The sequence below is a fragment of the Protomyctophum bolini genome (assembly GCF_963924005.1).
Source record: "Protomyctophum bolini genome assembly, chromosome: 13".
Taxonomy (NCBI): Eukaryota; Metazoa; Chordata; class Actinopteri; order Myctophiformes; family Myctophidae; genus Protomyctophum; species Protomyctophum bolini.
The window spans coordinates 14,875,470-15,155,469 of NC_137874.1; the positions used below are offsets into that span (position 1 = coordinate 14,875,470).

Genomic DNA, 280,000 nt, shown 5'->3' on the forward strand with positions numbered 1-280,000 from the left:
TTGATCCAGTCTGCATAATGAGTTAACATTATTTTTGGTACATTAAGTACATTTACGTTTGTAAATTTTGAATACCAGACTTTTACTTGTAAGTACCAGTAATCCTACGTTGTGGTATTGATACATTTACTTAAGTACTTCTTCCACCACTGCCTCGGGCCAATCGGAAAGCCTCACTTCTCTGAAACAGCATTTTAGGGGCCATGATCTGTTTCAGCCATTACACATAAGTGCGGATTAGCGTGTGCGTTAAGGAATGCAAGTGAGCTCTCGCTTCCAAAAATGTGGCGAAAGTACTTAAGCTAAGAATGAGTGGAGCGCTTTTTCCTTGCCGTCAGGCACCGTGTACTGACAACTGGATATTTCTCTCCTACTGAAATTCAGTTTATATAATGTTTCATTCGGTATACGGGTAAAATACATAACTCTATGGTAAAATGACATACAAGGTGAAATTCTCAGTGTAAATGTATCTAAATGTAAATCTGAGAGTGCAGTGCACAACATGGAACCAAATGTACCCGTAACACTCTCAGAGTTACAGACCTGTTATGGTCATTCACTCTTTACGCATTTCTGATAATATTAGTGTCCACTCTGTGTATATGTCCATGGCAAAAATTTAATTTTGACAAAAATGTCCATCCAGGCCAGGCCTGGACTGGACTGGACTGGACTGGACTGGCCACTTGATGTACAGCCAGGTAGAGTATCTGCTTGCCGGTTGTGGTGTGCCGGTCTGGGCCAGGGCCGAATTCTTGACCCAGTCCAGCACTGTGTCCATAGTCCATCCCACAAGCCAGAATAGCGATTACCCCTACACTGGAAGCACTTAAGAAGGAACACAAGGAAATAAAGAACTAAGCCACGACGACTGCAGTGGAGTCAAGACATAACATATAGCAAGGAAGCACTGGGAACAGAGGTATGAATACACAAGGACTAGCTAGACACAGGTGAACTTACTCACTGGTTAGACAAGACATGCAGGTAGAGATCAGCAACAGAGGAAACCCAGGAGACACTAGATAGGCCTACTACTAAATAAAAAGGTACAGTAAGTGTAAAGTAAATTAATTAACTTCTGTCCCAGCCAGGGACCCCCGGAAGACAAGATTGTGTTTCCAAACAGTTTCAATATACGAGTAGTTTTGTGGGGAGCTATAGCCATTCTTATGGCCAGCTTTGTCTGTTTGTGTGAACATAAACACGATTTTATTGGCTGATCACCCCACCCATAGCGATGATTTGATTGGTTGATTTGATTTGATCAGTACATTTCCATCAGGCCCAATCAGAATTTTTAGTTGTTGAGAAAGGGGTTCCACAAGGATCTATTTTAGGTCCTTTACTTTTTTTCAATCTATATTAATGATTTATGAAAAATTATGTCTAACTGCTCTATGCATTTATATGACGATACCGTCATTTATACATCAGATCCAGATATATCTAAAATATGAAGATCGTTACAGTCAGAATTTTGTTTGGTTCAGGAATGGCTTTCAAACAACAACTTAGTTGTAAACAAACAGAAGTCTTGTAGTACAGTATGCTTTTTGGCACTAGATACCATCTTAACCGTGCTCCGTCTGACTTGGCCATTCACTTTGCTGATGGGTCCATTCTTAACTCTGTTGTGTTTAAATACCTGGGTCTTTGGTTGGATTCTGAGCTCACCTTTTTGACCTCATATTGAGTTTATTAAAACTAGGATTAATATTAGTCTCAAGATAATGTACAGGTCTATAAATTGCTTTACTTTCACAGTAAGAATACGCATTGTTCAACAACTCTTATTTCCTGTTATTGATTATGGTGATATCATTTATCAGAATACTACTGAAGCTCATCTCCATTCATTAAATGTTGTGTATAATAGTATCTGTAGATTTGTCTTGAGGTGTCCCTATCAGACACACCACTGTCATGTACGATACCTTAAATTGCCTCCTCAAACGAGGAGGCAATTCCACTGGTTGCTTTTCATTTTAAGTGCATTTACTTTAATTTAATTTAAAACAGTTATTAGTTACATATAACTCTAGATACCCTCTTAGACATACTCAACAACTTTATTTTTCTGTACGCCCAACGACATTGGGAGACGTGCTTTTCAGTTTAAATCTGATTGGAACAACTTTCTTTGAGATCAATTACATCATTTAACATTTTCAAGGCTTCTTTGCTTGTAGACCTGAAACCCATTTGTACTTGTTTTAGATTTTTGGAGAGAGGTGTGTACTTTAATGCTTGATTATAATTTGTATCTTTATTTATTATTTTCATTATTAGTATCACTATTATTAGTATTTTGTTAGGTGTTTCAGTAGTTGCTTCTGGTCTTGATGTAGTGTTTGAGTGGTTTGGTTTTGGTGCCCGAGGACCCTCTCTAAAACGAGATGATACATCTCAAGGGGCTATCCTCTAAAGGAAATAACATTTCAATATATACATATTGAGGATAAAAAGTGACGTTTCTGCCCTCACACAGTGAAGATGCCGAAAGTGATTGGCTGGAATGACATTTGTGATAATTTGATTGGCTGAGCATGGAATGTGATGTATGATGACATGTGTGATTAAAAAAAAATGTTCAAGCAGATGTACAAGCTCACGGCATGCATGGCACAGATGTACAAGCTCACACACAGCATGCATGGCACAGATGTACAAGCTCACACACAGCATGCATGGCACAGATGTACAAGCTCACAGCATGCATGGCACGAAGTGATGCAATGTAAGTGTGAGCTCATCAAAAATGTACCTGGACTTTTTAGTCCAGAGATGCTTGACCGGGAGAGGGTGGAAATGCTTCTAATTTCCAACCTAAGAGATAGCATTCCAACCATGTACTCAACTCATACCTAACTCAAAGAAATACTTTGGCGCCATCTTGTGTTTGTGCTGTGGTAATTCGGTGGCACACACAATAAAGAGTAGAAAATAACTTTATTAATAATTCATATTATAGGTCTCCACTGTAATGCATTAACATATTGCATTCATACATTCGTAATTACTTAAAAAGGGTGACTGAACAGCCATTTTTGGTCTTTAATTATATATATATAAATTGCATAAACACAATCTATGCATCATTATTCAACATCAATTAATGACATCAATAAATATTCACAATTAAGACTTCCAACAATAATTGTATGAAAAGCAATATGCTTGTTCTAAGAAGGGGAATGAAGATAATAATGGAATAAGTTTCACAGGGTCCATTATTACTTTGTTGTAACCACCATAAATTTAACACAGTACTCAATATGGTTATGTGTGAGGTTGTGAGCCGTTTCTTGATCTTTTGAATAAGGCAACAACCATTTTTTATCACAGGTTACTTATTTATCAGACCTAACTAGGATAGAAAACTAGCAGCAGTCCTGGTTTCTAATAAGATAGAAAGCCAGTAGTACTAGAGGTCCTGGTAGGTCAGAAAACCAGCAGTACTAGAGGTCCTGGTAGGTCAGAAAACCAGCAGTACTAGAGGTCCTGGTAGAATAGAAAACCAGCAGTACTAGAGGTCCTGGTAGTTCAGAAAACCAGCAGTACTAGAGGTCCTGGTAGAATAGAAAACCAGCAGTACTAGAGGTCCTGTTAGAATAGAAAACCAGCAGTTCTAGAGCAGTGGTTCCCAAACATTTGATATCTCCATTTGATATAACTATAGTGAAAATAGCACATCTTTAAGCTCACTTTGCGACCACGGCATCACTTCGCCTATCAGATCGCCTATTCTCACTACTATTTAAACATTTGTTTTCTAATATACGGAATTGCTTAGATTTGTCTTTGATTTCTTCATGAAATTACTGAAAGAAGATGTTTTTAATTCAGGAGAAGTTTTTTTTTTTTAATGTTATGAAATGATAATAATTCAAAACTTTTATGCGTCCCTATTTTTTCCTATAGGCCTACCATTGGCCTATAGGAAAAAATAGGGACGCATAAAAAAGTGTCCGCGACCTGGCTACAAATGGGTCCGGACCGACTCTTTGGGATGGAAATATAAATACTAAACTAGGTTATGGCGGCAGTTTAAATGTGACCACTATCCTACGGCAGAGTGTTGTACAACTGGTCGTTCATGGGTTTTCTGGCGTGCTTGTCCTGTTCTGAGCCATGCAGGACGAACAGATTCTAGCTGATCATCAAAGACACATTTTGGATGCCCTTCTTACTGTGCATTCATTGTCATAATCACAAATATCCCTGCATATATATGTACCTGCATTATACAGAATAAATTAATCTGTGTGTGTGTGTGTGTGTGTGTGTGTGTGTGTGTGTGTGTGTGTGTGTGTGTGTGTGTGTGTGTGTATATATATATATATATTAAATGAAGCATTCTGGCTAATACTTTCAACTATTATATACAGTTTCTCATGAAGTGGATATTATTTTGTAGATGGAATACGCTGTGTACACGCACGCACGCACGCACGCACGCACACACTAACACTCACACACACACACTCACTCACACACTCACACACACACACTTGATTTACAGGCTGCCTACAGGCCTGGGCAGGAAATAGATGGCCTTCTGCCCCTGGTGGGTGTTTGGTCCTGGCTTGGGTTCACCGCTCCGCTTCAGAGCCACATACCAGCTGTACTTCTGAGAGCGATACGTGTTGTAGTGGTTCTCCTCGTACTTCTCACAGAAGTAGCACTCATCCGTCAATGCCAGCTGCGAGCAAGAGACACTCATGTTCAGTTTTGAGGTACTTTTGCTTTAGTGTTTCCTTTTCTTGGCACATTATACTGTTCTACTCCACTACACCTTTAACTCAAATGCGATTATTTGACAGCTACAAAGTTACTAAAACTGTTACAATATGCATTAAAAAACATACATTCACTGGTATGTATTGATGAAGCACAGCGTACGCCTCAGATGTAATCAGCTGTCAGTCAGCTGATTGTATCAATCAGCCTGGCTTCCTAAATCCTCATTCACATCTCAGCTGATCATTAAGTCACACACCCATACTCCAATCAGAGATCACGCTCAAACATAGCGTTCCCTTTAAATACGGCTTTGCATTCACTTCATCTCTGCTTGTCTTGCTGCCTGCTTCGCATCCACTGATGCTTAGCTGCCTCCTCCACCCCAGCCTCCACCTTTTGATCAGAGTCTGGCATAGGCTCAAACACTATTTAGCTGCTTCAAGCTAAATATCAATGTCAATGTATTGCTTATGGCTGCAATACTATCGTATCCCTATGAGGGTTTTGCTCAACGTTCCCTGATTTTGGTTAGCATGCTGATTGCTGATTAGACAAAATTCAGAGAACATCTCCCAGAGCGGAGCCTTTAACGCCAAGTTTAACTATATATTCCATTCGTTGCAATACAAGGTTAATCTACTTTGACGTGAGTGTTTCTGTCCGAGTTATAGGTTGAGCTACGCAGCAGCACACAATGTAATTCAAATCAGCCCCACCTTTACCAACTGTAACATTAAACATGAATGCATTATTGTGAAATGATCCTTTTGAGTACCGGTACTACAGGACTTTTAATTTCTACATTGTGGACGTGCTGTTTTTTATCAAGTAAAACATCATAGTATTTATTCCACCACAGTTCATATTTAACAACTGTGTATGACATATGTAGCCTACTGTACACACAGCAGTCTAATGTACAGTTCATATTTAACTAATGTGTATGACATATGTAGCCTACTGTACACACAGCAGTCTAATGTACAGTTCATATTTAACTAATGCGTATGACGCACGCACAATGTACAGTTCATATTTAACTACTGTGTATGACATATGCACTGTACGCACAGCAACAGTTTAATGCGTCACATCTAAAGGTATCTGACGTTCTACCTTACTCATCATCTTATGATTTATAGCATTATGGACCCATGGCACCACTTTCACTATTGCTCATGCTGATTACAAGGTTATGGGGAAAACACTAAATACTTCTACTCAGTAGTTTTCCACTGCTCCGCAGTAAGCTGGAAAGAAATGGCCTCCTCTATAAAATATCGCTGTGACTCTTGACTTTATCTAATTTAAAGGGTATCTGTTTTCACAAAATAAATGTATCCATTGACACATACGTTTACCTTGTACTTAACCAACATTGCAGAGTCCCTGAAAGTATGAATGAATATTATATTTTACCGTGTGGGCATGTCTTTCTTTTTTTTGTCTTTGGCTATAATGAATGAATATCCGGATTAGTTATTTATCTGATGTTTGGTACCGTATATGTCCCGGCGCCCAAGAAGAGTTGCCTATATGACCAATAGAAAACCAATGGATCAATATTTGACCTACGAGCCTATACTCACCGATCCGTAGAGGTGTCCGTCTGTGTTCATGGCCAGGTAGCGGCCTGTCTCCTCCCCCCTGAGGACCACCACCCCTGCACTCACTGCCTTCACTCGCAAGATGTCTGCAGGAACCAACACACAACAGAGACAATGTCAAGATGTCTGCAGGAACCAACACACAACAGAGACAATGTCAAGATGTCTGCAGGAACCAACACACAACAGAGACAATGTCAAGATGTCTGCAGGAACCAACACACAACAGAGACAATGTCAAGATGTCTGCAGGAACCAACACACAACAGAGACAATGTCAAGATGTCTGCAGGAACCAACACACAACAGAGACAATGTCAAGATGTCTGCAGGAACCAACACACAACAGAGACAATGTCAAGATGTCTGCAGGAACCAACACACAACAGAGACAATGTCAAGATGTCTGCAGGAACCAACACACAACAGAGACAATGTCAAGATGTCTGCAGGAACCAACACACAACAGAGACAATGTCAAGATGTCTGCAGGAACCAACACACAACAGATACATAGACCAATGATTCAATGTCTACAGATACTGCTGTATGTAGGTTCACCTCGCTGCCATTGAGCTAAACAACACAATAATTTACACGTCACTTAACTGCAGGGGGCTCCTGATGACACCTGCCTCTACCCACTCACGCAAGCTGAGACATCCCAAACGTGTTGTGCATGTGTGCACACAAACAAACGCAAAAGGTAAACTTATTCTAATAGCAAATAGCAAAAATAGCAGATCTACGAGCACACAATGCCTCACATCGTGGTGCGTTGTCAGCTTGTACTGTAGATATAGGAAGTTTTGGAATTTTTTGGATCTTGAAAAATGTTGGCTATTCTTGAAAATGTTATGATTTCCATACAGCATGTTTAACAGGGTTTTACATTGTAAAATACATCAAACGTGTGTTTCTGTCTCACCGTAGGGGTCATTGTCCTGCCTGCCTCCGCTCACGGTCCCGTCCGGCAGCATCCTCAGGTGGAAGCCTCCGTTCTGGCAGTACAGTCTGGTCAGGGAGCAGCGCTGGTCGAGCCGCGGCAGCAGGACGTCCCCTGCCGCGCCGGGTAGCGTGGTGACGTCTCCCTCGCTCATCATCATCCCGTACAGCGTGGCCGCCGCTGGTGGAGAAGGAAAGGCTCCGCCGGACGACCCCAACAGAAGCCCCGCCGCCTGTGGCTGGAAGGATGGAGGAGGGCGGTCGTTCAGCGACAGAAGAAGATCCATAACGTTTACTATATGATCACCTGCTCTGCGTTTTGTTTTTGCTCTGGGACAGGAACGGGAACAGACTGGCTGCCGTAGGTGGTTTGATTATGAGAGTCTGTCTGTCTGTGTTTGCCTCTGTCCTCTCTCTAATCTCTCTGTGCCTTTTAAGGCATTCTGCTCTACGTATGAACCGACGCAGCCAGCCAGCCAGCCTGCCAGGGGAATCAGATGTGGTCGAGGGCCAAGTCAAATCTACATGACCGGACTTGTTTTCAAAGCCGGCATCACAGATTCTTTCTGGTAAATGACTTCCAGATGATGGTGATGTCATCTTCACCTGAAATCAAAGGCTATAGCCTAGGCTTTACAGATGGACCGGCACAGATTCATATAAAACAACATCCCCGAAGCAGAGGCTTCTAACCATGGCTTCTCAGCTGAACAATATACAATATTTGAATATTACTTAACCATTAACCCCCAGCATCTGTATTGTGGGGGATACCATTGCTGAAAATAGCAGATCGAGAAGGTCACAACCTGACGCAAGAAAACAGAAATTACACTAGAGAACCCTGAGGGTCAGGACACCGCGAAGTCCTTCACTTCAAATCAAGGACAAAATTGCTGTTTTTAAGATTAAACTAACAATATTACAGCAGATAAAGCTTGCCGGCAGAATCCGTTTATCATCAGGGTAAAAGTCGTCAAACCCTGCCTAGACCTACCTACAGTATACGAGAACAGAGGCCCTACACCAGGCAAACAAACAATGCAATTGTTAAGGAGCACCAATAAAACATTTGAAAGTTGAACAATTAAATTTTAAGTGAAATACATTACCATGCTGTCAAAACAAACATTTACATCTCCTAATGTGCAAAATAGGGCCTAGATAGTTCACACCTGTCACTCATCCATCTCAAATCAACCTGGCTGGCAACCAAATCCAATTCTCTCAACTCCACGAGAACGAATAAAAAAGGGAGGTAAAAAAAAGGAAAAAACAACTGTCCAATTTCACTGCCAAAATATCTGAGTAATCTCATACATCCTTCCTGGAAAGAGAGAGAGAGAGAGAGAGAGAGAGAGAGAGAGATATCCCATTCCCAGCAGCAGCTGTCATGACGACTGTACACAAGTCTGCGGATGTGGGAGAAACAGAAGAGAAAGGAATTAAGAGAAGAGAAGAGACCACATGGACAGGAGGAATGTGAGGCCTACAGTACATACTCACACAGGCTGCTGCTTTTTTCCCCTGAGTGAGTGAGCGAGAGGCTGGGAGTTGCACAGCTCTGTTCTGTTGTGTTACGGGATGTGAGGTTTTGGTTTCCCCTCGCAGGGACCTTTGGACAGACCTCCTAGTGCGAATGACGTCAACCCAACGCACCGACCCATGGAGAGTGGGTGGCAGGAGACTACGTGACCTCTGTGTGTGTGAGTGTGTGTGTGTGTGTGTGTGTGTGTGTGTGTGTGTGTGTGTGTGTGTGTGTGTGTGTGTGTGTGTGTGTGTGTGTGTGTGTGTGTGTGTGTGTGTGTCAGAGGTACACTTTGAGTGACATTCATGTATGAATTTTCATTTCAAGGATCCTCGTATCTGTACACTCTTAGAGTTACAGACCTGTAAGGGTCCATTTGGAACCCCCTCAAGGTACCCTGAGGGTCCCTCGGTTAGACCCCACTTTGACATCCAAATAATTAAATACACGTGCATTCAATAAAATAACCCGAGTCAGACCAGAGAGATGTTTTTGTGTCTCTAATTGTCCTACAATAGGCTATTCAACACAACCGATGATTCTTACGTCATTTAACTCTGGGGCCAAGTTGTACCTTTGCCATCAAAAGTACCATCAAGGCCTACCAAAATACATTTTTGCCGACAAAATCAACTGTAGATTTAGTTGACTAAATTCACATGATATTTAGTCGCCCAAAACTAAAGCATTTCATATGACTAAAACTAAATAGAATTGTATTCAAAAGACTACAACTAAATCTGCTGTCAAAATCAACACTGGTTGATCGTGAATGAATGCTCCTGACTCCAGTACTCCACACTGCTAGACTCAAATAAACTGCCACCAAGATGATACATGTAACACAAGACTGGACGACAGCCCTTGCAAACATCACAGCCAGGTATACCAGGAACTACAACTGCCATGATTCAGTCAACCCAGCACAGTAGTCCCCAGGTTGATTCTAAAGGATCATAATGAATTTTCGGTGGTGAGGTGACCACCGAACTACAACATGACGTCATGAGCCGCGGTGAAGAGCAAACCACCACCACCGCTGTTCTGTCTGTTTTTACTCACCACCGCTCAACGTTATTTCAGCTCCGGTGGTCACCTCACCACCAGAGCGGTGGTCACCTCACCACCGAAAATCCAGACTATGAATGAGCCTTAAATCTGGTTCACAATCGGTTGAAAATCCCTGCTCTACAAGCTCTTGGAACAGATTGTAGATTTGCTATTTTCACCAAACGATCGCCCCATAATTGGGATACTAGGTTTCACATCCCAGCAAGCACGGTCAGGACCTGGATGAATTGGTGACGTCTCGATTGCGGTCTGGCCCAGAATAAGCTATATTATTTCAACTGGTGAAGATCATCCCCATATGGGCTGTGATCTGGCCTAGTCCTGAATTTATTGATTGATTGAAATATTTATTAACAGTTTGCAGAATTACAGTACATTTCAAGCACAACTCAATACAAAGACTTTTAGTCTGAGTGGACGACCCAATAAAGCATTACACTTGTTTACAAGAGGGTCGTCATGAACGTCATCATTGCTGCTTGCAGCTTGCTGGGATTGCTAAAGCAGTGGTTCTCAAACTTTTTCCGTTTGAGAACCACTGCTTAGCTAAGTAACATTTTCATCCACGGCACCCTTGAATTACATTGTTTTTATACCTTACATATATGTCATAATATGGTATACATGAATATGCAAATATTTTCCCTATAAGATACAGTATGTCACAAGTATGAGAGAATATCAGTTCCCATTTAGGACAGACTGAAAATAACTACACTCGATGTTTAACCATTAGAGCCCAGGCCAGCATGGCAGCATCCCTATTCTGGTAAATTCAGCAAACCTCTTCACCAAAAATAGCAGGTCTACACCTTGTTTTCCAGATGGTGCCCCCCTGTCCCACTGGCTTGTCCCATCCCCAAGTCTCTTACCTGTGGATGTCCCATGTGAGCCAGCATGATGTCCTCTTGTCCTCACTGAATGAATGAATGGGTGAAGCTGTGGCTTGGTGCCTACGTGCCAGACGTCCCTTTCGTTCGTTCGTTGGTTGGTTCGCTGCTCTCCAGAAATGTGCCTCCCCCTTCCACGTTTCCCTGCTGTGGTGGCTGCTCCTGGCAATGTTCAGGAATCTGAACAAGAGTCTCTATTTGTACACCGTCACTGCCGTCCCTCTTCTATCAACGTCACAGGATCACTTTCAGCTGGTTGATGGTGGAGCTAAATTTACCACGCTGGTAAGTGTGTGACAGAGAGAGAGAGAAAGAGAGAGGGGAGGGGGGCAGAGAGAAAGAACTAGTAATTGAGACAAAGTGACATATACAGTAAATGTCTCGGCTGTGGGAGCCAAGAAGCAGTGGGAAATGATCCGTCCATGCAGGGGTCAGTCAGTCTGTCTGTCTGTCTGTCTGTCTGTCCTGCGATACATTCCATACAGCCTCCTCCTGGAGACACTGTACTGCCAGCAACACAATATTCAGAAAGAAAGCTGAATTCATTTCCCAGAATATACCCGCCTCAGAACCCCAATATTAACCTCCCCCCCCCCCCTGCATTCCAGTTCCTGTAACACTGAGGTCAGCTTCTGTAAAAGACATAACATTGTAATATAGTGTTTAGGCCGGCTTAAAGTCTATGCAAAGTTAAAATGTGGTTTAGATCCATATATGGGCTATAATATCTCGTTATGACGACGAGATATGAGGAAACTAGGTTTAAAAGTGTGCTCCCACTCTCAGTCTCTTTTGTCTGTGTGCATCCACGTTGTCTTCACTGCCTGTTGCTTGTTGTAATATCTATATTCAACATCTTTACAACCATGAATGAAACCGTTGTGTCATTCGCCAAGGACTTCTTGGCTGGCGGCGTCTCAGCTGCCATCTCGAAGACCGCCGTCGCCCCCATTGAGAGAGTGAAGCTTCTACTTCAGGTCCAGCATGTCAGCAAGCAGATCGCAGCAGATCAGCAGTACAAGGGTATCATAGATTGCTTCGTCCGCATTCCCAAGGAGCAGGGCGTCCTCTCCTTCTGGAGAGGTAACCTCGCCAATGTCATCAGATACTTCCCCACTCAAGCTCTTAACTTTGCCTTCAAGGACAATTACAAGAAGATCTTCCTCGATGGTGTCGACAAGAAGACCCAGTTCTGGAGATATTTCGCCGGCAACCTGGCCTCCGGTGGCGCGGCCGGAGCCACCTCCCTGTGTTTCGTATACCCACTCGACTTCGCCAGAACCCGTCTGGCCGCCGACGTCGGCAAGGCCGGCGCCGGGAGAGAGTTCAACGGCCTGGTAGACTGCCTGGGGAAGATCCTCAAGTCTGACGGTGCTAAAGGCCTGTACCAGGGCTTCAATGTGTCCGTGCAGGGCATCATTATCTACAGGGCTGCCTACTTTGGCATGTACGACACAGCCAAAGGTATGCTTCCTGGAGATCCCAAGAACACACACATCTTGGTCAGCTGGGCAATCGCCCAGTCTGTGACCGCTGTTGCCGGCATGGTGTCCTACCCCTTCGACACGGTCCGTAGGCGCATGATGATGCAGTCTGGGCGCAAAGGAGCCGACATCATGTACACTGGGACCATTGACTGCTGGCAAAAGATTGCGCGTGACGAGGGCTCCAAGGCCTTCTTCAAGGGAGCCTTGTCCAACGTTTTCCGAGGCATGGGTGGTGCTTTCGTCCTGGTGCTATACGATGAGATGAAGAAGGTCCTTTAAAACAACCATGTCAAAATATGCCTAAGGATGACATAATTTGAACGGCAGACAGTTAGCTAGTTATTAATCCCCACACCACAGTATAATAACACCAGACATGGCCTTCTGATAGTGTCTATCACCAATGGGTGGAAATGGAGGTGAAGGTAACATTTGCGTTCAATCACAAAACGAAAGGCATTAAATCACAAAAAGCAATATAAATAGACTCGAAGACCTACAAAGACATATAAATGATATTCCTGTTAAAAGGATATACTATACCTCCGTTCTTTCATTCAGCAGGTTTGTATGATTACTTTAGATTTAGATTTAGAAATATTGGTGAAACATGTTAGTCAAGATGGAAAGGAGAGACGCCTGTGTGGTTTGAGCGGGAAGTGGAAGACAGACAGATTCTTTAAGTCAAACAGTCATATTTTTCCTCTTTTTTTTTTCAAATCCTGTACACTCAATACACTGCCACCCTTCCATCTCCAGATATGGAGCTAATCTGTTCTGACATTCCTATGTTGATCTGACCAAACCCTGTACACTCAAGACACTCCATATATGGCCTGACCAGTACAGAATTCATAAAGTGCCAGCACTCGCCCAGCAGTCTGCTGTCACCCAGGTGGATGCGTGCAGGTGACCTCGCCCGTTTCGCGCCCTCAGGTGTCTTACTGGTTAGTGATTAGGCCAATTCCAATAAAAGCATAAATATCTATTTAAAACAAATTCAATGATTTTTTTTTAAATGTAGTAAATCAAATACATAAATTAGAAAACAGGGCTATAAAGTAGCTCTACAAGCTCGCACACGTTTAGCTTGCATCTGCTTATTCACTATAGGGTCCCAGCTACCGAAAGTCAAATTTCTCTTCCATATGAACTGGTACTAGGATGTAATGCTACAGCAGTTGTTCATGACAGCCACCAGGGAGTGCCATTTGTCAAGGAGAGGACATCGTAAATAATTCAGTTCATTCAAGTGACAAGTCACATGCTATGACATTTTCCATTTTCTAAATGTTGCCATATAAGTCGTTAATAGCATCCCAACTTTCAGCAGCTGAGCTGTCAATAGGGAGCAGCTTTGGAACAAATTGAGGTGATACACCTTTATGAACACATTGTGAAGAAAGCTAGTGGTATAGGCTTGCTTTTTGCACATTTTTCCACATATTTTGCTTCCTCCAACTAAGCCCAGACTGTTCAACCATGTGACATGTCAATTGAAATCCACTCTCCAAAATATGCTAATGTCAAAGCTCACAATAAATGGAGGGGCCGTTTTGCCAACATCTATTGGGACTTCCTATTCAGGTTCTATACAGTATGATTTGGGGTCCTTGGAACGGTTTGGGAACCCTAGCTGGCTTGACAGGGTCACATATTGTACTGTAGGTAGTATGTTCAGATGAAGACTGACACATTCATAGTATGCCTTCTGCCCTTCTGTACAAATCTCAATTCTTATGGTACAGTATAGCTGTACATATCACTAATTTGATACTGTAGGCTACTATAAGAAACTTTTAAATAAAAAAACCTGTTTCCAGTCAAACTCATGTTAGCACTTTTAGATTGAAAACCTAGACTTTCACACATAGACCAGACATTTTTCAAAATGAGACCTACAAGATCACATCAGGTTGAGCTTGTAAATTAGCCATTTTTGCACAACACTAGAATACAAATACCTAGGGTCTAATCATTGCATTATTTCTCAACTACATGCATTTCATTCTTTCCATGATTCCTGAAGTTTACTTTGTATCAATGTCTACATTTTAATTTGATTGTATTAAAAAGGCAAACAACGATTACTGTCCAAAACATTCTTTATTAAAATATTCAATCAAATTTCTCAAACATGCAAAGTAATTAAGAATCTTCCAAAAGTGCCTTGTGGAACAGGATACGTGCACACATCAATCCCATAACAAGTCTTCAACACAGCAGTAGTCTGATCTATGGAAAGAGTTCAGAGTCAAATTCTGATAAATAATTTTCCAGGCAACAATCTCCAGTGCTGCTTGATGTTAACGTTCAGAAAACCGAGTCTCACCACTAAACAATCTGACGGTAATTCCAGCTTATTTCAGTTTAGATTTCATCACAACAGTTAACAGTTGCCACAATTCACAGTTGCCAATTACCCCCAGTTTAGTTTACGCACCTCAATGAGTCTGCAAAATCTTCCTTCAGCAAACTTCAGTTGACAAGGAGCACTGAACACCTTTAAAAATAAAGACACAACAGCTGTAAACGAAGTGGGCAATTTAAAAGGTGATCAAATACACAGTAACTTCCTGTTAATTTAACTACAGGTCGACCTGTAAGGTCCATGACATTTGGTTACATTTGTACAAATTGTTTGTTATACACTGAAGATAAATGTGTACTTTCAAGAATCGGGACAAAAATAGTCAATTGGCACTTCCTATTCTGGTTTTGATCACCGAAACCTCTGCAAAACATTTCATTGTAGCCTTTTCATAAACAAACCTTACAAGATATGTGGTATCCTTAGTGAAGACACCAGGCTAGCAGCCATCAGCAGCTTTTAGTGCCAGGATGCCAAATCTACATGAGGAACGACAATTTAACCGGTGAAAACCGAGAATAGTCTTTCAGCTAAAAAGCATATTATGCCATGTTAACGTTCAGAAAACCGAGTCTCACCACTAAACAATCTGACGGTAATTCCAGCTATTTCAGTTTAAGTTTCATCACAGTTAACAGTTGCCAATTCCACACCCCCAGTTAAATTTAAGGACCAAATACCTGAGTCAGTGAAATCTCCCTTCAACAAACTTCAGTTCATATCGAGCACTGGATGATACCTAAAGAAAAAAACAAGTGTAAATGGAAGTGGACAATTGAAATGTTTTGCAAAGTTTCCCATTGTTAAATTAACTCCAACGATGAATGTGTAAAGCTTTGAAGTCTCAGAACATGAGGAAAATCGTCAGTTGTCGCATCGGACGGCACTTCCTATTAAAGTTGTCATCACAGACAAAGCTTTATTAATCTGAAATTTTAACATTTCATTCATCAAGCCTTACAAGATGTGACTTCTCCTTGGATGCAGCGCAGACCCACCAGGCCGTCAGCCAGTCGGAATTGAACCGGAAGCGCATCACCATGCCAACTCCACCTGAGGAATGACCAAAGTTTAACCCGTTTAAAAGCATGTCATTTAAGATTTGCGCTATAAGCATTTTAACACGTTAACGTTCAGAAAACCGAGTCTCACCACTAAACAATCTGACGGTAATTCCAGCTATTTCAGTTTAAGTTTCATCACAGTTAACAGTTGCCAATTCTCCCCCCCACCCCCAGTTAAATTTAAGGACCAAATACCTGAGTCAGTGAAATCTGCATTCTGCAAACTTCAGTTCATATGGAGCACTGGATGATACCTTTAAAAAGGGAGACAGAACAGCTGTAAATGGAAGTTGGTAATTTAAGGTTTTGATCAACTATACAGTAAACTTCTGTTCTTAAACTACAAATGTCCTGTATGGTCCATTTGGTTACATTTAAAATAACACTGAAGATGAAAGTGTAATGCTTTGAAGACTCAGAACATGAGGAAAATAGTCAGTTGTCGCATCGGACGGCACTTCCTATTCATGTTATCACAGACGAAGCTTTATTAATCTGCAATTCTAACATTTCATTACAGCCTTTTCATTTAATTCATCAACAAGCCTTACAAGATGTGATTTCTCCTTGGATGCAGCGCAGACCCACCAGGCCGTCAGCCAGTCAGAATTGAACCGGAAGCGCATCACCATGCCAACTCCACCTGAGGAATGACCAAAATTTAAGCAGTTTAAAACCATGTCATTTAAGATTTGCGCTATAAGCATTTTAACACGTTAACGTTCAGAAAACCGAGTCTCACCACTAAACAATCTGACGGTAATTCCAGCTATTTCAGTTTAAGTTTCATCACAGTTAACAGTTGCCAATTCTCCCCCCCACCCCCAGTTTAATTTAAGGACCAAATACCTGAGTCAGTGAAATCTGCATTCTGCAAACTTCAGTTCATATCGAGCACTGGATGATACCTAAAGAAAAAAACAAGTGTAAATGGAAGTGGGCAATTTAAACGTTTTGCAAAGTTTCCTATTGTTAAATTAACTCCAACGATGAATGTGTAAAGCTTTGAAGTCTCAGAACATGAGGAAAATCGTCAGTTGTCGCATCGGACGGCACTTCCTATTAAAGTTGTCATCACCGACAAAGCTTTATTAATCTGATATTTTAACATTTCATTCATCAAGCCTTACAAGATGTGATTTCTCCTTGGATGCAGCGCAGACCAACCAGGCCGTCAGCCATTGTCGGAATTGAACCGGAAGCGCATCACCATGCCAACTCCACCTGAGGAATGACCAAAATTTAAGCAGTTTAAAACCATGTAATTTAAGATTTGCGCTATAAGCATTTTAACACGTTAACGTTCAGAAAACCGAGTCTCACCACTAAACAATCTGACGGTAATTCCAGCTATTTCAGTTTAAGTTTCATCACAGTTAACAGTTGCCAATTCTCCCCCCCACCCCCAGTTAAATTTAAGGACCAAATACCTGAGTCAGTGAAATCTGCATTCTGCAAACTTCAGCTCATAGAGCACTGGATGACACCTTTAAAAAGGAAGACAGAACAGCTGTAAATGGAAGTTGGTAATTTAAGGTTTTGATCAACTATACAGTAAACTTCTGTTCTTAAACTACAAATGTCCTGTATGGTCCATTTGGTTACGTTTACAATAACACTGAAGATGAAAGTGTAATGCTTTGAAAACTCAGAACATGAGGGAAATTGTCAGTTGTCGCATCGGACGGCACTTCCCATTCATGTTATCACAGACAAAGCTTTATTAATCTGCAATTCTAATATTTCATTACAGCCTTTTCATTTAATTAATCAACAAGCCTTACAAGATGTGATTTCTCCTTTGATGCAGCGCAGACCCACCAGGCCGTCAGCCATTGTCAGAATTTAACCGGAAGCGCATCACCATGCCAACTCCACCTGAGGAATGACCAAAATTTAACCCGTTTAAAACCATGTCATTTAAGATTTGCGCTACAAGCATTTTATGCCACGTTAACGTTCAGAAAACCGAGTCACCACTAAACAATCTGACGGTAATTCCAGCTATTTCAGTTTAAGTTTCATCACAGTTAACAGTTGCCAATTCTCCCCCCCACCCCCAGTTAAATTTAAGGACCAAATACCTGAGTCAGTGAAATCTCCCTTCAACATACTTCAGTTCATATCGAGCACTGGATGATACTTAAAGAAAAAAACAAGTGTAAATGGAAGTGGGCAATTTAAACGTTTTGCAAAGTTTCATATTGTTAAATTAACTCCAACGATGAATGTGTAAAGCTTTGAAGTCTCAGAACATGAGGAAAATCGTCAGTTGTCGCATCGGACGGCACTTCCTATTAAAGTTGTCATCACCGACAAAGCTTTATTAATCTGATATTTTAACATTTCATTCATCAAGCCTTACAAGATGTGACTTCTCCTTGGATGCAGCGCAGACCAACCAGGCCGTCAGCCATTGTCGGAATTGAACCGGAAGCGCATCACCATGCCAACTCCACCTGAGGAATGACCAAAATTTAAGCAGTTTAAAACCATGTCATTTAAGATTTGCGCTATAAGCATTTTAACACGTTAACGTTCAGAAAACCGAGTCTCACCACTAAACAATCTGACGGTAATTCCAGCTATTTCAGTTTAAGTTTCATCACAGTTAACAGTTGCCAATTCTCCCCCCCACCCCCAGTTAAATTTAAGGACCAAATACCTGAGTCAGTGAAATCTGCATTCTGCAAACTTCAGTTCTTATGGAGCACTGGATGATACCTTTAAAAAAGGAAGACAGAACAGCTGTAAATGGAAGTTGGTAATTTAAGGTTTTGATCAACTATACAGTAAACTTCTGTTCTTAAACTACAAATGTCCTGTATGGTCCATTTGGTTACATTTAAAATAACACTGAAGATGAAAGTGTAATGCTTTGAAAACTCAGAACATGAGGGAAATTGTCAGTTGTCGCATCGGACAGCACTTCCTATTCATGTTATCACAGACAAAGCTTTATTAATCTGCAATTCTAACATTTCATTACAGCCTTTTCATTTAATTAATCAACAAGCCTTACAAGATGTGACTTCTCCTTTGATGCAGCGCAGACGCACCAGGCCGTCAGCCATTGTCGGAATTTAACCGGAAGCGCATCACCATGCCAACTCCACCTGAGGAATGACCAAAATTTAACCCGTTTAAAACCATGTCATTTAAGATTTGCGCTATAAGCATTTTATGCCACGTTAACGTTCAGAAAACCGAGTCTCACCACTAAACAATCTGACGGTAATTCCAGCTATTTCAGTTTAAGTTTCATCACAGTTAACAGTTGCCAATTCTCCCCCCCACCCCCAGTTAAATTTAAGGACCAAATACCTGAGTCAGTGAAATCTGCATTCTGCAAACTTCAGTTCATATGGAGCACTGGATGATACCTTTAAAAAGGGAGACAGAACAGCTGTAAATGGAAGTTGGTAATTTAAGGTTTTGATCAACTATACAGTAAACTTCTGTTCTTAAACTACAAATGTCCTGTATGGTCCATTTGGTTACATTTAAAATAACACTGAAGATGAAAGTGTAATGCTTTGAAGACTCAGAACATGAGGAAAATAGTCAGTTGTCTCATCGGACGGCACTTCCTATTCATGTTATCACAGACGAAGCTTTATTAATCTGCAATTCTAACATTTCATTACAGCCTTTTCATTTAATTTATCAACAAGCCTTACAAGATGTGATTTCTCCTTTGATGCAGCGCAGACCCACCAGGCCGTCAGCCATTGTCAGAATTGAACCGGAAGCGCATCACCATGCCAACTCCACCTGAGGAATGACCAAAATTTTACCCGTTTAAAACCATGTCATTTAAGATTTGCGCTACAAGCATTTTATGCCACGTTAACGTTCAGAAAACCGAGTCTCACCACTAAACAATCTGACGGTAATTCCAGCTATTTCAGTTTAAGTTTCATCACAGTTAACAGTTGCCAATTCTCCCCCCCACCCCCAGTTTAATTTAAGGACCAAATACCTGAGTCAGTGAAATCTCCCTTCAGCAAACTTCAGTTCATATCGAGCACCGGATGATACCTAAAGAAAAGAAACAAGTGTAAATGGAAGTGGGCAATTTAAACATTTTGCAAAGTTTCACATTGTTAAATTAACTCCAACGATGAATGTGTAAAGCTTTGAAGTCTCAGAACATGAGGAAAATCGTCAGTTGTCGCATCGGACGGCACTTCCTATTAAAGTTGTCATCACCGACAAAGCTTTATTAATCTGAAATTTTAACATTTCATTCATCAAGCCTTACAAGATGTGATTTCTCCTTGGATGCAGCGCAGCGCAGACCCACCAGGCCGTCAGCCATTGTCGGAATTTAACCGGAAGCGCATCACCATGCCAACTCCACCTGAGGAATGACCAAAATTTAACCCATTTAAAACCATGTCATTTAAGATTTGCGCTATAAGCATTTTAACATGTTAACGTTCAGAAAACCGAGTCTCACCACTAAGCAATCTGACGGTAATTCCAGCTATTTCAGTTTAAGTTTCATCACAGTTAACAGTTGCCAATTCTCCCCCCCACCCCCAGTTAAATTTAAGGACCAAATACCTGAGTCAGTGAAATCTGCATTCTGCAAACTTCAGTTCATAGAGCACTGGATGATACCTTTAAAAAGGAAGACAGAACAGCTGTAAATGGAAGTTGGTAATTTAAGGTTTTGATCAACTATACAGTAAACTTCTGTCCTTAAACTACAAATGTCCTGTATGGTCCATTTGGCTACATTTAAAATAACACTGAAGATTAAAGTGTAAAGCTTTGAAGACTCAGAACATGAGGAAAATCGTCAGTTGTCGCATCGGACGGCACTTCCTATTCATGTTATCACAGACGAAGCTTTATTAATCTGCAATTCTAACATTTCATTACAGCCTTTTCATTTAATTCATCAACAAGCCTTACAAGATGTGATTTCTCCTTGGATGCAGCGCAGACCCACCAGGCCGTCAGCCAGTGTCAGAATTTAACCGGAAGCGCATCACCATGCCAACTCCACCTGAGGAATGACCAAAATTTTACCTGTTTAAAACCATGTCATTTAAGATTTGCGCTACAAGCATTTTATGCCACGTTAACGTTCAGAAAACCGAGTCTCACCACTAAACAATCTGACGGTAATTCCAGCTATTTCAGTTTAAGTTTCATCACAGTTAACAGTTGCCAATTCCCCACCCCACCCCCAGTTAAATTTAAGGACCAAATACCTGAGTCAGTGAAATCTCCCTTCAGCAAACTTCAGTTCATAGAGCACTGGATGACACCTAAAGAAAAAAAACAAGTGTAAATGGAAGTGCGCAATTTGAACATTTTGCAAAGTTTCATATTGTTAAATGAACTCCAACGATGAATGTGTAAAGCTTTGAAGTCTCAGAACATGAGGAAAATCGTCAGTTGTCGCATCGGACGGCACTTCCTATTAAAGTTGTCATCACCGACAAAGCTTTATTAATCTGAAATTTTAACATTTCATTCATCAAGCCTTACAAGATGCGACTTCTCCTTGGATGCAGCGCAGACCCACCAGGCCGTCAGCCATTGTCGGAATTTAACCGGAAGCGCATCACCATGCCAACTCCACCTGAGGAATGACCAAAATTTTACGCGTTTAAAACCATGTCATTTAAGATTTGCGCTACAAGCATTTTATGCCACGTTAACGTTCAGAAAACCGAGTCTCACCAATAAACAATCTGACGGTAATTCCAGCTATTTCAGTTTAAGTTTCATCACAGTTAACAGTTGCCAATTCCCCCCCCTCCTCCAAGTTTAATTTAAGGACCAAATACCTGAGTCAGTGAAATCTCCCTTCAGCCAACTTCAGTTCATAGAGCACTGGATGATACCTAAAGAAAAAAACAAGTGTAAATGGAAGTGCGCAATTTAAACGTTTCGCAAAGTTTCATATTGTTAAATTAACTCCAACAAGGAATGTGTAAAGCTTTGAAGTCTCAGAACATGAGGAAAATCGTCAGTTGTCGCATCGGACGGCACTTCCTATTAAAGTTGTCATCACCGACAAAGCTTTATTACACCACCTGCAGCCTTTCCAAGAACGAACCTTACAAGATTATGAGAAGTCTCCTCAAGCCTGCAGACACACCAGGCTGGCAGCCATTGTCAGCATTTAATCAGAAGGGCAAAGCCATCTCCACCTAAGGAATGAACAGCCATTTAAACAGATTGAGAATGGAGTAAAGTGATTGACACAGTTAACAATGCAGAACAACCTTTCAGTGTTCAGAAAACCAAAGGGTCACCACTAAACAATCTGCCGGTAATTCCAGCTAATTTCAGTTTAGATTTCATCATAACAGACATGATAGTAGTTTAAATGAACAGCAAATATTTACTTACTGCCATACAGCCTCCACAACTCTGTGCATGCATGTTTTATTGCACTGGGTCAGCATCACCAGCCTTGAGAAAAACACAAGTGGGCAGAATGGTGAGGACATGCATAATGTCATTATAAGATAAATGCTTATTACAAACTTCTCAATGTTTCAGAAAACCTTTAAATCACCACTAAACGATCTGAAGGTAATTCCAGCTTATAAAGTTTAGCTTTATCACAACAATTAGAATTAAATATATGTTGACACTGCACGTTTGATTTATAGTAGTTACTTTACTTACATGCGTGACCCATCCATATCTTGCCCTACGTCAGGTGTGACGTGACTGCTCGAGGAGTCGAGGGCATAGAGTTATTACTCTATGGTCGAGGGCCTTGCATGAGGAAGGACTGGACTACCTTACTCAAACGCTCATGAAGAATTCTAGCTAAGGCAGCATTCACAAACTTACTCCAGTCTGAATGAATGCATGCTGCTAGAAGGGGGGGAAATCCATTCGTTTAGTTGCTCAACTAACATAACGTTGTTTAATGGCTTTCTGCGGTCTAGATCGCAACGGCCATTGCATAACCGGAGGGGCATCGTATCGGCCTATAGTTCAGCAGTCGTAAATAACGAACACCAACGGTATTATTGAGCTATCCTACTAAAGTAAACGCACGCCCGGCTATAATAACAGAAGCGACATAAAAACAGAAAACACGTCCACACATCACGGAGAGCAGGCGCGGTCAGAGGAACGACAGCGTGGTCTCAAAGTATTTATAGTCTACCGTCGCCTGAATAACGCGTCACACACGAGGGGAAAAAAATAAAACTGCCTCCAACCAACCATGCAACCAACCAGCGAGCGAACACAGCGTAATACAAAATAGAATAAGTGAACTACAGCAGGGAAACTTATACAATTAAACAATGCAACATCGTTCGAGTATTTGTAAATTGTTATAACCGTGACAATGACAATGCATTCATGCAGTGTGTGAAAGCCTTCGCTAGATGGCGCCATATCTCCAGAAACGCATTTAGTATAGCCTAACATGCATTGCACATACATCAATATAGTAAATCATCATCATCATCATCATCACCACCAGTGCACCACCATCATATTCATAATCTTCATTGTTTTGTTTTTAGATCCGTCGTTAGATCATTTGTTATTGTTATTCTTCTTGTTGCTGTTGTTTCACAAGACTTAAGTGGAACGGTTGGAAATTGGAATTGGAACCGAGTCAAACTAAATGGAATGCCTCCACTTATACATTCCAGGCAAGAGTTATTGTCCGGTTGTGTGACAGCCTAAGGCGGAATCGGCCACAGACTGGATTAAAACACTTCTTTATTGAAATCAGGTATAAGCGGCCTCTCAAACATTTGGGGCATCAGAGGGTATAGGACAAGCCACGGTATATTTTGCATTTGACTTGTACCTGTCACCGTTCGTTCGGAATCCCAAGATTTCAGCGTCCTTTCTCCCCCTCAGGGAAATTAACACATGTCTCTCATAGACTGAAAAGGTCTAAATCGATACAGCTACGACTTTTTACGAGAAATCTAGGCGTGGTGTCGTGTGCCCCCAGCTCAAATATGTTTGGCGTTCACAGAGTTCACACTTCACCGCCTGAAAAGGTTGAGAACCACGAGATTCGGTCACAAACCGTGAAAAAGAGGTGGACTTCCAAAGTGACCACAGCAGCATGCAGGGAGGAGTGATGGTTACCATGGTTACATGATCACAGAGACGATCGAGAGACTAGCGCAGATGTCTCTCCCGTTCCCTCTACAACCACCGTCCGTCGGTCTTCCTGCAGTGCATTATTATTATTTATGTACTTATGGAGTCCATAAATAAGGAGTAACCTAACCGGATGAATGTTTCTAAGAAAACGGGACTGTTTGTTTTCCTTTTTTCCCTGTTTTTACACTTCGATCTTCTTGTTTGCATTTTCCCCCCAACAGCCAGCCTTCAAAATATGCCTAAACTTCAAGGTACAGATGAAATGATCTTTAGTAAAACCTACTACGATAGTCTATATGAATTATACGGAATGTTCTATAACTTCTGTCTTGTACGTGTTGTGAGTGATGTATTAGCCTAAATTGCTTTACATTCAATACATAATTTCTAAACGATATCCTCTGCTGCTCTTTAATGCATTTTCTCTGATGTGCCTGCCCTGCAGCCTATAGTAGTCCAATTTAACAAATGATTAATCCACACATTCTGTCACTTTGGCAGCAAGCTAAAGCTGCCATATATATTTGCACCTTAGTCATACAGTAGACATGTTACATTGGCCAAATGAGTCTGTTGATTATGCATTCTCGATTGTCCATTATAGTGCTGAGATAGTGACTAAAAGGTACCATCGTGATTCGTGACAGGGCAAACATAATGACAATGTTTACCTCATGCTATGCTCTGCAGCTCTTGTCATGGAGACAGCTGCGTAGTAAACAGATAAATTACCTCTGGAGCCAAGAGGTAATTTAATTGTCTAGTCTAGAGAACAATAGTTCTCAAACTTTTACAAGCAACTTAAAAATGGTCTTGGCTGGGGTGCAAGTAGACATTAAAATGACCCCAAACATGCTTGGTATCAAATGGGGGTCCTTGAAATTAAAAGGGTTGAGAACTTGTCTACACAACTATGGTTATGCATTAATTATCCAAAATTTCCTTCAGGCAACTATTCAATTCAGTACATGAATTGATTGTGTCAGTAGTAAAGTACAGTGTTGTTTTTAGGTGTTGTTGAACTTGAAAGCTGAAAAGAAAAACGGGTTCTTTCTCTCTTCTAGTGAACGTGAGTTACGTCATGTCAGTGTGAGTGAAAGCTGCTGAAGACCTGAGGTTGTGCATATCTGCTTCACTCTCATTCAGGCTATGTTGCCTGTGAAACGAGACCGGATCATTACTCACCTCCCTAAGGTAGAACACGCACACACATACACACACACACACACACACACACACACTAATATCCCAAATTACAGCTCTTCTGCCGTGCTTTATGATGTAAAGCATCGTATAATCAGTACTTAATATGATGGTTTATTGCGACCGCACATTGCATTTACTATTAAAATGTGCATTTCCTGTCAGTCCGTCTGTCCATCACCCACCCCATGCCTATATGGTTAATTTGTTGATATGGGGAAAAAAATAAACCCGGTCCTAGATTATTGTATTGCACAAGATTAGGTCAGTTATTTGTCCTAAATATTTGTTTTAATATATTTTCGGTTAATCTTACATCATACATATATCATCACATACAGTACATATCCTCCCTGTTCCTGTTGTGTTTGACCTTTGCAGGCCTTTAGTCCAAATGCTGCGCTGGACACCAAAGATGGCTTCCATAAACAGGTGACGGCTGCCTGCCAAGAACAGAAGACCTCTACAGAGGGGTGAGAACCCTCCTTCCCCCCTCCACACAGACACACACCATGCACGCACACACACACACACACACACACACACACACACACACACACACACACACACACACACACACACACACACACAGACTGACTGAATCAGTATTTATATGGACTCTTGTTTTTGTGTTCCCAGCTTAAACATTGCCAAGGTGATTGTAGTGGGTGATGTTGCGGTTGGGAAGACATGTCTAATCAGCAGGTATGGAAGCTATCAGGATTCATCTGTTTGTGTTCACCTCACCACAAGAACCCTAGTGCAGTGCTTCTAGTTTAGTTTAGTTTATTGCGATCATCATAAACTGTATAACAAGTCATTACAAATGATGTTACATGCCACATTTATTTTTTTGGTTAATCGAAAAGGCATAGGCCAAAGCTCAAAGCTTATTAATACTGTCTGTTTGCAACCGTTCATATTGAATGGTTCTCAAATCTTTTCATGTCAAGGACCCCCAAATTGATATGATTTGGCTGCGGACCCCCATCTAAAATTATTATGAACCTGCCGTTGTACCATTGTAGTCCAAACCACATTCACAGGTGAAGACAAATTGTACACACATATAAATGACGCTTTACAGTATGTTTCTGGGACTTGTGCATGGGTTCCTTAATTGGTTTGAACAGGTGCGAAAGAAGAAAACGGACATAATTTCTTTCATGTCCTGTGAGGTCGTTTTGTTGTAGACAGGTGGATCAGCTCTCTGTTAGTAAATTAGAGTGATGGCACCGGTGTAATAAGATCGTTCACGGTTTCAAGCGGTTTCCGTTTCTACCTGTCCTGTAGGTTCTGCAAGAATGCGTTTGATAAGAACTACAAGGCAACCATAGGGGTGGACTTTGAGATGGAGCGCTTTGAGGTGCTAGGAGTGCCCTTCAGTTTACAGCTGTGAGCATATACCATGGAACTTCACATACACACACACACACACACACACACACGTTCATGTTACTATATTGTGATCAACATTAGTAGATCAGCTATTTTCTGGTTTGTGGCATTCGCCGCACAACTAACCTGACCTCTACATGTCTAATCCTAAATGTAACTGTAATGTAGCTGACTGTAAACCTGTATTTAAAATCCTCTTTAAACCATGAAACAGCCATTTCTCATATGTCTCTACTATACTCGTGGGGACATTTGTAATTTGATGGACATTCGGTCCTCACAACTCACTCACAAGTATAGTAAGGCGCACGCACACGCACACACACACACACACACACACACACACACACACACACACACACACACACACACACACACACACACACACACACACACACACACACACACACACACACACACACAGGTGAGACATAACCGATAAGGGCCACTAACTCTCTGTTCCCTCTCTCTCTGCCACTGTGGTCAGGTGGGACACGGCAGGACAGGAGCGCTTCAAGTGCATCGCCTCTACATATTACAGAGGAGCACAGGGTAAATGGCCTCTACATATTACAGAGGAGCACAGGGTAAATGTCCTCTACATATTACAGTGGAGCACAGGGTAAATGTCCTCTACATATTACAGAGGAGCACAGGGTAAATGTCCTCTACATATTACAGTGGAGCACAGGGTAAATGTCCTCTACATATTACAGAGGAGCACAGGGTAAATGTCCTCTACATATTATAGAGGAGCACAGGGTAAATGTCCTCTACATATTACAGATGAGCACAGGATAACTGTTGTGAATTGTTTCAATGAATAAAATGAAACATCGAACAATGTAGGACTGAGAGGCGGGATAAACACTGGTACCTATATTTATATAAAGCTCATTTATATTTGCCCGAGTTTAAATAAAGGTGATGATGATGATGATGACATAAAAAATGTGATATACACTCACTCAAGCACACGTAAACACATGCACGCACGCACACACACAAGCGTTTCTTTGTACTAGTACTGTTACTAATGTGCCTGTCCATTCATATTTTCCCAGCTATCATAGTGGTATTTGACTTGAGCAATGTCGGGTCTTTAGTACATGCCAGGTAAGCCTTATTATTGTTATCTTATGCAACTGAAGTACATTATTACACAATTATCAATTATTTAAGTATTTGTAACCCCTTTCCCCCCTTCTCTCTGTGTGCGTGTGTTGTGTAGGCAGTGGCTGGAGGATGCTATGGTGGAGAATGACCCATCCAGTGTGTTGCTGTTCCTTGTCGGTACCAAGAAGGACCTCAGTGTGGGTGGCATTAACAACTCAATCAATGCATAATCATTTATACTTAACCGTGTGAACGTCTTATTTTTGGATAGAGCAGTGCTACCCAAACCATGGCCTGGGAGAAAGGACCATTTTTGGGTCGCAAATCTAATTAAAAAAAAAACTGAATCTGAATTCTTCAGAAAAACGAAAACAAATAATATATCTTAAATAAGTTTCTTATCTACAATTGATTGATTGATTGACTTAATACTTTATGTAAACAGCACAGAGGTACAGTACAGTAAAACTAAACTAAAATGATAACACAACAGTAGATTTTCATCTTACACAAAATAATATTAATTTCCCATTGACAATGAATGGAGAATGTACGCGGACGAGCAAATCGACATGTTACGTCATGATGATGTACGATGATAAGAGCGCCCCTTACTTCACACGGGTGTGATTTTTATTATCTTTCTGACCTAAAATGAACACAATCAGCCAATGAAGGGCGCCACAAGCCCTTGTCAGGGCTTCAAACCCAGTACCACACAGTCCAGTTTCCCCGAAAGGCCCTGGAAAGCCAAGGGCCCCTGGACCCCAGCCCCACTGGCCCAATGGCTGATTTGGCACTGACCGAGAGACATGGTTGTGTTGGTGGAGCCTGTGGTTCACCTGCCTGTTCTTCTCTGTGTTTTCCCCTGCTGTAAACTCCACCATGCACTGTCTCTCTCTCTCTCTCTCTCTCTCTCTCTCTCTCTCTCTCTCTCTCTCTCTCTCTCTCTCTCTCTCTGTCTCTCTCTCTCTCTGCAGTCTCCTGAGCAGCTGGCTCACATAGAGCAGGAGGCTGTCAGACTGTCAGAGGAGATCAAAGCCGAGTACTGGCCTGTGTCCGCCAAGTCAGGTGGGACACTCAAACAGTCGCACACGTTTGTATGAATATACCGTACTTGTGAGGACATCAAATGGACGTAAGCTCACGATGGCAATTTTATTAACACAAGAGCGGTGCCCATTAACATCATTGTGATGTCAGAACAGGCCATCTAGGGGTGATCAGGTGTGATCAATTGGCTAATTTGGGCTCCGTCCAGAGCCCGGGCAGAGGCCTTTGTGTCATTGTGATGTCAGAACAGGCCAGCTCCATATCAGGGACTTATTCTGTCTTATTTCTTTTGTCAGGGGACGGTATCAGGGACTTATTCTGTCTTATTTCTTTTGTCAGGGGACGGTATCAGGGACTTATTCTTCCGCGTGGCGTCTCTGACGTTTGAAGCCAACGTCCTGTCGGAGCTCGAGAGGAACGACTCGAGGAACGTTGGTGATATTATCCGTGAGTTGGCTTCCTCAAATAATGACTCGTTAATCCAGTGGTTCTCCACCGTTTCCATGTCAAGTACAGATACGCAAAAACTGTAGTTACGTAACAGCACTCAATTAAACATACACCATAGGCCAATTGTGTGACTTTGCTGGCTATGTGACTTCCCTATGGCTTTGTAAAACAAGTGTCTCTTGACAGTGTCAGCAGACAAAAATTAAGCATCTTCAAATGTCATATACATATAAAACAGTTTACTGTGTTGCTTGCTTGGAATGCTTGTGATCACGACTGTAAGTTCATTTTCATGTTACATGTTTCAAAGTGTCTCCTAATGTGAAATGTACAGCACGTGATTTCATTTGGTTACTCTCCACAGGAATCACTGGGAGCACAGAGGAGAAATGCAAACCCACCAACAGGAAAGCTAATTGTTGCTGAAAGAAAGAAAAAAACTACAGCCACTCTGGAGATTTGAGGGACGACTGAAGTCACTGAACTCACGACCGACAAGAAAAACAGAAAAGCACATGGATCAGATAATTCACTTAAGTGCCGACAACACGCGCAAACACAAGACAGACTTTGTCTTTCTTTAGTCGTGCCCTTGAAAAGTAAAGTATAATAAGGGCACGGTCGCTCCTGTTCACTTCCATCTACACTAGTATGTGAGCGTAGAGGGGAGGAAATGTCATTTGCGGTGGCAAAGCAAATTCACACCTTCGGCTTTGCCTGGAGTTAAACTTTGGTGAACTTTGACCACCAGGCCTCAATCAATAGCAAATAGTGGTTGGCCCTACTTGGTGAAATGTCTTCTGCGTGTGGATAAGACGTCAGCAACGGACATAAAGTCTCTTTGTGTTCTCCTCCTGGCTGTCATGTGTCTCTCTCTCTGTGCTAATGTGATGCACACACCGTCTCCCATGACCACTCTCACTACTCCGCACGGCTCGTCTTCCCTCTGACATTAGGAACTCTCATGATCTAAAAAAATGGAGGGATTGTTTTTGGAGACCGTGTTTACATCTGTGACGAATTGATTTACTCTCCCACAGGAAACAATAAAGCATTTGTTGGGTGCTATGTTAGGGTTCAGGGTTCCCAAACTTTTCTGGATCAGGGCCCACTTGAAAATCTCAAAAGCATTCACGGCCCACCCATCTGTCCACTTAAAGGGACACTTCACCCTTTTTGCAAAAAAATATATGTTAATGACGTTTAGAAGCTTTAGATCACTTTCCTGGGGGTATTTATGTGTGTAATATGTGGTTTTAGATATTTTAGATTGTAGCAGTGAGCCTGTTGTCTCTGATGTCATGGACACTGGTCTCACTACCTTCCTGGACTACAATTCCCATAATTCTTTGGTGCACTGCTCCTCCTTGTGGATAGGGGGAGAGCTGTCTTACTGAGACAACATGTAGTCCAGGAAGGAAGTGAGCCCAGTGTCCATGACATCAGAGACAACAGGCTCACTGCTACAATCTAAAATATCTAAAACCACATATTACACACATAAAGACCCCCAGGAAAGTGTTCTAAAGCTCCTAAACGTCATTAACATATATTCTTTTGCAAAAAGGGTGAAGTGTCCCTTTAACACGGAGTGGTGGTCAGATGGGGTGGACCTCGTGTATTTTCAGAGCAAGTTTGGGTTTAGGTTTTCTGAGCTCAATTGCACCCAAAACAAACTGAACTTTTAACATTCAGTAGATTTTCTGTGGTCTGCGGTTTTCTTGCTCACACAAGTGCTCTGATTTGCCTGTGGATTGTGAGGTAAGAGTCCACAAATGCCATAGGAATCTGCCAGTTTTCACGGTTTTGCCTGTTTTCATTGCAGCTCAAAAGGCTTCAGAACACACAAAGAAAATTCCAGACCACAGAAAATCCACTCAAAGTTCAGGTTGTGTGGGTGTAATTTAGGTCATAAAATAAATAAATGCACATTTTTCAAGGTTTTAAAAGAAAACATGCCATGACAACTTTTTACATTTAGTATTGGTTATATCATCAATAAAATGTGTTTTTGATGATGGCCTAAGTCATGAATCGCTGCTCTGTATGATAAACCTGATGGTTCTAACTGGCACTAACCACATCATATGTGTAGGATGACCAATATATTTGTATGGATCATTGATTATATTATAAATGATATACCAGAGATATTGTTGCTGCAATTTTCCTTCTCAAAATAGGAACACTAAATTGCATAACTTAAGTGTCAAATGACTAAATTGCATAACTTTGTGGCAAATATACGGAAATTCCCTACATTCTTTGCCCGGCGTGATCCCAGTTCTACAAATAATACATTCCAACACAGACTTACTCCATGACTAATTGGCCTTCAGTGTTGCCGTGTTTGTGTCCATATTAACAACAAACAAGCCTTGGGATTCCATATTAACACTTTTATTAAAGGGATCACAGGTGGAAAAGGTCAACAGCAGTAGAATAGCAGAGAAATCACCTCCTACCACCGATAACCAATCGCAACCTCTTGGGAGATAGCTGGATAGTCACAGTAAATGCACCACAGAAAGGTCAAAATGCATTCGTACTCTAAAGTAATTTGGAATTTACTCAGCCATTTGTTTAAAAATAAACGTTTATTGATCCGTTACTTTTCAGTCTCCTAAATAAAGCTCAGCAATGCATACTGGCACCACCTGTTTGGACTGGGACACACACACAGTAATAAAATAAAATAATAAAAAAAGAACATTAGCCAGAATGCTTAACATTTTGTGAGGCATGCCGACAGCCCAAGAAATGGCTCATGGAGATCATAAAATAATCAATGTTTTCAAACATACTATTAAAACTATATTAAAGAATATTCTACCGTTGTGGAGTGAAGCTGGATAATTAACTGGTTTTGTCAGTAATCATCTGCTGCTCTTAGTGTAAGATTGTGTAAAGAATTGTTATTTTTGCTTAAATAAATCTGGGCCCCTGCTTTTCAATGGGCAGCTGTAATCACCTCTTTTCAAAAAGCACAATACCTGCCATGACCTACATCACGTTACTCAATTTTTTTTTACTTGGGGGATGAAGTTCAGTAATGATGTACCATGAGATCAAATGCTAGTGTACATGGCAAATGTAAAACATCCACTGATTTGCAAACTAACCAGACCAAGCACATTAAAAACTGATGCTTTGCTAAACTAGCATGGACACTCAACACAGCAGGGAACACTCACGTTACATCTGCCAGCAAAGTAATTGACACAGCAAAAGCAACAAAAAAAGTCTTAAGTGTAACTCCTCACTATTCCACCATTAACTCTCAAGTTAACGACATGCGAGCAATGTTACCATACTTATCTGTAACATGGTCATTTCTATCATAGGAACAGTTCTCTTAGAGAGGGCCTCTTTAACAGTCGGCACGAGAATACATATAAAGAGTCAAGACCTTTTATCAAAATACATATTAGGCTCTCTGATAATACGATTCCTGGTTGGTAGACCCAGTAGCAGGCTTTTGTTACACAAGGGAGAAACTTAAAGGTGCCATGAATGGGGGTTTTTTCTGTCACTTCTCCCTGGTTTCTAGACATTATTCAGCCCCCTCATTTGAAGGAGTCATCATCAGTGAATAACATGACAGACCAGACTGTCTGCATGTGCTACCTGTGTTGTGCGATTGCCTTGACAGATGTGAAGAGTGCAGGTTTCTGGCTCAAACTGGAAAAAGGTGTCTTTATTCATGTTGCATATGAAAACAAAACAACGTGGTCAATTAGCTGATCAGCTTGGCAAAGCGCTCGTTTGGCAAAAACCACCCGTCACAAGGAAGGGTCGGGGGAACTGGTGGGTTTTTGAAACTACAAACTAGGGGGGGAAGTCATGATTGCCTCTGTCAAAACCACTAAATTAACCAAACTAAAGCCACCAATTACCAATGATGATGATAACAGATGTTATCAATATATACAGTAGGTCCATGTCCTATTTGCAATCGCAGTCAGTCATTTCAAGTGTATTTGTGTCATTATCACGACTTGCTGAGTGACATGATACAGTGTTATGTTTACTATATAAAATACCATGTGGCCAGAAACAGCAACAGAAGCTGAGGGAGGAGAGATATTCATTAAAAGAACAGGCAAGATAGGAGAAAACCGATGGGACACAAGGGAACATAAAAGAAACTCATACAGGGTGTGGATGGCAGCAGGACAGTGGTTCTCAAACCTTTTCATTTCAAGGGCCCCTGAGACTCTCTGAGGGTCCCCGGACCCCACTTTGAAAACCACTGTTGCAGGATATGGGAGTAAAAGTTTGACTGCAGGTGGACAACGAGATGGATGCCATGAAGGGAGCGGGAGCGTGGGGTGTCCATCAACACACTGGTTGGTTGGAAAGCCACCCAAAAAAGAGAGGAACAAATGACAACTAATGAAGTGTATGTAGATGAGGAGATGGTAAAAAATGGAAGGACTAAGGTCTTGGGTGAGGGGGGAGCAGAGCTGCAGGGACAAAAGCGCCCCCTCTGCCTGTCCTATCGGTCCATTTCGTCCAGCAGGGGCGTGGCGTCTCCAGCGATGGACATGGGCGTGCTCTCGATCATGGGGCTCGGCGACGGCCGTGGGGTCATACGTGGCGTCTTCTTCCTGCCCTCTGCCTCCTTCTCCTTCAGCCACTGCTCGGCCATCTTGCCCCAGTCCACCGCTGAGCTGCTGGTGCTGGATCTGCAAATAGACACATGCATTCGTTAAGTACAGGGCTGATGTGATTGATATGTATTTGGACGCCCCTTTGAGTCCCCCTTAGGAAATTGTTCGATGTTTGGCAAAGATTTGTCAAAAACGTTTTGAAAATAGGCTTTCTACAAGCTCACTAAGTTTGTAGATTGAGCTAATCGATTTTGAAACAAGCTTTTTAATCTTCAAATAGCAGTGTTTTAAACAGTTCCTCATTTTGCTCTACATTATGGGTCGCGACTGAATATCTCCCTCCTTTTTCATACATTAAAAATAAAATCTAACAATTTTCCAAAGAATTGCATGAATATACATTTAAAACAATCAAAATATATTTTTAAAAAAATCCACAAATGTAACTTTTACGTGTAAGTGACAAGCTCGCAACATGGCGACCCTTTAGGGTCACAGGCTAAAAGGTTCAGGAACTACTTGCTCTACATACTTTGGCTGCGACGGCTGTGGCGTCACCGGCGTGCGGCCCCTGGACGAGGTGGTGGAAGAGGGCGTGCCAGACGAGTGTGCACTGTGGTGAGCGCTGTTGTGTCCGCCGTGGTGCGACGAGTGTCCTCCTCCTCCGCCGTGGTGATGCGAGTGGGCCGGCTGCGGGGTGGAGCCGGGATACTGCGGCGTGCCCTGGGCCTGGTGGCTGGGCGTCGTGTACGAGTAGCTGGGCGTCAACATGGGCGTGGTCATGGGCTGCTGAGGCGTGGCGAACACCTGCGAGGAACATGGTGGGTCGTTTGACTGGGGTTCATCTTTGCGTTATATTACAAAATGCTTAAAGAGTCAAATAATAGATCCATAATATAAATTAGTTATGATAATTTTACGTTTTCCATAGTGTCAAGGTTGATTTATACTTATTGCGCACTGAATATAGCTGATTTACAAGCTCACAAAATGTTTCAGCGCAAGCTTGTAGACCTGCCGATTTCTGCAGGCAAAACAGTGTCCCGCCAAGTGTACAATGGGCCCTTTATAAATCCCTGACACTGCAAACTAAGCACCTAGTGAAACACACATGGCTGTGCATTTCACTTTTACGGTGAAGAAAACATCTCCCTCCGTCTCACACTCACGTGATAGGCCGAGGAGCTGCCTCCGCCGCCTCCCCCGGTGCTGCCACCGTAACCGTACTGACTGGAGCCCCACTGGGCCGGCGTGGTGTTGGGGTTCTGGCCCTGGCCCGTCACCGCCGCGATGGCACTGAACATCTGGTTGGTCATGGTGCGTGGCAGAGCGTTGACGGCTCGCGTCAGGTCTGGTAGGGAAGAAACGAGAGGGAAAAAAAGAAGAAGTTAGACTAACTCAAAACAGCATGTGAGATAGAACCAGGAGGACGTTAACACACCGTCCTTCCCGGTTCCCCCTGACCTGTAGGAGTTGCTAATGCAGTGACAGAGTTCACCAGTTTCCCAAGCCAATCCATCCATGGAGGCAAAACCTGGTAACTTACCCGCAATGTTAATATTAGCCGGCGTGGCATTTAGTGACGCAGGTGTCCTTGTTCTGCTGCTGTTGCTTGGGGTGATGCCTTTAACAGAAAAATATTATGTAAAATAAATAGGGTGTGATAGGGAATTGATAAACCTTGACATCTGTAAATATGTGCATTCTAGGGTTACACACCTGGTAAGGGCTCTTGGTAATGGTCTTTGAACCAGCGGAACAGTCCGTTAACTGAAGGGAACATCTGAGAGCGATAACGGAATCCATCTGGGGTGATGGTCACATATTCAACCCTGAGGAAGCACCACAGTAACCACAGCATGTAGGGTTAGGTCAAACATCAAGATCAAAACATCCGCTTTAATGTTAATTAGCTTTCCTGCATAGCCCTTTTTTAAATGGTATTAAGCAACAGCAATGCCAAATAATTTAATTAACTACATTTATCATTCAAGTTGAGGGAAATAAAATGTATTCAATTTACAAAATGGATAGGAAAATGATGGCTAAACATTTACAACACTAAAACACTGTGCCAAAGTGAGCGCTTATATGGACAAATGTAGAAGCTAGGCTGTTTTAGTTGTTGACAAAGTTGAAGACATTGACACTGACCGTGGTTTCCCACGAGGCTGGTAGCCAAGAATGAATTTCCCTGGCAGGTCTTTACAGGCCGAAATAAAATATGGAATAAATGTGGGTTTCTCCCTCTTCGTCTTGACCAACATCCCTTCCATTTCCTAGTGGAGAAAGGAAGACAGAATCAGCACTGAAAAAAGGGCAGTAGTACAAGTATTGTCTAACTACAACATGATAAAAACAGTTAATACAGTAAATTACAGTTGAGCCAAAGACTCACTAACATTACCTTCCTGTCTCCTCCATTACAATCGTGGAAGTACTTGTGTGTTAGTAGATCCCGGGCAAAGGCGGCCATTGGTTGAATGAAGCGAGCGGTGATCTCATCGAGATCTTCAAACTCCTGCAGAAGGAAGAAAGCAGCAGCTCTTTTAGAGCATGCACAGGCACGATGCCACCACCATGATTCTACTGTACACGCACAAGCACGTCGCCCACTGTACAATGCATACAATCAGTGTTCATTTTCACAGCACATTTTGATGTAGCTTTAGCTAGTCTTTTGAATAAAATCCCATTGAGTAGCCATACTAAATGGAACGTGTTGTGAGCTGGTAGAACGGCTATTTTCGGAGCGTGATGCCCACACATAGCCAAGCATAACATACTGTAGTTTTCTTAAATCTAAAATATCATGGAGGGATTAGTGCAGTAGTAGATCCTACTCAGGAGTAGATTCTACTGGATCTCTTCTCCACTAGTCCCAGAACATAACATATTAGTCTAGTTTTTATTTGTTGACAGTCGACAAAATGAACACCGCATACGATAACAAGCGAGTGCCACCAACCTCTGTGCCGATCCATAGCGTGTGTCCCAAGCTGAAGGCGTTCTCCTTGCCTTCTTCTCTCACGTCCACGTGCTGGTAAATTCCATCTCCCACCTACCAAATCACAGCATAACAAAGAATGATGCAGTGACTGTGGCTCACTGGTTCTGGCACCCTTCTGTAACAGTTGAATGTTGTCTGGGCTAACTACCAAGGGTTCTGACGAGTCTGGCGACGATTGCAGGGGAAATTATTAATCAAGCGATCATCAGATAAAACATCAGTGATGAAATTCAAACAAAAAGAATATCACCATTTGAATAATCACTCAGTGATGCACCATGTAAAAAAATATATTATGTTCTACAGTATTTGCAGAATACTATGCTGAACACATTTCTGTCTCGCTGCTGCAACTTGTGGAAAATGATGGTATGACAGCCATCATAGACTGAGCACAAAAGGACCAAATATACAAAGGTTCTGAATTTGATCGGGCTATATAGACGTCACAATAACCATAAATTCTTTTTTTTTAAAGATTTTTTTATCCCACGATTTTGTAACCCAGTTTTCTTTTCACCCAGTGCCAATTATATATAACCATAAAGCTCAACACCAACCTTTCATGCTGCCCAGGCTGCTAGACAGCGCCTACGTTCTTCCCATTAAGAGGATCAATGCGCGCGCCTCCCATAAGGATCCACTCATTGTCGTTTCTTTATTGCTTGTTTTCTCCGAAAAACACTCCAAAGTTGTTTAAGTCCAATCCGCCCGACGTTCAGATGTAGATTTCTGATCGCATCGTGGCAGCCAAATTACTGCTTGTGGTGAAAACTAAGACATGGTACTCGGAAAAACGTTTTGCTCCTCCTCTCATTGTATTGGCTGTGTGGGCGGAAGTGGTTGGCGCGAATACACAGATATACCCTGGCTGCCTTTAGTCATTTCAAATGAACACCAGGGAGCGCTGAAAATGTTACGTTTCTCGAGCTTTCCAAAATGTTCAAATGCTTCCGTCATACAGTATAACAGAAGCGCTGAAAACAAACTGGGAGTAAAGTGGAACTCTCGCTATTTTTTTAAGTGAATGGAAATGACAAAAACAGCTTCCAGAATCGGCTTTCATGCGATGGGCCATATGGTGATAAATATCGTCGAGACGATATGCCTTTTCAGAGATATTGTATATATCGTGATAAAGTGAATGCACATTCTATGATTTGCAGTTCTCTATACCTCAACTTATTCAATGCCAGACAAAATATTTTAATTCACCCAGTGCCAGTGATTTTGCGTTTTCTTCTTACTTTTTAAGTAGTCACAGAATATTTATGTCCACTATGATTGATCCACCCACCGGTGACAATTACTTCCTTTCACTGGCTGTCCGGAATGACAAGGTAAGCATCAGTGCTTCACTGCTTACCTTCCAGGTCACAGTGAGGTGGTTCTCCCCTTTGCTGCTGGGCCTGATGACCAGGTCTCCCTGGTCCAAGGACTCCATCATCTTCTCTGCCTGCTTGAAACTGATGTTGTGGAAGCTGGGGTGGGCGATCACACGCTTTATGTAGGCTGGAAGAGAACATATTAGTTATTAGTAGTGTACATAGCGTTCTGAGTTCTTATTTTATTTTTTCACTTAGTTTCTCAGTCTGGTACTGATCCTATTTCCAAGATTCAGCCCCTGCCACGGCTTCTGATAGGTCAGTGAGGGGGTGGGGGTTTGGGACCAGTGGCTACCCATGTAAATTCGAGTCACTTCCTGACTTGCTTACGTAATTGGTGACATTTGGAAATACGGGTCAAATAGGACCATGGCCAGACAGACAAAGTGAGGAAAAAGTATGCAGAACGGAGCGAATCACTCTCGATTGCAGGCTAACACATTCCATCCATTGAGACCACATTGTCATGGCGAGTGTAATAGGATTTGTAATCTACTTGGTTCATTCTTGAACACTCAAGTATTCATCTGTTCCAAATTCCCAGAAGCCATTTATTCTGTTATTACGGCTTGATTTTGCTGACTCTTTGCGTTCATAAGAGAAAAAAAAGAAAGTAAAGTTATAACAATAATTAATAATTGCAGCAGACTGCGTTGCTGCTCTGTCATACTGACGTGTTCGCTGTTGTTTCTTCTTCAGTTCCTCCTCCCTCTTCTGGTCCTCTGTCTCAACGTCAAAGTCATAGTAACTGTCCTTGGGGAGCTTCCACTCGTTGCTCTTGTCCATCAGGTCGGAGGTGCGACACGTCAGGTCAACACTGAACTTCTCGATGTCGATCTTCATGATCCGGCAGTGGACCGTCATGCCCACCTTGACCCTCTCCTCTGGGTGTTTGACCACCTTGTCGCTGAGGAACTTGGTGGGGATGAAGCCCTGGACGCCGTTGTCCAACCTCATCCGAACACCGATGGCCTGGCCCGGACAGGAGCCGCTGTCAAAGTGGTTCCACACCTCGCTGAGCTCAGGGAAGTTGTCCTGCTGGCAGAAGGGACACTGCCACAGCCCCGAGGAGTCGTTGCGGATGGCCTGGTCGTAGCTCTCCCCTTGGGGCCGCCGGTGAGCGATGCCCGTCACGTTGCTGGTGATCAGCTTCCCTGGGAAGCAAAGAAAAGGGTGTTCATTACAGTCATGGATACAGCAGCAGCTGCCTTTTGTAGAAAATGAAGATTCTAATGATGACTGCAATACATGCACAGTGAAATAAGTGCTTCATATGACTACTTATTGCTTCCTTTTTATTGGGACAGCCCCAAATTTAATCCATTAATAAACTCTGCTGTGTTTCATGCTTTTACATTGCATGTACGACATATGACTGATATTTGGGCAAGATTTCAGCCCAAAACTACTACGTTTTTGGCAATCATCCGCCCAGCGGTTTGCAAAATTAGTCTCATCTCAGATGTAGTCTGAAAACCCACCTTTTCAGACTCCATCATGGCCCATAGCACTTACCCCACTAGATAGCATTTCTGTAGACTTAGATAGCATTTGATACAGACTTATAGCATGTTATGTAGCACTATAATTGCATTGTATGTAGTCATAGCACGTCATAGTACATATGTATAGCTTAGTAGTATAGATGTATAGTTTATATGTATAGCTTCATTATATAGATATTCCACTGTTACTTTCTTAGCTTACGCATGTTTCTTGATAAATGTTTTTATGTGATGTATACCCATGCTTTTTTGTTCTTGCTTAATGTAAGTCGCTCTGGATTAAGAGCGTCTGCTAAATGCCTAAATTGTAATTGTAAATTGTCAGAGCCTCTTCGAATCTAGACCGTTTGGGTTACCTATATAGAAGGTCTCTGGCGTCTCCTTTGTGAGCAGGTTAAAGACCTCCTCGGTGTTGGGTTGTCTGTAGGTAACTCTCAGGTCTTTGTACCTGCAGCTCAGCTCAGCGCGGATGTCATAAAGAGTGATCCCCTTGTTGCCATAACCCTACAGGGGCAGAGCAAACAAAACAGTCATAATGGGTGAAGGCAAGTGACGTACAGTATACGCCATGCCACTCCGTTTAATTGACGAGAATTTAATAACAGAAATATATTTCAGGTGACTAAAATATGACTAAAACCAAATCAAAATTTGCTACTGTCAAAATCAACACTAGTGAGAGCTGTAAGCAAAGCAGTGAGTTAGCTGTGCTCCGCAGGGACACTCGCCTGTCTCTCCAGCTCCTCTGCGAAGGCGTCCAAGTCCAGGTCTTTGAGACGCTCAGGGTTCTCCAGGATCTCCTCCAGGGCTCCGGCCGGGTTGGCGTCCTCCGCCGACTCGTCATACTCCAGGGCGTCCACGGCCATCTTCCGAGCCCACTCGTACGTCTCCGGGTGGACCCGGGAACCGTCCAGAACCTCGATGTACGAGTCTGTGCTGTCTCCGAGTGACGCCGTGTCAATCTTGATGAAACCGGCACAGTTGATGAAGACCTTGGGCCCCATGTGGCACATGGTGACCAGCTGGGTCCTGTTTTCCAGGCGAGTGTTGTTCTGTTTCAGAATCTGAAAAGACAGGGGGAAACCAAATATGATCTGCATAAATAGGCACACTAATATATAGCAGGTATTGGGGGCAATAATCTGACGATTCGATTACGATTCGGAGGGCTGCAATGTGATTATAAATCGATTACCGATGCATCGCGACTACAATACTAAAGTAATCGGTTTTATTTACCACCCCTAGCAGGTATAGTAAAATGCAGCTCAGAAAAGGAAATCTCACATGTAGCCAGTGCAGTTTGAATTCAGAAACATTAGATTTTTATTAAGGATCTTGATTTTTATTAAGGATCCCCACTAGCTGGTGCCATAGCAACCAGCTAGTCTTCCTAAAACAGAACTGCATGTTACCAATCTTTGGCTCATAACATGCCCTGTTCCACAGTCCACAGTACACCCTGTCACATCTGAACCATAGACTGCGTCTTTTTATTTTGACTCGAACGGGGGGTGGCTCCCAATCATAGACGGTAGCCACGCCCATCAGAGCATACTCGACTTTATGGTCATTTTTTTAATAAATGGGACCATAATTTACCAAAAAGAATATTATGACATGAGAAATGAGACTTTAAACTAGTGACTGGAAGCAGAAAGTATTCATGACCATGATTATTAAGGTAATACAGTCTAGATGAAGTTGGGCCCAAATACATGGACCTCTATGGAGATTTTTTGGGCCCAATGACAGCGCCACAACAGACCATCATATGAGCTTTCAGGAAGTCCCGAATCCCGATTTCCTTAGTGGCTTCACAAAATCACACACCTTGAGGAGGTGAGAGCCCTTCCTGGGTCCAAGGCCGCACACAAACTGGACCAGGCTCTGGGTGTAAGGATGGGCGATGGCTCTGTTCACATCCACTCCCACCTCGTTGACCCGGTTGATGAATTCACAGTGCAGAGCGTTGAGCAGGTCTTCTTTCACCACTTGCTCCTGATGGACGGGGGAAATAAAACAACAAAAAAGGGACAGGGTAACGTTGCAGTTATTCAGTTAAAGGTCTGCATCCTCGTCCAAAGTATGGTCCATATAGATCAAACGTTGTCGTTTCAAGGACCCCCAGTTTACTATGCATTAGTTTGGGAACTATGCCATGAATGTCTTTATTTTTAGATTGTGTTTGTTTTGTTTGTTTACAGTCATTACAACGTTACAGAACTTTCCTGAATAATTTAGTTCATGTAAATGTTTAGTTAAAGTATTTTACCCCATATTTCCAAGCATACAGCAATCATACAGTGCAATGAGGGAGCACTTAAACCAGTGTGCTATCAATGCACCAAGACAGACTGGAGCGAAGGTGTCACGTGACAAAAATAATAGATCTATAAGCCAACAACGCAGCACTACAAAACCAATGTATTTATCAGAAACGTCTTTGTGTTTTTTTTGTAAATTGATCATACAGCCACACAAAAGCATCAAAAGTAGTGTATCCACAAGGTCGAAACACGGCGCGAAGCAACACATTTTCAGCTTGTAGATCTACTACTTTTGCTATTTCTTTTGTTTTGGACACATGAGGAAACCTCATGTATTTAATATACAAACATTTTCCAAAACATTTGAGTAATGCCAAACCTTTTCGTGCCACAGGAAAACAGTTTTTCTAAATTTCTAAAAGCATATCATGGCCGTGGGAGCAATGCATATAGCACTTGCACCGCCTGACCTCCACCGTCCACGCCCCCCCGTCACCTCTCACCTGCAGAGGGTGCAGTTTGAGGCAGAGGATGTCCTCGTCGGTGCTGCAGACCTGAGAGTACTCCACCAGAGGATCCTGGATCTTCCTGGCTATGGACACAGCCTGGCGTAGCAGGGGAGGGTAGTCTCGGAAATCAGCCTGGACACACGGGGGACAGACAGAGAGGGAGGACAGCACACACATATATTACAACACATCTGGTAGAAGAAGAAGATGACGCCATTAGCTGTGGCAGTGTGTGTTTATGCTGTGGTAACTTGTGGGTGTTCGACGCTGTTCGTCAACTTTTACAAGTTTGGGCAGATATGATTTTCAGGTGCAGAAACATTGTTTTGGCGAATTGTGTTGAGCCACTGAAATGATTCCCCGTTCATTTTCCTCAGACATTTCAAAAAGTATTTATTTAAATAACTTTTAAGCCTCTTACAAAGCCAACTCCAGTTGTGACAAATCATGACAACACCGGGCCGAACAAATAATTAGAAAGAAGAAAAAAACGACAGGTTAAAACACTCTTTTTGTTGTTTTTCTTCTTTGTAATTATTTCTTTGGTCCAAAATATTGTGTTTGTTGTCATGATTTGTCACAACTTGAGTTGGCTTTGTCAGCGGCGTAACAGTCTTTAAATAAATACTTTGTGAAAGGTCTATGGGAAAAATGCATTGGGAATTATTTCCTGGGCCTGGCGTCGTCATGAAAGGGGGCAGGACTGCGACGCTCTAGAGGCTTCTTACATAGGCTCCTGGGGAAAACACTGGTGGTGTGTGTGTGTGTGTGTGTGTGTGTCCTATCATTTACCTCAGACTTCTTGCTATTCATGTACAGTGTTGCCAGTTCATTGTCGACCAGCTCCACTCCCACAGGGGACATAGAGGTTTCTTGTTCAAGCTCACTGACGGCCCTTTTGATGTCCTCCATTATCATATGAGCATCTCTTCAGACATGTGAAAAACAAGTTTGGCATCAGTACTAAGAAAACCAACCGTAATTAAGCTGGTTTAAAACAAAAAAAAATTAACAAGGAAAGGGAATCAAACACTCACCTATTCTCTCCAGCAACAGCCACCACATGAGGTTTCTTGCCGGTCAGAAACTTCTTCAGGTTTTCAATATCAATAGCCTGAGAATGAAGAACTAATATCAGCCCAACACAATGTAAATACAAGTTCAAATGCATGTTCAAGCATTTTCTGCAGAAAATGCGGCTGCCTCGACCATGGCCCTTGAATCCACTTTTTCCGTTGCCTACCTTTTTCTCTCTCTCGTCTTCTCTGAAGGCGTTCTTCCTCTTCATGAAGTGGGGCAGACGTAGGAAGTCAATCACCTCTCCTTCACCGTTGATGAGAGCACAGAACACGGGCGTATCCCTGTAGCAACCGCATGCAAGGATGCAAGTCATGATTTATATTTTACTCTATTTTTGAAGACATACAATAACACAACTTAAGACAGAAAAGCAATACAAACTATAACAAAAGGCACATAAAAAAAAAACATAAAAATGTATATACACACCTACATACAGTGATACATACATAGCACATAGTTCCATTATCAACACAAAAACCCCCAGATTTTAACCATACTAGTATCCCACCCTGTGGGACACCCACCTGCCCTCGGTGAAGGCGACTCCCAGGGCTCGGATGCCTTTGCCTTGACTCTCATCCAGGTCATCATCCTCCTCCACCTGCTGGTCTGGCCTGTACGGAGCCACCTTCAGCCAGTTGTACAACCGTCTACAGCAGGACTACAAACACAGACAGATAGCGGTGTGATCACACACCGTAAAGAATAGGACTACAAACACAGACAGATAGCGTTGTGATCACACACCGTGAAGAATAGGACTACAAACACAGACAGATAGCGTTGTGATCACACACCGTAAAGAATAGGACTACAAACACAGACAGATAGCGGTGTGATCACACACCGTAAAGAATAGGACTACAAACACAGACAGATATAGCGGTGTGATCACACACCGTAAAGAATAGGACTACAAACACAGACCGATATAGCGTTGTGATCACACACCGTAAATAATAGGACTACAAACACAGACAGATAGCATTATGGTCACACACACTGTAAAGAATAGGAACAGCGTTACGCCATTGGTTTCTACAGACCGGGAAGCGAATTTTTCAGCGATTTCAAATCCGCCTTCTTTCTATATCCGGTCCCGAAATGGAAGCGGAAATGAATGGAAATGCTAGTGGTTGTGAGTTGTGACCAGAGCAGGGCTGGGTCAATGGGTGAGCCCACCCCTCGTACAGTACAACATAGCCTATTTTATCTTCAATTTTAAAATACATGGGACCATCATTTACCAAAAACTCATATCATGGTGATTGAAATAGGACTTTAAACTATGGAAGCATAAAGTATTCATGACAATGTTTATTAGGACAGGTAATGAAATGTGTAAATTCATTCAAAAACCCATCCGCTTGAATAGAGCGTTATTGCTTCGGACCCCAGCAGGGGGGAAAACAGCGAGACTACAGGCCTATGAACTGTCACTTCCTATATTGCCTCAATGTAAAAGCCGGATCCTAGCCCCTTGGTTATGATACAGAAGAGTATTGGATATCAGGTAGGCTGAACGATTAATCGTTTTCAATAGATTTTCATTTTGGACGCATTTACACATCCCTAATACCAGGTTCACTTACCCGGACAATGTTCTCCTTGGCCTCAGCAATGAGCTTGTTCTTGAGCTCCTTGGACATCTGAGGGTAGAGGAACTGGGTGAGGGATCTCTCTATGGCCAAGGTCCTCTGTCTGTTCCATTCTTGCACCTGGTGGCTGAACTCATCCCTGTAGTAGAACTGTTTGATCTCATCATAGTATGTCTGGTCACCGGCAAACCCTTTGATGCCGAGCAAGTCAATACAGATATCTATGGTCAGCAGCCCCTCTTCCTCTGCCAAGCACATCTTGAGGAACTGATCCCCGTTCAGCTCTTTCACAGGCTTGTTCTTGAGGTACTTGAACGAGTAGGCAGGGTGAGCCTCGTCTATCTCCTTCTTGCCTTTCTTGGTGGGCTTGATGTTGACCTTGGCCCTCTCCTGGAAGGTCTGCCTGAGGACGTGTCGAACGAGTGGCTCCCGTGCGATTTGCATTGCCACCATATACCTGGTCCCTTCAAGCACTGCCTCGGGAGTGGCGAACTGACTAGAGGAATAAACAAGAGGGGTGGCAATCAGTCAGTGTGCGATATTTCTTTCCTCTCCATTTCCACCCTCAAGGTCTGAGAATAAATATGCAGAGATGTTGTTTTTAAAGGTCTGAATGGCGGGGATCTAACCTGCAGCAGTAATCTTTAGCCAACTCCACAGGTTCAGCTGGGAACTGCTCCGTCTCGTGGCGCTGGTAGCTGTCTCGCAGATTTTCTCCGAACTGCTCTGGTGTCAAGCCAAACTTTTTGGCTAAACCATCTGATAGAGGCAGAGTGTAACACGAAACGTTAACAAGAGTGTGTGAGAGATGTTAGATACTATAAATCAATCAATAAACCATTTTAACCGCACCGGTCAATAAAATAATGATGTTGTTACATGTATAGCAATAATTAATGAGAAACAGAGGTAGCATCCGGATTCAAAGGTAAAACAATGTATAGGTTGCAACCGGTGTCAATGTTCAGAAGGGGATCTCTGATAATCAAATTTAAAAAGAGGTCCCGCACAGTTCAATGTGGAACTTGCAAAAAGAAGTGTGCTCTTTATTAAGTCGACGTTTCGGTCGTAAGACCTTCATCAGGACAGACAATCCTTTGAGGTGTGCATAGGCCTTCTTCTAAAAATAATTTCAAAGGAAAAAGTCTGACTGTGCTGTACAACCATGGGCCAGTGATGACAGAATTTACTGTGAGACTCACCAAGTCCCACGCTCTGGCAGATGGTGTACATGTCCCTGCGTGACGCCTGCTTCAGATCTGGTCCTTTTTGCTCCTCCTCTTCCTCCTCTACTTCCACCTCCTCCTCCTCACCTGCCAAACCACAAGCTTTTTATCTCTCCATCACTGGTCCTTCTATCCACCATCCAATTTTCACAGCAAATTCTGATTTAGTCATAGTGTTTTGAATAACACACCATTTAGTTTTAGTCCTATTTAGTCATCTGAAATTGCCTTAGTCGACTAAATATCAAAAACCTTAGTCTTAGTCAACAAAATTAACACTGCCACCCATCCACCCTTTAATAAATCCTTCTTACCTTCCTCGTTCACCTCCTTGATCTTCTTGAGTCTCTTCTTGACGACCTTCATAGAGTTCTGCATCTTAGGGATGTCTCTGCCGTAGTACAACAGGAAGTGGTGGTACACGTCGCTCAGTTCATCGAGACTCTGGACGTCTTTCAGCCTGCAGCAAAACATCAGAATTCATCAATATATCTTCATGATCCGAGTTCCCTGGCTGAGCGCCTCGGTAGTCAGCCCGGTCAATTGCGGGTGTTCTTTTAAATGTTTAACCATGGTATAGATACCTCTCCATGTCGGAGGTATCCAGGGGACGGATGCCATCTGCCAGGGGTTTGTCGGGGTCTGCGGAGATCTGCTCAAACTGGTAGGACTGCATCCTCTGGAAGAGCCGCGTCAGGTTCTGCTTGCGGTTCTTCAGCTGAGTCCACTGGGGGGAGGGGGAGGTTAGTTAAGTTGTTGATTAGGACGCCAGTAAGTGAACAAAAAGCGCAAAACACTCCACGAATTTGCACACTCCCGGACCGCAAAGAGCTCTTTCGCTTTGTGTGGTGTAGATCTCTACAAATGTAGCCAAAGTGTGAACAGACAATAGTTTGTTTTCAGAAGAGTATCATACTGCGAAAGCTGTATGGAGTAACTTTATGATCATTTATTGCCGTTTTGGAACTCTTAGAACTGGCCACTGTTTGGTGGAAAGCTGCTATAAAGTTTAGCTTGAAAATTCCTTGCATTGCACAGACAAATGGCATAAAGGTGGGAGGATAATGACATCATTTTCATTTTTGTGTGAATTATTTCTCATAGTAAAGTATTAAAAATAATTGGAATAATTGTTGTCTAGCGAAATGTCATGACATGGTAAAATAAACAACTACAGAGCAATACACACATCATACCTTCTCATCCCATTGCCACACCTTCCACAGGTCATTGATGTTAAGCTCTGGCTCCACATACTCCTTCCTGTAGAATGCTATGAATGGAACCTGGACAAGAGAGACAGGCACACAATTAAACTGGTTTCTGGACAGCGTACCATTTGTCCTGTCTTTAACCCATTAAAATTGAGAAAGCATCAAGCAGATATCTGTTATTTTGTTCAACTTGTTTCTGGGGGTCCCTGGAACAAAATATTTTGAGATGGGAGTCAGCAGCCTGAGCCAAATATAGACATGAAAACGCTTGGGAACCACTGATATAGCAACGTAGGTTTTTCAGAAAACTCGGAATCGGCCTCAAATCTTAATGGGTTAAGCCATCTTGAGCCATCAGTTCTGGTATAGATCACATGGTATGGGTTAGTCTGAAGAGATGAGGAAAGAAATATGGTTCAGTGTAAGACAGATAAAATGTACCTCAAAGTGCTGGTTCCTCATAAAGTTGAGGGCCTCCTTAATCTTGGCAATTGTGCTTGGGCCTTTCCTGCTGAAGTTTGTGGTCGTCCCTCTGTCTAGGTAATCCGTGCTCTCCTGATTAAGAAACAGATGTTACAGTTTGTGGTCGTCCCTCTGTCTAGGTAATCCGTGCTCTCCTGATTAAGAAACAGATGTTACAGTTTGTGGTCTTCCCTCTGTCTAGGTAATCCGTGCTCTCCTGATTAAGAAACAGATGTTTCACATTGCGTCACAGTTTAATCTATAGATTTTGTGGGATAATGAAAATTGGCATGCGAGTTACATTTTGTATAACAAGCTGTACAACAAATTTAAGACAAATCAAATGATCTCTCCTTCAAGCTAACACAATATCACCTAACAAACTTTTAGCCTCAATTTTCTAATATGGTTGTTTGTCTCACATCGACACAGACGTGCAACTGGGAACACAATATGTATATCTTGGCACAAAATGACAACTGTGTGCGTATATCTCATTATTCACAGCTGATGTACAGTAGTACCTGCATGGAAATCGTTAGGGTGGAGAAGCCATGTCTAAATATCCATTCTGCTTCCTCCTCCAACTCGTCATCCTCAGCAGACTTAACAGGGATTGAGCGTATCTACGTGACGGAACACAAAATGGTGAGAGAACAGATGAAAGAAACGAAAGGTCTCAGATGTCATACATGTCGATTGACTGATCCAAAGCAACAAAACCAAACCGTGCGGGTACAAGAACACACACAAATAGGCCTGTCACATTTATTACATAATGGCAACCATTTGAGATAGTCACAATTATTTATAATTGAATGAGAAGTTAAAAATATCAATACATTTACCAAAACTTTAAAAATTGTGGAAATAGCAGATCTATTCTAGATCGGATAGTTTCACTATTTAATGTTTATTTTTTACGTATAAGGTTAAGTATTAAGGTCATTAAATATGTGTTATTTGTCATATCTGCCCCCCCTGTGCAAGGCTAAAAGGTAAACTGAAATGTAATTTTGATTCAAAATGTTCTACCGTTCAACGACGCAATACTTTGAGTGACAATTCATCGCCAAGTAAAATGTCAGCCGTGACAGCCGTAGAACACACACCTGGAACCTCTCGGGCATGTCGGTGGAGCGGATCTCGTTGTCCTGGTCTGTCATGTGACTGCTCTCCAGCTCGCTGGGCTCGTAGATCTCAAAGATACTCTTCCTGCCCTGCCGCCTCTTGGTCTGCTTCTTGGGTCGGTCCCAGCCCTCCTCCTCCTGGTCCTCCTCCTCTTCCTCGCCCCCCTCGTAGGCGTCAGTCACAAAGTCGTTGTAGTCGAAGTCCCCGCCGAAGATCTCCTGGGCCTCCTGCAGGGCTCTGGGGGTACATCCACACGGGACAGTGATGTAACAGTAGCGTGAATAAAGCCCAAACCACACCAATGGGTCGCCATGCAACCAAACGGTTGCAAGTACACGCATGCCGACGCATGTAGTTGCAAGGAACCATTGAAATGAACCAATTGAATCACTTGGGTCGACTTCCGTCGACATGGGCCACCATGGGTCACCATGGGTGACGTGCAACAAGACAGTGCTGCGACGAACGCTGAAACCGTTTTGTTGCGTCTCAACCCATTGGTGTGGTCGCGCTTTAGACTAAAACAAAAAGACTAAGGGTTTTGATATTTAGTCGAATAATACTAGACTAAACAATTTCAGAAACAGGACTAAAACTAAATGATGTGTTTTTCAAAAGACAAAGACTAAATCAGAATTTGCTGCCAAAATGAACACTGCCCTATATATATATTCATAGCATTTTCCTCCCCTTACATCTCGTTTAGTTTAATTTCGTTATCACCGACTGTATGCTTTGTCACGCTGTCTATTTTGTTCTTAATTTCCTGTGTGCGGTATTCCATTTGCCGTTTTAAAAACACACTTGTTAGGCCCTGTGCTCTTCTTACATCAGCTGATGTGTCATTTCCTATTAACTTCAAACTGAACCAAGCTAAAGTTAACTATTTTAGGGCTGCTTGAGAACCTCCCCGCTACTCTGCTGACACTCACGCGTCAGTGTATGCAGAGAATTTCTTGCCCCTCTTCTTGGTGATGGGTTGGCCGTCATCGTCCACAATGAAGTCATCGATGTCTACAAGGAGATTAAAAAAAAGAACAGTAAAGATCTGAGTGTGCAGAGTATTCCATGATAGCTTCAACAGTTCGGAATAAACCAGTGGTGGAAAGTAACCAAGTACAATTTTGAGGTATTCGTGCATTACTTGAGTATTTATAATTTCCAATACTTTTACTTACTACATCTCAGATCCAAATATTGTACTTTTTACTCCACTACAATTATTTGAAAACTTTAGTTACTACGTAGATTTTGATTATTACAAAACATACATTAACTACTTCAGCCCTATATACACATTTCAGCCATTTGAAAGGTGTGTATATATATATATATATATATATATATATATATGAAAAAATAGCCGATCTACAAGCTCACAATGAGTCACATTGTGAGCTCGTAGATCCATCTATTCTCAAAAGATTTTCCGATTTGAAAACTTGAAACGGGACATTCTGCATAATGAATGAGTACTTTTACTCTTGGTACTTTAAGTACATTTTTGATGTCATTACTTTTGTACCCATTTTGAATTCCGGACTTTCACTTGTATGAGTATATTTCTATATTGCAGTATTCCCCGTGTACAGGCATAAGTTCCGACAAACAGTCCGATACCCTACCCAAACTTAAACACCATGCAACACATGTCGGGAGCAACGGGTGATTTGCGCATGTCAGACTTTTGGTGTGTCGGATAAGCGTGCGCACCCCGTATTCCCCACCATTGTGTCCACCCACCTGACTCCTCATCCTCTCCCTCCCCTTGTGTCCACCCACCTGACTCCTCATCCTCTCCCTCCCCTTGTGTCCACCCACCTGACTCCTCATCCTCTCCCTCCCCTTGTGTCCACCCACCTGACTCCTCATCCTCTCCCTCCCCTTGTGTCCACCCACCTGACACCTCATCCTCTCCCTCCCCTTGTGTCCACCCACCTGACTCCTCATCCTCTCCCTCCCCTTGTGTCCACCCACCTGACTCCTCATCCTCTCCCTCCCCTTGTGTCCACCCACCTGACTCCTCATCCTCTCCCTCCCCTTGTGTCCACCCACCTGACTCCTCATCCTCTCCCTCCCCTTGTGTCCACCCACCTGACTCCTCATCCTCTCCCTCCTCCTCATCGGCACGCTGAAGCGGCGCATCGACCGTCTCTCCCTCCTCCAGCTCGCCGTCCCCCTCTTCGCCAGTGAAGATCTCGCCGGCGATCGTGTCCCTCGCCTCATCATCGTCATCGTCATCATCGTCCAAGGTCTTCAAGCGGTCATACTTCTTTTTCTGGAAAAAGGGCAGGAAAGAATAGGTTTACATTTTTTTTAATTATGAGGTAATGATTATTATATATGGCAGTGGTTTTCAACCGGTGGTCCGGGGAACACCAGCGGTCCTTGAGGGAGTTCCAGGTGGTCCCCAGCTAAATGATGATTCAAGAGTTGGTAAACCAAATGTACACTTACAGATATTTAACTCTTGAGTTAAATGATGAATTAAAAATCTGCATTACTTTATTTAGAAGAAGTCTATACAATTAGAGAATGTAGAAGAATTGTTATTTTGATCAAAGTTTGTCTGTTATCTCTCCTATGGTACCATGTATCAACTTCAATACAGCATGGAATTGTGGTCAAAATCTTATCCAACTATGTTTTGGGTCTGAAAGGCTAAATCTCATCAAATGGTGGTCCGTGGCTCAAATAAATAATGGACCTTGATGTGAAAAAAATGCCATTACTGCATTCTTTAAACTAGGTGGAAGTGATTGCGAGCAGGTGATCAAAATATGGGATGATAAACATTTGTCTATCATCACAATAAGTAAAGACAGAAATATGGCCTTACCCTCCTTTTCACTTTAACACCTAAGTTCTCCTCAATGAGGTCTAGATCGTCGTCATCTAGGTAGTCATCAAAACCTGCAAAAGAGAATATTAAGTCTCAAGACAGTTCCCTGGAAACACCGTTTTTCAGGACTGTGCCTGAATGAGAAGAAGTAGATGCACAGAAATCAGCAGTTTAGCCGTCACAAATCAAGACGTTTTTTATTCCACCGACACAATCTTTAATTGTAATCAAAACTAATCTGGTAGATCCTAATGCCTCCCAAGTGCAGCTCGTCGCAACGTCCAGAGAAACCACAGTACATATTACTGCAGGGTATTCCAAAGTGTGTAGATCTGCTACTTTCTGTATATATTCGAGTTTGATAGTTTTGACGTAGTTGGGGTTTACAACACAGCAATGAGAACCAAAATGAAAATGGGGCTTGGCATTAATGTGCTTAGTGTTATAGGCTACTGAAATAGCCCTTGTAGCGCTTCAAGGCTGTTCAATTCAGCATATACACATGTTTATATGTTCATTATGATTGGCTGGAATCTTTAAGAACACATCTATAAAACGGTGTGATAAACCATTTTAGAACCAGTGTAGAAGCTCCCTAGTCCGTCCCTCCACCCCAGGTCTCTGGCTGACTACTAATATATCCACCAAGTTGGACAATGACACTAATGGCAGGTACACACGCACACGCACACACACACACACACACTGTAGTACACATACGGTCGAGACGTGTCTCCACACGGTCCGGACGCGTACACACACACACGTTTTCATAATAACACCACAGTAGTGCTGCACAGCATCGCTTCTGATAGACGGTTTTATTCAAGTGAGATGTGTTGGCTTTATAGACAGTATGACATGTGAATTAGTGTGTGTGTGTGTGTGTGTGGGGGGGGGGGGGGGGGGGGCTACTTCATCTTTCTCTCTTAGCTACTTAAGTCTGTCCTGAAAAACGTTGTAAGACCTATGGTTTAAATCCACTTATGTTTTCATGTTTAGTCAGATTTAGGTCAGGAGGCACTTACTGCGCTTCTTCCGTCTGTGTTTGACTTCCTCATCGGAGTCACTGCCTGCTTCACTCCCACCACTACGACTCCCTTTAGGGCTACCGCCACCGCCACCGCCTCCCTCCTCCTCCTCCTCTTCTTCTCCATCATCAATGAGACCCCTCAGGTTTCCTCTCTCGTCCTGGTCCTCTGTGTTCTCCTCTTCATCTTCATCTGTTGTGGAACATCCCAGGATCAATAACAGAACTCACACCGCTTGCCACCACACAGTCCCAAGCCCACCCCAACAGCCCTCACTCACACACGCATTAGTAAGTCAGCCTTCACTGTCAGCGGCCCAACATCCTGGAATGAACTCCAAAATTCTTTAAAACTGAGCTCCCTGCCATCATTCGGTCAGTTCAAAGGAATGCTTCAAAACAGCATCACCAAAACTCTTGAAAATGGTCCTCAAACAATGTCTATTTCTCAAACTCTACTATACTATGACAGTACTTCATTAGACACCCTGGAGTGTGCAATGGTGTATAGAGCACCGAAGTCTGACGTCAATATCGGTAGAGGGCACAAGTCCACAGGTTTGTGTACTTTTTATTTGCATTATAATCCCCATAGGGGGATTTTAGATCACCTCATATAAGAACTGTGTTGTCTTGTCACCCCGGCCGGTTCATTCATATGGATATGAATAATCAACTGAGTTAGTTACATTTTCGCTATATGAGTGACTGACTGTTGCAAACGATACAGAGACACCTCCCTGACAATAACGCCGAGACAGCTTGTTTATTTTTGGACCTCGGTGCTCTATTTACTTTGTATTTAGGGTTTCTTCCTGGAGGCTGAACCCTTGACAGTCAAACGGGCCAATGAAATAAACAGTAATTATAGTGAAATCACATTATCAGCCCCTCCTACAACTACAGCTGTGGGTGCGGCTTCAGTTCAGGTGCATCACCACCCACCAGGCAAACCAGGCATACTTAATGAACTGGTGGGCGTGTCCACATAAAAGCATGATTTTAACAAATACTGTACACTTCCTTATATTATAATAATAATACTAATATAATACTAATATATAATATTGATGATCTTGTTTTAGGGTGGAAAAAAATCGTGGCACTTTTTTTTTGTTGCTTTAATGATCCGAGACCATTTATGTCATAGGAAATGTATTCAATTGATAGTTGGATCACTTCAAATACTCTTTCATCTTAAAATTAACGAATAACTGAAAATAGCTGACATGCTTCCATAGAACACGTCAGCAGAAGATTCAGTTCATCTTACCGTCGTCCTCCATAAACCTCTGCGTCTTTTTGGGCTTCAGGTCCTTCTCTTCAAACTCTTCCTCCTCAGACTCCTCCGCCTCACTTTCGATAAAGTCCGACATCTCTGAAAGTCCGAAGAAATTAACATCAGTCAGTTTAAATGGAATACCAAGTTTTCCATAATATGTTTCTCCGGTTCGGTACAGTCTTGTTTGGGTCTAGTTTAGATAAACAAGTATGGAAATTGGCAAGTTGTTAGTGACTCACTGTAAAGCTTTTATTTTAACATTATGAAATGTCAGGTACTGTTATGGGCTGTGATGTATCTTTTCTAGCCATCAGCTTTTTTGAGAGGCACCTAGTACCTCCAATGCATGGCTTTCTGAAATTACGTCATAGCTTGGCTTAACTATAAATTCCCTGTTGCCAGCCAAGTCTATGGACTTTAATGTTATGTTAAAATACATTTAAGGCCAAAGATTTCAATAAATGCTACAAAACCTGCAAATGCACTAAAGGTAAATATAGTGTCATGGTAGATCTATCTGTGTTATTCAATGATCCTGCAAGTGAGTAACAATATACCTAGTTCAAGACAAAGTACGATCGTTTTGGGGCCAGTTATAATAATCCATCGCAAGCATAACATGACAAGAACGGTCCTAAACAATCACACCGAAATGCGACCTTGTTGTGAGTGTCCGATTTGAGTCACTTGACTGTTTCTGTATTGACTAGCGTTAGCCACGAACTAATACTGCTAGCCATGTTAGCGGAAACAAACGTTCTCTTATCCTGCATGCGATCAAGCGACGTGTCAGTCCGTTAAATATGGGTGAATTGGTTGGAATGGATTTCCAGTGGATTTAAACCAAGGGCCACCAAGAGAACAAAGTAACGACAGAAGGTATAACAAGGCCTCTCTGAGCCACAACGCCGCTCATGCTAACACGTTTAGCATCACATCATGTTAGCCTGCATTGAGGCGTCAATATCAGCAGCAACTCTGGGCCATTTTTGACAACGTAACAAACACCCCTGTGAAAAAAAATAACACAGGGTTTAAATGTAAATAAATATACCTCCGCAGAGAGGAGTGGGTTCAGTTCAACGATGGTTTTCTGACGATCTTCAGAATGTTGTTGAGACAAAACTGTAATGGTAACCCAGTCCTCCACTCCTCCAGCAGCGTGACGTCATGTCCGGGATGCAGTGAGCACGGCTTGTCTTCGAATTCTTTCAGAAGCGAGCTGGCGCCCCCTGCTGGCGGATATCTACCATACTCTACTGCCATGTTTTCATGTTCTTGATCTTGATATGTGCCAGTGTGCCATTATATCAACATGATGTTTGAATACGACATCACTCTTTTCGTAAATTACATTTTATACCGGTAACTGTTGTCTGTCCATAGGCTATACATACATTTATATGTTATTTCCCATCAGGATGTAGCCTAATTGTCAGTTATCATCAGTTTGAATGTGTCAAATGATGTGCAGGCTGTAATTTGTATGTGAGTGGCCTTAACCTTTTTAGAAAACTATCTCTCGCACTTATGCCAGTGTGGTTGCCTACCTCTGCTCTACACACCAGTGGTTTTTAACACCTTTGTCATATCAATTCAAGTTCCATTATATATTTGCATTTGAGCCACGGACCACCATTTGACCCGAAACTAAAGAATACACATTTCCACGCTGTATTGATGTTGGTACGCAACATACTACTCACTGCGGGTATGCACTCTCTCTCACACACACACACACACACACACACACACACACACACACACACACACACACACACACACACACACACACACACACACACACACACACACACACACACACACACACACACACACACACACACACACACACACACACACACACACACACACTCAAATTGCATTCTGTGTAGTTGCAAAAACACTTTAATAGGATGTTAGTATGGCGTATGGTGATAAAAGAGCTAAACCTAACCAATAGGATATATTTGGATTTCAATAATATGTACAGTACCTTTCACTTCATGCAGTTCTCAGCACATGTCATGTCACTGGACTGGAGTCCTGCATTGAGCCCTGATGCTTTATATCACTTCACTTATGTGCCCATCACTTCACACAAGTGTGATTTCCTTTTAAAATAATAATGATATAACAAATATTTTTTGTAATTGTGTCCTTGAGTAATTGTGTACTCTGTCCGGAAAGAGTACACAATTTGACAGGGCAGGGCAGACGACAGGACGCTGTACAAATACTTTGGGTGCTCATTTTTTTGTTTACCCTTTGTTAATCTCTAGTCTGTATCAAAATGAAAGTATGCCAAAACTGGTTTGTGAACATTTGACTTCCTTGTTTCATTATTCTGAATTCTCCTTTCTGTGCACTGCTCAGACAAAGAGTCGAGATGAGCGTGAACTAGTGATGGGAGGTTTAATCGGCAAACACGTATGTTTACATGCACTGATAAAGTGAAATGTCTACCTGCTGCCAGACTCCCTGCTGCCAGACTCCCTGCAGGGCAAGGTTTTGTACACATGCACAGTGGCATTTAATGGCATCTCAGTGCTGGTTGGGTGATTCCGGGAGTGTTTTTGCTGTCAACCTACAGTGTTGATGTGGATTGTTCAGCACCTGTGGCAAACATCCCCACTATTTAACCACTTGTCTTAGACTAAACCATGGGGGGTCTTCAACAGGGGGTCTGGGAATATTAGACGGAAATAGCACAGTAACAAGGTTGAGCCGTTGAAGTGTGAATTGAAGACCCCGGTCTTTCTATACTAAAATGGACCTGAGTTGGCACTGTGCTCAGTGCAAGAAGTCCCAGAGGGAGTGTGGTGTGGTGGGAGACATGTTAACAAAAGGTGCATACCGGTAGTTATAAAACAATCAATATGTAATTTGTGCAAAATGTAGTGTTAAATCTACAGTATGTTAGATAATAATACTCTGAGGATAATATAGTTGAACTTGTTGGCATAATCTACAAACAAGTGCTGTTAAAATACTTATCAGGGGTCACCAACATGTCCGTACATGGACAAATGTGTCTGTGGCAAAGACTTGGTCTTGTTCGTGTACAACTAGTACTAGTGGTTCTCAAATTTCTATTTGCAAAGACCCCTTAACTCTGAAAGTGTTGAAATGGAACCAAATGGACCCGTAAGGGTCCGTTTGGTTCCATTTTAACACTCTCATAGGTCCATAGGTAGGAGAGATAACAGGCACACATTGACCAAAATAACAATTCTTCTACATTAAACAATTCTACAATTGTGTACTGTAGACTTCTTGTAAATTAACGTATGTAATGCAGATGTTTAACAATAATGTAACTCTTGAGAGTGTAAAGTGAAACCAAATCCATTAATGTGGTTTCATTTTAAACTCTCAAGGGTTAAAGATCTATAAGGGTCCATTTGCTTACCAACTCTCCATCCTTTAGCATGGGGACCACCTGGAACCCCCTCAACCACTAGTGGTCCCCGGACCACTGCTTGAGAACCACTGCTCTGCATCTACCAGACTAGAGAGAGGATGACACTCAAATAATGGCACATTTTGAAAAGGAATTCAAGATAGACATTTCAACAAGATAGATACAAATAAAGATATTCCCTCATTTGGCCCAACTAGGTTGAGATCTGATGACTAATTTGATTGATTTATAATCAATCGATGACTGCGAAAGCATATAATTATTCACATCATTACTATAGTATTTGCATATACTCATCAACCCGACCCGTTGTGCTGTGTGGACGGGTGTCATCATGGAAGAGACCACTCATAATAGAAATGTTTTTTCATATGATGAACAACCCACCCTATAGGCTACATGAACTACACAGCTGCTTAGGGCCCCGGTGTCCGGACCACCGTCCACGACATTATTCTGCTGAATTAACTTGTTACTTGCTTATTCTCCATACTGATTGATAAGTTGAAGTCCATCAGTTTTCATGTGGGCTGGATGATGAGATCGTATCTGTAGTGGAGGTGAACGGAGCCTTGTCCTGTAATCAGAAAAAGTCAACCAAAGATCAGGTTTCTATTCAGGATCTCCTCTGTGGTGGTCAGTTAAGTAGTAACTAGGAACACACCGAGGATGGAGTGAGGACACTAGCTGGGACACTCAGTCACGTCGAACTACAGTATGCATGTGGTACGAACAGATTATGTTTTTGCATATTACTGTATAGCCTATTATTGTCTTGATTAATTTAATACACACACCCATAATGGCACACGACCTGACTGTGGATCAGGAGGTAGAGCAGGTCATCCAATGATCCATGGCTCCTCCTGTCTACATGTTGAAGTGTACTTGGGCAAGACACTGAACCCCAAATTGCTCCTAATGTGCTGGTTTGTACCGGTGTATGAATGTGTATGAATGGGTGAATGTAATGCACAATCTATGTAAAGCGCCTTGGATAAAGGCGCTATATAAATGCACCATTTAGGGTTATCCTTCCAAAAATGTCTGTAACCTAATTTATAACACCCACTATAAACTAGATTTTCCAGGATCTTACTCAAAAGTCCTTGGAGTCTCACTCAAATCAAAATAGCTAAGGCAGTGTAATGAGAATTAAATAGAATTTATTCCCATATTTACAACACGTGTATGGGGGATTTTCAGTCATATACACGCATGAACATTGATCAAACAAACAAAATCAAGGATCAATCCAAAACATCACTCAGCCAACTTCAATCCACATGGCAGTAGAGTGGACAAGTTTTAAAATGTGTCCTTTTACAGTCAGGGATGATTTAAAGGTTATTTACTCAAATCATCATATATGCAACTAAAGATTTCTGGGAATGTGATTGGCACCGCAGCCTCGCTCGGCCACTGAACAATATTCAGAAAGACAAGAGGACAAAGCGATAACTTTACTTCATTTGCAAGGGTAAACAACACTGGCCATGTTACAAAGACATTTCATCCGGGTTAATTGCGCTCTTGAAAGAATCTTGTATTTCAAACTTTTCCATTCGGTTTGATTTTGCTTGAACAACCTCTGCCATAAACAGCTTTGGAAATCAATTGGAAATGAGTTACAGGAGTGCATTAAAACATGTGACCACAAGAGTTATCTTGAGACTTATATTTTGTCCCACATGTATGTGAAAATATTTAATCCAGCTTTAAACAAAAACAAAAAAGTTATAAAATGTCAAAAACCCAACTTCATACAAATAATCTCAAGTTTATGAATGAATTGTTTTACTTCTATATACACCGGAACATGATCATTCATTGCAACAGGAAATAAACATCTAAACAATTAAGTGGGATGTCCCAGTGAGCAGGAGGCAGCCAATTACTATTACTAGTATTTGTTCTAGGTTAATCCATCAAGAAATATAGTGACAAAGCCATCTTTGCTTCAACCTCAAAACAGCATTAATGGCCTTCCTCAATTTGTCTGTCCTTACGTCATCTCTCCCAACCTTGGTGAAATTCCTCATTTGTGTAAACGGATACTATAGGGGTTTCGAAAGATGTAATGAAACATAGTTTGCATGGTTCACTGAACAGGAATGATTATACTTACCAGCATTTTATTCCCCTCGTCCCCCATCTGTGGGTTTATGCCTGATGTATACTTAAGGTAGCTGCATACTACCATTTCAGCTGATAACCTGGGTTAAAGGGTGATGACCTAAAATGTGATTTTGATACTGCGCTCAACTTTCACCTAAAAGGTGAGTAAGTTATCACCTAGTGAGAGCGGCGAGTCTCTTATCACCGCGGTGTGACCTCAGTCAAGTCATGTTGAAGTTTTCAGTGGTCACCTTATCACCTAAAACTGGAGTATGAAAAGGCCATAAGTATAATTCAAGCTTTACTTTCACTTGGACTATTGTGCATCCACAGCTTGCACTATAGCTACAAGCATGTAATTGGTTTTTGAAGGTATAGACGTGACATCAAGATCGACAGCACCAGACAAGACCAATCAAATGGATTGCCTTACAACAGGTTTGCAATTTTGGGTTTCATACTGTATATATATATATATACAAGGCAATGTGTAGTAAAGAATGATTTGGAAACAATTTAAAATGGGGTAGATGAAGATGATCAGTGTTTTTCCTGTCTTGAGAAGGCTACACATAATGGCAGTGAGATGAGATTAATAAATCAGAATAACCAACATTAGCACTTGGTCATCACTGACGGACAAGCAGACGCGAGTAGACAGACTATGGTTAGTGCAGTGGTAAGGTCTGAGGGACATTCAACACATACAGCAAAAATATTATAAATCCACTACACACACACACACACACACACACACACACACACAAACACACAGGACCATAGTGCATGGTAAACAGGGAGCAAAAGCTAGTTTCTGAACACCGATCAAATACCAAGAAATTACCAAGAAAGGATTTCAAATAAAGTGCTTTTACACTGCAAGGTTACACTTGGTCGTTAGCCCCAAGTCATTGGGAGATGGAGAGAACGTTTGAGGGTTGGCGATTTACTGGAAGTGGGCGTGGTTTCCCCGGAACAATCTTAAAAGGTATTGGAAACATGTTTAAAAAAACAAAACCAAAAAAGTTATTTGCTTGTTTTGTTGCAGATGGCTTTGGGATTGTTGTTCAATCTGCCCCGTAGTGATAGAAAGCAGACGATTCTAAATCAGACCAGACCAGTGGTTCTCAAAGTGGGGTCTTGGTAACCCCAGGGGTCCTTGGGTGTCCAGCTAAACCCAGGGGTCCTTGGGTGTCCAGCTAAACCCAGGGGTCCTTGGGTGTCCAGCTAAACTGTTGATAGTTAGGAAACCAAATGGAACTGTATAGATCTGTAGCTCAAGAGAATATACAAATGGAACCAAAGGGTTCCAATTCTACACTCAAGGGGGGGGGGTGTCTGTGGCCTAATCATAGGGGTCACAACACAACTGGAGGTCTGTGAAATTAAAACATTTGAGAACCACTGCCAAGTAATACAAGTAATACATTGATTGAAATGCGGCTGCCAGTTTGCTGCTAATGGGACTAAGGTGAATTCACCGTGAAGCTGCTTTTGGGAAAGCTAATGAGTGAGGCGAGACGAGGAGTGACACCTCCGTTCTAGAAGCCAGAGGGAGCGAGGATGTTCATGTCTCGCGGTTTCAGTTTGTGGGGCCTCTTCTTCCGCGCCTCCACCGTGGGTATCTCCATGACGGGCGGGGCTGCCTTCTGTGTGGCATCGTCAGCCAGTCGAGTGGCTTGGGCCTTCATCACTTCCATGGCGGTGGGCTTTTGGGCACCGCGGTATGCCTGCAAAGCAAAGCCTGCTGGAAATAAAGAAAATATTTATTAATTAATTAGCAGGAATATTTAACCACTTTAATGCAGGTGTCCCCATTTTGGGCTAATTAGATTAAAACTTTTCTGGAGTGAATGTTGGTGTTGGTGTCAAACAGTTCTATATTATACACACACAGCACATAATACAGTTAACTCTATACATCTTGAATGGGAGACATTGAAGAATAGTTAAAAGGACCATACCAGCCAACTGACTAGTACTACTACAGTATGACTCACACATTTTGTCAAAAGCAAGAGGTGCATTCAAGACTGAAAAAGACCTGGAGCTCAAACAGCATCACGAGAACAACCAAGCTAAAACTGTACAGGACACTAGTGATGCCAGTACTGCTATACGGATGTGAAACATGGAAAATGAACAAAGGCTACGAAGAATACTCCGTATACACTGGCAAGATAACGTCAGCACTAAAGACTTGGAGCTGACGTAGACTTCGAAAGAGCTGAGATGAAACCGCTGAGTGAGGAAGTGAAGCTGCGTAGATGGAAGATGATTGGACACATACTACGACAGGACCACAACAATGACTGCCACACAGCATTGACATGGCAGGCACCAGAAGGGAAACGGAGAAAAGGAAGACCAAAGACCACCTGAAGGCGCACCGTTGAGAAAGAAAGACAAGAAGCAGGATGGAAATCATGGACTGAAGTGAGGATTGCAGCAGCTGACCGTGAAAAGTGGAAGCGCTCTGTGAAGGCCTTATGTGCCACAAGTGCCTATCCAAGTGGATAGGTAACCGGTAACAGTGCTGATTTTGCAACGTGTTGTGAGTCTGCTATTTTCAGCATGCAACCCAGTGTTGCATGCTGACAAAATAAACTGTAGATTTAGTCACCTAAGATCTTATATTTAGTCGACTAAAACTAAAACATTTCAGGCGACTAAAATATGACTAAAACTAAATGAAATTTTGTTCAAAAGACTGACTAAAACTAAATCAAAATGTACTGTAAAAATCAATACTGCAGTCAATTTGATGTTACTGCTGACCAATGTCCAGTCAGTGTTTACTTGTGAGGAAGCAACTGGATACCATTAATTTTATCCTAAATCTCAATGTTTAGCCAGAATGGACTTATTTATTATTATTAATAGTAGTAGTAACAATAATTAATATGGTTTAAACTTTAAACCATATTAATTATTGTTACTACTAAAATTTGGGGGGAAATTACATTTCTGCGTTTACTTTAAACTTTAAAGTAAACGCAGAAATGTAATTTCCCTCCAAATTACCTGTCATTGTTTTGTAATGTTTTCTCTCTCTCCTACACATAACAATTAGACTTTTCCCATACATTGAAAGGCATGGCTTCAAACTCAAACAAACGGAGACAACAAATATGCTGATCTTATATAGCTGATCTTGACCATTTTTTAATCCCTTCAGAAACGGATCAATCATTGTGATTTTGTGTTCAGTACCTACCAAAAGTCATCCTGAAAAGTGATTCCAATATTTTCCAAGTCAGTGTAAACCAGCCCAAATTCAGTATTAAGTCAAGTGTATCACACATCACAAGTCCACAGCTTTACATCCCTGGTTGATGAAAAATGTTGTTGTAATAAATGTGCAAGACGGTCTCTGTGACGTTGGTGTAGGGAGGGGAAAAAAATAATCACTGTTTGCCTTAGGTTTGAAGTTCATTCAATGGCTCCTTTATTCAAACAGTGTATGGCAATGTTTACACAGACTGCTACCTAACTTGAATTTGTGCTGCAGCTAATTTATAGAAACTGATGGTCAGTCCCTGTTTAAGTGTGGACTTGATGTAATATGTAGCTCTTCTAAAAGAAAAATGACTTTACAGAGACATTGGAGATGGAGCCACATGGAGGGGGGATGAGGGAGGGAAGACGGGTGGGAGAAAAAAAAAAGAAGAAATCTTGGGAATTGCTCTTGTGTCATATGTAAAAATGATTGCTCTTTCCAAATAAAACAAATATTGTAAAAAGAAAAAAAGAAACTGATGGTCAATAACGACACCACTTGTGGTGGATATGCAGCTTTATGGAAAACCTTGTGTGCCGACACAAATATAAATTATTAAATATCTCAAACAGGAATCTGATAATTTCATATGGGTGGAAATTATTATTGAAAACCTGATTAACAGAAATAAAATAATTTGTAGTACTTGAAGGCTTTATTCTGAGTTCCCCCCCCCCCTCCCAATTTTTCTTATTGATTAGTTAAGGACTAGGGAGTAGAATAGACAACCCGTCTCCTCTGATGCAAGTGATGTCGCCAGTCTGCCTTCCCTGTGGAGTGCATAATAACACACCGATGCTGCAGTCTTCACCCCACTGAACAGCCACCCTGACCAGCCACCCTGACCAGTCTGCACCCCACTGAACAGCCACCCTGACCAGTCTTCACCCCACTGAACAGCCATCCTGACCAGTCTGCACCACACTGAACAGCCACCCTGACCAGTCTTCACCCCACTGAACAGCCACCCTGACCAGTCTTCACCCCACTGAACAGCCCTGACCAGTCTGCACCCCACTGAACATCCCTGACCAGTCTGCACCCCACTGAACAGCCCTGACCAGTCTGCACCCCACTGAACAGCCCTGACCAGTCTGTGCAGTGACACAGATCACCCTCAGGCGACCATTCTGAGCTTTTTGCTTAAAGGCTAAAATTACCCCAGGTCATGAACGGAGGTAAAAGCCCTCAGTATTAAATCGCTCTTGGTCTTTTTTCTTTTTATTCACATTTTATGAACCGTGATCAGCAATGCTTTAGTTATCAGCCGTTAACAGCTGAACTGAATAACTGAGGGGCAGTGTGTGTTTAGACCTCGGACCGAGCAGGAGCTCTCTACAGAACTTAGTTTATTTCCCAGAGAAGGACAGAGACTTTTATTTTCTTTCCCTTTCCTGAACAGTTTTGATGTAATTAATGCCCTGGGAATTGAAGAACCTGTGTTTGTGTCTGTCATTACACCCACACAGCTCTCTCATACAACCCAAGCCTGTTACAATGCGTGTCTGTGTTTACCTGTGGTTGTGGACTCAGATCCCAGGTCAGAGGTTGGCTTATTGTCGAAAGGTCGCGGTCCAAACACGCCCCACCTTTCCACCACTCCACCTCCTGCAGCAGCACCATCTGCTCCACTGTCCCCACTGGCGTTGGAACCCAGACTCATCTCTGACCCTGTGCTACTGAACCAGCTCCTGCACACGCACAAGCACACACGTTACTAGGGCATATGGCCAACATTGACACAGACAATAAACACACAGGAATGTAGCAATGCCTTTCTGTCCATTAACATGCGTTTTTCTTTTTAGATATTCTTACAGCAGGGCTCCGTGTGTGGATACCGTACCTGCGGTTTTGTTTAGGCGAGCTGTGGGGGGTATTGGAGGGGGTGGACTGAGTGGATGAGGTCTGTTTCTCCTCCTTTACCTCCATGCTCTGAATCTGCATCTTCTGCACGACACAAAAAACATGGTCGTTGAATCCATGGACCATTCACACACTGTACAATCCTGTAGCGTTAAAGGAGAATTCCGTATTAACCGTTTTCTTACCTTAATCTGATGTAATTATATCCAATAATTAGTGGTAGAGGCAAAACATTACATACCAACATCCAGAGTGCATCGCAGCTCCGACCGTGCATGCTGGGTCTTAGGCTAAATCGCTATTTTTGATCGCTCGGATGAGCGATCAAAAATATTCAGCTATAGTGTAGATCTAACCTAACACAAACATTAAATGCCATTGACAATGAATGGAGAATTTACGTCATATGTGTCTGCGCAAAACGGTATGTTTGTCCTACACAAACATTAAATTCCCATTGGCAATGAACGGAGAATTTACATCATATGTAAACATTACTAGACGAGCAAATTGGCTATTTCGGTCCTACACAAAGCAATAGATGATAAAAGCGCCCCTCACTTCACACAGGTCTGATTTTTGTCTTTCAAAATGACCAAACGTGCAGTGTTTTGCCCCAACAGGGCTTCTGTAACAAGGCGAACGAGCCTAAGACCCAGCCAGCACGCATGCTCTGAGCTGCGGACCCCTTTGTTTCTCCCCCGCCTCTAACACTCGTTATTGGATATAACATCAGATTAAGAAAACGGTTAATCTGGAATAATCTGGCAGACAAATCTGCCACAGGAAAAAGAATATCCATGGATCCACTTTTTTGCTGTATTGTTGAAATCCGTTTGTAACAAACCCTTGGAAATAAATCTTCCACACCAAAGTTACAGACTAATATCTACTCAGTTATATTAGGTCACATTCTCACCAGAGAGCTTTGCTGCGATTAAAACGAATCGTGCTGCGCATTTTCAGAAAGTGCGCTTCGTTTGGCAGGTGTGAAGGCTCATTCGAATCCTAATGCGCAGCAAAGAACCGCATTTTACTCCGCCCAAAAACGGGGGTTTAGCTTCGCTTCCAATCGCACTTGACTACGATTCGGTGCAGGTGTGAATGCAATCCGCAGTAAATAAAGGAAATTAAGCAAACAATGTGGCGGGTGAGGAGCTGAACACAGTTGGAGACGGAGAAGGCATATTTTAAGCAGCGCAAAGATGTCCCGTTACTGTGGATAGACGTGGTCGAATGAGGAGACTGTCTGAAGCCCTGATCGAAATGAGGACGTGTACATTAATCAATTGATTAAGAAAACACATAAAAACACTGCAGTGTAGCCTATTATAGCCTACAGAATATTCTGTCTGTCTGTCTGTCTGTCTGTCTGTGCGTGCGTGCCGTAAACATGCAGTGCTGTCACTGTGTGGGGACTGGGGAGTTATATCAGTGCGCTCATGCAGCGCTGTGCCTCCATGCCCAAAAGAACATGTGGCTGCTTGCGTAGAGAGAGAGAGAGAGAGAAAGCGAGAGAGAGGGGGTCCCCCAGACGGCACGACACATGCACGTTATGAGTGTAATTTTATTACCATAGATTTCACTGTGTAGGCTAGTTTATGAATGGAACACATTGATAAAGGTCCCCCCTGCTGCGTTTCCAATTGCTGCGAATGACAGTGTGAAGGCAAACCGCACTCAATTAAATATGCAAGAATCCCAAAATCCCCGCCCATACGCATTCGAGTCTACCGAAGTATTGGGTGAGAATGTGACCTTAGTCTGGCTATGCCAGGCTAGCGTTGAACCCCGGAAGCGTTGCAAATAGTCATGTTTGAGCCAAAATGCAGTGGTTTGGCAGTACTGATCATACGACTAGATACAAGACAGATGGATTCTACTGAGAGAGTTTATACACAGGTTAATCTATTTTCTTCTATTAATCAAGTTATTCATTCACTGTGAAGTGGGCCCCTCACAATTATTATATAATCGTCTAATCGCAATTATTTGAGCTAATTGCCCATTAGCTTGCATAATCGTCATAATATAATGTTGAAAAATGTCAATAGGTTTTCAAACATTTTCTAAAACTTGTGGAAATAACTGATCTACAAGCTCACAACACATCGTGAGCTTTTAGATCGGCAATTTTTGAGGGCCGCTAGCAAGTACTATGCCCAGCATACACATAAAAACCTGAGCTAATAGAAACTGCAGGCTTTCTAGTCCTGAAAAGTTGCAATGCGAAAATGGAAGCCATCGTTCTCACGATAATGAAAATCTAAACATTTTTGTAAAAAAATCTTGTTTAAAAAAGAATCTGCCTAATGATGATGTCACTGGAAGACGGTTTCTAAACTGCCCACAGCCCTCCTATGAGACACAGACTGAGTAGGAAAAAAATCGTGCCATTTTATCATGATTATTAGTGAGGACCTATTATGAAGATAGGTTGAAAAGTGGTGAAGTGGTCCTTTAAGAAGTGAGGACAGAAAAGTCAAGATGGAAAAGTGAAGATGATGATAAGAGCGCCCCTCACTTCACACGGGTGCAATTGTTTTAAGTATATTTGTAAGTTATTACATTTGTCAGTAATTTCTTTGTATAATTATGTTTGTCATATCTGCCCTGTGCAACTTCAAGGCCTAAAAAACACAAAAAACAAAAACACAATGAAATAGTTAATGTCATAATCGTGACGGCCCCTCCAAGGATTCTCCGGTGTTGTGTTGTGTGTGCTAATGGGACCAAAGGGAAGTGTAAGGGTCCAGAGATACACATGAGCTGTTATCATGACTTACTGTACAATGTGGTTAAAACAGACAGTCTAAATATCTGAATTATGACCTGGTGTGAATTGCTTGCATTCCAGATAAATGCTTCAGTTACTCAAAGGGTGGTTGTTTTGTAGATTTGTAACTTCAGTTGAGGCTAGCTCAATTTGGATTGTAGCTTTGTATATCCATGTCACTGGCTTCCGACTTCCGTTGAACATGAATGGCGTAGCTTTGCATCATGCCAGTGTGAGCACAGTGTCCTTGAGCAAGGCACCGAACGACACAAACGTGTACCGTTCCATGTAGAGAGTGCATGTGCCAGGGCCCAGCAGGGGCCCAGGTCTAACGTACCTGGAAGGAGTCCGGCATACGGTGGTGGTATCGCGTCTCCTCCGCGGTGAGTCCCTTGTGTGGAGTGTAGCTAGTGTCAGTGAGGCCAGCCTTCTGCTCAAAGCTGTACATGCTATCATGGGTCTGCTCTACTCGGAGAGAGAGAGAGAGAGAGAGACAGAGAGGTGTCAAGTTTTGTGTCCCACACTGGGCAATTCATATTACAGCAGGTGATGAAAAGAAACTCTAAAAACACAGAACATACAGTAAACTTTACATAAACAAGAACAGACAGACATTATCACAACGACGAACAACAATAATATAACATTTTGAATATGAAGTGCAACCATCCTCCCCACCCACCCCTGAAACTAGACAGCAGCGACCTCCTCTTGCTTCCCTTGTTGATGATGGCACGAATGGAGGTAGGTATGAATGAGTGTGTATATAGCGGCAGAACAGAAAGTGTTCCAGGCAGTATACAACTTTATTCAACTTTTAAAATAATTCTTATAAATACTACTGCACAAGAACAACATATAATGTAAAGAATACGCCTCCACACACCTGCATGCTCCAACAGTGTGTATTATATTGTATTCATTGACATGACAACGTTACATTTACAAGTGCCTACTGTAGTACCGCTTATTGGTTAGGATTCACTATGGGAACAGTTTTACAGTGTGCACAACTTATGAAACATTTTACTACTTAAAAGAATACATGTATAATTATATACAGTATATTTAAAAAAAGGACATCTCACTAGTGATGAGAGAGTTCATGATGATGGAGGAGGAGGATGCCTTGGTTTTCACTACCGCTGGTGACCTGGTGGGGGCGGTGTCAGACACTGTGGTCTGGCTAGAGGAAACAACAGCCCCATCCTCCTGCAAAACACACACCATGGGAAATAAGAACTTAACCACTAAACCACCTGAACACATCAATTTAAATCATTGCACAAAATAAGTTTCCAAAAGGAAAAATAAAGTTCTTTGAAGTTGAAGTCCCTCATGGCTCTATACTAGTGTCTTCACTGTCTTGTCTAATGTCTCTCCACATTAAATACTGTCGCTGAAAATAGCCGATCGACAAGCTCAACGTGACATGTTGTGTTTTCGGCAAATGTTTTTCCGGCATACGGTTGCTGGGGTTTAAGTGATTAAGAGAGAGCTAGGAGAACCACGTTTTCCCCCCTTACCCAGGTTCTGGAACGGCCAAAGCAATCCAACTCACAAAACAAAAAACCAACAAATCTTTGCTAAATCAAAGTATTTCACATGTATTGTTCTGCGTAGCCCCAGTCGTTGTTATTCTAGCTGCTGTGTTTGGATTTCAGATTTGTTCATTATATTTCCGTGTAGTATAAATATGTATGGGTTCGTCTGCTAACCTCAGTCAGGTTAGAAAACTTCCTCTCCGGTATGATTGGCCGTCTCCACAGGTTGTTTATGCTGAAGTCAGGAGGGGTGGTGGACATGGGAGCCTCCAGGTTGTCGTCGTAGCTGAAGGCTCGACGGGACATCCCGAGAGACATCCCTCCCATGCCTTCTATGGCTGTGGACAGGAGAGCAGTGATTATCAACCTGTACAGACCCCAGGAAGAATAGTCTCCACTACAGTGTAGACTAATGGGGATCCTTAATAGACTAAACTAAACTACGAGAGGAAGGGACATCCCTCCCATACAGGAGCCTTCTATGGCTGTGGACATGAGAGCAGTGATTATTAGAGATGTCCCGATACTGTATCGGTATCGGAAAAGTAACGGTATCGGCCCTTATTTGTCATATCGGGTCATATCGGTTTCGGCGAATATGCCAGTATAACCACCGATCCGACACAGGGGTATAAGGGGTTGACACTTTGGCAAGTAAATAAAATGTTGGGGCATGTGGAGTTTGCTTTGGAGTTGCCCAAACTGCTATAAACACAACACGAGATATATAGCTAGATAGCTATAAACACAACACTGGTATCGGTTAACACAGAAATGGTCGGGATCGGATCGGAAGCGATAGAGACATCCCTAGTGATTACTATCCTGTACGAGAGGCAGGGACATCCCTCCCATAGGAGCCTTCTATGGCTGTGGAGATGAGAGCAGTGATTATCATCCTGTTGAGATGGGGACCACAAGTGGGCTATGAGGATATTAGTCAAATCATTCAAATCATTGAATAATCACTAAGATTGTAATGTTAGGATAACATAAATGTTGATTATGTAGATGAATGCATGTAAAGGAAAATGCCTTTAGAACTTTTTTTCATTTCATTGTGATACCAATAAGAACTTACCAATAAGTATACTACGTTAGTCCCATTGATCCAAGTCAGAACACAATCGATTGACTGAATGATGATTAAAATGAACATGCTCTGAAAATCCCCACCCATCTGAACACTTCCGGCTGCCGGGTTAAGTGGTCAGATGGGTGGGCCACGAAAGCTTTTAAAATGTTCAAGTGGGCCCTGTCCCAAAAGAGCTTGAGAACCCCGGACATCGTAGAGGACACTTGGCACTGTGGCAGTTAGAGACGTTGGAACATCTGGCTCGAGAGGGACTATTTCCTGGTTAATGTGATCTCTGTGTACATACAACTGTGTAAAAAACAAGCACTGACAAACCCGTTCCCACTGCTTTGAAAACCAAGTCAGATGCCATTCCTCAATATGAGTAACGAGAATTTCTGCTGTTGTGTAAGCTTAGCCTACTGTGGGCATTCTGCACTTAATAGTTAACTTACATCATGTGGGGTGTGGATGTTCTGCTGTGTACTCTCACGATTAATCGTTTAAAATGGGCAATATGTAATTTATAACTGCCAAAGATTTAATTGTTCATCAAGGACTCAGATTTACAAACCAGAGACAACTGAAATGGGGGAATCATGTGAGGAAATCCTCAGGGCTGGATTTTGAAGGTGCGTTTTACCATGTGGTAATACATAAATTGGCCTCGCTCTGCGCACAATCGTATTATGAAAGCCTTATCGTCCCGTGTTGAACGCACACACATATGGAATACGACGTTGCTGAATATTTTAGCATTGTGGGAGTGTCCATATGTTAATTATTTTCGCTTTGCGCAATTTGCTATTAAGCCCCTTGACCTGCGCATAACGATTAGACGTGGGTCTAGGCACCTCATAAACGCTAAAAGAAGATAAAGCACTGTTTGATTTTACACTTGAGCGGCTCTGGGACGCTGCTGGAGTGTTGCCAAGTCTGTTTATTATAAGCGGCTTCTTTTTCTGTAAAGTTGCTTGTAAATATTGGTAGTTGTGGTTGCTTTTCTTGTTTCTAAAGGTTTCTCCTAATGTTGTTTAAACCAGTGATCCTCACACAGCACATTCCCATGTCAAGGATCCCCAGATTAATGCATTTGCCCAACTTAAGGACGGCTAATACAAAAATGTAATTAAAATGTTACTTTTGAAAATAGCAGATCTACCAGCTCACAATGAATCACATTCATTCATTAAAACTATGAACTCTGACTGCAGGCGGATATATAATGATCATTATAACAATGTGCAAGAAAATATTTAAAAAGATGGAAGGACTTTATATTTGTGGACAATCAAAATATGTTTTTTATTTTAATGTGGTGTCATTAAAATTAATCTGGATATAGCAGACTCACTATCTAGAAAATAAAAACATGGCACTTCATTTAAAATAGGTTACAGACCCCTGTTATATGCGCTTATTTTGGGATTATTTTTATAGACCTATTTACTTGTTTCTATGAGACATGGCAACAGCCAGCAAAAGACGCATCCATTCTTTTTGAAAGGTTGAGATTAGAAACGACCATAATTATTTCATTTCTCAACCTTAAAAATAAATAAAAACATCTCCATAATCCTTGAGAGGTTTGCTTTCATACGCTGTATCACACTCGATCAAAGTCTTCTTCAATAAAATGCTACGAGCAAAGACCATACCATCACGGGCATACGCACCACGCATTCAACTCATTACTCATTTCAAATATAATATAATTATAATTTAAATTAAAATATAATTTTACTGGTGTTTCTCAATAGAAACAACTTATTTTGAGGCATAAAGGTGACAGCATGCAGTGCAATAGGAATAATTAACCCAAATGTGACAAAGTCATATGTCATGTCTTCATGGTGCCAGCCTGAAGAAATGTAATAATAACGATCCCCAAAGTGCGCATTCCGTATGTGACATCAGCTGACTGGTAAAGAAAATAGTACGGACATGTTGATTGGGTAACTCTCAAACACGCCTTAAACACTCCCATGACTAATTCAAGGCCGTTTTGCGCACTCCACGGGGTGTCGAAAGCGCTTCTTAACATGCTTAAAATTGCAATATGACATACCTCACGCCCCCAGCTCATATTACTGTAATAGGTAAAACGCACCTTCAAAATCTAGCCCTCAGTGTCAAAGAGTGCACAAATGTGACCAACTGAAACAAATGTTTTTGGAATAATCCTGATTGTCTCTTATGGAGGTTTTGGGGAGTTTGTTGCTGTATACTTTGTTGTATACTTTGTTGTATAAATACATATACATTTGGGGGTCGTTGGCAGGAAAATGATTGAGAAGCACTGAGATACAGGATATAGAACCACTACGCACCTGGTAAGTCTCTGGAGCCGGACATGTTTCTGGTGAGTTCTGAACAAGGTCTACAAAGACAGGGCCTAGAAAGAGAGAAATGTATTTGTTTAATTATTAAAATCTGACCTCCTTCCTATGTAGAGAGGGAACAAAGAGCCTGTGTCTGTCTCTTCTGTTTGACTGAATGAATGACACAAAAGGCAAAGTTTAACTGTACAGGCTGAAAGCTGTAACCTGGAACCTGCCAGGGAAAATGAAACAAGACTCCGTCTCCAACAACAAAAACAACAACCAATTGTTGCTGCCAGGCAATGAAAGCTGTACCATTAAGATTTATGTTGATTTTATTGTGTGCTTGGCAACACCGACAAAACACTATTTTGAGTATATGCATTTCTTGACTGTGTAAAGACACTTTGGTTAAAATCGAGAGAATAATAAAAAAAGAGATGATTGAGGTTTGCGTTGAAAAGGTCTAAGCCGGGTGAAGAGCCTAATCGAGATACGAAGAAGAAGAGATGTTGGTGCAGGCAGGGTTTTCACTCTCAGTGTGCATTTGTTTAATTTATCCACGTACTGTGGCAACTTTAGTTTTTCATGACCACAATTCAACCAGCCATCGTTCTACATCGTGGAATAGAATATAGGATGCATTAAACTAATACGGATACAGTAACATATCTCATATGCTGTTCTTTGTTGAATACTGTACAAGTAAATTCATTTCGGTTACATCCCATCTGCTTTTATTTTTATTTATTTTTTAGATATTTTAGGGGCCTTTCTGCTAAACAGTACAGCCTTATCTTTAAAAATAATGTGTCATTTGTTTGCAATATGTGTATTGCATATTTTGTTGGGTTAAAAATTGCACATGCACCGTGCAAGAAGAAATAGTGTGTGTGAATCTGTGATGTCCCACAGATTACATGATTCAGCAGATTTGCATGCCAACTGCAGTAGTCAAAACAGTGCCAGTATGAGTGAGTCAAAGGGTGTGGAATATATGACCAGTGACAGACCATAGTCACAAAATGGTCACACTTTATTATATCAAGGAAGCAGGATTTTTTTTATTTAATGTCCCCTGCTTGAATAATCTATCTATATGTACGGGAATAATACAAAAAAAAATCAGGTTCACTTTCATTATAAATTATTTAGATTCCTGACATTAGTCTTGTACTGTATCAATGTCTGTTAGCAGTAGACTATACAATACTGTACATAGGTATTACTCTAAATAGGAAACCTGCACCTAATCATTTGGAGGGGTCAAGAAGAGCCAAGCCTCTTTAATGTTTATTTTGGCAAGTTATGGATCAAAGCCGAACCGATCGCTCAATTAATTTACAGGCAAATATTAAACTTCATGGCAGGGATTAACAACTACCCTTTTGAACTGCTATGAGTGCATACTTTTTACACATCACCCCAGTGACACATCACAATTACAACCACTGTCTGCTATCCCCAGGCAGGCGATAGATATTGCAGTATCAAATGCCAAAGCCAAATGATTATACAAGCAAAATAGCAGATCTACAAGATCGTAGATAGGCTATTTTCGACAAAGAGGTTTGGTGTAGACAGGGAAAGTAAAAGCAGACAAAGTACAGAAAGGTCAAGTTTACTATTGACAGTTAATGGTTAAATGTTTGAAAATACACATTAACATGAATCCAATGTACACAGATGACAGTGCAGTCAAACAAAGAAATCTATGAAAAGGTTTAAAATTAAACACAATTTTATACAATATGTGATGGGGGTCCCTGCTTCATCTCTCTCTCAGCTAAGGGGTCTTTAGATCCAAAAACAAGACCCCTGTAAATGACAGTCTCCACAGCCAGACCATCTAGGCCTAGCATTCCCATACTTGATCCTACTGCAATATGATATGCCTGAGGCACTCTTGCCTTTATTATTACACACATTATATTTGATATAGGTATGTTTTGATATTTGATATTTGTTACTCGTAAACATTGCAATGTGTGTGAAATAATTTGACCCACCCTTTTACACCCTGTGAATTTGTGATGTGAAATGTTTGAGTTGAGGTGCTGCCACAGTGACAGTACTTTGTTTGGGATTTGGTATTTTGGTTTGAACTACTCCCTCTAAGCAGGGGGACAAAATATAAACTACCATGTTGTGATTTGAGAAATGCAGAGGTCAACCTTGGACAAACTGGTAGGCAGGTGGGAAGCAGACAGACAGTATCAGACCGTAGACTAGACAGAGCAATACCTACCAGTGCTTGTAGAGGTGTTTTGTGTGGAATGAGTGGAGTGGCTGGTGAAGTTGCCGCTACAATAGGCTGGGTTGTTCTGTGTCAGTCACACACACCTTATGGCAGTGCATTGTGGGTATAGCGGCCGGGTCAGGGAAGCAGCTGTGGAGTGGAGAAATCAGAAATCGGCGGTCAGGCAATCAGTGTGTCCGACTGTGTCGTGATGATAGCATCACATCTTCATATCCAAAAAAATATTCCAAATTAGAAAAATGGTGTCTTGTAAAGTAAACTATACATGATTAGAACATGCGACAATGAAAGTCTGTAGACTCTATATCCAGTCATTTAAAGGACCATGTCACCACTTTTCAACCTATCTTCATATAATTAGTTCTCACTAATGATCATGATAAAATAGCAACATCTTTGTTCCTACCTATTACTTATCTGTTTCTCATGGGAGGGCTGTGGGCAGTTCAGAAACCCGTCCAACAGTGACATCATCAAATAGGGAATCCAAGCTAATAGAAACTGCCGGCTTTCTATTCCTGAAAAGTTGCAATGCAAAAATGGAAGCTATCGTTCTACCGTTAATAAAAATCAAAGTGTTATATCCATATATATATATATAAAAAAAATCTGCCTAATGATGATGTCACTGGTGTGAGTAGAATTCTTTTGCTATTTTATCATGAACATTAGTGAGGACCAAGTATATAAAGATATGTTGAAAAGTGGTCCTTTAAACAAGAAGTTGAAGGATAAAATTAAGTCTGATATTGATATACCGTACATATTCACATATATGTATAGGCTTCTTTGCATTACTTAAGACAATTACAAAAATATATAATATTTAATGTATATATATTTGGACAAAATAGACAAATTTTACATCGAGGTGCCCAGAGCAGATGTCCCTATATGTGCCCAGTCTGTCTACTATCCTGTATCCGATTGGACTGGAGGATTACTTCATGTTGTCATGTCGGGTGGGATTATTACGTAATAGCATGTGCAGCAGCCAGCAGATCGATGTACATCGAATATTGTATTATTTGTTCCTGATCGATTAAATACTAGGCTGGTAACCTATGTAAGGCACCAACCATTAAAATAACATACCGGTACATTAAAACAACGAATTGAAAACACGTATATTGCCATTGCGGGTCATTGCCAAGACACTTGACTACAGGCAACAATAAACAACGGTTGCCCTAGCTGGCTAGTCTCTAGTAGTATTACATTTATATAAATAAATATTAATTTCAGCGTGCATCAGATCAACATTAAAATGCGTGTTAAGAATGTGACACTGTGAGACCAGATGTTTTATTATTCGATGAAAGGCCCAAGTTCAACTGTCTAGGTTTTGGTGACGAAGCAGCCATCAAGAGCTGGACAAAACACTGGCATCCTCCTAAATGTCGCTCACAGAAAATGGCAGATCTACAAGCTCACAACGCGTCGCACCGCGAAGAGTTGTGAGCTTGTAGATCTGCCATTTTCTGCCATCCTCCTAAAAAACTGATAGTTTGGTTACACATGGGAAAGGGAAACCGTTGGTTGGTGACTAGGCTGAGGGCGAGGCTCATCACGTTATGTGTAAAACTTCATCTTCTCCACTTACCTCTAATGGCGGACTGACCGCACGCTAGCAGGACACAGATGGCCGTGAGCTGTCTCTGTCGACGGCGAAGAGGCAGTTGTACGTACGGAGTCTCAGACACACGGCCGCGGCGGCCATTCTAGTCTATCCAACAAAACTATAATAAAATGAGGGGATGTTTCTTTCCGGCCGCTAGCTAAATAACTCCTGTACGTGGCTTGATCTCGCGACTCGCGAGACTAGCTAGGTCAGTGGTTCTTTTGTTCAGTCTCTTCGTTGCTAGGGAACAAGCTCGAGGTCCATGAGATCCAACCCAACTTCCTCCTGTTCGCCTAGTCTGCTCCGAGTCTGGACTGGTCCAAAATGAAATTAATCGGAACCTTCAACCTCTCCCTCCTCAAATAAGGTTCCTCTTCGTAGACTTAATGCGTGAAGTCTGACAGTCTGATGCAATAATAGCCTATCAATTTTCATTTCAAAGCTAGGCTACACTACAATACAGGAGCAAGTGGACATGCTATGTGCAGAGCAGAGAGCATGAAACAGCACCACCTGCTGTAGGTCCCATGTTAAGTAAGCACCACCAGTTGCTGGCTTGTTACTTGTGGACTTGTGGTGGACATTTTTGTAAAAAAATAACAGGTCTGTAACTCTGAGAGTGTACAAATGGATTTGGTTCCAATTTGCAAATAAAACATTTGAGAAGCAACGAATAGTAAGTATCATACACATTATTATAATGGTGTGTAAAAAAAATGCCACATACGGACAAATCCGTATGTATATTGATGACCCCTGGATGAATTGTCACCCCCTTTGTATTCACATTAACCTCAAATTCAGTTATTTTATTTATATTCTGCCCAATTCTGAACTTTATTTATTTATTTTTTGCGATTAATCTGATTTCAGATCAACGTTGACTGCATCTGAATCCATGCCTGTCCATCAGTGGTGTGCACAGACATTTAGAGGGGCAGGTGCTCAAGTGGAAAAAAGGGCACCTTGTGAAGCGCGTGGAACCGGTCGGTTGCCTTAATAGTGTGAGATGTATAGATTTTGGTGCCTAAATAATATATTAGAAGTTAGAAGCTTTTTATCAAGAATTGATCAATGTCACCATGGTCCACATACAGTACAGTATAGTGTACACTGTACAAAAAAGGGCACATTTGTCCAGAGGGAAAAGGGCAGGGGGTGCTCTAGCACCCCTAGTGTCTATCTGTGCACACCACTGATCTACACGAGACATGTGACACATGGTGAATTGTTATTGCAATTTACGATCTGCGTTCGCTTCCCGCGTTTGCGTGTCTTACTCGTATCATGCGAATGTGTATTGCGTATGCCCATATACAGTATGTACAGTAGGCTATGTATGTTTGCCCATATATGGGCATATTGTTCAGATAGGCTGTTCAGGACAACCACCAATCCAACTGACTTCTCACCGGCTCCCCAGTCAATTGCTTCCTCGACAATACGCACATCAAGTCTGAAGCCAATCGCACGCACACGCACGCACGCACGCAAAGAGTGAGAGAGAGAGACACATGTTTATAGATAGATGTTTGTGTGTGTTGATCTGCATACTTGGACAAAATGTCACGGGATATACGTACAGATAAACTCTGTCCCTTCGGTGCCATGTGGTAAAGAAGTGAGTTAGGTGCAGAACAGGTGATGTCAGCAAGTTCCAGCGTCACATTGTGATTGGCTGAGAGGCTATATGACATGCATTGGTGAACCAAGGGAATTTATAAGCAGAATGTCTGAAGGTGTTATGGAGCACAAAGTGTAAACCACATGCCTGTACTGACATCTGTCTGAATTTGCTTCTGGGTGTATTTCAAGATATTTAGTGACAGCTAAGAATCTACATTATTTGGTTGAGCATTTTCATTTAAAAAATGAATCGTATGTTTGGCCGAGGCTCGACCACAAAAACCAAGAATGCACAACCCACCCTCACAGACTGCATAGGAAACGTGGACTCTCGAGCTGAGTCCATTGACAAGAAAATTGCCAGACTAGATGCTGAACTGGTGAAGTACAAGAATCAGCTGAAAACAATGAAAGATGGGCCTTCAAACAACATGGTGAAGCAGAAGGCAATGAGAGTCCTGAAGCAGAAGAAAATGTATGAGGGCCAGAAAGACAACCTCATGCAGCAGTCATTTAACATGGAACAAGCAAACTACACAATCCAGACTCTCAAAGACACTAAAACCACAGTTGACGCCATGAAGACAGGTGCCAGGGAAATGAAGCAAGCATACAGGAAAGTGAACATCGACCAGATCGAGGATCTTCAGGACCAGCTGGAAGAAATGATGGCAGACGCCAACGAGGTGCAGGAGACACTGAGCAGAAGCTACGGCATGCCCGAAATAGATGAAGACGACCTGGAAGCGGAGCTCGATGCCTTGGGCGACGAGCTGCTGCTGGATGACGATAGCTCCTACCTGGATGAGGCCTCCTCGTCGCCATCCATCCCAGAGGGCTTGCCCAGTGACGTGACCACCGACAAGGATGGCGCTCTGGTGGATGAATTTGGCCTTCCACGGATTCCTGCAACCAGTGTGTAAATGATCTGCATTTTGTGGTGCATTGCATATAGAGAGCAGAAAAGGCGGCATGATGCACGTTTCAGAATGAGCATGTGGTTTGTAGGCATTTATTCCGTAGTGAGGAACCCTAAACCTTAGTTAGGAATGCATTCAGTTAGTTTGCACTGAATGTATTAATTTGACCTATAATCACTCAAGACAGTCAGCAACTCTGTGTTACGTGTAGAGTTTAGTTTGTTGTTAGTAGGAATGAAAACAAAGACGCACCACAGGGATGGGCGGGCTGAAAGAGAGTGAATGGACCGATATCCGGTCTCTACACGGGCAGTACCCCCCCTTTTTCACACTTTTTTGCAGATGGTTCCCAGATTGGATTTGACCTGACCATCCATCCTTCCATCTTCAACCGCTTATCCGTAGTCGGGTCGCAGGGGCAACAGCTCTACCAGAGAACAAGGCGTTCCAAGGCCAGTGAGTCGATGTAATCCCTAGCTCCTGCTGCGCCTTGGACTACCCCAGGATATCCTCCCAGTGGGACGTGCTGGTATTTGTGACCTTATTCTTTCGGTCATGACCCCACTTCATGACCATATGTGAGAGTATGAACGAAGATTGCTCGGTAGACAGATTTAGGTAGGTAGATTTGACCAGACCAATGGTTGAATCTCATGTGATTTACACCATTGGACCCATATCGAATTAATTTACCCTAGGTTGCTATTTTCAAAATTTCAAGAGCCAGCCAACATTCCATTCAATGTAGCCAAGCCCAATATTTGCATTTGATTGATTGATTGATTGAAATATTTATTAACAGAATTACAGTACATTTCAAGCACAAACTCAATACAAAGACTGTTTGTATTGTTTGTATTGTTTGTACTGTTTGTATTGCAAGTGTACTTCTCAGTGAAAGGGTAAAAAATCACACACGTGTGAAGTGAGGGGCTTCTACTCTGGCTGCCACATGATGTCACTGCTTAAAGCAAACATGAAAAGCCCATAGACATGGCTGTCACATATGGCAAAGTCACTTTCATTCATTGCAGATTCACTGCCACTATATAATATATACACTACAACAGTGGTTCCCTAGGGGTCCTTGAGAGAGTTCCAGGGGGTCCCCAGCTAAATGATGTAACTTGTCTCAGATAGTGTACAAATGGAATATTTGAACCCTGAAAATGGTTGAGAATCACTGCTAGAGCTGTAAAACCTTCTCTTATGGGAGTCCCTGGCATATCTTTTCAAATGGGGGGTCATTTTGGGGGTCCTTGACATGAAAAGGTTTGGGAACCATTACAAGACATGAATGCAGTGTTATTAAATGATCTCTACAATGACAAGTCATGCCTGTCATTCGTCAGTGTCATCCGCCGTAAATAGCAGACCTACATTACAAACTAACTCGCTTGTAGGTTGGCTATTTCCGGCACGCAACACTGATGAAGTACGGATAGGGCTTAAACAGCACGACAACATTCAAGGTCCACATAGCACAGATGCATGTAAACATACAACACATAATTTGTGGGTGCTCTCTGCTAAATTCTGTAACAAGCAGGGGTCATCGCCATCTTGGCTTGTGGTGGACATTTTTGTCAACATATTGTTTTTGCCATGAGTGGACAATAATATTACCAGAAACACAAATAGATATCACTGAATAAAACAGGTCTGTAACTCTGATGGCTACATGGTTTAGTCTACTATTAAAGACACACAAAAACACTCCCGGAATCACCCAACCATCACTGAGAGGGCTATCTTAAATGCCACTGTGACTGTACATGTGTACAAAACCTTGCCCTGCAGGGAGTCTGGCAGCAGGTAGACATTTCACTACAAAACACATTTCACTAACAAAATTATTTGTTATATCATTATTATTTTAAAAGGAAATCACACTTGTGTGAAGTGAGGGGCACTATTATCATAATACTTCATTATACATCAGCCAATCTACGAACACACACACACACACACACACACACACACACACACACACACACACACACACACACACACAGCTGTGCATATGGGCTAGTGCCCCTCAAAAATAACACTAAGTGATAGTTAAACTATAGTTCAACTGAGAGATGGAACTACCCATCATTCAACGGCTCCAATCAGATCAATGTTACCTTTGTCTGCGCCCCTTTAAAAGGGCGCCTCCTCCTTCCTTGTCTCACGTCTGCTATCCGTTCAGGTACCCGACACCGCCCAGCAGCAGGCTCCACCAGGTTGGCCCCAGGGGGGCAGGCTCAAGAGCCCCCCTGCCTTCGCCAGGCAGGATCCGAGCCGAGGCTCCGGCCCGTCCCCATGGGGGCTCACGCCAAAGCTCCTTCACCATGTCACTTCATCCTGTCATTGCACTTCCACCATTCCTGCTTATCATGTCATCCGTCACTTGTCATTATGCCCATTCACTCAATCCCAGCTCCATCCTTGTAAACAATCTATCTGCAATAAATCCCGCCTACACCCTCCGCATTGTGTAATCTCTGTACAGTTGAAATATAATATTGAAAATCTGTGACCCTTTTTCCCCTCTTTTTGTGTCAACATTGCTGTCATAACAGGCTTGACAACCCCATGCAACAGAGTGCTGGCCCCGCGGCCCCGCCCCCTCCTGTGATATAAAGCATCAGGGCTCAATGCAGGACTCCAGTCCAGTGACATGACATGTGCTGAGAACTGCATGAAGTGAAAGGTACTGTACATATTTTATCCTTACCTGTAGAGGTCCCACAAGGGCAATTTATTACATGGGACAGAATTATTTCTAGGTTTGTGTGGGCCGGGCAGAGGCCAAGGGTCAGATTTCAAACCCTTCAACTCCCAAAGGAGAGAGGGGGCATGAGTCTTCCCAAATTAAAAATGTACTATTATGCGGCCCAGCTACGATATGTAGGATGTTGGTGTAAACCAGATTATATAGCAAAATGGAAAGATATGGAAAAGGAATTCAACAAACATGCCATTCAGAATATTATAGGAGACAAAGAAAAGTTTAAGAAAATAAAACACTGTATTGATCCAATCACCCTATTTACACTAGAGATCTGGTTAAAAAAAGTTAAAAATATATAGGTTAGAAGAGGATATAAAGATTTTAAAATGGATGGCTTTTGATAGTTCATTTAAACCTGCAGGGCATGATAAGGGATTTAAAATATGGAGTAATAGAGGAATGACAGCCTGGTGTGTTTTGGAGAAAAATGGGGCATTGGAGAGTTTCACAGATTTGAGTGTTCGATACATGTTGGATAAACATGATTTCTTCAGGTATCTGCAACTAAGGGATTATTATTATACTAAGGAAATCAAAGGGAGTGAATGGTATTGTCCAAATTATAAAAAAATATATACAAGGGGAAAAAGATTCAAATTATATCAGCAATATATACAACTTTGATGAGTGGCCATTGTCATTGTCGTATAATTCCGTATAAATGAAACCAGATTATTAAGTAAGTAAAATGTCTTGACTCATCATATAGAACTCATATAGTCTGTAAGACTCCTCACTCCTCATATCAGGGCCAGGAGTGTTTACACTTCACACCTGAATCCAAGGCCATTGTTCTAAACCCTTTCAAGCTCGAGAGTCTGGAATCTTCCGGTGACCATTTGGGTATTTCTTGGTCACTGACTTAAACACTGAGTAATTGTTCCACATTCAAAGAATGACTTTCTGTCAGTATAGAATAATGGTTCCTTGCTCAGATCTCATTGGTCGAGAGGTCAGTATGTCCGGTGAAGAGGGGAGGAACTTAGATAGGATATAGTCGAAGGAGCAGGGTTCTTCTGGGTCTTCTGGATCCGGTCACTGTTTTTGACTACCCAAGTGCAGCTGTGTGTTATCATCCAGGGGATCACAAAGGTCCGTTCCGTGATTCCTTTGTTTTGTGTTTTGCCTCGACCGTTGGACTGTGTCTTTTGCTGCAAATAAAGACGTCTTCTTTAAACCCATCTGGACCTGCCTTGGTGTTTTCCTGTATGCTGTACGCTGTAAATTGTTCTTCAGAACGGCAGAAATACACCACATCATTCAACGTAATATATTACAAAGAAATGGGAAGCAGAACTAAACGCACCAATGCACCAATCATCTACCAATTCACGGATATGGAGGGAATTCTCTTGGAAAAATCTATGCAGATTTTTTATAACTCCAAAAATCAAGAGCAATCAGTTAAAGCAACAGATACAATGTTGGAGAGGTTGTGGAGATGTAAATGTGGATCACTCAAATAACATATCACAGGTTGTTTTCTAATCACTTACTTTTCGATGTGCACAGAGTGCACAGTATATTATTTTATCTGAGGATCTAAACAGCAGCAGGTATCGTTTCTAGCTCTGAAGTATCGCGAGATTTGGCTGCCAGACAGGAAACTGTGGGAAGTATCGCGATACTTGGTGCGTTCAGAAAGGTACTTTGTGCTCTTTAGATACCATACCTCTATAAAAATTACACAGTGTACACATCGAATAGCAACACAGCAGACAGTAATGTCTTCTGTTATTTTCCAGAAGTGATTACTTTACAAAAGGTCTCAATTGTTCATAAATAATGTTTGTTATGATCAATCAACTCAATCACTCAGCTCACACATACCTTCCACACCTCACACTCTACAGGAGCACCTCACACAAGAACAAAGGGTTATACAGTAACAGTACTATACCATACACATGGGTGTGCACACACACACACACACACACACACACACACACACACACACACACACACACACACACACACACACACACACACACACGGTGCCACACTCAGACACACGTATGCATGCATATTTCAGACATGTCACCAATATTCACACAATGACCATGTAGCTGGTATGAATGAAAACAAATCATTTTTTTCCCCATATCTATCCCACAGCAAGCATTACAATGAGGAACTCTCCGGGACTGGCAGTATTGGTACTCCTTCTTCTGCAGACCGGAGGAGCTCAGGGGTTTGTGATCCTACCAGGTGACTCCCTGACCCTGACTCACTCTACCATCACGGAGATGGCTATCTTAAATGCCACTCTACAGGTGTGCCGAAAACTTGCCCTAGAGGCAGGTAGACACTTCACGTCACCAGTAAGGATTCATTGACATTGTCATCAATTACACACCCCAGCCTTGATTTCATGAGATTTGTGTTCATGTCACATTCCTGAGCCAATAAGTGTGTGACCGGGACAGTGGGACAGTATCATTGTTCAGTAGGAGACTCAGTACTGGAGGCTCCACCAGTCAGAAGTCAGTGGTTCTGTACTCCTGTACTGTACAAGCCCTCCTTCCTGGCCTGTGTGTGTGTGTGTGTGTGTGTGTGTGTGTGTGTGTGTGTGTGTGTGTGTGTGTGTGTGTGTGTGTGTGTGTATATATAGGGCTGAAGTGGTAATCTAACAACTAGAGTAAAAGTACTATATTTGTCTCTGAGATGTGGTGGAGTAGAAGTAAAAGTGCAGATAATTGGAAATACTCCAGTAAAGTAAAGTAAAACAAACACACAATTGTAGTACAGTACTTGAGTTACCACTGTCCATTTGACTTCTTCTGGTAGTGTTTATACCGGTATTTGGATGGTTTTTTTCCACTGCAGCGACAACAGCCTTTGACAGCTGAAGCTGTCATTAAGGCCTGTTCCTCACCGAGGTCCTCGAAGACCTTCCGCCAAGCCATTAGATATATCAAGTGGCGAAATGTACGAGTGGACCTCCACCTCCACCATGCGCTCAACGAGAGCTACCATTTTGACGCAGAGAGTTTCACTGTGGGAAGGAGAATCATCACACATGGTCTGTCCGCAGTCAAAGCCGACAACAAGCAAGGAAACTTTGAAGCGGCCAGGCAGATGCTTGGGGAAATATTACACCCCTTACAGGTATGTCTCATATCGTTGTCATTATCAGTTGTTCGGTTTGACAATTTATTTTTCCTAATGTAAATAGTTTTCCTCTATGTGAAGGACTTCTACAGTCACTCTAACTGGGTGGAACTGGGCAACAAACTCCCAAACTCCAACCTAATCAGATCTGACACCAGCATTGGCAACATTGCAGGTAGCCTACCAATATCTGTTTGGTTTAATATACAAAATGTGTTTAGCAAAAATCTAAAATCGAGGTTCTGCTCTGTTATCCAGGGAGTGCGTGCACAGTTTTTGCTTCGTTCGGGCACTATGATCGTTAATTGCAAAATAACAGTGTCAGGAAATTATAGGTTGCATGAGATACTTGACCGTGTAAGTTTATGAAATGCTTTATAATGTTGTGTTATTAAGGTTATTAATATTTATGAGTGTTTACAACTATAATTATATACATGTGTCATAATGTTTAAAATGCATTGTGTATATATGGGCTTCATAGAAAGCATTACCCAGAAAAATAGAGAAACAGAAAACATCAGATACCCAGTTAGTGTGTTGTGCAATTGTGGTGATAATTTGACATTTGTGCAAAAATAATTTTGTGGAACTACTTTTCTACAGATGTTAACAGGGCAACCTGCCGGAACTGTGATGGAGATGACTGTAGGAACAATATTTTGGAAGACATCATACAGGAGAAAGTACTGACTTCAGGATACTTTGGCATTTTGCCGTTCCTCTCAACCAAACCAAAAGGTAAGAGACTACAGTCACCTGTAGAGCACCGAAGTCTGACATCACTCAACACCCAGGGCTAGTGGCAGTGACATCAGGACTTCAGTACTCTATATTCAATGGTGGAAAAAGTACAGCCAAACTAAGACAGAAAATTGGTTTTCTTTACAGATGAATCTGTGATCTGTGATATGTGATCTCGGCAGCATTGCAAATGAGGGTGAACCTCAATGCTTTTTTCGAGAATAAATATTATTGGTGTCCAAATGTACTGAAAGTATCAAAAGGAGAAAGTACTCATTATGCAGAATGTTCCATTCCAAGTTGTCAAATGTATATCACAATGCGCTTGTAGATCTGCTATTTTCAAATGGTCGAATTTAAAAGTGGTTAAGTATGTTTTGTAATAATCAAAATCTACAAAGTAAGATTTAAAATAAATGTAGTGGAGTAAAAGTACAATATTTGGAAACGAGATGAAGTGGAGTAAAAGTAACCTAAGCTGCAAGGCTGCAAGGCTGCAATTCTAAACTGGCCTCTGTAAAATCTGAATCCCCCCCACCGCCCCCCCCTTTTCCCCTCACTGTATATGTATCCTTTCCCTTTTTGCTTCCTACATGATGAATTCCTGTTCTGTTCTTTGACTACATAGAAGTGTCTATTTGTTTTCAGAAAGCTTAGGTTAGGTTTTAGAAGGATTTATTTTAAGACTGCCTCGGGTCTAAATGGGTTTGGTTAAAGGCATTTTAAACCATTTGATCTGATGTTCTCAAATATAATGGTGAACAGGGAAATGCAGCCACGGAGGCCTTTTCGACCAGACACAATTGATTGAGCCAAAAGGCGGGATCAACAAGGACAAACCGACCTCCAGCCACGGTCATCTCCATTCTGAAGCAGCACATCTGGCAATAGCCGCTACCAGAGAGCTGCTGGAGGACATTGACGCAGCAGCCGGACACACAGACTTCCTACAGTACAGCATCTAACAATGCACATAATGTAGCGCTATAAAGTTAAAGTTGTTCACACAAAAACATGACTTCAACTAGAACTGCACTCTGTCGAGTGCATACTTGCTTGTTGCACACTAGTAGGCCATGAATGGCCAACTAGTGCGCAAGCAGAGCGCGCAAGTACTTTCGACCGCTATAAACTGTCAAATCTCAGTATCTCTGTGAAGGAACGTTTGAAATGTATAATTATTAGGTGTAAAAAACATATCGTCATTACGTCACCATCGAAAACTAATTACACTCTGGCATTGGGTCCTTTAATCATCATTGAGAGTTAGTTATACATATACGATGTATATGTAGATGTAATTTGTAAGTTGATTAGCGGTATACTGTGGTTACTTTGCGCCGTACACACCGTCCTAGCCAACCCACCACTTTTGATGCGTATGCACCGTCCCAGCAAATTGTGCCTGATACGGCAGTGGTGCCAGATTACATACATCTGTATAACTAGCTCTCAATGATGTGGATTAAAGGACCCAATGCCAGAGTGTAATTGGTTTTCGTGTTTTAGTGTTGGGAGGATTAAAGGTAATGCTCCTATGTATACATGTACTGTATGTAATCTGGCACCACAGCCGTCCCGGGCGAAACTATACTTGCGCGCTCTGCTTGCGCAAGTAATTACACACGCCATGAAGTATTCTTTTAGTGGTACAGCCACTCCATTGTGTAGCTATGTTTGTCCCTGTCGGTCTGTCCGTCCGAGCAGTGTCTCACACACACACACACACACACACACACACACACACACACACAAGGAAGGAGGGCTTGTACAGTACAGGAGTACAGAACCACTAACTTCAGACTGGTCTGATTGGTGCAGCCTCCAGTACCGAGTCTCCTACTGAACAATGACACTGTCCCGGTCACACAATTGGCTCAGGAATGTGACATAAACACAAATCTCATCAAGGCTGGGGTGTGTAATTGAAAATATTCTTTGGGTGAACTACACTCCTTTAACCACGTAAATGTTACAACTATACCGCCCCTCTTTTTCCCTCTCCACCAAAAATAGCCGATCTACAAGCTCAAATGCTTTCAAAAGTTTAAACGACTGCTACTTAGTTGTCTCCACCACCACCACCAAATCTCTTTGACCTGCTTTGAGCTTGTAGATCTGCTATTTTTGGCAAATGTTCCCCCCAGAATAGGCAATAGCCATGCATGGGGTTGAAGTGAAAAAGGTGTTTTCCATGTCTCTTCTGTCAGGTTGATGGGGATCTCCAAGGGATCTAATAAAGCTCTCTGTTTTGTGATCGACGCCACGCCAAGCATGAGTGATGACATTGAGGCGGTGAAGGCAGTGACCTCTCTCTTTGACAGTAAAGTTGGAACACCTGACGAGCCCTCATCGTACATCCTAGTTCCCTTTAGAGATCCAGGTAGGATAGTTAAAAATTAAATGTTACAGCATTGCTTCATTTGTAGCCATTTTCTCCTAAAGGACTTGAGTCAATGATGAACAGTTCTTTGAGTTCCAAAATGTCCAGGGAGTGTTCTGTGCTATATACTGTATTACATTCTAATCCATCAACAGTATTATTATTGACCTCATGATATACCTCATAATCCATGCCTCAAAAGTTTAAACGACGTGAATACAAAATTCTACTTTTTGTCCCCCACTCTGAACGTTAGACTTTGGTCCACTGATGAGGACAACAGATCTAAACATCTTCAAAGCTCACATTAATGAGCTGATACTACAAGGAGGGAACAATGATTTACCTGAGATGAGTCTTTCACGACTTCAGGTAGAGTGGTGTGGACTGCTTCCCTGCTTAAACTGCAGCTTTTATTCTTTACCAACCAGGGGTGGAAAGTAACTAAGTACATGTACTCAAGTACAAACATAGTGCTTTTACTCCACTACAATTAGTTGAAAACGTTTGTTACTTACTTACTTTATAGATTGTGATTAGGGATGCACCGAAAGGGAAATTCTTCAGTTCAGTCCTTGCAACCACAATGTTTCCAGCCAGACAGGTCTAGTCCAGAATGCCACTTATGCACTATATACTTTGTTGTACAACAAATAGCAAAGATTGTTGACCTACAAGCTTGTAGATGTTTGTAGATGTAGATTTAGAAAGCTTTTGCCTATAATGCCATGTTGAAAGTGGTTATCACAGTATCATTGGTATGAAGTGTAACTGAATATCGCTGTTTTAGTATCCCCACTTAACCCATTAACCTGAGTTTGATTCTACAAATGTTATGGCATTTTCTGCCGAATATTTTCTGCGGCCGAATATTCAGTGCATCACTAATTGTGATTCAACACTACTCCTTCCTTATTCTCTGTTGTGTTCATCTGTGTATAGCTGGCTTTAACCGGGGCCCCTCCAAACTCTGAGATCTTCCTCTTCACTGATGCCTCGGCTAAGGACAGCCACCTGAAGGGGTGGAAAGTAACTAAGTACATGTACTCAAGTACAAACATAGTGCTTTTAATCCACTACAATTAGTTGCAAACGTTTGTTACTTACTTACTTTATAGATTGTGATTAGGGATGCACCGAAAGGGAAATTCTTCAGTTCAGTCCTTGCAACCACAATGTTTCCAGCCAGACAGGTCTAGTCCAGAATGCCACTTATGCACTATATACTTTGTTGTACAACAAATAGCAAAGATTGTTGACCTACAAGCTTGTAGATGTTTGTAGATGTAGATTTAGAAAGCTTTTGCCTATAATGCCATGTTGAAAGTGGTTATCACAGTATCATTGGTATGAAGTGTAACTGAATATCGCTGTTTTAGTATCCCCTTAACCCATTAACCTGAGTTTGATTCTACAAATGCTATGGCATTTTCTGCCGAATATTTTCTGCGGCCGAATATTCAGTGCATCACTAATTGTGATTCAACACTACTCCTTCCTTATTCTCTGTTGTGTTCATCTGTGTATAGCTGGCTTTAACCGGGGCCCCTCCAAACTCTGAGATCTTCCTCTTCACTGATGCCTCGGCTAAGGACAGCCACCTGAAGGGGTGGAAAGTAACTAAGTACATGTACTCAAGTACAAACATAGTGCTTTTACTCCACTACAATTAGTTGAAAACGTTTGTTACTTACTTACTTTATAGATTGTGATTAGGGATGCACCGAAAGGGAAATTCTTCAGTTCAGTCCTTGCAACCACAATGTTTCCAGCCAGACAGGTCTAGTCCAGAATGCCACTTATGCACTATATACTTTGTTGTACAACAAATAGCAAAGATTGTTGACCTACAAGCTTGTAGATGTTTGTAGATGTAGATTTAGAAAGCTTTTGCCTATAATGCCATGTTGAAAGTGGTTATCACAGTATCATTGGTATGAAGTGTAACTGAATATCGCTGTTTTAGTATCCCCACTTAACCCATTAACCTGAGTTTGATTCTACAAATGTTATGGCATTTTCTGCCGAATATTTTCTGCGGCCGAATATTCAGTGCATCACTAATTGTGATTCAACACTACTCCTTCCTTATTCTCTGTTGTGTTCATCTGTGTATAGCTGGCTTTAACCGGGGCCCCTCCAAACTCTGAGATCTTCCTCTTCACTGATGCCTCGGCTAAGGACAGCCACCTGAAGAGCACGGTGACCGCATTGATCGAGCGCACCAAGACAGTGGTGTGTGGCTGCCATAGATAACAGTATATCGTTGCTCCCATCTTCATATATCGTAAATTAACGCCCTGCTGATCATACTACAGCGTCACACAAAAGTATCCGATATACAAGCTCCGGCGTGTTTTTAGCTTGTTGATCTGCTACTTTTGCTGTTTTTAAGGGACCAAGAAATCACGAAGTGACTTTAAACACTTATTAAGGGACCAAGAAGTCACAAAGTGACTTTGGTCACTTATTGTTTTTGTGGGGTTTTTCTTTTCCTTCCGCCAAAATAGCAGTTCTGGGTGAACCGTGCAGTCGGTTTTGGTGAAATCTGGTAATCTGGTAGAGGAACATTTGATACACATATGTGTCTCCTCATGCCGAACAACTTTCGGGATCTTTGATCAAAATGCACAAAAACGTCTACACGTGAACTTTGGAACTATATGGACAATAAATCGTAGTAATTGTTTTTTAAGTGAAAAAAGTTTTTATGAACCAATGAAAATTTCTGGTTTGTGAAAATTCTTCTTCTGCCTCTAATACATACATACATGCAGCGTCATATGCTTATGTCACTTTATAGTATGGTATCTAATCTACATGAATAATTGCATGCAGGTGAACTTCATGCTAACCGGCGTGTTTGGGCTCCGTCGTCAGAGGCGGTCTGACAGCGGCGTACAGATGGCCCACATGAGCCGGACAGACGCCCAGGTCTACAGAGACCTGGCTCAGGCGTCTGGGGGACACGCTATTGAAGTCACCAAGAGCGAGCTGCTAGAGGCCACCAGAATCATTACAGAGTCCTCTGCTTCCTCTCTGGTACTGTAATCTTCAAAAGAATCTGACGGCAACATCATTATGAATTCAACATATCGCCAACAGTGTTTAACAAACTATTCTAAAGTCATCAGCATAATTACCACTGATAAATCAACACTTATTGTTCTTAATTAATGAATATGTTTGCTGTAAATTAAAGCTACACTATTCGAGATATTTAAGTTTTTTAATGTTTAGTACTGTGTATTTGTCATTCAATGTCATTATGTTCTGATGAATTGAATATGAATGACCCCAATGGAAACAAGCCGTATGGCAGGCTTTTGGGGGTTTAAAATCCACTTAACAGACTTTGTATTGAACTGTACTTTAACTGGGATTTTTTCTGCAACCTGTTAAAGTATTCTATCAATCAAGCATAAATATCGCTTTTCAAATCACGCTATCAGCACATCACCTCGAATTAACTTTACCACAATGAGCTTCAGACATCTGGTACGGTCAGTGTTGCAAGTATCAAAACAGTTACCTCTCACTGCCACCAATGTGGCTTTAGTACTAGGAACAGATTGATCCTTTTTGTTTCTATATTACTAGGTGACCATTCTGCAAGCTGCCAGAACCCCAGGAAGGCCCGCTAATTTCACCTTCTCAGTAGACGAATCAGTTACAAACCTAATCATCTACATCACAGGACGCTCCATGAGTTTCACTCTTATAAACCCAGAAGGTAAAACAGAGCTGCCAACTCTCACGCAATGAGCGTGGGATGCACACAAATTACCCTCTTCACACGCATGCAAAACTGTAAACTCATGCACCACTGAGACATCCACTTCTGCCGGTATTTGAGCGACAAAGATGATGGGTGCGTGTGTGCGTCTCTTGTGTGAGGGACGCTGCGCACATTTACATGTCATCCATTGATCATTTAGGCCACCAGACGTCACTGACAGGAGGATCAACAACATACATCTTAAGATTAATTCATGTGTATACTACACATCCAAAATGTACCCTGGACAGAATGCACTGCAGGGGCAGCTAACCCTTCAGTTTGAGGAACAATAACACCTGTGAAGGAAGTTACATAACACAACTACTTTACGTCAATATGGCTGCAGTGAAAAAGGTCACTTGCTTGCCGTCAGCCTGTCACTGTGCTCTGTTTGTTTCCAATGCGTGTGTTGTGTTCACAGGAGTGTCTCAGAGCAGTGCTGATAGCACAGGACCGCTGGGTTTCATCCTGGCTGTAGGAAACTTCAGAACCATGCAGCTAAACAACCATGTGGGATCATGGGAAATACAAATGGTGTCCACACAGCCCTACACTCTGAAGGTCATAGGTGACGTGCATTTTACCTATTTGGTCATCTTGAGAACCTAATAAATCAGCAGCAGGGCATATTCATGTTAGTGAGTTAGTCGTTATGCTCTGTAGCTTTCCCTTTTAAACAGCTAATTATAATTAAATAATAATAATGGCTAATAAAAAAGTATGTAGTATATTACATAATTATGACTGATATTTCTTGAATAAATGTATACATTTATATAAATAAATATCAATCAGTGAAATTCTACTATGCAAGACACATTGCATGGTTCGGAGGCAGATCTTCAAGGGCCTCAAGGGTTTTTCTACGTAGGGCCAGATCTACCAAAACAATAAAATTTGTTTCTATGCTCTATCAGTATTCTAAAAAGTGTGAAAAGACACACTGGCTATAGGCCTATGTCTAATTGTCCATATAATTTTCTTTCATGTATAACGTTTTTATTTTCAGGTCAAAGTGACATTGACTTCCTGTTTGACTTTGTGGAATTGGCCCAGAGCCATTTCACAGGATATGATGTTCTAGAGACCCGTCCTAGAGCTGGTATGCATTGTTTATACTTTATATGGTTATTAGAAGTTTTTTAATTTGTGTCACTTTTTTAAAATTTAGTATCACATAACTTGCTGTGAAAAATCTAAGGATGGGTCGGTCGGTCGGATGGACGGACGCCCGTCACAAAGACGCGTTGTGAACTTATAGATCTATTATTTTTAAGGGGCACTTGCCCCTCCTATAAACAGCTATAGTGTAGATTCTGTCTGAACACAAACATGAAATACTGTATGAAACTGTACTCGGTGCGTTCTAAGTATAGAGTGTTTAAACTGAAGTGACATTGATAAATTCCAAATATTATCAAAGTATTCTGAAGCACCCCTGGACTTGTGTCAAGGCATCCTATAGTGTGCCACTTCACCCACTGTGAGAACCCCTGCTCTACACCACATCACTTCAGAACCCCTGCTCTACACCACATCACTTCACCCACTGTGAGAACCCCTGCTCTACACCACATCACTTCACCCACTGTGAGAACCCCTGCTCTACACCACATCCCTTCAGAACCCCTGCTCTACACCACATCACTTCAGAACCCCTGCTCTACACCACATCACTTCAGAACCCCTGCTCTACACCACATCACTTCAGAACCCCTGCTCTACACCACATCACTTCACCCACTGTGAGAACGCCTGCTCTACACCACATCACTTCACCCACTATGAGAACCCCTGCTCTACACCACATCACTTCACCCACTATGAGAACCCCTGCTCTACACCACATCACTTCACCCACTGTGAGAACCCCTGCTCTACACCACATCACTTCACCCACTGTGAGAACCCCTGCTCTACACCACATCACTTCAGAACCCCTGCTCTACACCACATCACTTCAGAACCCCTGCTCTACACCACATCACTTCACCCACTATGAGAACCCCTGCTCTACACCACATCACTTCAGAACCCCTGCTCTACACCACATCACTTCAGAACCCCTGCTCTACACCACATCACTTCAGAACCCCTGCTCTACACCACATCACTTCAGAACCCCTGCTCTACACCACATCACTTCAGAACCCCTGCTCTACACCACATCACTTCAGAACCCCTGCTCTACACCACATCACTTCAGAACCCCTGCTCTACACCACATCACTTCACCCACTATGAGAACCCCTGCTCTACACCACATCACTTCACCCACTGTGAGAACCCCTGCTCTACACCACATCACTTCAGAACCCCTGCTCTACACCACATCACTTCACCCACTATGAGAACCCCTGCTCTACACCACATCACTTGTCTTCACCCACTATGAGAACCCCTGCTCTACACCACATCACTTGTCTTCACCCACTATGAGAACCCCTGCTCTACACCACATCACTTGTCTTCACCCACTATGAGAACCCCTGCTCTACACCACATCACTTGTCTTCACCCACTATGAGAACCCCTGCTCTACCACATCGCTTCGAAAAAAATTGCTTGTAGATCGACAAATATGGATGCTAAAGTTCAAGTGCTTAAGGATGTTGTTGTCTGGCAATTCAAATCCCTCTGGTCCAGTTGGGCCAGGGTGCAGCTAAAGGAAGCTTTTTAAGACTCTTTTTCTTTCCCTCAGAAATTGACTGGATGATGCAGCATAAGATATCCATATTTCTTTCATTTGCCATTAAAGGTGTTAATGGTTCATTGTTGGTGACGGTCACGGGGAGTGACTCGGCAGCGCTCACGGGGGTGTCTCTGGTGGAAACATCGGGGGCAGCAGAGGTTAGCGGCACCGTGAGGTTACTGGAGGATGGAGAATACCTAGTCCAGGTGGACAGGGTCCCATCGACAGAGTTTGTGGTGCGTGTGAAGGGGAGGCTGGGCAGCAGCAGAGAGTCCAGAGCGTCAGCTGTTGACTTCCAGAGACAGTCTGCTACCAACTTAAAGGCTTCCAGCCTGACTGTCACGGTGAGCACCTGCCATGACTCCATAACTAAACCAAACAAGTGGTTCTCAAACCTATTCATGTAATCATTTAAAAAAGTAAAAAAGAGAAAAAGGCTGCACACTCGTAGCCACGATGCTGTATATTTATTAGTATCCAACGTTTCGGCCTTTCGGCCTTCTTCAGGGAATGAAATGATTTAAAAAAGTGAAATATTATTAGTCAATGAGTGACATACATGATACTGACCATGATACTATTAGTATCGTTGTCAGTATCATGGTCAGTAACACTAGTGTAAACTCTATTATGCATGTATCATAAGAGATACTACTTCCAGTTTATCTATTTGGTTATTGGTAAAGAATAAGCTACACTGTTAACACTCAGCCAAATAAGATGTAGAGCGTCACCACATGCACACAAGCAGACCGCCTGTATTGATGCTTCACCACTTAACATTAAATTGTGATTTGCCTCATTCACAAACTGCACAAAAACACAAGCTAACTATGGATATCTGAAGATTGGACAAGGAGGCGTTATTATAGTCTATATCCAGTTTGAAAAGTGCTTATCACAACTCCCAGTAATTGTTGTATCATTCTTCAATACATTTAGGCTGATTCAGATGGCGTCTTAGAGCCAGGAACTCCGTTCCTGGTGCCTTTCACTGTGGCGATTAACGGCACAGGGGGAAACGTCACCATCCGAGCCACCAATGACCGTGGGTTTGACTTCACTTCACCAACCAGCATCCTCCTCACAGATGGAGGCAGTGCCAATGGTACAGTGACCCTCATGGCCCGTCTTAATACACCATCTGGAAGTGACGTCACCTTAACCATCGAGGCTGAGGCGCCCGGGGGCACGGATACCAACTACGCTGTGCTGCGTTTTTCCATCGTTAACACGGTAAGTCTCCCAAACAGTGACATTACAGTTGTATGAACTATCTCCCTTTAACCACTTTCAACCTGACATCCCTATTTTGTGCCCGTCATTATAGGCAAAATAAAGAAATACAAATATAAATTGTTCTGATCTACAAGCTCACAATTCATCACAACATCGTGTTGTAAGCTTATTACAACGCGTTATTAACACTGTTGCTTTGGTGGCTTAAGTAATTTTAAGTGACTGATGGCTTCATGTTTCCTTCTCATCCCGTATAGGTGACAGATTTCACTCGGCCAGTGTGTCAGCTGACTGCCCTGGACCCCCAATGTTCCGAGTCCAACTGCAGTTTGTCTACGTGGCGACTCTCTGCCAGCGTCAGCGACGGCCCCCAGGGCACGGGTGTGGAACGCGTCAGCCTCAAGCAGGGCAACGGAGCACTGAACACCATGAACGTGGCAGTGAGCAGCACGCAAAACCAGAACATAACCCTGGTGTCCTACAGCGCCTCCTGCTGTTCACCCGATGTAGAGCTGCAGGTGGTGGACGGAGTGGGCAACGTGGGCACCTGTTTCTACACTGCCAGGGAAACTGCCACCACCCAAACCACCGGCTCATTACCGCACCCCGTCACTCCAGCTGCTATAGCTAAGGCCACTAAGGCCACTCAGCCCTCCTATCTTTGCCTGACTGTGGCTATCACACTGATACTGGCCCCCCTACTAGCCCCCTAGTACAGTGGTTCCCTAACCGGGGTGTTTGAACACGACTCCACAAAATCCCCCAGATTAGTTTAATGTGCAACATCGTTTTCTCACTCAACAGTAAACAATACAGAATAAGGGAATACAGCCAAAGTATCTGCACATTTCTAAAGTGACAATTTAAAGTGCTTTTGAATGCTAAAATGGCCAAATTGTCAAATATTACGCACATATCTATCAACTACACATTTTATGGGAGGGAAAATTCTGGGTTTTGTTCCTTCACCGTTAATATTAACTTTTTTATTTTCAAGTAAATTATGTGAAATCCATCATACTGTAGTAATGCTTCTAAATGTTTATGTGGTTGATTATTAAATAAATATATTTTAAATATTTATGTCATGCTTTCACTGCATTCTGTGTGGGGGTGGGGGGCGATTACATAATAATGTTCTCCAAGCCTTCGATGCCAATTGTGCCATTTCCATCCTATAGTGTGCATTGCTTGCTGATTATCACTTTCACACTTAAGGACATGTCATAATAGGTGAACATTCAGAAGAAATAGTCAAAAAGTATTAAATAGATCTACAAGCTTGCTTCACGTTGCCAGGCACTGTAAGCTTATACATGCTAGGGCTGACCTCGATTAGTCGAATAGTCGACTAATCGATCGGAACGGGTCTCAGTCGACTGACCACCTCTTAGTCGATGTTCATCAAAAAAATATTTTTGCCCCAAAATATTGTATATAAAAATACAATATTTACAAAAATATACAAAAATATTGTATTATTCCACTAGGTCTGTGGGGGACATAAACACATTTGAACATTCTGACTGTTCAAATCTCCAATGTGCATGTGGAGTGTGTCTGCCTGTGTGGCAATGTGCCACTGCCTGTGACTTGAATCGCACAGTGCGCTGGCCTGATAGACAGAATCTCAATCTCACCTGCTGTGCTCAATCTGGCTAATGACAAGCCTCTCAGTCGATGTTAAAAAAATAAATAAAAAAAAGTATTTGTTATTGATGTTGTGATGGTTAATTATGATGATAATTAGTTGAGCTGTGAATAATATCAGGCCAGCGCACTGTGCGATTCAAGTCACAGGCAGTGGCACATTGCCACACAGGCAGACACACTCCACATGCACATTGGAGATTTGAACAGTCAGAATGTTCAAATGTGTTTATGTCCCCCACAGACCTAGTGGAATAATACAATATTTTTGTATATTTTTGTAAATATTGTATTTTTATATACAATATTTTGGGGCAAAAAAAAAAAAAAAAAAAAAAAACTTTTTTTTTTTTTTTTTTTTTTTGGGGGGTGGGGGTGCTCAGTCGACTATTAGTCGACTAACAGCAAATTTATTCATCTATCAGTCGACTATACAAATCCTTAGTCGGGGACAGCCCTAATACATGCAGATATATTCCGCCAAGACATTGGTGTACAGCGGGAGAAAAGCCTGGGGGACATTTTTTGTCAATTATATTTTTGCCAGAAACACAGAGATAGCCCTGAATGACCATAACAGGTCTGTAACTCAGAGTGAATCATAGAGTACCAGAGTTATGGTGGGCCCTTGCAAATAAAACATAGTACTAGTTGGACTCATAATGTGACATAGTGTCATTCATATTCTCAAGAAAACCTGGAGACTTGACATGCAGTTATTGGGTCTTAAGATCAAAATAAGAACATTTTAATGGCGTATAAAACAGCACAAGAACCAGTAAGACCCGCAAACGCGGGAAGCGAACGCAGCTCGTACATATTTGGGTTTTGGACGTATAGCTGCTTTGGGGACTCCTTATATGGTTATGGCTGAGTCATGGTGACGTAACAGCGGGACAGACACTTGCATCAATCACAAACAAATCACTCAGCTCCATATATGGGCACAAAGGGGGGACACACAGACACACGCACAGACATGATCTGCTAGGTCTCATAGTAAGTGCTCACTGCACAGACACATTTGTCCATGTACGGACATGGATGACCCCTGAAAATGTCAATGATCAAACCAAGATGATGAACGAGACAAATGTTTTAAAAAAAAGGTTGTTTTTTTATTTACTGTTTTACTGATGTCCTCACGTCTCATCTATATCCCTTTACAGAACACACAAAACTTTTCACTTTTTTTGGTTTTCACATCTTTTTTTTTTTTTTTTGCTTATTTGCTTTGTCACTATTTACATTTTGAAACGTTCGTCAGAGACTCTGAGAAATGCATTTTATGATGGTCAGTGATAGTCGGATACGGGGGGTGTGTGTGTATGAAGGTGAGTCTGGATTTGCATGTGCGGCGTGTGCATGTGCACGTTTGGTTGAGGTGCGCGTATATTTATGGTGTTATGGCTCCGAGTTTGTTTTAAAGATATTATTTAGGGCTTTACTGGATAGTGTACAGTATGGTGACAGGAAATGGGGGAGAGAGAGATGGGGAGTGACACGCAGCAATGGTCGTCGGAATCGGGAGTCGAACCCGAGACACGCCGTCAGCCTAGGAGCCTGGACCGGCTCAGAGAGTTTATATTATTAGGAACCAACTTTTGAAATACGTTGCAGATATAGTTTGACATTCTTTCTATAACAAGACAACTGATCAATGTACAGCACAGTACAATCTCCAGTGTTCATTTAGCTAGAGTGTTCAAATTGTAAATTGAATTAACTCTATGGATTTTTACTGTGTATGGTATTTTACCAACTTGCAAGAATTACCATCCATCTTCCTCTCACACCATCCTCCTTGCCCATTTCAGAAGACTTTACCACTTATTATTATTATTATTATTATTATTGATCACATAAGTTATCACTCAAAAGCCATAACGCCATAGAGTTGCACAGGGACCGGATGGCTAGAGATTACAAGGCAGTAGCGGGTTTATTGAATGTTATTGTAGGTGCATGGTTGCTATGGTTCCTGGCAAATATATGAATATACCGTCATTCAGTGTGTGTGTGTGTGTGTGTGTGTGTGTGTGTGTGTGTGTGTGTGTGTGTGTGTGTGTGTGTGTGTGTGTGTGTGCATGTGTGTGCGTGCGTGCGCCTGCCAGTGTGTGTGTGTGTGTGTGTGTGTGTGTGTGTGTGTGTGTGGGGGCATGTCAGTCAGTGCCATTGGTGTACTGGGAGAGCTTATTCTCCAGGTCACAGATTCTCTTCTCCTGAGACAAAACTGTGGCCTTCAGATTCTGTATCTCCTCCAGCAACCTCTCAATCAGCTGAGGCTGGAGAGGAGAGGATAGTAGAGGAAAGGAAAGGATGGAAGGAGAGCATGAGAGGAGGATGGGGGGAGAGGATTGGAGGGGAGAGGAGGGGAGAGGAGGGGAGAGGATAGGGGAGGAGGTGACAAGGAGGGGATAGGGGAGGCGAGAGGAGTGGAAAGAAAAGGAGACGGAGGAGAGGAGGGAGAATAGACAAGGAGGAAGCAGATGTGAAGGAGTAAGGGAGAACCAGAAAGGAGAGTTGAGAGGTTTTAGGTAGAGAGTTTAGAAATAGTGTAAGACAAGAGAAAGGAGCCGAGAGAGGAAATAGGAAGGGGAAGAACAAAGGCAGGATAAAAGAACAAAAGTGGAAAGGACAGGTCAGGTCAGGGATAAATCAAACCAGGGAGCAGCTTGAAGCAAAGCTTTAGGTTTAGGATAAAGCAAACAGGTACAAAAAGAGGAGAGATAAACAGAAAAGTGTTCAACCATGACAGCAAGATGCATATTTGTGCATCGTGCATATAAGTAACCATGTGGTCTGGCATGATTAGCTAATTGAGCACTACTCGGAGTATACTTCACACAAAAAGGTTAGAGTTATATTCAGTATTAGGCATATTATTCTGTATGTTTTTGCATAGACCATAATGCCTTGGAACAGTACTTCGGTCTTTGTAACAGGTTCTGGTTTACAGAACGTGCGTGTGTTTAAGGGAGTTTGTTGGCAAGTTTTGTAATGAGAAACAGGTTAGTGCTCAAATATTTGAAAACCGCAAAAAGGGTACATTTTAAATGGTGGTATTATATAATATAATTAAATGTCACCATATTTCATATTTTTGAAAAACTCTATGGGAAAAATGAATGGGTGGCACCACAAAATTGCCGGCGCTGCTATGCCCTATTATAGAGAGCAGGCTAGGCATTATTTATGGACCATGTACAGTAAAGGCCCATTCATACTCCAGTTTAAGGTGCTAAGCGACTCACCGCGGTGTATAGTTTTCTAAAGTTAGAAAACTACAACATTATGTCATTCACCACGGAGTAGCAACTCACTGCTCACGCTGACACATCTCTGTTTTTACTGACTGACATCTCCCCTTTCACTCTGGGCTATCACCCCGTTCACTGATTGTTCTAGAAGATGGGTGGGCGGACATCACCGCGAGTATGATGGACTCGACTCGTTATCACCGTTTAGGTGAGTATGAATAAGCCTTTAGACAACTTACCGGCAGACTGTTGGCATCGCAGGTGGACATGCTGCGACGGGTTGAGGGTCTGGAGTCCAGAACATTCTTCTTGGACACTTTGAGTGTTTGACTCTTTGGCGGCACGTAGCCCTGCCTCATGGACACCAGGATGGGGTCATCGTCCCGGCCTTCCAGCCACTCCTCTGGCTCCATGGCTGGCTCTGGCCCTGCCGTGTCGGGGTACAGGTCGTCCTGGAACAGGTCCGACTGGGGCGAGAGAGGAAGAGAGAGAGGGGGGCGGAGAGGGAAATGATTTGTTTACTGTACGCATGTCGGGTGACGTTCATAAAGGACAAATTCACCACATGAAAGACAAAAAACACCCATTGGCCTAAATTCGGCCATTGCCACTTGGCTATGGCCGTTTTTAGCCCAAGGAGTGGTTTTTTGTGCAAAACTAATGCTTGGTATGGATTCAGAATCATGAAAACCCCCTACAGGTATTATTGTGAGGTCCCTTTTCGTTCAGTTTCGTTCCCGCGTCATGGGCACTACACATTCAATGCATCTTTTCATAGATAATACCCTTCTATTTTGTCACAAGCCAGAAATGTATATAACCAAAAAACAAAAATATTGTGCTGCTGTTTTTGCTTGTAAAATGTGTTATATTGATTTTGGCAACACAAAATCTTCCTCAAATGTCATAAATACATCTGAAACAAGTACTGGTGCCTTAGTTTACTCATATGTGAATCTAGATCATGAAATGTAGCAAGTTTGTTAAAGAAAATGCTTCAACTTGATTGGCACATAGCATACACATAGTAAATTTTGCCAAAAGCTTATATTTCATACATAAGAATTGTCACAACCTACTGTGTAATGAAAGGTAGAAAAGAAAAGCAGTGCACCTCGGCCCACAAAGGCTACAAATCTATCAAATTGAGTTTTTTTTAAATAAATGTAATGAGCTGCTTAATTATACCTCTTTATTGAGGCTGTTCCATAATGTTAATCCTGCGAATGTTAAAGATCTTTGTTTGCCATTTGTTCTGGTTTTTATTTTTGAATAAATGCATGTACCTCATGAATGCGCCTGAGCATGAGCTACAAACACAAGTTGTCACGTTCTTCGAAAGCATTGACATGCCCATCTCAATATCTGGGCTTGTCACACATACAGTACATTATATACTGTACATGGCTCAGAACAGAGAATGAAGCCATTAGGCCACCAGGGGAAGAGATCATACACACATATACAAACATCATATCAACCCCCTGGTTTGACACATCACATGCTACTTAAAGCATAATGAAATTTGGAAAATGTTGCCTTATATAGGTTGTCTTAGACAACTTGTCTATGGTGTGGCCACATATAACTGGCGATAACTGGCATTAAGCTATTTAATTGGAAGACTTGTCATACCAAAATATAAACAAGAGACAGTAGGAATGCAGCAAAAAATAATAAAATACGGACACTATTTTGGTGGTACCAAAATGGTAGTGTTCAATCCCATGAGCTGTGCAGTTCACTGGGATTGGTCCACCTTTGTAGGGATACACATAGTGGCTGGCCTATGCAGTCCACGCCATGAAACCTTTACATAGGCCTACCTTTCTGGGAACTGTCATTGTGATCGGTTCACACTTCTTGTCAAGGAGCTTGAATAACCTGGGAGGGGAGGAGAGGATTAACATTCAACTATTAACAAAACATTACAAATTCAACTCATACACAACACCAGTACAAGAAAGCACCACGCACAATCGCACATCTCTTCCCCAGACTCTTCTCAGCTTTCAGTCTGTCTCAAAGCAACAATTCAACTGAATTCACTGTAAACCATGGGTCTTCAGGGGGTCCAGGACTCCAGGGAGTCTTCAGAATTACTACATTTTTATTTTATTTTTTAAATCATTAACTACTTAAAAATAGGCTACATGAGAACATGAATCCTACATATTAATACAAAAGATTGGTTAAAAAAACAAACAAAAACAGTACTACACACTATAGAGTATACTATTTTGACATGATATGTCCATTACAAACCATGATACCGACATGATACTACTGTCCATTACTAAAGGTGCAAAAGGTGCACAGCACATCGGTCCTTGTGAGGTGCCAGCCAACAGGAAAGATACTGAATGAAAATAATGTCTAGTCGGCGCACTCGTAACTGCCAATGCCACACGTTTATTGAGTACACATACATTGAGTACATAATGAGGTATACTCAGGTATACTGCCTTCTTCAGGGTATACCCAGAAGATTTCTGGTACGCCACACCGTTAGGCTTCAAACAGTCTCGTCTTGCCTCACAAAACTCTGATTGGAGCCAGGTTTTATAATGTGTCACAGCATTGCACAGCAGTGTCAGTGCAGTATGTCAGTGGTTCCCAAAGTGGGGTCCGGGGACCCCCAGGGGTCCTTGAGGGAGTTCCAGGGGGTCCCCCAGCTAAATGATAGTTAGGAACCAAATGGACCCTTATGGCTCTGTAACTCTGAGAGTGTACAAATGGAACCAAATGGACCCTAACTGGTCCATTTGGTTCCATTTGTACACTCTCAGAGTTAAATTAACTTTGAATTTACAATATACATTGGGGTTAATGAGTATCATTGCGGGCTAATGAGTATCATTTTGGGGGTCCTTGACATGAAAAAGTTTGAGAACCCCTGCAGTTACCTGGCGATCTCACACTTGGTGACGTCCAGACCCCTCTTAGGCATGAAGCCCATCCCTCTCTGTGGTTCCTTACCTGGCGATCTCACACTTGGTGACGTCCAGACCCCTCTTAGGCATGAAGCCCATCCCTCTCTGTGGTTCCTTACCTGGCGATCTCACACTTGGTGACGTCCAGACCCCTCTTAGGCATGAAGCCCATCCCTCTCTGTGGTTCCTTACCTGGCGATCTCACACTTGGTGACGTCCAGACCCCTCTTGGGCATGAAGCCCATCCCTCTCTGTGGTTCCTTACCTGGCGATCTCACACTTGGTGACGTCCAGACCCCTCTTGGGCATGAAGCCCATCCCTCTCTGTGGTTCCTTACCTGGCGATCTCACACTTGGTGACGTCCAGACCCCTCTTGGGCATGAAGCCCATCCCTCTCTGTGGTTCCTTACCTGGCGATCTCACACTTGGTGACGTCCAGACCCCTCTTGGGCATGAAGCCCATCCCTCTCTGTGGTTCCTTACCTGGCGATCTCACACTTGGTGACGTCCAGACCCCTCTTGGGCATGAAGCCCATCCCTCCCTGTGGTTCCTTACCTGGCGATCTCACACTTGGTGACGTCCAGACCCCTCTTGGGCATGAAGCCCATCCCTCTCTGTGGTTCCTTAGCGGTGTAGGTACTGAGGTAGTGCACGAATGGAGGCTCCTCTGTTATCTCAAAGTAACGGATACTGCTGTCCCCCTACAGTCAAGCACACACACACGCACACACACACACGCACACACACACACACACACACGCACACACACACACACACACACACACACACACACACACACGCACACACACGTGAATTAACATTATGTACAATGTATACATGTAATACAAATGCTTGTATATTGTAGACACACATGGTATCGCTGTGTGTCATACAACAAAGAATATACTGTAGGTGATTATAAGCCCATTAAGACCTGAGGCTGAATGCCTTCTAAATCACCTTTTTGGAATTATTCAACTCAACACTTTTCAAACACTTTTCATGAACCTGTCAGTGATTGTACCTTTCCAGAGAGGTAGACCATGTTGGCATCTGGGTCATAATAGGGTAACATGACTCCGTTGCTTGTGTCCAATTCCAGCAGTGCAATAGGATCCTCGAAATTAGTCTGTGGAGGGCATAAAATAAAATCATCAGTGTTTTGGGGTAATTGTTGGGTGTCCATATGGTTTAAACTTGGAACAAAATGAGAAAATCCATATGGTTTAAAGGGACAAAATTAGAAAATGATCATACAAGTTACTTGCATACTTAATTATTTTTGAGGACCTTTGTCTGGTTTTATTCAATATTCATAGAATATTTGGAGGGATAATGGCTGTGTCTGTGTGTGTGTGTGCGTGTGTGTGCGTGCGTGCGTGCGTGAAATCGTAAATACGGCATGTGTTAATTTAACAGCTGTAAAAGAAAAAGGACCCCTAATACTGTAGGTCTGGACTTTACTGAGTGTGCACTTATTTGCATGTGTGTCAATGTGTGCACGTCTGTACTCTGTATGTACATGCCTAAGAGTGCACAGTGCATGTACAGACAGTGCATGATGTGCATTCAATGGACCACAATGGCAACAAGCCAGCTGGGGCTTCTTGTGTTATTGAAGCATAACCTTTGATGTACAGAGCATGTTACAGTGCATGATGAGTCCATTACCGGGTCCCAGAGGCCCAGCTCTCTCTGGCTCATCCTCGTGAACCCCGTTGTGAAGATGTTCCCATCTCTGGTGAAGATGGCTCTCATTGGTCGAATCCCCTCGTGTGGAGCCAGACGTTCCTATTGGTCAAGCAGGGAAGGGGAGGAGCTAATTAACATTTTGCGGCACTTGAGGAAAAGATACATTGTTGAACGGTATTTCTTTTTAAATGGTTGAAAGGGACAGACCAAGCTTCCTGAGCCTCTCCACAGGGGGCGCTAAAGAGGCCTAGTACTGATCTATACTTGCTCACTGGTGTCACACGCCTGAATATAGGAGATCTACAAGCTCACAAGTTGTTGCGATGCAATGCATTGTGTGCTTGTAGTTCCGCCGTTCTGGTTTTGCGCAACACCGGAAGTAAAAATCACCCATAACAATAACATTAACCCATTAAGACCCGAGGCAGATTCTACGGAGGCCTTCTAAACCAGCAGTTCCAAAACTCTTCATCTCGAGACCCACAACGCTTGCTATTTTCACTAGTGCTTAAACATTTGTTTTCTCATTTTTTCTTTATACTGACAAAATTACTGAACATTTTTTTTGCTTTCCTGTGTTTTTTTATGGATTAAAATGGACTCACCGCAACCACCTCCCTCTTGCGGGGGTCGCACACGCGCAACCGTCGGTCCTTGCAGGTCGTGCAGAACAGGCTGCCGTTTCGGTTCCAGCTGACGTTGTAGATGAGGTCCGGGTGGTCGTCCATGGAGATGAGGGGCTCCCCCGTGCCCACGTTCCACACGATGATCAGGTTATCACTGCCTGGGGGTGGAGGGCACATGGGTGAGACATGGACCTGAAGGAGAATCACTGCCTGAGGGTGGAGGGCACATGGGTGAGACATGGACCTGTGTTATCACTGCCTGAGGGTGGAGGGCACATGGGTGAGACATGGACCTGTGTTATCACTGCCTGAGGGTGGAGGGCACATGGGTGAGACATGGACCTGTGTTATCACTGCCTGGGGGTGGAGGGCACATGGGTGAGACATGGACCTGTGTTATCACTGCCTGAGGGTGGAGGGCACATGGGTGAGACATGGACCTGAAGGACAGTTCGTACCTGAATCTGATGTTATCCAATAACAAGTGGTAGAGACGAAACATTATAACTTCAAACTGAGCCGACGAGGCTCCGACCGTGCTCGTGGGTCAGACGATGCATTTTATTTTATTTTAATCACTCAGAAAAAAAAGGTTTCTACATTTCTACATCTACAACGTCTAAGGCTATGTTTACAATGGTAGCACACATCCCATTTTGGGATTATACTGCAGATTGGAATCAAAAGAAAGAAAAACTAAAACGCATGGAAACAATGTTTTGTGAATCAGATTTGAACTACATTCTGTGTTTTTATGACTTAAATGGAGCTTCTAATGGAGACTGCATGATTTATACCTTGTGTCATACACACAGACAAAAAAAATAAGTCATACAATAGACTCAGAACTCACGACTTATGCATAATAATGTCACTTACGTTGACACGAAACCGTTACACAACTTCTAAATACACAAATCCAATCTGGTCACTTGCAGTGATGGCCAACATAGGACTGAAGTGGTTAGTAATATCTAAATCTACAAAGTAAAAGTATTGGAAATTGGAAATACTCAAGTAAAGTAAAAAATAGCTAAACATTTTACTCAAGTACAGTACTTCAGCAAATGTACTTAGTTACTTTAATTTACACCACTGAGTCTGAACAAAGCCTACTGTATAAGTAGACAGAGTAGACAGTAGATACGTTTTCAAAGATTGTATAGTGCCGTTGCATTTGATTTGCGTGTGTGTGTGTGTGTGTGTGTGTGTGTGTGTGTGTATTTGCGTGTGTGTGTGTGTGTGTGTGTGTGTGTGTGTGTGTGTGTGTGTGTGTGTGTGTGTGTGTGTGTGTGAGAGAGTGAGAGAGTGCATACCCGCAGTGAGTAGTATGTTGCGTGCCGTAGGGTGCCAAGTGATGATGCCAACACGTTTGGAGTGTCCCTCCAGGACCACGATGGGCTCTGTGACAGGACGACTCAGGAGATTGTCTGGGATCTGCCACACCTAGCAGGACACACAGAACACTGTTACAGTACACACTCTGCCACACCTAGCAGGACACACAGAACACTATTACAGTACACACTCTACACACTCTGCCACACCTAGCAGGACACACAGAACACTGTTACAGTACACACTCTGCCACACCTAGCAGGACACACAGAACACTATTACAGTACACACTCTGCCACACCTAGCAGGACACACAGAACACTGTTACAGTACACACTCTGCCACACCTAGCAGGACACACAGAACACTGTTACAGTACACACTCTGCCACACCTAGCAGGACACACAGAACACTGTTACAGTACACACTCTACACACTCTGCCACACAGCTGCAGGACACACAGAACACTGTTACAGTACACACTCTGCCACACCTAGCAGGACACACAGAACACTGTTACAGTACACACTCTGCCACACCTAGCAGGACACACAGAACACTGTTACAGTACACACTCTGCCACACCTAGCAGGACACACAGAACACTGTTACAGTACACACTCTGCCACACCTAGCTGCAGGACACACAGAACACTGTTACAGTACACACTCTACACACCTAGCAGGACACACAGAACACTGTTACAGTACACACTCTGCCACACCTAGCAGGACACACAGAACACTGTTACAGTACACACTCTGCCACACCTAGCAGGACACACAGAACACTGTTACAGTACACACTCTGCCACACATAGCAGGACACACAGGACACACTGGGATCTGCCACACCTAGCAGGACACACAGAACACTGTTACAGTACACACTCTGCCACACCTAGCTGCAGGACACACAGAACACTGTTACAGTACACACTCTGCCACACCTAGCTGCAGGACACACAGAACACTGTTACAGTACACACTGGGATCTGCCACACGTAGCAGGACACACAGAACACTGTTACAGTACACACTGGGAAATGGTCATCCATTTATCCAAGTTGCTACAAAGATTGTGCATTACATTCACCCATTCACACACACATTCATACACCGATGGCAGAGGAAACCATGGAAGGCATGACCTGCACATCGGGAGCAATTACGGGTTCAACTTCTCTGTTGAGTCTTGCTCAAGGACACTTTGACACTAACTCTGGGGGAGCCCGGGATCGAACTGGGAACCTTGCAGTTGGCATCCGGCCGCTCTGCCGGCCACTGAGCGACTCGCCCACAGATGACCAAGTGTGTGTGTGTGTGTGTGTGTGTGTGTGTGTGTGTGTGTGTGTGTGTGTGACAGGGGATCAAACGGTTTAATGAGCAAATACAAATGTTACATAGAACGTGCTCAGTGTTTCAGTTACATGGATTACAGACGTACACACTTGGCATTTTAGTTACAAATTACTTTGTAGATTTTATACATTTCGGCATCTGAAAATGACACATTGTGAGCTTGTAGATCTATTTTCAAAAGATTCATATATATTTGAAAACTTGAAATGGGACAGTCTGCACAATGAGTACTTTTACTTTAGGGATTTAAGTACATTTTGAAGTCAATACTTTTGTACTTCTACTCAAGGCTTACATTTTGAATTCCCAACTGAGTATTTCTATCTAAGTAAAAAGTCTCGTTACTTTTTCCACCACTGTACATTTCTAAATAGTGCACGAGATATGGTTCATCCACGTATGTGTGCCCTGGGGGTTCGCGCACACAACACAAGCCACACGCGCTGCTCTGGCCTCGCCTGGCACTGTCCCGCACATAAACACATTCTAAAGATAGCCATCTTCAACCTGATTTATACTTCGTCATATGGTGGCGGCGCGCGTGCCAAAAATAGGCAATCCGAAAGTTCACGGCGTGTTGCGAGATTATGGATTGGCTATTTTTGGTCCACAGCGTCATCGTGCGACGGCCCATAAACTACTAGGCTTTGGACGGAGATTAATCCACCTCTGTGAAGCCAAGCGGGTGATATCACAGTTGGAGTGCCGCCTGCCATGGTGCTGCTAACGGCTACAGTGCCACTCCAGCACAGCTGCAAGCTACCGTACCGTCCACTTATAGCATGCTGTATAATGTATATATATACTGTGTATATACACATGTAAAGATGAAAGTACACACCGTTGTTCTACCACATGCATAGATATAGCCTTATAATTGTGTTCCATTAAAGTCGGCGCTGTCAGGCCACACATTTGTAACAATGAGTGACATGCATTAATTAAACTAGTATATGTCTTTAAATGCTATTATGCAAAGTTCATACTCAAACGCACGCTTTATTCTACTAGACACACACACACACACACACACACACACACACACACACACACACACACACACACACACACACACACACACACACGTATGCGGATTAAATGTACTATCATTGATTATTGGTCATAACAAGGCTGATGATGGAAAAATCACACCCGTGTGAAGTGAGTGGTGCAATGACAGTTGAAACAAATGTGTGCCTCCCCGGCGCCCAGAATGGCAGGGTGGCGGACAACATGCAGAGAAAGCGAGAGAGACAAAAGAGTGGGAACAAACCTCATGCGTTTCGACGCGTTGTGAGTTTGTAGATTAGCTTAGATTCTGCAAAGATATTTAGTGTAAAGCTAAAACACGAGGGGGCCTAGCCAAGTATATAGAGGCTTTCCGGGAAACTGGTCAACTAAGTATGGCGTTTAGGTGGTTAAAATCATGCCACGTCTGAAGACAAAACAGCGCCTTTTCACTGCTATATAGATAGAGCACGTCAACGTGACACAGTTCCATGCTGAGCCATGCTGGTATGTGAAGGTATGCTGGGTTACAAACAACATTTTGCACAGACATGCACACACAGGCAGATGCACAGTATGCCGAGGTCTGCTATTGCACTGATTGTCAAGGTGGGGTCTGGGAACCAGAACCCACAGCAGCTCTTGAGAAGTTCCCAGGGGGTGCCCAGCTAAATGATGAACCAATATATGAACATAGAGGCCACAATCTGCATTCAAAGATTCCTAGAGTCTTTGTCATTGATCGGAGAGAAAAAAAAAACCCTGCAGAAATGACTAACCAATCAGGAAGTAGACAGGCAAATCGACAAATGACAAAGCTTCTAGGACAATCTTTGAATGCAGATTGTGGCCCCTATATGTGTCACAGAGACTAAATATTTTGGGGAGAGTTTTACCCATTGCTGGCTGAATGAATACCAAAAGAAAAGGTCATTAAAGTTTTTAGATATTATTGCTTATAGCTACTTTAAGCGTTACAGTATACTTTGTGTGACAAGTAACAAAAATAGCCAATCTACAAGCTATTTCTGAATTTAAACGTTTAGATGTCCACACAACTTCATCAGGTTATACATATCAAACATATCATTTCCCAAAAGGAAATGCATATATTTAGTCTGACTAGAAGCAGGGATAAAACATATGTCCCCACTGGCTATACAAAATAAATGACCAGAGAGGGAATATCAAAAGCAGAGCCATGGACCCCATGAATTGGCCTGTTATAGTACCACCATGAGTCCGCTTTTTACGTGGCATTTCTTCCTCTGTCTAGTGGTAATGTGTGTGCATAATTTAATGGACATCGCACGCTGTGTTCATTATTTGAGGCATTTTGTTCAAAACTGACAAATCTGCAGAACTTTGGAAGGCAATCTTAGCCAATGGGGATGGAATATGGGGACGCGGAGTGGTCCGTGTTGATCACATGATCACATCACATTTTGCAAAAGTCGGCTATAACAGGCCATTGTGGAAAAGTATTAATATTAATAGAAAAGATAAGTCAACAAACCAAAGACTTGAATTGACACAACACTCGGCTCACACACTCAACACACTGATGACGATAGTGCTGTCAAACAAGTCTATGAAACTGTCTATCAAATATATGAAAAAGTTTAATCTGCAACATAATTTTATACAATATGGGGGTCCCTGCTTCAACTCTCTCTCAGCTAGCGGGTCCTTGGCCTGAAAAACATTGAAGAGCTCTGCTCTACTGAGTACACCTTTATCTTTTCATCTGTGTTGTCAATAGAATGCTTACGGCCCGGGTCCATTTGAAGCCTATGGGATCATTATTCATTAATACAGTATCACTATCACAGGCTTTTACTGTTTAACCTCCACTGTATAAATGCAGCCTCAAGAAATTAATCCCATGGAGTGTCCATTTCATTCACACACATACAGATACATAGAGAGGGATAGAATTTGACTTTTCCCATCTATTCCCCCAAAATCACTTGACATGATGCAACAGCGACCCCAGCTGGGAAGCTAAAGACATTTCATGCTTGTGTGACTTAGAGACATGTGTACACAGTAAAATTGTCAATTATTCTAAGAATTAAATGAATGGATTGTGTTATGACACACACACAAAAAAAGGTCAAAATGTACTATAAATGACAAATATGTGACACACAAGAACGCACACACACACACACACACACACGCAACACACACACACACACAAACACACACACACACACACACACACACACACACACACACACACACACACACACACACACACACACACACACACACACACACACACACACACACACACACACACACACACACACACACACACACACACACACACACACACACACACACACACACACACACACACACACACACACAGTGTAATGTGCAGTGTTGAGACAGGTCAGAACCACAGGATTTGCAGGCTCTAATCCCGTGTATAATGAAGGCCAGACAAGATCAGACTGTTCAGACAAGTGACACTGAATGAGCCGAACGTCATGGAATAGGATGAACACTCACTGAGGGATGGAGAGGAGGAGACACATGGTGTTGATAGATGGGTTCTTCATCTGCCAGGCGGGCAGGATGAACACACACTGAACTAACTAAGGACCACTGGGCGGGCAATTATCCGAGTCAGCTGCACACCAAATATTTGTCACACTTCACTGTCCCCCTCTTTAGCTATGTCACACACGCGCGCACACAAGCCACTATCTCTGTCTCACTCCCTCTGTCACACAGACATGCACACAAGTAAGGCTGCCATAAAGCAGTGAGAATGTGATAGTGATTTGTGGGGCACCAAGGTTAAATGGGACCCCACATTATTAATGTCATCGCCAGAATGTTGTAGCCACTTAAGCCATTAAGTCTTAGATCTGAGGCCGATTCTACGAATGCCTTCTAAACCAGTAGTTACTAGTTACACTTTCAAGATTTTCCAAAAGTGTTGAAAAATAGCAGATACTTTATACAAGCTCTTCGTGCCGCACTGCAAGCTTGTACATCTGCTAATATCCAACGCTGAAATCTAAAATGACACAGATGCTTTACCGGCACATACTTTGTCACAAGATGAATGGCAGAAAATAGCAAATATTCCCCAGTTTGACACAGTGAATTCAGACTTGGCTCGAAACATTACACTGGAGCAGGAGTGTGTGGGTTTATTCTTCCTCTTCTTGATCTTTTCCAACCCACCACCTCAACCAAGTGATATGCGTATTCTATTAGTTTTTGTAAGAAAATATTCCCCTGTGTCAATGATAATTAGGCCCAGGCCAGAACTCCTGGCACCGGCCCTGCACGCACGCACACACGGACGCACGCACGCACGTGTTTGCTTCCTACATGTTGTTTAGACCAGTGATTCTCAAGCATCTTCATGTCAAGGACCCCAAAATTCATAATGATATTGTCCAAGTATCGCCGTAACCCCATCTGAAAGTGTGCCAGATTTGTGTTTTTTTTATATTTGCACTTTACTTGAGTAATTCCAATTTCCAATACTTCTACACTCCACTACATCTCAGAGGCATTTATTGTACTTTTACACAACTACAATTATTAGAAAACTTTACTAGTTACTTTGTAGATTTTGATTACAAAACATACATTAACCACTACAGCCCTATACATTTTGGCCATTTGAAAATAGCCAATCTACACGCCCACAATGCGCCGCGATGCGATGCATTGTGGGCTGCTATTTCTTTAAGAGCTGCTATTTTCAAAATATTTATATACATTTGAAAACGTGTAAAATGAAACATTATGTAGTACTTTCTACTTTTGGTATACGAATACTTTTGTACTTTTACTCAAGTACATTTAGAATTCTGGACATTTACTTGTAAGTAACAGAGTATTTCTAGTACATTGCAGTATTGATACTTTTACTAAGTAAAGAGCCTCTGTGTTAATCACTTCTACTGGGACGTTCTCTGGCACTGATTCTGGAGGTAGTCCTACCATAGCAGTGGTGTCCTCGGAGCCGCTGGCTATGATGTTGTCATTGTGAGGGCACCAGTCGATATCAAGGACAGGCCCAGAGTGGCCCGTCACCAGCGGGTAGTTCTTATCCACGCGACCTGTCTGCAACACACAGCACAAACAACACTCTGTGTTAGATACCGTGTACATTATCTTGCACTGGCATTACTACCAAGTCTCATGACAAAGTGAAAACTCACAGTATATGCCAGGGCTATAAGCTACAAATATATCTTGGCATTGGTATCAGTATTAATATTAGTATTAGTAATCAATAAGCATACCGTGGATATTAGTTGGTACTGAAAATAGCAGTGTTGGGAAAACTAAGAATGTAGAAGCTTTTTTACATGAGCTACAGTTCACTAAAAGCTCACTTTCAAAACAAGTAGCTAGTTACTTAATTAATTAAAGTAGCACTCAGACACAGAGTTATTTAATAAAACATAAGCGGTGCAAAAGCTACACATTTTATAAACGGCAAACTCAGTGATGTAGTTTTTGTCAAGCTATCAAGTTTGTGCAAAACTTGCAAGCTACATAAAGTAGCTAAAAGTAGTTAAGTTATACCCACAAGCTACAGGGAACTGTACCCTAGTTAGTAGTTACTTTACATTACATGACAAAAACAATTAGGTATAAATGTAGGTTAATTATATAAGTTACGTTATACCTTGTGAAATATGTAGACCGAGGAGCGGATTGTGACATTCCTCCTGTTTATTTTTGGTTTAAGGCAGGGGTTCCCAAACATTTTCATGTCAAGGACCCCCAAATTGACACTATAGTAGCCCACGGACCCCCATTTGAAAATATATGCCAGGGAAAAGATTTGTGTGGCTCTAGTAGTGCTTCTCAACTCGTTTAATTTCAAGGACCCCCAGTTTGATGCATTAGGCTACGGAACCCCATTTAATGGCATTTCCATCTCTGAGACCCCAATTTATATTGTAAAATCAATGTTAATTTAACTGTGAGAGTGTACAAATGGAAACAAATGGACCCTAATGGGTCCATTTGGTTCCATTTGCAAGTTTTATGAACCAACACTTAGTATTTTGAAATCAATTGTTTAACTGAAGAAAATGATGGTACATCAATTGTTTATTGGTTCAATGCATTTGCTTAGTGTTTGTATTGGACCATTAGTCCTCTGGTGATACGGATTTGTGTATCTTATCCTATTAGTTGTTTTCCATATGATGAGTTAGTGGGAACGTGTAGTTAATATTCAACCCCATCACTGATGGTGGTGTCACATACAGGCTATTTTATCTATGAACACACTCCCACAAGCACACACACGCATGCAAACACATTTGTATTATTATACTAGTGAGGACATCAGCATTTCACGACAGCAATTTTCTGAATGCCATTTCTTTTTTGTTGTTATTTTTAACCCTAAACATAAAGCCTAAAAACAGCTGATCTACACACTCTACAACACACTCTACAACATAGATTGGCTATTTTCGGTGCACGACACCGGCGTGCAACTAAGAATAAATCAACCATAACTCAAACCCCAACCTCTGAACCTAACCCTAACCCCATACATACATAGCTGAATCTGTTCCTAGTGAGGACCAGGAAATTGCTCCTCGATCACAATGTCTATTTCTCAAATTCGGTATATACGTTTGGCAAGTATAGTAAAGAAGGTTATTATAGTTAACGAGAAATAACATTGAAAAACCAAAAAACTTTTTCGTTAACTGAACTAAATAAAAACTATAATAATAATAACAAAGAACGATAAGTAATTGAAACTGTAACGTGTTTCCAAAACAAAAAAAAACTGGCAAACCCCACTCTAAAAACTAATTCATACTAACTGAATTAGAAAAAAGGTCAAAATGAACTATAAATGACAAATCTGTGACACACAAGAACGCACACACACACACACGCACGCGACACACACACACACACACACACACACACACACACACACACACACACACACACACACAAGAGGTGTGTATTTATAGCTTAGTGACGGGTCGTTGAAAGGGGAGTTTTTCTTGTGGCCCATTGGGGAGCTGGTGCAGCGGCGCTAGAGCCCAGGCTGCCTGCTGGGTATTAATAGTCTGTCTGTTCACAAGACCCTCCAATATATTATGTCCAACTGTCTGTCTGTCTGTCTGTCTGTCTGTCTGTCTGTCTGTCTGTCTGTCTGACTGTCTGACTGTCTGTCTGTCTGTCTGTCTGTCTGACTGTCTGTCTGTCTGTCTGTCTGACCAGCTAACCTGCCCTTTACTATCGCCAGTGGTGGAAAAGTACTCACATTTTTTATTTAAGTAAAAGTAGCAATACTGAATACTGCAATGTAGAAATACTCTGTTACAAATAGAAGTCCCGTATAATCATTTTACTTTAGTAAAGTAAAAAAATTATAACATTTTAAAATATAATATATTTATAATATATTGAAATACTGTAGCAGATGAGTTATGCTATACAGCTCACAATCCTTGGTCGCTTGGTTTACTTATTTTCTTTATTATTTGTTATTTAGTTCTTTTTGTACAACCGGGCGCATAGGTTGACACCATTCCTTTACCCCTGTACCTGTCATAGGCTGTCACCATTCCTTTACCCCTGTACCTGTCATAGGCTGTCATAGGCTGACACCATTCCTTTACCCCTGTACATAGGCTGACACCATTCCTTTACCCCTGTACCTGTCAAATATTGTGGCAGTGGTGGAAAGTAACTAAGTACATTTACTATATAGCACCAATTCTGCCTGCTGTTACAGTCACATTACACAACTCTTCTGACCTTAATGAACCCATCCCACTGTAGATGTAACACTAAAAGGATTTAACTTTAACGTTAACTTTAGTGTTTTTGCACCTTAATTCCATGTACAGCGCACTTAAAAATAATCGTATTGCTTTTAAGTATAAGATATGTTCACCCACCTTTATATTTTATCTCAGGTACTATGTGTAAATATGCAGGTATGTTTTGTTTCTTGTTTGATCTCCTTTCTAAAACGGAATTTCACCCACTTTTTTACCTTGTAAACCTGTGATGTGACAAGAAATCTGATTCTGATTCTGTGAGGCTTTTCTTTCTTTGACACCAGTTGTCATTACAGCCTAAGTCTATGGAAGTATCACTCAAGAATGAATGCTGCAGTGTCTACTCGGTTTGTGTCTCATAGGAGGGCTGTAGGCAGTTCAGAAACCGTCTTCCAGTGACATCATCGATGGGGAATACAAGCTAATAGAAACTGCAGGCTTTCTAGTCCTGAAAGGTTGCAATGCGAATATGGAAGCCATCGTTCTCACGATAAAAAAATCTTGTTTAAAAAAAATCTAATGATGATGTCACTGGAAGACGGTTTCTAAACTGCCCACAGCCATCCTATGAGACACAGACTGAGTAGAAAAGAATCGTGCCATTTTTTCATGATTATTAGTGAGGACCTATTATATGAAGATTGGTTGAAAAGTGGTGAAGTGGTCCTTTAAGGGGTCCATTTGGTTCCATTTGTAGACTCTGACTTCAATGAACACTGAGGACTGTGTACTCAATCTGTTCCTATGAAGCAAGCTCTGCTCCAAAACTACAGATGTCATCCATGAGTGAGCTAGTTAGTTAGTGACTGACGCCTCTCTATTGAGAGGCATAACATTTACTTTGCACCCTGTCTGTTACACAGCACATGTTATATGACACAAGCTACACAATGGGTACATGACATGGGGACATGAGCACACCATTCGATACTATGCCAGGCAGGTGTCTGTCCATTGTGTATTTTTAGCCAAAGTTAGGATAATAATTGCTGGGGAAATTTAACATCCAAATGACTCAGCATTACCTAATAGGTCTGCTCTGTCTGGCCCGTTGCTCTTCCCCTAATTGCATTTTTATTTCAGTGACATATGTAATACTTCCCCAGGGTGTCTAAAACTTGGGCTTGGGGCCAAGAGAGGGGACCCATGCTCTTGAATAAAGCTGTTTCAACGTAAACAGCAGTATTTCTAACAGAAATCCAACTAACAGAACTAACTATGACAGAACTGAGATTTGAATATTCACAATGCTTCAAATGCTGTGGCTATGGGTTTCTTAGAGTTATTGCAGTCCTTTGAGTTGATCCAACACAGGTTGTTGGGCCAACACATAAACATGGCCAGTTTGGCCACACTCTGGACTTGGTGATATCTAGTAAAGTAAATTGTAATACATACATTAATAATTTTACCAAGATTACCTTTTTTCACTCTGTGCTGCCAAAGAAAACACAACTTGTTCAAAATTTGACAGCCAGAGATTTAACTAAAACTAAGACGAGAGAACTAATTACTCCAGTTTTTGCTTCACTACATTGGCTCCTGGTTGTTTATTAATTCTATTACTTGTGTTTATAAAGCTCTCAATGGTCTTCCTACCTATGACTGCCTGCCTAGATATGTCCCAACCCGCCCCCCTCAGGTCCTCCACTGCTGGCCTGCTCGATGTGCCTAAAAGAAATGACCACTAAAAAACACGGTGAAGCAGTTTTCTGCTTCTACGGGCCGACGGCGTGGAACAAACTCCCACTATACCTTCAACAGGCAGCCTCTGTAGACATTTTTAAAGCACAGCTCAAGAACTACTTCTATACACTCTTTCTTTTACTTGAGCTTTTAAAATCCTTGTGTTATGTCCTCACTGTATTGACTTATTCACTGCTATTTGTTGTTTGCTTGTCTTTATTGCTCTGTAAAGCAGAGCTTTGAGCTGCATTTCATGTCATGAAAGTGCTATACAAAGTTTTATTATTATTATTATAATTATAATGATTTAACTAAGAAGAAACCTTCCTGTGAGCCGTTATTGACCTGCGTCAAAAGCTGGTTGACTTCTGGCAGCCACAAGAAGGAAATATTATTTGTAACCCTGTGTGCCTACAAAGGAAATCTAAAACTGACCTGGATTAAAAATGTCATGTATTTCATAGTGTTCCTGTGCTCACTTTCTGCCCTCAGTCCTGTATGATGGAAACGTGATGCTGGCAGGGTGGGGGAGGGTGGACAGGGAACACTGAGTCCTAAAGCCGTCTGGACTCTATCATACAGACAGGCAGGGAAACCCTTACATGAACAAAGTATATCACATACAAAGTCATCTCAAAGATATCATCTGGTTACATTTGTACACACTCTGAGATACAAACAGATACATTAAAAGGTCAGGATTTTGCTGTGTACATGTACAGTGAGTACAGTCTGTCTTGTCTGTCTGTCTGTCCATTTGAGCATGGAATGTCCGTGACATCATGTTGACATCATCAGATGTCATCATTGTGATGAAAGGCACCGCTCACTTCACATGAGTGTGATCTTTGAGAGGCTGTCCAGCTTTTGGTGTATGTGCTAACACAAACTCTTATCATCGTACATCATCATACATCATCTCATTCCGGCCAATCAGAATTTGCGTCCTCACCTTCGTCTTCAACGTTTGTGTTAGGACAAAGTTTGTGTTTACACACACACTTAAAGCTGAACATAGGCCCTCAAAAATCACACTGTGTGAAGTGAGGTGTACATCACTCCTCCAAAAAGTGTGTTATTGTAACAATTTACAATTACAATTCACAATTTAGGCATTTAGGAGACGCTCTTAGTCTTAATCCAGAGCGATTTACATTAAGCAGGACCAAAAAGCATGGTAATACTGTACATCACATACATAAAAAGTACAGTAGTTATCATGAATCATACATAAGCTAAGAACGTAAGTAGTGGAATATCTATATGGAACTATGCAAGTATTCTTTATAGTGCCATGTCTACATACAAATGCTATAAGTCTACATAAAATGCTATCTATGTCTAAAAATGTCAGGGCTAGGGCAAGTGCTACGGGTCATGATGGAGTCTGAAGAGGTAGGTAGGTTTTACCACTACGGTGGAAGGTAATAAAACAAGTCACAAGATGTATTTATATTGGCCACATGACGTCTCACGCCATCAATGTTTGTTTAACTGCTGTAAACAAAAATTAAACGTCCATAGACTTGGCTGCCACATGACGTCACTTTTAGTGCCCTAAACAAACCATAGACTTGGCTGAAACAGGTGCCAGTGACATTATTTTCACCATGTCACTTTTTGCACTTTTTTGAGAGGCGCTAGCCCCTCCTATGCCCAGCTTTGTGTGTTTGAGTGTACCACATTTGTGATGATTTGATTGGCCAGCGTTGTGTGTTTGTGTGTACTACATAGTGACGATTTGATTTGCTGTGTGATCATGTATGACGATGTATGACGATAAGAGCGCCCTATAGTAACAGTACTATAGTAATGTTACAATGTTTGCATACTTCCCCTTCTTCTTGTTTATGTACACTCTCAGAGTTAAATGAAAACGGAGGGTTTTATTGTGTGCTTGGTCGTGCAACAATGCAACATGCTTTGAGCGGCTGTTGAACCCTACTCACCTTAATGACAGGTATCACCAGGAACGCCCCTCCTCCGCTCGATTCCACGATAACCGCCAGGAACTTGGGGTTGACGGCGCAGAACGTGCTGTCCCACGTCACCTTGGATACGCGGATGTCGTCGTACATCTGCTCGGTCTTGACACTCTGGCCGAAGACATGCCGGAACTTACTCTGCCGTACAATGCTGCGACTCATCGCTGTGTTGATCACAGAACACATGGAAGCAGAAAAACAAGACAGGTCATAAAGGGAAGCAAGGCAGGACCAATTGAGAGCTGAGTGGCCAAACAATAGTGAAAGAAGGGTGAGGTGAGGAATGATGAATAAAAAGATTGGGGGAAACAGTCTGTATACAGGATTAGGACAATCATATCTGATTAAAAAAAACAGCGGAAGCATAGTTCCACACATTACACATTCAGACACACATCTTTCGGTACGAAACATTGAACACTAGTCTCCTCTTATGGTTTGCACTGAGGATAAGATGTTAATCAAATTCAGTCTGACACCATTCAAGTTCAAGCTGCTTTGAATATTGATTATAACGGAGTAGGCATGTAACGATTACAAATTTTAAATCGATTCAAACTGGTGACAATTTAAATTAATTAATTTTAATCGTGATGCAAACAGCAGAGGGTGTGTAAAAAAAGAGAATGAAATACAGGCTCTTTGTAAGAGAATTGATAAAAAAAAGAAAGAAAATAGTGGATTTGTCTGGAAAATATAATTGCGTAATAAAATCGTGTTTAAAAAACGATTTTGTTATTCATCTCTATTTTTGGGTGCAGCCCAATCCAACCTCAATCGACTTCCAATCCAGTGTAAAAATGTAGTTTTGAAAACAGCACGCATGCACGCAACACACACACACACACACACACACACAATACATACTGTATATATCGTACTATACAGTATGGTCCTTTAGGTCACTTGAACCATAGAGCACCTATTCTGGGGGCGAACATTTAGCATAAATAGCAGGTCTACAAGCTCAGAATGTGTGACGATTGTGATGCATTGTGAGCTTGTAGATACCGGTAGGCTATATTCAGCAAAGAGATTTGGTGTAGACCAGGTGTTCTAAACCTTTCTGGATCAGGGCCAAATTAAAATATTGAAATTATTTGCTGCCCACCCATCTGACCACTGCTGTTGAATATCTCTTCCCCCCCCCCCCCCCCCCCCAGGTTAAAAGAAAAAAATACAAAGACGTTCATCATATCATTTCATTTAAAATCATAGTGTTTCTGCAATTATTTGGGGCCCCACTTCCACCATACCCTTACCAGTGACCAGTGGTCTCCAGACCACAGGTTGAGAATCAGTGGTGTGTAGACGAAGGACAAAAGGAGCAGCTCCTTCCAAATTATGTTATTATGCAGGACCGAAACGTCGATTTAATAAAGAACATCCCTTTTGTCAGTTCCAGACAGTGTGCAGGATATTTTTTCTTTGATTGGATATCATTGGTCCCTTTCTGAACATTATGCAGGTCTTGCAGGATAGTAAAACTCAGTTTGTTAAAATTTTGTTTCTTTTCTTTGCTGCTGGACATCTTTAGGGTAACTCTGAATTTTGAGACGTCGTGTCTACTTTTGCTGTGTCATTATTATGTTCCCAGAGGATACAGAATGAGTAGTCGAGCTGTGCTAATTACTTTTAATACATTTCTGTAACACAGTAACACATTTCACAGCCATGTCTGATACTGGTCTATAGTCATTTTGTTCCACTATGGATCTAGTCATATGTTTTGCAATAGATACCCTATTGAAAAGCTATTATTAATATGTGAGGTGAATTGTTTTAACTCTACTGTGCTATTACAGTGGGTTGTTTTGTTGTTCCTGTCATCTTGCTGTTATGTTGTTGTCCCCGGCAACAGGCCAGAGGGGCTATAAGCCTCGAGAAAAAAAAGAGAAGAAAATACACAGGAGGCATTCTAGAAGTATGATAGCCAGTGAAGATATTATTAATAGCCGATTGTCCCACCAAACACTGTGTGAGAGCCAAATTGCTAAGAGACATAAGACAGAGTGGAAATATACAGACTCGGAATGCAACCTAATGTCACAAACAAAGATGTGGTAACTTTGTTGCACGTTTTCTTAAAACCAAATGGATCAAACGGGGCAACCATTTGTCAAAAAAGCAGGTATACAAGCTCACATGTATTGTGAGCTTGTAGCAAAGAGAGATATTTGGTGTAGAGGGGGAAAAGGAGTGGGAGAAGTATAGCAGGTATACTGTATGCGCATGCATACAGTGAGTGGCAAATCGAGTGGCAAAGTGAGTTTAACGTTGTTTGACGTTATTAAATGCAATCAGATAGGACTTTTCTGTTTGGATGTACTGTCATGGCCAGAAAGTAGTTTTTTGCCACTCGGTAGGCATTCCCGCATAACTTCCGGGTATGATGATGTCACATGCATACCCTCTATAGAACCTTGGGGAACCCTGGTTGTACCGTATATAATGCAGTCAACAAAGTATATCTCTCACTCTACCTCCAAGTTCAAACCAGCCTTCAGGAGAGCAGGTGAGTGCCATTACATATAGGCTAGCCGCTGGAGGCCACCCACAAAGCAACTGAAAAAAAAAGTGACTAGACGGAAATGATCCCAGAAATGTTTTAAAGTTAAATACCCCTTTGAGTGGTTAAATGCAAACAGTGATAGTGATGGGATCATGACACCTACGTGATGTGATTTGACAAGTGAAACTTCGCACACCAAGTGGAATGTGATGTTCACAGTGTACAATTGGTAAACCTATAACATATATGTCTGAAATATGACTTTATGAGAGCACACGGACGTACTGTATGTGTTGACACTAAAAGCCCAAATCAGAAGTAGGCCGGTTCCACTCCCCGAAGGCACTCGATAACCGGGTCAAAACTCCTCTTTTGGAACTGTGGATGACCATAAACCACCTGGCAACCAATCAGAGCGGGTTTCAGCACACCTGCGTTTTTAGAAGTGGGAATTCAAAAATAGGCGACACACACACACACACACACACACACACACTGACACTATATAGTTTAACTACATGAACCGCAATTCTGGGCAAAGAATAGGTGAAAATATGGCAACAATAGTTTGGTGTAGAGGTAAAAGGGAGGGGGCCAAGAAAAGACCCCTGGGGGACCCTGGACAACAAAAGGGTGTGGTTAAAAGTGAACTGGCCTACTCTTTCTGCCAATAAATGTGGATCTAGGAATCTAGATCGAGATTGTGACAAACATAATCGAAGAAGGTTAAATATATCGCCTTCAGGATCGAACACAAAGTGTTTTGTGTATTATGGAAGTTTGTATCTGCATGCTACTCACACACTGCTGAGGACCCCCCCTATCTGGCAGAGTGAAAGAATGACATGGCCACTTTCCTAATATAGACATGCCACACTGCCCCTGTAGGCTACACTGTGCAAAGCCTGAGTGCTCATTTCACCCCGAGAGTGTACCAGGGGAACCAAATGGACCCTTTTGTACACCACCCTGTCCAAACGCTCCTTCCTTCCCAGCTCTTTTAAGTTAATGATATTGCAACAAATGTTGACACAATTTGTCCAGAAATACCAACACAACCTGATTACAAGCACACAATGACAGACACAGAGAGACAGTCAGATTCTATAAGATATTGATGAGAAATAAAGTAATTATTGGAGGGGGTGGGTGGGGGTCTCCCTCTCCCCGGTGTACATGGTGTCGTGCTCAGTTAAGAAGCCTGCACGACAGCTGCCACGACTTAGAACTAGTATGAGAGAGAAGTGCAGCGTCACAACTGTCTCTAAACTGTGTGAATGTCTGAGTGTGTGTGACACTGACAACACACTGGAGCCTGTCTATGCGTCTTTAGGGACTCCACAGAGACGCACTTTAACTAGCAGTGCAGCAAACGGGACTGACGCACTAAGCAGCTCTCTGCAGCACCCCACGCACACACAATATGAATAACAATCCACAGCAGTCAGACACTCACTCACCTTATTATGGATTATGGAGATATGAACCTCCGAATGCTCCTCTGATTCCCCCCTGATTCCCTGGATAATAGCCTTGTTGCCTCGGTCCCCGTTTAGTCCTCTTTTGTCAGACTAAATAATCCAGTTTTCTAGAGTCGGCGCGGGACCTGCTGAACAGGCGCACTGGAGAACCTAGTGACGCTCCTCACACCGAGAGCGAGAGAGAGCGAGAGAGAGAGAGAGAGAGAGAGAGAGAGAGAGAGAGGGGGGGGGGGGGTCTATTTTAGGACGGACTGTGTCAGTTGTGGCCAATCTGTGGCGCGTCAGCCACTGGGCCAGCGCGTCAGGGAGGTCAGTCAGTGTCGGCTGTGTCGCCATTGTCAATGTAGTGTGTAGCATCGCTATTGAAATCGCGAATTAATTGCTACAGTAGCCTACTTTTCAGTGATATATGAATCTATGGTCATAAAGGCCTAATTGTACTGAAGCTGGCAGATTCTAAGAACCAATTTATGAGTTTCAAATGTAGTGTGTGCCACCTACAGATGATGTAGCCTATGTTGTGGTGGACCAACACGTGCTTCAATTTCTTGTGACTGGCGGTAGAACTAATTCATTTGTTTGCAACACCTGTTGCCTGTTGGTCCCAACATCATGGTAGGAGCTAGTGACGTAGGACTAGGACAAAGAGATTTTATAACAAGAGACGACAGTACTTGTATTTTTGGAATCACCACTAGATGGCGCATCACTCAAAGATTGCGGCACGTGCACATACTGATATTCTGATTGTTAATTGTAAGTAACATCGTACTCATGTCATGTGTTACTTATACATGTATGTATGACATATAAATAACATCTCATGAACATAAAGATGCACGGTCACGCGCGTGCATACATGCATGGGCACACATGCAACCTGAAATTCTGAATGACTAATTTCTGTATTGATCCATTCCATCCTTAAATCCATCATTAAATATGATAAATAAATGAGTGAATAATTATTGTAGGCCTACTATGCATATTTATACTTTAATATTGAATTAATACTTTTTCACTGTTAAACAGACCAGTTCTGTAGAAGCATATATGTCGAATAGAATGAAAACACGTTTTTGTTTGTACAGTAAACTATAATGTTTTGTAAAGCAACCGTCGGGGGCACTGGTCACCCGCATGCTTGTTACTATGGGACTTAATGGGAGTGTCGTCTCCTGTTATAGAATCTCTTTGACTAGGATTTCAAAGTCATGAATGCATTATATACTGTAAGACCATGGGCCTTGACTAAGGATTTAAAGAGGTAGGCCTACCGTATGTCACTTTAACACTTCTGGAGTCAGATGAACATATGGAATGAATTCTGTATAGGCCATGGAGGACGGCTCAACGGACAGATAGGTTTTGCAGGTTTTCATAGTAATCTGCAACCTACAGTCGCATCTCGCAATAACCAGTAAGACGTCCTATAAGGACTAGAAGCGATCCGCCTGGGTGACGGCAGACTGCTGGGCGAGCACTGGCGCTTTGGCCCTGGGGGACAGATCAATATATGGAATAAATTCTGTACTGGCCATATATGGAGCGTGTCTTGAGTGTACAGGGTTTGATGAGGTCAGATCAACATATGGAACGTCAGAAGAGGTCGGCTCCAGCTTTGTAGAGGACCTGGCGGATAAAGCAGAGCAAGCTGCTGCAAGGGGAGAAATTAGTACAATCTATATAGCGTCACAAAGAAACACAGTGGCAAGTACATCAACCCGTCGACCCCCAAAGACAAGTATGGCAACATCGCCAGGAACGGGCTGAGCCAGAAGGCAAAGCTCTCGCTATACCAAGTGATCTTTGCTAACCCTTCACCACAGAGAATGTCCCCAACATCGACACCAGTCCCCCAACCCATGAAGAAGTGAAACGTGCCATCCAAGCCATGAAGGGTGGGAAAGCTGCCGGCCTAGATAACATCCATGCAGAGATGCTGAAAGCCAACCTTACCACTTTAACAAAGGTGCTCACGGAACTCTTCAGAAACATCTGAGAAGAGGAAATAATACCTGAAAACTGGGACAAGGGACAAAAAAAGGTAACCTCCAAAATTGTGACAACTGGTGGGGGATCACACTGTTGTCAATGCACGTGACATCATCATCATACCCGGAAGTTATATGCGGGAATGCCTAGAGTGGAAAAAAACTACTTTCTGGCCTTGACAGCCCATACATCCAAACAGAAGAGTAAATTCTGACTGCATTAATCGATGTTAAACGACATTGAACTCACTTTGACACTCGATTTGCCACTCAATTTGCTATTCACTTTATGCATGCACATACCCTCTATACCATTGAAAGTGTTTTGTAGGATCTTACTCTGCAGAATTGAATCCGCTGTCGACCAAAACCTGAGAGAGGAAGAGACAGGATTCAGGAGAGTGAGGGGCTGCACAGACCAGATCTTTGCTCTGAAGAACATCATCGAGCAGTGTGTAGAATGGAACGCCCCACTGCACATACATTTCATAGACTTTCGAAAAGTCTTCGACAGCCTACATCGTGATACCCTATGGAAGATCGTGAGAACATGTCTCCCATTCTCTTCCTGATGGCTATCAATTGGGTGATGAGGAAGACAACGGCCGATAAACCCAGGGGCATTCAGTGTTCTCCCAACTCGAAGACCTAGATTTTGCTGACGACCTTGCTGTTCTCTCCTCCAAATATATCCACCTGCAGGAGAAAACGGACAGACTGAACCAGTACGCCAAACAAACAGGGTGGCTCCAATGGCTCCAAAACACAAGTGATGTGCATTAATGTCACCCCAGATGCACCAATCATTGTGAATGGGGAAACCCTCGACTTTGTCGAGAAGTTCACCTGTCTTGTCAGCAAGGACAATGCAAGAAAAAAGGACACCAGAGCAAGGTTAGGGAAAGCTCACGGTGCAAGGCTCCATCCTACCTGGAACTCAAAGCAGTACAGCCTAAGAACAAAGTTCCGACTGTAAAATCAGTGCTGCTGTACGGCTCGGAATGCTGGTGAGTGACAGAACTGGATATGCAAAAGATTGCCTTCTACAATGGATGCCTCCGTAAAATCTGCTGCATCTTCTGGCCTGAGATCTCAAATAAAGAGCTGCACAGGATGACCAGGTGCTCCAGTGTTGTCGGAAATCAAATGCCGCCGTCTACGATGGCTGGGTCATGTGCTACGAATGGCCCAGGATCGAATCCCAAAGGTTGCACTGAGATGGACGGTCCATTTCCCTACTGGGATCCATCATGGACAGTAGGGAAAATAAGTCAAGATCGAGCCAAAACCACCTGGCAAAGACCTGTGACTGCTGATCTAAAGGAGATGAACCTTACATGGGACGAGGCACAACATGCAGCACAAGACAGAAGAAGTGTATATTTGTACGTCTCTAAAGTGTTAGAGAAAAGAAAGTATAGTTGCACACAGGTGTGATTTTCTCCAGCTGTAACTTGATAGAGGGTGCATAACGATACTGAAAGTAGGTGACCTAGACCAACTTATGCAATTTATTGGCAATGACAATTTCGTTGCCAAAATCAATATTTTACATATTACAGGTATTCTTGAAAGCGTCGAAAACAATTCATGCCTAACCAGTTGTTACGCATTACGCAATAAATCATCATAGCCAGTGAATCTCATTACAAAAACAGGACTAAACTGAACGTTTGCAATTATGTGTCTGTCTTCGTAGCTGGTAGGTTAATGAAACACTCACACTTGCAATAATCTAAAAATCTTTAATGGTCACAGTTTAAGCATGTGATATAAAAGAATATTTACAATGATAGTTTAAAATGAAGGGGGGGGATACACATCCTTTTTTTGCACAGAACACATACACACAACACACGCACATAGCTACTCACTAAAAGCATGCTCCCCAACAGTAGAAACCATACATTTAAAGAACACGCATATAACATTACAAAATAAAGATGGGAGTAAAGTGCATGATCGACAGACCTCCCCGTCCAATTTCTGATATAAAAAAAAAACTGCAGGGGGATACTGCACTTGCCATAGGCACACCCCTGATGTGTACAAAAAGGGACAGATCAATTAAACATGTACACATCTACATGGGGAAAATTGTGCTACAGTTTCACTCACACACATTGTGCTACACACTTGCACTCACACACAGGCGCAGGTCAACAGCTATAAAATCATATTAATATCATATTATGATAAACTCACTACAATATAAACCTTTACAAAAGCTAAAAAAAAACAAAAAAACAAACAAACGTGAAAATAAAAAATAAATCCCCTTTAAGAAAACAGGAGGAAATACACGACACACTGGCTCCCAATAAATCCATGTTCCACAAACTCTCCCCAACCATTACACACACACACACACACACACACACACACACACACACACACACACGCACGCACACACACACACACAATACACACACGCACGCATGCGCACAACAGATTCAGTGGCATCAAAACTGTTCTAGAAATGAGAGAAGTGCTTATTTCAGTTTTTCGAGTTGTGAAATTGACTCAATCGAAATTGAGTTCGTGGATGGCCTTCAGTGACATTCCAGGAATCCAGAGCCGGACATTGCAGCTGATGAGATTTGGTGCAGGCCAACTGAGGTAAAAGTGTAGTTGACAGTTAAAACTAAAATAAAATAAAATAAAAAACGGAAAAACTAAAGAAACCAACAACAAACCCCAGCCTCTTTGTATTTCAGTGTACCACTGGTATACAACCAGCTTGCTAACTCGACCTGTGTATTGTATTCTTTTGTTGTTTCATGAGATAAAACCATCAGCCTTGCTTTGGTAGCTCTCTCTACTAGTCACTTTTCTGCCGTCTAGAGATGACAGAAAAGCTTTAGACATTTTCACTCACCATGCTGACCTACAGACACCCTCCTGGAACACAGTGGCTCAACTTAGATTCTTCTATTTTTATTAACAGAAATCTCAACTTAAACTTAAGAGAAATCTAAAATCAGAAATCACCCTCAACTTATGAGGTCCAAATCTTCAAGCCTAGCTCACTCCGAGTCTCCGACTGTGGATCGCCCCAAGAAAGTCATCCGTGAGAACGGCACCTGTACTTTGATTGCAACATTTTTATTTGGGCGGTAGAAATGGCAAAGTCATTTTCTACATACCACTATCTGTGTTGTTTTTCTGTTCTGTAGTGATTCTACATATCTACTCATATACTGTACTCAAACCATTTTCAAAGTAAACACATTTCCTGCTACCACTTAAACCCTATAAACTTCGTCTCACAAGGCATCACAGCACATTGTGAGCTTGTAGAAATATTCCCAAATTGACGATCTACATACGAGCTTATGTGTTGCAATGCTGGGCTGAGGCAAACATTAGGTTGACAATGGAGAAGAAAATAACATAACGTAAAGAGTGAACATGAAAGCTTTAATGTTATAAGCTCAGAATCATACTACGTGTATAGTTTGAGGATTATTGTGATGTGTTTTGAATTATTTGGCATGCAAATGTTTATATGAAGTATTTTTTTCCCCCCTATGTGTATTAAGCCAGATTTATACTTTGTCGTACAATGGTGTCATGCCAAAAATATCCTTTGTACAAGTGTTGCATCTGTGATGCGTTGTAAGCTTGTACAACTGCCATTTTCGTAACATGTCACCATCGTACGACAGAGCATGTATTAGGCTTTATTTGGAGGTTTGCTAGTAAAACTACAGGCCCAAAACTAAACATATCTTTTAAGGCAAGGAGGCAAATAATTTTCTCCAAAATGTGCACTTCTGTTCCATCTCCACCTCTCCAGTGCACACAATCACACATACAGAAAATGGCGAGGATCACATGGTGTGGTAGAGGGTGGTAGTCCGTTTCTTCAGTCTCCGCAGAGGGTGTGTCCTACCATACTGCTGCCTTGCTGCCACAGAGATCAGTCCGGGGGGCGTCTGCAACAGGACTTGGCCAGAGTCGGGGACTTTCCCTCTCGGTTGGTTCTGGTGGTGGTGCGGAAGCGGGGTCAGTCCCGAATCAGCTTTTCCGCCATCACAGAGTCTCTCCGGCCCGGCACCGAGGTCTCCGGGCGGAGGCGGCTGGGAGCCGTGGACCCGCTGTTTCTTGGACTCGTCGATGGAGGCGTGGATTTGGGGTTCGGCCAAGGAACGGGCGGACGAGGCGTGGCTCAGCTCCCACTCGCTTAGGTCATTGGCCAGCAGCTCCAGGCAGCCCAGCTTGGCCAGAGAAGCAGAGCGCTTCATCAGAGTGGAGGGAGGGGTGAGGCCCGCCTGGCGCATCCTGGCCTCAACCTCTCGGGCCCTCTGCCGGATGCCGTTGGCTCTCTTTCGCGGGGCGATGGCCAGGCCGTGGTCCCAGCAGCCCCGGTCCACGCGCCTGTCCCTAACGGGGCCGCCGGAGCTTACTTGCCTCAGGAAGGCCCCCAGCTCACGCAGCGTCTCCCACGTCTCCCTCATGATAATGTCCCCCTGGGGATACTCGGCCGGGTGGTCCCAGTCCGTGCTGGTCTCTTGCTCCGTCACACCCTCCAAGCACAGGAAATCCACAGAGGAAAGCGCAGTGAAGGTGGACTGCACGGAGGGGTAGAAGGAGGGGCAAGGGAGACAAGGCGACAAGGCAGAGAGAGATCTACCGTTGGTGGGGGGTTTGTGCGTGGCAGTGCTCCGGTCTTCGCCACGGAGCGTCTCCCCTTTAGCTGCAACACTGCTCTCGGCCTCCATTGGACTGCACTTCCCGAGAGCGTCACACTCCTCCTCGTCTTCCTCCTGCACAGTGCAAACAGTAGACCCCTGCAAGCAGAGGGCCGTGTCCTGAGGGTCAGCCGCCATCTCTGGGGGAGATCCGGTGGCAGGGAGGAGTGCGAGGAATTGTGAACGTCGCAGAGTGCATGACGAGCCGAGGGGGGCGGAGGGGGGAGACAGGGAGGGCGCCGGTGGCGAGTCCTGCTCCTGTTTCATCCGCTGCTCAAGCTGCCGTGTGACGCGCCGCACAGAACCCCGTGTCCAATCGCTGGAGAAAGGCACGGGTGTCGACTCGTCCTCCTCTTTGTTCTTCACTTCCTCTCTCGTCTCTTCAGGTTCCTCCTGCGGCAAAGCTGCCCTTTCCGCCGCATCCTGCTTCGGCCGCCTCTCTTCCTGGTCCAGGGGCCCTGGCTGGCAGGGAGGTGGACTCAACGTGAGTGCGGCCGCTTTCAGTTCTGTGGCCAGCACAGGGTCTACCGTTTCCTAAGAGCAAGGGAGAGTGCAATGATTTAGTTTAAGGAGCAAGTGTTTGTGTCAGCACACCGAGCAGTGGTTCTTAAAGTGGGGTCCGGGGGCTGCGGGGCATCAATAAAATTGCACTGCTTTTCTTTGGGTTTATTCATGCACTGTGCTAAAGGCTTAACAGGTTTGTGTGAGTGTGGTTTTCTGAATCTAGATAAGAATATACAGTACAGAAAAAAGCATCACAGAACAGCAACATCAAACATCACAGTAACGTCAGGTGCAAGGAATCAGTAAGATAATTAACATCGAAGTACAGCAGCAGGTGCAACCTACCTAGCAATAAACTATACTGTCCAGTGTCCACTCAGTACACAATACATCAATATAGAAATCAAAGGGAAACAACTATCCTATAAGAAAAGCAGAAAATGTATCATAAACATACTGTAATCTATAATTTTACAGTATAAGAATGACTATTCAGATCAGAGGTTTCACAATGCATTGCAAGACGTTGTGAACTTGTAGATCAGCTATTTTCGAAAGTTACTTTATTGGATACATTTACAAACAGATATTGACAAGCTCTGCTATACAAATGTTTTATGAATTTCATTAAAATGAACACTGTGGAGTTATGGAGTATGTAAGCACTAAGCAGTAGTGTTACCTTTGGCCCTGGCATTCAGTAATCCAACCTGGCGCGGGTTCGACTCCCAATCCCGACGACCTTTGCTGCATGTCACACCCCCAACCTTCTGTCAGCCTACTGTAAATCTATCAATAAAGGCAGAAAAGCCCCAAAAATATATGTGTTACCTTTAACTTGTCTTCTTCCTCTTTCTGTCCTTCACTAGCGGAGTGGTCCTGAGGCAGTGGTTGCTGCTCCTTCCCAGGAGCACGTAGCTGCATGCACGGCCCCTTCCCGTCCAGCGCCAGGCCCTGGAACTTCTCCCTGGCGCTGAAGAAGTTGATGTGGTCCATGGCGAGTGTGGACGGCACCACCTTGGGGTCGTGCGGAGTGGCACTGGGGTGGTCGTCGATGATGTCATCACTAGTGGAGGGCTGCTCGTCCGCTACGCTGTCCAGCGGCAGCTCTGCTGGCTGCTGGTCACAGTCTGCTTTCGCGGAAGGCACCGTTACGGACGAGCCTTGGGTCGTGGGGATTGTGCTTGGTTTTGGGGTCCTCGAGGAATCAGGCACTGAGGAGGGCATCTGTGGCTGGTGGGCGGGCGCCACCGCAGGCAAAGGGCAGCAGAGGTCCTGCGGCGCAGCATTCAGGGACGGGGATGCGGGGAGATGGTGGATGACCGGGGGCGGGTGTGGCACGCCCACAGGGACGCTCTCAGTGACGGTCACGGTGGAGATGCCAGGCCGCCCAGCCTGGGGAACCACAGTGGCCGCCCTCGGCTGGGGAAGGGGAGGCGAGCAGGAAGACAACGAGGGGTCTTCCTCTGCGTCACAGAGGCCGTTGGAAAGAGGAGGAGACACGGGCGCCGTTGGTGCTTCGGGGCATGCCGACTGGGCGGGCCCTGCCTGGAGGTTGTCCGCCTCGTCGACGGACAGAACCGGGCTTTCGCCAGGCAAGGGATCCTCGTCTACGGCTTGACCGTCGTCCGCAGGGGAAGGTTCAACTTCCGACAGTCCGTCTGAGAGGACGCAGGTGGCGGGCACACTTGCTGGCCGTGGTGGCTGACCGCCCTCAGGAGAGGGAGTTCCCAGCGGCTGGAGCAGCTCCTCGAGGGAGGGTGGCGCCGAGCTGCCGGCCTGGTTACGAGGGTCCGATCTGCCCAGACTCTGCGCCTGAGCTACGGGGGGTTTGGCCAGGGGCTCGTGGTGCTCCGATAGGTCGCTGTCCGAGTGCGAACGCCACAGCTTGTTGTGCCTCTGCTTACTGAGGGGAGACAGAGAAGGAAAGCATATCGTTGAGGTCTCGTGTGTGTGTATTGTACATATACATCTGAATGCAGGTTGGAGTGCGTGTGTACCTGGCCAGCAGTATGCCCTGATACTCCTCCAGCTGTCTCATGAACGAGGGGTTCGGCTTCGTAACGGCACGCCGTTCCTTGACATAATCGAACGCCCGCTCCAAGTCCCAGCCGTACTCTTTCATGGCGTAGGCGATCACCGTGGACGCAGAGCGACTGACGCCCATCTTGCAGTGCACCAAGCACTTCCCCCCGGCCTTCCTAACGGACATGGAAAACAAGTCGCAGATCAGATGCACAGCCGGTCAGCAGTAACATCTGCAGTCAGCAAGATACGTGCGAAACATGATCCGAGATTGGTCAGAAAAGGGAAGGACATGGGGGGGGGGGGGAAATCTATGACGAAAAAATGTTCGCCGACTACCTGACAAAACAAAATTAAAACTAAGAAACGACGACTAAATATAGACAATTCTGTCAACAAATAAAAACTAGACTAGAAAAACTAGATCTACTGCAATGCGTTGCAATTGGCTATTTTCAGTATACAATCAGGCATTACGACGGCATCAAGGCCCCCAAAATACATTTCAGTTGCCAAAATGAACTGTAGATTTAGTCAACACAAATCTTAGATTTAGTCGACAACACTAAAACATTTCAGATGACTAAAATATGACTAAAACTAAATCAACAGTGCACTCACTTCGCTCTGGATATAAACTTGTAGGTGTCATTCCAGTAGGCCAGCAGGTCTGTGGCTTCCTCGTCATAGACGCGTATGTTGTGGTACTCAAACATTCCGGGGAAGAAGTTGTCAATCTCTCTCGTTACATTCAGAATGTACTGAACCCTGAGATGAGGGAAAAGGAGAGAAAGTTAACATAAAGTGGATGAGTTGAATGTTGGATGCTAAACTATTCCTATTCCTATTCTAATTCTATCGTTATGATCCATCTTAAGACCGTAACTTGCTTGTCAAGCAATTTCTCAAGACTGAATATGGCTATATTTCTAATTAAGCGTTTTAGTGATGAATTTGTTGTAATATTTCTATACCCCAAATTAATAGTGATATTTTTGGCATGAGAAAGTGTGGATACGGTATGAAGGACAGAGGCCACGATGTAAAGCGTTTTTGTCTCACCCGCTGTTCTGCAGCTCCTCTAGGTTCGATGCGTTCCACTCAGATCCCTGCAGGGAAAAACAAACGCCATCCTCAGACTAACTCATTTCCTTCAACAGAGCCTTTCATAATGCAACACAACATGCATGCTCGGAGCCAAGCTAGCAAAACCTACCTTGAAATTGTGAGACTTGACCTCTACTATCTTTACCACACAGATTAGAAGAAAAGTAATGCTGGATCACTCCCCCCCCCCCCTTAAAGCTGAAATCCAACAGTTATGGAAATTCACCCATAGTTTATTTCATTGCACCCTGTTTTTAGGAAAAAATGAAAATATGGGAAGCACTTTGTAAGTGTTTGAAATGTCTTTATCCTGTGCTTCACAATAAAGATATTTGAAACCAAAGCTGAAATCCATCGGATTATGCGCTTCCTGAGATTTGAATCCAGGTCTCCCGCGTGGAAGACAAACTTTCCACCAGTAAGCTAAAACGGAACACCCGCCTGGAGCTAGGCAAGAGAGAGATTGCACTCAGTTTAGACCCGTATAAAATCAATAGAGCAGGGAGACCACTTCCAACCACTGCACTGAAATAACCACATTAAATGGTAAATGGACTGCATTTACTGCATATAGCACTTCCAAAACGCTTTACATTACAATGTACCCATTTACACACCGATGGCAGAGGAATCCATGCAAGGCACCGAGCTGCTCATCGGGAGCAGTTAGGGGTTCAGTGTCAATGTCATGCTCAAGGACTCTTTGGAGCCGGGAACTACCGGTACAGTAATTTCGTTTTTTTGCCTTTATTGCTAGGACACAGTGGAGATAGACAGGAAAATGGGAGAGAGAGAGACTGGGAATGACACGCAACAAAGGTCGTCGGGCATGCGCCTATGTGGTATGCGCCTGGACCGCTAGGCCAGCGGGCGCCCCGACTAATTTAGTATTCTGAATGTTCCTTCAGCAACACAGGAGGTCCTTCCCTCCTTGCGTGTGAACCTACCAGGTAGACGTGCTCAAAGATCTTGGTGGGGCTGTCCATCTGGCCCAGGATCACGATCATCTCATTGTCGATGAACTCCTTGAACTCCCGCAGGTTGCAGGTCATGTGCATCTCCAGCTCCGTACGGATCTTTAGAACACCGGCACAAAGAATAAGTCAAAGTCGGCCTCGGAACTGCACAAAGATACCAGACGCCCATATCGCCAGACACACAACTATCAAGGAACTGCACAAAGATACCAGACGCCCATATCGCCAGACACACAACTATCAAGGAACTGCACAAAGATACCAGACGCCCATATCGCCAGACACACAACTATCAAGGAACTGCACAAAGATACCAGACGCCCTTATCGCCAGACACACAACTATCAAGGAACTGCACAAAGATACCAGACGCCCATATCGCCAGACACACAACTATCAAGGAACTGCACAAAGATACCAGACGCCCATATCGCCAGACACACAACTATCAAGGAACTGCACAAAGATACCAGACGCCCTTATCGCCAGACACACAACTATCAAGGAACTGCACAAAGATACCAGACGCCCATATCGCCAGACACACAACTATCAAGGAACTGCACAAAGATACCAGACGCCCATATCGCCAGACACACAACTATCAAGGAACTGCACAAAGATACCAGACGCCCATATCGCCAGACACACAACTATCAAGGAACTGCACAAAGATACCAGACGCCCATATCGCCAGACACACAACTATCAAGGAACATTTGTTCCTTGTGTCCATGAGTCATGTCTACTAGGCCTGTCACAATTATTACATAATGACCTAATCCATGTTGAGAAATGTTCAAACATTAAAAAAAAAAATAGGATGTCAGTGATTTCTTTGTATATATATATATATATATATATATATATATAAGATATTTGTCATTATCTGCCCCCAATTTGTGATTATGAAGCCTAAATAGCAGCCTATAAAAGGCAAACAGTAACGTGCTGATGTTCAATGCAAAAAACATCGTTATCGAAATAGCTAATCACAATTATTTGTGTGACAATTATCAACTTAAATTTGTAATGGTGACCATCCCTGAATGTCTATGTCTGAATGTACACGGGTTCATTTGGTTTACAGTTTTCCTCCTTTGAGTGAAATTGACACAGATTACACACACACACACACACACACACACACACACACACACACACACACACACACACCCACCTCCTTGCTGGTGATGTTCTCCAGGTCCTTCTGCATCATGATCTCCCTCAGTCTGGTTTTGACCAGACGCTCTGTGCGTTCTCTCTCTGTAGGTCTGTGTGGACACGGGAGGCAAGCAACATGGTCATTCCATGTCTGTCACCAACGAAAACGTAATAAAAAATAGATAAAAGCTAGGCTATTGACTGAAACATGAAAAATGTTAGAGAGGGACTAGTGGAGAAGAAACCTAGTAGTAGTAGTTTGGTTGCACTCTGTGTTGAGCTCTGAAAATAGCAGATCTATAAGCTCACGTCTTGTAGATCTGCCATTTTCAGCATAGAACCAAGCGTAAAATATACCATTACTACACCATCAAAATTGTATATTTATACGACTAAAACTGAGGAGCACATAGGTCCATAAGACTGAGTGGACTCCTGAGTAAATGATGAAATCCTCACAGATTGAATAAATCGGCACTAAATTAATCTATAGAAATGGGGGAATAACGTGGCAGTGCCATCTACAGGACAACATAAGCACTGTGCAACAAAATAAATATTGTAATTGTGGATCTTTGCACTTATATACAGACTACCGTATTGTTCTTTTAGATATTTTTGGACTTCACTTTTGTTGCCTTGATTTTTGGATAGTACAGTAAAGACAGAAGTGAAAGGGAGGAAGAGACAGGGAGTGACACGCAGCAAAGGTCGTCAGGGTCGGAATCAAACCCGTGACTTGCTGTCAGGCTGCATTAGAGCCTATATGTGGCATGTGCCTCGACCACGAGGCCATCGGCGCCCCCGATCTTTGCACTCATTATGGAAGTATATATACTCCATATCTCTGTCTGCGACAAGTGGGTCAAATGTGCGTGTGTGTGCGGGCAATCCATATTCATGATCTCTTCAGCTGTCCTCCCTTTAATAGCTCTATAAACAAAGGAATGTGTCGTACAGGTACAGGAGTTGCATGACTCAGACTTTAACTGTTTTTAGAGAGAATGTGTGAAGAGTGCAGCGGTCGGACTAGACTGAAGTGGTTTCACTGGGCTGAGTCCGGCCACAACAGGGACAAGACATCAAGAGCGCTTGATGGCAAAAAAAGGTCTCCATTAATTATCAATAAAATAAATGTATAAATAAAATCTTCCATATTCCGTTTGTCGAAAGGCCTTTCATAACCTTATAAGGCAAGTGTCGATAGATGTCATACAAAATATGTCGGGAGACAGAGAGGCATTTATGCCGTCGTCTCCATGGTTACCAGCTGAACGCCACAGGCTAGTTTAGTAGTTTGTTTACGTGGATGAGGACCAGTATGTTTTTCTGGACAGGTTCAGACACTATTGGATGACATGCATTTCACCGTGTAAAGACAACGTCAGTATACAACTTCCAGTCTCAGGGCGAACACTAACCAAAAGGCCACTGAGCTGGGCTGATGCATACATTTAGCTATGCAGCAATCTCTCAAGAACAGAATCCAAGCTGCACCACCGACTCTGTCGGCAGGGGCATTCAGAATCAGAATGTGTGTACGCTGGGGATTAGTGGAATGAAAACATACACGCCCCAACGGAAGAGGAGGGCTGAGGGCGGAATAAAACAGGCCAACATCCTGTTATCCATATTCTATTGGGCGGCCCCCAGAGGCAACTGCAAAGGCTTTTTTTTTGCCTATGCAGCATACTGATTCAACTCCAATGAATAGCACTTAGATAGATGTTCCGTCTGTTTATGGAATTATTGTCTTGGTTTTCTATTCTATTTGTGCCACAATGAAACCAAAAACGCAAGTTTCCCCAATGTTGGAACGCGATGGGATGACTCACACGTCGGAGAAGAGTACAGGGGAGTCTGCGCGGTGCGACTCCACGTCCTGCATGGCGTTCCACTCGTTGATGCGCGTCTGGTCGGAGGAGACCCTGCTCTGGTAGTAGCTGACCCACGTGAGGAACAGGCTGCCCGGGAAGTAGTTATGGCAACGGGCCACCTCGCACGCCTTGTGGAGCGACTGGAGCGCCGACCTGGGGGGGGCATCGATAAGAGGGAGAGGTGTGGGTGGTCAGAGAGGGATCATGACAGGACAAAGACGGAGTGTCATGTGACGCATGCTTTAGTTTAAAGGCTTAACAGTACATTTACTGTACAATTTAGAGGTATTTGTACTTTCCCTGAATTTTTTTTATAGAAGTCAGAATAAAATGGTGAAAATATTAGATTAGATATTCTACACATAAACGTGTGTGTGGACATTCTGACCCTACTGACCAGAACCCATAGGCTAAGGGTTTAGTAGTGTCATGTGATGCATGCTTTAAAGACTGTGATGTACTCTTATCCACCAAACAACGTGAACTCACCACATGGCCTGCACTGACACGGGCTTGAACACATGGACTCTGTTATCCGTGGACACACTGAAACCTCTGTGGGGGAGGGGCAGGGGAGCAAAGGAGAGGTTAGACAGGGGTGACAGAGACAGAGGAGACAGAATGACAGGGGTCCAAAGGGGACATGCCAAGCCTCAATCCATTTTTGTCACGCATTCAAGAGGCACTACATAGGAACACAATTTGCCCAAAATAGTGACAGGAGGTTTAAAGTGGTTAAAGAAAACCTAGTGAAATGAAAAACATGTTTTTCACACTTTTAGAAAACATCCATGGTCATCATATGGGCATACCTAACAATGGATGGATTTTCATTTGTGTATTTTTATATAAAAAGTCCATAAAGATTTAATTTTAATTAATTCCTGAAAACGAGTTTTTAATCTCATTCAAGATGACATCCAGACACTGTAATACTAGTTTTAAACGTAATCATCACGCTAAAATATGTAGATAACCCCCTGGCTTTGCTGCCATCTCTCTGTCACTTTGTAAACAACCACTCTGCATGCGTGCAACCGCACATGCATGAGACGGAGAGACGTCCCATAGCCTGGAGGGATAGCTCTGAATGGTTCAGACACTGAGATCCTAGCGTTTGAGGCTGAAAGTTCAAAATAAAACATCCCAAATTAACCATTTCACCCGGTCTTTAAAAGGTTTAGGCCAGGGTATAGAATTTGCCTCTGTATGGTGAAAAGAGTTACCATAAAATATTGATAAAGGAAAAAAAAAAAAAAAAAGTATAAGTCTGTTTATATCGCAATGTGTGGTTGACAAAATCCCAAGGCACACCTGGACTCGTTTTAGGGCAAACCGTTTGGGAACCACTGGATTAACCTGTCTGTCTACAGTACATACTCCATAATTATGTGCGGTTGCTGCCATGAACTAACTTACCCATCTCCATCTAGGTGTATCAACGTGTCGCTCCATAACGCCAACACCAGCCCCACCGAACACGAGCTGGAAGGCAGACAAGGACACTTTGGTTTAGGGTGGTGAAGTCAAATCACTCCAAATGACACACATGCTGGTGATTATTTTCTGGCAAGCAGTGGTGCTTTACTGTACTTTACTGGAGTATTGCTGGAGTGGCGCTTTACTGGAGTATTTCCAAATGTTAGTACAGTACTTTTACTTTACTTCTAATATAGTAAACTATATTTACGAGTTACTTTGTATATTTTGCTTATTATTACAAAACATACTATAACCACGTGAGCCTTATACCGGTACACATTTAGGCCATTTGAAAATAGCCGATCTACAAGCTCCTGGGCGCATTTTGAGCTTGTAGATTCAACAGATTTTTATATATTTTACATTATTTATACATTGTAACTTGTAGTTAGTAAATTTAGAATTCCGGACTTACTTATAACAAGACTATTTCTACATTGCAGTATTGATACTTGATTTGGGTAATAAATCCAAACCGTAGGCCTGTCAATTGTTTCCATGTTGAAAAATGTTCACACATTCTCAAACGTTTCCCATAAATAGCAGAAATAGAAGATTAACCTTTTCCGCTACTCTTACATTTTCTTTTTTGAAATTACTAATTCAATGTCAGTAATTTCTTTGTATTGTATGGTGACAGCCCTACCTGTCTGTGGGACTGAAGTCCATGCCAAGCACCACGCTCTCTTCCGTGTCCTGCCGGCCATTGGTGGAGACCACCACCATGTAGCGGGTGCCCAGGAGCTGAGTGCTCTCCAAACGTACCGCCTAGAAGAAGAATAACACTATTTGTATAGCACACTTTCATGACATGAAATGCAGCTCAAAGTGCTTTACGGAGCACCAAAGAAAAAGGAAAAGCAAATGCATAAAACATTAAAAAGGCAAAGCAAAAAAGGTAGTGAATATGGAAAAACAGTGAGGACATGAACAACACAGACAGTTAAAAATCAACTCAAAATAAGTGTGGAGAAATAAGTCTTGAGCTGTGCTTTAAAGCAATCTACAGAGGCTGCCCGGAGTTTATTCCAAGCAGTCAGGCTGTAAAACAGAAAGCTGCTTTACAGTGTATTTTATATGCCATTATAGGTCAGCACCTGAGGATATTATATAGAAACGAGCAGAGGAAGCGAGAGAGAGAAAATAGCATAGATCTATTGTAGAACTACAAATGAACAACAAAAACAGGGCTTAAGTGCCAATAGGTCCCTGGTACTGGATGTTAGATTTCCCGTTCTGTAAGTGGAAGTTGGATTTGAAACTGGATTTGTGTGTGCGTGTGTTGTGTTATGCCTGCTTGTGTGCCCAGTGCCCACCAGTTTAATGTTGTCCTCGGGTCTGAGCAGAGTAAACATGGTCTGCAGATGCTGCTGGAGGTCTCCTAGTTTAGGCACAAAACAGACAAGAAACAATGGCTCAGCTTTCATGATTTCCTCACGACCGTTAACATGGCAGCTTGGTCTGTCAGAAACTCTGTGTCCACAATACATTTTTGGCATTGGCAGCTACGAGCTCTTTTATTCTTCAGTGTTTATTTCGTTGGCTGGCACATCGCTAGGTCTGGTGTGCGTTGCACCCTTGGCAACTGTGTTGCTCTATGGCACATTTCTTTTGTGTGCATGTAAACAAATATGTCATGTGGGTCACTGGAAAGTCACATTTCACTCAGTGGAAAGGCACATTTCCGCCCTTACGTTTAACCGCATAGGAAAACCCATCATCTCACCTGCATGTTTGCTGCGAAGTTGTGAGAAGCGAGAGGCGGATGAAGGAGAGGAGCCATTTCCCCGTGGCAAAAAGAGCGCAGCTCCTTTCACCGTCAGGAAACTCTCGCTGATGCTGGACAGAGAGACAAAAAGAGATAGGATGGATGAGCGACAAAGAAAAACTAGAAATGAAATAACACCCGAGGCAGGGAATGAACGTAGATCAGGACACACTGGGAGCATGACAAAAATGGAAGGTATGCGCGTGACATCATCATACCCAGAAGTTATGTGGGAACACCTACTGAGTGGCAAAAATGAGTTTCTGGCCTTGACAGCCCATACATCCAAACAGAAAGGTCCTATCTAATTGAATTAAACGACATTAAACAAGGGTAAACTCACTTTGCCACTTGTTTTTCCACTTACTTTATGCATGCGCATTCCCTCTATTGACCTTGTTCCTGTGTGACAGAACCTTGAGTGTGCACTCTTGAGTTGCAAATGGACAACACTGTGGATTTGTTTGTGTCCCAATTCCAAAGAGTACAGACATGTTAAAAAAACTGTTTTCCCTCAAGTTGTGTTTTTGGTGGAGTGAGTGAGTGTGAAGCACAAGTTGAATGAATCACACAACAACCCTATTTGCTTTAATTTAGGCTACTTGACAGTTGACAATGGCTGTGGAATAACTGCAATGAACAAACTGCATGTGTGGAGAGATATTGGCAAAAAAAAAAAAGCTTTGACTGTAATTTACTCCCATGTTTTCTTACAAAACACAGATAAGGTCCTGCATAATCAAAAATGGGAAATTACGTGCTCATGCTGCACAAAGATGCAATTGTGTGTGTGTGTGTGTGTGTGTGTGTGTGTGTGTGTGTGTGTGTGTGTGTGTGTGTGTGTGTGCAGCCACACAGCTGGTTGTAATAACGTGCTGGCTTAACTGTACTGGACATGGGTCATAAAATGACAAGAGGCAGGAGGAGAGAGACCCAACGAGGGGGACAGACGGAGGGGTCGGGGACTCTGGGGTCATCGCAGACGAGGGGTGACGGGAAAACAACAGAATGACTGGATTAGGCCCCGTGTGGACTGAGCACATGCTCTTAAACTTAAAGATCACACTCATGTGAGGTGAGGGGTGCCTGACTTTTAGAAGCTTGCACATATATGGCAGGGTCACTTTCATTAATTTCAGGTTACACACACACACACAGTTTACTGGTGTAAACAAACATTAAGTCTATGAACTTTGTAATGATTAAAGGACGACCATCTCTAAGGCCGTTAGGCCCACATTATGTATGTGTAACGCATCACTGTGTGTTGGCACATGGATCCTCTTCACCCACCACCCCAAAGGTTTAGATCGAGACTTCTAGAGGCCTTAGAGATGGTCGCCTTTGAATTATTACAGAATTGGCTGCCACTCTGTTCAAAGTGCTCTAAACAAACATTCAAAGTCTTAGATAGACTTGGCTGCCATACGACAACATTTCAAAAGCCAGACGTTGGAGGGGCTAGCGCCCCTCAAAAAGCTGAACTCCGGAACTTATTTTAATGGTTTCAACCAAAGTAGTATGGTCTCAAGCACATAAGCACGATATCTCCCCTGGCCATGCAGGGGTTCATTCAGTCTTCAATGAGCAGATGTATGGTCTCCCACCAAGGACACCGGGTTAGAATCTCACGAAGAACATAAAAATTACGGATAGCAGCTTTAAACCGTTCTCTCTCACAAAACAAATAGAACGAACAGCTAATCTCTACATTAGCTCATAAAGTCGGCTCTCTCACACAACAATTCTGACTTTACAAGCTTTGGCAGAGATCACATCCAACTTTATGGCTCATGGACAGATAGCTTAACTTGACAAGTTGGCATAGAAATGGGCCAGCTGCAGCCGTACACATTTGGAGCGTCTGTTAAATGAACAATACAATTATGCAATATGCAGTACTAATGGTAATGGAACTTGGACGCCTGACGTAATTAAGCGCTCATCAAATTGCACTGACATTTACGAGGTTATTTCCATGCCGGGGGAAATTAATTCAAGTTGCTGTTGTGGTTAAGAATGTCCCGCAAACAAAGAAAGATGGAACAGAACATTGTTGTGCTAGTGAGAGCGGGTTTTAATTTTATTTCTCATTATTATTATTACCGGTATTTAACTTTTGGGGAGATGGGTGCAATGCATAGTAAAATCAGGAGTGTTCTGTTCATTTAACAAATGTAACCAAGTGGACCTTTAAAGTAAACACCTTAGAGTAAAATTAACTCTAAGGATTTGACAGTTAGCCCAACAACACCATTGACCTCTTACAGTCCCTATCAGATGTTGGGGTGGGGGTTTAGGGGATAAATATAGGCTGAAGAAGGCCGTATGGGAGCACAGGGGCTGCAAAGGGTTGCATTCTATCACCTTCTGTGGAGAGACAAATGACAATAGCATAACAGCGAAGAGTTTAAAAAACAACAGCCTGGTTTTATGCAAACACCTGGTTTTAAATAGGTGAGATAAGAGTAATATTAACAGTATAATTGGCAACACACTTCAAGACGTCATCTTCAGTGTTTATTTTAAGACTGCGTGGTGTGGCACTAATAAAGGACCACAATGGAAGGCTCGCACTGTTTTTTCCCTTTTTTGTAAAATGTACAAATATGTAGCAAAAGAGGCTGAAGAAACACCCGATAGACACGCACATCCAATTACCTATGTAGGCTGGGTGGCGGATCAAAGATAGTCAGTCAGAATAAAAAAGTCTGCACACCAATTTCAGCTCCAATAATTCTTTACTCAGAAAGGTGGAAACGTTTCGGGCCGAAGCCCTTCCTCAGGCCCGAAACGTTACCACCTTTCTAAGTAAAGAAATTAAGAATTATTGGGAGCTGAAATTGGTGTGCAGACTTTTTTATTCTGACTCAATGTACAAATACGTCCATGTATATGCATTGTCAATAAAAGCATCAATTAATTAATCAATCGATTTTTTTATTAAACCTGTGAACCAATTGCTAAGCCTGTGTTACTGCCGTGTATAAAATATAAACACCTATGTTATTTGTTCAGCCATTACAGTACTCCCTGTGGCCCAGGTCCTACAGTAGTACTTGGTGTGATAGGAGTTATTATCAATATAGGCATTAAGCAGACTACTTACAATAAGCAAGCAAGGTGGTAAACGCATACACATAAATGTAGTATTTACATTAGTGCTAGCCTACATCTTGCACCTGTTGTATGTAGTACATACAACATTGGCCTGTAACACCCATCTTCCTAAAGCCTACAGACCAGAAACCCCAACCATACACAGCAGACAAGGAAATAAGATGTTATTGGCTTCTTACCACGGAATTCCCGGCACACACACTGACACACACACCTTGCCAGGATGCCGTAATTAAACGCTGTCTCTCTGCACTTCCTTAATAAACACTGTTTGGCCTCCCCAGCCAGTCAGTGTCAGTTGCCTATATTTCCATGGAGCCGGGCTCTTCTAACAGGAAGTAGACTTTGAACTCTCTCAAGCTTAGATAAGCATAATCACTGGTCTCCTTCTCAATGGGCAACCTTACAAAGAACACAAGGAAAGCCACCAGCGTGTGAAATGGTGTACACATTTTAACCACATTAACCCATATTTTGACTTTTGAGCACGTCATTAGAGGCGCAGATTATTTTAATTTATCAAAACAGATCTACAAGCTAACAACAAGTCATAATGTGTGGGCTAGGTCAGCTATTTTCAAAGTATAGCCAACGGAAGTATAAAATATGGCGTTACTCATGAAAACCGGGAAAGCATTCGTGTCATTTTAGTCCAGGCCTGGCACGAAAACATTTGAGAACCACTGATTTAGATTAGAAGGCATTATTTAGTAGAATCCGCCTAAAGTCTTAAATGGGTTATGTGGTTCAAATGTGTTCTTTTGTTACTTAACACATCAGGTAGCATCCATCTATCGACATATTTCACCACATCCTGAATGAGTCTTTCTTGCTATGATGGCCTCAGGTGCAATTCTCTACCACATCAGCCAAAACAAACACAACAGAGAAGTCTGCCAAGTTTTCCAACTGCATGTGAGGCCATTAGTCACAGACAGGCAAACTCTTCCTCACACCGTTAGGTAGAGTCTGATATCTGGGATATAGGCTGTTTCAAGATGTTGCCTCAACAAGATGTTGCCAAGATTATGTTGCCAAGATGTTCAAACTACAAAGTTTCTTTATTGATATTTTCCAAATCACATTTCTCACGTGGAATGCCAACATCTTAACCACTAAGCCAAAGGGATATCCCCTGCATGTAATGATTCAGAGATATTAAACTTTTAGGCCAACAGGCTGAGGTTGTGAGCCACTCTGCCACATACATTACCCATTGATTGTCAATATATTTAGTCTTTAGTAATCATAGATTAGATTTTATTTAGCTTTTATTTTGTTTTTGTCAGTGAAAAAAGGTAGTCATCGAACATTTTTCGTCACAGTTTTAGTCTGCGAAATCAACACTTTGCACATTGCAGATATGGTAGATAAAGTGGTTCTTGTTAAAGTGTTAATTAGCTCTATATTTTGATAGTAGTCATTGCTAAAGAGTGTTTGTTCAGTTACAGGAGTCTCCCTGTCTCTCCTCCTCTCAGGTTGGGATACCAATTGTATCTTATCAGGAGAGAGAACTCCTACAGGGTACAGCATCAATAAGTTGAACCTGATACATGGATAACATGCTTGGATGACATTTGCAAGTGCAACTCACCTGAATTCTTTCCTGATTATTAAAGCGCTAAGGAGAGATGGGGAGAGCCCACCCCTGTTGAACAAACACTTCATAAGTAGCAATAATTAGCCTATTATCAGAATATAGAGCTTGAACCCATTAACAAAAAAATATTTTTTTTGTTTAGACCATAAATATGTTTTCTCTATACATAGCTAGCTAGCTACCATCTATGGAAAGTCCCCACTCAGTACAGTCTGTCAGCTGTTGAGTTGACTGCAGGGTCTGTTTCAACGCTGTCCAAAATAAACACTGAATGCCCTAAATAATATTGTCTGAACACACATAATAATAATAATAATAATCTTTATATATATATAGCACCGGCTTTCATACATAAAAGGCAACCCAAAGTGCTTCACAAAAAACAAGCTGCGGAATGCCAGGAAACATAACCCACACACACACACACACACACACACACACACACACACATTATGGATCAGAGCTAACACACACACAGAGAATGTAGAAGAATTGATTTGATTTGATCAACGTTCGCCTGTTACGTCTCCTATGCCCTATGTGGTACCAACATCAATACAGTATGGAATTGTCATTGTGACAAAATCGTATGATAACATCATGTTCTAAGTCTTGGGTCTGATCAGGCTAAATTTCATCAAATGGGTGGTTCAAATGCCGAATCAACAATCATGACCTTGATATGAAAAGGGTTGGAAACCACACAGATCGAAACGAATCCGCCTGCTTTGCAAACTTACTGCTGGTCGGTCTTTCCTTGAGAAATCATCCCGCAGCGGACGCAGCAGAAGCAGCCGAGCGTAGCGCTCCGTGGAGGGGTAACAACGCCGGGAGGCATCGCTGCGATGGCACTCGGTCAGCCGTCACCCAAAAAAACCAAAAATAAAACGATATAATAAATCCTCCTAAACACACAGCGCCATGGGAACTAGTCCGCTCCCCGGTTAAAGGGTTCTTCTTGGAGGGTGGGACCGGGTGCGTGCGTGTGTCACACGCCTATTTAAGCGCAGCATTCAGAAATGTTACAAATAAATATATAAAAACGCTTAAAAGCTCCCAGAACTCGAACTAATGAGCAACAATAGGAGTGCTACAAACGCCAGAAAAAGGTTTAAATCAATGAATGAAGTAGTCCTCATCGCGGGCAGGTGCTGTGTGTGTGTATGTGTCGTGTCCATCTATGGTGGTATGGCTCTGCTGCTGCATGCGTGTACTGTGTGCGACTGTGCGTGCACGTGCACGGGGCTGCGGTACAAGTCTACAGCTGGAGAGGGGAGGAGACGGCACGCATCAGCCAATCAGAGCGAGACAGAGAACACGCTGATCCAGGGTCGGTTTTTAGTGTTACTTAACTTGCCTCACGCCGCTGACAGAGCGCGATAGATAGACGCAGTGGTGGAAAAAAGTACTCAAATGTAAAAAGTATCAATACTACTGCAATGCATAAATGCTCTGTTACATGTAAAGGATGCAATATTGAAGCAATGATATGGTGTGTCCTGTAAGTCCATGTGGGCTGTGCGCCTTTGGTGCATGACACAAAAATAAAGAAATCTATCTATCTATAGGTCCGGAATAAGTATTGCCATAAGAATGTATTTAAATACCAAAAGTACTCTTTATGCAGAATGTCCCATTTCAAGATAATAATAAGAAAATAGCAGATCTGCAAGCTTACAATGTATCGTGTTGATTGTCGATGGGCTATTTTCAAATGGCCAAAATGTATAGGGCTGAAATGGTTAATGTGTGTTTCATAATACCAGTAATAATCAAAATCTGCAAAGTAACTAGTAACTAAAGTGTTCAAATAAATGTAGTGGATCTACCATTAGGCCCACTGGCCTAATGGTCCAGTTCGCATGCCACATATAGGCTCTGGCCTGACAGCGCGTCGTGTCGCATGTTCGAGTCTAGAGAATGCCTGTGATCATTTAATTAACTTCGTAAATTATCATGTATCAGAGGCATAGATCCCTTCCACCAGTTCCTGGTTGAATTGAATTATGGGCGGCCTAAATGTGATAAATGCTCCGTTTGTACTCACCCATTAAATAATTCCAAAGACGTGGAGTGAAATGTGGTCCTCTAGTTTCATATCCATGTGAACGTTCTAGCACAAAACGTGTATTTAGTAAATTATCTCCACTTTTTCAAGAGATGCACACAGACATCTTTCTCTCCGGGCGAGGGGCCCGGAATGATCGATGGACTGATTTTACCAATACTTCCTGTTGTTTACCGCAGACGTCATCACCAATTGACCAGGGAAACACAAAAGTTTGGGTCACACAATTGGCAAGTGGTGTGATTAATTACCCAGCACCTATCGCAAGGCACCTGCCAATTGTGTGACCCAAACATTTGTGCTTCCCTGGTCAATTGGCGTTTGTGGTGATCAGACAAAGTTTTGATAAATGAAGTCCAGCTGTCATTCTGGGCCCCTTTGCCCGGAGAGAAAGACGTCCGTGTGCATCTCTTGAAAAAGTGGAGATAATTGACTAAATACACGTTTTGTGCCAGAACGTTCACATGGATATGGAATTATTTAATGGGCGAGTACAAACGGAGCATTTATCACATTTAGTACCCGAACAGAAATGAATCAGGGTGTTCTATGGCTCTGTATGTGAAATACTGTACAAACTGTATGAAACAACAAGGGCTAGTTCGAGTCCCGTTCATGACAACCATTGCTGCATTTCTCTCACTTGTCTCTTCCTCCCTTTTTCCTGTCTGTCTTCAATGTAACTATCAATAAAGGCACAAAAACAAGTCTTAATAAACAAAAACAAAATATTTGGATCCGAGATGTAGTGGAGCAGAAGTAAAAGTACTGGAAATTGGAAATACGCAAGTAAAGTACAAATACCTCAAAATTACACTTCAGTACAATACTGAAGTACTTGGTTACTTTCCACCACTGGATAGACGGGAGCATAGGTCTGTGACCTCAAAGGAAACATTTCTAACTGACCCGGAGTCAGCAACGCGACACCCGACACGTGACAACACCGCAACGTGTCATGGTGCCAACAACAAAAACACAAAAAACAACATTGGAGAAATCAAACAGGACTCCAGGCAACAACCCGTGAGCCTGGTTGGTTGTGACCGGGCGGGAACATGATCTGTCCATGTCCCTCGGCCTCGATTTATGGCATGGATTGATTGCACGGTTTGCAACACTGACGATAAATCCATGATCAGTGCCACCTGACTGAATAGCAAAACATAAACAACAACAAATGCAGGAAAAATAACACAGCCATGATTGTTTATGTGCCCACAGAATCAGACAGTGGACTCACTTGACTCAATGAAAAGTGAGGGGAAAAAAATTATTCCCTTTCTATCCTATATTAAAATAATAATTATTCTCCACAGAGAAAACATAAATAATATAAAGGCAGACGTCCTTCACACCAATCACCATCAACTGACTTTTCCCCATTGTATTCAATTTCAAATGTCATTGATTCACCTAAATACCATGCACGCAAGCAAATCTCTAATGATAATCACCTCAGCTTCCATCCTGCTCAATACAATACATCCTTGTCCGACCCCATTATCTATTCTAAAGGCCTATATTCATACTCCAGTTTTAGGTGATAAGGTGAGGCCTTTCCTTTACCCCTCATCTACTTGTCTGTCGAAACAGAAGCTTCTCTTTCGTCTGCTCACTCTTCCTAAATGTCATTCACTGTCTGTCTGTCTTTTTAAATGCATCACTTCCCTCTCTTGGCCGCTTCAGGACTTCCCTGTATTCACATCCTTAAACAACTGTTCATGCTTTTAATACTGCCTGCACATACATTTATTTCTTACTTTGATGCAGGTCATAGTACTGTTTTCTCCATTATTTGAGTTGAGGGGAAAAGATTTAGCGCCAGGGAACCCCATAAGAGAAGATTTGTTTTTAGATAACCTGAATCATATTTAAACCACCTCAAGGACCCCTGGGGGGACCCCACGTTGAGATCCAGTGGACTAGACGGTCCACATTATGCACAATGTCATGCGTTAAATTTAGAAACTATTAAGTCACAAACAAAGTATAATGTTGCATCAGTCACAAATGCTCATCTTAATAAATACCAGTATTTACCCCTTGCTTTTCATTCCGCACTCTTTCATAATCATCGCCCTAGTAACCCAGGTATATGTTGTTACATCTTTTGTAAAAGAAAAGGAGTGCCTGCTCTGACCCTGCATGGAATTGTGTCAGTTTGAGCCTTTAAGCCTTTTCTGTTCTTCCTGTCCTACTTTCAATTGACTTTGGATAACAGTGTGACTGCAGTACCTAAACGACACGTGGTGTGCTGTGAATTAACAAAGTACATTTACTCAAGTTGACTCATTTTGAGGTATATTTTACTTCAATTATTTGAAAACTTTAGTTACTTTGTAGATTTTGATAATTATTACAAAAGATACATTAGCCACTTCAGCACTATACAGTATATATTTCAGCCATTTGAAAATAGCCAATCTGCTATTTCCAAAAGATTTTTATATACCGGTACATTTGAAAACTTTTTTTCTTACATTTTTATCCCATGATTTTGCAACCCATTTTTTCACCCAGTGTCAATTATCTAATGTAATGGGCGCTACACTTCCTCTGCCAACTTTGGGGGGGCAGCGGACTGACCTCATGCTTCCTTTATGGACGAGGAGTCCAAGCGGCTTCTTTTCACCTGACGGGAGAGTTTTTCCCCGGCCAGACGTAGTGCGTGGAAACGACCAGTTCCTTTCCCCTCCATCTGGTGCCCCGGCTGGCCAGGGGGAGGTAGTTTAGAGTCGAGACCAGGATTACTGCATGTTTTTTGTGAGGGTACCTACCTACCCTAGGGGACACGGGGAGAACATGCAAACTCCACACAGAAAGGCCCCTTTCGCCAACCCCGCCTCGGGTATGGGCACTGATGACGTGGAGGAGAGAACAAGCCCCCAGCGCCCCAGGGTGTCCCCAGCGGGAATCGAATCCAGGACCTTCTAGCTGTGAGGCGACAGCACTACAGACTGTGCCACCGTGCCCCCTACATTTTGAATTCCGGACTTTCACTTGTAACGTAGTATTTCTATATTGCAGAATTGATCATTTTACTTAAGTAAAACATTCGAGTACTTTTTCACCACTGCTGATTTGACCAATGACACGTCTCCATGGTTTCCTGTCCTGTGATTTGACCACTGACACTATTCAATGACAGCTGGCGAAAAGCCGAATGCCGTGGCACACATGCACACAGACACCGGAGACTCTTTTGTTGTACTAAACAGTAACTGTAACTGTCACACACAAAAACACACACACACAGTCACCCTAGTGAATATCAGCGGTGCACCACATACACAACACAGGGACACCGAAGGATATTCTCTTCACTCCCTTGTCCACGTCACTAGAGCGTGCACTTCACCAACATTTTAAATCTTCAATTAATCGATTATATCGGTGAATCCATTTTAGTCGACCAAGACTTTGTTAGTTTACTAGTTGTCTTCCATGTCTTTGTCCATGCACGTCTTGTATCTCCAGATATAACATCAACAACTTTCAATAGCCAGTAGTCATTGTGAAATCTACATTTACCTCAACAACCTGAAAAGGTTGGTCTCTGCATGATTGTATTCAGCAGCTTTTACAGATCTGTTGATTAACTCAGTAAATCGCCAAATTTCTGACTATTAATTTAGTCAACTAATCTTTTCTTTAGTCAAGGACACAGATATTTAACCCATTTAGATCTGAGGGCGATTCTAAAAATGCCTTCTAATCCATCAATCTGGGAACAACACAGTTGGAGAACAGTACCCCTGGCGACCTTTGGCAGCAGAGAGAGCAATGCTTTTCCACCTCTGCTCCTAGCCCCTTTAAACAAAATGCAAATACATACAATGTTGATATCACCACTCAAGATATCCTGTTTGGAGTCATTTTAATAAAACATTTTCACCACCAATGAATATGCTGTACATTGATGACTATGAATATATCTTCCATCACTGTCTTTTTTAAAGTTTGCAAAAATAGTTGACTACTACACCACCAGCAATAATGTTCCATTACTTACAATTCAAACCTTTACCTTCAATAAATGTTAGGCCGAAGTTTTTGAAGCCCTCCTATGACTAACCTGTGACTAAGAAAACGATTAGTTTAGTGCCACATGCATCACAGGAAGTAAAGTCACAAAGTAAATGATTATTTACACTTTACAGTCTAATCAAGCTGACCTGTGGCATGACAAATGCTGATTGCATATACAGTATAGGGTTACTGCAGGGAATGCTGGGAGAAAAGACCAGCGGGGCAGAGGTACAGCATATAGAAATACACCATTGGTTCTCTGAGAAGTCCCCAATGGCAGTTGCATGGAGTTGCGACAATTTGCATTGTCTGGCCTTTAAGGATCCATTTGAAAACCCGTCAAGGAGTCATTGGATTTGAGAACCATTGCAATAAAGCTTTTTTACTGGCTTATACAAAACTTAGCTAAATAGAATATTGATTGGCTATAAATGGCAGATATACTGAGCAGCCATGCTCTAGTGAAGGACATGGATAGTGCTACACAGCAGCCATGCTCTAGTGAAGGACATGGATAGTGCTACACAGCAGCCATGCTCTGCGCTTACGCAGGACATGGCTAGTGCTACTACACAGCAGCCATGCTCTGCACCTGGCTATGCAGCGGCAGTGATGCAGACGTGTGACATTAATGAGCGCTGGTGCTGGTGATGCTGAATCCACCGACCTCTACATCGACAAGACAGGCCCCGCTACAAGACATACTGTAACGGCTTCAGCCCTATTATTTCGGTCGATCTACAAGCTTGTGAGCTTGTAGATCAGATATTTTCAAATGTCCCAAATTAATAGAATAATCAAAATCAAAGTATAATATTTGCCTCTGAGATGGAGTAAAAGTATAAAGATTTGGAAATCCTCCAGTAAAGTAAAAGTAGCTAAATTAGAGCCTCACGAGGGTTGGAGGGTACAGTAAAAATCCCATGGGATCACTTTAACCCAAGTGTGTCACTTCAGCCGTGGTGGCCACAGTGCATTAGTCCTCATTTAACCCAACCAGTGAAACTTGACGCATTGAGCTTGTAGACAGTCTATTTCTGCAGCATGACTACTAGGGATGAGACGATAATTGTTGTTATCGTTCATCGTGATAAAAAAACGCTCAATAATCGTATCGCTGAGATTTTAATTTATTAATTCATTTAAAAATGTGTGGCTTCAGTGGCTTGATTGCCACATTGGTGATGTACATGTGCTCTTTTAATACTTAGAGTAGCCTACAGTTATGCTGCTATGGCACAATCATGAGGCTATTCCATTGAAGTTTGCTGTCGATACTTGAGAAAGCTTTAGGCATTTGGCAGATGCACTTAATCCAGATCGATTTACAGAAATCAAATCTTATAAACAAATGGTAACTGTAACCGAGGCTCTAAATCAAGAGCCTGATATGGTCTGGGAATTACAGCCGAGAGTCTTAGTTTAGTAGTAAGGGATAGAAATGGGAGCTCTTGAGGCAGGCTATATGGGTTCAATAGTCCAAGGTGAGTAAGTCACAACTAAAGTTCCAAAGCTTAATTCTACTGGTAAACCTGCTAGGCGTATATTTATAATGTCGTGGTGTCAGAGGTGACATCACCTCTGACACCACGGTTGTGATGTCGGAGCGACACTTCCTTCCTTCCTTCGTAACAGTAACTTTGAAGAGCATCACTGAATTGGAGAGGGACTGTTCATTGGTAGGACATTCATCATATTGGAAAAGACACTCAGGATGCTATAATGGCCTCACACAGGAAAAGTATAAGCTTACAAATATAACAAATTGACCTTACGGTTACGTGTACATTTGAAAAATTGATTAAACCCTGGTGATTTTTACTGTGTAGACAGTTATCTACTTTAACTGTAAAGCCCAGTCCACAACTCCACATCAATGATTCCCAATGTGACAAAGCCACTGCAGGTCTGAATAGAATTCCCCGCTGCAGGTCGCTTCAACCGTCAGAAGTGATTCAACTCGCAAACCAAAACTGTCCAGTTACAGTAGCAAACCAGTTTTAGGATTCTGTGGCAAGTGGTTGCAAGTGGTTGCAAGTTTTTGCGTTGAAAGTCATTGGGGGGAAGCAGTAAGTAACGGTTAATCAAGAGTAAAAAGCTACTTTTCTAGCTTGTTACACTTGACATATTTCTTACATAACTTTTAACAGGTTTTTGCATTGAGAGTGTGCTATAATTCTGCAAACGTTTTGCATACTTGTAAGATGTATTATGTGGTGACTTTTCTTCACCCAATCGTTGTTACATGAAGCTGTAGTCAAAGCATTAGCAAGATCCAGGTTTGGTTATTTCTCTACTGGGTCATGACTCTGTGTCTGTGTCACACAAGCATGTTCCCGTATTCACAGCCATTCACAGTAAACAAACTTGTTCCCCAGAATTGTGATTGTAGCATTGTTACAGTTTATATACCCATTAACACCTAAGGCCGATTCTAGAAATGCCTTCTAAAATCAGCAGTTCTCACACTTTAAAAATGTTTTCAAAGATAGCATTATGTACAAGCTCGCAGCACAGCCCAAAGTTAGGCTCTGTGAGCTTGTATATCTTCCATATTTGAATAGCCAACGCTCAAATAAAAATAACACCCGTGAACTGAGTGGTGCAACTCCCCTCTCCATGACATAGATCCCAAATGGGTTAATGACCGAACACATTAAAATCTTCAGTGTTCATTTAACTCTGACAGTGTAAATATAACCAAATGGGTTACACTCTGAGTTACAAACTAATAAATGAACACTGATATTTTACTATACATTCAGTAACATGGCAATATGGTTGCTATATATATATATATATATATATATTTGTTTTCTCTTTTTTGTTTCTATTTGTTTCAGAACAGAAATGTTTGCGAGCCTTGTGACATTTGCTGATATTAGGTATAATAAGTATAGGCCTAGCTATAAAACAAATGATATAGATATAATAATTATATCTAAATGGTGCATTTATAATTGGTGTATTTATATAGCACCTTTATCCAAGGCGCTTTACATAGATTTGCACATTCACAGTTCACACACACATTCATACACCGATGACAAGGCACCAACCAGCCCATCAGGAGAAATGTAGTAGTCAGTGTCTGCTCAAGGTAGGGCTTAAAGCATCTAGGCGACTATAAAAAAATGAGAACGTTTTTTTCCTGTTTTTGTAGGCCTCAAGATCAGCTAGATTATTGTTATAATCACCAATGTACAACATAATAGGTAGTTAAACAACTAGTTGACTAGTAAACTAGGCAGCTAGTACAACTTGTACTAGCTGCCTAGTTTACTAGTACAAATCCTAAATCCTAAATAGCCGTAGCTCAAGGACACTTCGACACTAACTCTGGGGGAGCCCAGGTTCGAACTGGCAACCTTGCGGTTCCCATCCGGCCACTCTACCCCTGAGCCACCGCCACCTAATATACACTATATCTGCCATTATAAAATACTGGGTCAAAGCTTTTTTGTTGTCATAGGTTGTTTTTTTTTGCCTAAATGAAGTGACGTGTTGTAAGCTTGTAGATCTTCTATTTCTGGGAAATGTTTTTCAACATGGAAACGATGACAATAATGGAAAATAATTACTATTGTTTCAAATAATTGCGATTAGGCAATTACATGATAATCTTGTTGTTTTTAGATTACAGCAGCGCCCGTGGCAGGCACAGTGCTCCTGACTTGAAATGACACCAAACTAATAACAGCTCTCCAAGAACGACGGTACAGAGGAATCACCTGGAGCCATGTGTCTGCCTGTCTGCTTCCCCGTAACACCTCTCCCACACACACACACGTAAAGTAACTAAGTACATTTACTCAAGATTTCTCTTCTACTCCACTACATAGGATGATCTAGGATCCCCATTAGCTGTGCCCTAAACAAGCGCCGCTAGTCTACTACATTTCAGAGGCAAATATTGTACTTTTTTCTTATAAAACTTTGGTTACTACTTACTAGTAGTTACTTTGTAGATTTTGATTCTTATTACAAAACATACATTAACAACTTCAGCTCTGCATATATTTTGGGTCATTTGAAAAATGAAATTGAAAAACAGTCAATCTAAAAGCTCACAATGTGTCGCTATGCTTGTAGATCTGCTATTTTCAAAAGATTTGTGTCGATTTTATATGATTTTATGTGAAATGGGATATTCTGCACAATGAGTACTTTCTACAATCTACACTGATAGCTTATGTACTTTTGATATAAATACTTTTGTACTTTTACTCAAGTAAATTATAACATTTAAATTCTTCATTGAAGTATTGATACTTAAGTAACAAATGTGAGTACTTTTCCACCACTGGCCACGGTCGGTCGGTCGGGCGCACACACACACACACACACACACACACACACACACACACACACACACACACACACACACACACACACACACACACACACACACACACACACACACACACACACACACACACACACACACACACACACACACACACACACACACACACACACACACACACACACACACACACACACACACACACACACACACACACACACACACACACACACACACGCGCACGCGCACGCATTCCATACGTACCCCAGGCCGTACATGTGAAACCACATTCTTTGCAACTGAATGCCCATCTCAAATGTGCTGACAACTACGCCATAAAATCTGGAGTGTACGTTTAGCTATGAAAGTGCAAAAACCTGTCAGTGTCCATTTTTTCCACCGTCAAGTTTGTTAACTTTTTTCTTTTTTTAATTAGATGCAATTGTCAACAATAGCCAAGTAATACATAGTAAGATACATATCCATTGGCCAATCACACCGTCAGTGTTTGTGTGGCAAACGGACCTATTTTTAGCCTTCATCCATCATGTGAAGAGTACACAAAATAAACTCTAAACCTTCCCATTAGGGCAATGCATAACAATAACGTATTCACTCCAATGTCAATTAAAAGGTCATATCTCATAATAAAATTGTGTTAAAAGTGTTAATTTAACCATGTGTAAGCTAACACATCACATATACTGTACAAAGGCATAATGTATTGCACATGCTCATGTGTAAAATATCACGCTGTGCATGACATGTTCCACAGGTCGGATGGAATAACGAACAGGCTGGAGGACGATGACAAGACATGACAAGGTGACAAACTGAAAATGACCGCCCCTCCCCTCCCCTACAGATTTTATACATTTCAAAGATGTGTTCATAGACTAGACTACAGTAGTTGGCAGGCCTCACTACTTCGGAAACTTGACCTTTCACTCTGTGCTTGGTCTGCTTATTTTTCCCCCTCCACAACGAACCTCTTTGCCGATCTACAAAACTCACAACAAGGTGTTGTGAGCTTATAGATCTGCTATTTTTGGCTGACGTTATAAAAAAATAAAAAATAAAAATATGTATGAGCTGCGTTCGCTTCCCGCGTTTGCGCGTCTTACTGGTCCTCAGAAAAGGTTAGGGTTAATGTGGATAATGTCAAATAAAGGTTCCTATCACAAAGATTTGTGATTCTGAGGACCCCCTAGTGGTCCCGGACCCCCTGTTGAAGACCCCTGATTTAGACTTTGTTGTGCACCAGTGCAGTGTCACACAGTAGAAACAGCTGATCGACAAGCTCACATTGCGACCTTGTATTTCGGTCTATTTTCAGGGTGTGTGGCCAGACTAGCCACCAAGTATAAATCAGGCCTAGGGGAGAGCCCAGGGCAGAACAATCATTTTAAAAATAAAAGTGAATCACGATCAAATCTAATTCACTTCTCACTTCCGTGTGCACACGCACGCACCCAAATACAACAAACACACAGACGCGCGCAGCCGCGCACAAAGCTCCACCGTTTGAATATAGATTTCACTCCCAGCTGCACAAATACAGAAAGCTCTCTCAGTCCGATAGCACACAGCAGCTCCAGTGACCAGACAGACACGCTCTAAACCTGGGAGTGGCCACTGGCCAGTAAATCTCTGACCCACAGCAGTATAACTCCCCTGACCCAATTATCAAATCACTGACACAAAGGGGACATGCTGCTCTCTAGTGGACAGCCTGAAGCACTGCGGTTAGTCATACTGTACCCTGGTACATGCAAGGGTTAGGCATTCGGGATGAGGTTGTTCAGGGCCAAATAAAACAATGGGAGTGTAGGATGGCTGCAGCAAGAGTTAAAGACTGGATCCGCGCGTATCTAGAACAAATAAACACAATGTGCAGCGGCAGGAAACTGTTATTTGATAGCCGACGATGAGCCAGTTTGCAACTGTGGCTGACGGGAACAGGATGAACCTGATTTTCAGCTCACACAGCCAGCTAGCTCCCCTAACCCCTAGGGCCTTCACAATAGCCACGATGGCCCTTTGTACCGTCAATGCAAGCACTGTGCGCGGGTGAGCGTCACACATGGATGCCGCCCGGGGTATCGTGTGACGTGATGACACAACTAATAACTGGCATTGGCGATATCAGAATTCCATTGATTTTTTTGGTTGCTTTTTTGGGGGGAGGGGGGGTGGATGTTGACAAGACGGAGGGAGGTCTTTTGAAATGTTTTCCTTCGCAGATGATCAGAGCTGTGTGTTGGTGTTGGTTGTCACAGAGCGTGATCAATAGTGATGTCACAGTGTGGGTGGGACACCTCTTACCTCCTTGGATGAGATCGACGGTCATCGTCCCCGCTGCCGGACTCCTGGGGAGAGCAAGGGAGAGAGAGAGAGATAAACACCCGGAATCAGTGCGAGCATAGCATTTTACAAAAACTATATTATTATATCAGCGTGAAATGTAATATCTATCTTTAACCCATTTTGGGCCGGGAACCACTTTTGGTGTTTTAAACATTATGTTATAATTTAGCTATTAAAAAATACCAGATCTACTGATATATATATATATATCCTGACAGAAAACTGTCAGGATTTAGAAGACATTTTATAAATTTCGACGTCAGGCCTAAATGGGTTAAATGCACCAAGTCTCCGTGTATACGTGTGTACGTATACGTACGTACATCTGTAATCCACGTAACTCGAGCACCGTTCGCCCCTTGGTCTGCCCATTTCAAATTGGACACACGCATTCCACAGCCCCACAGGGAGTGCAGTGCCCGGTGTCGAGTCCGCCGGATAGCTGGTCCTCCAGAACCAGTGCAAAAGCCTCTGGACCTGATCACCCCTAATATCTCCACATGGAGCTGGCCTGTTCTGACATCACAATGATTGTTCTGACATACGCATTGACTTCATATTTGGGCATGCCTGACAAAGAACTCCTTTTAACGGCATAAAAGAGACACAGACATAATAACTGCGTGGGGCATTCATTTCCAACTTGCATCGTTCCAAGTATGCCAGTGCCCAACAGGCACTGCTCTAGTTACTTTAACCAAAGCAGCAGTGATGGCTGTAGGGAAAGCTACACACACGACTTGGACCTAGGCCTTGTATAAAAACTCTGTTCAACCAAGGATATAGGCCCGGGTTTAAGACCTACCCTTAACCCATTTTGGTGTTAGCATTACGTTATGCTTTAGCTATTGAAAAATAGCAGATCAACAAGCCTATACCGGTGCCTATAACGGTGCACCGAATGTGGTTGGTCCCGTGGCTGATAATCAGTGGTGGAAAAAGTATACTTACATTTGTTAATTAAGTAAAAGAATCAATATTACAATGTAGAAATACTCTGTTCCAAAAAAGTCCGGTATTCAAAAATTTACTGAGTAAAAGCATATGCATCAAAAACACTCAAAGTAGCAAAACATAAAAGTGCTCATTATGCAGAATGTCCCATTTCACAAGGTTCTCAAATGTATAGAAATCTTTTTTTTTTAATGGGGTTGACGAATGCATAAATGTATAGGCTGAAGTGGTTATGTTTTGTAATAATAATCAACATCTACAGGCTAAAGTAACTAAAGTTTTCAAATATTTGAGTAAAAGTACAATTTGTCTCTGAGATGTAGTGTACTAAGTGTAGTAAAGGTACTTAAAATTGGAAATACTCTAGTAAAGTAACAAAAAAAAGAAATGCCTGAAACTTCTATTTAACCCATTGACGCCTGGTGCAACGTATACGTTGTTCTACCCTTGATGCCGGCCGTGCTCTCTGTGTCTCATCAGCTATTGCTATACATGTAGCAACATAACTATTTAAAAAGAAAATCATCAGAATTTCAAGGTTTTCAGAAACCTTAGGTCAGGCCCTAGAAGGCGTTCCCAGATTCGGCCTCAGGCATCAATGGGTTAAGTGCAGTCCTTGAGTAAATAAATAAGTACTTAGTTACTTTAAACAGCTGTGCACTACCTACTTTATGTACAACAGGTGTATTACATCCTCATGACTAGTTCCATTCCAAAAACTACAGTACATATTAACATTTGAAACATCATGTGACATATACTTTTATTAAATGAATTACATTTTATTTCAATGCTAACAGAGCCAAGTATGTTATTGGGTGACAAAAAGGGGAACACAAAAGCCTGGATCAATTACACATCAGACATACTGTATGAAACAGAACGGTTTCATTTTGGAAAGGGGAAGTCCAGAAGGGAAGCCACACAGTAAAGCCCTCGGCGTAAATTTAACTTTGAGAGGGTGTACAAATGTAACAAAATAGACCCGTAAGGATCACTTTGATTACATTTGTACACTTTAGTCTCAAGAGTAAAATTACCATTCCGAATTTTACAGCATACTGACAGGATTTGACTTTAGTTGCAAGATAATGCGAACACAAGCCCTTTTCTTTTAACTTAATTTAGTAGTTTCTTACCGGGTGAAACGTTCACGTGACGCCAGCACTCACAGGAATGTCTTTTAGGCATTAGCATTTTTATATAGTTGGCATTTTATTTAGGTTCATGTACGCACTTTCGCACAAAAGCCAGCAAAAGCTGAGGATGGATTTTTACCCGCGCCAACCACATTAAAGTGCCTTAAGGACATTTCTTTGCGGGCTCGTATTCTCTTTGATTGAGGATTTTACCTTAGGCCACATAAAGGGTTGTTGTGAGTTTGGAACCTTGTCTTAAAGCAAAATACTCATCATCCCATGATTCCCATCAAAAGAAAACAAAAAGTACACACACACAAGTATGTGCATAGTGCACACATAGGTGGAAGCAATGAGACTAAAGCGAGCAGATCTCTAACCACAGAGCAGAGGGTGAAGAGGAGGGACATGTGAGGGAAGAGCAACAAAACTTAGTTCACTCACTCTCTCCAGGAAAATGACCTCAGTCTGTTTTTAAGGTGTGGCCCGGTCAGAGAGAAATATATTCACACACACACACACACACACACACACACACACACACACACACACACACACACACACACACACACACACACACACACACACACACACACACACACACACACACACACACACACACACACACACACACACACACTATAGGCAGGGAATTTGCAAGAGAGACAGACGGAGAGAAAATGATATGACTGCATTTCAGGAAACTGCTAAATGAAGGCCTCTCAGATTCATACAGGCAGTAAAATCTTGAGTGTTCATTTCTCCAAGAGAGTACAAATGTAACCAGTCTAACCACATATTCATTAGATTTGTACATTCTCAGAGTTATAAATGGATAAACCAACACTGAGGATTTTACTGTGTAGGGTTAACCAACCACCTGCTGGCTGAATGGCTGATCGCGATGAAGCGATGATGTTGAACTGACAAGATGCCGTGATTTGTTCAGACATGGGCTCTTGTTTTGCATCGGTTCTATGCAAACAGTGGATACTTGTGTATTCCTCAATAGACGTCTACCTTAAAACATGGTACTACTAGGCTATGAATATAATCCCCGTCGTGCTACTGTAGCTCAGATAGTATAGATAGACGAGCCAGTGATTCTTCGGCTGGACAGATTTTGCATGCATGCAAAATTTCTGAAAGGGCTTTTTTACAAACTATATGGAAATATATGGGAGTTAATGTTAATGCACTGTCTGCCAGTCTGCCCAGGGATCAACAGCATCCTGTCGGGCAGCCTGAGGTGGGGAGGTTAGTCAGCCCTGCCCTTGTTGTAGTCACAAGTTCTCAAGAAAGAATATGAAGGAACATCAGGTTAAGACTAGCCAAGACTGTCCCCTTAAGGCCCAAACTCTCTCTGTGTGTGTGTGTGTGTGTGTGTGTGTGTGTGTGTGTGTGTGTGTGTGTTTTTTTTTAACCATTTAAACGCTATATAATGTAGACTGGTGTGGCTGACTAGGGATCTATACCAGGCCTCCTCCTTTCTCCCTTTACACCAAATGTACGGCTATTTTCACTGAATATTGTCCCCCAGAATAGGGACTCTTGATTGGTTGGTTGGTTGGTTGGTTGATTGAATACTTTAGTAGTCAGAATTGTAAACAGCACAGAGGTGCAGTAAGACATTAGGGCTAAAACAGTGATAACACAAAAGGTCCTAGGGACTCATTTCCAACTTTCCATTGTGGTGCTAGGGTTCAAGTGGGTCAAGGCACATCCCAGTGCAGTTAGACAGGTTCAGCTCAAGGTAATCAGCCAGCAGACATCACATGAGACACCTCATGAGAGACCTCAACCACACATGACATTTAACAACACCACCACTACGTCCACCACCCAGGAAAACATTGGCCTGTGAAGTGCTTGCATAATGTTCATGTGTCGTAACTGGAAAGCCGGAAAAGCCTTCGATTCCATGAAAGCCACTAAACCCCCAAGAATCCCATCCTGCTGCTCTGCCTCCTTCGTCTCTGTGTCGCTAATAAGTATCTCTGTCAAATGCGCGGCTGCAAGGTCAAAGTCGAGTGGAGCAAAAATATTCACTAAGAAACAAACTCGCGGAACCCGTTTGGCTCTAAGAATTCCGTGAAATGTCAATGACAGGATGCCATCCATGAAGACGATAACACACAACATGTTGTGAGTTGTGACATATTGTACTTCGACAGCAAAACACCATCGCAGTTTTCGATCTCAAACAGCACGGGCGAGGGCAGATGAACATGCGGGGGGGGGGGGGGGGACATTAATATTATGGTCCTGGTCAACAAGAAGCGATAAATGACACTGTCTGTCAGTGTGACCTACAAAAAGACAGACAGACAGACGAGACAGACATTCAACACACACACATGGGACAACTAACAGGAAGTGGAAGTTGTGTGGGGGAAAACACACGCACAGTGTCTGTTCATTAATTTCAGTGCCTGGGGTGTTTCTGTTGAAGAACATGTACAAAATCACAACAGGACTGCCACCTGCGCCTGTTTTGCATTGACACACACACACCTCCCAGTTCCCTCCCTTTCATACAGAGAGAGGCCGATACAGTACAAAGATAAAAAAAAAGGTACAGATGCTCACATCCCCCCCCCCCCACACACACACAATTACATAAGCTGTTTACATACCAACGAAAGACAACAATACAATACCTACAATAACGCAAGGAGGACCAGCCACCCGCGTTCTTCAGTCACAAGGTGCTTATTACTAGTGGAGGAGCAGGAAATGATTCTTGGCATCTCACTGACTGACTGTACAGAACCTTTAGTCACACTAAAGGCCTGTTATTAAAACACATGTCTGTCTGTCTTCAGATCAGAGCGTGCAGAACGTGGCCATTTAATTGATTAATACATTATAAGCACATGATTGTGTGCATAGAAATACCAAGTGTTTCTCAGCATTCTTGGAGAGAAAGGGAGCATTTTCAGTTCCCTCCTCGTGCCCGGGATAAAAAATATGCACAGTGACAGTACATTATATGAAGATCATACCACAATAAATAAAAGAACCCCCTGACCACCTTGAGGTTGAGGATGTGAATACTCAGCTGGCAAAGTGTCTATTGTCCTTGTCCTCCACGGCAGCAGGAAGACACAAGACAGACATCATAATGAGAAATTATAGCAACGGGAGTCGTCCAAAAAGATCAGCAACATTGTAACCAGTCCGTGGTTACAATGTAGCTGATCTTTGGACGTGTACATTTTATTTTACAGTTGCAACTGTAAACTAAAAAAAACTAAAAAAAAAAAAAAACACGCATGCGCAAGAGTACAAAGGCAGAAAAGGCAAACAGCTTTATGACAGCAGAGCGAAAACAGCGGAAATCAAACCCAAAGCCCCATCAGTCAGTCAGTCAGTCAGTCAGTTCCTCTGTCTGTCCGTCCATCCGTCCGTCGAAGAGACGAGACGACTCGGGCCCTACTACATACTACTACAACCAACACCCGGGCTGAGGGGGAGAGGGGGGGGGGTTATATAGGCTATAATAGGCGCTCTGCTTACCGAGACGCAGGGGCTGGAGCTGGTGCTGGGGGTCGGCGAACGCTGCACGGTAACCAGCGCCATTCATTCAGCGGCCGGGGAACGATAGTACCTGCTGCTGCTGCTGGGAGAAAGCGGCGACGGCGAGACGGACATAATGGTTAAATGCTGGAGTGCCCCGGCGGCGGGTTGAACGGCTTGCTGCTGCTCTCTGTCTCAGAAAAACTGTCTACTCTCTCTCTCTCTACTCCTCCCCGGCTGGTTCCGCTCTCTCTGCCGAGCCGTCTGCGCGTGCGCAACGCTGTGCTCGCTGTCAGTTCCCATTAACCATTTGTGTGCTGGAGACACAAGCGGCAAAGACGGTCACTAGTGTACACTGTACACACACACACACACACACACACACACACACTCCGGAATAGGATGGAAACCTCTTAACCTCGTATGTCAAAATCTATTACTTTTCAGGATTCAGAAATAACAGATCTACAAGCTGAAAACCCATTGCATCGATCTGCTATTTTTCCCCTACTTTTGTTGTGTGACACTGTTATGAGTAAAGTAGGGTATCGATTTCCCCCAAAAAACATGACAAATATGGAGTCTAAGAGGTTTCTGCCTGACAACAATGACATACAGGCTGGGATCAGTTCACGTTGCTGTTTGCATATCCGGTCTAGAGCGGATGCCGGATACGGAAATGTCTTCGCTGTATGAGTGTTTCTCGCGTTACCAGACTGCTATGATTCGGAGATTGTGGAATATTAATTGTTTGGCTACGCGATAGTGTGTGTAGAAATTACCGGATACAGTAGGCGGGCTCCAGAACACATCTGAACACACAGCAGAGAATAGAAACCAGGCTTTCCATGATGGATACAGCAAAAATCCGGGTGACGGTGAAGAGGTTTACAAGGGTATACATTCAAAATTTCAAATACATTTTTGCTCTGATAGTTCATAGATGTAGCCAAAATTACCAAATGGACTCTTGTGATCCTTTTAGCCTATTTATACACTCTTCAGAGCACTAGGCTACAAATGGATACGTGAGGATTGTGCTGTGTACTGTAGTTCTGTCCCTTTGGACCCAATAACATAACTCCAACAGGATGTGGCAGTAATTTGCATTATTTTTATGACAATCCCATTCCCAGCAGTCGGTCTGTCCCTATTTTTTTTTTTACAGTCTATGTGGTCTGTCCCTTTGGCAATGAATGTGAACTTTAAAGTCTGTCTGAAAAGCGTTTCCCAGCCGCATCTTGTATGGTCAGTTTGAGGATCTAGGGTTAAATGCAGTTATGCAGCTGCGGGACTGTCTGACTCTGGAGTCATATGATCAGTGGTGTGGTGGGAAAAGTACTCACATTTCTTAAGTAAAAGTATCAATGCTGCAGTGTAGAAAAGAAATAGGCTACTCTGTTACAAGTAAAAGTTATTAAAAAGTTGAATTAAAAATGTACTTGAGTAAAAATACATCTACATTATATAAAAAAGTACTGAAAGTACCAAAATTGCAGAATGTCCCATCAAATGTCAATTTCAAACATATATTTCTATAAGCTCACAATGTGTCGCATTTGTGAGCTTGTAGATCTTCTATTTTCAAATGGCCGATATGTATATAGGGGTGAAGTGGTTAATGTATAGGTCTATGTTTTGTAATAATGTCGTAATCAAAATCTACAAAGTAAACTAAAGTTTTGTAGTGGAGTAAAAGTACAATATCTACCTCTGAGATGTAGTGGAGTCGAAGTAAAAATATTTGAAATTGGAAATACTCCAGTAAAGTACAGTAGCCTATACAGTAAATGTACTAAATGTTACTTTCCACCACTGCAAATGATCCATCCACACTCCACTCCTGCATTGAAGTGGGTCGGTGTAGTCGTATTGATGATGATGGGAGAAAGTCGTGGGATATTCAGTGAGGGCTGTGGTGTCACATGCTTGTCTGAACCTGCTACTCTACTGTACACTGTAACATTCTGTGCCTGTAGGCATAGATCAGATATGGGGCAACCTCACCTACCGGCATGCACTTAGATGTGTGTGTGCAATAATCAGCTGAATCATCATTTTTGACATTTCACACACACACACACACACGTGCTCACACACACATCAGTCACACCCTGCCTATTGATTAACTATGAACGACATATGAGACTTAGTGGGCCTCATATTAGCTTTAGTGCTCTCATTCTACATTTCAACCCTAAATGTCAGTTCTTGGCAAATTCAGTGATTCAAATTCTGTAGGTTTAATACACATCTGTCAAACTACTTGGAAAGCCATGTCATGTCAAATCGATAAAGATGTGAGATCGGCAACAGTTTCATTGTGTTGTAAGACATGGACTTTAAAGTCTTTAAAGCTCCATTGGACACTACTACGCCACTACTGATAAACAGGTGGAATATTGATAATGTAAGCTGCTGTTTCAAAACAGACAGATCTCCCCCTGGCTCCCCAGCACTTGTCTATCAAAAGCCTTCATACGTCATGCACCCAACGGACTTGCAGCAGCCAAAACCAGTTTTATGATCATGTCATGTGTATTTTTCATTTTTTCCAAAAAATGGTTTAGAGACAAACTTTGAAATGCAAACATAACTTGTATTGAACAGTTATACACTATAATTGTCTACAAAATGTGGCATCTTCATGATTCACGTTGCTTGGCCTACTATTGTTTTTCAGGCATCACTGACTGAACATTGTTGGACATTCTAGTGCCCTTCCTGTTGAATGATGTCACTTTAACAGCAGGAAGTGGAAGCAGGCTAAGGCTGTTGTCCTCTATCATGGTCGTCTTCTTTGTCCACTCCACTGACAACATTGTTGCATAGTGGCCATCCTGTTGAATTATGCCACTTTAATGAATACTAGAGGTTGTAATAGGAACCATTAAATAGCACATCAACTTCTGTCTTGTGTCTCATCTTTGACTGGACATTGTTGGTTGCCTGAATGAATTCAGTTTGCTGGCATCAGCTGTCCAACATCTTCATTAGATGTAACTTAAAACCTACTATTAAATAAAATAGTTATAATAAAGTAAATTAAAGTGATACAATTATTAACTCAAATAGTACAGTACTGGGGAAGAAAGGCAATACAAAACCACATATCTGTGCGTGCTAAATCAACATCAGCCTCTCACTCAAAAACACGTTACAACCAACACATGAGCAGCTACGTTGAATTCATGACAAAATTAAACATACTGTATGTTCACCAACGCAGCGCAGAAAATATTTCCTGAATATCCCCCCTTGCCAGACAGCCAGGCAGTGGGTGCCACCTGTAGTTTCAGTTTTTTATTTCCACTAGGAAGACGGGTTTTTTGCTCAATTAATAGTTTAAAAAGTGTTTAAAACGTAATTTATATTCCATCAATGTGACGTGTTGTTAGCTTGAAAATCAGTTCTTGGCAGCAAGCAACGACATCATACCAGAGTATAAATTAAGCTTTAGTTGCAAGAAGCTGCAGTTAAGTAACCCCTTATAGAGCATTATTTTGTTAATATTTGTTATCAAATAAATTTGTATGCCAAGTTACAGTATGCAATTGGCTAACGGCAGTGGCACCACCGGTGGGTTGAGTCTGTGCATTGCGTGAATAACAGATGGTATAGTGGTGAAGTACACATTCAGTTCTTTCAGAACTGTCTCTTAGTTGACTTTTCCATGCCAAGGACCCCCAAACAGCCACAGGCTGTGGCCCCCCTACAGTGAAATGGCCCCTGAAAAATGTTGTGAGCTTGTAGATCAGCAACGTTTTTGCTAATTTTGAAAATGTTTGAACCTGGTGTCCCTATTTTGTATGTGTCAAAAGAATTCAAAGTGGTTAAACTGGCACGATAATCTTATTCATATTAACCCATTAAAACCGGGAAGGCAATTGAAATTACATACAGTGTGTGTGTGTGTGTGTGTGTACCCGTATTTTTCCAAATAGTAGCCCGGGCGTTTAATATGCAAAATCGATTTAGACCTTGGTCGTAAAAAAGGAACATTACCGGTATAGAAAAAGGAACATAGGAAAAAGGAAGGTATATTTGCAGTAGGCTTTTAGTTATTTTTGCACCGGGCCTTTTGTCTTTTCATTTAATATTGAGAGAGAGAGCACATCACCATCCCTGCTGGTTGAACCACGGGGGTGGTGATGTTGTTCAATGTGGAGCTTTTAGATCATCTATTTCCGGCGCACCGTCATTCAACAAAATATAAATGAGGCTGACTAAGTTTGCAAATAAAGGCCCAGGCGTTTATACGGACATTATTATTTGGAAGAGGCGTTTATTACATAAAATGGTGTCAGACCTCAGGCTGTTATTAGGTAGTGGACGGCTATGAGAGTAAGGGCTACTATTTGGAAATAAACAGTGCATGCACAACCACACACGCACACAATGTAAATTTATTTTTATTTAATTTTCCATTATTTTCCAATTTGCCCCGGCCTTGTGCCAGCCCCCACTTTGAAAACCTGTGCTTTAATTGAATCTGTGTGGTAGTGTCCATCCAGCCTCAGTCCTCCTCCTTCTCAACGTAGGCCTTGCTCCCTGCGCGTGACATCTGTCTGGCTAGATAACGATCTCTTGCCGAGCTCACAGTCTGATCGCTGCTACGCTTGGCAAACTTATCCACTCTCTCCTCTTCTTCTACTCTCTCTTTCTCCACACTGTCGTCTTCTGCCTTCTTTCCCTTCTCCACACTGTCGTCTTCTGCCTTCTTTCCCTTCTCCACACTGTCGTCTTCTGCCTTCTTTCCCTTCTCCACACTGTCCTCTTCTATCTTTTTTCCCTTCTCCACACTGTCCTCTTCTCCCTTCTTCACTCCCTCGCCTGCCACCTCTATCCTCTGCGTGACTCTCTTCTCCTTCTCCAAGTCTATCTTCTTCGTATCTGTCAGCGCCGTCTTCTCCAAGTCCTTCCTACTCTCTTTCGCCTTGTCCCTCCCCTTCCCTTTGTCCTCTTCCGAGTCTCGCCTCTTTTCCCTCTCTCTTTCTTTGGGACTCCGTTCTCTCCTTCCTTGCCTGTCCTCTCTCTCCGCTTCCTTCCTTCCCCTACTTCTGTCATCCTCTCTGTCCCTTTCTTTCCTCCTGTCCTTGTCGTCTCTCCTCGCACCGTGCCTGTCGTCTCTTTCTCGGTCTCTATCTCTGTGTCGGTCTCTCTCCTTCTCACGGTTTTTGTCCCTCCCTCTATCTCTTTCGCGGTCTCTGTGGCTCCTCTTCTCTCTTTCCCTGTCCTCGTCTTCTCCGCTCCCTGATGCGGGTGACCTCTGTCTATAGTGGCGTTTGGAGAGTGTGGAGGCGGTCCCAGGCTTGCTGAAGGCAGCCTTCTGATCCTGCCCTTCGTCGCTGTCGCTGTGTGAACTGGGGCCGTGGTCACCGGAGGCTGGCAATGTAGGTGACGGAAGAGGCGACGTTCTCTCAGTGATGTCTGCAACCTTGGAGCTCGGATTTCTACGGAAGTCATGAACGACGGATTCAAATTAGAAAGGAAAAAGGATGCCTATGTATATGATTGGATCATAGTGAATTGTATCAAATTGTTGCTTCAATGAGGTATTGACTGACTTCACAACCGAGCGGTCTGGTATCTCCTCTTCTCCGACGGTCTGATTCAGCAGGTGTCTGTAGAAGCCACTTAAGTCCTTCTGTTTCTTCACATCCAGGGCAGCTGATGATGGCAGACAGAAAGACAGGCTTTATTGTCGGCTAAACAGCACAGCAAGGTTGATGTCTGAATTTAGTTTGTGAATCAATCTTTTCCCCAGGGACTAACTTCAGCTAGTCTTGTAAAGTAAATCCACGCTTTAAAAAGCAACGTAATTTTCACACAAAATAACGGTATGCAATGATATTTAGCATGTTGGGCCTAGCAGCTGTACTGTACTGGAATAAACTTAATTAAATCATTTCCTTGAAAACAATATATATATATATATATATATATATATTGCGAGTTATAGTCAACTAGCCCTTACCCGTTGTGAGATATTTGCCCCCCTCTTGTGGCCGTGGGGGGGGTACTGCGCCCGGTGCGTTTTTAATTCAGTAATAAATATTGCATCCTTTGGTATTCTTCTCCTGATAAACTACACGGTTTGCACACATCTCACCATGCACAACGGCGACAGGTAGCCTGTCCACACATGGACCGCTACTTTGCATTCATATTCATGTCATATTGACAGTACAATACCCATTTTTGCATTTTTTAATCCACTAATAAATTCATTATAAATCATTAATGTGTCAAATTGGAAAAAGGGCTCCATTAAGACCTCCATATAATTATGGTCCATGCCTGTGTGAAAAGTGGGAGTGATTGGGCCAGCCAATGTTGAGATAAAGCGCTGTCAGGGACATTCAGACAGACATTCGCTGAATTTTAGTAGTATATATAATATATGATGATAGATGATAGATGATGATGATGATGATGATGATGATGATGATGATGATGATGATGATGATGATGATGATGATGATGATGATGATGATGATGATGATGATGATGATGATGATGATGATGATGATGATGATGATGATGATGATGATGATGATGATGATGATGATGATGATGATGATGATGATGATGATGATGATGATGATGATGATGATGATGATGATGATGATGATGATGATGATGATGATGATGATGATGATGATGATGATGATGATGATGATGATGATGATGATGATGATGATGATGATGATGATGATGATGATGATGATGATGATGATGATGATGATGATGATGATGATGATGATGATGATGATGATGATGATGATGATGATGATGATGATGATGATGATGATGATGATGATGATGATGATGATGATGATGATGATGATGATGATGATGATGATGATGATGATGATGATGATGATGATGATGATGATGATGATGATGATGATGATGATGATGATGATGATGATGATGATGATGATGATGATGATGATGATGATGATGATGATGATGATGATGATGATGATGATGATGATGATGATGATGATGATGATGATGATGATGATGATGATGATGATGATGATGATGATGATGATGATGATGATGATGATGATGATGATGATGATGATGATGATGATGATGATGATGATGATGATGATGATGATGATGATGATGATGATGATGATGATGATGATGATGATGATGATGATGATGATGATGATGATGATGATGATGATGATGATGATGATGATGATGATGATGATGATGATGATGATGATGATGATGATGATGATGATGATGATGATGATGATGATGATGATGATGATGATGATGATGATGATGATGATGATGATGATGATGATGATGATGATGATGATGATGATGATGATGATGATGATGATGATGATGATGATGATGATGATATATAGTCAGACCATCGGTATGGTCCTTTAATATTTTCGGTTGGATAATTTCCAAAGCATTTGCGTAATATTAGATTTTAGTTAGTTAGTTAGTTAGTAATAGCAACATAGGTTTTTCAGAAAACTATTTATATTTAAAACAGTGGTTCTCAAAAATAGCAGATCTACAAGCATACAAGCGTGTCACTTTGTACCGCACTGCAAGCCTGTACATCTGCTATTTTCTAACAGGGAGGGGTGAGGAGGTCCGTGGTCAAATATATATAAATTATAACATTTATAATATATATAAATATATTGGCACGAAAACGTTTGAGAACTACTGGTTTAGAAGGCATTTGTAGAATCTGGTATTAATGGGTTACGTCAATTGACCTTCCATTGCAGCCTCTCTCTTCTCCTTCTCCAGCTCCTCCTTCCTCTCCTGCAGTTTCTGCCTGTAGGCAGACGTGACGTAGGCCTCCTTATCGGCAAACTGCTCCCCCTCGGTCTCCCTCTCCTTCTGGATCTTCCTGTCATCCCTCCGTTCCTGTTCTTTCTTTCTGTCTTCTACTGCTTTCATCAGCTGATTAATGTACTTTGGCTGTGTGACAAGAGACAAGATAAAACATATCTGCCATTAGCTTAGTGCCTTCGTGCAACACCGTCTAGTGTTAGAGTAGCGAATGTGTTCCGGTGTTACGTCCCAGAAGTGGCTCTTCTGCTGTACTACAAGTATGCACCTAGGGCCCTATCTTGCGCCACCCTGAACTTATTTGGCATTGTTTACTATTTTGAAAAACAACAAAAAGAATTGTTCAACTAGCCGATCTACATCGACACATTGTAGATCAGCTATTTGAACTATTTTAAAGGGGTTTTCAAAATAGTAAAAATGGCAAATAAGTTTAGGGATAAGGTATAGATATAGGTATAGATATAGCCACTAGTCAATCTTTCCCCATAGACAGTGAATGACAGTCTCATTAACATCGAATGAGTGTTTTTTGCATGGCTGATTCATTTTCACTATCGTTTCAATGCCTGTGTCAACAGTTAGACAATACAGATCATTTTCCATTTCTAATTCAATCTTTAAAATGTTTTACACAGTGCAATCGGCAGTGTGCAGGCTGCTTGTCGAACTTGAGACAGAAATATTGTGCATTTATGTAAATGATGCATCCACCCATTCACACACACACTTTACACTGATGGCAGAGGAAACCATGCAAGGCACCAACATAGCCTGGAAACCAGACAAATCTGTGCCCTCGGCAGATTAGTCTGGCCACGCTCGGTTGTGTTTTGATTTCCCTGCCCCTGAAGTTGTGTACCAATGAGGGCCCAGTATGCAAATATGGTTTATCAGAGAGGTATTTTTTTTTAATTTGCCCCATGGAAAAGAAAGTTCTACACATAGATTCCCGCAGACAGGAGCTATTTAACCACATGATGAATCTCGGAATCCCTAATCTGCGCATGTCATACAATAATAGAACAGCTCTACAAATATTAGTCTGGCCATGCCAGGCTAATATGGTACCGAGCACTATGGCAGCAAGTATAGTGTGATACGGGACCAGAAAGATAGACTTTGAAACCAGAAAGATGGGACATTAGGATACCATGGGGAATTTTGATTCCTAGGTACACAGGTAGTACAGCCACAAATCCTCAATGGGACTTTAGTTTTTCACATACCGCCCTAGGAGGAACAAAACACGACCAAAATTGCTTCTGATCTGCAACAGATATTCTTCCATCTTGCACTCCTTTGCCTGAGCTGCCACTGACCCCTGCCTGCTGCTGATCCAGCTAAAATAAACATAACAAAAAGTACCAGCTCAGTACATCTTTTAAAATAACAGTAACATATGCTGAAGTCATTTAGAATAGATCGTAAAGAAAATATCCGTGGCATGATGCAATATACTGTACAGTACCACGGCCTCTTGTACCTTATGGCTTCATTTTATAATTCATTGGTTCTCAAAATGGTGTGAATATAGCATCACAATCATTTGAACCACTTTTATACTTATTCTTTTATACTTTGTCTATTCCAAAATAGCAGATATGCAAGCTCATAGCACTGAAGCACTCCACTTTGTGCTGCGATTTGGGCTTGTAAATCTGCAATTGTTCCTGCTTCTGGGGGTCCCTGGCACAAAATATTTTTGAGATGGGGGTACGACTACGCGGTCAAATATACATCAACTTGGGAGTCCTTGGCACAACGTTTGAGAACTACACTGCTATAATGTATAATTCTCACTTACCTCTCCACTTTCTACAAACTGTTCCTGCTCACTGCCTATCACCTGTTGGGGCAGTTGTTCCTGCTGAGTTAACGACACAGTAAGTTATTTTCCAAAAAATAAAATACTTTCATATTATGTGTTGAGTGAAGAAGCCGAGTGGTGCAATTCAACAATGACATTTCCTATGGCTAGCTAAGCTGAAGACGTTCACAAAGAGATAAGATGTTAGCCAACATCAATACTGTCTGATAGATCACACACACACACACACACACACACACACACACACACACACACACACACACACACACACACACACGCTGTTGGCTGGCTGAAGGGAGTTGTCAGTGAGAATGGAAACCACTTAAACATAAACCCTATATACTCCGTAGACCGAGGCCCCCAGTGCCTGGTCCCCTGCTCTTCACCATTATACATCCTTCCCCTTGGACAGATGCTCCGCCATCATGGCCTTCAATTTCACCGATATGACGACACACAACTTTACCACGACCATCACCACAGCCACCCACTCCACCACATGCCTCACAGACATAAAAACCTGGATGCAAAATAACTTTCAAACTCAACAATAAATCACAAATCATCATCATTGGCCCCAACTCCCTTACCCGCTCCACTCAGGACTTCTCACTTAACATCGATGGCTCCCTTGTCAAAACCTCCACCCACATCAACAACCTTGGTGTCATTTTTGACCCCATTCCTTTCCCACGTGAACCACAGCCTTCTTCCACCTTAAGAACATTGCACGTCCCCCCCCCCCCCTGAAATTCACTGGCGCCAGAACACTCATCTACTGCAACAACATCCCACCAGCTCCAAAGCCCTCAATAGACTCCAATATGTTCAAAACTCAGCTGCCCGCCTGCTCACCAGTACCCGCTCCAGAGACCATATCACACCAGTCCTCCACGACCTCCACTGGCTGCCTGTCAAACAAAGAATCCACTTTAAAATGTTGCTCACCACCTACAAGGCACTCCGTCCACACAGCCTGGCTTCCCCTACCTGTCTGACCTGCTCCAGCTGCATGTCCCGTCTCGTTCCCTCAGGTCCAGTGATGGCGATCTCCTTGAGGTCCCCGGGACCAGGCTCCGAACCGGGGGCAACAAGGCTGTCTCTGTGGCTGCCGCCGCCACAAACACGTCAGAGAAGCCCCCTTTGCCGTGTTGTTGCTTTTAATACTTTTTTCTTCATTTTTCCCCAAATACAGTTTTTCCCTCGACCCCACACACACATTTAAAGTGACTTTGAGTGCTATATAAATTTCAGGAATTATTATTATTATGACATGCCTAGGCATGTACACAGTGCACACCGTGTGTCCCCTGCCCTCCATAAATTACGCTCCTGGGATACCATTTGAAAAGGATGCAGGCCCAATACTAGCAACTGATCATATTGAAGCAAGTAAATGACCAGGTGACTGCTGGGTTTACATGTTACCGTTCAATTGGACTTCACCTTTTTCTCCGCTCCCCCTAGAACTTTTTTGTTGCTCTCCAGCCTCTTTTGCTGAATGTCATCATACACGGCATCATAGTCGTACACAGTGCTGTCCTGTTCCAAGGCCTTGTGCATCTCCAAGCGAGTCTGATGTAGGGACAGAGAGAAGAGAACATGAAGGCCGCAGAAACATTGGCTAATGTTTGATAATCATTAGATCCAAAATGGTTGCCTGCACTTTGCACAGTACTCCATCCGACTGTACCTGCTTCATCATCCTCTTCTTCACAGCCTCTTTCTGTAGACTCTCTCCCACTGAGGTCTGTATGAACACAAAGCATCAAATGCTAAATACACCTTCAGTCAGTCTATTTGGGCTGTCGCCACCCAATAACATGCTATCTGGAGGGGCTTGACGAATACAAAAGGTTGGGGGTTGAGGAAATACTATATTCAATATAGGATATTAGCTACAAACGCATACAGTATATCCTCCACTGAATAACTATAATACAGAAATAAAAAACGGACAAAACTAGGGAACAAAAAAACCTAGCCTGCAGGGGGAAAAAAGAAAAACGCATTGAAAACAACTATTTCTAATGCACCTACTATTTTATTAAAAAAATACTGTGACTACCTCATCATCAGAGTCATCACCAAACACTGAAGGTCTCTGCAATAGGTTTGGAGCCTTAGATGTTACCTTCTTCTGGGACAAGAGCAGCCCATACCTGTGGAGAAGATCCAACACACATGGAATAGACTAGAGCATTGTTTCTATAGAGCATTGTAGAGGACCAATTTGTATGGGTACAGGGGATTATGTACTTGTGACCCTTTATTCGTTTCCTACATAAAGCATATACTGTAAAACAATAACAGAAAGAAAGAAAACATCAAGCAATGAGTTAGAAGACAATTCCAACATCATTTTTTAGAAGTACTGTAATTCACAAATAAAAAGGAAAAATCTAATAATTTCCATCAATAAATAAGAAAAACGTTTAAGAAGCTGAAAATAGCAGATCTACAACCTTGACATGATATCAGCCTGTGGCTGTGACTGTTCCTGTTGGCGGATGACTCGGGTACATTCTACATAGTTACTGGGAATACAATTTTCAATCAATCAATCAAACACAAACGGCATGAATTGTGAGCTTGCAGATCTGCTATTTTCACTAGTTTGGGTCCTGGGAATTCTTGAGCTACTTTTCAAGGACACCCACTTTGACACGCATCAGGCCACGGACCCCCCCTCATCGATACTTTATTATTATCTCCTGGACCCTAATCTACACTGCAAAATTCTCAGTGCTAATTTAACTCTGATGGTGTAATATAGTGTACATTTGTAATTAGTAGTTACACACCCAAAAGGGTCTATTTGGTTCCCAACTATAAATCAAGTCCCCAGCTCTATGAATATTCATATATTTCATAGAGATTATTTGATAGAGAAGGACAAATTTGGCAAAGTTCTGTCTGCATCAATCTTGTCACCTGCTTCACTTGTACCTTCATATACCAGGCAATACAGAGAACCACAACCAAACCACATAATTCAAATTGGGTTAAATAACAACAGATTCTCATGCAAGCAAATATAAATACAAATAAGTCTACAAATAGTCTACATACATCTGCAGTTGTGAATTTGTGATACTAATGGGACGGAATATTACTTGGTATTAGGGCGTAATTTTGCATATCAGTTGAAAACATTGCTTTACTGACAATCCTGTTGACTTTGGGTGGATCTTTATTTGTTTAAATAAAAAAATGCATATGCATGTTATTTCTAATTGTCATTTTTAATTCAGAATACTCTGAACCTCTTTGTTGATCACAACCGTTAACATAATTTATTAATTACCGGTATGCTATTGGCGCACGTACTTGACGATTAATAATCAAGCAAACGCGGTAGCAATAAGTAAATCGACCGACACGGTCCCAGCCCATCATCATTACACAATATCTGTGCATTAATTGCATAGCTTTCGTTACGATCGATCGAGCTACACGTCTCCACAACGACGGTATCTTATATCCGCAACTGCAACATACTTACTGTTTACTGGGGAACGCCATGTTGCTCTGAGTCTTCTGACTGGATCCAAAAACGGCACATTCGAACATAAATACAAAACAAGCCTGTCATACAGCGGGACAGAATCACAGAACTACGGGTTGTATTCAGTGTTCGCTGTTCGGTTCATATTAAATATTTATTTGAAAGGCCTGCACTAAATATCTGACCACTGTTGTCCGTTAATTCATTTTTATTTGATTGACACACGCTTTGGTCACTTTATCGCGAAAGTGCAAATGTGTGCAGCAGCAGTGCGAGAGCGGACTTTTTTCGCAGAGCTTTTTCGACCAAGTGGGCGTGGTTTAACCAGTCATAATAAAATCATATAACCACGGTGGTTATATGATTAAACCTAACCTTTAACATGTCCTTAACCTCACACAAACTATGCCTAAACCTAACCTTAACCCTAACCTCACAAACCCAAACCCAGGCTCGTCTTCTCTTCTTTAACAAAGATGGCGAAAAGCAGGTACGCCCATACCTACACTACAGTACAGTGAGTACACTGGTACAGAACCTCACAGAATAACCTAAAAAAAACACGCCCACCTGGACGAAAGCTCTGTTAAAAGGCAGTCCCGCAGCGAGAGAGAGCCACGTTCTTGGGTTCTTTGGTGTGTTTTTTATGCCCAGGTGGGCGTAGTCTGGTTTTAAGATTAGGATAAAAACTGGATAAAAGTAGTCTCTCCACTCCGTCAAGAGGGCGCTGTTTTTCCTTTATTTCTGGGGATAAAAGTAAGCCAAATACTGTTTTTTTGTTTTCATTGCATTGTAGGAATTGTTGTTCATGTAAGTGAGATGCCAGAAGAACAAAAGTCATGCTGGTAACAGGATAGGTGGACCGTGGGCACAAAGGAGTTATTTGGTGAAGAAATAGGAAAATGTTTTTAAGTAGTAGCCTAAAGTATATACATGATGCTATGAAGATGCTTAGGCTAAACAATCGCTAATTAACATTAATATTTCTACAGTACAAATTGCAATAAAACCTTTTTATCCATCATGAGAAGTTGAAGGATACAATTAAGTCTGATCATGATGAACCGCAAACGTGCATGTTCACATCAAAGCCTACTACTTTATAAGGCCATTTTTCAAATATTAGATTTTTGAGTGGTGCAACCACTCCCTTACAGAGCTATGTGTGTGGCTGGCTGGCTGGCTGGCTGGGTGCCTGGGTATGAGCACGAAAATAGCATGGTTGTTTTTCACCACCTATGCGCAACCTAACACACACACAAACACACAAGCACAAATTAACTGTATATGCTTTCGGGTGTGCCAGTACAGTACAGTGACTACAGTACAGTAGAGGGTACAGTAGAGGGACCCCCACACGGTAACTCTGTCATTTCTCAACAGTTTCGGATGTGAGGCGGCTCACCGGTATTGGCCCGGCCCCCTGGGCGTGTTCCTGGGAGTCTGGATGTTCCGGGGACCCCCACTCTCATTTCTCTACCGTTTCGGACGTGCAGCTCACCGGGAACCGGGCCGGCACCCTGGCTGTGGTGCTGTGGGTCTGGAACTTCCTGGGACCCCCCCGGGGACCCCCACACCACTCACTTCACACAGGTGTGATTTTTGTTTCACATTTTGGACAAACTAGCCAATTTGACATCAAGGTGCCCAGATGTAGTTTATAGCGCCCACCTATCCTGTATCCTGACCGACTATAGTGCTTGTGCTTGTTGAGATTAGATAGAGCCTACAGTGAGAGGCAAATGCCAGACAGACAAGCTGGTTCCGCTGCCGCTGCAAAACATAATAATATCTGAAGCGACGCACTATAGCCTCTCAATGGCATCCAACAACAGCCTCACGTCACGTCATGAGGGGAATGATGCAGGAGATTCAGGGCCTCATTGAGAAGATGGAGCACATGATAGCACTCTCTCCCCTATTGCAGAGCCCAAGGACAGAGACATATAAAAGAGGCTTTATGATCACGGAGGGTAAAATGAAAAGACAGGACAGGGAAATCACAAATCCAAACAGAGCACAAAAAGAGCATGGCTGGCTGGAAGCACAAAAATACCACATAACCACTAAATGGCCATTCTGCACATTTAATTCATTTAATTTTTTCATTTTTATGACATGCCCAAAATAGGTCGCTAGAGTTTAAAGGATAATTCCATGCTAGAATGCTTTCTTATCTTTCTTACCTTTCTTTGTAGTTGTTACGTCCCCACCAAAGAGGTCCAGGTGTTTTTTTGTGCAAAAACTCCTTATTGGCTATTTTCCCTACCATAAGCCCTCAATTAATTGCATTGCATTGAATGGGAATTGAATGGGGCTATGGGGTGTTATGCTAGTTCGCTTATTTCCATCGAAAGAAGTAGTAAAGTGTGCCGCTTGGGATATTATTTACATTATGAAGAGAGGATATATACAAAGAAATTATATATATATATTTTTTGAAGTATTCAATACCATGTATTAAGGTAATACAGTCTAGGTGAAGTTGGGCCAAAATACATGGACTTCTATGGGGCTATGGGTTTTTCTAAACCCAGTGAGAGCGCCACAACAGGCCATTATATGAACTTTCATTTCCTTAGTGGCTTCACAAAATATCCGTCTGACTGCCCCCCTGGTCCTGAACCGTCTAAGTCTCCCTGTATACAGCCACAACTGCGCTTTCATGCACAGCTCCAACTTGGTGATTAAGTTTGCAGCTCACTTTGTCTTTAACCAGCCAAAATTCTCAAATGTCTCCCCCTCCATTGGCTCCCAAAGGTATGGCACTCCCATATCTTGCAAGTTTGATTGGACCCTACAAACCCTTCCATGCACACAGATCAGCCGACGCAGGATGGAAGAATGATGGAAGAATGAAAAAAAGCAAACCCTCAGTCTTCACATGATAACACACAGGACATGATCATAAAACTGGCTTTAGGTTTTTGATAGACAGGGGGAGATCTGGCTCGTTTTGAAACAGCAGCTTGTTATCAAAATTCCACCTGTTTATCAGTAGGTGGTGGCATAGCATTGTGAAATGGAGCTTTAAAGGCCATGTTCCTACAACACAATTAATGAAACTGCTGCCGACCTCACATCTTGATCGATCCATGACATGGCTTGATCATTCAAAGTTGAACACATAGCTCTATATTGTATTTTACTATGAATGACATTATAGTCCTCCTTAGATCTGTCCAACTTGTATTATAGGATACTAGATGATAGTCTACAAGTCAGCAATGAGTAAACACTATGGATGGAGTTGGGCATCGTGCTGTTGTGTATTTAGACTATGTTGGAGATAGGTCTGTAGCCTAAACCAGGGATACTCAAATAGATTTACCTGTGGGCCACATTACAAAAATGGCAAGGGGCCAGTAGATAAAATTACGACATTAATGATACTTGATAACTTCTCTCTTTCAATTGCTTTATTTTCGCAAAATGTATCAAAGTACAATGTGCATGCACACAATATGTAAATAAATAAATGTGTTACATTTTCTTGCATAAACACAAAGAGCTGTTTCCATAACTGCACAAATTATTGCACATAACATGAGTAGCTGTTATAATAACATAATAACATAACATGAGTAGCTCTTTGCCTGCCTGCCTGCCTGCCTGTCTGTCTGTCTGTCCATGAGTAGTTATTTGTCTGTCTGTCAATGAGTAGCTGTCTTACTGTCTGCCTGTCTATGAGTAGCTGTCTGCCTGCCTGTCCATGAGTAGCTGTCTGTCTGCCTGTCTGAGTAGCTGTCTGCCTGCCTGCCTAATTGTCCATGAGTAGCTGTCTGTCTGCCTGTCTATGAGTAGCTGTCTGCCTGCCTGCCTAATTGTCCATGAGTAGCTGTCTGTCTGCCTGTCTATGAGTAGCTGTCTGCCTTCCTGCCTGTCCAATTGTCCATGAGTAGCTGTCTGTCTGTCTATGAGTAGCTGTCTGCCTGCCTGCCCAATTGTCTATGAGTAGCTGTCTGTCTGTCTATGAGTAGCTGTCTGCCTTCCTGCCTGTCCAATTGTCCATGAGTAGCTGTCTGTCTGTCTATGAGTAGCTGTCTGCCTTCCTGCCTGTCCAATTGTCCATGAGTAGCTGTCTGCCTGCCTGTCCAATTCTCCATGAGTAGCTGTCTGTCTGCCTGTCTATGAGTAGCTGTCTGTCTGTCTATGAGTAGCAGTCTGCCTTCCTGCCTGTCCAATTGTCCATGAGTAGCTGTCTGTCTATGAGTAGCTGTCTGCCTTCCTGCCTGTCCAATTGTCCATGAGTAGCTGTCTGCCTGCCTGTCCAATTCTCCATGAGTAGCTGTCTGTCTGCCTGTCTATGAGTAGCTGTCTGACTGCCTGCCTGTCCAATTCTCCATGAGTAGCTGTCTGTCTGTCTGCCTGTCTATGAGTAGCTGTCTGCCTGCCTGCCAGCCAGCAAGTTGGTTAACAGAAAATAAATTGTTATGGCTGAGTAAAATAAAATACAATAAACACAATTTGCCTGAAAATAGATTACCCAGCTATGACCTTTTTCATGAAAAAAAATGAGTAGTGATATGGCTGACTGAGTAAAATAAAACAATCTACCTGAAAATAGATAGCTATAAGTGAAGAGCAATTTCCGCAATTACCATTTCCGCAATTTCCTCAATTTCCATTTCCGCAATTTCCTCAATTTCCATTTCCGCAATTTCCGCAATTTCCATTTCCACCATTTCCGCAATTTCCGCAATTACCATTTCCACCATTTCCGCAATTACAATTTCCGCAATTTCCATTTCCGCAATTTCCATTTCCATTTCCAACTATTAATGGCAGCTGGGTTTCATTATGTCAGGGAATAGGGATACACAGTATATGTCTTTCATTTGCATTGCATCGCCCCCCCCCCCCAAGCTTTTATTTTCGTTCGAGTAATAGTACAACTCTAATAGTATTACTTATAATAATGTAATTAAAGATAACTTATTTATTTTTATTTCATTTTCCAGATTTTTTTTTCTTCTTTTTTTTAGATTTTCATTGGTGGGCCAGTCATAATGGTCCCGCGGGCCTGATGTGGCCCGCGGGCCTGAGGTTGAGTATCACTGGCCTAAACTATAGATAAACCATGTTCCGAGTGGCCACTGTAGTTCATCTCCTTGGATCCATTAAATCACACCTCAACTTCTTTCTGTTAGGATTTCCAGTTATGAAGTGGTTAAGACTTTTCTCACATGCACAAAGCTTCCTGACTCATGGAACCTGCATGGCAAAAGCTTGCACTAGACTACACATTGTTGTGTTGGCCCATTTAATGTCTGGGTTTCCGAGGCTAGCCCATTTGCAATCTGAATGAGAACCCAAATAGACTGGCCCTGCAAGTTATATTACAGTGGACTACTGTTCAAAGTGACCAGAGGTGTTGGTCCACTGTGCACTAAAGCTTCCTGAGCACAGGGACTTCACCCTTCCAGCTCATTTATGGAATAAAGATGAGAACAAAACTATCCAAAGTCGCAAAGAAACAGATACACATGATGAAACATACACTGTTGCCTGCCAAGAGACATGATACTGCACCCAGGAAGCCTTGTGCACGTGAGAAACCCTGTACAAGTCAAGAAAGGAAGGTCCAAGTTCAGTGAGCCAGCAGAAAGGACTTCACAGCTAAGCACTGTACTGACTAAATGGTAAGACTGGGTGGGAAGCTTTGCACCTGTATTCCAGGCCAGGAGAGGGCACTATAGGACTGCTACTGCTGGATGATAGATGTACAGTGGAGAGAGAAAGGAAACATGGAGGGATAGAAAGGGACTCACATGCAGCAAATGACCCGGAATCAAACTGAGGGCTTATCTGCCCCCTCAGTAACGCATTAGAGCACGCGCCCTAACAACTCAACTATCGGGTAGCCATTAGCCAAAATACTTCTAATGAAGAGTTTGGAGAACCAACTGTTGAACCCTCTAGCTGTTGCCAGCAAACAGAATTCATTCAGGCAACCCAAACGACATTCAGTCAAAGATGAGACAGAGAGACAGACAGATGTTGATGTGCGATTTAATGGGTCCAAGGAGATCAACAGTGGAAACTCAGAGCATTGTTTGTATAGTTTACAGACCCATCCCAAACATGATAGTGAATACAGAACAGCATGATGTCCATAGTGTTTACTCAATGCTGACTTGGAAGCTACAGTATATGCTATCACTCTGGTATCCTAAGTAGTAGGCTAATACAAGAAGATGCAGGAGAAATCAGAGGGGCATTGACTTAAATTATGTCATGCATAGAAAAAGACAATAGAGCCTTAGCAGTGAAATTCAATGATTGAGATAAAATCCCCTAATAGCTTATGCATGTGCAGATATTAGAACTGAATATATAAGTTAAACAACATAGTCAAGATATAATCAGTGCTAAAATGTTGACCATGCAGAAGCGTCCGACCGAGTGAACATGGATAGTATCGAGATGTACGGTAATATTTCTCTGTGATTTGATAGTTCAGAACAAAAAGATAACCACAATGAACAAAGCCATATATAGTTCCACGTTTTCCTCCACTCTTCGTGCTCTCATGTACTGTCAGAGCTATATCCCTACATAAACATGAAGTCAGCTGCAAACTGAAACAAAGGAGAGTTATTAGTCAAGATCATTATTTACAGTCATTCACATCATTGATTTATTTTGCCTTAGTAACAGGCCTGTGTATTTTATATATAGATGACGCATCATGACGGTAATCAAACTTACTTCATTCCAATCCATGGTTATGAACCCATCTGAGGACTTATCATTGAATTTTTCTGTAATTCAATCAAATCACATATATCATCATCATTTTTAAGTGCACTGGATTTGGCTACCAAAAGCAATATTGAAATTAGATTCCTTTTTTTTAACCAAGGCAAAGACAATTTACCTACAAACTGCAGTTGCATTTAAATAATATCAAATTTACATATTAAATACAGAATGGTGAAGGTAATTTACATATTAAATACAGAATGGTGAAGGTAATTTACATATTAAATACAGAATGGTGAAGGTAATTTACATATTAAATACAGAATGGTGAAGGTAATTTACATATTAAATACAGAATGGTGAAGGTAATTTACATATTAAATACAGAATGGTGAAGGTAATTTACATATTAAATACAGAATGGTGGAGTATATATTTGTCACAGCAGCCTCTTTGTACCAATATGGAGTCACTTTAATCTACTTTGTGTTTTGAAAACCAGCAGTGGTGGAAAGTAACTAAGTATATTTACTCATGTAATGTACAATTTTGAGGTGGCATACTGGAGTATTTCCAATCTTCAGTACTTTTACTTCTACTCCATTACATCTCAAAGGCAATTATTGTACAACAATTATTTGAGAACTTATTAGTTACTTTATTTTGTAGATTTTGATTACTATTACAAAACGTACAGTAACCACTTTACATATGTATACATTTTCGGCCATTTGAAAATCGCCGATCAACAAGCTCTGAGCTCACAATGCCTCGCGATGCAATGCGCATTGTGAGCTATTTTCAAAAGATATTTACACATTTTATACATTTGAAAACGTGTAAATATGGGACCTTCTGCATTAGGTATACTTTTGGTACCCTAAATACATTTTGATACCAATACTTTCGTAAATTCTGAATTCCAGACTTGTACTTTTCTCCACCACAGCGTGATTGGCTGCGTGCCTGTCTGTGTCACTCTGTGTCTCTCTGTGATTGGCTGCGTGCCTGTCTGTGTCACTGTGATTGGCTGCGTGCCTGTCTGTGTCACTCACTCGCCAAGTTGTCTATGCGGAGCATGAGGGTGAGGAAGTCCACAAGAGAGATGGAGGCGTCCCCCTGCAGCAAGCTGTGCTGCAGCCACACCATGTTCTCATCCAGCTCTATGTCTGCAGGGGGAGAATGCATGGGGAAAGAAAGCACGCAGTATATATACAATGCAATATACCAAGATTATATATGCACATGCACATTTGATTTGATGATGCTCTTGAATCTATTTTATTCTCTTCCTCTTCCGTATTTTGTATAATTATTCTACTGGTGTTGTTAATTATCTCTATGCTGTCTCATTGTCTGAAGGAAGCCAAACCAAAATAAGTTTTACTCTTATGTACCTGTACACAATATGTAACAATAAAGTACAACCTACCATGAGTAGAAGTATAAAGTGCTTTCCCTGATTCTTCACTACTCGTCATGCTATCATTGCTGTCAGGCAGAAACCTATTATCTCCATATTTAAAATTTGGTGTGTTTTTATTTTATTAATTATTTTCCCGTAAAACAAAAGTAGCAGATATGCAAGACTGAAACACGGCGCGAGCTGCACTACGTGGCGCATTTTGAGCATGTAGATCTGCTACTTATGATATTTTTGAATTTGAATCCTGATAAGTAACTGTTTTTGGACACATGAGGTTTCCACCCGACAGAGGTCACAGATTGACCTTACCTGCAGCCTGGACTGCCCTTTTCAACTCGGCGAATTCCAGAGTTCCTGTTTTGGAGACGTTTGATCGATTGAAGATTTTCTGGAAAAAAATCAGAAATACAAAAAGTGAAAGGTTTTAGAAAGTTCGCAAATACACTGTGGATATTACAAAACTCCTGTTTCATATAGCGGTAGTTGTTTAGATGTGTTACTGTTTGCATATACACATCTAAACACTGGGGTTCAGGCACAGACTTATGCTGGTGTCAATCGATCAATCTATCGATCAATCAATCAATCAATCAATCAATCAATCAATCAATTAATAAAATGTTTTATTTGTTTTGTTGCTAATTTTATACTTTACCTTGAAGTCTTCAAACTTGCTCCAGAGAGTTGAGAATTCTTTGAAGGTCATTCTCCCCATTCGGTCAGCCTTAATTACATTAAGGATGTTTCATGTAAACCATACAGTATGAGAAAAAAACAACAGCTAAAAACTGTGGAATGATTAAATAAATATAGTCAAACATTAGCAATTTGTAAAATAACTACAAATTAAAATAATAACCTAAGTACATGCAGCTACACTAAATGAGTTGAAACATGAAAACGACCGAAGGATACATCCACCACACTGATCATGGTCCGACAGGCGCTCCAATCAAATAAGTCACTGCCGCCTGTGAAAGTAACAACAGACGGACAATAAAGAGAGCTGCATCCCCAGCAGGTGATGTTCAGGACAGGAAGTAGCCTAATGGCAGATTAACTGACTCACCCTTGGCAATTGTTTCGTTGAGGAGCTTCCGCAGCTGCCAAGCATTCAGCTCCCCATTCTGATCCCAAGCAAGGACAGGAGGGACGGAAGGTCAATGTGTGTATTGACCCCATGGGACAGGAGGGACAGAAAACAGAAAATGCGGCTTACGAGGGGCACCACAGACAGACAAGTGAATGCGTGAGACGGATTGAGGGAGGGAGGGATGGTCATAGAGACGGGAAAAAGATCACTCACCTGATCAGCATAAGTCTTGAATATGTCGTAGACCGAAGACTTTTCAGCTGGGACAACAGGCTTTAGAGCAAAATGAAAATATTATCAGGTCATACCACGACCTGGAGATTGTACGTTAAAATCAGGGGGGCAGTCAGACAGATATTTTGTGAAGCCACTAAGGAAATCGGGACTTCCTGAAAGTTCATATAATGGCCTGTTGTGGCGCTGTCATTGGGCCCAAAAAAACCCATATCTCCATAGAGGTCCATGTATTTGGGCCCAACTTCACCTAGACTGTATTACCTTAATAAACATGGTCATGAATACTTTCTGCTTCCAGTCACTAGTTTAAAGTCTCATTTCTCATGTCATAATATTCTTTTTGGAAAATTATGGTCAAATCATATTTTTTACAGTCTATGGTTAAAATGCTAAATCATAGCTAGTATCCAGCACCATTCACTTTATTTTATACCTTGGGAGGGGTAGGCAGAATGAGGTGGTCTTCATCATCATGATCATCTTCACCTTCATGGTGTGGCCTGCATTTACAGAGGAAGAGATTTGTTTTGAACTTTTTGAAAATTACTGGCACTTGACTTTAAATTTTCTGACAGAAGCCTAGTAGGCCTACTACACAGTACACACTAATATACTGTGTATAGTAGTAGTGAAATCTCGTCTAGCTAAGCAGCTTTATTGGAGCCAAAATGTTGCCTGATAAAAAAAAAAGATATCCTCTAAAGTCTAAATTGGTTCTGCTTAATATGAAACGGTATAATGCCTATAGTTTAGCGTCACAATTTAGTTTCCCTTGACGTGAAAACAATTTCACTATTTCAGGTACATTTTGCAAACAGCAGATGTGTTGTTTTAGTTTTCCGGTTGTCTCATGCTGTCTGACATCTTTTGTATCAGTGTTAATTCTGACAGCAAATTTTGATTTAGTTATAGTCATTTGAATAGAATGTAATTTAGTCATATTTCAGTCATCTTAAATCGCGCTGCATGAAATTACTTGTCTTTTTGTTCTCCTGGATCTCTTATCCACTAGGCCCTCCCTAACATTATTGTCTAGTAGTAGTTTTCATTTGGTGATGACATGTCAATATATTTAGTCTTAGTTTGAATACCAAACAGGTCGCCTATGTACCAACTCGCCCCGGGCGTAAAGCCGGCGGAACTGCTCAGCCTGGTATTCCTAAAGTAACCTACCTAAGTAAACAATGCTTAAACGGTTAAACCTAACCATATTCCTATTTACCTTAACCTCAGTTAAACTATGCCTAAAACTAACTATATTCCTAAACTTAACCCTCAGTGGAACATGTGTGTCGAATTTGAAGTTGGTGGGGCGAACGGTTCTTGAGTTACATGGATTACAGACGTACGTTCACAGTACACACACACAGAGACTTGGTGCAATTATAATTAGAAGATTATAGCGGTTAATTTGTATTGGTGGTGGGGAGGGGGGCGGAGCGGGGGTCGCGAGACATGGCAAAAGCCTTTACGGGGGTCCCCAGCCAAAAACGTTGAGAACCCCGCCTGTTCTAGTCGACAAAATGAACCCTGGGGCACTTACTCAATGGACGTCTCTGTCTTGGTGTAGACGGAGAGGACAAACTTTCCGGGGGCGTAGGCTTTCATGATGGATGGGACAACCACATATTCTCCAGGCTTCAGACTGTGCTGCTCGATCAAGTCTCTCTCATAGCCATAGAGTTGGATTCTCTTCAGAGGCGAGTTTCTCCTGAAGAACTCTCTCTCAATGCGTCCCGCTTTTGTCTGGATGGAATGATAGGAAATTATTCAATTTAGTCGACAACGACTTTGTCATTGATGTTGATGAACTTAGTTTTCACTATGAAATTGAGTGTTTCTTTGTGAAGCGTTACTTACCCCAGCAGGCAGCTGTTGAATTTAATGTAAAAAAAGAAAAGAAACAGTGTCAAAGTCCAAGTATAGTTTCACCAGCAATTGTCAAATCCGATTCTGTCATAATCAGTGCTATGTCTAGATTTTATTTAAATTTCCTTTGGAGATTATAAACATTGATTACACAAATCAGTCATGTAACCTAAGGCAGTGAGATAGGACTTCAGTAGTACACCAGTTGACGTGATGAAACCACCCACCTCAAAGACAGTGATTCCAATTGGTCTGAGTCTTTCGTCGTTGCGATAGCGTTGAGTGGGAATTTGCATCAGAGACAGCAGGACATTCTTGTCTTCCTTCTCCTCCTCGTCTATTTCTGTCACGGTGATGCGAAACTGAGGATTCGTCGAGAAGGTTGCTAGAGGTCAAGGGGGAAAAAGGTTTTTTTAAAACACAAGTGCTGTTGTTCTGTTCTGCCATCCAACATCTCAGATGTACACACTTGTTTTGGGTTGAATCGGATGCGATGGAGATAGTTGAGAGAGTTGAACCAGGAAGTTGACACACTCCAATCAGCTTGAGCCAAAATATCAAAAGTTGCTTTGGTCAGGTAACCTTTGTTGGCAGGCTTTCTCAGAAAGGAGAAAGCCAGGAACAAGGATTATGATTTCTGCATCATGTCCAGCATGTTCTAATTGGACTGTCAAGTTGTCAAAAGAAAATAGATGATACTGCTAACAATTTAAGACGACACTTAAGTATTACACGTTTGGGCAAATGAGTATTGGCTCTTACAGTATCTATATATTACGATGTCTTCCTTTTTGTTGATTTCGCTGTGCAAACTGTTAAACAGCCCGATACACTTATACAAGAATATGGGGGACCTGCGGGATCATGCCTATAGGTCAAATATATTGTACCTACAGTAGGTTAAGGTTAATAAATGACTTCACTTACAGTTACTGAGGCTGCCCCCTGCAGTTCTCCCTGATACCCATTCTCCATCATAGATCATAACCTTCCACTGGGTGATCACGTCACCGTCTATGAAGTTGGGGTTCTCACAGCAGATGGTCAGGATTTGAAAGTGTTGACAGAAATCCTCCAACTCCATCCTGACAGACCCGCGCGCGCGCACACACACACACAGACGACAGATTACAAAACAATAAAAAACCACATAAACATACATATGATTTATTGCAACAAAGGAAACACCAATAATTATGCTTATTTGAAACTATAAAAATGATAGAATGTGTTTATTGCACGCTTTAACGCATCATAAAATGACATTGATATTTTACCAAAACTCTCCATCGTCTCTCTTCACACATTTAGCCCTATCCTCAGAGCTGACGCGGTCCCACCAACTTGACCTGCACACAAGAATAAAACAGTTATTGAGAAAGCATGCATGACTGTGAACACTGTCCAATGTTTACATGCGGTAATTAGATATATTATTAGTTATTTTATTTATGGAACTATTCTTTACACCAGTGGTTCTCAGCCGTTTCAGGCTGTCTAGTTGTGCAACATGCTGCATTGAGTTTTCGTTTGCATTTGTTTTACTTACTTGTCACTCCATTTTCCATTCCATTCCTTCTCTCCCCAAGGATTCATCACTCGCACAAGCCTCACTTTGGACCTGCCATCTTGAACCTACAAATGTACATTTTCAGACAAATCACTCACCTTTGTCAGCATTTAGTTTTTCCTTTCTTTCTTTCAATTGTAAACCTTCCTGTATCATGGGATTGATCATATTGATGCTCTGAAAATCGAACCTGGAACCTTCGGATTCCAAGATGACTGTTTTACCTCCTGATCCACTGCTGCCCCTTGTCCCTTTCATATCACTACTAATGCCTTCTGATGATATCAAGCCAATCTAGCATAGCCAGACGACCAGACATCTCTTATCTTTACATTTGGGGACGTATCAATTAAATCCATGGGCTAGAACCAGTGCTATAACAAACCTACGCCCAGTGCTTTGAAAACCAATACTGATACCGTCCAAAAGTCTTTGCATACGTTCTTTAATTATTTTTTTCTGGTTACACAAGACTAATATCCAGCAAGTATGTTCCTTTTCAAGTTTCATCCTTTCTGAACTGAATACATGCATGTATACATAGAATGTACCTCAGTTACTGCTGTGATAGAGTAGGCGTGTGCGTCCACAATGCCACTGTCTGCCACGGTATTCACGATTGTATCCTGGAACACACAAGCACCATGTTCACTATTCTGTAGAAATGACAGGTTTTTAATGTCGCATTTTGACTTAGTGGAAAGATAGAAAGAGAGAAGAGGAATCGTTACCCCTTTCTGGGCAGTGCCGGAGCAAATCATAGATTTGCATTTGGTGGCTCTGGTCAGCTGACCCCACAGCACCTCATCATGGTTTCTGTCGTGGACCTCCTTGAGTTTGTACGTCATGTGCACGCCCCCAGAGAAGTCCTTGAAGGCCTCTGATGGAAGGCCAGCGTTCATGTCTGAGTACGAACCACACACCCTGCCACAAACATAAAGCAGAGTGGTCATGTCACAGGTGTCATGATGACACGGGCACTGCACAGCTGGTGCACAGCTGGTGCACAGCTGGTGCATGTTGTGCACGTAAAGCTCACAAAGTTTAAGGTAAAGATCACAAGTAGCAATGTGAAAGTACACTATTGGGGATCATCGGTCCAAAAACCCAACATACTTTACTGATTACCGTTGTCACATTAACACATTAACAGTAGGTCAACATACTTGGCATAGGCCTTCTCCAGCAGAGGGACCCAGAACTCATTCCTGGTTTTGGCAGACACGGACAGAAGCTCCCTTTGGAACGTCGGAAGGTAATCATCAATGACGACATCCACCCACTTTCCAAACCTCCAGAACTGGCATGGGGAGGAGAGGAGACGTTTGTTTCATATTAATCACAGCTGTCTCCGGCACAAATTACTTTGTCATACTTTGTCAAATATGTCATGTCAATAGAGACAGGTTTACATCATGCAGTCAGATCAAACTTAAATGCTTATTATTTTACCCTGAAATGAAAGATTCCTGCATAATCCTCAAAGTCTTGTTCAGTGGGTACAACTTGCACCATCAAATCTTTCTGGAATGTTAGCGATGCAATTGCAGCCAAAAACCAGCAGTTACCTATAGTGAATGAGAGACAAACTATATTCACACTATTCCCTTTCACTGCAACCACGTGTGACTTATTACACGTATTAACATCCACAGCTATTTGTAGTACATATGACATTATTTTACACGATACAGTGAGCATGAATGAATACTTTGGAAATCAGAAGATTTGCTTACCAACTTTTCCTTGAGCAAAGTCAAATCTTGAGGCACTTTCAACAAAGAAAGAAGGCTCCAACCTGCCATTTTGAGCTTTCAGAATGTCCTGCACCAACACACAAATACACTCATGAGAGCAGCATCACTACAAATTAATGCATTTTAGTCAACCCTCATAAAATATATTATTACGTGCAGCTAATACATCGCCAGCATTTCCCTATTGGATGCTGGACAATTAGCATTACAAAAAAGCAGTAACTACCAAATTCCAGTAACAATAATAATAATAAGAAGAAATGCCTATTTACAGAGGGTCTGAGCCATTCCACTCTGCTCCTCACTGAACGGGGCAGATCAGACAGGTTACCAAGAGACGTGTAATCAGGTGGGAAGGTGCCGTCCACAAAAAGCCTCCCTCTCCTGAGGAAGGTTTGTTTCAGTTGCCCAAAGTCCTGGTTGTTGAACTTCTGTGGCTTGGATGGGCTTCCTACACTGCCATCCTGGTAGCGCAGGTTGATGATATCAGTGCACGTTCCGGTTTCAGACATGCTGGATAACTACGAAGAGAAGAGAAGAGAAGAGAAGAGAAGAGAAGAGAAGAAGGTACAATCTCACAGGTGAGAGTCTAAAACATCATGCCACGGTTAACTGCACATGTGATCAAATGAAACTGAGATCAAACGAAACAGTAAAGTGAGACTGTCCCAAGAAAATCTTCACATTATGAGCTATATTTGCACCCATAAAATGGTTGTAGATACCTGTCAGATATGTATCACGGTAGTACTACTATAGACAGTGTCAGATATATATTACGGTAGTACTACTATAGAGTCGACATTGTCAGATGTAGACATTGATATTTACCTGTCAGATGTACAGTATAGTAGACACTGTCAGGTGGCTGCAACCGACTGCTGCTCGTACAGAGTAACCTCGGTGTTGCCCAGGCAGGTGAGGTCTAAACGGCAGCTGAGCCACGATTTATACCCCTGTGATGTTATGTAAAGTATCCCATTCAGACCCACCCCCCGAAACCGCTGAAATGTGACCTTTTTCAGGAGGTTGGGTCGGGACAATAGAACACTGGAGGCCTATTTATGACATTGCATTCTTGCCATAAATCTCTGACAGTGAAAAGCCACTTCACTTTTAATTGCATGTTTATTCTGTCATATCCCTGTCACTCAGTGCCAACACATACTGTCATGTCAGAGAAAAGGGGACTGGCCTCAATAATAATTCATTCAGTACATCGGTTGGTGACAGCAAAATTGCTATGTCATAGCTATCATCTGCTAATCTAGCCTGCGGTGATGATGCTCTCTATTGTGTTGCCATAGCAGGTAGGAAGAAGGCATCAAGTTATTATCGTCACTGTCGGGTGGAAACCTCATATCTCCATATTTCGTTTTTGATGGTCGCCAGCTAGCCCCTCCTATGCACAGCTGTGTCTGTGTCTGTAGCACGGAATGTGATGATTTTATTGGCTGAGCACGGAACGTGATGACGTATGATGATAAGAGAGCCCCTCACTTCACACGGGTGTGATTTTTTAATAGATCAATGACATTGGTCACACTAACTAAGCCCTATATTATATTAACTTTTGTTCTTCTCATAGTATATCATGCACAGCATACATCTGTTGCTATGCTCACACACATTTAATCTTATCTCAGGCACCATGTAAATATGTAGATATATTTGTATTAACTGTTTTTCTTGATTAATCTCCTTTTCCCCCCTCCTTTCCCCCCCACAGCCAAGTCTATGGACTTTGAGGATATTACAATATTTGATAAGAGCACTAATTACATAAATCGTTTTCCAGCCAAGTCTATGGACTTTATAATGTTTGTTTATAGGGCACTAAATGACGATGTAAGACGTTCTTTTCTGTGGATAACTTTCAGTTGCACTTGCTATAGGAAATAATATCCTATAAAGTTTAATTCGATTTGGCATTTGGATTGTACTGTATGCTATACACTCTTATTACACCTTGTCAAACAAGCCCAGGTTTTATACAAACCGACTAACGGTAATTACAGTGCTAAAAGAACCTGCAGACAAAGAGGATCATTATTTCGTGCACACCTGCAAAGTGGTGAGATCTTCTTTCTGGAACAGGTCTTGTCACATCACAGATCATTCTCAGGAGTAAGTTCTATAGCCTAGATGCTCATCTGGTAGGAGAATTTTTTTTGCCCTGAGAGCAAATTCCTGTACATGTTATGTAAGTGCAATATCGGGAGCAGCTAAGTTCAGTTTCTTGATCAAGGACACTTTGACGCTAACTCAGGGGACACCCTGGATTGAACCGGCAACTGAGCACCTGATCCACTGCCGTCCGTCTAATTATATAACTTTTAATATATATACAATTATACACACACACACACACACACACACACACACACACACACACACACACACACACACACACACACACACACACACACACACACACACACACCTCTAGAGCAACGTTGAAGGGATTCACTCCGTCTTGCTCAAGATCCCTCATAGCAAGGATTGAACCCTCAAATGCCTCCACGACATAACTGACACACTCAACAGACATTTATCGAGTTTCAAACCCATAAACATAAACTATGGCATTCATGAGTGTGACTGCAGGGCCCTTGGAATGTTCCTGACAGTTCACTCCCAAAATGTTCCCCATCGGGGGCTATGTGAGACCGGGCCCACACATGAAGAGATGGATACTTCTGTAAACCTTTAGGACCCACCTGGACCGTGATTTGACATACTTACTTGTTCGTTATGCAGACACACAGTTATTTTCTGTTTGTACGGCATATTACAGGACAGGTGTGCTCTTGCTGGGAATTGGGTCAGATCACGCAGCAGCCTTCTCATCAGTGACTCCTCTGTGTCTCAGTGGACAAACAAAAACAGGTGACAAATTAAAGGAGAAACATGAATAAGTGGCTGTATTTACATGGACAGATATTTTCCAAATGTATTCAGAATGTCTGCTCATTCAGAATAAAAATGCTCATGTAAACATCATATTCCATTCCGGTCTGACCCGAAATAAATTTCATTCGGGTTTGGACTGTTTGAATTGGGATATATTTACCATATCAACACCACAAGGCCACTGAGAGTTTGGAATACATTCATTATTTTACACGTGTCTTCCCTTACTAGTAGTAGCATTGAATTAATGCTTTGTTCATGTAAACGAATGAGGAACGAGGAATATTTTATTCAGATTCCATGTAAACAGTTCAATATGAATCTGTTTGGAATTAATTCATTCTGAATTAACAAATAATTGTCCATCCAGGTTGCCAGTTCGAACCCGGGATCCCCCAGAGTTAGTGTCGAAGTGTCTTTGAGCAAGACACCGAACCCCCAATTGCTCCTGATGTGCAGGTTGGTGCCTTGCATGGTTTCCCCTGTCATCGGTGTATGAATAGGTGAATTTAATGCACGATCTATGTAAAGCGCCATAAATACACCATTTTATCACACTAAAAAACAAACCAAAAAAAGTGTCTGCAACAACCAGTACAATTGCGGTCCTACATTGTGGTCAAAAGCACTCATTCGATGGCAGATGCTCGTGTATGGGAGCCATATGGAGGAAAACAAAACAACTTCCTCAGTTGACTTGGAATGTCAGTGAAGGATGTAAACAAGACTGTCAGCGACTGCAGTTTGACATCTGCACATGTTATTATAGCATAAACCCCTCATTATTTATATTTTATGTTTTTTTTCTTGTTTTTCTCTTTTCTGCCCTGTAAAGCACTTTGCGCTGTATTTTTATGTCATGAAAGGCGCTATATAAATAAAGCTCCTGCGTGTGGTTAGGGATTAGGGTTAGGTTAGGGTTTGGGGTAGGGTGTTGGAATATTGTGTGTCGGACCAAACATATGCACATTGCACCCCAAAGAAACTACACATTTATAACAATGTTATATACTTTCCAAATAATTTTTAAATAGCGGAATAGCTATTTCTGCTATTTTTGGAAAAAGTTTGAAAATGTATGAACGAGGAATCGATCATGCAAAATAACTGCGATTATCTCAAATAATTGCGATCAGGCGATGATGTAATAGTTTTTGACAAGCCTATAGCCAAGCCTTGAATTCAGCCTGCCAGAGACGACTGTCCCTGATCTATGAGATGTGTTGCAGTCAGATGTGCTTCTTCATGGGGAATAATAATCTTTCTTGGCACGTCTAACCCTCTTGGCAGTCCTCTCAGCATTCTCATCATCACTACACCCATCATGACAACAATACAATCATAGCTGCTGCTAATCTCTGCTTGGAGGAGGATCAAAAGGCCATCCTGAGGAACACCAAAGCTATGGCTGTTGGCCAGCATGACACTCACACATGCCAAACCCATGCACATGTTTATATTACTATACTTGTGAGGACATAATTTAAAAGATATATATATACGTGCAAGCTGCAGAAACGTGTCATGCTGCAAATGGTTAGATTTGCAATTTTCCCGGTACGTGACACCAGCGCACAACTACTATAAATGAGGCATAACTCCAACCCAAATCGCTAAGTTATTTGTCATATCTGTCCTGTGCAATTTGTGATTAAGAAGCCTAAAAAAGAAACGGCAAAAATACAATTAAATCGCCTTATCGTCTGTCCGGTGTGCTAATCGTTAGTCCGACGTCCCAATAAGCCTATACATTACTAAACCTACCCTTAACCCTAACCGCACGCGAAAGCCGGTTAAGTGAGTCATAACCAGCCACGTATATCGGACTAACAGGACGTCACACTAACATCGGTCTGTCCGTCCATCCATCATTTTATGTGTGTGTGTCTGTCTGTCTGTTAACAGCTAATCTCCGGCATCGTTGGACCAATCTGTGTGAAACTGTGCACGCACACGCCCTGGAGGTCAGAGCACAATATTCGCAAAACCACATTTTCACGCAAACCACTACACATTTTGCAGGAGTGGTCCGTTTTGAACAAAATGTAAACAAATGCACACACATTTGCATTAGGCCGAGGCTGATTTTAGCAAAAAGATAAGATCCAAAATGGAAGCATGCACATCTAAAAAGAAAGTTGACGGGTGCTGAACAAAACATATACATGCAGAAAGAAGGTAGGATGTCCGCACGCCGTTCTTAAGCTCCCAGTAGTATTTTATTAGGATTCAACGTTTCGACCCTATCGGGTCTTCATCAGGAATCCGATAAGGTGGAAACGTTGAATACTACTGGGAGTGTGCGGACATGTAACTTCTTTCTGATTTTTGCAAAACACATTTTTTTATATTACTCCCACATATTTTGGCCAGACATCACGCAAGTCAGTACACATTATCTCTACAGTCAAGATCAAGACGGACCGGTTACATTTTTCATATTCAATCCTGATTGGCTAGATCAGATTACTTTTGCATGTCTGTGCAATAACATCAAACATTAATCCCTCAACTTCTGCAAATGCACCAAGATCTGATATAGATAGCAGTTCTAGTAAATCTTTTTAAGTTAAAATCTAATATTACTGGTAAATATGTATTAATAATATTGTGCGGCTGTTACAAAAATCCAATACATATGGACTTGTCTGACGCCACACCAGTGTCATGCCTCGGTCATAATTTGACAACCACGTAATCAAAAAAGTCAACCAAAGAACAAGATTCCTATACAGGATCTCCTCACTGGTCAACAAAAACACCTTGAAGACCCTAACAGGAGCCCTCGTACAAGGTTTCTTCGACTATGCATGCACCTCTTGGTACCACAGCACCTCAAAGGCCCTTTAAACAAGGTTCCAGACCTCCCAAAACAAACTGGTCAGGCTACTACTTGGCCTCACTCCCCGAAACCACCTCACCCCTGCCCACTTTGACAGGCTGGGTTGACGACAGAGTACAGCAACTTGCAATGGGTCTGGTCCACAAGATTCGATACACCACCAAGATACCCATGTACCTGTCTAAATACTTCCTTAATGTCAACGAAGTCCACACCCACAACACCAGAGGGAGCTCAACAAACCATGTCCAACCCAGATTTGGCACAAACAAGGGACTAAATTCATTTCGCTCCTATGCCACCAAAATGTGAAACGCCCTACCAACGGTCATTAAGACATGCGAATCCCTTGACTCCTTCAAAACCGCTCTCAAAGGGCACCTACGGACGGCTGCAATTCGAAACTGGCCCCAGTAAAAGCTGAATCCCCCACCCACCCCTTTTCCCCTCACTGTATATGTTTTATTTTCCCTTTTAACCTCCTTTATGGTGATAATTTCCTGTTTTTTGGCTATATAGAAGTCTCTAAATGTTATGATGAATTGAACATGGTGGACCCTCTTGTAAACAAGCGTAGTGCGACTAGTGCGTTATTGGTCGTCCACTCACAGTTGACAGTTTTTGTATTGAGTTGTGCTTGAAATGTACTGTAATAAATACTTCAATCAATCAAACCACAGGGTCAGAGTTCAGACCTCCACTGTGGTTACCAGACATGTTGAATTGCAACCTCTATGATTGCAACACAGTAGCACTAATGAACAGTTTGGTGGTAAAGGTTAACCACTCCTAGGCATGACTTAAAACGACATCACATACCTATGAAATTATACATAATTAAAATATTAAAATTGCACATAAACAGAATTACATTTTGATACCTGTCACGCAATCTAAATAATGTGATCATAATTAATGTATCCTCTTACAAGATGAGCATGTTATTTTGTGACAAGCAGCAATACTGCTTAACCTGCAAGCTTAAAAACACTACGTGATGCAATGCTATTTAAAAACATCACACCCGTGTGAAGTGAGGGGCGCTCTTATCGTCTTACAACATGATGTAAAACAAACCTTGAGACAAAACAAACATTCAATTCTCCTTATTGTCAATGGCGTTTTTAAAACAAACATTGAACTAAAAAACAAACATTAAACCTGTACTGTATATAGGAGGGGCTAGCGTCCCTCAAAAATTTGGAATGACATGCCCAAAAAGACGTCAGGAGGGTTAATCTATCTATTGTCTGTCCCAGACATACCTCGGTGCTACCCAACCCAGGAACCTCTAACTCCACTCACTCCAGCCATTGAGTTATAATTGTACTTCCGGCAGTCTTTCCGGGTGCTTCAAAAGTTCAAAACGCCACTGTGCAACTTCTATTGAAATGAATAGCGTGATGATGTCACGTGATGTCACGTGATGTCACGAGGGGTGACGGACCAACGGACTGACGGGAAATGCACGCAGATGGATGGATGTCGCGATCTGCTCTCAATCTGATTCCAATCATTTGAAAATGACGTAATCGGCCCCAAGTTCACGTGATCGGATCGGGACAACCCTACTATAAATAAGGGGTTACATAAAGCACTTTTATGTAACCCCTACAGCCATTGCAGTGTCTGACATTTCTTTATTAACTGAGCACCCAAAGGGGTAACTATGGTTTTCTTCTTAGTGAAAATAACAGGCTGGAAAGCTGTTTGTTTGGTTTAGTGTCTTCACCACAATTTGACAAGGATTTTTATGGATTTGTGCCTCTAGCCTGCTGCATTATTGGGTAGTGAAAGATCTTTGGGACACTGCCTCTGGGAGAATTGGCTTGTGTGGACTTGTCACGCATACAGTACGAACATTTGTGTGAGAAAAACAAAATCAGCTTGTTCTCCTGTCATTATACTGTTCTATTATGCTAGAGGTCACAAGATGTGCCTGAAGTTACACATAAAGGTCACATACAGGAAAGAGCAACACATGTGTGCATAATATCCCTCAACATCTGGCTATGCCTCTTAATTCATTTGACAGCTACATCCTACACTACTACGGTACATTTCCGGCAGACTCCGTACCTCTTGGCGTTACTGCCACACCTAGTTAATGTATGCCCAGGAATTACAATTTACATTGGCAAAAAACAGAGACTCGATCGTCTATGCCAGCGGTGCCCAAAAAGGTAGATTGCGATCTGCCACTTGAATTAAGGTGACTTGATTCATTGACATCAAAAAGGGCCTGTCAGCTCAAAAAAAGAAAAGAACCAAACCAAAGCCAAACCAAAGCCCCCAGGTATAGATCTTGTTGAGATCTCAAGTCCAAAAAATGTGGGCACCCCTGGTCTCTGCCATAGACACAGACTGTGTAGAAATAAATTCCGCCAGAGAGAACAGGGCTGAGCCATTGACCGTATATGGCTGACTCAGGAGTGCACATCACTACTCTGTGAGAGCGACTGCAGCAACATATCTTTAAATGTAATTTAAAATGTTATTTTGTTAAGTGCACATAGGCTACCTCGCACACACCTGCATCGCTGTCAGCGAGTCACCGTTGTTACGGCCAGCCATATTAGTGTATATTTGTATTTAGATATACTTGCATTACATTATTTGGTATTCTATATTATTTGAGGTGGAGAATTGGAGGTGCGGATTGGCAAATGGACTGACAGCTGCATGTCTGTCGATCACTGGAGGCTGCCAGCTGATTTATGGCTTTGTTACTTTGAGTTCTGTGGTTTTGTATTTATTGTCAAGATTTCTGTAGTTGGTTCTTCTTTTATAAATATAAAGTATATTCCATTTTAAATTCAACTTTAATTTTATGTTACTTCCCCTAACCCTAGACTGGTGGTCGTAACAACTGTGCAGCCGAACCTTGCGAAGTCATCTTCAGTCCGAGTTATTCCCGATAGGGACAGAAGCGTAAATCAACATCCCCCAGAGCCAGGGTACCTCCAAGACGTCATTTGCCATGCAACTCTGTGACGGAGGTGAACTTGAAGAAAAAGGTACAGTACAATCTTTCCACTTTGTACTGTAACATATACACTGTATATATTTTTAAAGTGAGCAATTTTAACTCACATTTTTGCTTCTGGGGGCCCTTGGCATGAAAAGGTTTGAGCATGCACCACTGATATACTATACCTTATACACTGATATAGCAACATAAGTTTCTTTCCCCCAGAAAACTGTTTAGAAGACATTTTGTAGAATCAGCCTCAGGTCTTAATGGGTATTGACAGGAAAGAGCCAACTCTTGCGTTCTCCAAAAACACAGTGAAATCAGCAGGGACAGTGTGGATGGGTGGGTCAAACAGTGAATCAGCAGGGACAGTGTGGATGGGTGGGTCAAACAGTGAAATTCACCAGGGACAGTGTGGATGGGTGGGTCAAACAGTGAAATTCACCAGGGACAGTGTGGATGGGTGGGTCAAACAGTGAAATTCACCAGGGACAGTGTGGATGGGTGGGTCAAACAGTGAATCAGCAGGGACAGTGTGGATGGGTGGGTCAAACAGTGAAATTCACCAGGGACAGTGTGGATGGGTGGGTCAAACAGTGAATCAGCAGGGACAGTGTGGATGGGTGGGTCAAACAGTGAAATTCACCAGGGACAGTGTGGATGGGTGGGTCAAACAGTGAATCAGCAGGGACAGTGTGGATGGGTGGGTCAAACAGTGAAATTCACCAGGGACAGTGTGGATGGGTGGGTCAAACAGTGAAATTCACCAGGGACAGTGTGGATGGGTGGGTCAAACAGTGAAATTCACCAGGGACAGTGTGGATGGGTGGGTCAAACAGTGAAATTCACCAGGGACAGTGTGGATGGGTGGGTCAAACAGTGACATCAACAGGGACTTTTTGAGGTGCAGGAGGCCACTATGAGGCCTCCATGAAATATTATATAACTTACATAAACTATTTTATCTATAGGCTACCAATGGGTTAGGGTAGCATCCGGTTCGTAAATGAGGCCATAATAGGAAGTATTGGTTCGTATGAATGGCATGCATGCATATAGATACATACAGTAGTAGGCTACATAGCAGCATAGCATAGCATAACACACAATCACAGGTCAATACGAAAACTACTAAAGAGGATAAAACCAGAAAAAGCACTAAGTCTTGACTGTATGTACATGTCTCCTCTGGCTCCTCAGATTTGCAGACGTAGGCCTACCTGTAAACTGGAGAATGATCAATCTGACGGCAGCTGAAGTTACACACAATGAATGACTGAGTCCATATCAGTGTGGTTTGAATGGTTCATTTCACTAGACCAGGGTTCCCCAATTAGCGGCCTGCGGAGCGCCCCCTTGTGACCCCTGGAAGAATTTAGGTAGACAATAGTAAGAAGTTTAGTTTAATAGTTAGAAGTTAGAAGAATTAGAAGTTTAATAGTAAGAAGTAAGAAGAGAAACAATCAGTAAAACACAATCAGGAGAAATTAGGATTAAAAGATAGTCTATGCTACGATTTAAAACGTGGAACCGACTCAGAGAGCCTGTAGCATGTGACAAACTAGGGGTTATCATGATTCTGAATCAATTGCAAGCATTAGTTTTGCACGGAAAAACACTCATTGGGCTAAAAACGGCCATAGCCGTCTTCACAAATGTGATGAGGTCATCACATTCACAGCCTTACCACAGATATGCATGCACTTATAATGCCTCAACTTAACTTAAGCATAATAATTTTAAAATGGCACACATCGGCCACCTGTCGACGTGTGAAGATGACGGCAATAAGTGATTCGTCTATGTACAGCCCCAGGCTACCGTGCAGTTAATGTGAATGTATCTGACTGCATGCACCATCACAGTTAAATGAATGCTGTGCATGTTCTGTGCATACTGGTATGCAGGTGTGATGTAAAGATAAACATCAACATTCAGAAACACTTCGCTGCCAGCTATGAGGTTCATAGCAGGAATTTGCACAGACAACCTAACATTCAATCATGAATGCAGGACTGCTGACTTCTACTGTTAAATATGGAGAGATATAATACTCATTTAGGAAAACCCCATGCCCACATAGACCCAAAACGTTTGTTCACCACCAAGTGTCACTGTTGCACAGCCTAACACACAGACACACACAGGCCAGGGAGGTGGGCTTGTACAGTACAGTACAGTACAGTACAGTACAGTACAGTACAGTACAGTACAGTACAGTACAGTACCACTCACTTCAGACGGGTCTGATTTAAATAACAGAAATATGACAGGTAGTCTAGGACAAGCCACAATGTAGAATGCGTTTGTTTCCTTAATATAGGACATAGTGTGTTGCCTTCTATTTGCTCACTTTGTGTTTTTGTTGGAGCTGGTGGCCAATGATTTATGAAGGGCAGGAGGTGGAGCACAGAGCAAACGGAGAGGAGAGTTTGAACAGTAGGGATTCATAGACTGACATTTATATAAATACAGACCATATGCTGATTATTGGACCTGGAGGAAGAAGACAAGTGGTTATATCGGATGGAAATTCAAGACTTGTTCACTCCTTAGAGTGCCATATTAAGGACTTAAACTAAATATACTGGGGGACAGTAGCACCGGTTAGAAATCAGCCTTTATCCAGCTCCTGTACCTGGCTTTGCCGATGTCAGTCTCAGCATGTGAATGTGTGCTGTGCCTCCTTCCATCACTGCTTCTCCTGCTGCTCTCCCTGGGCCTGCGCTGGCCCACAGCACAGCTTTGGCTCTGGCTCGCTGCGAGGGCTGGCGCCTGGAGGCTCTGGCTCGCCGTCTGTTGGCTTCTGGAACTCCCACAGCTAAACATAACGGCAGAGGGAGCCTGGGATGAGGACGGCCCTGTGGGGACAACATCTGGCCCCGAACAGAGCAGCACACCTCGACAACGTTGGCCCCGCCGTGGCGTGGCGTGCCAGCCCACCGCTCTGGCCCGACACCTGTTCCAGCACCGTGGCTCTCTGGCCCTGCCGAGGCTGGCCGCCTGGCCCCGAGGAGACCCCCACGTCCAGACGCTGCGCGGGCTGCTGTGGGGGAGCCTCTGTGACGGCCAGCAGAGTCCAGTGCAGTTCAGCCGGGACCACCTCTTAATGAGAGACGGGGGGACGGTGGCGTTGGACTGGGCCGTGGAGGCGGCCGGGAGGGAGAGCAGGGCCGAGGCCAAGAGAGAGAGGGAGCGTCAGCCGGCTGGGACGAAGGCACTGGGCTGCTTCACCTCCACCCCGCCTGTCCTCATCCTCGTGCCGCAGTTCTGGGGAGGGCTGACTCCCCACCTGAAGGAGCTCTGCCACCTGGCCCTGTGTCAGGGGTTCTACGCCGTGGTGTTTCACCCGCGTGGCACGGCCGGCTGCCCGCTCACCACCCCGCGACTGACCGAGTTTGGAGACCCGGCCGATCTTGAGCAGGTACAGTGACTATATACAAGTGACTGTACAGTGACTGTACAGTGACTGTATACAGTGACTGTGAGCTTTCACAGTCTATCTACTGCGTGTACATCTATTGTTCGTCACTGTCGGGGAGAAACCAGCAGCCAGCTCCATTGGCCCCTCAAACTGTCTGCCAAAGCAGCTAACTTCAACCCCCTCTCCGCACTCATGCAAGTAGTTGACAATATATAAAGTCACAATACCAACTTTGATGAGGCAGTATTGCTTTGCCTTAAATAAATATATAAATAAATACAATTCCTGATAATGTTACATTATGGAGTTACTGTAGCTGCATGGTTTCTGCCCAACAGCAGATATCAAACTTGAAATTAAACTTTCTTTAACCACGTAAACCCTAGTGTACGATATCAGATCTGCCAGCTCACAAAGCATCTCAACACATTGTGATCTCGTAGAATGACTATTTTTGGCAAAGAGTTTTGGTGTAGAAGGAAAAGAACCTGACCCTGGTCAATACAAGTATATAGGGGTTTAAGTTTAAGCAAGTTTAAGTGGATAAAGTAACAACAGGCCCGGAAGACTGGCATAGACTTCGACAGCTTGTTGCAGGTTTGATTCCTGATCTCGACGACCTTTGCTGTGAGCCACTCCCCAATGCCCATCTCTCTCCCCATTTCCACCAACAAGTTGTTCTAGAACAAGTTAATTCTAAATTCTTGGAACCTTGGTGCTTTTACGGAACCGGTGGCCATTTTTTTGGTTCCAGTTCTGAAGCAACTTTAAGGGTTCTGAAATAACTGAACCGGTTCAACTCCGGTGGAAAAGCGGCCTAACTAGACTATACATGAAAGGCATAAAAGCCAAAACCCAAAACAAATCTTAAAAAAAACATGAATCCCCCTTCCAGGCAGTGGCTTACGTGCGTAACTGTCACCCGTCCTCTGTGCTGGTGGCGGTGAGCGAGGGCTCCGGTTCGGGGGTCCTGCTGTCCTACCTAGGGGAGTGTGGCTCCGCCTCCCACCTGACGGCGGCCGCCACCATCTCGCCGGTGCTCCGGGGCCAGCTGTGGTTCCAGACGCCCATGCCTCCCGTCTACCACTGGGGGGCGCTCATCCACAGAAAACTGCAGTTCAGCAGGTGAGGTGGTTATTGAAAACGAACGCTTGCAAACTTTAGAAGAATAATCACCTGCATGTGAACACAAACACGATGATTTGATTGGCTGAGCAAAGTACATATTGAGGATAAAAAGTGAGGGCAGAAAAGTGTAGACGCCAAAAGTGATTGGCCGGAATGACATTTTGTGATGATTATTTGATTGGGTGAGCACGGAATGTGATGTATGATCTATGCGCCTCCAACTTCACATGAGTGTAATTTTTATGCAAACAACAACTTTAGAGGTAGAAAGACAATAATTTAAGCTTTAACGTCCTTTAACACAATCGGATGTTTGGATGTATGGGCTGTCAAGGCCAGGGAGTTGTTTTTTGCCACTCTAGGCGTTCCTGCATAACTTCCAGGCAGTTTAAAATGAAACACTATTCACCCATATCTTCTCAGGTATGCGACCTCCTTCAGTGCAGCTGTGGACGTGGATCGTATCCTCCGCTCTTCCTCCCTCAGAGACTATGAGGAGGCTCTGTTCTGCTCCTCCACCTCCACCCAGCCTCGGCAGACGACACGAAGACCTCCTACACCAGGCCCTCCGACAGGCTCACCCGGCCCTCTGACCGGCTCACCTGGCCCTCCGACAGTCTCACCCGGCCCTCCGACAGGCTCACCCGGCCCTCAGACAGGCTCACCCGGCCCTCCGACAGGCTCACCCGGCCCTCCGACAGGCTCACCCGGCCCTCAGACAGGCTCACCCGGCCCTCCGACAGGCTCACCCGGCCCTCAGACAGGCTCACCCGGCCCTCCGACAGGCAGGAGATCCAGGGTGACTTCTCCCCCGAGAGGAGTCACCACGGGGCCCTCGGAGGTCTGGGCACTGGGGGAGAGGGCTTACCCCGCCAAGGACTGGGACGGCTACTGGGAAAGGAACGAGCCTCTGAGAGACGCAGACGAGGTGGCTGTCCCCGTTCTCTGCGTACGCAGCCGCGACGACCCGCTCTTGCCCCCCGCCTCCACCACGCCGCTCCCGCTGTTCCACAGCAACCCTTATTTCCTGCTGGTGACGACGGACACGGGGGGGCACTGCGGGTTCGCACGGGACGAGTGGGGCGGCACGCAGGGAGGGCCAGAGAAAGCCACGACGCGCAACTGGAGTCACGCTGCCATACTGGAGTACTTCAGACTGGTGGCCGACTTCCTGAAGGAGGAGAGAAGGGGGGGTGCGAGGGGGAATGGGGCGACAGTGGGGCGCGAGGGGCACGGGGGACAGGGGAGGAGCAGGCCTGGCACCGTGCTGCCCCCTCGCCGGAGGAGAGGCAACATGGTGCGGAGGACAAGAACACAGACGCAACAAATCTTTGAGGGAGAGGAAAGTGGGGAGTTCACGTGGAGGCGAAGCTACACACGCTGAGCAAGGTAGCGGATTTGAATGAAAATACTCATCACTCTAATGCAATGCTGAAGCCTACTGGCTGCGACCCACGTTGGTCGCATTGTACGACTATTAATAACCGTAACCTCAGTCTTAACCGACCACATAAACCCCCTAACCTTTTATCAGTCTTAACCGGCCACCTAAGATATTTTCACTTCGGCAGCAGTAATTTCACTTTCACAGTTTCCTAATCTGAACATAATAAAGAATAATGTTTCTGTCAGAAGATCAAAAGTAGGAGTTACTCAAAGTAAACAAGCAAACAGTATACAAACACTGGTTTCCAGCTGGACTTTATACTGGCCAAAGGTCTAACAAAATACTCTAATCCATTGGTGTACACTATTTCCATTTCCTTTTGTAGCCTGCTCTAACACAGTGGTTCTCAAAATAAAATTCTCAATATTTGAGAACGGCTGGTCTCTCACACACGCACAGTCATGCACGTAAGCAAAAGAAAGAACCAGAAAATTACTAAAATTACTTTATTACAGTTGATTCTTTATCCAGTAGCCCTCTTCCAACAAAAAATAGTAATTACAAACAAAATATTACATTTAACCCCTAAACATTTTGTTTCTGAATTTCTTTTATACATTTAAATCACTCTTATATTCTGTAATCTGTCTTGACATTCAGTTTGTTTTTCTTTTTTGCACAATCTATACATTTTTTTTTTCTTGTTTTTCTTTTTAATAGATGTTAATAATACAGGTCTCCGGGACTGGAGAGTAGAATCCAACAGTAAAGATCCACCAATGACAGGAAGAAAGGAATACTGACTGACAGACTGTACAGAGACATACAACTCACTGAGCAGCCAAAGACAGTGAAGCCCCTTGTTGGGGATATATGGCTAATCACAGTAGACTCACACCTCCTTTATCCTCCGCTGTACGTCGGCCTCTCTCGCAGAATATCGTTGCCGTCGGGCTGAAACCATGCATCTCCATATTTTTATACATACAATGTCTATTTTTGATTTGCGTGTGTCTCTCTCTACGGGTTACATTTTTACACAAAATTAACAACAGCTTGCAACTAAATATTAACAACATTGGATCAATTTCCTGAAAAGTAAGCGTTTCTGGACATACAAAGCCGATACACAAGAACACAAGGTGTCACGACGGAGGCGACACGTTTCGTGAGCTTCTATAATCTATATCGTCTGTTGGGTGGAAAGAAGCTCACGTCCAAAACGGTTACTTTTCAGCATTCAAATGAAAAAATAGCAGATCTACAAGCTCGAAACTTCCGATGCCTTTGTGTGACGCTGTAGTCACACACACACACACAAATCACAAAAAGTGTAAAATATGGAGATAGGTTTCTGCCCAACAGTGTCGATATTGAGCCATTTCAGGCGAGAGACGCTGTCGTGCGACCAAGTAAAAACCAGGCTTTAATATTCTCCTCTGGACAACCACGTGTGCAATCGAAACGTACACTAGCTCCATCCCCAAGACAGAAAGCTAGACCCTCCTAAGACTTGTTGGAGGACATGTCTCTCTTCCTCATCTGGCCCTCTCTACACAGTAACATGCCGAGTGTTAATGTCAGTCTAGTGTTTGTGCACAAATGGAACCAAAAGGATTTGTACACTCTCAAGAGTTACTCCTTTTTGTTTTGTACACAGTTACAAAGGGTCCATTTGGTTCCATGTGCACACTCACAGCGTTCATATTAACACTGAGGATTTGACTGTGTACATTGCATCGTTAAAATGACTATTTTCGCCATTTAAAAAAAAAGGAAATAAAACATCCTGGCGTTAAAACGAAACAATAAAAAACTAAATGATTGGGAGTGATGACATCCTGGTTGTAGAGTTCAAAGTTGGGACATTTTTGTGTGTGTGTGTGTGTGTGTGTGTGGGGGGGGGGGTGGGGGGCAGACAACAGATAGTGGGGTACTGTGATAATGCAGCAGTTATAAACAGGAGAGTGTAAATGTTTGTCAAAGAAAAGTCCAAACTACTTTAGAGGCCCCCAACAGACCCCGTGAGTAACTCACTCCAGAACCAGATGCTGGCTACATTTACACCGTCTGGTTTTGCGGCGGTATTTGGAAATTACTCTTTGCCATCCCGTCTTTGTTCGTGAGTCTAAAGGCAGCATAACTTTACTTTTCTTTTCAGCTCAATGGAAGCGCTCAAGGAATTTGCGAATACAATTGTTTTATCCTCGATGTGGCTCCGCCTGTGAGAGCTGAACGTTTAGACCCGCCCACTTGTATACAGTGCTAAAACGGTGATTTGCCACCTGGTTTGTGATAAAAAAAAACACAATGAACCAAGAACACCTTGGAATCTCTGTCACACATACATGTCCGTAATGGGGTGCGGGTGCAGTGAGGTTTTGCTAGTTCGGAATTGTTGGAGGTGCAAGAACTTCCGAAACAAACTTTGGCAATGCAATGCCACAATGATGTCATTTTGTTCTTAAAATCTCGCTGAACGTCGTTTCCACAAAGAGTATGCCGAGCCTTTTAAAGGGACACTTCACCATTTTTGCTAAAAATATATAATGTTAATGACGTTTAGAAGATTTAGAACACTTTCCTGGGGGTTTTTATGTGTGTAATATGTGGTTTTAGATATTTTAGATATTAGCAGTGAGCCCAGTGTCTATGATGGACACTGGGCTCACTGCTAAAATCTAAAAATTACACAAATAAAGACCCCCCGGAAAGTGTTCTCAATCTTCTAAACGTCATTAACATATGTTTTTGCAAGAAACTGATTCATTACACGCATCATTTTAAGATAACTTTAACCTCATCAATCATGAAACCGTTATTTCCTGAAGATTTGACCCAACAAATCATTTTAAACTGTCCTTTTACGATGGGAGATTTACCGCTTAATAACAATCGTTCTAAAACTGTACAGTGAAAACGCAGCCCCAGAAAATGTCAACGTTGTTTTGTTCCTGGTCTAAGCACTGCTATAAACCATGTCATCGTGTCCACATCACAATCAATTCAATCTCTCCCATTTCTCAATTTATTACACTTCCATATTTTTTTCCTCAAATCCTAAATGTACAATATAAACACGGATCCCTGTACATTCCACCTTTGAAAATCACAATGTATAATCTCCACAGTCTATATACCCTCTGCCTTTATATCTCTGTTTCATGGTAGCCTTTCTTATGAAATAAAAAAGGACATATATATATACTTATATATGTATTTATATATAATTTTGTATTCTTTTCTTTCACCTGGTTGAAGTGTTCTTCCCAAGTTAGGAAGGTAGGCGGGAGAAGGGGGGGTGAGACAGAGTGGGCTGCCAGACACAGGGGGGAGACTGCAGAGGCATGGCGGGGGGGATCGCAGCATCACCGCTCCAGTCCATCGGCCACAACGGGACACTCGCCAACAGACAAACCACTTGTGCATGTATTGAAACTAGGTGCAATGTGAATGGAATGTGCCGGATTGATACTCCCGTCGCGCACCGAAAGCAGCCCCGTCTACAAACTCACAGCGCTTGTAGTCAATTAATTCGTATCATCTCCGATTCTGAAATATAACCGTTACGTCCCTTCTCTCCTCTGATTAAAACGTCCCTTTCTCATTTGCCCCACGATATTCAACTGCCTGGTGTTGCGGGGGTATTGGGACTGCGGACCAGAGCTCAAATGATGAGAAAGGTTGCCATGCGTGCGTGTGTGTGTGTGTGTGTGTGTGTGTGTGTGTGTGTGTGTGTGTCAAGTTGAATATAAAGCTTGATGTGCATTTAAGCAGAATGCCAGAGTACCACTTGAGTCGACGCTCTCAGGGTAAAACGACAGGGCGGGGCTAAAATTGTCCCAGGGATTTTCCTACTGCATAGATTTTCATCGATCAAGACACGCCATACTGTATTTCATTGGTAATTACAACTGGCAAAGGTCAAGGTCAAATTCAAGTGGTTCAAATTCAAATAATGAATGGGTTAAATGCTGCCGAGAACCCATGGTGGATGAGCAGAGTGGGCATAGCCTGCCTCATTCATTGGCTATGGGTACATGTGGATGGAAGGCAAGGGGCCTGTGGATGCCCAAATACAACCCAAAAACACCTGAGTACACATAATATGAATTAAACGGAAACACTGCTGAAATCCACCCATCTGCAACCCACCTTTACACACATACTGTACATTTGGCCACACTATCATGTTTCAGAAATACTGGAGGCTTTCGGGTCGACGCAGATGGGCACGGTTCCTGCCCACCACTGCGAAGACCAGAGGTTTGACTCCTCCGCGGTGCATTCGGCTTGGCCAATTGTGCTCAAACACACACACACTTGGCTGGGTTTGGGCGCAGGAAGCCGGGCAGGGAGGGCGTTCTCCGTCACTGCACAGAACTAGGAGGGATATAGCCTGTTCCTCCTCATGCACTCCCAGTGAAACTAGTCACTGTCAGGTTAAAAGACGCGACTGGCAACTTCATGTATACTGGAGGAGACACTTGGCCGTCTATAACCTAACATCTGACAAACTGTACGGCTTGGCAGTGACTACACATGAACGGACAATTGGGAATTGTCATAAATTGGAAGAAATTGGAAGAAAAAGGAGGGAAAAAAGCTTCAGAAATACTTCTGAAATCAGCTTAATGAAATTGGCATACCGGTTCATTAGACAATGACCAAAGGAGTCTATCTGTCCTTGCTTTTGGCATCTTTAAGAGCCATACATACAAGAAATACGTCCCACAGTGCCTCCATAATAATAAATACTCTAAACGGTTGAGTAGTCATAATCTTAGCACATCCTCTCATCTTTCCATTTACTTTCTAACGTCACCTCTTGCAACCCTTCTGAAATCACTCTTTTTTCCGTCTTTAATTAAAACCCCTGCTTCAACTCTTCTAAAAGCCTTCTACTGCACATCAAAAAATCATCTCATCTCACCCTGCTGGCCTAGTGGTCCAGGCGCATGCCACATATAGGCTCTGGCCTGACAGCGCGTTGCGTGTTCGAGTCCCGTTCATGACGACCTTTGTTGCATGTCTCTCCCTCCCTCTTTCCAGTCCTGTCCTTAAGTCCTTAAAGTAAACCAAACAAAACAAACCAGGCTGTGGGACGGATTTTGGCCATGGGAAACAAACAACCTACTTCAGTTCTTGCTATTGGCACTGGGACTGTCTTCAAAATATGGAGAAGTACATTTGGGTCAGTGGCAACTGAAAACAAAATTTGGGTCCATGGCAACTGAAAACTAGTGCGGCAAATACCCAAAGACACAAAATAACACTATTTAGGCTACAGTAAAAAAATAAACGGTGGCATTACCTTATTATGACTCCTATCCATTATAGAGTAGCCTTAGGGCCTTTGGGCTTCCACAGTCCCCTGCTAAGCGGCACATCAAAGGAAATCAAGATGGAGATGAGACGGGGCAGTTCGAGCACTGTGCCGTATGTTTTAAATGCATCGACGCAAGCAACAGGAACTGTGTGGAATGCATGCGTAGTGGCGTGCATGTGTGCATGACCAGTGTCATCTTGTTGGACAAGACATAGTCTAAATAAGTGGTTCTCAAACGTTTTAATTTCAAGGACCCCCCCCACCCCCCCTTGCACACTCTGAGAGTGTACAAACGGAACCAAGTGGACCCTTAAGGAACCCACGCTTTTTGTGCACTTTCGTACACTCTCAAGACTAACAGACCTGTAAGGTTCCATTTAGAACCCCCTCAAGGAACCCAATGTGGTCCCTGGACCCCCACTTCTGCGCACCGCCGCCGGCCTAAAATCTACGCCAAGTGTCGTGTTCCGTTTAAGAGTATGGGCGTGTGTGTGTGTGTGTGGTCTAGGTGTAGGACAGATGGGATCCGTTGGAGATCTGGGAGGTGATGCTGGCGCTCCTGCTCATCCCCTGCTCGCTCCTCCCCCCCGACGGCGTCCTCCTCATGGCCTGCGGGCTGTTCCTCACCCCTCCTCCCCCGGCACCACCTCCTCCCGCGCCCCCCCCGCTCCCCCTCTGACCGTGGTGGTGGTGGAGGCTCCAGGGCGGAGGGCCCCCGGCCAGCATGGGGTGGCCCCAGGGCTGCTGCTGCTGCTGCTGAGGGGAGCCGCTGGAACTGCCCGGGTGGTGGAGGTGATGGTGGCCTCCTCCTCCTCCTCCTCCTCCGGACCAGTGGCTTCCTCCTCCGCCTTGAGCACCTCCTCCCTGACCTATAGTGTTGATTTGGACAGAAAAAAACAACACAATTTAGTCTTTTGATTGAAATTGAATTTAGTTGTAGTCACATTTTGGTCGTCTGAAATGTTCTGGTGTTAGTCTGTTCGACTGGATATCGTAAGATTTTATATAATTTGGTGGGCCTTGATGTTGTCGAAATGACAATAGCCAATTGTAGAGCTGCTATTTTTCGTTATTTTCATTCTACTAGATCTTTTCTCCACTAGTCCCTCCTTAACATTTGAGTCTAGTTTTTAATTTGTTGACGACATTGTCGTATATTTTAGTCTTAGTTTTATTCATCGTAGCCGAGAGTCTACGTCAGTGAAAAAAAAGATAGTGGACGTCTGGAGGAACATTCTGGGTCATAGTTTGAGTGTGCCCTGACCTCCTGCTCCTCCTCCTCCACCCAGCCGCCCTAGGGGGAACATGTTGGGTCATAGTTTGAGTGTGCCCTGACCTCCTGCTCCTCCTCCTCCCACCCAGCCTCCCTGGGAGGAGTCCAGGATCATGTTGCTGAAGCCCAGCCTCATGGACTCAGAGTCGAAGGCCTCCATCTCGCGGGCCTGCCGCTCCAGCAGCGAGCGGATCCGCTCCAGGCGCTCGTTCTGCAGCGTCAGCATCTCCTCCTCGATCTGGTGGGAGGAGAAAGAAGACGTAAAACTAAGATCTACAATCTCACAAGAACCTGATTGCTTTTTTTCCCCTTTAAAAATAAAATAAAATAAAATATGAACAAATACATTTCTCCCCTCAACATTTATAATTTTAATGAACTATATTTTAAATAATTGCTTGCCTTACATTGATTAGTTTGACTAAGTGTGACCCCTGCAGTTACCAGCAGGAAATGGTTTTGATCAACGTGTCAAGTGGTGCTCCGGGTACCCCCGAAACCAATGCTGACCCCTTGTTATTTAGCGAACAGCGCCATCCAGAGGGAAAAAATAAGGCACACGCGTTGCCCTGAGCCCCACCTTCTGCTCGAGCAGCGCTCTGCGCAGCGACACCCTCTGCTCCAGGTCCCTCCTCTCCTTGTCCTGCTGCGCGTCCGTCTGCATCTTGATCTTGCTCTGGTAGGCGTTGAGCAGCTCCAGCTCCTGCTGCAGCTGCATGCGCAGCACCTGGCACTCTGCCTCCTGCGCCTCGTCAAGCCGCAGCTGAGAGAGACGTACTGGAATTAGATACTGTAATAGTGCACCAATGTTTCCCAAACAATGGGTCGGGACCCATTTGTGGGTCACGGGGAAAAAAATCCCATTTTATTTCCCCTCCCACCCAGCCAACCACCCAGCCACCCACACACATAGCTCCGTAAGGAGCACCACTCAAAAATATTTTATACATTTTAAAACAAACATACATATCTGATAAATTCCATAAATAAAAAATAATAATGAAGAAGTAGTGAAAATAGCCAATCTACAAGCTCACAACGTGGCGTGAAGAGACATGTTGTGAGCTTGTAGATCTGCTATTTTCACAAGAGGATTTTACAGTGCAGTGACTCCCTCTGTCCAACAGGTGGTGTCTCATCCCTTCTAGTAGGGTTGGGTGATAGGACTTAAAATGTATATCAAGAGAATCATTTTAAACCTTTGGCTGGATGATACAATTAATACAATGAATTAACAATATATCTTTTTTAAATAAAGTACATAGTGAAAAATTGCAGATTTACAAGTATATCTGATATAAGACACTAATAAAAACAACTGCTTCTCTATTATTCGATTATCGGCAAGATTAAGATTGGGTTATTGTTTCTAAATATGGGCTTGGATATATTTTCAGTCAAGCGCCTGGCCCTGGCCTCTCTAGCAGTGTTAGTTAGTTTTGGTAATATTTTTTGTCCTCGTTTTAGACTAGTTTTAGTCAACTAAATATCCTAAGATTTTAGTCGACTAAATCTACAATTGATTTTGTCAACAAAAAAAATATTTTAAGGGCCTTGGTGATGTCGTAATGTCTGATATGCAAATCTTTGAATATATATTCTCTCCCGAATGTTTTTAAGTCATATCTTTGCTTCTGGGCGGGGGGGGGGGGGGTCCCTGGAACAACATATTTGGGTAAAATACAGATAATTCTGGGGGTCCTCTCCAGGTACTCACGGCCTGCGTGGAGAGCATGTCGTTGATGGAGTGGTCGTACTGCTCCGCCAGGATGGCCAGCTTGCGCGTCTGCTCCTCCTTGAGCCTCTTCAGCACGGCCTTGTGCTCCGCCTTGGCCGTGGTCTCCAGCAGGTGGTTCCTGAGGGCCTTGTACTGCCGCGTCTGCGTCTTGCACGTGTCCTGGAACTGCTTCTTGATCGCCAGCTCCTTGCACTGCATGGGGGAGGGGGGGAGGGGGGGGATGATGATGGTTGAATGAGCGAGGTGGAGGTACTGTACGTGTACGTGTGTGTAACAGCAAAAGGAACGCTACCCGACGCACTGGAAAGAAACATCAGAGAAAACTAGAATGCTATTTGGCCCTAAAGAGAGAATACACCGTGGCAGAATTCCTGAGCACTGCGACCGACCCAAAACAAAAGACTAATCTTGACTAGCTACAGACTTTGTGTACCGGTACTATATCCCATATCTGCTGGGTGAAGTAGCCTACAACAATGGGCACCTTAAAGACTACTAATCATTCACTGTATGCATCGAGTGACCTCGGGACATAGAAATTGATTTTGTAGATATTCAACTGTTTAGAGTAGACTGATGATAGATTCTTAGTTTACCTATGATCTATGATCCTAGATTACCTTCCCTCGTCTTTTCCTTGCTTACTGTGTTTCCCTTGCTTACTGTAAATCCCTCTGGATTAAGAGCGTCTGCTAAATGGCAAAACTCTGAATTGTAGAAACACTAGACATAAGACATAAACACAGAGCACTTACCTTTAAACGCTTTAGAAAAACAACAACATTTGTGCACAACCTTGCAAAAGCTTATCCCATTCTCAAGCTAACCTTTCTTATGCGGCAGTAAATGCACAATATTAACCCTGGGTTGCAATGTAACTGTATCTGTGTGTGTATGTGTGTGTGTGTGTGTGTATGACCCCCAAATATATATAAATTTGGGGGTCATTGGGCCGAAAACATTTGAGAACTACCTTGAGGCTCTTGGGCTGCTGTCGGACCTCCATGACGTGCTTGCGTCTCAGCTCCCGCTCCCTCCTCTTGTTGTACTCCAGCTGGTTGGTGAGCTCCGTCGTGTGCTGCGTGCGGATCAGCTCCGCCCGGGCCTTCTGGATGGTCCCCAGGTGCCGGAACTCCAGCTCCTGCATGGACTCGTGGTGCCTGAGCAGCATGGCGTGCTCCAGGTCCTTCTGGGTCTGACGCTTGTTCAGCTCCTTGAAGAAGAAAAAAACACACACACGACAACAACACGTCAAGAACAAGGATTGGGAATGGAAAGTGGCGAGGTCTGAGTGCTCGTACAACGCCATGGTTGAATTTAACCCATTAAAAAAAAAGGATCAATTTGACACTTTAGCTACAGTATACGTCTGTCATATTTTTTTTAAATATTTGTACATTTAAAAACTGTGTACATTGGTGAGGGTGACTATAATCTAGCATTCTAGCTGATCTTGAGGCCTACAAAAATGGAAAAAAGCATATTTTTTCTCTCTTTCTTATCAACAAGTACCAACATTGCCAACTAGTGGATTTCTTAGTCGACTAGTTGCTTAAAGCTCTGTGAGTGTGTGTGTGTGTGTGTGTGTGTGTGTGTGTGTGTGTGTACGTGCGTGTGTTCGTGCGTGAGAGTACTGTACCTCTCGCGCCAGGTCCTGCTCCACATTGTGCCTTGCTATGAGGATCCTGCGTTTGAAGCGTCTACACTCCAGATCCAGATACTGTCTCTGCCTCCTCAGGAGGTTGGCCTCCTCCTCTGCCTACCATACCAAGCACACATCATTAGACCTAGAATGTCTACATTCTATACATAATGCACTTTCACGGGGCGGGGGAATCCACCACCGACCTAAGTTCTAAAGTGGTACAAGGAAGGATTCCAGACGTATTTATTTATTTTCATATAGTAGTAGCCAATTATAATTATTTTGTACCGCTTTTACATCTCTCCAATGTAAGTCGTTATTCCCCCCCAACGGGAAGAGGTAGAGCCTCCATCCTACTCCCCCCGCACAACACTCCCCATTTCCAGGTGCCGCCCCCCAGCCCGTAGGAGAATTTGTACTGTGTAGTGACAAATATCAACCTCTGGCCCGGCTTCTTTCCCCCGAACATGAGCCAATTGCGCAAAGGAAAGGAAAGTCTCTAACGAGTGCCCCGGAAATTATTCAGTGTTACCGGAAGTCAGCTGGACTCGGCTTAAAAGTAAGGGACTACAGCCATAAAGGCTGGCGTTCTGCGACAAACCACTAGATGGAAATGTCGTGGGGAAAGAGTTAAATGAAGTGAAGGGAATGCAGTGCTAACCTGGAAGTGTTGGATGTTCTCCTTCTGCTTGGACAACCATTCCTGCTTCTCTTTCTTTGGGGTGGACTGATTCTCGCTCAGCTCCTGGACAACGTGTGTGCACATTTGAAATGACAACGCTTTAGAAGAAAATCAACTGTGTGTACGCAGAGTAAGACCAACTGACATAATGTGGCTACATGATATTGGATACACCAGTGTTATGGACCTTTTCACAGATTATATACTGATATGTCAAGTACAACAAATGTTATTTTGGCACCATTGGCTCAATTTATTTACCCATCCTATAACTACTGGTAGGAGCAGTGAGCATCCGTTAGTTATTCTGGGAGCAGTTTAGGGGTTCAGTGTCTTGCTCAGGGACACTTGGACACATTACAGAGGCTTGGAATCAAACCCGGGACCTTCGGTTTCCCAGGCGGGCTCTCAAAACCATTCAGCTATGGCTGCCCGCAGAAGTTGTGCGTTTGTGTGTTTGGTGTACCTCTTTGAGCTGCTCCTTGCGTAGTTTGTACTCGCGTTTCTGTGACTCCAGGAAGCTACTGAGCTCTTTCTTCTGCTGCACCTGGATGTGCTGTTGGAATTTCTTCTCGTCGTTGTTAAATGTCTTCAGCTGGATGAAACACAGGTGCAAAGTAGGAAACATTATGCTTTGAGACGTATGGATGCACTTCTACGCTAAGTCATTCCGCACAGTTGCATGTAGTGTGGTCAGAGATAATACAAGTGATGACTGTAGTTTATGGTAAGCCAATTTACCAATTTTACACTTGGTTGTACGTCAAACAGTGAATATAGCCAATCTACAAGCACACAACAGGTTGTGAAGTGACGAGTGTGAGCTTGTACATCTGCTATTTTGGAAAATGTTTAATATGGAAAGGAAGAAAAACTACAATGGCATAACCAGAAGGAGGATGCCAAAGTGATAGACACTTTATCATTGCTCTGGCAAGTCCAAGTGGCTATTTTTGAGGTGTATAATAAATGTCACGTTACAATGTAGGCTAATAAAGGACATATTCGGGAACAGCGTTCGGGAACGCACGCACATGGTCGGCAGGCACAGTGACAACAGCATGCAGTCAAGGGTCTTGTTGGTGTCCACAATACAAATTAAATCAGTCTGGCGGCCACCGCGGACTGGACTATATAGGTTGATATAATCTGTATTGGATGCAGCATGCATGAGCTTTTGCTCGCTGGTGACGTGGTGCAACAATGATAAGTATAGCCCACTGCCCAGGCCTTAGTTTAAATCTCTCAGTGAATGTGGCCAGTTGAAAAGTAAAAATACTAAATACTATTTTTGTCTAGTTTATTTGCATTGTACTGTATGTACGTACATCTTTCTCCATGGCAGCTTGGTGTTTCTTCAGCAGTTTTTCCATCTCTTGTGTGAAAGTGTTTCTCTGGCTCTCCAGTTCCTTGTCCAGTCGTAACCTGTGCTCGTCCATTTCACCTTTCAGCTTGTTCTCCAGTGCCATCAGGTGCTAAGTGCCGAGCAACACAAAAAAAATCATTCACAAAGCTCTTTGTACATTTCCTAGTAGATTTTAGTGTAGATTACATTTTAAACCAGTAAGACCTGAGGTCGATTGACTCGATTCTAATGCCTCTGAAATCAGTAGTTCTCACATTTTCAAGATTTTTCTAAATATTTCAAACTAGCAGATGTACGTGATGCACTGTGAGGTAAAATGACACATAATGCTTTCATGATTTTAAACAATAACTGCCACAGGGTGGCGGTAGAGGCCAGTTAGCTGGGCCACACAGATGGGGCAGATTTCCATGTTTTCACATTCGGGATCCTTGCTCGCAGACCTCCTTGTTTATTGCGTTTTTTCAACATAAGATAACATAACAGGGATAACTGGAAAGGTAATTATTTCAGTATACGCCAAGAAAGGATCACATATATCATGGAATTTCCTAACAGAGCCTTTCATCGTATATCTAATTTTCTCGAGCTGTAAATTATTATCCATTGTGTATGGGAGGGCGGAGTTGGTGATTTTGAAGTATTAGGCGTCTTGCCAATAGTGTTCAAAGGCTATCAGATCTGCTTGAGATCTAGACAGGGGCAGTTGAGAAATGCCAAAAAGCCAAAGAGAAAAATAAGCTGATTCAATGGGTTAAAACCAAGTTGTCCACACAAGTAAAAAAAACTGGTACACAGGCACTGGTATACACAGTTACTGTATTTAACAAAAACAGAAGTGGTGAAGTTTCAGGATATACATTCAATGAGGCAATGAGCTGTGGGATGTAATGGCCTTTTAATAAATTTGCACACACTGCAGACAGTCGTCTGTGTCATCCTGCCAATCATTTTAAAAAGGCATGCTTCGTGCCAGGACCATCAATGGGGCATCTGTATTACAACGCTAAAAGTATAATGAGGTTTTAACCTCCTCAGATGATATGATGACCCATTTCCACCATAGTCTTGAATCTACTTTTTTTTATATTTGTATTACTACATCCCATTACCTTCTGGTGCTGACGCCTCATGCGTTTGTAGCCTGACATCTGCTCTCGCAGCTCAGAGTCCTGCTCATGTTCCTGCATCTCACGAGTCACCTGCGCACACACACACACACACACACACACACACACACACACACACACACACACACACACACACACACACACACGTCAGTGCTTCTGTCAAAATAGTCATTCTCAGTCAGCACCACTCCTCAAAGCATTGCATATACATTGTACATACATCTTATTTTTTTATTTAATATATACAGGTTAAAATCCCATTGAGATGAAGATGGCTGTCCGGCTGTCCTGACGGTAGTGAACAGCCGTCAACTACCAATTGTATAAATACTACGTCAATTAGTAAGTAAGCAAGCCGCCTTGAGAACCAGTGGTACCATTTTTTATAGTTACTGATAAATGTGGTCAGTATCCAGTAATGAATTTAGCATAAAAACGTGAAACCTGAAAGTTAAATATATAAAACACTTCGGTCAGGATTTAGACGTTTTTTTAAGGAAGGGCCTTAGGTCTATTAAGGTTAATGTGACACTAATAGGTCTAGTTCAGAATGTGACGGCTGCATGTAGGACAGGGTTAACGAGACAATAATAGGTCTAGGTCAGAATGTGATGGCTGCATGTAGGACAGCTTTACATTCATATTTTAGATCACCGTTTCCCAAAGTCTGGGTCGCGACTCGCGACCTGCAAAATATATGTTTTTATATGCGCATTGTGAGCTTGTAGAAAACTTGAAATGGGACGTTCTGCACAACGAGTACTTTAATTACTTTTTGATGCTAATACTTTACTTGGAATGGAGTAGTTCTATATTGTGTGGACCCACATGTACTGGACTTAATGTGTGTGTTGTTCTTCTCACCAGTGATGCTGTGCGTATGGTGGCAAAGTGCTCTCTGTTGCGGTAGTGCTTGCGGGGGCCCTGGGCCGGAGCGGCCTGGGGCTCTGTGGGGGCGCTGGCCTCTCCTCCTTCCTCCGGCCTCTCCTCCTCCTCCTGGGGACACAGAGAGCCCAGATCAACTCATCAGTAATGTAGAGGGTCACATGTCAGAGTGACACTAGTCTCTCGCAGCCAGACATTACTCCACAATCGCTATAGTCTGGAACTAGGCCTCCCGAAATCCGAGCAAGGATTTCCGTTAAAAATATATTTGAAAATATCTTCAAAATAAATATTTATATCCATTTCTGCTAAGCAGCAAGCTAAATATGCTATAGATGATAAATTATAATAGGATAAATTATGCAACTGTAAAGACAAAACGGAAGTGGGGAGGAGGCTTTACTTCCGCTTTATCACGATCAGAGCTTCCGTGCTACAGAGTCCAGACTACATGATCAGAGCTTCCGTGCTCCAGAGTCCAGACTACATGATCAGAGCTTCCGTGCTCCAGAGTCCAGACTACATGATCAGAGCTTCCGTGCTCCAGAGTCCAGACTACATGATCAGAGCTTCCGTGCTCCAGAGTCCAGACTACATGATCAGAGCTTCCGTGCTCCAGAGTCCAGACTACATGATCAGAGCTTCCGTGCTCCAGAGTCCAGACTACATGATCAGAGCTTCCGTGCTCCAGAGTCCAGACTACATGATCAGAGCTTCCGTGCTCCAGAGTCCAGACTACATGACGGAAGCATTTGAAAATTACCAGAGGCAACAGTCTGGCCAGACGAGACTAGGGTGACACTGATAAAAAGAGAAACATTCTGTATTGTAGGCTATTCGCTTATTGTCGGTATTAGGGCTGTACCCACTAAGAATGTAATTGTTAGAATCAGATTCAGGCTTTTAATGTGAATATTCGACTATTTGCTTTATATAATAAATACATTTATATAATTTTATATAATAAAATATATAGTTTGATAAAATGGTACATTTGCAGGCGTTTCAGTGCTGATTTAGACATCAACATCAACTGCAAGAGCAATATATGTATATTTTAGAAGTGTGAAAATCAAAAGATTGTTTTTACGACAACAACTGGTTTGGACCCCCACCGGTTTGAGGTGTATGACGGAGCTGTTGGACATGACGGTGTGGTCCCCGTCCATCAGGCCCAGCTCGCTGCGGCTGTCCTGGGACGCCTCGTTCAGGCTGTTGACGGAGCTGCTCTGGGAGCTGGCGCTGATGGACATGCTGGGTATGGACTGGTTACTGCCCACGCTGTTCACTGTGCCGCTACGCCCCCCTCCGCCCTGCTCCGACTCCTACAGACAGAGATAGACAGACACACAGCTCAAGATTCTATTTCGTTTAGTGAAAATAAGTTAGTTCGACGAACATTTTGCGTCATGGTTTTGGTCGACAGACACACACACACACACCTCGTCTCCATCCTGGGCCTCTGACGTGGGTCCGTTGTGTGCTTCGTGGAAGAGGAGTTTCTTCATCTTGCGGTACTGCAGATTGTCCAGCTCGCGCACCGCGTCCTTGGTCCTCAGGATCAGGTCCATGAGAACCGAGTCTGGGCGCTCTCGCTGCAGAAATGCATGCTGGGGAGGGGGGGGCGAGGACAGAGTGAATGATTAGAGAGGGAGAAAACATGGAAGAGTGGAAAGAAGAGGGATCCTGGGTGTCAATTTAAAACGCAATCCCAACTTATTTATGGCCCCTACACACTGCAAGATATTTGCTCCGATTATGCTGTTGGGGAGATGTTTTGCAGCTCGCCAACAAAACCCTCGCTGATGCCTTCCCAAGCATTTCTGAATATCTAGAAGGTTTGATATTTGGCTACGATGTCCCAACTAAACATCATATAGCATGAACGGGGTTGCGACAGAACCCTGAGAAGATCCGTATAACAGCCAATGAGAGCACAGTAATCTGTATCGATAGATGGATATTAGTCATTAATTATTCAGACTTCAGAGAGAGAATTGTCCTGTCACTTCAAACGATCAGAGCAAAAAACATGATCGGGACATCCCTAATTGCAGCTTTTCTTTGGAGTTACAAAAATAAATGTTCTGTGTGTATTGCATTTATGTGAGGGAAGGGGGGGGGGGGGCATTAGTAACAGCTGCTCCGTTACCAACAATAGTATAGAAAAATATCATAATAGTAATTAGGGAAATGTTCTATTTACACAACTGAGCGTGTGTGTGTGTGTGTGTGTGTGTGTGTGTGTGTGTGTGTGTGTGTGTGTGCCTGGTGTGCATGTGTGGTGAGTGTGTTTGCACTTATGTTGGGTATGTGTGTGTGTGCGTGCGTGCGTGAGTACGTACGTGCACAGTGTGCATGTGCGGGTGTGTTTGCAGTTCTGGTGTGCATATGTTTGTGTACAGCGTGTGTCGTCAGGAACTAGGGGATTAGTGGGTGAGGAAAAAAATAAAACACAGGCTTATGGGCATAGAACAGAGAGCAAACATCAAAGAGAGATTTAACACCAGAAGTTCCGCAATCTTCATCTTAATGCACTGACCCCACTCTCTTAGTACAGTGTGTGTACGTGCGTGTGTGTGTGTGTGTTCTTACACCCAGCATATCATCAGAGTGTGGTCTGTCCTGGGGAATCTTCTGAAGGCAAGAATCAATAAAGTTTCTAAAGTAGTCCGTCCTGCACAGAAATAAGACAACATGTTTAACCCCTGGCGTCTGCCATTTTGTCAATACAAAATTGCATTTTGACATGCTTTTTGGTCATGGGTGGTCTGGTCAACTTGAAACACATGCATATCGTTAACACTAAAAATGAATCTGTGTGTGTGTGTGTGTGTGTGTGAGTGTGAGAGAGCTCTTCACGGGTCAAAAAAACCCTGAAGGTCCCGAACCCAAAATAGACCTGTGATATTTGATCAGATTCCGACCCGTTCCTAGATTTCTATTAAATGATGGCACCCGGCATGAGTGGACCTGTGACAATTTGGTCAGATTCCGAGCGGTTCCGGCATTCTTTCTTTACTTATGGGCCCAATTTGTTTCCGACATCCGGTTATTTCCGAGAAGACCCGACGAGGTTGTACGCAGGTGTTTTACATTCAAATCAGCCTGGCAGGCAGTAGCAGCCGCCAAGTATGGTACGCTACACATGCATTGCGTAGCTCAACTTTTCTTTGCTGCGTTGATCCTAAAAACAGCCTAAAACATCGCACAGTAGGTAAACAACACTTCATTGCTTTTCTCTTTCACCAGTGCAGCACGTGTCTCGGGCCCTGTCTGGTATTTCCAGAATCAGGGTGCCCGTGAAGAGCTCTAGTACTGTGTGTGGTCTTTCTCACCATTCACTGGACTGCAGTGTGGGGCTCTCATTCTGCGCTATGTGGTATAAGGCACTCATCGCATTCATGTTAAACAAGGGTGGCTTCCTCTCCGCTGGCAACAAAAGGATAATTACTATTAGAGACAGCACAGATCTTTAACCCATTTAGACCTGGTGCAACCTATACGTTGCTTTACCTTTGAATCCGGATGCTACCTTTGTGTCTCATAAATATTGCTATATATAAAATATATAAGATATATATGTTATATATATAACAGATATATATATATTTTTTTATTGGTGCATTTGAGGCATTAACCTTTGCTTTTATGTCATTTCTGAGACCATGGAAACCACCTTCTAAACTATTCTATTGCAAGTTTGATCATATCAAATACTCTTAATTCTTGACGGAGAAGTTTAATCCACGGGTACTGTCTACTTTCTGTCTCCAGAGTCGGAACTAAAAGGTGGAGAAGCAGCATTTTGTTTTTATGGACCAGATACAGTATCTGGATCACACTCCCATAGAACTGCAGTCTGCTGCAAATCAAAGCTAAAACCTTTCCGTTTGCTGCTGCCTTTTGTTGAGATTTTTTATTCTCTATGTATTCCTCCAAATTGAAATTCTGTATGAAATGCAATCCTCATTACCCTCACTGCTAACTTTGATTCAGTTATTCAGGTGCAGTAGCAGTAGCTTTTTAATGACTCTGGAAACAAGTTAAAGAAATACAATCTAGAAACAAAGTAATTAACTGTAACAGGTTCATGTAATGACTTTCTGGGTCTTTGTTATGGAGATGTTGGGAGGGGGTGGTTGCAGTGTATGTATGCATGAGTTTGTTGTGTGCTTGTCACTGCAATTACAAAAGTAACAATAAACACATTGTTAAAAAATAACTGCTGTGAATAGACAATGACATGTATTGACACTGGTATGATCCTTCAAGTTCAGTGTGAAATTATCCATTGCAACCAACCAACACAGACATGTATACACAGACATACGACAGATGCACTTACCTAATTCTATACAGGTGATTCCTAGAGACCAAACATCCACCTTTCCATCATACTGGCCCTCATCCATGGCCAGAATCACCTCTGGGGCCATCCTGGAGAATGAAGAGAACATATTAAGAGCATTAAGCATGCTACTCATTCACGGCCAAGGCTTAAACAGATTCACTGCCAGGAATGAATTCATTAATTCCTAAAAAGGTCAGCCGCGTCTTAAAAATCACCCTAGGTTTGTGAAAGCTTACTATTATAATGTTAAATCTATCGCATTGCATATTGTTGCTGTTGAGAGGAAACCACCCAACTCATTGTTTTTCATGAATCAGTGCTAACCCTTTACGTCTGTGTGTTGTTTCGAAAATATTTAACCATTGGAAAGTAGAAAAAAATGCTTTGGACAAAACCTCTCAACTCCAATGGACCCTCAAACTGTCTGCTAAAGCAACTAACTCCACCACCTCTCCCACTCTCATGCAAGTAATTGACAATATATAAAGTCACAACATCAACTTTGATGAGGCAGTATTGCTTTGTTTTCAAAATATAAGGTTTTCTTCATTTCCTGATAAATTAACATTTTGGAGTTAGATGGTTTCTTCCCGACAGGAGAGATATCCAAGTCTCCTGAAACATACATTTTGTAACCGCGGTCAGCGACGCAGGCGTAATCGACCGCAAATAGAGCTTGTTTCGATTAGAATCGGAATCTGGGATTAGAATCCAAGATAAGAGCATTTCAAAAAGCTAAAGAAACAGTGGGTGAATGGCTGTGGTGACCTTGAATCTCGGGTCATTCCAGAGCTAACCCGAGCAGAAACTAAGTAGCTTAGGACCGCGACCAACCGCAATCAATATAATTGAAAGACTGAGAACTCCGTCCATGGCAGCCAACGGTTGGATTTGAAAAGACGGAGGTCTCCGTCCAACATGGGCCTTACCAATATGAAAAGACGGAGGACTCCGTCCAACACGGCCCTTACCAATATGAAAAGACGGAGGTCTCTGTCCAACATGGCCCTTACCAATATGAAAAGACGGAGGTCTCTGTCCAACATGGCCCTTACCAATATGAAAAGACGGAGGTCTCTGTCCAACATGGCCCTTACCAATATGAAAAGACGGAGGACTCCGTCCAACACGGCCCTTACCAATATGAAAAGACGGAGGTCTCTGTCCAACATGGCCCTTACCAATATGAAAAGACGGAGGTCTCTGTCCAACATGGCCCTTACCAATATGGCGTCCCCACGAAGGAGTTTGCAGGTGAGGCAATGGAGGCGGAGCCAAAGTCTGCAAGTTTAACCTGCCCGGGTTCAGTTAGCAGGATGTTCCCCGCCTTGACATCCCTGAATGAAGAGGACAAAGAAAACATGGACTTTGATGGCATTCTAATTTCTGCATTCTGTTTGATTTGATCTCTAAAACAGTTTACATAGTATATATAATATTAAATTAAACAATTCGCCCAAAACAACATGCCCAAAAGACAGATGGCAGGTATACAATTGTGTATGTGTATATTTTAATTTTTTTATAACGTGCCTCTGTATTGCCAAATGAGTAGCTAATAGCTCAGAACTTTTTGTATAGTTGGATTGCAATAATAATGTGGTATGGGCACAAGCAGATTTGGCTGACTTGTCCACCGCTCTAGCCCCACAATGTATACTTTCACACGTGATACGGATCTCAAAATGGAATATGTGGATTGTCATGAAACTCACATTCAAGTTCCCCAGAGCATTGTCTCTCTACTGATTTTCCTTTTTAAAAACAGGTGCTGCCCGTTACCAGCTTATGGCTGCCCAGATCAATGCACCATCAAAGGATGGCGTCACTAAGAAGTGGCTCTATCTGCTACCTGCGTGTCAGCAGGAAAGCATGTCTGTTTCATAAGCTCCTTCCCTTTGTGTGTATGCGTGCGTGGTTGTTTTTTTCCCCCTTTCTTTTTTCTTCAAAGATTTTCACGGTTTATCCAAAATTAGCAGATCTACAAGCTCGTAGCACGGCACGAACTGACAAGCAACGCTATGAGCTTGTAGATCTGCTCAAATCTAAAATGCCACAGATGCTTTCCCGATTTAAATGGGTTAAAGATGGACTGTAATTAACAATATGTTTTTCACCATTTTAAAGTAGTCTCTTACCTGTGGATCATATTGTGGGAATGAAGGTAGGCTAAGCCCTGCAAAGCACCATGGGTAATGGCAGCGATCTCCATCTCTTGCAGAGGCTTTTTATGAACTTCAGGGAGGAGAGAACAATGTTGAGGTAAGTATTAACTAAGGCAAGGATTGTCACACACACACACACACACACACACACACACACACACACACACACACACTTACAGTGATGAGCACAGCTGAGGAGGGCACAGCTTTACATTTCCGGTATATTGAAATTATACACATAAATGCCACCGCACAAAAGATCCCCTTCTGCTTTGTTAGGATGGGTCGACTGACTCCGAGTCTAAAGTAATTTTTCTCAGTTTCACTTAATTACAACTCTTTGGCTTCGAAGTGCAGTTGCAAACCAAAACCTGCAAACTATCCCTTCTTGTTGACAGTGGGGCCAGAGTGGTTGAAATCAGACCTATGATCAGACGTGGAAAGAGGAGTGATATTTTTTCCACCTACCTTCCAGGAGATCAGAGGCAGAGCCCAGACAATACTCCATCACCAACTATGTAAAGAACAAGCAAACACAGAATGTTAAATGTGTGTGTATACTTACACGCACGACATGTATATGAGATGCTAGATGGAGATACCATTGTTATACAAATATTATGGCATTATACATTTATTTAGTGTGCGAGTGTGTATTACTGTGAGTTTGTACTACTATGTTTGTGAGACCCAGAGGCTTTAGTGATCTTCACATTGAGTCTTAAGCACTATTGGCACCAAGCATGATGATATATATCACACCCTTGTGAAGTGAGGGGCGCTCTTATCATCGTACATCATCCATTCTTTCTTCTTTGTGTAGGAGGAAAAAAAAGCAGATTTAATCGTCCACATATAATTCTCCATTCATTATCAATGGGAATTTAATGTTTGTGTAAGACGAAAATCTACACTATAGCCGAGTATAAGGGGGGGTTGCGCCCCTCAAAAAATGAATGGCAGTTTACACACCACACAACTATAATGATAACTATACTCGTAACTCGTAAACTATATCATTTGGATCACTTTCAGAGTGATTTGTTAAACAATAGAAATAACCAATCAAAATCTATCCAAAAGCCAGCTGGGATGCAATGAGTTTGTTATTAGGAGGGGTGCACAGTGCCAGGTGCGCATGCATGGTCAAAATAAATGTTGCTCGGAAGTTGCTCAAAATGAAGCAGTCTTAATGCCTACCCGCTCTGGTGTCACATACTACAAGTAAGTAGACTTAGAAATAAAACTAGTGTTGACTAATCATTACAAGTGCCTCTTATTTTGAAGAGGAGGTCTGTTTCGGTTGTAACCAAGCTACCATGACAAGTTGTTGTCTTACCCATGCTGTGTGTTCACGGAGGTAGCAGCCCTTGTATTCTATACTGTTGTCTTACCCATGCTGTGTGTTCATGGAGTTAGCAGCCCTTGTATTCTATACTGTTGTCTTACCCATGCTGTGTGTTCATGGAGTTAGCAGCCCTTGTATTCTATACGGTTGTCTTACCCATGCTGTGTGTTCATGGAGGTAGCAGCCCTTGTATTCTATACTGTTGTCTTACCCATGCTGTGTGTTCATGGAGGTAGCAGCCATTGTATTCTATACTGTTGTCTTACCCATGCTGTGTGTTCATGGAGGTAGCAGCCATTGTATTCTATACTGTTGTCTTACCCATGCTGTGTGTTCATGGAGGTAGCAGCCCTTGTATTCTATACTGTTGTCTTACCCATGCTGTGTGTTCACGGAGGTAGCAGCCCTTGTATTCTATACTGTTGGGATGTCGAATCCTCTGGAGAAACTTCACCTCCTTGATGATGTCCTGCCATTTCTGTTAGGAGAAATGGAGTTGAAGTGAGATTTGTTTTTTGTTGGTTCACTATGCAGAAAATGCATTTTCAGGAGGGTTGCCAATTTCATCCCATCAGGAGGGAAAGTTTGTTTTATAGTGTTCTAGGTCCAATTTTGTCTGCCTGTTATTATGTTTCATCACTTCCAATTTCACTTGTAAGAGTTCTCCCACCTGATTCATTGGACTAAATTGGTATCCCAAACCGAAAATGCATTTTCTGTTTACTAAAGAGCTGGAGAGACAGGGCCCTGTTACTGAACAAACACATATCCTACAATAAATGCGTCTCTGCATACGTGCGTACGTGTGTGTACGGTTGTAATGCACGTAACTCGAGAACCGTTTGACCCACCGACTTCGACACACGCGTTCCACACCCCCACAGGGAGTGCAGTGCCAGGTATCGAGTCGGTCGGACCCACGGTTCTCCAGAACCACCACAAAAGGCTCTGGTCAGGCTCTGCCAGTGGGCCTAATGAGGCCAACTCCTTTCACCTGGGCCAGGCTCTGCCAGTGGGCCTAATGAGGCCAACTCCTTTCACCTGTGCAATTTCCAGCCTCTGCCTCAGCCAATTGAAGCTCAACCAATCAGGCTCTGCCAGTGGGCCGAATTGATTGCCAAGTACACTTTTCAGTTTGCAGTCTTCACACACAGGCACATACACAGATCTCCATGTGGGACACCGGCTGACAGTTAAAACGGGTGCTATGACAACGTATACATTAGGTTCCCAAGTTGCATCGTTCCCAAGTAGGCTAATGTTCCCCTCAGAATAGGGATACTACAGGGTTGAAGTGGTTCATGTAAAAGAACAAAGTAAAATGCTATCACACAAAGATTTGCCAGGCTCCCTAATGTAGACACTCTGAACTAGAGCGACTAGCATAGTAAACACAATACATCAAATGCAGAGAGTCAGTGAAGTAGTGCCTCAGTAAACTAGGATCATGAATGCAGTGAACCAAGAAGAACCTAGTGTCAGTCTAAACAATATACTATCACGTGTACAATCCTACGCTAAATTGAGGATGTATATATAGTCCATGGCGTGAAGAAAATGCAGTTCGGTTGAAAAAAGATCCTTGTCTGCGTTACAATTCAAATGCGGTACCTGAATTTCCTGTCTATCCAAAGAATGATTGCTTTGTTGTCTCTCCTGTTGTTTGAAATGTCTTCGACCTGACTGACAGCATGGTTAAGCCAGACCCGTTTCCCGAACTGAGAGGTAAATGTTTTACTGTACGAAGATTCTAAATATAGAGTTCTAGACAGTGATTATAAATATCGTGTTTCCCCGAGTACTGGCTGCATGAAAACCACTGTGCCAACAACACACAAAGCTACTGGTGAGCTTGACTCACACCAAGTCTGTCCACAAATCATTGTCTAGAAGCTGTCATTTCTTCCTGAGCTACCGTGAGTAAACAGAATAAAAAGAGCAGAATGTGTTTTGTTGCTTTTGAGAGGGATATTAGATGGGAAACACTACTTAGGCCTTGTTCAGGCTGTATAGCTCACATCTGATTCGTTTCTAATATCTTATCTTTAGGATAGTCCACAGCACCCTGTTATTTGCAAGTGATCAGATCAGGTTTGTGTATTCAAACATCGGCAAAAGTAGCTGATCTACAAGCTCACAGCACGTCATGATGCCACACGTTGCAGGCTTGTGGATCAGCCATTTTCTAAATCGGATTTGAATCGCATTTCAAACCACCTAGGAATGTGGTTAAAATCCGATTAACAAAGTTAATCAGGTTTCTTGCTTTTTAGACTTGATGAAACCAATCTGATCCGGGCTTCCCGTGTGAACATATAGCTAAGCCTTAGCAGTGCTGGCGAAAGTACAAAATGTAACTATAACAAAACTCTGATGCTGGCATTCAAAGCAACCAAAGGTATGGCTCCCCCATATCTTGCAAGTATGATCGAACCCTACAAACCCTCCCGCTCACTCAGATCAGCCAACGCAGGGAAGCTGGAAGTACCCTCACTAAAAACGCCGGGACAACGCTCCACACGTCCCAAGCTCTTCTCCCTTCTGGCTCCAAAACTGTGGAATGCACTTCCCATTGCAGTCAGAACTGCAGCATCACTCCCAATCTTCCGCCGTAGTCTGAAAACCCACCTTTTCAGACTCCATCATGGCCCATAGCACTTACCCCACCCCCTTAGATAGCAATTCTGTAGACTTAGATAGCATTTGATACAGACTTATAGCATGTTATGTAGACAGCATAAGTGCATTGTATGTAGTCATAGCACGTCATAGTACATATGTGTAGCATAGTAGTATAGATGTATAGCTTATATGTATAGTTTCATTATAGATATTCCACTGTTACTTTCTTAGCTTACGCATGTTTCATGATAAATGTCTTTATGTGATGTATTCCCATGCTTTTTTGTTCTTGCTTAATGTAAGTCGCTCTGGATTAAGAGCGTCTGCTAAATGCCTAAATTGTAAATTGCAAGAAGAAATATCTAAAACCTTAAAAATGGAGTTAGGTGGTTTCCTCCCGACAGCAACGAATGGTAGTGATTTGTGACATTTTGTTGATTTAACTCCAGAGCATACAAATGGAACCAAATTGACCCTTACGGGTCCATTTGGTGTCCATTATGGGTTCATTTGTACACTCTGGCCCCTTTTCCACGAAAATAACTTTGGTTCTAGAACTGCTTCCGTTCTTTTTTTTTTTATGATGGTTTATAAACTTTAAAATCTTCCAACCTGAATAGTGACACATCCACTTTGGTTCCCACTTCAAGGCAAGAAGAAGTATTCTTTGGTTCCAGTTCCGAACCAACTTTTAGGGATCTAAACCAGTTAATTAATTTGGTTCAAAATTAAGCGGGGAAAAAAGAACGGAGCCGGTTCAACCCCGGTGAAAAAGGGGCCTCTGAGTAAAATGAACACAGAGTGTAATGGGTTGTGTTGTGCACAGTGCTACGGGGGCCTCTGAGTAAAATGAACACAGAGTGTAATGGGTTGTGTTGTGCACAGTGCTACTGCAGCCTCACCTCATTGGACTGCTTTCCGTTGTAAGACATCTTCTTAATGGCCACCACCTCATTGGTCCGCACGTCCCGCGCCTACAACACACAGAAAGAACACCGTAATATATACACCAAACTCAAAGTCCTGCGAAGTCAATTCCCTTGTGCACACTACCCCCCGCCCCCCTTTTGCCGCATGCCAGGGCTAAGTGAACATAGAAAACTAAACGTACGAAGTAGACCGCTCCGAAGCTGCCATGTCCGATCTCACGGAGGTCGGAGAAGAGCTTCTCTGGGTCATCTTTGAAGAAGAGGTCCGACACCTCCGGATCCTTGAGGCTGCCCGCCCGTACAGAGGCAGTGGGCATCCTGGGTAGTGGAGTCCCTTGGCACCCGCAAGAGGGGGAGAGGGGACTATCTGGGTGCTGCGCTACGCCACAGCAGCTGACGCTTCATCTGCAGAAATGGAGCTGCCAAAGGAACCAGGACATGGGGACCTAGGCACAAAGAAAAAAAAGGGTATTTGAAAAACTAGTAAATGGTGCATTTATATAGCGCCTTTATCCAAGGCACTTACCTAGATTGTGCATTACATTCACCCATTCACACACAGATACCATGCAAGGCCCCAACCTGCGCATCAGGAGCAATTAGGGGTTCAGAGTCTTGCTCAAGGACACTTCGACACTTAACTCTGGGGGAGCCCGGGTTCAAACTGGGAACCTTGGGTTTCCCATCCGGCCATTCTACCCCTGAGCCACTGCCGCTCCAAGTACAATCAGTGGGGGAAGAAATAACCATAGTTATGAAAGGGGCAAGGACAGACAGATAGAGATGTCTCCCTATATGCATGGGACATGAAACATAAAGCCCCCCCACACACACACACTTCCTCAGCAGGGGGGGGATGGGTGGGTGCAGTAGGCTCTTTTCGGCACAGATTTATAGCTAGTTCAGCAGCCCTCGGGCAGTATTTCCCTGCAAAAATACAAAAGTTTGTTTGCTCAGCAGCATAGGAGGCCTTTGCTATGTTTCACCAGTTTCAATTGAAACGGGCGTCCACCCTCAGGGGGGCCTCCAAGCTCCGACTGACCGCCAGGCGTCATTCAACCCCCCGCCACCCTTGGCTCTCTCTCTCTCTCTCTCCTTCTCTCTCTCTCTCGCTCACTTGCTGCCTTGCTCTCTCCCATGTTAAGTTAGACCCATTTCCTGTTAACAACCTGGTTAAAATTGGCCTTGGGAGGTAAAGGGGAGACAATTTATAGTGAAGGGACGAAGGGACGGTGATGAGAGGTGTTGTTGCTGCATTATTGTCTAGAGTAATGGCTGCACGTGATATTGAACAGTCAAAACTATTTGTATCATCAATACGTCTGTATCAACAGAATTATTATGTCATAGGTATATATGGGGACCTCGTATTTGGTCTTCAAACAGGCCTCCAGATTCCTGCTCAGCAGTTTGGTGTGCCCCAAGCTGTAGCCCCTAAAGTCTGTCAAGGCCCTGGTCAGTTGTTTTTTTGTTACGCTGATTGGCTGAAGGAGTTTGTAAAGGTTAAGTAATCTCGCCCACTAATACTCGTCTCCTATGTGCCGAAGTCCGGAGTGATATCGTGGGGAACTTTTGTGTACACACGTGATCAGTCTGGCCAGTGCCAGGCTAATATAATATAGGTTACAGTTACACACTTCCCAGAGTATGAATACAAGTACACAATTGCAAGGGAGTGAGCTGCCTATCATAATACTGTGAACAGAGGGAAAGGACACAGGGGTCATCACCATGCTGGCTTGTTGTGGACATTTTTGTAAAATGTAATTTTTGCCACAGACATACAAAATGAGCGGACACTAATATTACCAGAAACACAAAGAGCCAGCTCTGAATGACCTGTTATGGTTGTTCAGGAGAAGCTCTTAACTCTGAGTGTTCAAATATTGTTCATTTTGTACACGCTCAGAGTTATGGGGGTCCTTGCAAATAAAACGTTTGACAACCACTAGTGCCATTAGACTTATGATCTTATGATCAAAATAAGAACATTATAATGTGTAAACCAAGTATTTGCCACAGGCACATTTGTCCATGTATGGACATATTGATCAATGACTCCTGAGAGTATATTATTATTAACATATTTTTATTTTCTGTCTGTTCGGCACAAAGGTTGCCTCTACAAAATTAAGGTGTGGCAAATGCCATGCACTGCCACAATCAAACAATGCTACATAATAAGCTTATACTGTATGCTTTCAAAAAGGCAATGCACAGGCTTCACTCACCTTTCCGGTAGCTTTCCTTTGGTACGTCGGAGATTTCTCCAAACTGGGGAAAGATTCTGATCCTGCAATGCTGTAGGTAGGGTCCCCAAGCACCCAGGATCTCCAAGCGCTCCAACTCAGTCAACTAGTCCTTGGAATCAATTTCCGCCATGAGGTGTGTAGCCTATCCTCTATCCGGGGCCACCAACTGCAACTGGACACTAAGATAAAAAGAAAAATATTAATTATAAAACATATACAGGAACCAAAGGGAACCTAATGGATCTGTAACTCAGTGTGTACAAATGGAGCGTCCATTTGTACACTCAGAGTTAAATTATTATTGATTTTACGATATAGATTTCCAGAGATAGAAATGTCATAAATTGGGGGTCCATAGCCAAATGCATGTCAAACTGGGGGTCCTTGAGATTTAAATGTTTGTGAATTACTGCTAGAGCCATACAAATCTTCTCTTATGGGGGTCCCTGGCATATATTTTCAAATGGGGATCCATCCATGAAAAAGTTTGAGAAACACGGTAATAGCTAAATCACAAATAGCCAAACATTTTTCATTCCAAAGTGTCTCAAACAATTTTACCACTACAGTAGCATTGGAGAAACCAAAAACCAACCACATAAAACCGTAGCAACTAGTCTACGATGACCAAAAGTATACACTAGCCACGACTAGATAACTCACTGATTACACACCAACCTGGAGGATAACTCACTGATTACACACCAACCTGGAGGATAACTCACTGATTACACACCAACCTGGAGGATAACTCACTGATTACACACCAACCTGGAGGATAACTCACTGATTACACACCAACCTGGAGGATAACTCACTGATTACACACCAACCTGGAGGATAACTCACTGATTACACACCAACCTGGAGGATAACTCACTGATTACACACCAACCTGGAGGATAACTCACTGATTACACACCAACCTGGAGGATAACTCACTGATTACACACCAACCTGGAGGATAACTCACTGATTACACACCAACCTGGAGGATAACTCACTGATTACACACCAACCTGGAGGATAACTCACTGATTACACACAAACCTGGAGGATAACTCACTGATTACACACCAACCTTGAAAGTCTCGAGTCATCAAAAGTACTTCAGTTCAGAACAACCTTGCGGCAATTAGGCTACCGGACTAACTGGGAAATGTAAATAATCCTATCACAGGATTGATTTCATGTCTACTGTTGGCCTGTTGTCTATATTAATGAGGGCAGTGTGAGTGTGAGTGTGTGTGTGTGTGTGTGTGTGTGTGTGTGTGTGTGTGTCTGTGTGTGTGTCCATGCGTGTTGGAGAGGCTATAATTAAATGATTGAGGGCCGCAGCAATCTGTGTACTGTATGTAGTACAGTATGTGCAAACAATGTTTTAGTTTATTGATGTGGCATGCACAAGTAAGCCGTGTGTGTGTGTGCTGTGCGCGTGTGCGTCTTTTGTGATGCCTCATGATGAAAGAAAGTGTTTGTGTCTATACGCATGCATGCACACAATATTTCCTTCGATTTATTCATTCGATTAACACTTCTTGAAACAACTCTGCAACGCTAGAGCATTGATCCATGCGTGTGTCTCCATGCACACATGCACAAACACACACACTTCTGAGCAAGACTTCTCCAAACGGCTGCGCCACCCCAGAGGTCAGTGATCTGTGCCAAACAAGGTATTTCAACTGAAAGAAGAAAGACACTGCTGAAAATAAATTAAATTTTTACTCCAATATAATATTGCATAATATTATATATAATACATAGGGACGGAGGAGCACCATTGCATTCAGTTGTACGAGAATGTAATGTCTGTTTTAATGCTCTGCAGTGTGAAACCATCAAAGCCATCATAGTGGCCTTTTGTTTCTTGTCCTTACAAGAAATTTAGAATGGGGAGGGGCACCGAAATGAAAATAAGCAGAGTACTGTATGTGTAGGCTTATAATGGACTAGATAACTAAATCAGCTGACACACGCACAAGCACGCACACACACACACACACACACACACACACACACACACAACTGAGTCACAAGACGGATCTGGAAGGGAGGAACGAGCACGAACACGTGCACCTTGTGCACGACAAATCACAACAAACAGAGCGTTCAAGAAATGGATTGTAAACCTGTTTTTTACCACAGTAGTTTGTGTACATTTTGTTCCACCATGCTGGGTAAAGGCAAGGAGCCTAATGAATATGAGACATAATGCACTAGTTGCCCCTTGCCACAATATAAATGTAATACCGGTAGTATACAAAATAAATATAGCCATAGTCAACTGTACACTTCAGAGTGAAATTCACATAAGAGTTCAATTTTAGGAATGACTTTAGGTATGCAGAGGTACATGAAGTACTCACAGCCAAGTGTCTCAGATGTTGTTTTGATATCAAGCCGAGACGGGCATAAATAAATCAAAAAGTATCTCATTACAAATTATCTTATCACAAATTACATATACTTGATGATAATGTTTAAAAATACAACCTTGAGTATCTATCTCCGTCTATCCCTCTTTCTCTCCCTCTCCTCACCCCAGCCAACATGGCTCCTTCTTCCGCCTGAGATTTCTTCCAGTTAGGTGGCGTGTTTCCTTGCCACCATTTTACCAGCTCAGTGGCATCAAGGTTAAAGTGTTCGCTCCGACACTGGGAGGTCGGAGGTTCGATTCCCCGGCCTGGTCATACCAAAGACTATGATAATGGGAGCCAATGCCTCCCTGCTTGGCACTGGCTGGGGTACCTGTGACATGCTAATGTCATCATATCCAGTTGGGGTACTTGTACATCAAGCTGCCTCATGCTACAGAAAGAGGTGATAGGCTCCTGCCTTATGGGCTACATAGCTCAAGACAACGTGGGGTCATTGCTCTTCTGTATATGTAAATTGACTTGAGAGAAAACTTCTTCTGATAATTTGTTTATAATTATGGTTTCCTCCACCATCTGTGTGTGAATGTAAAGCGTTAAAAAAAATATACAGTAAATGCAGTCCATCAGACCTGCCTCGCTCATGCTACAAAAATAGGCTCCTGCTCTATGGGCCACATTGCTGGAAAGGTACATGCAGTAGATTGCAAACCTTCGCCAGGAGGCATGCCCTCATTATTGTATGAACCTCCCTCCATCTATGTGTCTAGGCAGGGCATGTGATGGAAATGTCTTTGGGTTGTGTGCAATGTATGTATATATGGGGAAGGGATATAATAAAAGACGGTCCATCATTACAGTACATTCAGACTACCGGTATGTCTCTCTCCATGGCTCATCTCGCAATTCACTACACCGCTCAGCATCAGATTTCACACACAAGCAGGCCATGGAACTAATAATCATATTTGAAATGGGGACCCTCCCCCCCTCCACCCTGACAAGCAATTGTAGTTGTTGAGGCATTACATTTTTGTTTGACTCGGTACCACAGATAAAGTGAAAATATGTTTGCCTCTTTATGTATTATTTGTTGACTATTTGGTCAATTTGGTATTAAAAGGTTTCAAAGGTCCTTAAAATGTCACTTTAGAAATATGCAGGCACCCTGTATACATGCACATATACTGTGTGTTGGTTTGTTTATTATCGAGTGAGAAAACAATGTTGCACAATGCACAAATAAACAAATCATCTGCAGACCACCCAAAACAATTTGTGGACCCCCACCCTCCATTTGAGAACCACTGCTCTAGGCTATGGCCAGTCTGGATGTGCTCATCCAACACATTGTTGAACACAGGTCTTTCCCCTTGGGCTGAACCTACTTACAAGACAACGTCTAATTTCCACACATCACTTGTGTGAAGTTTGGGGCGCTCTTATCGTCATACATCACATTTTGTGCTCAGCCAATCAAATTATCACTAGGTGGTAGTGGTGGTGGTACACACAAACACTCAATACTGGCCAATAAAATCATCACAAATGTGGTACACTACACAAACACACAAAGCTGGACATAGGAGGGGCTAGCAACTAAAAAAAGAAATTATCCTCATGTCCTTCTGGAAGAAGCTGTGCATAAGACGTGTTCAAGACGTGTTGGTCTCTGTGTCAAACACTAAAACTAATAATGTTGTCCCGGTCTCCTCAGCTGCCAAACACAGGGTGAAGACGCTTTTCGGGTGAAAATTAAATGCCAGACCATTGTGGTAGTGTCCATTTTGGAGATGATATTACTGTTAGATGTTAGATAACACTGATGATGTGTCCAAGTCTGTGCGTCAGTAGATGTTTTGTTTACTGAAAGACTCTGGGAGTGAGAGTACTAATGAAAACCAGGAACAGATTGGGTGACGACCACGAAGAGAGTGGTGGCATCTAGAGACAGAGGACGGGCGGAGAGACTGCAACCTGGGGTGGAGACTGGAGAGGGTTGGCAGCCCAAACCACCTCTTCAACCTGGGGTGGAGAGGGTTGGCAGCCCAGGCGGAGAGACTGCTAACTTGGGGTCTGATCAGCCTTGGTCGAGTCGCCTGGAGGAGGGTGTCTGTTGCAAGACCCAAAAACATCCATGATTCCAGAGATTGATACAGATACTTTATTTATGCGTCATGCACCAGAGGTGCCCAGCCCACATGGACTTATAGGACACAACATACGGTTAACACAAATATAATAAATGTCTTAATTGATCATATATAAATGGGCATAACAAATGTGTTAATTCATCATATAATGGGCAGATTACAACACTGTTGATGTGTCCAAGTTTGTGCATCAGTAGATGTTTTATTTACTTAGAGCATCTAGTCAGCTCATTGAATCCTCCTACCTAACCCAAGACACAGGGCTGAGTGGTAAAAGTATTCTTAAATACATTTAATTGAAATACAAAGCATCTCGAAAATAAACAATGTTTCATCCAAATTGGACTGTAGTTCCATCAAAGAATCCTAGTTCTACATGGTCTGCCACAGGGCCTTCCCCCTGACTAAGAAATAACTTGTTGTTTTTCCTAATTCTGTGGCCCCCTTCTTTGGTCATAGATAGGAGCCCTGATATGTGAACATGCTGAGCTAGGTCTCGCAAACCATCTGCCTCCGGGGTAATTTACATCTTACCCACAGAACAGAGCGTAATGACAAAATGTAGACTCCGACATGTGCTAATCCTTGTTATAAAGGCTCACCATCACATACACACGGTCACAAGCATGCCACATCAGTGCAGAACATATGCCTCGTATTCCGGCAACCTTCTATATAGGCTGTGTTAGTAGGCAGTGAACAACACATACACCACATCAATACAGCAGACATACGCTGTGTTCCGAGTTATCCAATATGTGTACACACAGCCGACACGCATGTGCACAGAAGTAGGCCTGCACCCGACGACACACACAAACTCTGCCAGGCCGACGCCTGATGCATGGCATGACTGTCTTACTGTAGCTTCTGTACCCACCACCGGTCACAGTATGAAGTCATCATGCCACAGCAGACCACCAGTAGGGTGGTTCTCAAACCTCTACATTTCCACGACCACCGTAACTCTGACAGGGTACAAAATGATTTGGTTCCAGTTGTACACTCTCAAATGGGAGCAGCTCTACTGTAAGCTTGCAGCAGCGTGTTGTTCGCTTGTAGATTGGCTATTTTGATATCTTTGCACGACACGTTGTACAACCAAGTATACAGTGGTAAGGCTTCAGCAGTGGTTAAACAGACCGGTCGATTTAGTCCAGTCCAATATATAACGGATTCCATTATAAAATATGTATTACAATTTCTAGACATCAATTTGTTGATGAAAGTAAAACTTAGCAAAGAACCACAACGATTGAAATTTGAAAATGTACAGTAACCAATAGAATAAACACTTCCCCTCCCATTCACGAGTTACACTTGATTGTAAGAATAATTAATTAATTGATTGTAGAACAGCTTCCCTCCCAATAACGAGTTAATACACGAGTTACGTTTTTCATTGTTTAATTCGCGTTTCTAATTTAAATAGGTGACACGTTCGGATGACGTCACCGCAAAACTTTCAGTCGCACTGGCATGCAAAGGGTTCTGGGAAATTGAGGCCCAATAGATTCCAATGGTGGCGGTGGCCCGCAGTGCGGGCGTTCCTCCTCCGCTCTGTTGTTGTTGATCGCCATAGGATTAGTTTCCCAACACTACGACAACGTATCACACCATTTAAAGAGGATTTTCATGTAAAGGAAGGATGATGTCGGCGCGGTGGTTCTTCAAAGGTTAGTGAAATCTAGGCAGTCAATGGGGATTAATTAATTCCGCAGTCAAACTGTAACATGCAACATCACAATTTGTTCACACACCACCACCACCATGCATCACAGTCAAACATGCCCTAAAGATACACATCACCACCAACAACACCATGCAGAATGCATCACAGTCAAGCATGCCCTAAAGATACAGACTGCAAAACTTGCAAGTGCCGATTCATACTCATTCATATACCGCTGTAGTGTAATTTTCAGTAGCACCGAAGAGGCGACTTTAGGACGGTACCTGCCCCCTGAACCTCAAATGACGTCACATTGTAGGCTCTAGTCTACAGAGCCGAGACGACTTTTATTTGGCTCTAGAATAGGAGTATGAATTGCGCCCAACACAGCCGTCCATGTGTCGTTTCTTAAAGGCCTCACATACTGTGCATGCAATGGCCCCTAAGCTTGAGGGTGAAGCCATGAGGCCTCCGTTGTTTTCCAGGCCGATTACAGATTGTGGTGGCTTTCGTAGAGCATAGAAAGCGAAAGCTCTCTCTAGCCAACCTGATGTCAACAAAAACAACACATCAGATTGTGGCACTATGGATGTGATGATGACAAGAGGAGAGGAATGGAGAGTGACGAGTAAGCGGATTTAATCCATACCGTTTCCTGCATTAACTCTGGGATAAATCTCTCTCTTGCACACTCACGCAGACATGCACGTGTGTGCGCCACACACGCACACACACACACACACACACACACACACACACACACACACAGGCTGTATACTATAGAGCAACAGAGTCAACCATTAGGCAAGGTGTTCCCAAACTTTCCATGCCAAAGAGAATCCCTATTGGCAAAGTGTGTGTGTGTGTGTGTGTGTGTGTGTGTGTGTGTTACACAAAAGCACAATCTATACGCTTACAACTCATTTTCTGGTGAATCGTGACCATACATTTGTGAAGGAAGGAGAAAAGAAAAAAAATATATATATACATACACATATACATATACATATATACCGGTATATATAATACAAATATAAATACTTCAATATTTCTCATAGATTCTAATGCTTTATGTTCATGATTCTCGTGGACCTGGATGCCGAATAAAATGATTATGGTCATGATTTACCGGAACCCTGAATGGCTTGATTCTAAGCTTAAATTGATTGATTGGAAATCTCTTTGTGAAAAATGAATGGGGTCTGGATTGATGGAATCAGAAAATGGCCACCAATGCTATGTCCTATTACTACTACCGGTATTTATTTATTTATTGATTTTATTCTTGCCAAATAGCCACCCCATGGGCAGCCCCTACTGTGAAGAAACCCTAATAAGCACCGAGCAGGCTTCAAGACCAGTGTAGAAAGTCATCCGATCAGAAAAGACAGGAGTTAAGCCAACAATTTACACCATTTACTGTCGGTCTCTTCAAAACCTGAATCTCAAAATCACCCCCCCCCAAAACCTGTAATCTTCAAGCCTCTTACTAAGAATAGGCCTATACTCTGTGGTGAGAATGTTTCAAGTATTTCAGAACATGCCAGAGGTTTTAGACTTGGCCTGACTGACTGTGGCTAGAGGTGGGAACCGGCAAAGACGCACCAATCCTGTTTGAGCCTTTGCGGCCTCATTTTACCAAATCTTATTTACCTTTGTATTCTTATTTATTTGTTTACCACTGCCTGACATTAGATCACAAAATACTGAAAGAAAATGACCTATAACTATGGCATTATTACATGCTGTGTGCAATGAATGCATAATACACATTTCATATCTGCATCCATCCCTGAACAGTATGTGCACAATGTGTGAGACAAGTGCTGTAGTTAAACCAGGATGACAAGCAAATACCGCGCTGTCCATTCTGTCATCACAGGAGGGAGATAAGAATGAAGGACAGTCAAATGTAAGTTTCTATAAAATAAGAAAAAGAGGAAAAAAGGATAACACAAGGAATAAATCACTTCATGTTGGCAGTTTCACTAAGGCTGCATGATAGGGGAAAAATTACACAATGAATGTGTGGTTGTTGATGGTGATATAATTACCCGGTCTCACCCAAACACAGTGAAATAGCACGGATTGCACTTCCGTACATAGACGCTGGTTACATATTACACTGAAATAGTTAGACTGTGACGGAGGGGCGCCGTCTCTGCCGAACTTGAGCCACCACAGAGCGCGCTAAGGCGCACCAGTTGCCGTGTCGAGCGTTGCGAAGTTCGGTAGAGCCGACTTAGTCCCGTCCGAGTTGTAACCCAAATAGCACAGAATCGTAAAGAATGTCAAACCCCGTTTTATGTCATCTTGACTATTGCTCCACTGTATGGTCATCTGCTGCTAGTGGTGACCTGAGGAAGCTCCAGGGTGTCCAGAACAGGGCTGCACGGTTGGTACTGGGTTGCCCTCTTAGAACAAATGTGAGTCTCTCCTGGCTTACAGTTGAGAATAAGTTATCTTTTAATAAAAATAAAAATAAACAGAGTAGTAAAACCCCTGTTTTCATAAATTCACAGATTGTTTTTAGTAATACTGTGCATGATCATGACACTAGAGGTTCCAGTAATGGGCAGTTTGTGTTACCTCGTCCAAAATATAAATTTCTAAAGAGATCATTTATTTATAGATCATTGTCACTTTGGAATAACCTGCCTCGAAACCTCTGTTGCATTTACAGTAAATTAACGTTTAAAAAGCATCTAAAATTTCATTTGATACAGTGTTGTAATTTTTATTTTATCCGAACTAATGTGAGTTGAATACTGACTTTTTAACAAATGTGTAATTGTAATTGTATGTGTACTGGAATGTTTATTCTTATGTGGACCCCAGGAAGACTAGCTGGTTGCTATGCCACCAGCGAATGGCGATCCTAAATAAAAAAAAGTAATAAAAGTTTTCTAGGCGTCAATGTACGGAAGTGCAATGCGATGTCCGTGCTATTTCACCGTGTTTGGGTGAGATCAGGTTGGATATAATAGTAATGTTCCACTGAGCATTTCCATTGAACTCTCTGGCTTGTGGGGTAATGATGATGGTGGTAAAGGTTCATTGTACCACTGCTTCCTGTTCTTTTCCCACCAAGGTTTGACACATTTTGTGCAGTAATGTAGTTGAAAGCATTTATCTGATGTAAAATAATACCGCACAGTTGATGTACTTCCTCGATTTCGACATCAAGGCTTCGTTTATGTTCACATTTTCATTTTGTTTTTGTATTGGGTTAGGATTTTTGGACATCCAGTGCCGATTAACCACTTAACCCATTCTGACCGGGCACCCATTTTGGTGTTAGCATCATGTCATGCTTTAGCTATTGAAAAATAGCAGATCTACAAGCTCATATCGCGCCACCGAGTGGCGCGATACGAGCTTGTAGGTCTGCTATTTTTGAAAAATCGACAGAACGACTGACATTTTTAGAATCTGATCTCGGGTCAGAATGGGTTATTCAGACCAGTGTGTGTCCAGTGGAAACCTCGTATGAATCTGATCTCAGGTCAGAATGGGTTAAGCCTCATACTTTGTGAGGCTGACAGTGACGCTCACTGTGTTGAGCTTGTAGATCAGCTATTGTCACTGAATATTCACCTATTATGACATGCCCAGAATAGGGATGTGGTGCTAGGGTTCATGTGGTTATGGTCCCATCTAATTGGATCATTTTATTTATTTATACATTGTGCAGCCATACTTGGGACACCTAGCTATATTGCATCAAAATAACAGGTATCTTGGAATCATGTCATAGTAGCAATTTGGCCAACCTTTCTAGTTGAAAAAGGCTGGTTTAGATTCTGATTGTTGTAACTTCGTAGGTCTTCAATGAAGCATTTCTAATATGATTTTTGACACTTCACCTTTGGCAGAGTGGCAAAGCGTAACGGTGATTAGCTGACAAGCTAATTATGTGTGTCAGCTAGTCTAGAGTGATGGGCATGGATATCAACATGAAACAAGACCTTTCATTCAGGGATTCACTTCACACCCCTCATTCACACAACACATTTAAATAATCAGGAAGGTGTAAGCATTTCATTGGATTTTTATGGCTGCTCTGGTGCTGGTTCTGTTCTCTCTGTTGTGGTTGACTGACTTAAAGGCATAGACTAATAGCAGGCAGGAAGGGCCGGCTTTGCTTTGGTCTATAATCCATTTTTCCTGGGAGACGCTCTAAATCCATTATGCAGTGTACCCACATTCTGCACCCCACCGGGCAGATCTGTTTAGCTGATATAACATCCCACTGACAGTGCACACAACACAGCAACAATGCTCAAAGGGCCCACCTTTATTGTGGACTTTCACTGGTTGTGAATTTTTGGAACCCCGTCTACCATCCACACTTACTAAAATATGACAGGCATCTGTCAACATTGACATGAGTTACAGTTTCAGGCATGGCTGGTGAAAGGGGCAGGGTGATTAGAGGCATGGTAAAGCGTGAGCCATGCAGGGTGGCAAATAAACAAAATGGACATGCTGCAGATCAATACAGAAGTGAGAAACAGTCAGCTAGCAGAGGTAGGCTGCCAAGCAGCGATGTACGAAAACAGAGCTGCAAAGCGGGCATAAAGGCAGCCTCTGTCTGACATTCTAGCTGCAGAAAACATGGACTCTATTCTATTTATTGTGGACCAGAGACAAAGGACAGACAGCAGCATAACATTTGCCAACCTGGCTGTGACAAACCATATAAATCTGTACTATTCGTGATGCTGCTAACAAGGGTATATTGACACCACAAGACTGAGGTGGTCAGTGCTTGGCTCTCTGTGTTAAGTGCAGGAGGGAGATGCCAATAAAAACAAGTACTCGTGCAAAATATGCAACCTCATGTATATTAAATGTATGCTCATCAGCTGGTCCACTTGAGCAGTGACTGTTTACAAAGGCACTGAACAGTGCATATGATCCTCAGTGTTCTTGTGTACAATCCGGATACATTGTGTACACTCAGAGATACCTGGATTGCACAGATATCTGCCAACCCTCCTGCACACATACATAACATACACAGACTCGCGGAGGGGGGGGGGGGGTCGATTGCTGGGTGTTGGAGGTGTTACGCAACATCAACACACGCACACAAACATAGGAATGCGACTCACGTCAGACTCAGTGCACAACAGCCCAGCGCCAGAGAGCCAGCGGATGCAGGCTTTCAGCTTTTAGTGGATTGCACAAGCAGCAGACATACTTGCACGGATCGATCTGCTGTGTGTGTCAAGGTTTCTTTCTTCCTGGCTTTGCCTGCTGCTGTGTGATAATTTCACAATAACACACTGGGGCGTGTGTGTGCACGACACCTAGCCGACTCCCCGAAAACATTACACGACCTACCGTCAGGTAGATAGATGTCTGTGGATGTCTCCTTTCCTTGGCAGATAATAACTTGTAAAACCAGACCACCAGCTTGGTGGGACGCCATGCACTTTGCAGTCGGCCAGCCACACAGTGGAGGAGGAAAACAAAGTGAGGGAGTGGCAGCCAGGCAGGCAGCACGGCACGCTAACGATTTAGTTGCATAAAAGGGGATTAGCGGGCTAGCTTGGGATATACACTGTACACAATAACGAAGCAGGGTTTAAAAACTAACATTTAAAGACACACTCTCTCTCTCTCAGCCACCGTGGGTTAAGCCGGGTAAGGTTGTCCCACTCAATCACTTTACTGGGCAGCAGCTAGTTACAGTCAGCTGCTGGAAACCACCATGGAGGAGCTAACGAGGCTAGCAGGATGAAGTGAACTGAGCCGTGTCGGCTGACGACGTGACGGCGCACAGACAAGTTGTGACAGCAACTTTTTTTGGGTAGCCCAGCAGCAATTAAGCTAGCCCAGCTAGCCCCGGCTAACTACCTTTTAGCTTCTACTAGACTACAGCGTGGAAACAGTCACCAGCCAGTTTAGCATTAGGCTAGCATTCAGTCAAACACTCACCCAGTCAAATAAATATGAATAATATTAATCCAGACAGGTCCAGTCCTCCTCCTTCTCCTCCTCCCAGGAAGACACAGCCCTGTGTGTGTGTGTGTGTGTGTGTGTGTGTGTGTGTGTGTGTGCTAGCTTGTAGCTGCTGTCAGGCTAACTTCCAGCAGGCTGGGTTGTTTACCGTGTGTCCTCCAGTCCCCGGGCCGGGGTGCAGCTACCTGTCAGGCCGCAGGACAGCTGTGGCCGCTCCGCCGGGGCTCTCGGGTCCAACGGGGGGTATCAAAGCCCGGCGCGGCGGGGTGTCTGCTGGCGTGCACGGCCAGGCACGCAGAGACTCGTAAAGTTTGGATTGTGTCGCTTCGATAGGCAGTTCCCCACAAAGATGGCGGCGGACAGAATCAGAATCACCTCCTCTCCTCCCTCCTCCTCCTCCCCACCGCCGTGAGAAGAATCACGGGGCACAAATCTGTCACGCAAAAAAAAGATAAACAAATCCCAAACTTCTCCGACCTGCTCTAGAACAAACACCGCAGGACAGACACCCACCCATGCAGCCAGCTACTGCTACACCCTACTGCTTGGGTAATCAATGGGAATGTGTGTGAAAACTTATAAATACCACCAAACCATCCATCTCTATTCTAACTATGGCAATCTGCACAAGAGACACGCACGCATTTCTCTCTCTCTCTCTCTGTGTGTGTGTGTGTGTGTGTGTGTGTGTGTGTACGCACGCACGCATAATAAAAGCATCATTGAGTGAAATCAACTAAAAACGCATTTCCCAGGCCCACAGTGAGTTGATGATGGCGTGCGCGTGCGTGCATGTCTCGGTGTCTTTGAGCTCTTAACCTGATTAACACGCCTGACCTATAACCTGATAATAACAACCTGTCCTAAGTCTGGTCGTGCCGTGTGTTATAAATAGTGTTTTCTTAACTTCCATCCATCCGAATAGTGGCTTCTTCAGAACTCACCTTTCTCTGATAATGATGATGGATTTATTGCATGTGGATTATCTCTCTCTCTCTCTCTCTCTCTCTCTCTCTCTCTCTCTCTCTCTCATTAGATAAGCCTGGCAGTAGGCCTAGCCGCCTATAACTTCAAGGACCACCAGACCACCAATATTTTTAGTTTCTATTACATTTAGCATCCTCCTCGCCTGACTCCTGTAAGCTGTAACTGATGAGAGAGCAAGCAGAGCACATATTAAAGCACCACCAATATAGACCCATGTCCTCCAGATAATTAACCATACAGATCCCTGCGCAATCAACCTAGCTAATACATTCTATTTATTTTGTCAGCACAGAGCCTACTGTGTGACACTTGTCATTATAGTCCAGTAGTTCATAGGCTATAAGATGTGTTTTTATTAAGATGTAAACATTATATGATGAAAATAGCTTTATGGTATATAATTGTAAATACAACAGTGGTTGGAGTATAGGCTATACTGTATAATCTGCATTGTAAAAAAAATATATGATTGTGCCTGGCAGTGGAGAGGTTAAAAATGGGCATTCCACAGCAGACTGCAGGGTGGGCAACCAATCGGTTTGCGGAACAGGGCTTGGAGACTTTTGATTGGTTGCTCAGAAGCCCCGTTGTCCCGATGATGGGAATCAGGTCTTGCTTGTGTGGTCTGTATCCAGGCACAGAAGTATGCTGGAGGCTGGAGCAAGTGATATGGAGAGATAGGCTGCAGGATCCTCTATGTGTGTGTGTGTGTGTGTGTGTGTGTGTGTGTGTGTGTGTGTGTGTGTGTGTGTGTGTGTGCGTGCGTGTGTGTGTGTTAAAGAAGCTTTCACTGACTGATTGTCAAAACATACATCTGCACATCATCATGATGTGCAGATGTATGCGCACATGTGTTATACTGTAATGTAATGCTCACTATGTGCATGCACTGCAACCACCATCACCATGCCGGTTTGTGGTGGACAATTGTCCAAATAAAACATTTGCCATGGACATAGCTATGAGTGGACTGTTACACAGGGACGTACAGTAGTTGACCATTTGGTTGCCCTACTCATAGGATATTTGTGAGTTATTACGCGGCGGAGGAGCGGCGAATTTTGTTATTTTGAGGGTCGGCTTGGCACTTTTTGACACATTTTGTTGCCCCCCTCGGTGTGTTGCCCTACTCGTAACTCTGTAACTCTGAGAGAGTGTACAAATGGATATCGGTCCATTTGGTTCCATTTGTCTCAGAGTTAAGGGGGTCCTTGCAAATTAAACATTTGAGAACTACTATAGAGCGTCGCAGTCCCGCCCCCGACGAGGGCCCAGGAAATAATTCCCCGTTCATTTTCCCCATAGACTTTTCAAAAAGTATTTATTTAAAGACGTTTACGCCGCTGACAAAGCCAATTATTGTTGTGACAAATCATGACAATAAACACAATGTTTGTTGGTTTTGTCCACGGCGTAAACGTCTTTAAATAAATACTTTTTGAAACGTCTATGGGGAAAATGAATGGGGAATGAATTAAATGTTGACCCTAGATGTGACCCACATCTACTCCTGGTAAGCTCACTGTTCCCACTTGGGTTCTCTCATTCACACACACATGTATTCTGTCTTACTGCGGCTAACCTTCATTCCTCTCCTTTCCAGGGCATATCTCCACCTCTCTAGATTTCCCTTACCTGCTCACTGCTCTAACTACAGATCACAATGTCATCTGCGAACATCATGGTCCATGGAGAGGAGATTACTGTCTAATGTCATTTGTCAGCCTGTCCATCACCATGCCGAGCAAGAAGGGGCTCAGTGCTGATCCTTGATGCAGACCCACTTCCACCTCTGTCACACACATAGCACACCTCACGTACACTGTCTTACAACTTCCATACATGTCCTGCACCACTCTTGCATACTTCTCTGTCACACCAGACTTCCTCATACAATAGTAACAATACCACAGTTCCTCTCTCGGCACCCTATCATATCATCTCCAGATCTACAAAGACACAAAGCAGCTCCCTCTGACCTTCTCTGAACTTCTCGGTCAACATCCTCAAAGCAAATATTGCATCTGTAGTACTCCTCCTTGGCATGAAACCATACTGCTGCAGAAATGCTCACCTCTGCACTCTTGTTTTTGCAACTATGCCTAAACTTAGCCTTAACATAACCCTAACATCCGTAAAACTATGCCTAAACTCAACCTTAACCTCAGTTAAACTATGCCTAAACGTAACCTTGACCTCAGTAAAACTATATGCCTAACCCTAGTAAAACCTAACCTCAGTAAAACTATGCTTACACGCCTACGCTCAGGAAAACTATGCCTAAACCTAACCTTAACCTCAGTTAAACTATGCCTTCCAGGGAGCCAATCCTATAGGTAAGGCAGGTCTATCCCAAATAGACTCTGGCCTCAGGCCCTCTCTTACACCCCAGTCATTTGTTTCATTGTTCCATACATCTGTCTGCCTCAGTTCTACTTATCTTGAGCTGCAGCTCAACCACAAGAGGGCGTTCAGTGTCATATCCTTAGTCAGTGACTCAATCAGTATGGTAGTATCATTTCCCACAAGTTTACAAACTCCAATTAAACCAACCAACCATCAAGTAATTAAAACTTCACAATTAATTTACACATCACAGAAAACGAGAAAAGTCATAGTTAATAAAGTAAAAGCTACAATCTGGGATTTAAACTATTTCAACCCATCTGTAGGGTAGAGTATTTTAATACAATGTAACTAGCACATCAGCAGGGGTTGGAGGTGGACTCCCTAGTACTATTCCACTGAGAAAGAAAAGAAACATCCTGCGGACTGATACTACAGTAAAAAAATACTTACTGGTTGATGAATGGCAGTGAAGTTATTTGAAGCAGATAGCTGCCTAGAATAGTCTGTGTCTGTGCTTATTCTTGCAAAACAAAACCTGAACAGCACAATATTTCTTGTGAACAATGGCATTAGGACAAGCAAGTAAATCACTTTTAAAGTGATTTAAAACACATTTAAAGCATTTTATGCTTTAAAATACATTTAACTTAAAAGAGATTTAACTTAAATGTTTAATTTTATCCTGTAAATCTGTGAAGGCAAATGACTCCATATTACAGTGACATTGAATCATTCAATGTCATTGTGTCAATGACAATCAACAGCCATCCAGGATCTTTCATTAGTTCCTGACTGTCAACAATAAGACTATTGTAATTTGGAAGACAGTTGGAAACGTAACACATGATGGAATTTAAGTTGTGGTGCTAGCCAACTTAATGTTTTATCCGCAACACTGCAGATACAATACTGATGTCCCTCAACCAGATTAAATTAAGCAGTTCAACTTCAGCATGCATTAGACATCTAAAAGTTACTAAAAACAATGTATTCACAACAATTAATTTTTATTAAATTCAGTTACAGAGACATCCATTTAAAAAAAAAGCAGCAATCAACTGTTTTATGGATGGTATAGTTATGCTGCTTGCAAACGGAAATGCCATTTAACCACTTGAACCCTATTCGGGCAATGTCATAGTGCATTTGGCGAAACTTAAAGTAGCCGATCTGGCAACTTTTGGTAAAATAGATTTGGTGTAGAGGGGGGAAAGGAGAGGGCAAACAACATAGGATAGAGACCTTGGGGACCAGAAAGAGCCCCTGGGGAACACAGGCCAAACAACATAGGATAGAGACCTTGGGGACCAGAAAGAGCCCCAAACAACATAGGATAAAGACCTTGGGGACCAGAAAGAGCCCCTGGGGAACACAGGCCAAACAACATAAGATAGAGACCTTGGGGACCAGAAAGAGCCCCTGGGGAACACAGGCCAAACAACATAGGATAGAGACCTTGGGGACCAGAAAGAGCCCCTGGGGAACACAAGGTTAAAACACGGCAGCAGACACTGTATACAGCCTACATTAAACAAGACAAACACTCAAAACAGAGCAATAACTAATCAGAATGATTCACATAAAAAGGGAGACTAAACCGATTTCACAATCTTAGTAAACATGAAGCAATTGGAATGGGCTAATTAATTAGAGCATAAGTACTTGGAAATGCTGTGTGGCAAACAGGAAGTCTATTAAATGAAAACAGTGTGGTAGATACAGCATGACAGAAAAGTAGAGGATTATGTGTAAAATTAAAATGCAGATTAATAATTAACAGTCAACCACCCACAATGACTTGCACTGAGTCACACCATGTAAATAGTACACACACACACACACACACACACACACACACACATACTTTACTTTTGTTTATTTTGTAGTTACATTAATTACCAGAGAAGAAAGTAAGCAACATAAAATAAATAGGAAGATATCTTCAAACGGAGACAGGTAATGACAAATACACAGCAGAAATTGAAAACTAAACCCAAAACAATGTGATTTCACATAACAAAGACTTTATATTTAAAGCTGCTATAAGACTTTTCTTTTTTGGTATTCAGACAGCCAGCAATGAGTAAAACGCTCCCAAAAAATGTAGTCTCTGTGACAAATCTAGGGGCCACAATCTGCATTCAAAGATGCAGTCATTGGTCGAAATAGGCAAATTGACCAATGACAAAGCTTCTAGGAAAATCTTTGAATGAAGATTGCGGCCAACAGATACACAGAGACATTTATTGGGAGAGCGTTTTACCCATTGCTGGCTGTCTGAACTAAAATTTGACATATTGCTTATAGCAGCTTTAACTCAGAAGTGTGTACAAATGGAACAACATTGACTTGTGGGTCCATTTGGTTCCATTTGCGCACTCTTCCAAGGATTTCACTGTGTACTATCTGAAAATGGAACAGTGAACAGTGAAGCTAAACCTTCTATTCAGTTTAGGCTCTTCAAACCAGACCTGGGTTTGTTGTTGGGTTGCTTTATCCTGGTATGTCTCACATGTTGCACAAGAAAGAAAATGTTTTTGACTGGAGGATGGTGGATAGTCGATTAAGAATTGTTTTCTGCAATGGACAACCAAGGGCTTTGCCGAGGTGTGGGAAACCCCACCCATTTGGTGCCATATAAAACATAAAATAAGCATTACAAAAATGCTGCATCTCCCACCTCTGGGATATTCAGAATTAGTAACAGTTCAGAATCAGATATAAAGAAAAAAAAGAAAAAAAAATCAAACTAACATACCACTATACATCTATGAATTCAAAAGCAACACAAATCAAAGAAAGACTAAACAAAAACAAACAAAAAAAATCGTCTTTTTTCTTCTTTTTTTTATACACAAAACCCAGACTTGGAAACAACGAATGTGTCAACATCAAGCTGGACTGACGACATGAGACAGCAGCCAGGTCTCAAGTGCTTGCTAGATCAGCAGGAAATAACATTTGGAGATCACTGGAGGGGGCTTGAAGGTAACATCAAGGGCTGTTGTATACCCTACAACAGGCAGCTCCTGTTCAAACGCACACCCTCCATCTCCCCTCTCTGCACGCCAAAGCAGTCTGAACACAGTCCTTGGGAGTGACGGACTAAAGCCTAATTTATGCGTTTTCATACGACCCCAAAATGAACAGTTTTCAACTGAGAATCACGACGCATCGGTCATATGACTAGGTATCAATTACGCCAGTGGCACGCATTGAAAATAGCAAATCTACATACAAGCTCACTGTTTACAAGCTTTATCTAGAAGTTTTAGCACTGTTGTGAACTTGTAGATTGGCTATTTGCGCAACCAAGTATAAATCAGACATTAGGCTTAAGGCCTTCAATGTAATTCTCCTCCATCCATGGCCTTAGTTAAAACACTCTGCCTCTCACTTCTAATTCACTCTGATGCAGCTTAAAATCTTTAATCGTGCCGCCATCATAAATCACACTTTAACTTGCTGCAGAGGTTACGCGGGTGGAACAGACAACTCTACCTTTCCCCCCTTGTTCAGCTCTGCCCTCCTCCCGGTTCGGCCATCCTGAGACACGTTAGGTCTCCTGGACTTTATTTTGTTCGAGGAGAGCTCGCTGATTTAACACGCACACGCAAACACCTCATCGCGAGATTGGGGGGAGGGGTGAAGAAAAAAAAACTTCATCAAAACCACGCCAATCGATTTCTCACTTTAGTTTGTATTTCACAAGACGTGGTTCTACCTTCCCTCCCTTTGTCGCTCTCTCTCTCTCTCTCTCTCTCTCCCTCCCTCCTCGGTTTTAGTGTGTCTTCTCCACTCCTGGTTGAGTGGGCGAGCAGGTTTCAGCCATCGGGTTCCGGTCTGGAGCCTGGTTCAACCCACTTTGGCCCAGCCGAGGAAGGCGGGGATGTCCCGGACCGGGACGTTGCGGGTCAGAGCTTTGACCCGCAGGTTACGGTCGTCTGTGAGGAGGACCACCTCCCTCCGTAACCTCACTGGTCCACCTGATTGTGCATAGGGAAGGGGGCCAAAGAGGTCAGTTCACTATATAATGGCAGCTAAACCACTTCAACCACTTTCTATATTTTGAACAATCTCTATGGTAAAGCATGTTAATACGATTAACTAACAATGGTTGTATTTGGTCTCCCTGCTCTTCTATTGAGAAAATCAGACCAGTCTGAAGCGAGTGGTGCAACAGCACCCCCTATTGGTACTCTAAACATCGGGACACAGGGACATAGTCACATACTGTAGGTTAGGACACAGGGACAAAGCTGTTCCTTGGAGTGGTTGCACCACTTAAAAATAGATCTTGTGGTAGGGTATGACCACCACTACTGGGTGACAAGTGGTACTGCCAACTGCATTAAGGTCTAAACTCAACATCTCCCCTGAGTAAGGAGGTGTGCTCAGTGGTTAAGAATTTCAGAAATTTTGGTTTGGTTTGGTTTCTACATTTTCCAAAACAAGGGACCCTAGGTTAAAAGTACACGCCAAAGCAAATAGATGATACCCAGGGCTGTGTTGTGGTTTACTGGACAGAAACAAATAGATGATACCCAGGGCTGTGTTGTGGTTTACTGGACAGACAAATAGATGATACCCAGGGCTGTGTTGTGGTTTACTGGACAAATGGATGATACCCAGGGCTGTGTTGTGGTTTACTGGACAGAAACAAATAGATGATACCCAGGGCTGTGTTGTGGTTTACTGGACAGACAAATAGATGATACCCAGGGCTGTGTTGTGGTTTACTGGACAGAAACAAATAGATGATACCCAGGGCTGTGTTGTGGTTTACTGGACAGAAACAAATAGATGATACCCAGGGCTGTGTTGTGGTTTACTGGACAGACAAATAGATGATACCCAGGGCTGTGTTGTGGTTTACTGGACAAATGGATGATACCCAGGGCTGTGTTGTGGTTTACTGGACAAATGGATGATACCCAGGGCTGTGTTGTGGTTTACTGGACAGAAACAAATGGATGATACCCAGGGCTGTGTTGTGGTTTACTGGACAGAAACAAATAGATGATACCCAGGGCTGTGTTGTGGTTTACTGGACAAATGGATGATACCCAGGGCTGTGTTGTGGTTTACTGGACAGAAACAAATAGATGATACCCAGGGCTGTGTTGTGGTTTACTGGACAGAAACAAATAGATGATACCCAGGGCTGTGTTGTGGTCTACTGGACAGAAACAAATAGATGATACCCAGGGCTGTGTTGTGGTTTACTGGACAGAAACAAATAGATGATACCCAGGGCTGTGTTGTGGTTTACTGGACAGAAACAAATAGATGATACCCAGGGCTGTGTTGTGGTTTACTGGACAGAAACTCAGATAGACAAATGGATGATGTGTCATACTTCTCTGTTCTGGCATGAAGTCCTTGGCCTTGTCTTTGCAGTAGTGGAGACAGGAGGACAGGATCACATCATCGTTGTTTCCCTGACCAAGAGAGGAATAGCGTTGGGAGTGTGAGGTCCAGAACACTGTACAGGCTTAAAGGCGTAGTGAAACGGAAATGGTGGATATTTTATTTTGACGTTTCAGACTGTTTCAAGTTGAAACACCGCTATGAAGTTTCTGAACCAATCAGAGAGTCGCATCCCTTCAGGCGTTGGGACGGTAGCTAGGGACGGTAGCTATGCTATATGCAGCGCATGGAGTGTGTTTGTTTACAAGTCAGATAGTCGGCCATGCTGTACCAGTTTACTGATATGTGGCTTATATCTACCCTATAATGTTTTCAGATACATATTTTAGCGTGATGATTAAGTTGAAACCGAGTAATACACTGTCTGGATGTCATCTTGAATGGGAATAAAAACTGAGGATTTCTGTAATCAGTAGCAGCTGTGCTGAACGGATGCGGAGATATGGGGAATTAAACGGGTGAGCTTAACTTTTATTGGCTTAAATCGATGTGGGCCTTGACACGTCATCACGCAGTACGTTTTCGTTTTCAGGAAGTAATTTAAATTCGATTTTTATGGACTTTTGATATAAAAATATACCAATTTCTTTGCATTGTTAGGTATGCTCATATGATTACCACGGATGTGGTCTAAAAGTGTGAAAAACATATTTTTTATTTTACTACGCCTTTAACAGTTGATCAAATTAATTGATTTAATCGATTATAAAAAAACGTTATCGATTGCATTAAATAATCGATTCTTGGGGGAAAATAATATATATAATTGCTTTTTCTACTTTTCTTTAAATTATTTTGAAATAAGCCTTGCCGAGCCCTCCTATTTCTGTAGCGTGAGGCAGTACACATAGGGACACACATAGCTGGGTAATGGAGCGGAGGAGCCGCTCAAAAAAACATTAGCTGAACTTAATATCCACGTATGGATTCCATCAAAAGGTTGCACTCCGGAATTCCGGATTGACGTTGTACACCACCCAAACGGTCTGGAGATTTTAGATGTTGATCTGTTTTGATGACTTTGCCTCTCACCTGTTGGCTGGAGGTATCTTCGCTGCGAAAGGCGATGGACTCCAGCTGGTTCCCCCTGCTAGTCAGGGCTCTGAGGCAGGGCTCCCGCGCCTCAAACCCTCGCTCCAGGAACACCACAGCCAGGCGGGCCTTCTCCTGCACAGCCCGCACGTGGGACATGCTCACGTTGGGATTACTGCGGCCTCCACCAATGTTGTGCTCTTGGCCCTTGGCCAAGCCGTCCAACTCTGTGATCACTGGCCAAAGGAGAGACAAGTCAGTCCAGGTGATAATACCACTGTATTACAGCAATGGGCTATATGCACAGTTGCACGCAGAATAACGCTTCCTACTTCCGGGCTGCTTCCTTCCTTCAGGTGTTACAGATTATACTAATTAAGGCTCTGTTCCATTTAGTGTGCAGTGGTTCTCAAACTTTTTTATTTTCATGGACCCCCATAACTCTCTGAGTGTACAAATGGAAATTACAGGGCTATTTGGTTCCATGTCTACACAGAGTTACACACCCATATGGGGCATTTGGAACACACTCAAGGACACTTTGAGACCCACTGGTGTAGCAATGTTTCTAGTGAGCCAACATGCTCAATAGCAGCACCCTAACTCTGTTTGACAAGAATAGAACAGAGCCTTCATTAGTATCATCGGTAACAGCTGTGAAGGAAGTAGGGAAGGGGCCCAAGTTCTTTCTAAAATGGCGTGTTTGCATATAGCCCATTGGACAAGCAATTAGTGATATTGCACTTTGAGGGGAGATTGTATGATTATATTTTTGGCCTTTACTCCCCTCTCTTCAGAAAAAAAACAGACAAAACCTTTAAGAGCAAACACCTCTCTCTCAGTCTCACCTATGAGCGGCACCACCAGTATATATATGCCAGACTGAAGGAGCTTCTTTAGTCCGTCCAGATGATCTATGAATCCATTGGTGTCTGGAACCAGGAACAGAGGACGCACCTCCAGCTCCAACTGTCCGCCTGCCTGCAACACCGCCTGGGAAAACATGCATGCACGCTGTAAATCTACTGTGTGTGTTGTTATCGTTGCTTGTCTTTGTCTGTTTTTTTTTTATGCATTGCTTTGGCCATGTCTTCTTGATATGATAACTTGTAAGAGAGGTTTTAACCTCAATGTGACATACAGGTAAAATAAACGCATCACGCCATAACATAACAGGTCTGTCGGTTGTCTGCACTGGAGATAGAATCATGCTGCATTAGCTGAAACTCAAGCATGCCCTCGACTAGGGTTGGAATCATTTTGGATTTGAACTCATCCACCACTAGTAGCGATAGTTCATCTCCTGCCACCGATCAGTCCCATTGTATTTCGTTGTGAAAGAAGACCGCCTGCTCCTCTCCCAAAACATGTAATAGAGGAGCTCCTCGTGCTGATCTGATCAACGACTATCTAAGAGTCTTTAGAAGCATTAATCTTTAGACGAGCGTTTACCGGGAGTTGCTATTGGGTAGCTAAACATGGTCTTTTTGTTCATCCAGCGCGATTTGGGCTGTAATTCTGATAAAAAGGTCTAAAAATGCCTTAGCCCCCCCCCACCCCTTTTTTGTTAGACACTGCATTGAGGCTGAAGGGAAAGCCAATGGAGCTCGGAGCTGCAGATAGACAGAGAGCCTCGATATGCGGTAAGCCGATATTATATGTTTATCAATAAATAGAACACTAAATAACACGTAAATTTTTTCATTGCACCCGAACCGGAGTCTTAAGTGTGTGTAGAGAACACTGTAATCAATTTATATTAAAATAGGCATCAAAAGGCACAGAGGGCATTTGGACCAGGAGGTGTCAAAAAGCGATATCGGCGGTAAATTAGTTAACAGTCCGATCTGTTCCAAATGGAAAGGAAGTGGTACCTGGATCTTATCTTCTCGCCGCTGCTGCAGTGCCAGTTTGCCGGCGAGGACGTGGCGCCGCGCCCTCAGCTCTCTGATGTCATCCTTGCCGTCACTCTCCTCCTCGACGTCCATCTCGCCCTCCGAGGCGGACGACTCCGCCTCCACGATGACGTCATCGTTCTGCAGACGAGAATTAATGAATGAATGACATCATGACACGTGGGTGAGGTTATGTGACCTTCCTTGCTTTCTTGAAAAAAATGCATCGATGCAACCCATTAATATACATAAAACAAATGAACCGGACCCCCCCCCCCATCTGAAAGAAAATATTTTGTATCAGGGACCCTCAGAAGAAAATGTCAATTAAATGTTCTGATATTTTTCAAAAATGATAAATAGCATATGTACAAGCTTGCATCGTGGCACGAAGTGACACACTGTGAGCTTGTATATCTGCTATGTTTGAGAACCACTCTTCTAAACCAATGTTCTAAATCCTAAGAGTTTTCTGAAAAACGTATGATGCTATATATACTGTAATGCCACATTTGCGTTTCTCAATTTCCACTCAATTTCCAGGGTCTCACCTCTTTCTCTGTCTGAGAATCCTGCCTTTGCCTTCCGCCCGTTGATTGGCGAGTTGGAGGAGAGGTTGCCGTGGAGACGTATTTGCCTCCTTTGAAGGCCAGCAGTGGCTCTTCCTGTCCACACAAGGCCTCCAGGAAGTACTTGAGCACTGTCACTCGCTTACAGTCTGCTGCTATAGCCTGGGTGAAAGAATGAGTCTTTACATTACAGTCTGCTGCTTATAGCCTGGGTGAAAGAATGAGTCTTTACATTACAGTCTGCTGCTATAGCCTGGGTGAAACAATTAGTCTTTACATTACAGTCTGCTGCTATAGCCTGGGTGAAACAATTAGTCTTTACATTACAGTCTGCTGCTATAGCCTGGGTGAAAGAATGAGTCTTTACATTACAGTCTGCTGCTATAGCCTGGGTGAAACAATTAGTCTTTACATTACAGTCTGCTGCTATAGCCTGGGTGAAAGAATGACTCTTTACATTACAGTCTGCTGCTATAGCCTGGGTGAAAGAATGACTCTTTACATTACAGTCTGCTGCTATAGCCTGGGTGAAAGAATTAGTCTTTACATTACAGTCTGCTGCTATAGCCTGGGTGAAACAATTAGTCTTTACATTACAGTCTGGTGCTATAGCCTGGGTGAAATAATTAGTCTTTACATTACAGTCTGGTGCTATAGCCTGGGTGAAACAATTAGTCTTTACATTACAGTCTGGTGCTATAGCCTGGGTGAAAGAATGACTCTTTACATCAGCGGTCGCAGCAAAAGTGGAACGATCCAGGAAGAGAAATATGATGACGAGAAAACTATTGTCTAACAAGGAAGTGGATGGGAGGTGATTTTTGCGACCACGTGGTTTCCTTGTGACTCGCTTCACTGGGAGTCCAACGGTGGGTCATAGGTTAGCCAAGAGCGCCGTCTAGTGTAAAAACTAAAATCATCCTCGGCAGTGTGGGCCATTGCTATAAAACTTGTTTAACTCGTTCTTGGCAGGGAATGCGTCAAGGATCTATTAATAGTTAAGTCCAAACACAAACTGGGTTTAACACCTGAGGGCGATTCTACAAATGCCTTCTAAATGAGCAGAAGTAGCAGATGTACAAGCTTGCAGCTGTGAGCGTGTCTATCTGCTATTTTTGACACGTCAATACTAAAATCTAAAATGACACGGATGCTTTCCCAGTATTAATGGATCATGTAAACACAGAGCACCCGGAAGGAGCGAACATTTGCAACCTGCGATTTCCAGTTTTGCATGCAGTAAAACCGAATGGGCTCCTGTATGTCTTTGAACACATTGGGCTATACACTGTCTGTGTGTTAAGTGTCTATGTTGCAGTGTCCATCAACACAGTAAATTCTCCCCCTATTCTGACATGGGGTCAGTCTATGAATCAGGCACTCGCCTATGCAGTACCGATCCCTATATTTCAATACCTAATCTCTTATACCAGGGGTATTCAACTATAGATTAGGCAGGGGGCCACAATTGTAACATTACTTAAAGTTGGGGGCCACAAGACAACAAAAACAAAGGTAACAATTTACTGTTTTACCAGAAACAAAAGTTGTATACATTTTCAGTGGCATAAAAGAGCACAACAAGAGTTCTGAGTGCAGTTCATCTTGTTCCATGTCCTGTTTGTAGCTACCTATTTGTTTGTTTTTCCATCACGCCAAAATAAATATTTCTTACTCTTACTTTGTGTTTCATCAAATTCCTCAATAGTCTCTCGGGCTTTATGTCACAGTGCCCAAGGCAGCTCTGTTAAATTGAAGTACCGGTAGTAGTTGAGGTGGTTTTGAGGTGATGCTCTCCTTTTTGCACTAAGTATGTCAGCGTGTATGTGATTTAATTGTAGTACGAGTCACTGTGTACCTCTACTGTTTGTAATGTAATGTATTGTATTGTATTGTATTGTATTGTATTGTATTGTATTGTATTATGTATGCTGCAGTGCGGGTCCTTGCGTCCAAGACAAATTTCTCCTTCGGGAGACAAAATAAATAAACCTTGAAACCTTTTTAAAAAGCAAGGGATTAAATGTTTTTAACATTTAAAAGCAATGAATCCGTTAACCAAATGACGACTGACAACAATCCTGCGTACAGTCTTAGTGCAACGCTACTGTAACAAAGAGCTATGTTGCCCATCCAGTAGTCGTCGCTGGTGCAAAACTAAAATAACATTTAAGAGAAATGACCGAAATATTGTGTACCTAATAATTGCAGTCAACTTTTTATCAGAACGACAAGCTGTGTGCGCGGCGCTACAGCATGAGATAATTAACCACTCCACTTAATGCTTGAAATACACGACATACCAGAGCTCACTCGTAACCGACGCTATAAAATGAATTGACCAAAAACAAAAAAGCAAACACAAACGGGTCGAATCAAATAATTTGCGTCGACTGGTGGGGTCTCGGCTCTCGACTGCCTCTCTGACTGGTCGACTTTCAGAGGACTGCCCTAGTAACCGCCTCACTCAGTGTCTACGAAGCAGAGCTCCTATATGTCAATAGTTACTCTTCTATACAGTAACTAGCTCACTCACTGTGTCAGTGTGTCTGTCTATGAAGCAGGGCTCCTAAATGCACAGAAACCAGCTCACTCACTGTGTCAGTGTGTCTGTCTATGAAGCAGGGCTCCTAAATGCACACTAGTAACCAGCTCACTCACTGTGTCAGTGTGTCTGTCTACGAAGCAGGGCTCCAGCGGCGCAGCCAGCAGCGGGACAAAGCCGGCCAGCAGTCGGTCCTCCTCCAGTAGCAGCAGGCTCAGCTCCTCGTCCCCCTCGTCCTCCGCGTCTGCTTTGTATAAGGGCGCCTCCCCGTGATCAACGTGCGCCAGCACATTGCACAGGTCTGCCAGACACTGCCAGACGTCAGGGTTGCTGCTGGAGACGAGAACCACAATGTTGTTGTTAAAACACATTGTCTGCCATTAACGTATATATATATACACACACACACATGTTTTAATAGCCATCTGATGTCTGCGACTGACGTATATATACGTTTTGTAGCGCTTTATATGGATCTGAAACGGCACAGGTAAAAACCTTTTTTTTGCCCGAGCCGGTTGCTAGGCAATGCATTGCTCGCCCCTGCACTGCTCACACATGGCATGCGTAGACTAGTGTTAAAGAATTATATATATATATATATATATATATATATATATATATATAAACATTTCTTGAGAAAGATATCTAGCGTGAGATATCTTACAATGGTGGTCTGTGAGCCTCTTCCAAGTGGGGAAAACAGAAACGACTGATTCTCGCTACATTTATGCCATCTTTTTTTTATATATTTTTTATTTTTGATCCCACGATTTTGTAACCCATATTTCACCCCTGTGTCAATCATCTATTGTGATCCTGGGCTCTACACACCCTCCACCAACCTAGTCCCCATATATGGGGGACAAGGGGGGAGCAACGGACATGCCTGAGTGTCCAAGTTGCTCCTTTACACCTGACAGGGGGGAGTTTCCCTGGTTGGACGTCGTTGGATTTATGCCATCTTGCTAACAGAAAAAAGCATGGATAAACCTACACAAGACTTACAAATTACAATTTGTTTTCTATTTCTTTGTGATAATCAATTGACCAAACTTCTAGGAAAAGACTAAATAAAAAACTAAATAACATTACAACTACCGAACTTGTTTGTCAGTCATCTGTCATTGATACTGGCTTATATGGTAGGTGAAATTCAGCGCAAGACATACAGTATGTGATAAACATGAACATTTGGATTTAATAGGGCCTTTAAATAGGCATTAGCTTTAGCTGGGTTTATATGACTGACGTAGGTTAGTATGTTTGTGCATGCTTGACTTTGAACGCACGTGCATGCGTGTGTGTGCGTGTGTGTGTGTGTGTACCTGATACGACATGGCGGTGGGTTCCACTGTTCAGGATGTCCCAACATCCAATCAGACCAGACCTTGATGCTGGGCAGCAACTCTCTGAGGTCCAATGGGAAAGCAGAGACTCTCGCCATACCCTCCTCTTTCTCTCCATTCTCCAGTGGGATGGCTTCTGAGACAGGGAGCAAGATATTGAGATTGGACATCAAACTAGGAAATCAAGTTTGTCAAACTATTATAGTGGCTATTAAGAAATGTCATGGTAGGAGCTTAAACGTAAACCTGATGAACCAAACTCATTGTAAGCCTTAAAAATCAAAGGAAACCGATCCCCATTTCGCAGCGCTCTTGAGAATTAAATAATTACTGTCTGTTAGTACATAAATATGTTCGTCAGACTACCCAATGCTGCATTCAAAACACAAGACAGACTATGTGACGGAATGGAAGAAAGAAGGTTGAGTGTGTGTGTGTGTGTACCTGCAGGTGTGTCTCTGAGGAGTTCTGTGCAGCGTTGAACCATCAGACCAAACATGGCCAAGCCCAGAGCTGTGCTCTGTTCCTGAAGGACGGAGCGCGTGTCTCCTTCTCCAGCTGACAAACACACACAGCATGTATTATGATCAGAATTACCTCAGGCTTCCGTTTCTGTTTGTTGGCAAGATCTCTCCAAAAGTTATGAACCGATTTGCGTGAGGCTTTGTGTAAAGTTTTGCTCATGAGGTTAAGGACGAACTGATCAACTTTGCACCAAAGGGTTGGAGTTAGCGGTGGGTGTGGCCTCTCACAAATAGGCCTGTAAGGCCTGAACGGATTCACATAACACAATGAGCCTATCGAAAAATGTGGTCAGTGGAAAAGTGGAAAAGGCGGTATGGCAGTTTATTTTATTTCAGAATATGAACACTTCATGTAACTGTGAAACGTTAAAATAATATAAAAATAAAAAAGGGGTAACAGGTCTTTGTTACCTCTGCTATGAGCAAAGTGGATAGTGAACATGTTGATAGTGATGATCTGAAGCATTCGTGTGCTGCCCAGAGGGGAGGGGCTGTGCTGGAGCAGGGCCCTGAACTCCTGCAGAATCCGACTGGCTACTGCAGGAAAAGACTCCATACTGTATGAAGAAAACACATGCGAGCAAGAGAGAGAGAGGCGCAAGAAAGAGGGCAAGCATTAGATGACATGCTCTCTGAGAATGATTCTCATCAAGAATGAGCACAGCACACAGTACACAAGCACTCACCCGACTTTTGTGAAGAGCTTTCCATGGCCGTACAGGAAGCTCAGAATAAACCTCTTATTGAGCTAAAAGGGAACAGAAACAGAAACATATGAATCATCATTGGTAAATTACCAACAAGGACATCAAAAACAGAAAGCACAACAAGATGACAGAGGTTAGTGAGTGTATAAGTTAAAAAAGGTGAATGTAGGACAGCGACATTTCTGCAGATGTAACGTGGACGATGAGTAATAGCATCATCATTTTTCGACCGCGGTCGAGATCATGGATTTCACAATGCCACGCCTGACTTTCCGGTCCTTCATTGCCACCCCCAGTTCCTGCTTACTGATGCATGTGTCCCTAGCGATGACATCAGGGAACAACAGTTTTCTACCTCTGGTCTGCTTTGAGGCAGGACTCCAGAGAAGAAGGGAAGAAATAACCTCATTGTCAGCTCTGTAGCAGTGGCCGGCAAACTGTGTTCTTCCGGATCGGACTAGTGAAGAAACACGGGGGAAGGTTGCCGTATATTAGATTAGTCGATGGGTGGCTCTTCCAAGACAGATTTTGCTCTCATTAGAAGGCGGTGACCGTGTAAGTGCCATCCAACCGTCTCTCTAGTTTCTTTGAAAGTGTCTCGGAGCCATAGAGTAGAATCGGCTCAACGGTCGTCCTAAATATTTTTTACTTTTAACATCTTACTAAGCTGGGATGACCAGATCTTATGCATGTCATTGCAGGCTGACCAGGCCATACCCTTCCTAATTTGAAAGTCCTTTTGGGAAGAAGATATATATGAACCCAAATACTTGTAGTCATCAACCCGTTTCAGAGGAGTGTTTTTATAATGTGGTTATTGTTGGATTTGCATATATTTACGTATTCAGTTTTCGTCTCGTTGAGATAAAGACCAACACAGCTGGAGGCCTGCACAAGAGACTGAAGGAGAGCCTGAGCGTATTCCAATGATGGACTGATAAGTGCGATGTCATCAGCGAAGTCAGTGTCGGTTAGGTATTTAGCAGGATGACGAGAATAGCATACTGAATATATTCGGCATTGTGCGAGCGAACAGGAAAGATTAGAATAGACATTAGAAGAATACTCAGATGTGTCTGTGGTGGAGGCGATGGCTAATGCAAGGTTACGTGGGCCTCTTCCAATGTGTCTGCATATTAATGTGATCTTGAAAACCGTTCACTGTGCGGCTGTGCCGCCATCATATAACACTTGTGAGCATGTGGACAAGACATGTGCAGATCAGACCATATGCATATTTATGCGCACATAGCAGGAACAATAGAGATGACCAGATCTCGGAAAACAAATCGGGTCCATGTCAAAAAGAAAGTAAGTCTGATTCTCACATCACTGGCACTGAGGCTGCCCAGCTCCCCGTCCTGTTCAGAGTCCCTGCTGGACTCACTGCCTGCTCTGTGCGAGGATGGGTTTGCTGTGGGACCGCTCGGACGGATCCAGGTCTCCACGCGGGCGCCGTCCTCCCCTCGTCCTCTTCCTCGCACCGCTGGTCCCCTGGAGCCACCCTCAGACTCCTGTCTCCTCTTCCTCTCCTGCAGGTCTGCCTGCAGGGGAGGAAAAAAAGTCAAAATAACACCTTGTTGAGAATGGGGGATGTCAAATTAAATTAAAGTTCTTCTTTTTTTTTGTCAATCTCAATTTCGTGTGCATGTGTGTGTTTTCTACCGCGCACACCACACACACACACACACACACACACACACACACACACACACACACACACACACACACACACACACACACACACACACACACACACACACACACACACACACACACACACACACACACACACACACACACACACACACACACACACACACACACACACACACACACACACACACACACACACACACACACACACACACACACACACACAATATATTTCCTGGTAGACCACCTGGCCACATCAGTATTAATGGGCTGATTGCCATCATCAGCCTAATCTCCGTTGCCTACCACCAACAGGCTGTGTTGTTATTTGAAGCCAACGGGGGACATCGCAGGACCACATCGTTACCGTTTGTCTCCGACGGTCCAGGTACTTGTGAGGACTGAGGACATGAAGGGTAAACGACTGACCTTGCGCTTTGCCTCCTCAAACAGACTCATCAGACTCTCCCTTGCTGTGAGGATGGGGTTGGAGGCTGCCAAGCTGCGCATGTAATAATACACAGCATCCAACTTCCTCTTCTGATAAGGGACGGAAAAGAGAAATGGAAAGAGCTTATTAGCATATTCTATATTCATTATTTCGGAATGAATCCAACAATATAATTCCCATCAGCTGCATCAGACGTTGTTTTTAATGACATACCGTGTAGACTGCCAACAGCGCCAGCTGGTTGTAGGGTCGTCCATTTTTAGGAGCAATCTGCTGGGCTTTCAGGTACCAGCTTTGAATAAGGAGTCAAAGACACTGCCGTCATCAGTAAACTCTACGGGGGATTGTCTATTAAAAGTAGTTTCCAACCTTGGGTGTGAGATGCGATTGTGTTGACAAACAATCTCAATTTTCAACAACTGATACCGTAGTTTTATTCAAAATTTAGAACGTGGGAGATTCAAGTTACCAAACCTTCATCTCCGTTGCTCCATAATGGGTCATATTCAAATCACTGAATGCCGATTCTACAAATGCCTTCTAAACCAGTAGTTCTTTCAAGATTTTTCTGAAATGTTAAAAAATAGAAGATGTACAAGCTTGTGCAATATCTGCTATTTTTGAATAGCCAACGCAAAGATCTAAAATGACACAGATGCTTTCCCGGTTTTAATGGGTTAAAATCCTACAGGCTACATAAATATGAAAGTAGACAATTGTAATAAAAGAATAAAACAAGATGCATGGGGAATAATATAATAGGGACAATAAATAAAATAGGGGGAATAAAATGGAAGGTAGTGTCTCCCTGCAGTGTGATAATACCTGGCCTAAGTTCAGGTACAGTATATGGGTACAATTGTGGTGTTTAGGCAATATTTTACAGATGGGTAGGTGAACTAAGACAACCCCATTTGGATGCTGTCAATACACTGAATGGGACGTTATCATGTTTAATCAGACTATTGATTGGTCTAAGTAGGTGACATACTGACCTACCGAAGAGCTCAGTAGGCGTTTTGTCGTTATTCCGTGGGTTGATGATGGCTATTGTTTTGACCGCGTCTCAAGCAAACTTGAGCCACGAGAGCCACCATCGAGCAAGCTGAAGCGAGCAAATTTGCGAATGTTGCAAAGTTTGAAAGGCCAGAAAGCCACGCCTCCGTCACGGTCAACCCACAGAATAACGACAAAACACCTACTGGTCGGTCAGTATCTCACCTACTTCAATAGTATCTCAGCACAGTACCAATCAATATTCTGATTAAACGTGATGATGTCCCTGACAGCATTCGAAGCCGCTGGTTTAGACATGGGTTAGTGTCTGCAGGTCTGTGTGTTTCTGCAGGTGAACAGGGTAATTATGAAAACGTAAAAAAATACGGGGCAAAGATAATCTGTCTTTAAGTAACAACTGACTCTATATCAAAGCAAGGTTGAGTACTGTACGTGCTTAGAAATCTTCAAGTGTTATATAAAGTATGCACTATGCACAGTTTTATCATCCAATGTGTTTCACAACACACCCATCACCAACAACATACTGTAGCGTGGATCACAACATACCTGCGGGCCTTGCCGTAGTTAGCAGAGTCACTGGCTTGTTCGCGGTAGCGGGCTATGTCTCCCTGACAAATCATACACCGCTGAGCACTGATTAAAGCATACTTCACCTTAGAGAGAGAGAGAGACACACACACACACACACACACACACACACACACAGACACAGACACTAAACAACTAGACTAGACCAAGTCCTTTGAGATTTAAAAGATGAACATCTGGAGGGATGCTTCGCACATTTCCTCAAGCAATTAGTTGACAGAGGTCAACTGGGTGCTCACAGGAGATTATAAACGTCTTGAACGTATATGGTGCTTCTAGGATCAATGAGAATATGTAGACTTAAAAAAAGAAGAAAGAGAGACCTGAGCACTCAAAAATGGTTCTTGCCCTGATGGAGACCGTGACAGGTCGAAACATGTTGGCTTTTATGGAATAAACTTTTTTATTTTTCCCCACACTTTTTCTTCTTTTTGTATTTTATTCATTTAACATTATTTTAAAAAGTTATTATTATTTATTCAAAATTGATAATTTTCAGAAATAAAATTAAAACCCAGTAAATTTATATGACATTACGATATCCAAAATCCCAGACGATATCTAGTCTCATATCACAATATCAATATAATATCGATATATAATCCTACCCACACACACACACACAGTGTTGTACCGTTTTGCGTAATGGGCGAGCCCTGATAGCCACGCCATCCATGTAGGCCTCTAGCTTAAACTGGAACACAGTTTGCAGCTTCTGAAGCAACGAATCAAAGAATTTCGCTCCCTGTGGAAAGAAAAAGGAAGACAATTAAATTTTTACAACAAATCTCTTTGACAAAGGTTACGTAGCTGATCTACAAACTCACAACGAGTAACTCACAACGAGTAACACACAACGCGCTGTGGGCTTGCAGATCGGCTATTTTAAACGAATGTTTGGCCCTGAATAGGGACGCAAGTGTTCATGATGTGGTCAAGGAAATAGAAAATGACATTTGTTTTTAATTGTTTGATATCAGAGTGCACCAATGTCTTTCACACTCGCTCACTCTCCTCGCATCCTCCACTCGGCACTCTCACCTTAGCCCCACCCCCAGCGAGGAGGAGAGGATTCGATGCGAGGACTGGAGTGGATTTGCCTCTATCGGAATGTACTACGCTGTCATTTCAAAGCGACGGCACATTCCGCGATCACTTATGATGTGCGGTGTATCAATTCAATTCAATTAAAAGGGCTTTATTTGCATGGGAAAACATACAAAACATACATTGCCAAAGCAAAAGTGGAACAATACAATACAATGTGTCACACTCACACAGCTCAGCTGCGACAGCTGGATCACTGGAACCAGAGCCGTGGATGAGATAGTGTATTACAGAATAGACAATTCAATAAATAGTAGCCGGGTAATATTTGCAGGGGGGGGCTATTACTTCACCCTGAATTGGGTCCACCCGGGTTATTATTTGAGTTCCTTTAGCCACGTAACTAGTAAATAAAATGTTCAAATAATTGTAGTGGAGTAAAAGTACAATATCTGTCTCTGAGATTAGAAGTAAAAGTGCTGAAAACTGGAAATACTCCAGTAAAGTATATATAGTATATATAGTATATATATAATACAAAGCTTATTTTGCCCACCGTAATACCATTTAAATCCATTATCACAGTAGCACAGAGAAAACATAAGAGCAAATACACAGTACTTGAGTAAATGCACTTAAGTGTTACTTGACCTCATCCAGCAGGGTGAGCAGCATGTTCCTGATACGAGGGGTGTTGTCAGCGGCCGGGTCTTTGAGCAGCTGGCGGAAGCGTTCGATGACCTGATAGAAGACGTTCTTCCAAAGGGCCTGGTCCAGATTCTGAGAGTCAGAGAACTCGATGTCAGTCAGGATCACCTGCTCGTACAGCGTCAAGAGCTCCGCCCTGAAACAACAAGGACACAAGCATATTACTGGTTTTTAAAGTGGCATTGCACCAAAAATATTAAAGTTGAACTGTTTTGACTTGGAGTTCAAATACAAAGTGGCATACAGTATGTTGACACAGGAATATTCAATTCCTACATGCAACTTGCAAGTAGGTTCATGTCCTACTTGCAATTACAAATAAAAGAAAACGTGTTAAGAATTTTAGGTTATTTAATAGATTGATTGAACTGCATTACTACAATGATGAAAGGTATACTTCCTAAGGAGGATACTTAGGAATACTGTCAACAACATACAGTAAGAGCTTCCAATTATTATATAGTAATACACCTTTACAATTACAGACTTAGAATAGTGACGTCATGTATAGATGTATAGATGTATAGATGGATAGCTCTCTCTCTCACAGCCAGAGTGTTGTTCCAACAACCTTTACCCGTTTCCCATAATTCCTTACCTAAGCTGGGCCATGCGGTCCAGTCCCTCTGCACTCAGTCTGTCCCTGGACAGCAGGTTGCTGAGCTGGAGCTCCTGTGTGTCAGCAGCCCTAAGAAGCCTCCCCAGCTCGCCCCTGGCCTGCCGCTCCGCCTCTTCGGGGGTCAAGCCCCCGTCCACTCCGGTCTGGGGGTATCCAGCTCCCCGGTAACCATACTGGCCCACTCCAGCAGCCGGGTATATACCGTTGGACTGGCCCATTTGGTAGGGACCCATCTGGTATGGGTATGGATAGCGCTGGCCGGCTGAAGCGTTGGGGTTATGCGGGTTGCCGCCGGGGACGCCGGGGTAGCAATAAGGGTTGTCAGAGTTCTGGAACTTGTAGTAGGCCATGGCGGCAGCCTGCTGGCTGGGGTGGAAGGGGGGGCTGCCCGCCACCTCGTCGTCTGTGTCCAGGAAGTGGAGCTGTCCGTACCCACCCCCTGAGGTCTGCAGGTACATGGGCTTCTGCTGGAGCGATGCATGCTGGGAGGGCTGGCTGCGGGTCAGTGCGGGTTTCTGGTCAGGGTTGTTGGGGTCCCAGAGGCGCCTCACTCCCCCTCCTCTCCCTCCCCTTCCTCTGCCTGTCCCTGCCCCTCCTCCTCCTCCTCTTATTCCCCCGAACAGCAGCCTGGGCCCGGGCTCCGGCGAGTTGGAGAGGTCTGTGTGGGCAGGGAGTACCAGGATGCCCCTACCTCTACCGCGGGGGCCCGGGGCAGCCCTGCGTTGTGGGCTGGCAGTGGCGGTGACAGGAGATGCGCTCGGTAGCTTTTCCAGCGACACCCGGAGGATTCCTCGCCCTCCCCCTCTGCTCCCCCGTGGTCGGCCCTTATCCTCCTGCCGTCGCTCCATCACACAGTCTTCCTCCTCGTCTTCCCTCCTCCTGCGCCTTCTCTCTTCCGCCATGTCGCTCAGCTCGCTGCCTTCAGGGGACTCTGTGGACGACTCTCCGTTTGTCCTCCAGCTGCGCGGCTGGCCACCTCCTTTTCGGACACCTCCGTCGATCCTCCGCTCTGCTTTCTCCTTGCGCCCAGGTCCCACACACCGCGGCTGGGGCCCCTCGTTGTTGATCCCTTTGCCTGTTCCGGGCCCATCCAGGCTGGTCACACTGCTCGCTGAACTGCTGCTGTATGTGCGGTTCCGCGAGCGCCTTATGTCCGACTTGGAGTATCGTTTCGTCGAAATGGTCGGAACGTTGGTATCGGTTTTGTTCCTCTCACTTCTCTCCGCCAACGTCTCCCGCCTGTTCCTGTCAACGTCTCGGGGCTGGTGGTTGTTGTTGTTGCTACTGCTGTCACATCTCAGTCTCTCTCGCTGCTTGTCCCTGCCCTTGCCTTGTTGCGTCTCTCCTGCTTTGTTGGGCTCCTTTCCTCTGTCTGCCTCTGATGTTCTCCTGTTTCTCTCCATCTCAGCACCGCCCTTGTCACACTTCTTCCCCCCTCCTCCTCCTCCTTCAGCTCTTCCCCTCCTTGACTCCTGATTTCCTTCCTTTTCTTTCTCTCCTCCTCCTCCTCCTCTTCTCCTGCGGTTTCCCCTTTCCCTCTTCCTCTCTGTCTTTTCTCCTCCTTCATCTTTCGCTCCCTCACCTCCACCTCCTTGGCTTCTCCGTCCCTCAGCGGTGGCTTTGCGCCTCCTACCCTCTTCTCCCTCCTGACCTCCAACTCCTGTCTTTGCCTCCTCTTCCGTCATGTGGAGCTGTTCCATTTCGCTGGACAGGTTATCCACTGCAGCAGGAGCTTTCTCTGACTCTCTCCTGCGCTGCTTGTGACTCCCCTCCCCAGCCCTGGCCCCCTTCGCTTTCTCCGCCCTCCCTTCATCCCCTCTGTCCTTCTGTCCTTCTCTCAACATGGCTGGATTTTTATTTCCTTCTTTTGCCCCCGCCTCTCTCTGGCATTCTGGTTCTGCCGTAGACTCTTCCCTCCTGGGTGTAGGCTTGTCCTCCTCTCTTGAGGCTACAGACTCCTTCCCCTGACCAGTCCTTCGACTCCCAGGTTGATAGAACACTCTGTCTGGTTTACGGGCTTTTCGGGCTGCATTGAGCGGCCTGGCTGGCTCCTGGCTGTCATTTTCACTGCAGTCCTGACCTTGGCATCCCTCTGCTTTGGCTGGTGGCTTGTGGCTGTTGCCAGTCGGGGCGTTTACTACGCTGTGACAATTACTACCGTCACCTCTCGGTCTGCTTTCATCTTCTCTTTCTGTGCCGCCTCCCCCATCTGTACAGTTGCGTCTCCCCATCGTTTTTTCTGAGACGGTCTTGTTCTTGCCTTGTGATGGTCTGACCTGCTGGTCTGGGTCGGAGGTCGCGGGAACTGGGTCCCTGTGGTGACCCAGTTTAGCGTTCTCTCCCTCGTCGCTGTGTCCGTGTGCAGCCATCGGATTGTACAGCTGCAAAGCAGGTCGCTTCACCTCGCGCCTTTGCTGCTGCCGTTGGCAGCGGTCGTCTTGTTCTTCTGCTGTAGAGAAGCAGACACAGAAACAATTAGAGGTGCAACAGGTAATTGAACTAAATAAATATCAATAATATAATAAAAGAATCAATCTATCAATTGAGGGGGATTTATTTAATCCTTTGTTTGAGCCTAATCTGGGTTGCATGTGGTTTGTTGAACTCCCCCTGGTGTTGCGAGTGTGGACTGTGTTGCAATTAAGGAAGTATTTTGACAGGTACATGGGTATCATCTTGTGGTGTAGTGAATCTTGTAGACCAGGCCCATTGTAATTGCTGTACTCTGTTGTCAACCATTCCAGCCTATCAAAATGGGCAGGGGTGAGGTGGGATCTGGGAGTAAGGCATAGTAGCCTGAACAGTTTGTTATGGGAAGTCTGGAGAGCCTTGTTTTAAGGGCCTTTGAGGTGCTATGTTACCATGACGAGGACCATGCATAGTCGAATAAACTTTGTATGAGGGCAATAACAATTATAATTGTTATTAATTAACATAACAGGATTTTCAGGCTCAGTAAAACGGCCATTGGTGACCATGAAGTGATCTTATGACAATTTTACATGCAGACAAAATACGGTAGGTTCTCCAGCGAAAAGACGAAGATAGCAGTTGAGTTAAGTATCTGAATTTTGATTGATTGAAGTACTTATTAACAGTATGCCGAATGGGTACATTTCAAACGAAAGCACAACTCAATACAAAAACTGTTACATGATAAAGCATTACACTTGTTTACAACAGGGTCCACCATTTTCAATTCATCAGTAACATAAGAAAGTCATAAGGACCCCATTACATTAGAAACAATCCATAGTGCTTTCTTGGGTTTAATTCCTCGTAGCAGACTTTGTATTGAACTGTACTTCCCTGTGGCCTTTCCCCCCTCCAAACTGCTAATAAAGTCAACCAATTACTATCGCATAGAAAGTGAGGGTTGTTGTTGTTTTGGGTTGAAAACAAACGACGCGCCACCAGAGAATAACAGTCAGTTAGCAATTATAGCTAGCTGGCTAACTAGCTGGGCACAAACTTCAATTTAGTAGGTTACTTTCTGTAAATGAACTCACTGATTGTTCGACTCAAATTAGTGGACATTGCAAGGTCTTATAAGGCCACCCATCGATCACTTATGATCTCACCTTTGTGACAGTCACCAGTATTGAATAGATTCGATGCTTCAGCACGGAGTTCCGCAGCTGAGATTCGTACTCTGTCTAGATCATCCGCCATCTTCCGCTCTCGACAACAAAACAAACACAAACCGTGTTGCCAGATGCCGCGAGAGAAATAAGCAACAAGAGAAAACAAGCCCAAAAGAAGCGACTGTGTAAGCTTTAGTGAGTTTGTAGATATGTTTAAAAAAAATGTTAATCTTGAAAATGTGGAAAAAATAACATATTTTCAGATGGGGGCAGAGTCCGTTTTGCCTTGCGTGGGGGAGCTAGAGAAAACATATACAAAAAACCGCAAGGTTATTTAATCCTTACATAGTCCCTGCGACTGGTGAGTGGTCTATAATGTGCAATCAACTTCATCCACTAGATGGCAGCTATGACAGATTATATTGTAGTACAAACTGTATTGACACAAAAGTGCCACTTTATTTTTGTTATGAGTTGAGATGTAGTTACTTTGTATATTAGTTTACAAAATAGGCTATCATCATAATTGAATATACAACTGCCTGTGCTGGCCAATCTAAGCTCACACTGATGCCTTGCAAGCTTAATTGAAACTTGTTTATTCTAATTGAATAATTGGTCTTTTGCTATTGCTAGTGATGTAGAAACAATGTCTATGGAAAAAGCCCATAAAAACCGCACTCCACAAGGCCACAACTACTATCTATATTTTTAAGCGACTTTGCAGAAAAACAAAGTCTCTTATAAGCAGACATGGCAACACTGAACATAACACGTACGGCAGAAGAGTTAGATCAAAATAGTACTAATGCAAGGGAAGCAAAACTACCACCAGGGTACAGGTCAGCCAGGTCAGCCAGGTCAGCGTGCGCGTGCGCACACACACACACACACACACACACACACACACACACACACACACACACACACACACACACACACACACACACACACACACACACACACACACACACACACACACCATGATGCCTGATGCGTGCATGAGGCACAAAGCTTTAAAAAAGTATTAAAATAGCCAATCTGCAAGCTCACAACACATAATAGCCAAAATAGCGTGAGCTTGCAGATATGCTATTTTAACTGTTTGCACGAAACATTATAAAAAGGAAATTTAAACAAATATTACACAGTGTTTGAAATAGACACTCATGCTTTCTAGGGTGTGATTTGGGGCCCTATATATAAGATGAATATGGAATGAATATCAACATCCTAATACTGTCCAATTCTTAGATAGGGAGGGGGTGAAATTATGACAGGCAGTTACTTCAAAATATGACCCCATGCAGTCAAAAAAACACTTTGTGTTTGAAATAGACACTCGTGCTTTCTAAGGTGTGATTTGGGGCCCTAAGATGAATATCAACATCCTAATACTGTCCAATTCTTAGATAGGGAGGGGGGTGAAATTATGACAGGCATGAGTTACTATGTCAAAATATGACTCCACAGTAAAAAAAAACACATTGTGTTTAAAAATAGACACTCATGCTTTCTAAGGTGTGATTTGAGGCCCTAAGGATGAATACAAAATGAATATCAACATACTGTCCAATACTTAGATAGGGAGGGGGGTGAAATTATGACAGGCAGTTACTGCCATCAAGATATAACTCACAGGTAAAAAAAAACACTGCGTTTGAAATAGACACTTGTTCTTTCTAAGGTGTGATTTGGGGTGAAGTCTTACTGTCAGGTGTACACATTTGATGTCATAGCCACAGACATATACAGTTCTGCATTTCACGGAGACATTTACAGAAAAAAGGAAATTACTTCCCAACACTATACCATATATATGTACTTTTCAGAAAAAAATGGATTTAGGTTTAAAATCATCAAAGTCTCCCTTTAAGTTAAGTTACCTGGCTAATAATTTGGATTGAGCATCTTTCTTGCCTATAGGCCCAGTGAGATAAAGCATTAGGCCACTAATGTTCATTTTGCAGTTCCATAAAGGAACCAGTAGATGTCAGGATCTATGCTCTGTCTGCTCTCTTCTCTCTCAATAGTCCATCCCCCATGGGGGGGGGGGGGGGGGGGGGGGCTGTTCAGCGTGTAGCACGTGGAGGGTTTGTGGCTATAGAGTAAACAGCTTCATTTCCCTAGCAACAGTGAGTTAAAGGGCCAGTAGCCTACCTGGAATCTCATGACCGGCCCTTGCATAATCCTTTTTTGAGTGTCCCAACCACTCCAAGGAACAGCAATGTCTGTGTTAACCTATGTGACTATATGTATGTTTATGTATGTGTGACTATGAGTACCAGTAGGGGCAAAAGTGGCGCTGTTGTGCCAGAAACAGAGAGAGAGAGATAGTGCTGCACTGTTGCCTGCTAATGAGAGAGAGAGAGAGAGAGAGAGAGAGGGGGGGGGGGGGGGTAAGGGGAGAGGGGAGTTGCACCACTCAGTTCACACGGGTGTGATTTTTTATAGTATATGCATGTTCACCATACATATTCCTCCACCATGCTATTGAATAATTCATCAAAGAACAGCCAGTGATCAGTTATTTCTGTGTGTGTGTGTGTGTGTGTGTGTGTCTGTGTGTCTCTCTAGCTCTCTCTCTCTCTGTGTGTGTGTGTGTGTGTGTGTGTGTGTGTGTGTGTGTGTGTGTGTGCGCGCCGTTTTTCATCATTTTTGAGGATTTGAAAAAAATGACGAAATGACAAAAACGATGGGTTATAGCCTATGTTTTTTGAAATTTTGGAAAAAAAAGTTATCCTCGTTTCTCATCATTTTGGACCGTGGGCTATAGCCCATATCGTACGGCATACTATGGCACGCCGTTTTTCATCATTTTTGAGGATTTGAAAAAAATGAAAAAATGAAAAAAACGATGGGTTATAGCCCATCCAAATAGTTGAATACACAAAAGCTAAGGCACTGGTGTCGTACTTCTGGTTTACCGGAACGGGGTTCAACTCCCTGCAGTGCCCTGCTCAATGTGTTGTATTTACCGGAAAAATTGAGTGTTGCGGAGGATGAGAAACATTAGCAAATTACGGAGTGTTGCGGAGGATGAGAAACATTAGCAAATTGCGGAGTGTTGCGGAAATTGGAAATTGCGGAAATTGGAAATTGCGGAAATTGAAAATTGCGTAAATTGGAAATTGCGGAAATTTGGAAATTGCGGAAATCGGAAATTGCGGAAATCGGAAATTGCGGAAATTGTTTCTCATCCTGCGCAACACTAAATTTTTCCGGTAAATACAACACATTGAGCAGGGCACTGCAGGGAGTTGAACCCCGTTCCGGTAAACCAGAAGTACGACACCAGTGCCTTAGCTTTTGTGCTTTAACCCATCGTTTTTTTCATTTTTTCATTTTTTTCAAATCCTCAAAAATGATGAAAAAACGGCGTGCCATAGTATGCCGTACGATATGGGCTATAGCCCACGGTCCAAAATGATGAGAAACGACACACACACATACGCACGCACATAAATACATATGCACACACGCACGCACACACACACACACACACATACATCTGCTGAACCTATATGACGTGTTATTTTCATGTGGTAGTAGTGACGTTATAGGTTAATACACTTGCCTAATGTATCTTGTGACACTTAGTTCATTCACTTCAGTGCGGGAAGATCTCAGTGTGATGAAGCACCGGAGTCTGGAGTCACAAATTGTAGAACCTTTCGTGTCTGCAGTGGAGGTCATGTGTGTGTGTGTGTGTGTGTGTGTGTGTGTGTGTGTGTGTGTGTGTGTGTGAGAGAGAGAGAGAGAGAGAGAGAGAGAGAGAGAGAGAGAGAGAGAGAGAGAGAGAGAGAGAGAAAGTGTGTGTGTGTGAGAGAGAGAGAGAGAGAAAGTGTGAGAGAGAGAGAGAGAGACTGAGAGAGAGAGTAAGAGAGAGAGAGAAAGAGAGAGGGAGGGAGGGAGATGAGAGCGGGTGGAGGCTACCGGAAGTGGTGGGTGTGTGTCTCCTGTAGCGTGTGTGTGTGTGTGTGTGTGTGTGTGGGTGTGTGTGTGTGTGTGTGTGTGTGTGTGTGTGTGTGTGTGCGTGCGTTGCGTCCCTACCTGTTCCTCGTATGTGTGTGCGTGCAGTGGCACGTGGTTCTGATTGTCAGTGGTGCTGCACTTTGGTGCAGGTGAAGCAATGCAGGATGTTAAGAGATAGAGGAGGATGGGGGGGGGGGGGGACTACAGGGAGGAGGAGGAGGGAAAAGGAGGGGGAGGAGGAGGTGTAGGGGGAGGGAGGAGGTGTAGGGGGAGGAGGAGGTGTAGGGGGAGGAGGAGGTGTAGGGGAGGAGGAGGTGTAGGGGAGGAGGAGGTGTAGGGGGAGGGAGGAGGTGTAGGGGGGAGGAGGAGGTGTAGGGGGAGGATGTGTAGGGGGGAGGTGGGGTAGCACTGGCGGAGGAGGGGGAGAGAGGAGTGACTGAATACAGATGAGGAGAGTGGAGGTGGGAAGGAGTTTTAGCAGGTGAATTCTTCACACCGGGGGATTCTCCATCTCCTGCCCCCTCTTCTTTTTTCCATCATGCAACCCACCCCCACCTCTCTGTCACTCCACGCCTTTCTATGTCGTTCGTTCTCTCTCTCTCTGTTTGTCATTCTCTGTCTCCCTTTTGGGCCCCTTGGGGTGCTATGGTCGTGGGAGGAGGTGACTTTTAACGATGACAGCAGAGGAGTGTATATTGTGTGGTGGTGGTGGTATAGTGTGGGGGGAAAGAAAGGAGAGAACGCCGGTGTGGAGCTGAGGGTGTGTGTGTGTGTGTGTGTGTGTGTGTGAATGAGAATGACAGAGAGAGAGAGAGAGAGAGAGAGAGAGAGAGAGGAGAGAGAGAGAGAGAGAGAGAGAAGGGGGGGCTTGTGTGATGCATGTGTGGTCGTTGCCATCATCAGCAGGTGTTTGGACTATTGTCCCCTCTAATAGAATTCCCATGCAGATGGATGGAGACCACATGGAAGGTAATGGTTAAGAAGAGAGAAGAAATGATCCTCAAATGGAATAGATTGCAAAAGAGGTGCGAGAGAGAGATAGAGAGCTTGGCGTTAACTCAGCAAAGCGCGTCTATTGATTGGCCGAGGCCTGCCACCGCCTCATGCCTCATTCAATTAATGTTTTATTAAAGACATTCATCAAAGAGCTCAACAGAGCATTGTTTCCACATAGTTGTTACTGTGTGCTTGACGTCTGCCGTCACAAGCAGCGTGCTCTTTTTGATCTGGGTCTCCTTTCATGAGTGCTGACATCGGATCATCAGGCCCCATCCAAAGATCTTCCCTTGTTGTGTATTCATTTTGTACAGTATTATTTTGTGTACAATGTGTTAATTTTGACAGCCAATACTGATTTAGTCTTTGTCTTTTGAATAAGTTCTAGTCCTATAGTCACCTGTAAATACTAAATAGTCTTAGTCTAGTCTTATAGTCTACTAAATATCAAAATCTTTCTTTTGGTCTTTTAAAAGTGTCAGTCAACAAAAATAACACTGGTGTTATGTGCTGTGCTGCCTACTGCCTATGCTTTAAACCACATTAACCCTGGTGTAAAATACGGTATTTTGAGCAAATCTTTTACATGTTTACACACTATGAGCTAGCTGTTGCAAGTCAAACCATATAGGGCCTAAGTTGCTCAAATACATGTATGAGTCAGTATGTGACATACAGCGACCCTGTTGACCTTCATGCAAATGTCTTGAGACATGTACTGTGTTCATGATGCATGATCCACCTGTCTGTTGCTCGCAT

At 42.9% G+C, this 280,000-nt stretch overlaps 14 protein-coding genes and 1 long non-coding RNA gene across 28 annotated transcripts; 5 read left to right on the forward strand and 10 right to left on the reverse strand.

Annotated features, from left to right (window-relative positions):
- Positions 1 to 3,969: 3,969 nt before the first annotated feature.
- LOC308326646 (putative fibroblast growth factor 1) lies at positions 3,970 to 10,944 on the reverse strand. The gene is made up of 4 exons (XM_080779616.1): positions 10,773 to 10,944; positions 7,285 to 7,540; positions 6,339 to 6,442; positions 3,970 to 4,708 (listed from the first exon to the last, which is right to left on the reverse strand). Exons 1-4 carry the CDS (start codon positions 10,797 to 10,799, stop codon positions 4,523 to 4,525), a joined length of 573 nt encoding a protein of 190 aa, XP_080635742.1. The 5' UTR covers positions 10,800 to 10,944; the 3' UTR covers positions 3,970 to 4,522.
- A 658-nt stretch (positions 10,945 to 11,602) lies between these two features.
- On the forward strand, positions 11,603 to 12,556 carry LOC308326576 (ADP/ATP translocase 2-like; the record flags this gene model as incomplete). Its single annotated transcript, XM_080779516.1, has 1 exon — positions 11,603 to 12,556. Exon 1 carries the CDS (start codon positions 11,657 to 11,659, stop codon positions 12,554 to 12,556), a length of 900 nt encoding a protein of 299 aa, XP_080635642.1. The 5' UTR covers positions 11,603 to 11,656.
- A 1,819-nt stretch (positions 12,557 to 14,375) lies between these two features.
- Positions 14,376 to 22,802, reverse strand: LOC308326550. Of its 5 annotated transcripts, none has more exons than XR_013965105.1 (27): positions 22,370 to 22,802; positions 22,088 to 22,150; positions 21,797 to 21,885; positions 21,520 to 21,576; positions 21,218 to 21,311; positions 20,938 to 20,994; positions 20,636 to 20,729; positions 20,282 to 20,338; positions 19,977 to 20,075; positions 19,695 to 19,753; positions 19,393 to 19,486; positions 19,037 to 19,095; positions 18,735 to 18,828; positions 18,378 to 18,436; positions 18,078 to 18,171; positions 17,797 to 17,854; positions 17,497 to 17,590; positions 17,143 to 17,199; positions 16,843 to 16,936; positions 16,562 to 16,620; positions 16,264 to 16,355; positions 15,908 to 15,966; positions 15,610 to 15,701; positions 15,329 to 15,387; positions 15,055 to 15,127; positions 14,721 to 14,780; positions 14,376 to 14,512 (listed from the first exon to the last, which is right to left on the reverse strand). It is a non-coding gene; the product is annotated as an uncharacterized lncRNA (long non-coding RNA). The 5 variants fall into 5 exon arrangements; XR_013965106.1 differs by having other exon boundaries at positions 21,792 to 21,885; XR_013965103.1 differs by lacking the exons at positions 19,977 to 20,075; positions 20,282 to 20,338.
- A 2,106-nt stretch (positions 22,803 to 24,908) lies between these two features.
- LOC308326841 (ras-related protein Rab-34-like) lies at positions 24,909 to 30,079 on the forward strand. The gene is made up of 10 exons (XM_080779881.1): positions 24,909 to 25,024; positions 25,415 to 25,506; positions 25,673 to 25,738; positions 26,327 to 26,428; positions 26,919 to 26,983; positions 27,496 to 27,547; positions 27,663 to 27,744; positions 28,528 to 28,618; positions 28,940 to 29,047; positions 29,415 to 30,079. Exons 1-10 carry the CDS (start codon positions 24,980 to 24,982, stop codon positions 29,474 to 29,476), a joined length of 765 nt encoding a protein of 254 aa, XP_080636007.1. The 5' UTR covers positions 24,909 to 24,979; the 3' UTR covers positions 29,477 to 30,079.
- A 1,355-nt stretch (positions 30,080 to 31,434) lies between these two features.
- Positions 31,435 to 55,379, reverse strand: LOC308326511 (transcription elongation factor SPT6-like). The gene is made up of 33 exons (XM_080779415.1): positions 55,265 to 55,379; positions 54,202 to 54,306; positions 52,927 to 53,121; positions 51,896 to 51,969; positions 51,151 to 51,334; positions 49,989 to 50,070; positions 49,038 to 49,293; positions 48,450 to 48,551; positions 47,905 to 48,018; positions 47,446 to 47,535; positions 46,834 to 46,976; positions 46,564 to 46,709; positions 46,226 to 46,336; positions 45,653 to 45,782; positions 45,018 to 45,519; positions 43,950 to 44,086; positions 43,586 to 43,703; positions 43,380 to 43,456; positions 43,135 to 43,270; positions 42,337 to 42,474; positions 41,397 to 41,564; positions 40,292 to 40,627; positions 39,920 to 40,067; positions 38,733 to 39,212; positions 38,040 to 38,185; positions 36,632 to 36,724; positions 36,071 to 36,184; positions 35,818 to 35,942; positions 35,383 to 35,495; positions 35,210 to 35,287; positions 34,833 to 35,014; positions 34,196 to 34,470; positions 31,435 to 33,738 (listed from the first exon to the last, which is right to left on the reverse strand). The coding sequence occupies exons 2-33, from the start codon at positions 54,302 to 54,304 to the stop codon at positions 33,549 to 33,551; spliced, it is 5,286 nt and encodes a 1,761-aa protein (XP_080635541.1). The 5' UTR covers positions 54,305 to 54,306; positions 55,265 to 55,379; the 3' UTR covers positions 31,435 to 33,548.
- A 3,703-nt stretch (positions 55,380 to 59,082) lies between these two features.
- On the reverse strand, positions 59,083 to 76,775 carry LOC308326533 (putative monooxygenase p33MONOX). Of its 2 annotated transcripts, none has more exons than XM_080779464.1 (9): positions 76,478 to 76,775; positions 74,863 to 75,003; positions 72,624 to 72,688; positions 69,393 to 69,556; positions 68,763 to 68,886; positions 68,012 to 68,139; positions 64,879 to 64,982; positions 64,548 to 64,723; positions 59,083 to 61,496 (listed from the first exon to the last, which is right to left on the reverse strand). In XM_080779464.1, exons 3-9 carry the CDS (start codon positions 72,646 to 72,648, stop codon positions 61,294 to 61,296), a joined length of 924 nt encoding a protein of 307 aa, XP_080635590.1. In that variant the 5' UTR covers positions 72,649 to 72,688; positions 74,863 to 75,003; positions 76,478 to 76,775; the 3' UTR covers positions 59,083 to 61,293. The 2 variants fall into 2 exon arrangements, with proteins under 2 accessions (XP_080635590.1, XP_080635589.1); XM_080779463.1 differs by having other exon boundaries at positions 59,083 to 61,499; positions 76,478 to 76,765.
- A 1,591-nt stretch (positions 76,776 to 78,366) lies between these two features.
- LOC308327536 (charged multivesicular body protein 5-like) lies at positions 78,367 to 79,044 on the forward strand (the record flags this gene model as incomplete). Its single annotated transcript, XM_080781057.1, has 1 exon — positions 78,367 to 79,044. One exon carries the CDS (start codon positions 78,367 to 78,369, stop codon positions 79,042 to 79,044), a length of 678 nt encoding a protein of 225 aa, XP_080637183.1.
- A 583-nt stretch (positions 79,045 to 79,627) lies between these two features.
- LOC308327537 (von Willebrand factor A domain-containing protein 7-like) lies at positions 79,628 to 96,807 on the forward strand (the record flags this gene model as incomplete). Its single annotated transcript, XM_080781058.1, has 19 exons — positions 79,628 to 79,645; positions 81,236 to 81,315; positions 81,609 to 81,660; positions 83,995 to 84,141; positions 84,647 to 84,928; positions 85,013 to 85,106; positions 85,538 to 85,672; positions 86,441 to 86,627; positions 87,886 to 88,058; positions 88,315 to 88,430; positions 90,177 to 90,293; positions 90,939 to 91,100; positions 91,659 to 91,791; positions 92,261 to 92,407; positions 92,849 to 92,941; positions 93,522 to 93,740; positions 94,598 to 94,875; positions 95,474 to 95,767; positions 96,028 to 96,807. 19 exons carry the CDS (start codon positions 79,628 to 79,630, stop codon positions 96,481 to 96,483), a joined length of 3,183 nt encoding a protein of 1,060 aa, XP_080637184.1. The 3' UTR covers positions 96,484 to 96,807.
- Positions 96,808 to 98,446: 1,639 nt separating this feature from the next.
- Positions 98,447 to 124,278, reverse strand: coro6 (coronin 6). Of its 2 annotated transcripts, XM_080779646.1 has the most exons (12): positions 124,096 to 124,278; positions 122,921 to 123,066; positions 120,088 to 120,287; positions 113,619 to 113,741; positions 107,250 to 107,379; positions 105,913 to 106,091; positions 105,287 to 105,406; positions 104,640 to 104,744; positions 104,171 to 104,316; positions 102,507 to 102,564; positions 100,920 to 101,147; positions 98,447 to 99,705 (listed from the first exon to the last, which is right to left on the reverse strand). In XM_080779646.1, exons 3-12 carry the CDS (start codon positions 120,283 to 120,285, stop codon positions 99,583 to 99,585), a joined length of 1,410 nt encoding a protein of 469 aa, XP_080635772.1. In that variant the 5' UTR covers positions 120,286 to 120,287; positions 122,921 to 123,066; positions 124,096 to 124,278; the 3' UTR covers positions 98,447 to 99,582. The 2 variants fall into 2 exon arrangements, with proteins under 2 accessions (XP_080635772.1, XP_080635771.1); XM_080779645.1 differs by lacking the exon at positions 122,921 to 123,066.
- Positions 124,279 to 127,841: 3,563 nt separating this feature from the next.
- Positions 127,842 to 165,028, reverse strand: ssh2b (slingshot protein phosphatase 2b). 2 transcript variants are annotated; one of them, XM_080780040.1, is made up of 15 exons: positions 164,814 to 165,028; positions 159,160 to 159,203; positions 141,667 to 141,779; positions 141,257 to 141,321; positions 140,587 to 140,708; positions 139,878 to 139,943; positions 138,948 to 139,013; positions 138,417 to 138,611; positions 136,598 to 136,691; positions 135,388 to 135,516; positions 134,396 to 134,442; positions 133,955 to 134,101; positions 133,309 to 133,509; positions 132,140 to 133,214; positions 127,842 to 131,338 (listed from the first exon to the last, which is right to left on the reverse strand). In XM_080780040.1, exons 1-15 carry the CDS (start codon positions 164,874 to 164,876, stop codon positions 129,944 to 129,946), a joined length of 3,822 nt encoding a protein of 1,273 aa, XP_080636166.1. In that variant the 5' UTR covers positions 164,877 to 165,028; the 3' UTR covers positions 127,842 to 129,943. The 2 variants fall into 2 exon arrangements, with proteins under 2 accessions (XP_080636166.1, XP_080636167.1); XM_080780041.1 differs by lacking the exons at positions 159,160 to 159,203; positions 164,814 to 165,028 and adding an exon at positions 147,169 to 147,591.
- Positions 165,029 to 169,210: 4,182 nt separating this feature from the next.
- On the reverse strand, positions 169,211 to 178,547 carry nsrp1 (nuclear speckle splicing regulatory protein 1). Of its 2 annotated transcripts, XM_080780857.1 has the most exons (9): positions 177,992 to 178,547; positions 176,555 to 176,648; positions 176,180 to 176,236; positions 175,933 to 176,061; positions 174,463 to 174,522; positions 173,885 to 173,998; positions 172,577 to 172,784; positions 170,381 to 170,483; positions 169,211 to 170,266 (listed from the first exon to the last, which is right to left on the reverse strand). In XM_080780857.1, the coding sequence occupies exons 1-9, from the start codon at positions 178,057 to 178,059 to the stop codon at positions 169,330 to 169,332; spliced, it is 1,770 nt and encodes a 589-aa protein (XP_080636983.1). In that variant the 5' UTR covers positions 178,060 to 178,547; the 3' UTR covers positions 169,211 to 169,329. The 2 variants fall into 2 exon arrangements, with proteins under 2 accessions (XP_080636983.1, XP_080636984.1); XM_080780858.1 differs by lacking the exons at positions 173,885 to 173,998; positions 174,463 to 174,522 and having other exon boundaries at positions 177,992 to 178,542.
- A 5,452-nt stretch (positions 178,548 to 183,999) lies between these two features.
- LOC308327538 (calpain-1 catalytic subunit-like) lies at positions 184,000 to 193,563 on the reverse strand. The gene is made up of 21 exons (XM_080781059.1): positions 193,483 to 193,563; positions 192,924 to 193,172; positions 192,631 to 192,718; positions 192,347 to 192,462; positions 192,061 to 192,194; positions 191,626 to 191,818; positions 191,446 to 191,520; positions 190,874 to 190,959; positions 190,602 to 190,673; positions 190,252 to 190,409; positions 189,552 to 189,709; positions 188,999 to 189,201; positions 187,889 to 187,955; positions 187,432 to 187,491; positions 187,195 to 187,252; positions 187,041 to 187,096; positions 186,781 to 186,849; positions 186,435 to 186,513; positions 185,755 to 185,868; positions 184,706 to 184,758; positions 184,000 to 184,575 (listed from the first exon to the last, which is right to left on the reverse strand). Exons 2-21 carry the CDS (start codon positions 193,161 to 193,163, stop codon positions 184,549 to 184,551), a joined length of 2,106 nt encoding a protein of 701 aa, XP_080637185.1. The 5' UTR covers positions 193,164 to 193,172; positions 193,483 to 193,563; the 3' UTR covers positions 184,000 to 184,548.
- Positions 193,564 to 204,030: 10,467 nt separating this feature from the next.
- On the forward strand, positions 204,031 to 207,316 carry LOC308327539 (protein ABHD15; the record flags this gene model as incomplete). Its single annotated transcript, XM_080781060.1, has 3 exons — positions 204,031 to 204,804; positions 205,700 to 205,929; positions 206,356 to 207,316. The coding sequence occupies 3 exons, from the start codon at positions 204,031 to 204,033 to the stop codon at positions 207,314 to 207,316; spliced, it is 1,965 nt and encodes a 654-aa protein (XP_080637186.1).
- Positions 207,317 to 207,807: 491 nt separating this feature from the next.
- On the reverse strand, positions 207,808 to 247,558 carry LOC308327202 (serine/threonine-protein kinase TAO1-like). 2 transcript variants are annotated; one of them, XM_080780434.1, is made up of 24 exons: positions 247,359 to 247,558; positions 235,017 to 235,216; positions 232,968 to 233,231; positions 232,759 to 232,830; positions 229,611 to 229,712; positions 228,355 to 228,400; positions 227,860 to 227,956; positions 226,945 to 227,058; positions 225,716 to 225,807; positions 224,706 to 224,799; positions 223,963 to 224,044; positions 222,810 to 222,977; positions 222,483 to 222,692; positions 221,347 to 221,478; positions 220,465 to 220,554; positions 219,315 to 219,461; positions 218,453 to 218,581; positions 217,966 to 218,049; positions 217,299 to 217,418; positions 216,633 to 216,872; positions 215,639 to 215,851; positions 214,502 to 214,684; positions 213,985 to 214,159; positions 207,808 to 213,517 (listed from the first exon to the last, which is right to left on the reverse strand). In XM_080780434.1, the coding sequence occupies exons 3-24, from the start codon at positions 233,100 to 233,102 to the stop codon at positions 213,153 to 213,155; spliced, it is 3,090 nt and encodes a 1,029-aa protein (XP_080636560.1). In that variant the 5' UTR covers positions 233,103 to 233,231; positions 235,017 to 235,216; positions 247,359 to 247,558; the 3' UTR covers positions 207,808 to 213,152. The 2 variants fall into 2 exon arrangements, with proteins under 2 accessions (XP_080636560.1, XP_080636561.1); XM_080780435.1 differs by lacking the exons at positions 229,611 to 229,712; positions 232,759 to 232,830; positions 232,968 to 233,231; positions 235,017 to 235,216; positions 247,359 to 247,558 and adding an exon at positions 229,226 to 229,263.
- A 3,984-nt stretch (positions 247,559 to 251,542) lies between these two features.
- smg6 (SMG6 nonsense mediated mRNA decay factor) lies at positions 251,543 to 274,364 on the reverse strand (the record flags this gene model as incomplete). Of its 5 annotated transcripts, none has more annotated exons than XR_013965178.1 (20): positions 251,543 to 251,845; positions 251,945 to 254,532; positions 255,906 to 255,987; positions 257,009 to 257,244; positions 257,857 to 258,001; positions 258,883 to 259,044; positions 259,455 to 259,634; positions 262,134 to 262,350; positions 263,346 to 263,502; positions 263,811 to 263,924; positions 264,302 to 264,447; positions 264,577 to 264,638; positions 265,926 to 266,141; positions 266,683 to 266,793; positions 266,918 to 266,996; positions 268,271 to 268,377; positions 268,947 to 269,057; positions 270,011 to 270,203; positions 270,666 to 273,135; positions 274,268 to 274,364. XR_013965178.1 is itself a non-coding variant. In XM_080780575.1 (19 exons), the coding sequence occupies 19 exons, from the start codon at positions 274,356 to 274,358 to the stop codon at positions 254,402 to 254,404; spliced, it is 5,004 nt and encodes a 1,667-aa protein (XP_080636701.1). In that variant the 3' UTR covers positions 251,543 to 254,401. The 5 variants fall into 5 exon arrangements, 3 of the variants coding, with proteins under 3 accessions (XP_080636701.1, XP_080636699.1, XP_080636700.1); XR_013965179.1 differs by having other exon boundaries at positions 251,543 to 251,887; XM_080780575.1 differs by having other exon boundaries at positions 251,543 to 254,532; positions 268,271 to 268,371.
- Between the last annotated feature and the right edge of the window lie 5,636 nt (positions 274,365 to 280,000).

Excerpts from the sequence above, each read along its gene's own strand:
- LOC308326646 (XM_080779616.1), bottom strand. The coding sequence starts at position 10,799 with ATGCTGGCTCACATGGGACATCCACAG. Across the intron at positions 7,541-10,772 it reads CTCACATGGGACATCCACAG|CCACAGGCGGCGGGGCTTCT; the intron begins GTAAGAGACTTG and ends CCATCCTTCCAG. Across the intron at positions 4,709-6,338 it reads ACGGACACCTCTACGGATCG|CTGGCATTGACGGATGAGTG; the intron begins GTGAGTATAGGC and ends TCTTGCTCGCAG.
- LOC308326511 (XM_080779415.1), bottom strand. The coding sequence starts at position 54,304 with ATGTCGGACTTTATCGAAAGTGAGGCGGAGGAGTCTGAGGAGGAAGAG. Across the intron at positions 40,628-41,396 it reads AGGGCTCTCACCTCCTCAAG|ATTCTGAAACAGAACAACAC; the intron begins GTGTGTGATTTT and ends CTGTCTTTTCAG. Across the intron at positions 35,496-35,817 it reads CAGCCTCGTGGGAAACCACG|GGTTGAATATGTGACCATCA; the intron begins GTCAGTGTCAAT and ends GTGCTTCCTCAG.
- coro6 (XM_080779645.1), bottom strand. The coding sequence starts at position 120,285 with ATGAGTCGCAGCATTGTACGGCAGAGTAAGTTCCGGCATGTCTTCGGC. Across the intron at positions 113,742-120,087 it reads TGGTGATACCTGTCATTAAG|ACAGGTCGCGTGGATAAGAA; the intron begins GTGAGTAGGGTT and ends TGTGTGTTGCAG. Across the intron at positions 104,745-105,286 it reads AGCTGGGCCTCTGGGACCCG|ACTAATTTCGAGGATCCTAT; the intron begins GTAATGGACTCA and ends TGCCCTCCACAG.
- nsrp1 (XM_080780857.1), bottom strand. The coding sequence starts at position 178,059 with ATGTTCGAATGTGCCGTTTTTGGATCCAGTCAGAAGACTCAGAGCAAC. Across the intron at positions 176,237-176,554 it reads GTGATGACTCTGATGATGAG|ACCTCAGTGGGAGAGAGTCT; the intron begins GTAGTCACAGTA and ends GTGTTCATACAG. Across the intron at positions 173,999-174,462 it reads AGTTTGTAGAAAGTGGAGAG|CTGGATCAGCAGCAGGCAGG; the intron begins GTAAGTGAGAAT and ends TGTTTATTTTAG.
- LOC308326841 (XM_080779881.1), top strand. The coding sequence starts at position 24,980 with ATGTTGCCTGTGAAACGAGACCGGATCATTACTCACCTCCCTAAG. Across the intron at positions 26,984-27,495 it reads ATATTACAGAGGAGCACAGG|CTATCATAGTGGTATTTGAC; the intron begins GTAAATGGCCTC and ends ATATTTTCCCAG. Across the intron at positions 29,048-29,414 it reads GAACGTTGGTGATATTATCC|GAATCACTGGGAGCACAGAG; the intron begins GTGAGTTGGCTT and ends TACTCTCCACAG.
- ssh2b (XM_080780040.1), bottom strand. The coding sequence starts at position 164,876 with ATGGCGCTGGTTACCGTGCAGCGTTCGCCGACCCCCAGCACCAGCTCC. Across the intron at positions 141,322-141,666 it reads ACTTCGCAGCAAACATGCAG|GAGACCTCCAGCAGCATCTG; the intron begins GTGAGATGATGG and ends TGCCTAAACTAG. Across the intron at positions 133,215-133,308 it reads CAGGGCATACTGCTGGCCAG|TAAGCAGAGGCACAACAAGC; the intron begins GTACACACGCAC and ends GTCTCCCCTCAG.
- LOC308327202 (XM_080780434.1), bottom strand. The coding sequence starts at position 233,102 with ATGCCCACTGCCTCTGTACGGGCGGGCAGCCTCAAGGATCCGGAGGTG. Across the intron at positions 222,978-223,962 it reads ACTCTGATGATATGCTGGGT|CATGCATTTCTGCAGCGAGA; the intron begins GTAAGAACACAC and ends CCCCCTCCCCAG. Across the intron at positions 219,462-220,464 it reads TGAGGCGTCAGCACCAGAAG|CACCTGATGGCACTGGAGAA; the intron begins GTAATGGGATGT and ends CTCGGCACTTAG.
- LOC308326533 (XM_080779463.1), bottom strand. The coding sequence starts at position 72,648 with ATGTCCGGCTCCAGAGACTTACCAG. Across the intron at positions 64,983-68,011 it reads GTATGCCGGACTCCTTCCAG|AAGATGCAGATTCAGAGCAT; the intron begins GTACGTTAGACC and ends TGTGTCGTGCAG. Across the intron at positions 64,724-64,878 it reads TCGCCTAAACAAAACCGCAG|GAGCTGGTTCAGTAGCACAG; the intron begins GTACGGTATCCA and ends GTGCGTGTGCAG.
- LOC308327538 (XM_080781059.1), bottom strand. The coding sequence starts at position 193,163 with ATGTCTGAAACCGGAACGTGCACTGATATCATCAACCTGCGCTACCAG. Across the intron at positions 192,195-192,346 it reads CAGGAATCTTTCATTTCAGG|TTCTGGAGGTTTGGAAAGTG; the intron begins GTAAAATAATAA and ends TCCCCATGCCAG. Across the intron at positions 187,492-187,888 it reads TTCTGCCTACCCCTCCCAAG|CCTGTTGTCCCAGCTGAAAA; the intron begins GTATAAAATAAA and ends TTTGCTCTAAAG.